We start from the raw sequence: 272,703 nt of genomic DNA on the forward strand, positions 1-272,703 counted from the left end.
CATGCATTTGAAAATATTGATTTAAAAAGAAAAAGACAAAGTAAAAGGGCAATGATGTTTATCCAAAAACATAAGAAAAGAGGCAAAAAACAAACTACAAAAAAATTAAATTAAATATAAGGATACTATTCCTACTATTCGGGCATTTTGACATACAAACATACATTAATTAATTCATGAATGGATCAGAAATGAGCAAAGTAAAACAAAAAATTGTTCAGCATCCACCCTTCTCCACCCCACACTCCCAAACCTCCTTGCCAAAAACACAGCCTAGATCTTTTTCCCATTTTCCTTTTGTGGATATTTTATCATATTTATATTTTATTGATGATGCCTGTATATGTGAGATGTTAGTCCTTTGGTTGTAGTACATGCCCGATATATAGATATGTATCAAAAGTGGATTCTTCTGGGATTTCTGGGAAAATGTCTTTAGATTTTTCTCTAACCATTTGCCTTATTTTTAAGAATTAAAAAAAAAATATGAGTAGGGAGGTTGAATTTTTCAGATAGCTGTTGGAAGCTAGCGAATACATCATTAACATAAAAAATCTGCAATTGTTTGAATATTCTTATTCTTCTTTCCATTTTTGTAACACCATGTCAGCAATGTGATTAAAGAGGTAGGGGCTACTTATCTGAAAAATTATTTAAACTGGGCAATAAAGCTGAAAACTGCCCGGAAACAGGCTATGCCAAAGAAAAGTGTCCATGCACAGAGAAAAGATGCAAAGCAACAGACTGAATGTTAATCTGTATCTATATTTATTCGGGTGTAACCCCATTGTTACCACCAACATTTTGATTTGTAACTAATTTAATTACATATTTTTTCCCACTAACTGTAACTTATTACAATTACATGTACTTTGTAATACATGGATTACATGTAACTAGTTACTCCCAAACACTGATTATGATTAGCCCTGACTTTACCATCTAATAGCCTATCTAATATCTAATAAGGTGGCAAGTGGGTATGTACTAAATTTATTCCACAAATCTACTTATTTTGCTAAAAACTCGTCCCCATGAACTTAAAAAAAAAGAAAAGAAAAGCTAACTTTGAAAGGTGAAGGGGATGGATTCACAACACACAAGACTAATTATAATAAAGTAAATTTACATTTTACAGCATTTGTTGTATTTAATCTCTTATTTCCCTCATCAGCTGCAGCCATGATTATAGAAAACACAATTATAGCTGCTGTGCAGCGATGGGTCGGGTCCGGGCATTTTTAGGCAATTCTGAGCAACAAGCAGAAGAATTGGAAGACATTTAGGAATTTAGCAACACAATCTGCCTTTTTCATCAGCTGAGGTTTGAACTCACAACCTCTGAGACTAAGAATCAGTTTCTATCTCACTGAGTTAGTTAGTCAGTGACAATTCATGTGTAGCTTCACAAATTGACTAAGCCAGCTGTGCAGGTTTAGCAGCCGTCCATGCATGGAAAAGCAGATTTGAAACCAATGTAAAAAAATTCAGTTATCGAAACAAAAATCTGAAAATACACATATTGCATCTAGACAGCATGGAGATGTTGGTAATTTGTTTGTAACAATGATTGATTTGCTCCATAAGTGAAAAACTGATGTTTAAATTGCCATTTTTACATTGACTCCAATTGTTCACATTAGAGCAAAATTCAAAATGCTGTCAAAAATTGAGATAAAATTCTGAAATTTGCCAAACATCATCTACCATGACTCTAGAATTTTGTCTTTTTTTCATGAACATTGAAGATTTATTTAGCAAGAATTTGCATGTATATGTTTACAGTACCGTTTACAGTCAAACATTTTGATGCACTGTAGGCTCAATTTTTGAGCAATCAAAAATCTGAGAAACATAGTTTTTGTAGGACAGTCTGAAGATGCTCTGTAGCAAGTTTGGTGTCAACTGAGCAAAAATTGTGGGAGGAGATAGGTTTAAGAAGTTTTACAGTTTTTGAAAAAACAGAGTGATGAACTTCATAATTTTTAATAGGTTTACAGTTTGATGAAAGTTGTGAAGTTGTAGCACGTATGGTTGATTTGTTATGAATTTTCAAAGTTTTGAACTTTAGACGCTTACTGTAACACCACCATCAGGACTATTGACTTGAGTTTACAGCTGAGGATATCTGGCATGAGACTGGACCTTTGTGCAAAGTTTGCTAAGTTTTCACCCATGGGAAGTATGATTTCCTCGGAAGAAGAAAGAAGAAGAAGAATACCTAGGATTACAATAGTGTTCTGGCAGCTTAGCTGCCTGGACCCTAATTAGGAACTAAAAATGGAGGAAAATCTTTCTTTTGTTAGAAAGAAATTAAAACATAAACTCAAAATTTTGTCAGATTTGTTATTATAATAGCACAGAAATCAGAGAGTTTAGTGTAAAAGTAGATATTCGCTTCGTAGAAAAACAAAATAGAGTGAATTCAACTGATTATTTTCACAACACAGTCTCAGGCAGTGCGATTGCAAAACAACACAATAAAGTCAAACACAGAAATAGTCTTAGACCTTGGATTTATTAAGTTAAATGTACAAAAGATCAACGACTTGATACATTTCATGTTTCAAGGCTTTGTCATTAAGACAAAACAAACTCTGTCCCAATCGAAAGCCTCCCAGCCTTTTCATACTGCCTACCAGCTCTCAGAGACAATCATACATACTCCTGTCTAAATCACAGTACAGTCTACTGTATAATGTTGCTATTTCATCAAATAGATTTGTATATAATGTAAAGAAATTTCATACAAAAGTGCAGAACAATATGTATTTACAGTATAATCTTTTTTTTTCCATATAAAAGAACTTCAGCAAATCCTGTGTGTGCTCTCTACTGAACAGCTGCTCACTTTATTAAGAAGCTTTCCGCTTTGGCAGTGAACGTTTGTGTTTACAAGCAGATTCAGATAAGGCACTGACAAGGGTCAAAAAAAGACTCGATCGTTCCTTAAGTGCCGCTACACCTCCGACATCTCCCCGGTTTAAGTTTCATCTCCACTTCAAAGAGTACAGCATTCAGCTCCGTGTTTTCCAACGTGACCCTTTTTTTTGGCGAGATTATCTCACGTGACATCACACAGAGCGAGGTGTGTTGCCAGGTGGTCAGTAAGTGACCCATTCATATAGTGTGGAAAGCAAAGTAAAGGCATGGGGTGACTGGATTCATACTGAAATTACAACAACAACAAAAAAATGAGACACTTACTTTAATTTCATACTAACACAATGTGACGTTAATGCGTCTGTTTTGGTCTGTGCAGTTTACTGTGCACGAAGCTGCCGTAACATAGAAAAGGCTATAGGGCTCTGAGGTGGCAAAACAATCCGACACGACTAACACTGCGCATTAACTCAGCCTCATGTTTCTGTCTCTGCAACTTCTCTTTGGCCGCTTGATGCGATGGACTCAAGGCTCACTGCGTGGGAAGCTGGAGTGGAATCCAACAGTAGTGTTGGTATTGCTTAATAGACATTGATGCAAAGGTTTGGTTCTTTTCTTTTTCTGCCTCACACCACACATTACTCTTTAAGAAATGATATAAAAAATGCTTCAAATAGAAAAATATCTCCTCAGTTGATTATCTTGCATGTCGGAAATGTTTCGATGCATGATATCAAAAGTGCAATGTTGACAGTCCTTCTAAAATGGGGCTCTGAGTGCCGTGAAAGCGGGGTGACGCAACCCCTCTACAATGTTTAAAAAAAAGACATTCTTGCTTACAAAGTCTTATTGTAAGGTGTTGACAAAAATACATTTACATTTTGCAGGTGGCAATAGAAAACTCATCGGCTAGGATGACTTTGTATGTGTTATTGTATGCTGTATAAAAATATTTGACCATCTTGAGTTCACACAGCTAACTTAGGCTGATGAGTAACTTACAGTACTATCAGATGTGATCAACGTCACCAGTCAGTCGTGGTGACGTAGCGCCTGGCCCGACCTAGACGCTGTTCTGCGGCAGTAAATGAGTGTAAAGACCCAGAGAGCTTGAGACCTCACCGCCTCTGGCCCCTTGTCCTGCTCTTGTTAAAGGACAGCAGTCTGTAGCGTGTGAGACTGCTAAGTGCTTTCTCGCCAGTCCCCTCCTGGGGCAACACACCGCGACGCCTCGGAGGACTCTGAAGGTCTGACAGCAGTCAACCTGGCCTCTCAGCGAGCGATCCGGGGTTGAGCTAGTTGGTGAGAGATGCAGGGTTCCTGACAAGGCAGACACTGGTGAGAGATGACAGGGCAGGAAGTTGGTGTGATGCTGAGCCCCGGAGCCTGGTGACTGAGAGGTGGGGGGGCGGCCCTGGGGACGGGGCGGGCCGGAGAGGAGGGAAGGTGCCGGGACCGCGGAGGCCTCGCAGGCAAAGGGGAGGGGAGGGGGGTCAGCAGGCCTCAGAAGCTGCCCTGGACGAACGGGTGGCTGAGCAGAACGTCTGCGGTGGGCCGCCACTTCTCCTCCACGAACACCTGCCGCAGGAAGTCCCTGCACGCGTCGGTCACGCACTCGGGGAGCATGGGCTTCGTAGGCTGGGTGGCGATCTTAAAAATGGCTGCCATGGCCTCGTACTCGGCCCACGGAGGTTTCTGGGTCAACATTTCCACAACAGTGCAGGCGACGCTCCTGAGGACAAACAGAACATCTAATTTAATCACACAAATATCACATCACATGTAGTTTGATGCATTTACGTTTATATAATACATATTGTACAAACTGGGGTTGTACACAACAGCATTTATTTAATTAAGGGCTGCAACTCATGTTATTTTCTCGATTAACCAGTTAGTTGTTTGGTCAATAAAATGTCATATACTGGTGGAAAATGTCGACCAGTGTTTCTTAAACCCTAAAATGACGTCGTCAAATGTCTTGTTTTGTCCACAGCTCTAAGACATTCAGTTTACTGTCATAAAGAAGCAAAGCAACCAGAAAATATTTACATTAAGAAGCTGGAATCAGAGAATTTTGACTTTATTTTAGCTTTAAAAAAATAATTCAAACCAATTTATCTATTATTAGATTAGTTGACACTGAATTAAGGAATCATTGCAGCTCTAATTTGACAACTGTAACTGGTTTATGTCCCAGTAATACAATCAGCTTTCAGCACTGGCTCATGTACAGATCATACTGCCGATGCAAATAAGGTTGTTTATGCAGCAGGGCATTTTTTTTGAAAGTTACCACAACATCTGAAAAGACGAGAGTCTAATGTATCGATACATATATCACATGGTCATATTCATTTAACTTTTTGTGTACTAACAGCAGTGGTGTAATGTCACACAGTAAAAATACTTTGTTACAGTACTTGAGTATTTTTTGGAGTAGTAGTATAATAGTATATTATAAATATGTATATATGCACATTATATATTGCACACATAGTGTATTGGATTGTTTGTGAATATTGCACATAGAGCGTAGTAATACACCAATGAAAGAAAGATTCATCCTGTGCATTTGAATTTTTTTTTATTTAATTTGAATTTGTTCAAAGACCTTATTGCTGTGGGGAAAAGATGATAATAAGTCTGACTCCATGATGGAAGCAGAAAGGGGAGTCGACACAAAAAAGCATAGTCGTCGTGCACATCCAAAAAATATTTAAGGCAGGTGGTGGACCAATAAAAGATAGCAATAAACAACACGAAGAAAGGTCCACACACTGTAACTCATGTGAGTGCAATTTATTAGCAGATTGATAAGTGATGTTTTGAGCTAATGCTCGTCTTCAGACTGTGGCTTTGTAAAAAGACACCATCAAATGTCACATATGGATGGGGCGCCCACCGGCTCACCCTATGTACAAAGGCTGTGTCCTTGCAGCGGCTGCAGGTTCGATTTCAACGCACTGCACCCTTGCTGCATGCCATCCCCCCACTCTCTCTTCCTTTCCCGCTATATCTGTCCTATCAAACAAAGGCAAAAAGCCCTAAAACATATCTTTAAAAAGTCACTTATGGATGTACTACAGTGTGCGGCCCTTTCTTCAAGTTGTTAATAGCAGAAAGTCGAGTCCCACAGCAGAGATGGTGAGTAATGATTCAAGGGGGCAAAGATTTGTGACAGGTCACTGCACAGTGACTGCTCCCCTGCAGTGTGTCAGTGCTGGAGGTCGAAGGTTTTCTTTAAATCCTTAAAGTTGTGAAGAACTTGTTTTTCTTTAAATGTGATGAGGACTCCCTTTTTAAGGTGGCGCACATGTTCAAAAGAAATAAACTTCAAAATTATGACCACTTACTTCTATTAACAGCCTTTATTTGTACTATACATCTGTAGACATTTTTAAATGTAACTGTAAAATATATTTTTTTTTACCATTGCTTTCTCCTAAAATGTATTTTTTCATCATCTTTTTTTCTCTATCACAAATGTTTTGTCTTTTATGTTCAGCATTTTGCGTTGCATTTTATGCATGAATTGAGCTCTATAAATAAAGTTATTATTATCATTTTACTTTTTAAAATTAAGTAAATTTAATATATTAAAATTACTTTTGATACTTAAGAGCAGTAAATGCCAGATACTTTAAGACTTTTACTCAAAAAATATCCCATAAGGTGACTTCTACCAAAATCATTTTCTGGCAAGATATCTGTACATTTACTCAAGTGTGGCTTTCAGGTGCTTCACCCAGGACTGACTGGTGGTCATAATCATAGTTTTAGTGCCCCAGGTGCACAACAGTAGGTGGTAAGAGGTTAAATATTTTCATACAATCGAATCTCACGATAATCTTTATAGGTGTTCTTTTTGATTTATCCACCCCTGCCTTGTACTCCTAACACAAGTTAATATTTCTGTTTTGTAACCCAGATTTAAGATAGCACTCATGTCATGGTGACTGCTATATGTATTCCTGTAACCAGTCTTATTTAACATGTTTTCAGTGTCACCAGACGTACAGCACACACCACCAACACAACTGTTTCCACTCACTTTATTGCCTCACCACCCATTTATTGAGGTAACTTTACAGCTTTTACTGCGACAGTGTATTTCTGTGCTTGTAATAAATATTTTTTTGCACTGCAGCGGTCTAATATCCCCTGTGGGCCTCATTACAGCTCCATCTGATCTTGTTCCTTACCATACATCAGCTTTGCGGCCATAGCCCTCCCCATTGATGACTTCGGGGCTCATCCAGTAGGGGGTGCCAGTGACGGACTTGATTCCTGTACCAGACATGCAGATGGTCTGGATACGTTTGCTGGCTCCAAAGTCTCCCAGCTTCACGTTCCCCGAGGAGTCCCTCAGGATGTTAGCACCTGGTTGAACGAAGCAAAATGAGCTCAGAGTTATTCAAGAGTCTCCCGAGGACTGTTGATATCCTTACAGGGATACTTTGACAGTTTGAAGGTTCAATTAATGGAGCTGCAGTGTGGGCACAAAGTGCATGTGCCAGCACTGAACAACTTGAGGGTAAACTTTTCCTACAGCTTGAAAGGAGCACTGGCAGACCTATTTGTAAAATGTCAAAGGATACCTGCTAGCAGCCTTTATATAAATACAATACAGACTCATATCTACACATTAGAGGAACGCCTTTTTGCTTTACACAAATCAACATGAAATACTGAATCAACTGTGCTCCACGTGGATCGAACCCCGACACCCTTCCTTCTCCTTCTTTAGTCATTTTCCGACATGTAGCTGTGTCTATCCCATTTCCTTCAGGCGCTCCGCTTGTTTGATCAGTGACTAATGTACACCACTCGCCACACACTCTCCACACCCACTTCAAGACAGAGGCCTGCAGAGAGGAGATTGAGAGACTAAATACGTGACCTTTCCTCTTAACTCCTTGCTCCTTTAACCTGTTTCCACTGCCTCTACGCTGTGAGACTGTGCGCCTCTCTAATAAATCATCTTAAGGCTTTATTTGGAATGTTAAATTCAGAGGAACTTTATAGCCTACTGTCATGGCTGCGATGCCAAGCTCTATACAAAACCGCATGTGCTGACAGCTCTTTTTACTGCGTACAGAAGAGCTCTTGTGTGGTGAGATGAGCACACACCGTATATTACACATGAAGAGCATTTTTAAGTGGAAAATCCCACCCACGTATGTACTCTCACAGGGCCTGCCTGTGTCCTGTGAGACCTACTATCTGTTTTCCCCCCACCAGACGGTGTATTTCCCTCTCCTTGGCCGCGGCTGAACGAGGCAGCGACTCCCCAAAAGCTGCGGGCAGTCAAACTAAAGCCTTTCCATCCGGTGTTGAACATTTTTAGACCGGCCGATTTCACCAGCATGAAGCCTAATATATCTCAAAGGGGGAATTGAAAATAGCACATTTTTTCCAGGCTCCTTCTGCAGACGGTGAATAACCAAATGAGGAAACATCAACCAGAATAGAACGAGTGGACCTGGAGTTTTCTCGGGAAACGGTTGCTGCAATATAAACCACGAAGAGAGGCTGTGTACCGTCAGCTAAGTCTGTGTCCCGTGTGGGTGTTCACTAGTTACAAATCCAATTAAAACTCTATCCTGACCTTTGCCTGTTTGCTGTTACCTTTGATGTCTCTGTGTACAATCATGTTGCTGTGCAGGTAGGAGACTCCTTGGAGGATCTGCCTGGTGTATCTCCGTGTCACCTTCTCTGTCAGCGCCCCATAGGCTTTCAGCTGGTCCTTTATTGAGCCCTGGAGAGACAGAGGGTTGAGATCTTTACATTGGCTGCAGTGTTAACTTATACTAGTCCATACCCATTGAGTGCACAGTTGCCCACGTACAGTTTCACATGGTGTGTGTTTGGGATACAGGTAATAGGAAATTGCAGATTAAACAGTCAACTGAACCCATTAAGAAGAGCAATGTATTCAGACAGAGTTTTTGTGAATTTGATGGTACGATTGCTTTATCTTACTATATAATGACTGTCTACCAAGTTTAGTAAAAATCGATATGCCGGTTAGGCCTAGATAAGAAATTAGCTCTCTAGCGCCCCCATTTTGTTTGATGGGGTCAATAATGGAGGGGTCCCCTCAGATTATGTGTGGTCATATGCCTACAAAGTTGCGTGGTGATCGGTGAAACCCTTGAGATGTTATACACCTTTATGTGATGAGCCACGCCCTCCGCAATATTCATTGCCTTATAGAAGCTCAGTTTTAGTAAGTTTTCCAACTTTTGCCAAGAGGGAACTTTAGATATTGGTCCCTAGATTATGTTCATTGAGTTTCATGCAGATCGGTTAGATATCGATTTTAAGTGTTTTTCAAAAATTCAAAATGGTGGAAAATCTATATAACAGGAAGTTATGGGTTCTTGAGGCAAATTTGTTCCTCATGAGGAGAGGCATCTCTGTGCAAAGTTTCATGTCTCTACGACATACGGGGCATGAGATATGCCCATTCAAAGTTTGCAATTTCAACCGGTTGCTATAGCGCCCCCTTTGGCCAATTGATGTAATATTGCTTCATTCGCATCCTCCCATGACCCTCTACCACTGTGCCAAATTTCACATGGATTGACCAAGTCAGTGAGGAGAAAAACGTGGAACAGACACACAGACACAGACAGAGTTTTCGTCATTATATAGTAAGATTACTGCCACAGCTGTAGGGTATAAAAATATATATCTGCTTTGGAGGGTTGGCATGATGGATATAAAATGCTTCAGCGTCTTTAATATGCATACTTGCAACAACATTTCCGGCTAAAGCGGATTTATTTTGTCTTATTGTGAAAGCGCCCCCCGAGCTAATTTTTAAGTACCAAAACAAAGTATTTAAAAAACACAATGTGCTGAAAGAAATCTGCTGGATTTCGACTCCAAACACCTTCAATGTTCTGCATTTCCGTTCATTTCCTGTTTTCAGTTCCTCGCGAGGAAATCGCAGCAGCAAAGACCTGATCCAACACCTGTGACGCAGTTCAGGACTCACGCAGTGAAAACAAAACTTCTCCCTCTCCACTTTCAGCTGTCAGCAAGACACCTCCACAGCTCTGTGGCTCTCAGAGGGACACTCGCCCCCTCTTTCCTCCCCTCCCCGTGGGCGACTGGAGCGTTATCGGTCAGCCACAGCGGTGCAGCCGCACGGAGCAGTCACACACACACATACTTGGCTCTGTCACCTCCCCTCTTGCCTCTGCCAGAAAACTCCAGCGAAACATAAACATTCCCAATTTCCAGACAATGTGTGACTAAGACACTCAACGCCACTCGGAGGAAAAAAATAGCCCAGGAAATATTAAAACCAGGCTCAGGGACAGGGTCCACAGGCGACTGCAGCTCATTAAGGCGCTCATTTAGTGAGAAAATGATCTCATAAACTGAGCCGTTCTGCTGACATCAACCACTGAGGACATGTTTGTTGACAGCTGGTGACATTTCGGAATTGGTTTTAAGCAGATGTGACCAGTATGGGTTTGATTTGATGTTTGTCTCTAGACGTCAGAGGACCTATCTCTGCAGCCAGGAACTGCTCAAGATATGACAGACATTACTGGTTATTGTATCTCAATCAAACATCAGGGATTGTTAGCACGCTGTCGAACTGCATGAGAGGTTTAAAAATATTCAAATAAAAAGCCCTGCAGAATACGCACCCCGGGCATAAACTCCACGAAAATGGTGAGCTTCTTCTGCTCAGGGTCCCGAAGACAACCATAGTACTGAACAATCCGGTCATGACGCAGATTCTTCAGCAGCTGGATCTCACACTCCAGAGCGTTCACCTCCTGTGGAAGCATAAAGCAATTGCATATTTAATCTTGAATCATCACTGTTTTATAACACATGCAGTTTGTGACTAATCCAAACGTGTGAGGTGTTCTCTCTCACCTTGCTGGTTTCTTGACAGTCGGTGTCAAAGGGCACCTGCTTGGCGGCCAGCTCGCGGCCTGTGTCGGCGTCATAGCAGAGGTAGACCTCCCCGAACGCCCCGCGCCCCAGGAGCTTTCCCTGTCGCCAGTTGACTGGCGCCCTCGGAGCTGCAGAAACAAGACACCACATGATGAAAACACACCCGTAATTCATTTGCTCGCTGAGCCCCCAGAGGCAGACGGATCCATCATGATAAACTGATTCGAGAACACACTGAAGCATGCATCAAAATCTAAAACTCGCACAGCAACCTCACCAAAACCAGACGTGAAAAAAATCCACCGCAGGGTCGTTAAACATTCCCCACCGCAGACCCTCTCAGATGGGGAAGCCCCCTGATATCTGAGTCAAACCACGCACGGTCGACCGGAGAGAGCATCTCAACAATTCTCATCTTTACAGGCCCAGACTCTGAGGCTTTGTTTTGGTATTAACAGGCGGCTTTGTGGCCGGGTTAGACAGTTTGGTCTCGTGTGGGTGCGAAGGACACCAGAGACTGACACGTCAGCCACAGACTGCTGAGCTGAGCTTTCGTTTCATGACAAAGACAATTTCTGGGCGACTCATACTGCAGAGTGAATGAGGACAGATGTGATTAGTAAGCCTGTGGATGATGAGAGGGGAGCTGTGCCTGCTGTGACATACAGTATTACTGTACATCATCTCTACTCCCTCACACAGACTACTTCTAAGAATTAAACATGTTCGACAGCCACAGACTATTTACTGGAGAAGAAATTTGTCTTGTATTCTTATGACTCCTCCATGTTTGACTTTCTTCTACTGGAACAATCAAGTCACACTGTTATTTATCAATTTAAGATCTAAATTCATTTGCCTTGTTCTTCATGTGAGATTTATTTTTGTAGTTTATATTCTGTGGTGCACACAGGATGCCTTTCAACAAGGGCTGGGTATCATTTAAAAATTTTTTTTGATAATATGCTGATAGGATACCTGAGTTTTGGCACTGATAGCATAGTCTTTTAGTGCCTGACTTCTGTAAATTTTCTATTTTCAGAGAAGCCAAAGTGCCCAAATAATCTCAAAACAACCTTCTGTACAAGACCTCTGCCCAAATTAAATAGTCTTACACTGGCAAAATGTCTGGAATTATCTCAAAATGGTCCCTTAAATCTCTCTCAGATTTAACAATAGAATTTGGAATTCCCAAACAGGAATTTTTATACTTACAAATTCATAATTTAAGTGCTACGCTCAAAAGAGCAGGGCGACTATCCCTGGGGTTGTCAAGGACGGAGGAGATTCTGGAGAGCTCCTAATCTACTGTGCTCTGTTAGAACATCATAGTAAGACTTGGGCTTTGAGTGTAGTGATGATCAGTAGGAAAGTATATGTCAGAATGTCTTGACTTCATTGTCTTGTAACAACATAACTGAACAGAATCATAAATGTATGCACAGGATATGCACCCCACTACGCATGAGTCAGATATATCCTAAAACGCATCATCTAAATGTCACAGATGTAAAACATGTACAGGGTCAGTTGTTCATGTTTTCTGGGAATGCAGAAAAAAGAGGTGCATGATCTGACTGTTAAGGTCTTGAGGATACCATCTGACACTTTGCCAGTACGAAACTAAACAGGACACTAGAAACCATGTCTGCAAAGATGATCGGCATAATATCATATATCCTCCTGAGACCATCACATTTTGGGTTTACTTGACTTTATACCTAAATCTAATTGACTCAGACCTGCTGTCCTCATTCATGGACATTTTTTGTGCCATGTAGTGGTAGTAAGAGCACAATACACTAATCCATGTAAAAACAAGATGGCGGCCATCCTATTGCGGCGATCCCGACACAATAGGACAAGGTCCAAAACTGATCACATTTTATGGTTGAAACTTGTTTATTTATGATTTATAATGTTTGAAGTTTAATATGGCAACAAATTTGACCAATCTTAGCAACAGTAACAAGACGCTGTTAATTAGGAAGTACTCGTTTGAAGACACTAGGACTTTATGGTCGTCTCGTTTTAGGCCATTGGGACTTAATTATTGTTGACATTTTGTAGTTTTTTATACTTATTGGGTCCTACTGATCCCAAAAGTTCAGGTCTCAGGAGGATATAGCAAAGAAGTGTATTTTGCTCAACTGGAACCAGCAAAGACAGCAAAGTTTAATTTGTTCAAACAAATATTGAACGATACACTACAGCTGGAGCCTCTATGGATCTCTGACCATCCACCTCGCCTGCTTACATGTGCTCTGACTCTATGAAGACATGAACCATTTCCACTGACCTTTATTTTTATATTGTCTTCACCGTCTGTGAACTTGTTCGGGGGTGTTTGTAAAATGTTAAAATCGAATAAAATTAAAAATAAATTTAAATAAATTTACAATTAAAAAAAAAAAAATCTGGATTTATCTGCTGAAAGAAGAAGTGAACAGGCAGTCTTCATTGTTGTAGGAGGTACATTGGTTTCATAAAGCCCACACCTTCATGTTTACGACTGCACAAATACAGTGGACATATGGTCTATGTATATCTTAAATGGTTTATAGCACTAAAAGCACCAAGGTTTGATACCCAGCCCTCCTCCTCCTCCTCCTACTCTAAAACAAGTCTGAATGTTCCTCTCACTGTCCTCTGGGTTATCAGTCCGAGTTTATTTGCCTCATTATCCACAGGAACCACACAAATACAACACTAATCAACAACAAAGGCCCAGAAATGCAGTTTATTTAAGACTGTTTATATGTTTTGGGAGAAATTTCCCCGTCGGTGCTTCCTGTCCCTGCACTGCAACAGTTCTTAAGGACACTACTTACACTTGGCTGTACCCCGCTGGCAGCTTTTGTCGGTGGTGCGGCCCAGTGAGCGCAGGTCACTGTACTGCAGCGTGCTGTCTCCATTGTAACTGCGCGTGCGACTGGAGGGAACCAGCTGAAACAGGTTCTCCTGCGGCATGAAGCTGCGCGGAAGTGTCCTGCGACCTGAAAACAAACATATATTAAAAAAATAGACATATTAGTGACTTGACACACGCACACAGGCCACTGCATCTTTTGTTTGCACTGTGATTTCTCACACAGGTGTTGTGCATAAAATGAGCTCTTGGCCAAGACTTAGGGCCAGCCAGAGCAGAGTGCCTCTCGCCACTCCGTCCCACTTCCCCTCAGACAGGAAGCAGGGCGCTGTGTTTTTATACAAGTTTGGGTTCACCGCAGGGAAACGTAAATCATTGCTAGCCAAGGTTAGCCTCTGAGTAAGCAATTACTAGCAGCTGCCTGGAACAGCAAGCCAGCACTTCATGTACCAAATGTACCCGGAGAGCAGAAGAATGCAGATATTCTCAAATATTTCATCTGGAAGTGACAAGGGTGACAAACATATGAGGAGGCACTGTAAAGAATGAGATCCTATATTATGCATCTGAAGTTAAGGGGAGCTACACCCATTTTCAGAATGCATACATGTCATTCCCATGGTGTGAGACAGCCCAGAAATTCATGCAAACAACCTTCTTTAAAATCCAAAAACTAGAGTGCTAGAACTCAAAATTGTGATGCACAGGGTGTGAAGTCTGGAGCTGCTCCATAAACAATGAATGGTGAAAGACACAGAGAGCACCCAGGGGAGTGCTCTGACTACATGGGTGCATTTTCTGTTTCAGAGCTGAGACTCTACAATAGAATAAAGCTCATTTGGTTATAAAAAAGAAAGCAAACATTCTGTGGCTCCAATTAATTGTCTATGGAGCAGCTCCAGACTTTAAACCCTATGACATCACAACTTGAGACTTCCCTCTCTGGTTTCTGGCTTCGAGAGAAAGTAGCTCATGTTCACAAATAGTGAACTTTCTTAATTTAGGTGGTGTTCCCCTTTAAAAAATCTGACCAGATGGGAGTGCCTGGTGGTGGCGTGAGACTGTTTGTGTTGTCCTGTGGACGTTGCAGCATATCTGTTTAATCTGTGCAATAATGGTGGTGTTGTTATTGCTCTAGTAAAGCCGGTTTCTTACGGTCTCCGTAATCCTTGCTGCGATTGGGCAACTGGAACTGGCGAGGGAAAGTCCCTCCTTTCCCGTGGCGACCTGAAGAGGGAGCAATGAGGCAGAGCTGTCAGTTGGGAAGTAATCGAAGCCTCGACAACAACTGAATTCTCCTCTTACAGTTACAGTACTCCTCAATTTGCAGCTTAGTGCTCATTCAGGTCTCAGGTTCAGTAATGCAGGTTTAATTACTTGGAGCTAATCACACACAAACACACTGATGCCTAATAAGATTACCAGAGTTTCACATTTCAGCTGATCACATCTGACAGTCACTACGCTGCGTTTGCTCATCTCGGTATGTCAAATCAAAGTTCAAAAGCAGCGGGATGGAAGACAGCTTTTCACACACCAAACAGAGCTGTTGTATTGCCTCGCTGCAGCCAAGAGAGAAACTGCAAACAGCTCATGTGTGCTAGCTTAGCCTTAGCTCTGAACCCAGTGGAGCAGTAACTAAAGGCAGGTGGGGAGCACTGCTGACGCAGGCGAGCGCTGACACTCACTCTCTCTCATACACACACACACACGCACGCACACACTGAATGGAGAGCAGCAGAGCCGCTTGCAATTGAAAGCAGCTGTTCTGTCAGATGACTGCCTCCCCTCGCGCTGTTTTTGTGGCTGTATCCCATGGAGACGGGAGTTATTTTTTGTGTTTGGCAGCGCGGGATGGAGAGGAAAAATCTACTCACAGGGAATGGTAAACAAATACTGTAGCCCTCAGCAGGAAGGGCCACACAGCTTTACATCTGGGGGGGGGGGGGGGTTGTGTGCATGCGTGTGTGTGCAGGCACGTGCATGCATGCGTGCCCTAGTGAGTCTTTAAGTACTGCTGCAGCTATGTGAAGCCCCCATACTCCCAGTCTGTGTACACAATGTGCAGCACTCCCCTTTTTTAATTTACAGCACAGGGGTGGTGCAGGAGAGAAAGAAATGACCAGATTGGGAGAGCTGCTGTGGTTGTGTCTGTTCATGAGGATTAGCGTGGCGTTATCTGTCATCCTGCTCTATTTGATCTGCGTTCTGAAGGAAAAGGGACAGACAGGGAGCCCAGGGACGAGGAATAGACGAGAAGGAGGGAGGGGGGGGCATCAAGAGGCGATGGGACAGGGAAGGGAAGTGATCATGAAAAGACAGGAAAGCAGCAATGTCTGAGTTTGAAAAAAAAAAACGTCAGACGACGATGGGAGATGGGCTGAGACAGACAAATGAGATGGACAAAGGGTACACAGAGGAGACTGTGTGGAAGATAAAGCAGGAAGAGTTATGATGCTATCACGCTCCCTTCATCACCTCCTGAGACACAAGAAATACAACCAAGATATTAAATATCTCCACAATAAGCCATTCCTCATTTTAAGTATTTACTCCCAGATAAAAGCATCAAATAATATCATCTCCCTCCTCATTAGTAATCTCAGGAGGCCATTTGCAACAGGGGGGATTTTCAGATAATCAGGAGCTTTAGGTCTTTTTTCTCTGAAACTGATTGCACGGTTATAATTACCACAGAAGTACAAAAAAAGTGAGAACAGACAAAACTTTCTAATAATGAAAAAGCTTTTTGCACCTCAGCAGAGAAGCAGTTTTTTTACACCTGGCGCAGATTTCACCCCTCTTACCTTTGTATTCGTAGTTGAGGTTCAGGTAATTATTGTCACGGTTGTTCTGTGAGAACGGAGGACTGAAATGACAAGAGAACAGGAGGGGAAAGAGTTGAAGAAAATGGTTTGCTATTTGAGTCTGTAATTTCCCCTTATCTTCAAACAGAGTCTGGCTACAGCTGCTGGTGTGAAACTTCAGACTGAAAAGCAGCACAAAATGCCTCAAAATGACTTTTAGCGTTCGAACTACCGAGACCTCGGCGGCGATTGATGTTAAACAACAACGTGCTGAAATAGAAGAGATAAGCTGGGTGTTGAGAAGCTCTCTGGAGAAAGAGAAAGTGCTGCTAATTTGCTGAAACGCTGAAACTTTCTATCATTAAATAATGTACATCCAACCCCCGCCCCCATGCCTGGCTGTCTGTGGCCAGCCCTGCCCCGATGACCCGACAGAGAGTGACGTCTCTGTTGACCGCAGGGCGGCGCGGGGCCACGAGACCCTGGATAAGGGGCACGCATGCCCGCTTGCAGGGAAAAGTTCCATGCACTCGTTTCCTGCCATTGTTCTGCAGCCTGGAGCCCAGATAAGCCTCGTGCAGGTAGAGCTGTTTCCGTCCTACGCTCGCTCTCAACCTCACTCTTGCTCACTTTTCTCGTCCCTTTGATTCACATTCAGTCTTTTCACTCTTCACCCCCCCCCGCCGCCCCCCCGTCTTCCACTTCACTCTCACTCTTTCGCCACTTTTCATTTTCTGGCTCAGTTTCCCCCCCTCTCATCCAGCATGTTCTTGCTCACTGTTTCACGTCTCTCTCTCTCTCTCTCACTTGTGATAACTGAGGAATCCAGGCGTCCAGATAAGAGTTTTGTCACCATGGCAACAGCAAAGTGACCTGATTCCTCCCAGCGCAGGCAGGGTCAGAGAGCTCTGCAAGCCTTTAACACTATTTACAAACTCCTCTGAGAGCCTGTTGTTGCTTCTGTGCGTGTTTGCAACATACAAGATCGCACCCGAGGGTGTTAACACCAAGCACGGAGGCTGTGATGCAAACCAAATCCCATATCTCTGCAAGCAAAGCTGCTCTGCAACGTGAACGTGTGCATCGCAAATCTAAATCCACACAGGCAAGGATCGTAACTCACATGTCGCAAGATGACTCACCTGTCCAGTGCTTGATCTATTGATTGACAGCTGCTCGACAGTGAGTTGTCTGCGCTCCCGAAGGGATCCAGCATCTGACGGACATAATGACACAGGGGAATCTGGGGTTAGACAGCATGCAATCATGTGGGAGAGAATATAAAGCAGTGCAGATAGAGCAGTGTGTATAACTGCGAGTGGGGCATGTGGTCATATGTTAAAGGATTTTACACAATAGCCAAGGAAATCTGTCCCTTCTGAGAATCACTATCCTGGGAGCTTCCTGTTTCCTAGAAAGATGATTTATCACGGGTTTTAAGCACGAAACGATTGCCCAATTTGTTGTGCTGCACACAATAATAAATAACAGGAAATAACATTTTAAAACAGTCTGGTTTGAAAAAACAGTCAACTTGATCTTTAAACTACGTAACACGTGAAATAAAGGACATTCATTCAGCCTAAAGGGTTTCAAAATGAACTGCTTTCTGTTTTTGTTTCCTTTAATAAATGGCCCTATCAGGAATGAGACTCTTGAGGAGTCCGGCTTAAAAATAACAGAGGCAAAGACGCATTACAAGTACAGCAGAGCAGTATTCCCATAACTGAGTTAAGAGAGGCAAAGAGCTCTATGTTGTGTTAAAATCTTTCAACACATCTCAGGGTAAATTATTCTGTGTGACTGACTGCTGGACAAAACCTTTACAAAGAGCCAAATTAGAGTGTTATAAAGCCAATGTTAGCTGCTGCGGTACATTTATTAGGATTGCTACAGTTTCAGTATGCTGTCAAGACTAAAAACATGATTAAATAAAGCTCACTTGGCTGAAGATGGTTAAAATGAATGACTGTTTTTCTGGTTTTGCTTTGACACATGACTCCCTTAAGATGTCCTGGTTCAAAATAATGGAAAAGGCAAAGGCAAACAAGTAAGTCCAGCAGAGGCGAAGGGAAGTCAGACCTCTGTCGGGTTAAAATCATTAAACAGAATTTTTCTGTGTGTACTCGGGTCACTCGCCAAATATCTTAAAGTTTAGATTACAGAAAAAATGCCTTTTAACCCTTTTGGCTCACATTTTCGGTCATATTGTGCCAAAAAATACAAAATATACATTTCCTCATAGGGTTCCCGGTTCGAATCCAGGGTGGGGGGGTCCTTCTGTGGTCTCCTTCTGGAGTTTGCATGTTCTCCCCATTTCAGCATGGGTTTTCTCTGGGTACTCCGGCTTCCTCCCACAGTCCAAAGACATGCAGGTTAACTGGTGACTCTAAATTGTCCATAGGTGTGAATGTGAGTGTGAATGGTTGTCTGTCTCTATGTGTCAGCCCTGTGATAGTCTGGTGACCTGTCCAGGGTGTACCCTGCCTCTCGCTCAATGTCGGCTGGAATAGGCTCCAGCCCCCCCATGACCCCCAACAGGAGGTTACATGGTGCTTATGATGGGCTTCGTCTTTCTTTCTTGGCGACAGATACTGCCATCCCATCGGTGTACACCGGCGGGTGCTCTCCGTTATGAAACACCAACCTTTTAACGACCAAATCAAATTCCTACCAATGATATATCCTGCCTGCCTATCACTCAGAAATTCGTCATGATACTGAAGCTAGATGCTCTGGAATTTCATCTGGTCTTTAGATAGGAGCCAAGTTAGAAGGTTAGGAGTGTTCGTCATTACTGTGCTTTACTGGGAACGCTCAAGTTAGAGCATGTTCACATAGCTTCCCATTTCGAGTAAACTAGCAAGTTTCCATTCAGTATATGAAGAACATCGACTACATGAGAATTTCACATTACACCAGCCAATCACAGAGGAGAGTTTATCCAGAACCTGAGGCTTTTTTTTTTTTTTTGGGGGGGGGGGGCATATTTAGCCTTTAATAGATAGGACAGACAACTGTGAAAGGGGGAGAGAGAGAGGGAGTGACATGCAGCAAAGGGCCACAGGCTGAATTCGAACCCGGGCCACTGCAGCAACAGCCTTGTACATGGGGCGCCTGCTCTACCACTACGCCACCGACGCCCCATACCTGAGGCTTTTTAATTGTCTTTGTCCTGTGGACATGCTCTTACATTCTGGTCCTGTGTCTCAGGGATGAACTCCCCTTCACTGTGGATGCTGGTGTAGGAGCCCTGGCGGGCAATCTGCTGCTGCTCCTCAGGGACGCTGCCAGGAGGCGGGGACGTCCGACCTGTGTGCAGGGAACCTGGGACAGTTTGAAAGGGTGGAGGAAGGGGAGTAGGGAGTTGCAGGGAGGGGAATGGAAGAATTAAGTGCAAAGAAGGAAGAGGAATGTAAAATCAGAGAACAAAAGGAGACATTTAGAAGGCGAGAAGGGACGGCGGGAGTACAAGGGGAAGATGATGAAGAGATGAAAGCGAGGGGCAGAGGGGAGAAAACGGCGTCACGGTGTTATTCATGGGTACAAGTTCAACAGTGCCAGGACTACGAGAAGTGATTTACTAAACCACACTGCCGCCACCTCTAACCTCAATTACTGTGACAAACGCTCCCCCGGCTGAGCTGCGGCGGAGACTGAGCACTCGTCCTTGACAGTATTAGAAGACCTACTGAAAGTCTGGCTGAGCTGACAGGAATACTGAAAAAGTACACGGAGGGCAAAAGGCGCCAGGATGCACAGGAATGGTTAAAATATCCGTAAACAGTCTGGTTTCTTTTTCTTCACAGTTAAGTTTCTTTCTTTCTCTGTCCCATCTCGCCGTCCTCTCCTCTCCCCCTGCTGCTATACGTCATTGAGGTACCCGGGCTCACATCACATCTTCACTCAACCATCCACTGTGACCGCTCTCCTGTCACCTCTCATCTGCCACCACTCCCTCCACTTCCATCTCTCAGCCTCTCTGACTTGTGACTGGCAGGGGAATTGATAGAGAGCCGGGTAATTCTATACAATTTATACGACCTGGGATGGTGACGGCGATGATGTTATTGGGGCTACGTGAGAGAGATTGGCGCCGACAGCGATCATAAAGAGCTTTCAGCTCCTTTGCGAAAATGCAAAGGAGTGTGGGTTGTTTCTGTATGTTTCTGAGAGATGTGACTGCAACATTGACCTTTCTGGGTAGACCTGATATAAGTGGAATGAAAAGATTCAGACACGGGAGACGGGAAGAGCTCAGTATTTCACAGAGCAAAATAAACCTTCACGCTGTGTTACCAAACAAGCCAGGAGGGACGGCAGACCTGGAGTGTACCGTGTTATCTAGCCAAAGAGTGTGACGTGACAAAAAAAGGACCTTTGTCTGTCTTAAAGGAAGAGTTTGACATTTTTGCTTTCTTGCCAAAAGGTAGATGAGAAGATATACACCACTCTCATGTCTGTTAAAGTAATCTGATAAATATAAAGCTATGCTGAATGGACCGCAAGTGACTCATGAATGTGTCAAGTTTACAAGAAACAAACTTTCTTTTCATGTACAGTGAATAAGTGCACAGGAAAGTGTCGTTTCCTGCTGTAGACTGACTGAATAACAGACAGCTACTCAACAGAAACAGCAAACTAGCTTGACGACATGGACAAAGGCAAGTATGATGCTGAGTATTTTAAACTGTGTGGACCTTGAACTAATGACTAAGGACAAATCTGGACCCCTTCTGGTCAGATTACACAAACAACATATACAGTAAGGAAGGAATACTCAATTTCGTTTTGCCTGGGGCCACTTTTGCAAAAGGACAAGAGGCCAGGGGCCAGTTAAAAAACAAATATTAATTATCAATACATAAATAATTAGACTGGATCTCTGTCGAGGGGTCCAAGGGATCCCGCCCCGGCACTGTTTTTGATAAACAAGTTCTATTTTGATGCATTTCAAATGTACTTTAACACTGATTGACATTCATAGTACCAAAAAAAATCCCAATGTGAATCAGTTTACTTTCATTGTGAATTAGAAAATGGTCAATGGGACACCCAGCACCCTATTGTCGGCCAGATTTGACCAACTGGCCGTAAATGGATTTATTTAGAGAGCTAGACATGCTGATAGACATTTTTTGTTAGGCATATGCTGTTACCGTAGGTTAGAGCCAGGCTATCTTTTTCCAGCCTTTATGCTAGCTACGCTAACCATCTGCTGGGCATTTTCAAAGTCTACTTCCAGTCTGTTTTTGCTACGGGACTATGGCATCGGGGGAAAGATCACCTCTGGTATGGTTTGTAGCAGTGCAGAGAACTGTTTGGAAAAGTGGCAAATAAGATTGTCTTCTTTGTGATGTTAACATGCCAACGTGCCGCAGAGCCTCCATGTGACTGGCTGTGTGACAAACAACAATGAAAAAAAATCCAAATTTTACCAGTTGAGGAATCGCAAAGGAAAAAGTGTCTGGTAGCCATCAAGAGGGCTCATGTAAGCACCGACGGGAGTATTAACCAAAACAGACTCTGGTCCACCAAGTCAAATTAATATATTTCTGTCTTTTCCCTGACGATCTGATTAAGTCGGCAAACTTTTCACTAGTAGCTAGTAGTTTGAAGAAACGTATTTGCATGTCCAACTGTCTCAGACGCAGGTGTGTTGGAAAATGTCACTCGAGTCTTTGAACAGAAAATCCCGCACACTGCTCTTGCTCATCTTTACGATTTATTAGTAACACTAACGTTTCAGTCTTACTGGACCTTCGTCAAGAAAGTTCAAAAACATGGTAACAGTCCAGGAGCACCGAAACCATAGCGCTCGTAGCTTTTTAGAAAGAGTCGCTAAGGGGGTCTGAAAAGTCGCTAAATAGTAACACTGCTGTACTAATGCTCGTACTTTACTCGTTATTTAAGCTAGTACGGAGGTAGTGGTGTCATGTAAAACTAGACAACCTAAGGTATCCAATGGCACCAACCATGTCATGATAGCAAGCATGAGGGCTACTCTCCTCTTATATCTTGCCTTTGAATCACCAGACAGGGCTACGAAATAGTCAAACATGATGGCCTCAATATTCTTCAATAATATAATAGCTTTGCATTTGACAAACAGATATGAGAGTGCTTAGGATGTTCTCATCTAACTCTTAGGGAGAGAGTAAATAAACATAGGCTGCATTACACCTTCAACATCCGAGGATCAACACTTCTTGCATAAGATCTTCAGAATCAAAGTGCAAACTAATCAAGGTGATGATGCAGACCGAGAGCTGCTTGGTATGAGAGCAGACACTTGTCCTTGCTTTGACCTGACATCTCTCCGGCTGTTAAAGTTGTCACTTTCACCTCCAATTTGCATTTGTCCACTCTGACAAAGCATGTCCCTCATCTCGCCGTTGACATTGCTATGACTTTGGCGTCGCTCTGTGTTGTAAATTGACACTGACAAGCCACCCATGAGGCCTTAGCAGGTGGGCAAGAAATCTCGGCATCAGCAGGATTTGGTTCTTTGCTTTTTTGCTTTTCTGGGAGAAACTGCATCTTTACAGCTCCTGATAGAGCCGTAATGGCATCCTGATTGGTCCATCAATTTTTCATTCTTGTGTGTGTTTCTACATGGCAGCTCACCTGTCGAGTGTTTGCGCACTCTCTCCGAGCCCTTGAGTAGGGAGCCCTTCAGATCTCCCAGTGACCGTGATGACTTCATCTCGCTCTGTTTGTCCCTGCTGTTCACCTGTAGGTACTATAAAGAGAAAACACATAGGAAGTGGAGCAAGCAGAGAAAGAGGAAAGAACCAGGAGGCGAAGTGAGGACGGCATGACATCATTGTTCAGTTACATCATGAAGTCTGAGGGGGAAGCTTGTTTCCTCTGAGTTACTGTGTTCAGCAAACAGTAGCTCTGATGCAGTTTACTCAATTCAGAGGTTACATAGTTTTAAATGACATCATGCAGCTGAGTTCACGCTAACTGTCAGCAGTTGACTAACCTGCAGCTATTCCCAGTACAGTTGTCATGGTTACTATTTAAACACAGTGACATCGCTTCTTTATTTTATGTGTCAAAGTGTCTCCAATGATCAGTTTATATCTGCGGTATGTTGTTAGGAACTCACATGGTTGTTCTTAGGGGTCTTTAGCAGTATCCTGAGCAGCCCGTTGGCCCCCGAGCTGCAGCTCAACGTCAGCACCGCCTGATCCAGGTCCTCCTGGGTCTTCAGGGGCAGCAGCAACTGAAAGGACAAGAAAATATACAGCACATGACCTTTAATTCCCCATTGTTCCAGAATGGTGGCATGTAAGACCATCAGGGCACGCATGACGCACTGTAGATGTTGTAGTTGTCATGTTAAAGGGGACCTATTATGCTCATTTTCAGGGTCATACTTGTATTTTGAGTTCCCACTAGAACATATATAAATTCTTTAATGGTCAAAAACCATTTTATTCTCCTCATACTGTCTGTGCTGTTACACCTGTATCCACCCTCTGCCTGAGACACTCTGCTTTAGGTCTTCCACGCCTTGGTATCTCTGTATCGTAAATGCAGCTAGGGAATGACTGTATCGAAATATAGCGGCACTTTGTACCAGCAAAATCCCAGATAAAAGCCTTTAAACCAATATATTCACAACCGTAAGTTCCAGTAGTAACATGAATAAATTAATGACTTTCTTTCAAAACAAAAAAACAAAACAAAACACTCATATTATTTCAACAAAATCCCACATTTATTAACAACTAATATACAACTATCCCCAGTCTATTTACCACCCAATTAAATATATAAGTAATAACCCAGTTTATCTACAGTTCAAGTACCACCCAGTGTTACAAAATAAATATGCACTCCCCCAACACAACCTTTCCTCATCTATATATCTGCCAATCTGCCAATGATCGCAAATTGCGGAGAAATTAACAACATCAGCAACCAAAATTACATCTTTCCCTGACGTTAGCATGTTGCAGTGTAATTGCAGCCGGGGAATGACTATCGAAGTATAGCAGCACTTTTACCATGAAAAATCACCAATAACAGTTTCTAACCCAAAATCTTCACAATCACACATGTTCCAGCAGGAATATGATCTGACATTGTGGAGAAGTTAACAATATCAGCAACCAAGATTACATGTTTCCCTGACGTTAGCATGTAGCTACATGTAGCAGTGTAACTGCAGCCGGGGAATGACTGGCATAGCAGGAATTTCTACGTCAAAAAATCACCAATAAAAGCTTCTTAACACAACCAGACACAATACAGCAGGATTATGATCCGAAGTCAGGGAGAAATTAACATCTAAAACCAAGATAACATGTTTTTCTGACATTAGCATGTAGCTACATGTAGCAGTGTAACTGCAGCCGGGGAATAACTGGCATAGCAGGAATTTCTATAGTGAAAAATCACCAATAAAAGCTTCTTAACACAACCAGACACAATACAGCAGGAATATGATCTGAAATCAGGGAGAAATTAACATCTAAAACCAAGATGACATGTTTTTCTGACGTTAGCATGTGGCTACATGTAGCAGTGTAGGCTATGTAATGTAAAAACTTGCTGTCAGCATGTAGCCAAAGAAGTAAAAAACTCAGGATGGTCTGAAGCCTAAGGATTTTGTTCACATGGATTACTTTTTTTAGTACTCATTTGTCCCAGCTCATCAAACGTCTCTGTTACGTCGGCTTTGGGTCGGCCCAGTGCCGTAGAATGTCTGCCCACATACGGAAGTCGCCACAGAGGCGGGATTTCATCTCCACGATGTTTGTTCGGAACTGAGCTCGCAGCACACAGCATCTCATCGCAGTTGGTTTCAGGTAAGCTAACTGGAATAAACTGGCAGAAAATAGCTATGTTGTTTCTTCTGTGACCATTAAAAGAGGTTCCTGGTGAGTGGCGAGGCACGACTGGGTGTATATAGCTTAGCACATGTCCCCACCAACTAACGTTATCTTTCGTTAGCTGTTAGCTAGTTTAGCGGTTTAGCTCATGTTATGCTAACAGGCTACAAGTGTGGTGTTTTCATTTTATTTTCCCTAGTTGACGTTATCTGCTCATCTGGTTATCGTGAGCACTCGTTTTGGGTTAAAGTGGAAGTGCCCGGAGCTGCCACCCGTGGTCCCGCGGCCCCCCGGCCTGACCTCCGGGGCCCTGGACGTGTGCTCAAGTGTCTGGGAGAGGAGCGGAGAGGAGCACGGAGGTCAGGCGGGGCGGGCCGACACTGTGTATCCCAGAACGGGTGCTGAAGTGTCGGTGAGACCAACAGAGAGGAGCGCGGAGGTGAAATAGTGAAGTTTAAGGATGCCTTCAGTATGTTGTTAATGTGATTTTATGGGCAATTTATCAGTCGAGGTCTCCTCCTCTGCAAAGCAAACTGACCCGTGGGGTACAGGTAATAGAGCATTTTTGAAACCACAGTTTTTCCGAGATGAAGGACTGATTGTTGAGCTGCTGTTCACAGTTAACGGAGTTAACGGATCCCGTTATTTAACCGTTTCAACACTAAATTAAGCAGAGTGACGGACCCAAAGCCTTCAATCTGGCTAAAAGACAGCTGAAATGCTAAAAAAAAAATACAGTGGTGAAGTTGGGATTTGTTTCTTGAAGTTATGTGCTCATCGTCTTTTCTGTGTCTTGCAGGCTGCCAGGAGAAGCGGACTGGCCGTCAGATATTGTTTGTGGAAATTTGAAAATAAAGTTTGTCAAATTGACTTTTGTCTCTTCATTGTGCACACTTACACACGAAATAGGGTAACAGTCAGCTACAGTCAGGTCCATAATTATTTGGACAATGATACACTTGTCATTATTTTGGCTCTGTACACAACCACAATGGGTTTTAAATGAAACAATGAATACCTGCTTAAAGTGCAGACTCTCAGCTTTCATTTAAGGCTTTTTTCAAAAATGTAGTATGAACCGTGTAGGAATTACAACCATTTCTTCACACAGTCCCCCAACTTTAAGGGCTCATAAGTATTTGGACAAACTAACATAATCATCAATTTAACAGTCAGTTTTAATACTTGGTTGCAAATCCTTTACAGTCAATGACTGCCTTAAGTGTTGGACACATAGTCATCACCAGATGCTGGGTTTCTTCCCTGGTGATTCTCTGCCAGCCCTTTACTGCAGCCGTCTGCACTTCCTGCTTGTGTTTTGGGTGTTTTGCCCTCAGTTTTAGCTTCAGCAAGAGAAACGCATGCTCAGTTGGATTCAGGTCAGATAATATGACTTGGCCATTGCAGAACATTCCACTTCTTTGCCTTAAAAATGTCTTTGGTTGCTTTTGCAGTATGCTTCAGGTCAATGTCCATCTGCACTGTGAAGCATCGTCCAATGAGTTTTGAAGCATTTAGTTGAATCTGAGCAGATAATGGTGCCCCAAACACTTCAGCTTTCATCCTGCTGCTCTTGTAAGCAAGACAAGACTTCACTAGAATAAATACAGAGGGTTTATCACAAGATGCAAACCATTGGTTAGCCTTAAAAATGGAAGGCCAGATTAGAGTTTGTCAAAAACCATCTAAAAAGCCTGTACAGTTGTGGAACAGCATACTATGGACAGATAAAACAAAGATCAACTACCAGAATGATGGGAAGACAAGAGAAGGAAGAAGGGAAGGAACTGCTCATGATCCAAAGCACACCACCTCATCAGTGAAGCATGGTGGACGTACTGTTATGTAATGGCCATGTATGGCTGCCAGTGGAACTGGTTCTCTTGTATTTATTGATGATGTGACTGCTGACAAGAGCAGCAGGATGAAAGCTGAAGTGTTTGGGGCACCATTATCTGCTCAGATTCAACTAAATGCTTCAAAACTCATTGGACGATGCTTCATAGTGCAGTTGGACATTCACCTGAAGCATACTGCAAAAGCCACCAAAGACATTTTTAAGGCAAAGAAGTGGAATGTTCTGCAATGGCCAAGTCATATCATCTGACCTGAATCCAACTGAGCATGCGTTTCTCTTGCTGAAGCTAAAACTGAGGGCAAAACACCCAAAACACAAGCAGGAAGTGCAGACGGCTGCAGTAAAGGGCTGGCAGAGCATCACCAGGGAAGAAACCCAGCATCTGATGATGCCTATGTGTCCAACACTTCAGGCAGTCATTGACTGTAAAGGATTTGCAACCAAGTATTAAAACTGACTATTTAATTGATGATTATGTTAGTTTGTCCAAATACTTATGAGCCCTTAAAGTTGGGGGACTGTGTGAAGAAATGGTTGTAATTCCTACACGGTTCATACTACATTTTTGAAAAAAGCCTTAAATGAAAGCTGAGAGTCTGCACTTTAAGCAGGTATTCATTGTTTCATTTAAAACCCATTGTGGTGGTGTACAGAGCCAAAATGATGACAAGTGTATCATTGTCCAAATAATTATGGACCTGACTGTATTTTTGAATGTTAGCACTGATTTCTCACATAGGATGGTGAAATATTTGTAGTTTGAAAGGTCCGACCTAAATGAATAAAGGTCGTAGTTAACGAAGCATATGAATATTAATGAAGGAACGCCTACTGAGCGCAGCTTATTTTATTGATCGTTTGAACGTCGCGTGGTGGTCATTTTCGATTAAAGGCCGACATCTCAGCGACGTCTTGGCAATGAGCAAACGCTCTCCCTGCTACGTCTTAATGATCTAAACTTGATACATCGGGCCGACATCGGCCAGATGTGTGTGTGCTATCTGGGTGACACTGTGTTAAATGTATGACAGAAAATAAGTAAAAGAATCTTATGTGCCCTTTTAAGCCTTGCTAATCTACAAAAAAAAGGCTTTTTCTAAGCTCTCGAGACACTGACAGTATCTTACTGCAATGGAACCTAGATAAAGTATTAGCTACTTTTTTGTTTTCTGAATGCTTGTGACATTCTTAATTAGACCCATATCAGCCGCCAAGGCTCTTAACTGAATGTTTGCTAGTTGTTTTTGTACCTCTTTTTCCATGAAGAACATGTCCATCTGCTGGCCAAAGGCCTCGGTCACTTTCTGCAGCAGCTCCTTGATCTTCAGCGGCCTCTGAAACGGGATGATTCTGGGAAGCAGAGAACATTGGCGGGGTCAGAGGTCGGAAAAAGAAGCCAGTGTTGTGTCTAGCTGTGAAATTCAGGAGCTCAGAAACTGAAAACCACTGTGAGCTGGGACTTTGACAAAATCGCATGTGACTGGCAGCTATACCTGCTCATAGTTAGCATGTGTGTTAGAATTTCTTTACATGGCAACATGACACAGAGGGGAAAAAGGTGGGACAGGAAGAAGGAGATATTCTATACTGGTGTTTAGATTGGATGACCATGTAAGAATGTCTTCCTAATCCATTTTATGACAGTGTTTCTATGGTTACAAGAAGAGAAATGGGCAGGTCATCTGGGTCAAGGAGAGGAGCAAGCTGATGCCAAAGGGGCATTAATCAACCCAATACAAACACAAAGTGCCAGAGTGACCCCCCGCTGATGTATATGAATGTCTTATCTACTGTCCGCCTACGTGTACGACTAAGTGTGCCCACTCGGTCTGTCCGAGCTTATCAGCGAGTGTTTGTAGTGAGTGTATATATGGATGCGTGCGTGTTTGTAAAGCTCTACATGCATGAGTGTGCTTCCCAATCAGTGTGTGCATCGGCCACTGTTTCAACACCACTGGGCCTCTCCACTAAGCCGGCACAAAGGCAGATGGGAAACTTCCTGAGAGGAAAGGGGAAAAAATCTGGAGCGGCAGCAAAAGCAGCAGGATGTATGTCTTTCCCTCCTCTTTTAAAGAGTGACAGATACAGAGACGTGGAGATATTTACAGACTGTGAGAGAGAAAATAAAGGAGACAGCCTGACAAAATAAAAGGAAAGAAAGAGAAAGAGATTCTCTCCAGCACTTCTTCTCCTCTCTTCTTTATCCGTCTCCCCTCACTCTCTGCTTTTGAAGAATCCGTAGCCCACTATCTCTTTATAGTATCCTGATAAAAGGACTTGTTTTTATCCCATCATTTCCTCATCAGAGGCCAAAGCTCTGCCTATCTTAATGACTGCTCATTGGTTCCCTCATTTGAGGAGAGCATTCTGGGAAGAGGGAGGCCTGCAGATCAGAGGCGAGCAGCAGCACAGCTAAACGCTCTCTGTCTCTGTTTATACTCGATGATGATGGTGTGTCTGATAAAGAGCTGGAGGGATGTGGAGGAGGGGGGAGGGGGGTTGTGAGGATGCTGCTCCAAAAGATATGGCTTTCCTTCCTCTGTGCGAGCATGTGGACGCACAGATCTGCCGAGTAGAAAGAGTGCTTTCACACGTCTCAGCACACTCTCTCTTTCTCTTAGCCTTTCTCTCATGGACACAATCACACCAGTAAAAAAAAAACCAGGTCTGGCTCAGTTCCTTCACTCTCTGGCAGAAGACCCTGAGGCAGAGCCAGGGGGAAGAGAGAGACACAACTCCTATTTCCTGCCCCAAACCTTCAGCGCTTGCCAATGAAAAGAGAGAGCGTCCAATTAGATTCCATTGTGGACAGACAACACGGTTATCCTGACTCAGGGACTCCTAATACCTTAAGTGCTGTGCTCAGATATAACTTGTAATTCACACTGGTGCTGTAACTTGGATTATGATCATACAGAGTTGTTGTTTTTTTTTTAATAAAAAAACATAAAGATTTCACCTTTGTGTACTCAGAGTGTTATTGAGAACTTGGCCATAAGTGCCATCATAATCAGATTCAGGTTTTCTTGCTTAGCAGCTCGAGTTGAAATGTTTTTTGACAAAGGCTCAGAAATGTAGTTCAGTTGCCTTTTAATTTAATAAGCTTTAATGGGATTTTTATTGTACTACTGCCTGTGTTTTGTGTCAAGACTGTAAATGTTATGTTTTGCTGCTTACGCCAATGCTAAGCATATACAATTTTCTCTAGACATATAAACATTAAACCTGCTGGAAGTGATTTTTTTGGCCACTTGTAGGCAGTGGGGACAAGTGAAAACGCAATACTGACATATTGCATTTTCAGATGATATGGCAAACATGCTAGCAAACAGATGCATTTGTACACATCCAGCGCTCATTTAGAGTCATGTTTTTGTCCACTTGATGAATGCAAGTTAACATTTACTCTCTCTTTTAGCTCTGTTTTTGTTCTCCACCAACTCTTGGAAAAAGTATCGGGCTCTTTAGCTGCTAAATAGAGCGCTGCCAGGATTTTTCCATTGGATTTTTGGATCATTGCCACAAATTAGCTCCACTGCAAACAAACGTTTATAATAACAATTTATACTAACAATGGCAAGTAAAATAGTTGGCAGGCCACAAAAGCCCTTGACCCAACTCTTTACAGAAAGGATGAGGAAGAAAGCAAGGAGTATCTTGGCAGATAGTTCCCATACTCTCTTCAGCCAGTTGAAGCTCTGGAGCTCCGGGAGGCACTACAGAGTCCCTCTGGTAACTAAGAATGTATTTAAGAAGTCCTTTATCCCAAGTGTCATCAGTATCCTTTACTGTGTAATGTGCTTGTCTTACTGACTATTAGTCTCTTTTTTACAATGTTGGCTTTTGTGTTTGGTGAGCCAAAGACAAATTTCCAGCAATGGTGGACATTAAAGATCTATTCTATTCTATCCTTATATCCACGGTCCCATGACTTCAACGTTGCCGCCAGGCTGCGGAGTCGTGTTTGGTGACAACCTCTGTAGTCTCATTTAGCCACTTGTTAGCAACTGCTTTTTTAAACACATGTTAAAGCTTAAAAGTTCACAAGTAGGGTATTTACTGACCATTTTATGTCAAAAATCTCTTCATTTTGTGTTACACAAAGACTATTTCAGGCATCTATCCAACCTGATAAAAAAAATGCTAACTTACTTCCAGGTTTTAGGACCCATTTCTGCACCACTCTATGCTTCCCTATGTTCACTGGCTAACTTAGTCTGTCTGCCGTTTGGTGCTGGGCAGGCAGTGTACAGTGGGTTTTTAGAGCATTTTACTAAAGCTGCTTGCGACTACGAGCACCAAGACAAATTTCCCTTGGGGGACAATAAAATTTACTTTACTTTAAGCTTGGGTAAAAACAGTTAAGCTGCAGATTAGAAAACAAAACATTGAGCTGAAAGAAGCTAAAACACTCTGTAGAGCTGTCAGGAACTGCAGAGTCTGATGACGGTTGAGCCTTCGCTAAGCCCACCCGCCTCGGTTACAGTTGTCAAGCCTGTAAAACTTTCGCACTCAGCAAGTCAATTTGGCGTTTTCAGCAATATCAGCGAGGGATATTCCAAATGCGTAATGAGAATGAAAAGGACATTAAAAATAAGAGAAAAGCTCATCGGATGCAATGCAAGCTTCAAGAACCCTGTGTCTTGATAATTTCATTAAGGACAAACATGCAGGAACAATAATGTTCTTGTGCAGGGTAAGTCAATATACAGGGTGTATCAGACAGTTAAATTTAATGCTTTTTAAGACCTGTTTAAGACACATTTTAACCAAATTTAGGACAGATTTTTGAACAAATCATTATAAAAGAATCGCAGGTAAGCATTGCAGGCAAGTAGTATGTGGTCTTGTTAAGTGTTACGTAGGAATTATGGTTTTTAGAGTGAGTTAAGTCAATCTACATTTTGCCAACAGGTAAGTGCAAGTGTGAAGTAAAATGATGGTTAACTTTTAACCACAAAGTCTTCGCTATTTTCACAAACACAAATTAAAAAATGGATAAATGAAATTAGATAAAATGTTTGTAGCAGTTAAGACCTCACAAATTCAAATTTAAGACTATCTAAGAACTTTCAAGGTCTTATTGCTGTAACACTGAATTTAGGATGTTTCAAGACTGGTTAAGGACCTGTAGACACCCTGATATTCTTCTATTTTAAGCTAATGTTTCCTTTAGCCTTCATTATCTAATATATGTTTAGCCCATTGCTAGCAAAAGGAAATGATCCTTCTTTTACATTTGTTTAAAGCTAAAAAAGCCTCAAGTGGTACACAACTACCTCACTTAATGTTAAAATTTAAGTAACGTATATTCATTATTCACCGTCTTTGTTTGCTAACGTGCTAACTAGCTAACGTGTTAGTCTAAACTTTGAGGATATCTGCTGTCAGGCTTGCAGGTTTCATATGTACGTAGTCACAGTATTTTCCTTTGTTCTGAAAGCTTGACAGGCCTCTTATGCTTTACGGTTGCTAACGTAGGATTGGAAAGTGGCGGTTTTAAAAAGGAGCTTACAACAGGGTCAGTTCTTTGCGGCTTTGTCAGTTCAAATGACCCCTTTTACATTTAAATAATAATGTAATCCACTGCTAATTTAAGACCAGTGATTAGGGCAGCTTTAAATAAATACATATGTAGGCCATGCTAAAGCTACAATATGATATTATTATTTTACCACAGGATGTAACAAACTCAGGATATCCTACTGATTTCCAAAACAGGCCCTACTGTAAATCAAAGTGAAAGCAGTCACAGCTAGGACAAGCGTAACACGAAAAAAGCTAACTAACAATATGACAGAAAGAAGAGAGGAGTGTGAATTCACAAGATGAATTAAAGAAAAAAAGTTGCTTTTGAAATCAGTGAATGGAGTTTTCCAGGGTGAGCTGTTGTCTGTCTGTTCCCAGAGAGCAGAACGATGTGAGGGGAGCTCTAGAGAAAGAGAAGAAGACCGCAAGACGGAGAAACAGAGGGAGGCAGAAACACAGAGAGACAGGAACATGAAAAACTTGTCTCTAGCTCAACAGTAGCCAATTAGGGCTGTGAAAAAGTGGAGAGGCCCAACGTGAAGCCATATTCTGCAAGAGGAGCGTGTCGTTTCCTTTCTCTTTCTCACTCCTGAGAGCCTGTGGTTTTCTAATCACAGCCTCACTGAACCAGCGCCTGTTTCCCCCGCTCTATATTCTGATGAATCAAGGCAATTACTCTTGTAAGTTCTGGTCAGTCTCCCTCTGATGTGTTTTCCACTGTAACAGTGTGTTCTGTGTTTGTCATTTCACCCCCTAAGGAGTTGTTTGGAGTTTAGACTCTCTGCGGGTTGTTTAACGAGGGGACAAAGTCTGTCTGAACTTGGGCCTCGACCAGGATGTGATGCTAAAGGCCAGACAAGGACCTGAGAGGCTCCCACAGCATCCATACATGGAAGCTGCAACCCCAGTGTAGACAAAATGAAGCCCAGCACCAAATAAAGCCTCTCCCGTTTCAAAAGATCTGTTATTTATACTGGGCGCCGCCACTTTCAAAGTGCTCCAGCGTGGTAAACAAACTGTAAGGCACCTCGGTGGGAGAAGGCCGTCTCCAGACAGAGTCTGTGTGACCATGCTCTGCCTCTTGAGTAACTTCGAGGCTGGTGGTGTGAGGGAGGACAGAAAACACAGACGATGAAGTATTAATTTGGGGTGTGCCTGGAAGACTGGACACTGTCTTTTCGCTCACTCCCTCTCACAGGCCCTCTCTCTGTTTCTTTTCCCTTCTCAAACGGCCTGTCCGAGCCTGAAAACACAAGGCCGCGGCTAAATGTCAAAGCAGGAATTTTCCCTCTCTCTTTATGCTACTCTGGCATGTAACTGTGATTTCCACTAGACACCAAAATCCCAGGCATGGCAAAGCATAACAAGAAAGATCCGAAGTGAGGAGTTAAGGCTTGGACAGAGGAGCAGAAAAAACAATACAGAGGTTCCAACATACCGTTTTTCTCTCTCATGCTCCAGCTTGACTCTTAAATCCTGTTGAGAGGAAAAATAACAACAGAGGGGAGTTATGGAAGTGGAAAGTTGAAATGTGGGATTTGGGCTGCTGAATAAATAAAAGCAATAAGCTGGACAAGGAATTTAAGTGACAAATAGCATTATAATGACACGTGTTTTGCACTGCTGCTGCTGAATTTTGTCCTGCAGTACAAAGACAACATAATCCCTCAATTTGACTCCAGAGGTGGCATGACACAATATAAGTTTTCTATTTTTGGAGTCATTGCCCAAGAGAGCAGGAATCTGGAGGAGCCTGCAAGTCTGCATGAGGTCATGGTGATAAACTGACATCATATCTCTGCGAGCAACCGGGTAAAAAAAAAAAGTAGGGGTTTACCCCAACGCTAAGCAGAAACTGTCTCTGCTCCTCGCTGTTTGTTTATGGCGCATCATAAACACTGGTGCTTCAAGAGGATTTACCAATTATCATTCCACAGAGGGAACAAACACACAAGGAAACGACTTCAGAAAGCGACACAAGGTGACTGAGAGAAATTGAACTCTGGAAGGTGGCAGGCCATAAAACATTAACTTTGTTTGGGATGACTTTGCGAATGTAGAAGTCTAAATGGTATATTTTAAGACACATCCTATAATGTAATGTAAATCCAGATTTGTCTTTGTTTTGTTTGTAATTAGTAATTAAAATGTTTACTTTTGTACAACTAAATACCAACAGAGAAAGAAAGAGTCATATGATTTGTTGACCAAAATGTGACTTGGTTTATATATATTCAAAATATAAAAAATAAAATAAAATTCAATAAAATATTTCTTTAATTTAAAAAAATCTAAAAAAAAAACCAAACAAAACAAACATAAATAAATAAAAATAAAAAAACACAAATTAAATGTAAATTCCAACATTAATAAACACCATAATCATATGTAATTTACAGGCAACAAATAAATTCTCAGACACATAACGAGTGTGTACGTAAGTTTTATGTGCATGATGTGTGCACATTAACAATGTATTCCCACCTTGCCGCATATTTCTCTGTCCTCAGATTTCTCATTGTCACAGTGGACCAGTTAAAGCACAAGCTGGACCAAACACTCCAACTTGCTTTGTTTGTTTGCACCTGCAACGTGCCGCTACATCCCGCACAGTGTCAAATCTCCTTTTTGATTCAAGCCTAGAATTCCCATGCCGATAAACATTAATGAATGCAGCACAGTGTCACATTAGCATCTGTAAAACGTGTCAGAATTAGACTTAGAATAAGCTCCTCTCAGTTGCACAATGTCCTCTCCTCAACTACAGCACAACCTTCACCTGCAGCCAGCAGTTGTCAGTCCAACAAAAAAAAAAAAAAAAAAAATCAAAAAGGAAGTGCGGCTGAGGTTTTTTTGTGAACACCCAGAGTGACAGTAAAGGTTGAAGGCACTGCTGTGCTCTTGGTGTGTGTGGTTAATAAACTGTAATTGAGCAGAATGTGCGACAGCTTTAATGCGATACTCAAAAAACCTTCACTCACCCCCTGTAGGTTTGAACGAAGGCTGTAAAAAGTTTATAGTTTGCATGAAGAGCAGCAGCTGTGATCGGACTGCGCTCACGTCCGTTACATTGGTTTCCAATGGCAGGGTGGTTTTACAGCAGAAAAAGCTTCATCTCAAACTATTCATGCAACGTAATCCAGTTCTCTGATCTCTGTATACTCAGCACATCCCAATCGCTCACTGTTTTATCAAAATATGGATAATTAAGCTTATGCAATTATGATGTAGCTGTGTATTTACGCAAAAATCTAATATGTTTGACCAAATACTTTGATATTGATATTGCAGTGATGCTGCAGGGTTGACTATTTGATCAATAATGGATATAATGACTAAGTGGGTAAAAGCAAATAATAGAACAGCTTCACTTTACTGTAATACAGCCTTTAAAGGGACAGTTCACGCATACTTCCTCTTACCTGTAGTGGTAATTAGCTACCGTAAAACTTCATTTAGTAGCCCAGGCTAGTATTAAATCACTGAACTCAACAGGCTTATATTTGGGACAGGCCTTTCAGTAAAATGAACTGAATGATTGAATTGTGGAGAATCTAACTTAGCTAACGACATGTAGCATCTCCATATTGGCAAAAGTTTAAACACTTATATTTGTATGTGCGATCTAAGCAGCTAACTAACGTTAAGCTCAGATAGGTAGCTTTTATACATCCAAAGAACTTGTATAAAGATGAACTGCTTGGGAACCAAATCAGGCCTCTAATTGAGACAGGCCTTTATTTGTCAAAATATGTTGCCACATCAGGCTAGTAAAAGGGACTGGGCCTTTAGTTGAAGTTTTAGGATTGGGTTGGGTTTGAGTTGTCGAGTGTTGGAGATAGCGGTTGTAGAGATGTCTGGTTCTCTCGGATATAATGGAACTAGATGGTACTCAGCTTGTGGTGCTCAAACAAATATATCTGAAACACTCAACAGCAATGTCAAAGCCGAATCACCTCGCAGAAGGAAGCGTACATCTACTCACGTATGAGAGGCTCGTGCTCATGCCATGGCGAGATCTTAACATAACTGGGGTCCCTTTGGCTAAACTGTAACGTTAGCTAGCTCAGTGATGCCAGGTGAGCTAGCAGTAGTTGCATGCCTCCTTTTGCAAGGTTGGCAAATAGTCCCTACGTGAAACTGCCCACAACAAGATCTGTGGATTATCTTGAGTAACCGGATCAAGATTTCCTGAGAGAGACATTGCTGTTGTGTTTTTCAAAGGTATTTTTTTGGCGTTTGAGCACCAGAAGCCGAATGCTATCTAGTGCCATTATATTGGAGAGAAGGCAGACATCTCTATAGCCAATATCTAAAACACTCGGCAACTTACATCAAAACACTCTAGACTGATAAACAGCACTACAGGTAAGACGAAAATAATGTATTTCTTTTTGGGGGGTAAACTGTCCCTTTAAAAACAGGAGAAGACAACATTAAAAATGCTACAATATCCAAATTCTAAGACAATATCTCATATCACAGTATTGGTATAATATTGATACATTGCCCAGCTATTGCCAAGGATGTTTTGACACCACTTCAGCATTAGAATTCCATTTTACGAACCACAAACCTTTTACAGCCACCATTTCAGCCTGCCAGAGGTGGTCAGAGGTTGACATCTAGACTCAAAATATAGACCACAAATGCATTGTCCCTTTAAATGAAGCACAAATGGATGCCATGCGTACCTGTCTGTAGAGTAAGGTTCTGTTCTTGGGCTTGTGGCTGTTGTGCTGGGTGTAGCAGCGGCCCAGGGCTGCCAGGTCCTTCATAATGGAGTTAAGCGCCTCCTCGTCATCTAAACAAGACAAACACATATTATGTCAGTGAAATCACTCTCACTCCAGTGAAGTTCAATAAAGAAACTACAACTGTACAATGACCCACAGCTGTTTAAACTCACTTTCCATGGTGACATCAGCTACACATGTGACCATTCCTCGACATTTACAGTGTCACGGATGAGTGATGATAGCCCAGGAAGGTAAGTGCAAGTCTGTCTGATTGTTCGTCATGTGCTTTGCGTTGGAGGTTGTGTTGGCTCAGACAACGCAATGAGGCAACACCTGGTTTGATACTTCCTGTTCAAATGCCATCTGTGGACTTTCCACTAATGGAAAAAACATCCAGTGGTGTCTCTCTAGCAAAATCGAAACAACACATCTATGAAAAGAGGAGATACCTTGAAAGTTTTTCTCCGTACACCTGAACGCTGCAAATCTTCTCTGATCTTTATCTCTGTTTAGGTACGAGTGAAGTGAAAGAATTCTGATGCTGTGGATAAACCTAACAATGCTGGTGGCTCTCAAACTCTGTACTCTGCATACAAAAGCAGTGAAAGAGAAAAGGTGTTTAATAATGCAGCATGTGTGTCTATGAGTGGCTGTTGCAGGGGGCGATGTGGTTGCGAGTGCATGGCCTGGAGCTCTGTTATTAAGCTTGTCAATGTTCTGTATCAACGGAGGGATTTCAGGAACGTAATTCCTCAGCTGAAATTCGGTCTCAGTAATCAGACAACGATTGATCTTTTCTTTTGTCAAACGCTGACTGATTCAGAATCAAAGTGGCTGCAGGCTCATACATGAACTGACTTTGATGGGAGAAATCGGGAGGCTAAACAAGAGCGAGTCGAGTGTGTTTCACATTCACACTTCACTCCTCACAGGGGACAGGTCTATAGCGTTCATTAAACCCTTAAAAATTCATTTAGCAAAACCTGCAAGTGCAAAAGAGACCGGCGCTCAGCATCTAGCCGCTTCTCCATTTCTCACTTCTCATCTCCCACTTCACACTTTCTGCCGCACACACTCACACGCTCTGGTGTCTAAAGGGGGCAATCATGCAGATGAGCATGTCAGACATTACCATATCAAGAGACTTTAATAGAACCAATTATCTGAGTGCGGTGATTACAATATAAAGAAGAGGTCGTTGACCTCAGCTCCTGCCTGCCTCTCAGATGAGCCCCGGGTGCATTCATTATGAAAACACACACACATACACTCTTCGTTCACTGGGAAACCAGGCCAGGTGTGTGCCCCGCAACACAAACAGCACCTGCAGGAAAGACCACATTCTTTAAAGTAAAAGGGATCTTTGTCTCTATGTGTGCATGTGTATGTGTGTAAAAGACCACTGGGAATGTCATTCACATACAAAGTGTGATAGTAGCACAGGGGAGCAGATGGGGTCCGAGGTGCCATTTGATCTAAGTCCCACTGTACGGCGCTTGTCGCCAGCTGTTGGCCGACAGTGGGCAAGTCCGTTAGGTTCGCCCGGGGGTCAAAGCACAAAAACACCAGGGCTGAACAATTAATCGAATTCAGATCGATATCGCAATGTTCTAGAAAGCAATTTTCGGCACAAAAGCCCAACGCTCCAACGCTCCCAGTGAAATATGCGAATGAGAGTAGATAAAGGAAACAACCTGACCAAGTCAGGCTGTAACGGCAAGAGTAAATTGAACTAAACAAGGGTGTGTTTTATCATCACGCCTTTGGTCATGAGTATGCATGCACGAGTGACTGTGTGTATCTGTCTGTCTGCAGCTAATCTTACAAACTACTGGTCCAATCAGCCTCATATTTTGTGTGCACAATATGACTTTGTGCTTGAGGATCTCTCGTGGTCGCGATGATTCGCACTTGTTTTATTGACTTTTTATATCGTCACTCACTGCTGACTCCTCGCTCCTCTTAACCAGCTGGTCGAGTCTGCAAGTTTTATGGCAATCGGCTCGTCTACAAACAACAAGCCTGACCTAGTCTGTTGAAAGCCCCATTTTGGCCTTTGTCATAGCTCAAAAACTGGCATCCATAAAAAAGTTTGGTCATCTGCAGATTAATACTATAGCTGATATGTTATGATCCCCTAAAGTTAGGTATGATACAAGATGAATAAGTCAACATTCTCATTTTCCTCTGGCTTCTACCTGGTGTTGTTCCATCCTCTGCACAGTGTCGTACCACAGCGGGAGTGTTTCGGAAGCGGAGTGTTTTGCCTAATCAATTTGGACACTTGCAGATTTTGTTGATTTGGTCATTTTTCCTTGATATTTGTGCTTCTACCGTACATTATTCAGCAGGCTATCTGGTTAAACTGTTACTTTATTGTCTGCTTTAATTGCGTTTACACCAGCGCTAGCATCCCTGCACTGGCTACCTATCAAATACAGGATTGATTTTAAGGTTCTTTTATGAACTTCTCTGCCCCTACTCCAACTCCCGACCTCTTAGATCCTCCGAGCAATGTCTTATAACTGTCCCACGGTCGAGGCTGGTGGGTAAGGGAGATTGTGCCTTTGCGGTCGCTGCTCCAAACCTTTGGAATAGCCTAGCGTTCTCAATCAAATGCTCCCCCTCCATTGACACTTGTAAGACAAATCTTAAAACGTACACGTTTTCAATGGCCATTGGTTGTTTGTAGTGGTTTTAATATTTTAGTATTTTATAACCTTTTTTACGTATGTAATTGTTCTTACCGTTTTATTCTGTTATATATTTGTGTACATTTTATATTGCTATGTGTGTCATTCTTTTATTTTGTACAGCACTTTGGTCAACTGTGGTTGTTTTTAAATGTGCTATATAGATAAACTTGATTTGATTAGGTTTATTGTTTTTTATTTCCTAAATTGTTGTGCTGTGGCATTTGGACAAGGTTAATACTGTCAAAAGGCTAGTTACAATTGACATAAATCAAGGAATTGTGGCTGTGTTTGACTTTTTAAAAATACATTCATGTTTTAAGTTTCTCCCAGCATAACCTTTATCAATATTCTCCTTTACACTCTAAGCTCCTTTTTACTTGGAAGCTACCTCTACAAGCTCTCTTGGCGACCACAAACACCTCTGGCCCAGTCAGCACACTAACATAAACTGAGGTCGAACCACATCAGCAGAGAGGTGGACGTCATGTTGGACTATCTTAATATAGCAGCAAGAGTAAAGTGAGAAATGACGGCATACTCCCTCCTGTTACACAGAGGCTAAATACAGCAGAGCGATAAGAGAAAGTTACACCCATAAAATGTGATTCCTTAGTGCAAACAGCTAAAAGAGACAGAGAGTGAGGTATTCTTGAAATTAATGATGATAACTTTAACGGTTTATTATGCCAAAGCACCAAACCAGAACTAAATGACTGAGAATTAAGTCTAATTAGAGACAATCACGTAAGCATGTCTCTTATCAAATGCAGTAGCATGTTGTGATTGTGCCTCATTAGCACATTCCTCTCTGTGGCAACAAGTTTATAACTCTGTGTGTGGGTTGTTTGATTGTGATAAGGCCAGGTAATTGTGAGACAGGTGAGCCACTTATGGTGTCTTCCTCCCTGCGTGCTTGTTTAGGGAGATAACACAGACAGAACAATTGAGGAATGAGTATAATCACAATTAGGTGTGTAAACAACCGGCACTCCTCCACACAAAAAAAATCACAGTGTTTCATTCATCTATAGAGCGCACCGACCTGAAGCTCCCTGTTGGGACACACAGGACGACGGCTACTTAAAATATAAGCTGTCAGGAGTGGCAGATGACTAACTGCTCGACCAGGCCTGTACTCTCCCAACAGGAAGGAACTGAGTCACCGTCTCTGTTCTGAATACGGAGCAGGGCTAACCGCGTTATTCCACATCAGGAAATTAATGGATTTTTGATTGAATCAGTCAAAGATGGACACGAGGGAATGGAGCGTTTGTCCACGCGGCCGCTCTGCGACCACAGTGAACATAATCATCATGGTGCCATTGTTCTGTGTGTGTCATTCCAGAAAAGTGTGAAGGATTTGTAGAGATGGAATTTAACTTGAGAATTGTGAAATAAATGAGTGAGATTAAATTATTTTTTGATGAATCTTCAGGAATTAAATCAACAAAATGCCTATTTACTTGATTTTTTTTGTCCAAAACTAAAATATATTAAATTTAAAAAGATATAAAAACAAGGACAGGGGAAAAAGTATTTTATTAAGCAAAAATGAGCATTTTTAGGTGACTTGATTTTCTGTCAACTTCCCAACGGATACCTAGACTAATAGAGAAATGCAAACTTAACAATAATCATATTTACAGCTATGTGTTTGGTCATTTTGCATTTTCCTCCGTCTTTATTTCTCATTATCGTGCCTCTCTTTCTCTCTGGTGGCAAGTCTTGTTTCAGTCCTGCCTCTGCAGGCTCGCAGCTCCAAACTACCCTGAGCACTGGCAGTCAAGGATACAAAACAAACAACAGAGGCCTGCATGTGTGTATCCGTGTGTGTGTATGTGTGAAGCCTGTGCTGCCTATGGATAATAGTAGAGAGGGGAGAGTGGGAGGGCTGGTTGGCGCAGGGGGCAGTGAGAGTGTGAGAATTGCGTGGTGGCGTACAGAGCCGGCAGTGATGGCCGCCTATAAATGAATTTATTACATCACCGAGGCCTGGTCGGCAGCCGGTGCCAGGCCGAGGCCAGCCAAGGCTAACCACCAGCACAGTGGAAAGCAACCAGCTCACACATCACTGCCAGAAGCAGCCCCACAAACCAACTGCAGGAACTTGAGGAACCTTACGTGACTGAGAGCGGTTGAGAATTTGTTTTTTCTCTGGTATGTGGATAAGTTGGGGTACCTTCAGTTCATTTCCTGTTCGTCTTCGTCTTGTGTCTTGGGTGAAATGTGACTAGCATAAGAAAAGGGGGAATTCCAGGAAGCTAAGCAGAGTGAGCAACATTACACAATGGAGGCTGATTACTGGGCATTGCATCATCACTCCACATCTTTCTTTTTTTCCCAGGCTAAAGCCGAGAACGGTGAAAGTGGCAGTGGGTGAAATGAAGTTGGAACTCCAGTCCGAGATAGTTTACATAAAGGGAGTTATTCTCCCGTAGCTGTCTCCGAAACCAGAACAGCTAAAAGAGCTTGGAGTTGAAGACGCAAGGCACAAGCTCCAGCCCCGGGAGTGTTTTAAGAATAACACTGGCTTTGAGAGGCGAGTGCTGCAACTTGCAAGCTAACAAAGTGTGTGTAAGGGCAAGCAAGGCAGCAACTCTGTGTGTGTGAGGCAGGCTGCCTGAATGAAGACATTGAGGGGATTTCCTGGTGCCGAGAGACACATCATGGCAAAGGCATCCGGCTGGATTAGCAGCTGGAGCCAAACGTGTTCTCACTCTGCAGCAGCAGCAGCAGCACGGGCTGAGCTCTGACGCACGACACACACAACACACACACCTTCATACACACACCAGCTGTAACAAGCGAGGCACGCTCGTTTCTATGCACCTTGCTGTTCGTCGAAACTGCGATACACCTAATTTACCACCTAATGGGTGTAACGTTTAAACCTCTGAAGTTAATCTTTCACTAAGAATAATGACTCTGATGTAATGCAGGGTATTGTGGGTGTGTGAGAATAGTTGTGCAATTAATGTTTGTACAAGGTCCCTACCGAAAGTCTCTTTCATTGGAGAATGCCTGCAAACATTTCCATTCAATATCTAAAGGCTGCAACATTCCTCCTCTTTGCTTTTGTGTCTCTGTAATGTAAATGTAAAGAGCTCTTCAAGAGGGTTTATGTTCACTGAATTCAAGTTAAAGAAGTCTAACATTTTGGGAAATATACTCATTCCCATTTTTTCCTGAGAGGTATTTACACTACACTAATGTTTATTCAGGAGGCACTTATCTTAGCTTAGCCTAGCTTAGCAAAAAGACTGGAGGCAAAGGGAAACTGTTAGCTTAGCTTTCTCCACGTGCCAAAATTATACCTACTGACACACTAGGTCAAACCACCAATGTTTATCTACACGTCCTGCATCATTTAATTCAATAGAAAGTGATTAAATAAAGAAGGGAAAGGTCTAGTTAGCTAGCTTGCTAACTGTTATTTAGGGACTGTTCTTTGTTTGTGAGGGGGGAGGCTGTGGTGCAAAACGGGTCAAATATTTTTTATTTTGGCTTAGGGAGGGGACATACACCCTTAAATGGTTGCAGTTTATATTTATTTTAAATTCTCTCTGAACCCCAAATCTAGCTGGCAGGTTTGAAAGGCATGTTCTCAAAAGATATCAAAAAATTATAGTATTATTCATGGTCAGAAACTGTAAAAACAGAAATTATCATTGGTTTATTAAATTTCAGACCATCCCTGAATACATCATGCACAGCTTCTGTTATCAAAATCACTTATTTCTATGTCGCATTTAAAATTTTGCCAAAAATAAGCACCATCCATGCTGTAAAAAAACACTACATTCAGCACTCCTACAGTACAGGCCAAAAGTTTGGACACACCTTCTCATTCAATGCGTTTTCTTTATTTTCATGACTATTTACATTGTAGATTCTCACTGAAGGCATCAAAACTATGAATGAACACATGTGGAGTTATGTACTTAACAAAAAAAGGTGAAATAACTGAAAACATGTTTTATATTCTTGTTTCTTCAAAATAGCCACCCTTTGCTCTGATTACTGCTTTGCACACTCTTGGCATTCTCTCGTTGAGTTTCAAGAGGTAGTCACCTGAAATGGTTTCCACTTCACAGGTGTGCCTTATCAGGGTTAATTAGTGGAATTTCTTGCTTTATCAACGGGGTTGGGACCATCAGTTGTGTTGTGCAGAAGTCAGGTTAATACACAGCCGACAGCCCTATTGGACAACTGTTAAAATTCATATTATGGCAAGAACCAATCAGCTAACTAAAGAAAAACGAGTGGCCATCATTACTTTAAGAAATGAAGGTCAGTCAGTCCGGAAAATTGCAAAAACTTTAAATGTGTCCCCAAGTGGAGTCGCAAAAACCATCAAGCACTACAACGAAACTGGCACACATGAGGACCGACCCAGGAAAGGAAGACCAAGAGTCACCTCTGCTTCTGAGGATAAGTTCATCCGAGTCACCAGCCTCAGAAATCGCAAGTTAACAGCAGCTCAGATCAGAGACCAGATGAATGCCACACAGAGCTCTAGCAGCAGACCCATCTCTAGAACAACTGTTAAGAGGAGACTGCGCCAATCAGGCCTTCATGGTCAAATAGCTGCTAGGAAACCACTGCTAAGGAGAGGCAACAAGCAGAAGAGATTTGTTTGGGCCAAGAAACACAAGGAATGGACATTAGACCAGTGGAAATCTGTGCTTTGGTCTGATGAGTCCAAATTTGAGATCTTTGGTTCCAACCGCCGTGTCTTTGTGAGACGCAGAAAAGGTGAACGGATGGATTCCACATGCCTGGTTCCCACTGTGAAGCATGGAGGAGGAGGTGTGATGGTGTGGGGGTGTTTTGCTGGTGACACTGTTGGGGATTTATTCAAAATTGAAGGCACACTGAACCAGCATGGCTACCACAGCATCCTGCAGCGACATGCCATCCCATCCGGTTTGCGTTTAGTTGGACGATCATTTATTTTTCAACTGGACAATGACCCCAAACACACCTCCAGGCTGTGTAAGGGCTATTTGACCAAGAAGGAGAGTGATGGAGTGCTGCGGCAGATGACCTGGCCTCCACAGTCACCGGACCTGAACCCAATCGAGATGGTTTGGGGTGAGCTGGACCGCAGAGTGAAGGCAAAGGGGCCAACAAGTGCTAAACACCTCTGGGAACTCCTTCAAGACTGTTGGAAAACCATTTCAGGTGACTACCTCTTGAAGCTCATCGAGAGAATGCCAAGAGTGTGCAAAGCAGTAATCAGAGCAAAGGGTGGCTATTTTGAAGAAACTAGAATATAAAACATGTTTTCAGTTATTTCACCTTTTTTTGTTAAGTACATAACTCCACATGTGTTCATTCATAGTTTTGATGCCTTCAGTGAGAATCTACAATGTAAATAGTCATGAAAATAAAGAAAACGCATTGAATGAGAAGGTGTGTCCAAACTTTTGGCCTGTACTGTATATGTGACGATAGTGAAAAACCAATTAATTACGGTTACGTTTTTAAAAACGTAACCTTTGATTTCATTTCATTTTTTCAATTTTGCCCTTTTTCCAACTGTAAATTATGTCCCCAAAGGAAAACTCAAGTTTAGTTTGTATTTGTAATTTATATAATCATAAAAGTCGATACTCGGCCTTATGTGAAGATACAATATTGCCACACAAAAAAAAACGCGATACTATGCTGTATCACTACTACTATTTGCTTTAGAGTTTAGTTTGTTTTAGGTGGTAACTCTTGTGCTGTTTGCTTGCTGCATTGGCTCCAATACCAACACTAGGTGTGTGTATAAAGTAATGGTAATTGGGTCATGCATTTCCCCAGGTCACTCAGGAAGGCTCAAGCAATAATATTTATAGCTTTAGTGAGGGTCAAGATAATAATAAATAATAATAATATAATTTAAAAAATGAAGTCACACCCCAGCCACGCCCTCCTCTGATAAGTAAAGTACAGTCCCTTAGTATATTCTCTAACTTGCTTTTTGCCCCTGCTGCCAATTTTAATTGCTAAGCTTAGCTGGCTCCTTAATGCACAGACAAGAGAGTACTAACAATCGTCTCATTTAATGTTAAGCAAGAAAAAGAATAACCGTCATTGTCGTAAAGGTAAAATGTAAAGTGTAAAATGTGGAGCAATTTCTGCAATGCTGATTTTTCATCTGTGACAATTGGGGTTTACCTTGTGAGTTTCTGTGCTGTCCGGGTCCATTTTGGAGACCGTCATCTATAAAAAACAAAGGCAACACGGATTTGGATCGCAGTGGACAGAAGAGAAAAGTAAAGACTCAGGAATGAAAGCTGCACTAAAGTAATCATGCACACATGGTGCATTGTTTTTGGGTTTGAATAGCAGAACAAACAATTTAATATTGAGTTTTCTTCACAGAGGTTAGTTAGCATCAGGTAGAGACTGCAGCTCCTGCAGGCCGACAGATCCTATGCACATGCAAATACACCACCGGAGAGAGTCTATTGTTTAAGTTGTGTTGCACGAAGGAACTCAGTATGCCTGTGTGTGTGTGTATGTGTGTGGGTGAATTGTTTTGCATAGCCTAGGTGTAGGAGTGCATATGTGTGTTCACAGGCCTGGCAAGTGTGAATATAAATAAATGTGCAACACCAGTATACTTTGAATTTTCGAGGGACGTGTGTGTGCACCCAGAATGTGCAAAATGAAGTGTAAATGTCGGAATAATGTACAAAAATCAGGAAAACAACATTGTTACTAGCAACAATGCAGAAAGCCCTAAACAAGTGTGTACAAAGCGGGCCATCTGGAGCTGTTAACAGCCGCCTCACACTCTCGCACATGTGTTAGGTTTTTCCGCGGTGTTCCTGCCAGAGGATGTGAGAGTGGTGTGTACAGTATGTTTATGTGTTTCACACATGCGCGTCTCTGTATGCATGGACCGTATCGCAACCCGCTTTCGAATACTACTCACCCATGTTTACTGTCATCATCAGGAAGTGGCCCTGTTGAACTCGAGCACAGAGCTCAACTTCTCCCTGCGAGCGAAGATTTCATCCTGTGAGCAAAAAAAACAAAAACAACACGGTTTCAACATCCAAGAACTGTGCCACTTTCCTTCGGCCTGGCGCACACAATATTTCTGTGATTGCACAAAAACAATGACAAAACAGGACGCAGGTGGTAGTTTCAACACAAAGCTTTTTTTCCAAAGTCAGTGTCACCGCTTGTGTTATTTTTTTAATCTTTACTTAACCAGAACAGTCTCTTGAGATTGACATATCCTTTTTTTAAAACTCCTGGCAAACAAATAACAACACGACAGCCAAGAGCTGCATTTAATGCTGGTGACTCGTTTCATCTAAAACCCAGAGAATGCCCTGATGTCTCTTTATTGCCACTCTGAGAACCACGCGGCAGCAGCAGAGGAGGAATTCCTCAGTGTTTGATGATGGAGGAGTCTCGTGCCCTTGAGATCCCATGGTGCAGCAGCGAAGGCAGGCGTGGGTGTTTGCCTAACTGCCTGCCTCAGGTAAAGACCATGAGCACTTAAAAGACAAAGCCAGCGCCTTCTTTATGCACCGAGTAGGTGAGCACGGAGCAGAAAAACGGTTGTCACATCCCATAATGGAGTGATACAGAAAAGAGTCTTTTAGCTCTGACAGTTTCTGAACCACTCCTCACTTCACGTTGTTTATATACCAAACCATTATTTCAAACTGCAGGCAAGTGAAATGTTGTCTTTTCTTAAAACATGATGGTCACATCATGTTAAAGGCTACTTGCGGACATTTCACACACATGCACACAAACGCACTGTGGGAAGCATTTGTTTCTTCTTTGAATGCACGCTTAGAAAAAAAAGAGGAACAGGAACTAGAGAAACAGCTGCAGTACAGTATGGTGTGATATTAAAATGTGTGTGGTGGTTAGGAACTGGTGTGTTTCACCACATGGCATCAATCACAGAGACATGTAAGGCTGACCATGGGAAAGCTGCAGGGTTTAGAAAGCCAAAAAGGTTTTTCAGTGAGCTAAATTTAAGACCTATTTAAAGGTTGAGTGTGATGGATTTAAGGGGATATAATGGCAGAAATGGAATATAATAAGTATGTTTTTCCTAGTGTGTAATCACCTGAAAATAAGAATCGTGCTTTTGTTACCTTAGAATGAGCCGTTTATATCTACATAGGGAGCGGACCTCATCCACAGAGTCCAACGTGTTGCACCGCCATGTTTCTACAGTAGCCCAGAATGGACAAAACAAACACTGACTCTAGATAGAGCCATTCACGTTTTTGCATCGGCCACAATGAGTAGCAGCCCCTCTGTGATCTAAAAAAAAGCAGACTTGATGGCAGAAACATTGACCCATGACTGGAAATTGGCGATGCAGATGGTGAGGTGGAAACCTGATTGTAGAAATTGTTGAATATTTTTTGACGCACACTTGATTTAGAGAAGAAGAGACGTCTGTGGATAATTCAGCTCCTGGTTAAAACCTCCTGAACCTCTGGATCTTAAGTTATCAGAGGAAAGCAGTGAAGACACATTAGTAGGCACTAGGCTGGTGAGCGTAGAAGAAACACTGATTTGTAATGTGAAACTGCTGTACTTGGCGTTTTTACCAGTTTTAATCACCAAGTCTGTTTGTTTTAGAGAGTAAGAGACGTCTGCGGATAATTTGGCTCCCGGTAAAAATTTCCGGAACCTCTGGATCTTAAGTTATAAGAGAAAAACAGTACACCTTAGCAGGCAGCAAACATTCAAAGAAACACTGATTTGTAACATTAAAACTGCTTTATATTAGATGTTTTTACCGGTTTAAATCACCTGGTCTGTTTGTTTTAGAGAGTAAGAGAACTTTGCGGATAATTCGGCTCCTGGTAAAAACCTCGGAAACAATGAAGAGTGAAGGAATTCTAACCGGGAGAAGTTTCAGCTGGCTGTAATCTGCAAATCCTCATTGATACAGGCCACAGAATCTCCCTAACTCTTACACACTGCTTCTTTAAAATGCAAAATAAACAAAGAAAAGCTACAAAAAACTATTTGCATGTAACCACAGCTCATGAAAGAGGAAGTGCAAGAGAACCAACGACAGGACCTCACTGAAATTATTGCAGCACTTTTAAAGTGCGCGTTGCTCGTCTGTATGAATGAAGATGCTGCGGTCAAAGAAACCTGCTACTGTGTGATTAAAACAAGTAGTATAACACTTTGTAAGTCCTTTAGTTTACATTAAGAACAAATTCTCAGGTATTTTAAGGGTGACGTTTAAGGTCATGGCTGAGTGATCTGAGAACTAGCTGCAACGGCCGCTTGTTGCTACACACAGACAACACAGGATCACTGTTGTCAGTGGTTACAGTCTCAGAGTCTCACAGTATTTCAGCCACAATGACAGAGCCAACATTTATCAGCGCTGCAGCCTCGCGAAAACGCTTCGAAAATGCTTCAGTTCTGCTGTTGTGACATTTTGTTTATGATTAATACTTGAAGCAAACTAAACACTCCATCACTTGATTAACTGCAGAGTCCCGTTCAGAGCAGCTCAGTGAAAAGAGGAGATAACATGCTGAGTTGTTCTTTTATACAAGGGAGGGAATAAAGACAAATATAATAGAGGAAAAACAGTAAAAATGAATAGAAATGCTGCAATAATAAAGCAGTGTGGGTATATAATCTTGTATAGAGGATTCAGCAGCAGTCTGACCATCAATTCAACGCAAAATCTTTGGGAAAACACTAAAGAGCCTCCAGAGAGATTAAAAGCAACATTCCCCAGATATTTTCTGTCTTTTTCTCCAAGCATCATTTATTTTTTTGTTGCTCTATCTCCAGTGTCCATGTTGCACGCGTCCTTGTGCTCTCCAACGCCCGTACCACTTGTGTACAGTATGTGTCTTTAACCCAGAACACTCTGCTCAGACGAACGCTCCAGCCTGTCTGCGGAGACACAAACACTTTCTCTTTGTGTCGGCCAGCAAACTTTTCATAAAAGCAATAAAGACAGCCACTGGAGCAATTTACAGCCTGAGGGGCCGAGTCACAGAGTGCTGGTGGAGTTTGAACATGGGAACATGCTCAGCGTGCAGTGTACTGCTGTCAGTGGCACAAATCACCAGAGCTGATGGATAGGAGAGCTACAACTTTTAAGCCTGGGAAAGAATGTTTCAAGGGTGACCACTTTTCTGAGAACAGGGTGTTCGAAACATATCACAATATGAGTGCTCGACTTATATTAATCCCCAAAACACACTTTGAGATCAGGCAGCAAATTGAAGGGGGGTATATGTCCCTGCAAAGCTCTGTGTCAGGCTGTGCTAGTGTGGCGCTGCTGACCACACATGAAAGAGATGAAGAACAGCCACAGGACAGGTGGTCTCCTAACACCACGTGGCCCGGTCTGTCCACGCTGCACACACACAAACACACACATGCACACACGGGAACAGAAAAGCCCTGTCCTGTGCCAGCGAGTCACCAGATGGCCCATCTGTTTCGCCCCTCTGCCCAGCATGACGCCGGGCTAGTGGTGCCCACAGATCGCCAGCCCAATTCTCCCCACACTTCTTGGCAGGCGGGCGGCGTGACAGCCCGCTTGTTGAAGATCAAATGCTAATCGCCACCCGCTCTTGTTGCTCTTCAGCCACACATCCTCCAAGAAAAGACTGTCTGTCTCTCTACGAGATCATGAGACAAACCTAGAAATGCTGCGCACATCCAGAAGTGCTTCCAACGTCGTGACGCACTACACTGTCAAATATGGATAACATCACGCGCCGGGCCAATGTTTCACTGGCAGAGGCCTCTCCTTTGTCACAGTATGAGGACTGTGCTGAAATGACAGAGGAAGTTAATTAAAAAGAGGACAGCAGAGGATGGGATTTCAGAAGAGGGTTGTGGAGAATTGTCTGAGCCAGACAAAGCAGAGTCATGCTCCTCAAACCACAAACTGCATTTTTATTTTTATTGGAATGATTGCACAGGAATCACAGCCAAGACCGTGCAGGCTAACACGTATATGCATGCGTACATATTCAGTAACCTCTTTCAGCTCTCTTACATCACTCTCTAACCAAGAAAACAGCGCACTGTTGGCTGTAGGTCTCAGAGGGGAACCCCCCCTCCCCCTTTAGACCAGAGAAGAGGAAGGTCTCTCCAGCTGCCTGGTGGCTTGAGCCGTATGACCTAATGTCTGACATCTCTCTTGTGGAGTCCCAAAGAAATTGACATTTCAGACAGAGGTCAACTTCTAAACTTTGCAACACGCCTGTTGGGTTCACACTCCAGCGTAGCATGTCTGTAACAACCATTACATGCCAAAATAGACAGTCCAAAGAATCATAGAGATCAGGAGGTGGAGAGGACAAGACATCTGTGAGAGTTTGCTCAGTGAGGACTTGAACGGGGGTCAAGGCCCTACACCATTGCAGGACACAGAAATAATCTACTAGTGGGTGGACTGCGTTAACTTCGGACAGAGTCAGGCTAGACGTGTCCTCATTTCCAGTCTTAATGCTAAGCTAAGCAGCTGCTGGGTCTAAATAAATGTCAGACTTTTTCTTCAACTACATATCTTCTATGCAGCATTTTTTTTAAAGCATGCTAAACTTAAATAGCTGATTTAATTGGATGCTCAGTACAAAAATTAGCACTCTTTGAAGTGACACTTCCTACTGTAGAGTGAATAACTAATGGAAAGGTACTTGACAGAGACAGCAAACTAGCTCGACAACATGGCCAAACTCAATTATGACGCTGAATGTATTAAACTGTGGGGACCTTGAACTAATGACTAAGGAGAAATCTGGACCCCGTGGCTGGACCAGTTGGGAACCACTGTTATATACAGTATATTTGTTACCAATATGTTTAATATGTCTCATAAACCTTAAATGTGAATATTAAATCTAAAAGTTTTCCATTGTTTCCCAACTTACTTTAGACAGTGTTGGAGTCAAGACTACCTAAACCGAGACCAAGTCATGACCAAGATCAGACCAGTTCCACAATGTATGACATACTTATGATAAAATGTGGAACTTGCAAACCATAGGCACTCCTCAAACTGATCTTAAAGACTCACCTATAAAAACACCCACAGAAAACAAAGGAAGATTCCTCTTCATGCATCTCTCTTATTGCTGTACTGTATGTGCGTATGAGTAAGTACCATGTGAAATGTCTTGATAAAATAATCAAAAGATTTTGCAGAGGTGAATTTTCTGTGTGGGAAATTCCCTTTGTTTTCTATATGTAAACAATCACAAACAAACACTAAGAGGCTGAAATCAACATAACTTTCTTTATCAATACATGTAGTGATATCCCTGCAGTTGTGGTCTCTGACAACCTTTAAATAAAATCAAGAGTTCTCTTTGTCCGAGACCGAGACAAGTCTGAGTATAAATGCAGTCGAGTCTAATACAAGACCGAGACCTTCAGAAAGTGTCTTTAATACCAAGTTATATACAGCATTTTTTTGTGAATTTCTTTATTAAATGTGAGGAAAGTGAACTAAATATTCAAAATAAATCAACTATAAAACTGGAACCAAATTTTTACATGTAAAACCATAGCCTATATTTATTTCTGTCAAATTATTGTTGTGCGATACTTCAATTTAAATGCAAGTTAATTTAAGGTATAAAGTCTGTACTGCATCAACTCACAAAAATTATATAATTCTGACATATATAAATGCAGCCTAATTGTTTAGTTGGATGGGTTGTACCACTCAAGCAAGTTTCAAGAGTCTGCTCATTGATTTTCATATTGTATGGAAGTTAATGGAACAGAAAAAACGCCTTGAAAAGTAGGGTAAATACATCTAAACTAAAAAAACAGAACAATATAATGGTTTGCAACATGGTTCGCTGCGATGTTAAATGCAGTTGATGTGCATTTAATAGCTAAAAACCTAATACGGTCCGGACAAAACAGAACACAAATCATCACAGGCCTGAAATCATAAGGAGACAGTGAACTGGTCACAATACCCGGTGGACTGTCTGTGTTGCAACACGGCCAGGAAATGAAGGGTGATTAGTGAGCCACGGATATTTAGGTGACTTACTCTTTTTAAAAGGTCAGTGGCGGGGGTGTCCCGTCGGCTGAACGCTTGCCAAAACTGTACTGTGGCCACATGAGTCACAAGCGTAATGCCTGCTGATTCTGGGAAGTAAGACAATACAGTGTGTCCTCCTGCACATTGAGCAAGCTGAGGGTTTTCTAAGCAGGGACGCGCTTGAGGACTGCCGGGTGGTGGCAGGAGTGCGTGGGCTGGAGAACATCACTCCATGTGGGGCCTCGGCGCTCATTTATCACAACCTTGGCTCTGCTTTCTTTGTCTCACAGGAGTTATTGCTGAGAACAGATCCAAGCTTTCCAGCAAGACACAAGGCTTAACGACTCCTTCCTACAACATAATAAGAGGATTGTTCCCGTCACCTGGCACTAAATCTTTGTTTTATTTCAAATAAAGGAATTTCCCTTTTGATTTGATGCCATTATTTACACATTTGTATCTCTTGTTTCCAAGGTAAATGCCTGCTCAACTGGGGGATTATTCAATGGAGCTCAATCTCTTTGCATTGTGCAACACTAGTGAGTCTCATTTAGGGTTGCAGGAGGATTATTCATTTTACTATCAATTAAGTCTCTAAAATCTTTAAAAAAAAATCCAAAATTCAAAAATCTGGAACCAGAAAATGTCCACGAGCAGACTGAAATATCTCAACATATACTGTGTGTATTGCCATGAAATTCTGAACAAACATTCATGGTCCCCAGAAGATGAATGCCACTAAATTTGGTGATTCACTTACTTTTCATGTCACACCTTCATAATTCGTCACACTTGGTTTATAACCAAATATCTGCTAAACTAATGGCATTCCCTCAGAGTTCAGGTGTGTGATCTTGGATATAAAACTGAGTCCCACCTATGGGTGTGGCTGCAACCACAGGATTAGCGTACCTCTGTAAGCGAGACTCAATCAACTATGTGTAAATATGTGTAGTGCTATGCAAATCAACAGTGTACTACCTGCCATCCTCGTACTTCTGAAACTAAAACCTTTATTTGCTAACGATCAGAATGTTTGTATTGTCATTAAGAGCATGTTAGCATACTGACGTTGGCGTTTTGCTAAAGTCAGTACACTCTCAAAGAGCTGCTAGCCTGGTTATACACTATTAGTCTTGTTTTGTCTTTGAAAAGGTTTTGTAGAAAAATGTGCAATGGCCCAAAGCAAGGTATCAAAAGTCACCTATTGAGAGAAACTTATTGTGCTCATTTCCAGGTTGATACTTGTATTTTGGGTTTATACTAGAACATGTTTACATGCTTTAATGTTCAAAAAACACTTAATTTTCCTCACATTGAAGCCTTTTATTCACCCCCTATCTGAAACACTCTGTTTTTAGCACCTGCTTCTTTAAGCTCCTCTCCTTCTGTATCTGTGCTCTCGACATCTCTGTACCATCACTGCAGCCAGGAGAATGACTGCAATGGAGTATATATAGGCGCACTTTCTACCATGAACCACTTCTGACCACAACCGGGCATGCTACAGCAGGAGTATGACCCAGAATCAGGAAGAAAATAACAACATCAGCAGCCAAGATTACACATTACCCTGACTTAGCATGTAGCTACATGTAGCTGTGTGCTTGCAGCCAGGGAATGACTGTAACAGAGGGTATAGATGCACTTTCTACTGTAAAATACCCAATAAGCTTTTCAAGCAAAGTCTTCACACCTGGACATGTTCCAGCAGGAATATGATCAAAAACTGAGGAGAAATTAACAACAGCATCCAAGATTAGATGTTTCACTCATGCTAGCATGTAGCTACATGTAGCAGTGTGCTTGCAGCTGGGGAATAACTGTAACAGAGTGTATAACTGTACTTTCTACTGCGAAAAATACCCAATAAGTGCTTCTAAACCAAAGTTTTCACAACTGGACATGTTCCAGTAGGAATATGATCTGAAACTGGGGAGAAATTAAGAACATCTACAACCAAATAACATGTTTCCTCGACAGTGGCTACATGTAGCAGGGTACTTGCAGCTGGGGAATGACTGTAACAAAGTATATAACTGCACTTCCTACTGTAAAATAATTCCTAATAAAAGCTATTAAACCTAAGTCTTCACAACTGGACATGATCCAACAGGAACATGATCCAAACTTGGGGAGAAATTAACAACACTGGAAACCAAATAACATGTTTCCCTGACATTAGCATGTCGCTACATGTAGCAGTGTAGGCTACACAATGTGAACTCTTGCTGAAGCATGTCTGGAGCAGATGAGCATTTAAAGAAATGTGTCATGCGATGACGTCAGCTTGTCTGTCAAGTATTTTAAACGGTTTTTGCTCACAGAAATTGCTTTTACATACATTTACCTTATTATTTGTAACTTCGGCCGTGTTGAATATGCACATCTGACACTGTAACATCATAAATAAGAATGAAAATAAAGAGACGCAGTATGTCCCTTTTAATCATTTTGTCCAAGATACCAACACAGTTTCCCAGAGCCGAAGAAGAGTTAGTAATGATATAAGCAGAAGATAAACAGCAAAGCCTCACATCTGAGGATCTGGAACCAGTGAATGTTACTTACATGATTCATCAATCCTAAGTTTGAGCATTGGTTTCATCACTCATCAATTTTTAACTGATGAAATTTCAAGAAGACAATAGTAGTCACAGGAGGAAGTAGCTGGTATAATGAGGGCCCAAAGGGACATATGAATAGTGGAGCTGATGCACTATGTTAACTCAATCCACTGGTACCAATCAGACTCCACTGTAAGAGGATCCTCCTCAGTGAAAGTGATGGCTCTATTAGCTCAGAGATAAGAAGATCTGTCTGCCATTATCATCAACCACACAACACCGGCTAAAAATAGCCGATTGAAGGAGTGATTCTCCTGCCGTCCACAACATATCCACTCCCCGGATCACCAGAACCATATTCTCCCCCCCATGAGAGGAATCCAAGCACAATCTGTAAAGTAAGCTGTCTTTTCCATTATGCAGTGACATGCTATTACAAGCACATTCATTCATTGTGTTTCTCCACCCAAATGCAGCCATGCAGAGACAGCTCATAGACTTAAACCCATTTCACGAGACAGAATGTCAAACAGCTGTGGTTCAGGAAGAGGCAGGAAAGTATTTCTGCTCTGCCACCAAAGCTTTATCCATGAAGAGTGTCTCTGGTTTCTGGGCTTTTGATACTCAAAGGCTGAGTGAGTATAACAATGAAAAATCCAAAAGCAATTTCATGATTTAATTTCATGAGTCGTCCCCCCCCCCCCCCCCGTGGATTCCATTTAACATTTCTGCAACCAACTACAAACAGGCCCCGCTTCTTTGTATATGTGCTCATATTTGAATACATCAAATCCAATCAAAAACAAGGACTAGTTAATGTGACTTTTTTTTTTTTTTTTTTACCACAAAGTTGTCCTCAGCGGTATTGTGTGAGTCCAGTCTGGCTTTGTTGTGTCTATCTGGCTGTCCTTGCCTTCTCTGCTGTTGATGGCTTTGTCCTTACGGTCAGACAAGCTGTTCAGACAAAGCTCAATCAGGACAACTTCCTCTTGGTTTCTGGAGAGAAGGGGGCTGGACCTTGCCGATAACACAAGGCAACCCAGACTGACTTCAGGAAGCGGTCAGACCCCTTCATTCTCTACTTTTGTAGGTCTAATTTGAAAGCGATAAGAGTTGCATTTTCTTCCATTAGCCTCTACAAAAGACCTCTTAATTTCAAAGCAATGACCTGGTGTAATATTTGTAGAGTTAAAAATAAAACTGAAGCATCATATATACATAACAAGACTCTTAATTCAGTATTCACATCCAGAAGCAGCACAGTCAGCAGTTACTGCTTTATGTCATCTTTGGGTGTGCCGCAACCCACTTTGCACACCTGTATTTGTGTAGTGTCAATCTTCCTACATTGCACTCAAGCACAAGCTCTGTTACACTGTTTAGCAAGTGTTGGAAAACTGAGATCTTTAGGTCAATTCACAGATTTTTCACAGAGTTCATATTTGGGTCCTGTCCTGAAGCCACTCCAGCGTTTTTTCTCTCGTCTTTGCCGAGCAGAGAAGTGAATCATTGCTCAACTGAGAGATGAGATTATTTTCCTCAAGGATGTGTCTGTGTTTGTCCCTGCTCATTTTTCTCTCCGTCTTGTGTCTCGTGAAGCATGATGCTGCAACTACCCTGCTTTACCACAGGGATGGTATAATCCAGGTGGCTGATATTTGGGTTGAGCCAGATACAGCGCTTGGCAGTCAGAGCTCCGTTTCTTGTCTTGTCGGACTAGACAATCTTTTTCCTCTCATGCTTTGAGTCCTCTGTGCCATCTGGCAAAGTCTGAGCTTTCTTTAGTGGCTTTCTATGTGTTACACTGCTCTGATCGATGGGGTGCTGAAGAGACGGTTGCCCTTCTGTTTGGCTCTCCCATCTCTGCAGAGAACTGTAGCTCTCTTACAGTGGTTACTTGGTTTTTGCTTACATCTGGACCTTTCTTGCCCAGTTGGGTCAGACTGGCAGCTTAAGGCAGAGTCTTGGTAGTAGTACCAAATTTTTTCCATTACATCTCTGGCTCCATGCCTCAGCAGAGTGCCACCTAAGACAGTGGTTCCCAACTGGTCCAGCTACGGGGTCCAGAGTTCTCCTCAGTCATGAGTTCAAGGTCCACACATTTTAATACATTCAGCATCATACTTGCGTTTGGCCATGTCGTCGAGCAAGTTTGCTGTCTCTGTCAAGTAGCTGTCCATTCGTCACTCTACAGCAGGAATTGCCACTTCAAAATAAAAACTCGGTGCTGAAAATTCACTATACTTCAAAATCGAGATTTTTTTTTGTACATGTTCCTGATCCACTTTTGGAACGCTACCCACCAGTTAGAAACCACTCATCTAAGAGGTGTAGAGAGAATTCCTTGGACCTTGGTTTATGATGTTTATGAATTGATTTAGGTCCACATTAACTCAACTTTTAAAGGGACAGTTCACCCTAAAGTGAAAAACACATATTTCTCCTCTTGACTGTGTAGAGCTATTTCGGACTCTAGATTGTTTTGGTGTGAGTTGCCGAGTGTCGGAGATATTGGCCGTAGAGATGTTTGGCATCTCTGGAAAATGATGGAACTAGATGGCACTCAGCTTGTGGTGCTCAAATCGGCAGATACTCAAGATAATCCACAGACCTTATTGTGAGGAGTTTCATGTAGGAACTACTTTCTTTCTACCAAACTACAGCTGCCAACCGAATCACCATGAAGAAGGAAGTGTGCATCTACTCATGGACGAGAGGCTCGTGCTCGTGACAGCACAAGATGCAAATAATAATGTCCTCCTCGGCTGAGCTGTAACTGTAACTAGCTCTGCGGTGCTAGGTGAGCTAGCAATAGATGCATGCTTCCTTCTGCGTGGTAATACATTGGTCTGTGGATTATCTTGAGTAATCGGGTCAAGTTTCAAAAGATATCAAGTCTTTAAAAGCCTGTTTGCCTTGTCATTATGGATAAAGGTCTACAAAGTTATGGGACTCACATTTGACAGATTGGGGAGGAAAATGCCAAAATGGAAAGCAGCAGAGGCCAAGATATTCTGACTTTAAGTTGAATCAAGCTTCAATAATGCTGGGTCCTACATTTCCCATCATGCAATCAACTGCATTTTTCCCTAAGGGCCGGTTCCCATGTCTTTCAAGCCTCTCACCTGCACTTTGTAAAGCAGGCTTTCCATTAGACTGCAAGACAAAAGTTTCCCAAACTACTGTTCACTGTACTCAACATCTCAGCCACCTGGCACGCTATGAACAGTAATATACTAACTAATAATCCTGCGTCAAGCTTATTAAGAGAGTATGACACTTAATGACAAACTTGTTTTGCCTCCTATTGTAACCTGGCAACGTCCAAAACAGGCCTTCGAGTGAAGATAATAAGCCTGCTTATATGACTCACAGTAACCTTTCACCTCCAACCCTCTGGTCAGTGGGCGTCTGGCGAGTAATCAGGCTTCTGTGAATTCGGCATATGAGAGCATTACTTCACACTCCCCGCTGGGGGGAGGCGGCGTGAGGGAGAAGAGGTCGTTCTGATTAAGACTCTCAGCTTGAAATTGTACAGAGAGTTGACAGCAGGATGTTAAGGAGAGATGGAGACAATTTTCTCTGAGAAATATAAGCTGCATGAGTGAACTCCAAAACTCTCCTTAAGCACCTGACAAACACAGCTGACCTTGCGCCAGGTTAACCTGCACAACAGACAGTCGAGCCATAAACTCTTCCTCATTAGTCCCATCAAAACACAATTAACAACCCGTCGCTTCTGTCTCTGGCTGGCATATTTGCTGTGGGATCCAGTCCTGTTATCAGCCAAATGGATTGTTTTGCTTGAGGCACACCAACCATATCTGTGGGCGGCTTCCACTTGACAGTTTGACTCTCACTTTAAGGCTATTTCGGAGCCCCCTGGGGCACGCCAATGTGCTGATAAACTCATCCGTCAGTCGGCTGCTCAGACTCCTGCGAGTGCACTTCATGTTGGTTTGATTTGATGAACACGATGGCCTCATTAAAATCTAATTTGGAGGATTGTCTCAGAGGTCTGCCATGGCAGGAATGTGTGGTGAGTCTGTGGACGAAGCTCAACAGCATCCTCATCACTTTTACAAGCCTGGACTGCTGTGGAAATGTGCAGGGATCAGGACGACGGTTGAGGGAGGAAAAAATGAAGCATGTGAAGGACTTTTCAGGACAAGAGGATCCCTCCTTTCAAGGGAAACACCAGATTAACTGACCACTGTGAATCACAGAGGTCTGGAAGACTGAGAGCAGAGACGAAAAAGGATACAGGACATGAATGAGTCTACAAGCACAGGATGACAGTGACTTTCCAGAGATCACTCACACCTCCAGACATGGACACACACCAAACACCAGACATGCAAACATTTATCCAAGCAACAAAGTATGATATATCAACCAAGATATTCTAACAACAAATACTGCAGATGATTATGGGCCTCCACGTTCAAATCTAAGATTGTTCAAATAACAATCCACACTTGCAAGAAGTCCTATTTAGTAAGGTTGTAATCAGTAAACAAGCTGCACATGTTTGTGTTTTATTAAAACAGTAATTAAAACTACAAATGGCCATTTTAATACCGGCCCCAAGTCAGTTTGAATGTGCTGGCATCTCATTTGGTGTAAACAGGAAATAACAGTCTAAAAGCAGTGATCTCACCAAACAAATCGTGACTGTACTCTTACCTTGTTATCACTGTGTCTCCATGTTGTAGTTGCGTCTGCGGGATGTGTGAAGATGGATTAATTGTCCGAGTATAAGTTATCACAGATAAACGTCAGGAAGAGCGGAAAATCCCAACAGATGCAGAGCAAACCTTCCTCCAAATAACAGTGGGCTGATATCCGGAAACTGCGCTCAGTGCTGAAGAATTACAAATACAAGCTGTGTTGAGGCAGAGAGATCTCCTGTGCTCCCAGGTGCATGATCCAGAGCTGTGTTTACACACAGAGACAAACTGCAATGGCTGATGTGTTCCAGAGGAAAGTTTTTTTTTCTCTCACCCTGCTCTTCGCTTGTCTCCACACACACTACAGAGAGGAGCTGAGTTTTTCCCTGGAGCTGCGCCTCTGATGTCAGCAACAACGTGAGCTTCAGGAAGTGGTGACGCTCTCCGGTGGTGCGTTTCCAAGGCAGTGGCGGCAAAGTGCAGCAGGCACCGCCCCCCTGTGGACACCTGGAGCAAGTACAACATCTGCTGCACATGCCTGGTTGAACCCTTTAACACCTGAGCACATTGGCTTGGTTTCTTTCCTGGGAAGAAGGCAAATGAGCAACAAAAGAAGACATGACCCCAAACATTTGCAAGAAATTAGTAAGAAGTGAAAATTCAAAATATGAAAACTATTATAAAAAAAATAAAAACATGAAAATTAGTGGGGTAAAAAATAAAGAAAATTCAATACATGAAAATAAGTTAAAAAAAAAAAAAAAAAAAGAGAAGAAAATCCAAAACATGAAAAAAAGAAAGAAAATTCAATACATGAAAATTAGTAAAAAAAAAAAGAGAGAGAGAGAGAGAGAGAGAGAGAGAAGAGATTCAAAACATGAAATTTTCTAACAAAAAAATATCAAAACATGAAAAGTCATTAAAAAAAGAAAAAAATCCAAAACATGAAAAAAAAATTAAAAAAGAAAGAAAATTCAATACATGAAAATTAGTTAAAAAAAAAAGAAAATTCAAAACATGAAAATTAGTTTAAAAAAAAGAAAATCAAAACATGAAAATTAGTTAAAAAAGAAAAAAAGGAAGAAAATCCAAAACATGAAAATTATTTTTTTTAAAAGAAAGAAAGAAAATTCAATACATGAAAATTAGTAAAAAAGAAAAGAAAATCCAAAACATGAAAATAAGTTTTAGAAAAAGAAAGAAAGAAAATTCAATACATGAAAATTAGTAAAAAAAAAAAAAAAGAGAGATTCAAAACATGAAATTTTCTAACAAAAAAATCAAAACATGAAAACTAGTAAAAAAAAATTCAAAACATGAAAATTAGTAAAAACAGAGAAGAAAATCCAAAACATGAAAATTCGTTAAAGAGAAGATTCAAAACATAAAATCTTATAACAAAAAAATACAAACATGAAAAAAGAAAGAAAATTCAAAACATGAAAACTAGTAAAAAAAAAAAAAAAGAAAATTCAAAAAATGAAAATTAGTTAAAAAAAAAGAAAGAAGGAAGAACATTTAAAACATGAAAACTGGTAAAATAAAATGAAAACATGAGGATAAGGGAAAAAAAGAAGAAAGAAAATTCAAAACATGAAAACTAGTGAAACAAAAAGGAAAGGAAAAAAGTTAAAAACAAACACACAGGGACACGGCCTGGAAAAAAGTGCTGAAAACTTATAATAATTCTGTAACATTATTATAAATACAGTTTTTCCCTGTTTTTTTTCTTTTTCTCCTTTTTTTTAACAATAATTTTATAAATCTATAAGAGTTCAAAGAGTTAAGATTCTCATCTGCAAACGAAAACTAGGATATTAACATATTTAAGATTCTCACATACCACTGGAAAACCTTTCACATGCTCTTATGAAACAACATTAAGACAAGTAACATCCACAACATAAAGCAAGCGGCACACATATACATATCTGGGGGTCACATAGTCATGGCTAGGCACAGTGCTGCAGTCCGTTTCTTCACATAAAACAAAAACAACATAAAAACATTAAAATATACAGGACATATATTTGATAGTGCTAAAGTGTTATGTGTTTATCGCACACAGCTCTGTTGCAGTGGTTCTCAACCTTTATCGTGTCAGTGACCCCTGAACTGACACACATTGAGATTTTGCTTCGGGGAACTCCATCTGAACAGATTTTAGTTGTTAGATATCATCAAGACTCAAATTCAATGTTGTCATCTACAGTTGAGGAGATAACCTTGGAGGAAGTGTAACACATGATCAGAATAGTCTGAGTAGTCTCACACTGAGCTCACCTCTATGGAAAATAAACTGAAAATAACTGTCACCCATTTTTCTGGGGACCCCCTGGAACTCCCTCAAGGCCCCATGGTTGAGAACCATAGCTCTGTTTTATTCAGATTTTAGATTCTTGTAAAGCAAACAGCACAAAGCGGTCATCATGACAGAGCTGTTAATGGCTTGAGGACGGCCACACTGAAAGCTTAAAGGTGGTTTTATAAAGGTTGCGGATTTGCCAATTGTGAAAACTTTTAGGGACTTTTAGCAATGCCACAAGAATGTTTGTATATTCTGCTTTCAGAATGAGTGCATGCAAACAACCTTTCAAGCTGCAGGGTAACATATTGTAGATGACAGATTTTCATTTCCCCCCCGCCTTGTCAGGACACCACACCTGATGAGCTGCTGAGCAGACATGACAGCAGCTCCGGCAGATGTTGGTGAGCATCTCTTCACCTCCCGTCAGCTGTTGGAAGTTACTTAAAAACAGCTCATCTGCATTTTGAGTTCACTGAAAGTATGTGTGGTTATTTTGCCTGATGGTACAGCCATACCTGTGGGTAAGACGCCTGTAACGTGTAGCATTTGGACACACTGAGACCCCACTCATTTATTTTCTGGCAGCATGGACAGCATGTAGCGTTCAATCAGCAAGCGCATCAATGTGAGCTCCAGACTAATGGACAGCGATAGTGAGACAGACCATACAAGCACAGCGGTGCATTGTAACTCATCTTGTTCTCTTGTCAGACTGCTGAACCGCTGCACTGCGAGCCAGACGAGAGGCTACCTGTGCACCAAAATCATTTATAATGGACACAAAACTGTTACCCCAGGCGGTCCTGTCTCCTCTTTGTGGCATATTAGAGCAGACAATCAGAATAACAAATGCACCGCTGACCTTGTCCCCAGCATCGCTCCTTTCAGATTAGTTCCACGCAGCACTGTTTTATTGTGATCAGACATGCCCTTGCTCTGTGTAAGACTGCTTGAGTGCAATGAATATCAATTGGAGATTTGCATCTCTCTCTGGATTTGCAGCGCTTGTAGACGGCTGAACTGTGCTGTAGATGAATACCACAGGCAGCTGTTAGGAGCATTAACTGTGTGTGTGTGTGTGTGTGTGTGGTTTGCAGCATCACTTTAGAGAATGTTTCAGGGTCTCTGGAGAAAAGCAGGATGCCTCGCAGTCAGTATTTTGAAACGAAATCAAATTCTACTGAACTGCAGCCAGGTGAAGGTGCAGACAGTTTACATGTCTGCGGTCAAAGCTGATTTTTTCTGAGGTTCCTGAGGGCCACTGCAGTGCTGGGAGTTCCCCCTCATGTGAATTCAACCGGCCTTTACCGTCCCTGCAGCACTGGAGCACGATGTGTGTGTGTGTGTGTGGAAGCACATGCTCACACACTTGTGGTTATCCTTGTGGCTGCCTCTTTTTGATCTTTGCTAAAAGGGTCTTCCAGAAAAATCAATTTCCCCCTCAGGGCTGGTATCGACTTGCTGGAAATCAATGAAGCCTTTGGCAGTCAGGTGAGCTCCACAGGAAACCCTAAAAATACCAGGGAATTTTTTTATAGATCAAACTTTACAGTAAATCACAGATTTCCTGTGAACAAAGCTGAGATGCCCCAGTGGAGAATCCCGAGCTGATGATGGCTTTTAGCTGAGACAAATTTGTTTATGCCCACAATAAATAAACAACACGTTTTATTTGAGTGTTGCTGCTCTCTATGTTTTGATCCTTGCCAGATCCGTGCACCTGAGCTGCTATTTTTCACCACGATCCCAAGAGAGGGGCCATTGCTACGGGTCATCCTCTCCAAAGCTCGACAGGTGAACGCACAGGCAGACAGCGTTTGTTAACAGCTACAGAGCTGCTGTTTATTTGTCAGAGAAACACCAGACTCCCCACTGGAAAAATGCATTCAGTTTAAACGATCAAACAGGCTTCCCTCTGATCTTTCTCCAGTGGTTTCCTGTTCTGAAAAGAGTCTCCAGGGCTCATCACATGGCGTCCATGTGCAGCGGGAATGCACTGGAAGCTGCTGCTGACTTCAGTTCAGAAGACTAGAAATCAAGACTTGTTACTGTGATTACAAAGAGCGATTTTAAAGATCACTATAAAAGATTTGGTGCTGTTTTGATAACCTTTATACTCACATGCTGCTCAGCTAATGCTATCGTACCTTAGGTCAGTGGCTCCCACCTTTTTCTTTAAGATGTATTAATATTTGTTGCTGTATATTTATAGCATAGGTATAGCAGTGGACTATACTTAGGTCATGTTTATATTTTCTTTATTTATGTGTTAGAATGCAGGTACAAGTTATTTACGACAGGTGTGGTGCCGTAAAGCAGTATAGTGCGCATGACAAAAGGAGATTGTGGACAACGTCATGTGTAAAAGTGTGAGTGAGTGTGTGTGTGTGTGTGTGTGTGTGTGTGTGTGTGTGTGTGTGTGTGTGTGTTTACTTTAAAAAGCTGACTAACATTTACTTTGAGGCAAGCTGAATTTAGATCGTGACAGATTTCTGTAGATGGCCATCTGCTTCAGGCATGCTACTGCTTGGTTTTACATTATGTAGCCTACACTGCTACATGTAGCTACATGCTAACGTCAGGGAAACGTGCGATCTCAGTTGCAGATGTTGTTCGTTTCTCCCCAATTTCAGGTGGTATTTCTGCAGGAACATGTCTTGTTGTGAAGATTTTGTTTCATAAAGTTTTGTTGGTGACATTTTACTGTTTTTCTTCTTATATACACATATACACACATACATGTCAAGTACTATATGTAATTGTAATACAACAAATCCCTTCTACAACATAAATATAGTATTTAAAATTATAATATAATTATAATAAAGTATATAAAATTAAAAAAATTAAATTAAAAAAAAAACAGATCAAGACAAATCATTCATCCTATAAAGAAAAGCAGGATAAGTTATGATATCATAAAATAATCATAATGTGGTATCCCAGGTTTTTGATATTGTCAAGATCTCCCGTTTATTTATACCTGATCACTTTTCTACCTTTCATAATCATCTTTTCCCGAGCTTGATACAAGCTTTTTGAAAGTATCGAATATAAAAACTTTGCCAAGCAACAAACAGTATCCAGTAATATATTTTGATCATCTTGAAATCCCCAAATAATACTGAGGAGAGATAAAAGTTAAATGAGTGCTTGTTCCAACAACCAATCTGCATAATATCTTCCTCCTCATGGGCACACAGTCTACACATATTATTCTCAGTTATTCTCCAGAACTTAAATATTTTTCTTGTCAGTAATATTTTATAGAATGTTTTTAACTGGAGAGCTGATGAAAAAATGAAAGAAAATGACCAGTAATCACTGTTAGAGTATTTTTTCATACAATTACACTGTGTTTAGATCAGTTTGGTCAAGTTTGCATTTGTACCATTTGTAGCATAAGCTTGACGTTTAGCTATTCCTATCATTTAGCCATTACTTTTAGCTAAATGTCTATTTCAACTGCAAATTCATTACATTTAATTAACCTTTCAGCCGTTTATCCATTACTTAGTTAGCTGTTTAAGCAGTAAATTCATTACTTTAAGCTACTTTTTAACCATTTACCCATTAACTTCAGCAACTGTTTAGACCTCTCTGCTCACTTGCCATCTCCATCATCTAGATGGATATATATCATTTTTATTTTCTAGTAAAATTATCCTTTAATTTTGTTCAAAATTGTTGAGCTACACTTCAGTATTTCGGTAGTGAAACACAGTAAAATACCCTGGGTATTACCGTTGGTTCAGTTTCCTGTTTTGCTGTTTCGGCTGGACCACATTTATCATTATGACACACTCTGGCAAGTTAAAAAGTAGCCTGCATCACCAACCTGTGGTAACACCTCTATGTAACATAAATGTACAATAACAGGTGATAAAGTGCCTTGAACTACATGTATTACATCATCTCACAATAATATTACCTTATGAATATCTACTGGTAATTAAGTCTCAACATATTACATTATTAACTATCTTCATAGAAAAACAGTCTCATATTTTTTTGGTTATTAAAAGCAAGTTGTTATATGTAATAAAATTACAGAGACCTGACAAGTTGTTCATATTTATTTACATTCTCATAAATGACTTGAACACAATTGATTTAAAGAGAGCAGGTGAAACAGCAGGTGTTCACTGTGTGACTGTGATGTTATAAGGATAGTTAGTTGGACCTGTACCCTTCATCAAAGGATCCTGTTCCCTGGAGCTGCAGAGTGACGGAGGTCTTCACCAGAGGAGACTGGATCACCACAGTGGCCCTGAACTCTCTGTCCTCACTATAACACACAATATACAAACATCTCAAACTCTAATCTTAGCTAGATATTACGTTCATAGTATAAGCTCATCATGATCCCTGTGTAGCTGTTGTGATGGTGGTCTGTGGTTTGTTACCTGGGAGTGAAGCTGATCTGGAGACACTGACTGTAGCTGCTGACATGGAGCTCCCTCAATTTGAGGAGCCCGAAATCTGGTGTCACTCTGAACACATGGGAGTCTCCTTTATCTGACTCTACACACACACATACAGTGGACACAGGTCAGTAATAGGTTTACAAGCTATGCGGACAGGGATATGAGTCATACCTGACACTACTGATTGACATCATTCTATGGCGTGACTTCAGAGGCATAATTTTCTTGGCAGAATAATTATAACTTCAAACAAAAGGCAATAATTTGAAGTGAAACTCTTTCATTATATTTAACTGACTACGGAAAAGCTCCAAACTGGTTATAATAAGGAAGAAGAGTCAGACACCTTCCTACTGCTGCAGAAAATAATGAGATAGGCCAAATATATTTAATAATTTCCTTTCCAAAGTATCCATTATATCCATTCGTATGGCCAAGTTGTGCCTAAATTAAAGGGGACCTATTGCTTTCCTTCATATTCTGTCTTATATTAAATGTGAGCAAAGTTTCAAATAATGAGGTAATCGTATGTAAAAGTAATCCCTGTGAGCAAAAATGTCAGCTCATGACAGATTTCTTTATATGGTCATTTGTTCCAGGCACACTACTGCATGTGTTTACATTATGTAACCTACACTGCTACATGTAGCTACATGCTAACGTCAGGGAAACATGTAATCTTGGTTGCCGATGTTGTTAAATTCTCCCCAGTTACGGATCAAATTCCTGCTGGAACATGTTTAGTTGTGAAGACTTTTGCTTAGAGGCTTTTATTGGGTATTTTTCACGGTAGAAAGTACTGCCACATATATACTCTGTTACAGTCATTCCCTGACTGCAAGTACACTGCTACATGTAGCTACATGCTAATGTCAGGGAAACATGTAATCTTGGTTGCCAATGTGGTTAATTTCTCCCCAATTTTGGATCATATTCCTGCTGGAACATATCCAGTTGTGAAGATTTTGGTTAAGAAAATTAGAAAGTGTTAGAAAGTGCCGCTATACAATAGTACCAGTCATTCCTTGACTGCAAGTACACTGCTACATGCAGCTACAAGCTAACGTCAGGATAATGTGTAATCTTGGCTCTTCCTGCTGGAACATGTACAGTTGTAAAGAAATTGTTATAGAAACTTTTATTGATGATTTTTGACAATAGTAAGTGCTGCTATACTCCATTACAGTCACTCCCAGAGCTGCAATGACAGTGCGGAGTTGCAGAGATACAGAAATCCTGGTAACACTGACCAATCAGAGCAGACTGAGCTTTTTCAGGAGGGCGACTTAAAGAGACAGGCGCTAAAACAAAGCTTCTCAAGCAGAGGGTAAATACAGGTGTTCCAGCATAGACAGTGTGAGGAGACTAAAGGGTTTTTGGACATTAAAGCATGTCAGCATGTTCTGGAAGAAACCCAAAATACAAGTATGAACCTGAAAATGAGCAGAATAGGTCCCCCTTTAAGACCTAAACAGACCCCATGCCAATGTAAGAGCAGTGAAGTGATGTCGTTACCTGTAACTGATTTCCAGTGTGTGTGGGCTCCGTGGCTGTAGAGGTTCACTTCTCTTATCTGTGTCTGTCCCACATAACAGAACCCAAAGCTGATGCTGTCTTTGGATAGATTCATTGTAGGAAGAGCCAAATGAGCGCAGAGTGGCACCGTCTGCACAGAGCAGAGAAGAGATGAACTTTGTGAGGTCAGTTACCTTCCAATGATTATATAATATTATATAATTTTCTTTTCTCCACTACAGTGTCAGACCTGCAGGGTGTTTTTGCTGTAGTGAATTAGCAGGTTTTGCTGGAACCTCAGCTTCCTTTCCCCTTTTGTACCATGAATCAGCGTCACCCCAGAAGGGATGTCTTCGTCTGCCTGGTCTGCATGGTCCAGAAGAGACAGGGAGCAGCGGAAGGCCACCTTCACCTGGTGTACACAAAAGAGAGTACAACTTACTGACAAGAATAACAAGATAACAGATCGTCCTTTCCTTAAAATCTAAAAACATCTAATAGCTCTCTTCATCTCACCTGCATGCTGTGTTGTGGTTGCAGCACCAGAGGCTGGCCGTCACCAGAAGGCGGGTTGCTGGAGATGCTGGTTCGGGCTCGAGGCTGCGGCTTGAGCACTAAAAATGGAGTCTGAGTCCCCAGTCTGAAGTATAGGGGCATTTCTAAGTTGTTCCTCAGCTGAAGGGACCGTGTGATGTCAAATTCATGAACTCTGAGCTACGGAGCAAAACAACCAGAAAAGAGACCACTAAGCGTGACTTGTCGGACACACTGTACACCCTTGGGATCAATGCCTCGTGTGCATTTCATTGTGTCTGAGCAGTGTTGATTGGTGTTGTAGATTTCTCTGACGGACCTTCTGTGATTCTGCCCTCAGTAAATCACCGGCAGAGGCATGAAACTCCAGCACCCCCTCGTCCTCCTCCATCTGCACTAACAGCCTGCAGTGAGAGGGAGCCAAGGGGAAGATATGCAACTTAATCAGACCACCTCTGAGTTCCTTTTGCCTAACCTCAGCTCATTTTAATTCAGGAAACATAAATTCACTTGGATGCACTGGGGGTTTTGGGGAGTATGATTGTAATTGCTTACACTGCAGGCTTAACAACTGCGAGTAGATCCATCCTGACAGGCTCCAAATCCAAACCCTGAGCTCTTCCAACTTTACCCGGGACACAGGCAGCCATCTGTAAACAAACACAACACAATAATAAGGGAATTAAGGTTGCATCAGAGTCGTCTACTGTTGGGTTTTGCCAGGATTTAACACTGAAAGACAGTTCAGTCTATTGAGCATGTCACCTCGGAGTCTAGACTCATGAAGCCCCGAGCCAGGCCCACACATCTGGACTCACAAGCTGACTCAGAAAGGGTCAAAGGGGTGAAAGAAACATGGATGGTGCTGCTGCTCTTTGCTGGAATTACCTTGCGATAAACACCAGAAAGAAAATAAATCATTAGTCATATGTCTACAAGCAACACGCATGTGGCTAAAATCTGATCAACGTACTATTTGCTGGGGTGTGATGCAGTATGGGTAATCCGAGAGGTTGCCCGCATGAGGTGTAATGTGGACAGAAATGAGTTTTTTCTTTGAAGGAAAGGGATAAAGACAGCTTTCCTCTTCCTCACAGTCATCCTCACACACATATTCCTCCTTGTCCCCATTCTGAAATTGATAAGATTATGAGCCAATGAAATGTGGGCCTACTTACTGGCATCGTAGCCGGAGGAATTTCCCAGAGGCAACATCATAAAAGTCATGAAAGTTTATGTTTGTGTATCTGTGTTGTGATGTAAAATGTACACACAGTCACACTTCGGAGGGAGTCGCTCGTTCCCTTGGAGCTCGGGGTCTCATTTCTTTCCCAGGCTGTTTGAAGGTTCCCACCAGAAATCCTTAACGCTCCGCTCAATATTTCATCACCATCAGCATCTTTAACTGGAAAGGTGTCTCCATACGCCACCACAACATCCACCAGTTTACCGTCATTGGGATCTATGTTATACGTTTCCCAGTCCAGGCGAATATCTGGAAACAAATAAAGATTTCAATTAAACAAGTTAACAGAGGGGAAAGTTGTTGGTTGCTCTGAGAGGTCACAGCAGACTACAAATACATACTGCAACAACAGTGTCCAAGATTACATGTTTTCCTCATGTTAGCACGTAGCTACATGTAGCAGTGTGCTTGCAGCTGGGGAATGACTGTAATGGAGTATATAGCTGCACTTTATACCATGAAAAATACCCAATAATAGCTTCTAAACCAAAGTCTTTACAACTGGACAAGTTGCAGCAGGAATATGATCCAAAAGTGGAGAGAAATTAATATCAGCAACCACGATAACATGTTTCCCTGGTGTTTGCATGTAGCTACATGTAGCAGTGTAGGCTATGTAATGTATATGTTTGCAGTAGCATGCCTGGAGTAGATGACCGTCCACATAAATCTGTCATGAGCTGACATCAGTTTGTCTCAAAAGTAAAAAAGAACCTTGGAAAGGTTTTTGCCCACAAGGATTACTTTCACATACGTTGACCTCATTATCTGAAATGTTGGTCACATTTAATATGAACATCTGACATTGTAACATTAAATATATGTGACAGAAAATAAGGAAAAGCATCATAAGTCCCCTTTAAAGACTTGCTAATCTAAAAAGATAGGCTTTCTCTAATTACAGTATCTCACTGCAATAGATAATGGGTCCCCTTTAAAATACAATTAATAAATAAAACTAAGCCAAAAATTAAAAGACATTAATCATTCAGTGCAGCATCTCAGTATTCATAACTGGCCACTTTTTAGACTACTAAAGCAATTACCATGGGGTGACCTTCAAACTAACGTAGGGTTATTTCCTCCAATACCATCGCTAATGAATCAAGAGTTAAAATAACTATTAGCAGCTTTTGTAATAAATTTGTTGACGAAAATGTAGCCCTCAGACCAGGATGTTTTTTAATGATTTCACTCACCAAACATGGTGGGGTTGTTGATGCGAACAGAATGAGACACTGTATCACCTCCAGACACATGAGCGCCAAACCTAATGATGCAAACACAGTGTCAAATGAGATAAAGATAAAGATATAATGGCAACATTAATGAATCTTAATTGGAGAAATGGACAGAAGAACAGACCGTATGACTGGTCCCTGGTTCTGGTCATCTGGACGTGGGCCTATCATTTGGAAGTAGAGTGGGCAGCCTGTCACTGTCATCTGCATGGGAATGAGCGTGGGCTCAAGGTCTCCAACCTGCAGGAGGAAAATTATATTTCAATATTATTCATCAGTCTACAACAAACTAAAGAAGATGAATGTGTAAAAAGTGATGCTCCTTATCTTAATCTTGTAGCAGAAAGTAATTTCTAATCTTGAAATTTATGTTGCAGCCCACTGTATAGTGTCATACTTTGCATATGAGATGATCTCTGTATTCCCCCCACATGTCAGTGTAGGCAGTAACATCCACAGTCTGGGTCTCAAAAGGTCCCAGCGTCCCAGAATCTGGCAGGACAAAGAAAGCTGCACCTTTTCCATGAGCCAGCAGGCTGCTCACAAACTCTGCCAATAGACACAGAAAGCATGAGTATGTACTCAGTCTGCTTTATTCCAAAAGCATGCACACTGATTAAAAGTTAAAGCATACCTTCATGTGCTTTTTCTTCTACTTTCTTTGCTTGAACCAAGAGAAGTGGCTTCCTGACGTATGTGAATCTGTAATTAAAATGCAGCCAACGTCACATCTGCAGCACAGTAAAGTCACACTTTGATCCATTATTCAAGTCAGTCAGCAAGCTCCCCGTACCTTTTCTCTGACTGGTTATTTGGCTTTGAGGCACAGCAGGTGAAATACTCCACCTCTATTGTGAAAGGAGCAGGGATAGCTGTTTGATTGGTTATCAGTAACTGCTTAGTGACAGCTCTCTTCAAAATGACGTCATCTCCAAAGTCAAGTAACGGTGTTGAGGTGGTCTCACCGTCCGTGGTAGAGCTTAAAGCAAAGAACAGCAACCGTGACTTACCACACATGTATGCTTAGGAGTTACCGCAGCTATTAGGTGGTGGGATAATAGAATTTAAAAGGGCAGTTCACCCAAAAATCAAAAATACATAGTTCCCCTCTTACCCATGTGCCATCTAGTTCCATAATATTGGAGATAAGGCAGACATCTCTATGGCCGATGTCTCCAACACTCTGCAACTTACATCAAAGCAATCTAGACTGATAAACAGCACTACAGGTAAGAGGGAAAATATGTGTTTTTGATTTTGGGGTGAACTGTCCCTTTAAGCCAAGGTTACTACCAGACACTGGGCAGTGAGTAGACCACACTGAGCGTCTTGGTTCTAGAAGTCACGATGCTAACAACAAGAGGAGAGTTCATCCCCTGGACCTCACAGAGAGCAGCCACCTCAGTCAGCTCCAGCTGGATAAACAGACAAATATCAAAAGACATTGGTGCATCTTTTAGCTGCAAATTTGCCGCCTCAGCCCTCACATACTTAGGGTTGTGACAGTTTTTGTGACCTTCTGGTGTGTTTGGTACTTACGTCTGTGTGAGCAATAAAGCTAACTGTGATCTCCAACCTGGCATGAGGTCCCAGAGTGCCAGATGAGGGGTCAAAACTGGCTGTACACAGTTCAGCCTGTTTACCCTGGAGCTGAGCCTGGTGGGGAAATGTAAAACTCACATCACCAAATGTTACTTGTCATAAAAGACATCATAATTTCAGCCAATTTCATCTGCAGAAACAAAAACAAGAACCATTCTATATAATTGATGATACTATGTACTCAAACAGCCATACATATTTTACAGACTATGCACTGCAAACGTGCCTACAGAGGGTTTTCTTCCATGACTTTAATATTCATTCCTCATACTGTAAATTAAGTGGAGATAAAATGTAGCGATGCCAGCGTACCATCCAGCTGAAGTGTGAAGGCAGGGGGGTCTTGTTGAAGAGAGTGATGGCTGCCTTGGCAGGAACTCCAACAAAGAGATCAGAGAGGAGCAGCTCACAGTTCAGCAGGCACACCTGAGGAGACTGTACATCTGCTCGCACTGACAAGTGACTGCAATGAACACACAGGTAGTGTTACTTGATATCAACAGGACACTGAGTAACATCATGGTTGTTGTCTGGGCTGGTCCCTCTGCACCACATAGCAGCCCCTAAGCTCCAGCTGCCTTTAAATACAATGCTTATTTAAGGAAAGGTGGACATCAGGTGGGCAATTTCAGTGTTTTTCAACCTGGATCCTATTTTCTGGTGGGTTTGGTGGGTTTGGTGATAGCAGTTTCTGGGCTGTTTTTGGTTAAACAAAAAGGATCTTACTCTTTGACAAAAAGGTCTATCTGTAGGTATCCTTTCCATAATATTTTCAGACACTTAAAATAATAATCTGAGCCTGTCAGTGGCAAAAACAAGCACTTCTAGTGGGTGTAAGTTGTCTGTTTGCACATGCCCCCAGCGGTTACATTGCAACCTGTTTACCTTGTCTACATTTTACTGTAAATCTTAAAGAGAGGAACAGAGAAGTTGTATGTGGCTCAGCATCCTTACCATCCTGTTCCATTCTCCACTGTCAACTCCAGCTCTGTTTCATATCGCTGGCAGAAACGGGGAGTAAATATCACATCCACAGTGCACGAGGCCAAAGGAGGCAGCACACCTCTGCATGGCTCCACTGAGATCTGAGACACAAAGATTCATATAAATGTAGAAAATAAATTCCACCATGAGCTTAACACAAGCCATATTTTGTTATTTTATCACAGATGTTTTGCTATATCAATCCACTACAATACCTGTGAGTCCTGCTGACTATTATGCCTCTCCATCAGTGTCCAGCAGGCCTCCAGCTGGGTGATGTTAGTGAGGTGCAGCGTGGTCTGTGTCTGCTCCCTGAGTCTAACGAGCCCAAACTCCAAAATGGGCACACTGAGGGTCACTGTGGGACCCTAAACAAAATTACACGATAAACATTAAGAAGTCACAGCTCACAGACAAACTAGAGTCATGACTTGTTAGTAATTTAGAGATGGTGTTAAGATTCATTCTCACCTTAAAAGAGACTTCCAGGGGCAAAGTGACGGGCTCATGGTGGTGCTCTATGTGGCAGACCAGGCTGGTCACAACTCTCTCTGGTTTCCCTCCATTCAAAATCAGGTCGAAGTCAAAGCACTCGTTCTCCTCTGGACCCATGGAGGACAAATCAATCAGTAATGAACCAATGTATCAACTAAATGAAATGAAGGAGGATGTTTCTGTGTGATTTTACATTGCACTGTGTGACACACCTATTGTACCAGCAGAGGGCTCTACTTCTATGATGTGGCTGCTGCTGCTCATTCTCTCCCAGTGAAAGAAGATGTGGGTTCTGCTGTGGTTCCACATCTGACACACACAGGACATAAAAACACCATGAATGTGTCACACAATGATTCAAAAGCAATCTAATATGTCAACTGTGGTTAACATAAAGAGTCAAGTGACTGAAATAACCTTGAATCGCCTGCGTGTGGTTGTGCAAATAAAAATCTCTCCAGGGATCAAAACAGTGTAGGGCTCCAGTAGGACCTGGTACGGCTCTGTTGACCCCTTGACTTCTATCCCCATTACAGTGACATCGCTTACTTTGGAGCCAGTGCGCACAGGCTGAAGGACACTAGATATCCAAGCACACACAGACACAATCCAACTATTTGTCAGATGAAAAGCACAGCAGAGGAGCTCCTGATTAGTCCACTTAATATGTGATGTCAAAGCTCTTTGTATGTGATGACCTTGTACAACAAACACTTCTACCACTGTATGTTAAAGCTCACAGCAACTTTACCTGCTGTCACTAGGCTCGGGTGGCAGCTCGGGGACGTCCCTCAGGACTAAGTGACAGACACTGTGGTAATCCTTCAACTTAAGAAAACAGACATTTTGAATAGGACCTGAAATAAATACAGTATTCCCAAACATAACTAGTGATTTAATAAACCCCTGATTCTTGTTTTCTGTCACTCTGAGTCTTGTGTACCTCTTTGGGACAGAATGTGAACAGAAACTCCTGTTCCTCACAGGGTGGGAGAACACCTGTTAAAGGGCTGACTTGGAAAACATCGTCTGTGGCCAGGTGGGACTGGATATAGGAGGGCTCGGGGGTTTCCCCTGGAAGCAGAGGGTGCAAGTTTGGCTCCATGATCTGCCAGTGGAAAGGCAGCTCCAAGTGGCTTCAGCCCCAGAAAGAGAATGTCAGAGAGAGAGAGATGTAATGTGATATTTAACGATTCCTGAAGGGAAACTCTTTTTCTACTTGTGTCGCTGCACAAGGTCAGCGATGGAGCAGCAGCCCTGGGTCTCGCAGTTAACCAGTGTTTAGTTTCTCACTTGAGGACACTTCAACTACGTAAATGCTGCCAAAACTGAGACTTGAATCTCAGTGCTCCAGTTTAAGAGTGGTCTCATTTCTGTCACCAGTTTCTCACAGAAACTTTGACTGCTTGTCCATAAACCACTGAACATTTTAGGTCCAAGATACTTGTCAGATTTCCTGACCCAGTACGAACCTTGCAGACTTCTCAGGTCAGGTGGCCAAAGACCTACATGCTTACCTCTTAATCTTCATGCTTCGTGGTGATGATATATGAGGGTGTGAGGCTTACACATTGTTCCTAATGATGACTTTTTTCCGCTGCACAGAGTGAGGGTTACACGGGCTGAAACGCACAAAGTGCTCTGCAGTGAGGTCGTGAACCTCTCCCACCACTGGAGGCTCTTTCTTCCCTGATACAGACACAAGCTCAAGTGCTATCAGCTGGCCCTCACCTGGGAAACACACACAGTTTAGAGACATTACTGCACACTGGACAAACTTCAAATCGTTGTTCTTTTTATAGTTTTCTGATTCACCTTCTATGGAAATGTCTTTCACCTGGCAGTTGTCACACACCACAGTGAACACCTGACAGCTCTTCTCCGCAGTGGTGGGGAAGAAAACCACCTGAAAACACACACACACACACACACACACACACACACACATATGAAACACAAAGAATTTATAGTACTGAATTTGAGCACACACAGTCGGCTATATAGAAGTGAAACCTCTGTCCAACGGGGAAGTACACTGAGAGATTTCTACATCATTTGAGCTGGTTCCACTATATTTTGAGTATACAAAATCTTAGTTAGTAGAACTAATGTACCAACTGTAGAGTTGATCCAGTCAAATAACCTTTGTATATTACTACATATTTTTCTCCCTCTTCTTAATATAAATTTACCTCCAGACCAGACTCACCTCCATCACAATGGCCTCTCCTGGCTGCAGCACAAAAAGAGACGGGCTGACTGCAAAGGGCGGCTGCTCAGAAAAGAAAGTTCTTGCCACAGACTATATAAAGAAAGAGAGAAACATGTTATCTATTAGTTACAGGGTTCCTACAGATTAAGACAAGTTAGATTTAAGACTTTTTAATGCCAGAAAAAAACACAAGCTGGCATCAGTTATGTAGGGTTAGGAAGAATTTTGCCCAAATGTTTATTGTGACATAAAACATGACTTTTTCAACGCGTGGCAGGGACAACAAATACACAAAGCCTCGTATAAATTGTATTGTACCAGTTGCAGACATGCTGCGAAATCTTGGATAAATGGCCAGTTTTTTTGTTGAATTTGCTCTGCTCTGAGCATCCAAGATGGGAACAAAATATGTGTGCTATTGGTTTCACTGTCCTGATCTGACATCACTGCGAGAGGCATTTGGTAAATTATTTAAGAAAAAGTTACTACTTATTTTAAGATTTAGCAATGCAATTGGCTTGTCGTGCAATGATGATTAATAAAATCCTACTTCACATGTCTTAGCATTTTTAAGACAACTGAAAGATTGATTTAAGAGATTTTAATACCAATTTAGGCCTTATTGTTAGATTAATAAATTTAATGCCTTTAAAGACTTTTTAAGGATCTGCAGGAACCTTGAGTTAACAATTACCATGATTTACCCTTTGAAACCTGGAGTGACATCACTTTTCTTGTGCTGCTTTCAGATGCCTTTCGCAAGTAGTAACCTTTGAACCTTGAGCAAATTGGTGTGGTCTTTTTAAAAAACATGGGCAAAAGGCAATGAGCAACTTTGTAAGAAATGTCCCACAAATTGCAAAAAAATAAATAAATTGAAAAAAATATTTTAAAAAAAACTAGGGAAAAGAGAAAAAAGCTATTACATTTTAAAACTGTAACACAATTATATAATTTCAGGCATTCTCTTTTTTTACTAATTTCTTGCTAATTTTTGTGGGTAATTTCTTCTTTTGTTGCTCATTGCCTTTTCCCTATGTTTTTATAAGAAATCAAGCCAATTTGCTCAGGTTCCAAAGGGTTAAACAATATCTTAAATTACTGTCAGATTTTTACCCTGAGGTTCGAGACTGGCCACTGGTTCTTAGGGATGATGCAGAAGGTCCCGGTGCTGAGGCCGACATTTTGGCACAGGAGCTCCACAAACTTTACCCCTCCAATCAGACAGAAACCACAGTCCAGAACTCTTGGTACTGCACAATAGTTAGGAGGAAACATATCAACAATGCATGACCAAATAAAGTACACACATGAGCAAAACAACAAGGTAAAATTGGTAGAGTGTAATGAGACTTACATGTGAGTATTGGAGGGGGTCGTCTGGCTGCGATGCGTACCACAAGCAGGTGTTCAGCCTGGGCCTCTACCACTATGAAGTCCTCATAGTCCCCCAGGGAGTCTGGAGCAAAGCGCACTGAGTACTTACAGCTCATCCCTGGGGCGACAACGCCGCCCTCACTAGGAAACCTCCCTGCCAAAACATATCTGGATATCAATCCCTGCTTCCACTTCATCGTTGTATAGTTTATTTGTTTGATACAGTAGGTGGTGCTGATGTTCACTTATAGGACTGCAACAGCAACACAGGAATGCAAGAACAAACACTGATCGCATTCCAGAGACTTTATTTCTCAAAACTATCTGGCATTCCTCTTTGATACAGTCACTGACATTTAACATACTGGATGACTTCCTCATTACCAACAGGAGCAGGTATAAGGAAGCTGGATAATACAATCAGAGCAGAAGGAAGAGCTCACCCAGGCCAATAAAGAAGTAAGGAGTGGTAGGAGGGATGACCCGAACAGTGCGGCTTGCAGAAGTCAAATTTTTCAGCTCCAGTGTCGTCTAAAACAAGATAGGGCATGTTACTGTACATTATCAGAGTGACAGTTAGTCTTGGATGTTCTGAAATGTTCCCTGTTCTGTGTGACTGAAACATACCTCATAAACATGTCCCACACTGTAGTCAGTGAAAACCACCACTGGGGGTTTTGCAAGGAAGACTGGGACCACATCATCAGTGAAGCTTTCAGGGAGAAAGAGCACAAACACCTGAGCATTTTATCTGTTTTCACTAGAGACAGTCTCACAGGAAGTGGTGAGCTGGGTAACAAGCTGTCGCTGACAGCACTGAATTCTACGTCAAAACCACAAAACAAGCTTCTTTGATTTTTACTGTCTTAATCTGCCAGAGATTGTCTGTTGCTTTTGGGGTTGGATCAAAGCTGGAGCTGCACTAATGTGACTGAAGCAGGACGGGTTCTTGTTAAAGCTGACCCAATAATACTCACCCATCATCCACAATGTGTGCACATTAAGAATAATGTTCACAGATGAACGTGAACTTTACACATACATTTTCAAATTACTGTTGCAGAGTTGCCACACTTCACATAGACGTGGTAGGAAATAGGCGCAAAGTAGTGTACTCATTACATCCTCTCAGTGTTGTGGCCAGCAGTGTTTGTATCCACAGGCAGAATATGAGTCAGCACGTCTCTTTGAATGCACACTCTGCTCTCACTGAGGGATGTGTATTGTTTCACATTCAGATGGTCCTCTATCTATCTGTGTTTGTCTCTGGTTCACAGCCGTGTTCGGATGCATTCGAGAATCTTGATCGTCCGTTTGCTAGGAATCAATCTGACTGCAAATATTATGTGACCAAAGTCTGATTTAATTAAGAGTGTTATGTGGCAGTCAGATGGAAAAAATGTTTTGTCCTGAGATTTTCATTGTGCATAATTGGTGGGAAAATCAACGGTGGTTTCCTTGGTAAAGGGGACTATAATGACGGAAGTATTACATGGGAACGATTTTTGAGGATGCATGGATACAGCCAAGGCTTAATACGGTGGGATGTAATGAGTAACCGCAAACTTGGTACAAAAAAAATCTACCCACAATATGTTTAACAATTTTATAAGCTAACTAAAATACTAGTAACTAGTCCATACCCATTGAGTACAGCATACCATACCATGACTTACCAAAAATTTGAAAAAAAAAGAAAAAGAAAACATTCGGCCACAGGGGGAGCCACAGCGCTCGGTCACATTTTAGCCATTTTTAAGCATTTTTGTGTTGTTATAGCGCCACCCAGTTGCCAATTAGAGTTAAATTTCTCCAGTCACCTTGAGGCGTCCTGTTCTACATATCTACCAAGTTTAGTAAAAATCGATATGGCGGTTAGGCCTAGATAAGAAATTGGCTCTCTAGCGCCCCCATTTTGTTTGATCGGGTCTTTATGTGATGAGCCACACCCTCTGCAATATTCATTGCCTTATAGAAGCTCAGTTTTAGTAAGTTTTCCAACTTTTGCCAAGAGGGAACCTTAGATATTGGTCCCTAGATTATGTTCACCGAGTTTCATGCGGTCAAACTTCCTAGGAAGAGATCGGTTTTAAAATTCAAAATGGCAGAAATCTGTATCACCGGAAGTTATGGGTTCTTGAGGCAAATTTGTTCCTCATGAGGAGAGGCATCTCTGTGCATAGTTTCATGTCTCTACGACATACGGGCGGATATATGCCCATTCAAAGTTTGTAATTTAAATCGGTTGTTATAGCGCCCCCCTTTGGCCAACTGATGTAATATTGCTTCATTCGCATCCTCCCATGACCCTCTACCACTGTGCCAAATTTCACATGGATTGACCAAGTCAGTGAGGAGAAAAACGTGGAACAGACAGACACACACACCCACAGACAGACAGAGTTTTCATTATATAGTAAGATAAGAACAAGGAACACAGCCTGGCAGATGCACTGTAGGATACACTACATAATGCCAGGAATATCAAGTGTCAGGTCTGTGCTTTGGCACACAAGGTGCACTGCTTTCTGCACTAAGGTAAGAGGCACTTGTGTTTGCACTTAATATTGAAGCCAGATAGTCTGACCAAAGCCTGTTGTGTTTCATCAACCCATACAAGATTTTCATATGCAACCCACTATATCAATATCCTGCCTTTTTATATTTCCTACCCTTTGACAAGCTTTCATTATGATGTGATGATGGCAAGGGCTCAGGTACCTGTGCTCCTCCATCCCTCTCCTCACATGCCCTGTCTTCCCCGCTTTGGCTCTGGGCTGGATGAGGGATGTGCCACCCTGCTGCGCACTTGGAGGAAGGAAGCGAGGATTGCGTAGGAAGCTGTGTCGATCTTTAAGCCTCTGAAGTTGTTCCCATCCCTCTGCCCGATCCTTTGCGCTCAGCTCATCCTTCCACTTTGGTCTGGGTTTGGTCTGGTTCCGCGTCTGAAATGTATTTATAGTGCGCTGATGTAATCAAGTCTCCCTCCTTTCCAGAGGAGCTTTGGCTTGCCAGATCAGGATCATCATTTACATCAGTTTTCAAAACTCAAAGGAACGCCTTTTAATAACACTCTTTTTATATCCTGTTTTCTTCCTGTTGTCCTTTTTTTCCAATTAGTTTTCTGCATCAGTTGATTATCTCCTTTCAATTATATGTATTAAAATCTATTCTTATAAAATGTGTTACTCTTGATAGCTCTGTCTAATCGAGGGGGTGTAGACGACTGACTCCTCACCTCCTTGGGGGTTTTCTTCCTCTTTGGGGTATCTGAGCTGGATTTAAACGTCAGGCTGCGATCTGACTCATTCATTTCGGGGATTATCTTTTCAGGGCTGGGCATTAGACCATAACCATCATCCTGAGGCTCCCTGGACACGTGCAAAGCGTAGGCGATGGTGGGTCTGCCAGGATTCAATTTTACTGACAAGAAAAGGACATGTGAAAATGCTGAGGCAGAACACTTGGGTCATTAATAATTCACGATGAATCCAAAAGGGGGTTACGTACTCGGTGCTGGTGCTTTCACACGTGGTTTTTGTGAAGGTAGGTAGTCCTGAGGGGAAATCAGGTTGTTCATTTGGAGAAGGTCGCTGTCCTCACACCAGGAAAAGGCTAATTCGACTGCAAACAGGCAGAAGACGTAACATCAAATAACATCTCTGTATGTAGAGATAAATTACAGTATACATCTGTACAGCAGTATATCATATTATATCAAGTCATGATAATGCCTGGCCTTCTGTGTCTGCAGCCCGAGCTCTGGCCTCAATTAAATGAGCTTCCAGCATGTCAGCCTCTTTTATACACCGGCTGTATTCAGAATGAGCCTATGTGATTGAGAAAAAAACATAATAACATTAAAGATATGTATTACTGTAATATTTCTTCTAGCACAGTTTTCAGTGTTAGTAACAGTGCTGTTGGGTCACCTGTTGAAGCTCCTCAACATATCTGTCATGGTAGCTGCTTCGTCCATTCTTTGTCTTGAAGAAGTTGGACGAAGTGTCTTTCCCGATGACGTCTCTTGTGTAAAGGTGTTTGAAAATGCTCGCTAACACATGAGAAATGTCCTACAGTGTACAAAGAAGACATGGTTTTTAAAATGTGAAGTAATTTTGCTTGTAGTCCAGTCAGTCTGTGGTTTGACCCAGGGAAAACTGCAATAGGAATCATTCAAGATTTTTTGTGATCTCTTGGGACATCCAAATAACATATTAAAAGTATACCAATACTCACTCAGTGGATCAAGGTAAATTCAGGGCTCGAAATTTGAGGTTATTATATCAGAGCATCACACAAAGAAGTGCATTTCTCGACTTCAGAACATGATATATATCTAAACATCAGCTTTTTAGGATGTTCTTTCCCATATAACCATCAGATATGACCTGTTCTGAATGTACATGTGCACTCAGGGGGTACCTTTATACAACAATTATCTTTTTTTAATTAAAACAGTCAATAAAATTTGGTTAAAAAGCATATTATCATTCAGTTTTCTGCACATACAAATTTGTTTGTCAGTGAAAACCATGAAGCATATCAGCACTCAGACTGAGAACTTACATGAGACCAAACTTGAAACATGTCTTGGCTTTTTCATTCTTTGGTTTATTGGTTGGGGTCACTGAAGGTTAATGTCGGCGAACAAGCTGCCACTTTGGAAAGGTTAATGTTGAAATATCATCTTGAGATAGACCTTTTCATGACACACAACTAGAATTTCACACCTTGGGTGGTACCAGTGAAAATTCCTACCTGGGCCCATTAAACAATCAGTACCAATTCCCCATGATGTTTTCAAGTGTAACAAATAGAAGTTTCCACTATTGCACCATATGTGTGTCCTATCCCATCCCATCTCAGATGTACAGGATTTTTCTGGCACATCATCATGAGGCACTGCATTCCATCAGGGGCAGAAATCCCGGGGGGGACAGGGGGGACATGACTCCCCCTTCAATAAAGCTGTACCCCCCCTAGAATAATTTGAGACACAATTAATAATTTTTTAACAATGCAGTAGTATTTATTAAAAGCACAATGTAAGCGGTACTCATTATAATCGTGCAATAATGTGCTATTTAAATCTTAAAAGATTTAGTCCCCCCCTCCCATTCCTAGTATTGGTATATCCCACACTCTTTCCAACGGGCGGGGCTGCTTAGCAGCAGTAGCAGCGTGTGGCCAGACCTGGCTGCCCACATTGCGCATCGCCAGGTAAGATGTACACACACACAGATGCAGTTTAACTCACACAAGTTACAACACATCCCATTTACTGTTACAACAAGCCCCAGGCCCAGGCTCATAATATAAACTGTCTGCAACATTTCTCCTGCATTGTTCAAAAGCCAGAGTTTAGTGATAGTCAGAGAGGACAGGAGAGAAAGAAGAGGGAGAGGACAAGACAAGAGCAGTCAGTGGCGGAGCAGCTCGTAGTTAATATCTGTAGGCTCTCCACCTGTCAGTGAGACAAACATGAAAGACGTGCAGTTTAACTGACAAGGAGCGGTCGTTACAGCGACTATTACGCACGGTTGTGAAGGAGCGGCTTGTAGCTAATGGGTACCTGTCTGTAGGCTCTCCACCTGTCAGTGAGACAAACATGAAAGACGTGCAGTTTAACTGACGAGGAGCGGCCATTATGCGCGACTATTACGCACGGTTTTGAGGTGTACAGCGGCAGATCTGACAGCACACTGTTTATAAACCAGTTCACCAGTTTAATTGCAGGAAATGTTTATCTAACTGCCGGTAAAAAAAACAAAAAAACAAAAAAACAAAACGGTTTGCTCCTGCAGCCAGCCAGAGACGAAGGATCCATTCCACACACCTGAGTCTATTGATGCTTATTGAGTCAAGTGTCAGTGTTCTCAGCAGCTGGTGTTCATACCTGTGACTTTCCTGATGTCGGTCTGTGGGTGTTCACACACGGATCAAACCGGGATTTTTCTCCCGTCTCTGGCTCCTCCGACATGGTACAGAAGCACCGAGCCACTCGTGTAGCTAATGTTACACGTTGGTAAACAGCTAACGTTATGCTAATTGTAAGTAAGTTGGTTAATTAGCGTAAACTTACGTGGAAAAAGTTAATTAGCGCGTATATTCAACGTCAAAACAGACATGTGGCGTTTGCAGGAAGAGTTTCACGAATTATTAAACTTCCAAAGATAACCTATGGACACAGTATCGCTAAATAAGTCGCTAAAAGTTAGCTAATTTTATTGAACCCCTTCACTGCTTGCTGCTCCTCCGCCATTTTAGTGTACCGGTGGTTGCCATAGCGACAGCCAAAGGTACATCCGCTGTTGTGTTCCACTCAGGCAGGAAATCACTGAATAGACATTAAATATTTAACTTTAAATGTTATTTTGTGGCCCAAACAAACAAACAAATATTTTTTTAATCATTACACAGCCTTTATTTTTGTACATTTGATCTGAATAATGTAAACAAGCCAATACGTTTAGGAACCACTGGTTTAATCTTTTCACAAAATGTGTTGTATGGCATCATTTTATTTCATTTTATTTATTCATTTTTAAGTACAATTTTACACTAGAAACTAAGCTGTCAGGATAAATGTAGTGAAGTAAAACGTACATTTGGTGTTGTTATTCTCCAAGCAGTGTTCCTGTTTAAAACCGTAGGCTACTCTTTTTTAAAACTGCAATCCCATGTTTGTTTGTTTTGTTTGTTTCTACAAAACTATAAAAAATCTTAAAATATTTACTAAAATATTCTAAAAAGTTTCTTGTCTAATAGTAAAGTTGTCTCTTTTGTATTGTGTGTTCCCCAATAACAATTTGTTTATTTTGTATATCTGTATTCTTTGCATTTATCGATATGCAAATCCTTTGTGAATACTAAGTAGCCATCATATGCCTATATATGGCTTACTTGAACGACTGTCTGATTGTTTGATTGGCAGATGACGTGGGTGGGATGACACCTGGCTCTTAGCCTATATGTATACCCGCCACCTGCCATTTCATTCTTTTGAAGTTGCCTGAGGAAGACCATTTGGGTCGAAACGTTGCTTTTTTAGTCATTAAAACCTACTGGGAGCTCTAATTCAGTGTGCGGATTTTCTTCTTCTTTTCGTGAAGTAAAACGTAGCCTACAACATGTCCCTCTTCAATGTAGTATAGTGGAAGTATAAAGAAACATAAACTAATACTATGGTATGGTATTGTAGCCTATATTTCTAATTAATACTATATATACATTACATATACATGGGTTATTTGTGTGACACAATTAAATGGTATTTAGATCTGTATATTTAAAAAGGCCTAAGGTATAGTTTTATCTATATAAGGAAGCTGTCTGTTTCATTTCACTCAATGACTCATGGAGAAGTGGATTCAATAAGGTTATACTTCCTCCCACTCCTTTATGAATGTGTAAATCAAAGTCACTATACACTGACAATTTCTTTTCATTATGCTTTTCATTATTTGTAAAAACTTTCTTCCTGTCTGTCTGCTCGTTTGTATGTTTGTGTCTTTTTTACATGTTCTAAATATATATCAGAATATCAAATAAATTACAAATACTCAACTTAAGTACAAGCCTACCTGAAAATTGCACTTGAGTACTGTACTTGAGAAAATGTGTGTATTTAGTCTCCACCACTGATATAACAAACTCCTATAAAACTATATAAATGGGCTACATAAATATACCCCTGGGAATATAAGCTGCAAAAACATCAACTAAAGAACAAAACTGACCCTGCTGTCTTAAATTCCACTGAAACATCAACTAAAAAGGCTAAATTGTTCAAAGATAATTGTTGAGTAGGCCTATTATGATTGATTGATGGCCTATTGACATTCAACTCATTTAATTAACAAGGAATGTCTGATTTTCTGCAGCACTTACTGACTCTCACCTGACACACTGAACCATATGAGCCAGACCGTCCAGGGAGATCAGATGCAGCATGTTTATTCAACAATCACACCAGCATACTGCACCGTCACGAGGTGTGGCATCGCCTCTGTTTTCCACAAAGCTACCTAGAAAGCACAGCTTGCCGTCCGTGTACGACGGAAAAGTACAAAAACTCCTTCAGGATAGTTTCTGTCTGCAAATTGTGTCATGCAAAATCTTTTCAAAGCCCTGCAGAGCTCAAACAAAGCACCCGCCTGTGGCCTTATGCAAAAAGAGCAGTTCCTGTGTAAGAAGTAATGCTTATAAAATACACACTTAAGCTGATGTGTTTCATTTAGGAGGTAAAGATTCCAAAGACACACAAAACCAATCCTTTACTGTGCTGATCAGCTCATGCGATGTTTAAGTGGGATTCTCAAAGAGCCGATTGTTGTGAATTTGCCAGACAGAGCTCCTTGTTTTTTTTTCTTCCCAAGACTTGCCCCAGCACGAGAGCTCATAGGGCAGAACAGGCTGGCAGACACTCATAATAGAGACACACAAAGCATGATCTGTCTGAGCCCTAATACAGTATATTACACTGGAGCTTGTGGGTTCAATGCAGATTCCATTTACTTACAGCTACTTTAAAGTATCCTGCCATATTAATGACACCATCACCAACAACAACAACAAAATGGACCTATCTATGAGCTCGCCAGTGGCCAAAAAGAGCACTTCTGTGATCGCAAGAGATGGACTAGGCATGCATGATAACCAACACCTGCTCATTTAGCTTTGCCTTGTTGTTTTAGCACATTTTTCTGTTTGAATCAACTGTGCTGAAACATCTACCAAGGATCAACGCCTTCAGCTGCTGTCAATGGGCCTAGATGGCGTAAAGACCTTATGACTTCAGACGTGGTGTGATGACATTCCCAGTATTAACCATGCAGTGTAACGAGTTAGAGAGAACAGACACACCTCAGACTATAAATGGTAGGTCTGTACCAGACCAGGGCAACACCCTACATAAATCAGATCACTGTAGGCGCCAGGATGGTGTATAAAATCACAGCACTGACTTAATGCATTTACAATAAATCCTCAATTTAACACTATCTTATCAGAGTCTACAGCTGACCTTATGTGAGTGTTTATTTTCTCTATTGGGAGAATTCCATCCAAAGGTGTAGTTTCTACTGAGCTGCAGATGAATGAATGTAATAAGAGTAAACACAGTGGTGGACTTGTCAGACCGGTGTTGCAGTGGGTGTGGACTGATGGCGCATAAGAAGCCAATGGGCTGGCTTTGACTGCGCACTGTGTGGGTCGGCTCACAGGGGGACACAGGTTGGATCTTTCCCTCCACAGGACAAGCAGACAAGTTTTATGGTTGGGATAACTCCCTTTAATATAATATAGGTGACACAGCTGTGGAGGAGAAGAGGATTTAAGCCCGGAGAGTGGTGGTTTGTTTTGACTGAAGTGAGAATGGAGTCAAATGGCACAGCTGGGAAATATGGTGAGTTGGTGACGCACAGATTTACAACACTGCCTGTTAATTTCTACTTTGTAAAAGCTATTTAAACAAGAGCTCACCTGCTGAAGTGTTTGCCATGTGGGGTGGAAATGTTCAGTAGCCTATGCGTAAATTCACTTGTGTTTTAGTGACATTATTTTTGAGGTCTGTATCAACAAATAGAAGTTTGTAAAGGTAAAAATAGGTGCATACATTTTTTAAATTTATTTCTATTTATCTATTTTTTTGTTTTTATTTGTGGTTTGGGTACCCGGATGGGCGTCAAATACCTCCCAACATATACCCAAAGGCTGCTGTTGACGCAACACCAGGTTGCTTTACAACAAATTTGTCACCCCTATATCCAGGGTGAGGGCTGTGGGTTTTTTGTTTGTTTGTTTGTTGTTGCCATGACAATATCATGTTACACGCAGAGGGAATCACACGCAGGTTTCATCTCTGACCACAGCCAGAATGCTTGCAAATGATTTTCACAGATTTAGCGAATCAGGCACAAGCACAGTAGACGTGTATTCACCATGGGATGGCGCTATTTCACAGCTCATTATTCCAGCTATAAGATTTTAGTGTGCCAATTATGTTTGGAAGCAAAACTACATGTGCAGGCAAGACTATACCATAAAGATAAGACACATGAGTTATGGCAAGGCAATGCAACATTCATTTAAAGTCATAATGTAGCCTATATGTCACTTTTTTGAAGCATATGAAATCATCCTCAGAGTGACTCATAATTACTGCAAGGAAGTAAGATTCAATGTTTTTCTAAAGTTCCTGAATGCATCATCGGAGCACAACGCAAGTGTCCAATCCCATTACAATGGGATTTTTTTTTAATTGAATGTAAGGCTATATGATTATATAGACCTTTACCCCCAACCTTCCTCTCATGTGTGCACAGGGCAGGCACCGTTACAGGGCATATAACAGAGCAGTAGATGAGTTTAGACCCGCCCCATGAGGGGGGAACTATGTGGTGGTGTCTGCCTCTCCTCCACACAGAGCACACATTTAACCCCGACTGGATATTTTCATGTTTTTACTCTTTAAAAAAGTTATTCCACAATGTCTTGTTTACACAAACGCCCGAAAAGGACGAAATCCCAGGAGCAGGCTTTCCAGGAGCAGATGAAAAAAGTTGCGCAGGAGAACGGAAAGCGTCTAGGTGAGTCCCCCAAAGGTGCAGAAGTGCCTGGGCTTAACGACGCGCAATGACGCCCTGATTGTTTTGCCGGACACGGACAGGCGCGCGCACAGAAATAATGTTTAGACTACATAATCTGGATTTTGGGAGATGTTAATCTTGTCAACATAAATCACTGAGTCTTAGGTGTGTTGCTGTTGTGTTGCAGGGAGATAACATGCTATATGTGCAATGCAGGAGAGAGGCTTCAGGCTTCCTCATTGCCTGGAGCGGTGGATTCTTTGCTTTCTGCCATGATGACAGCTCAGAGGAGGGCAGCTGAAAATGGCATGGCATGCAACCTTTGTGTCTTTACAGGAAGGAACCTGTAAAAAAGCTACATGAACAAAAGGGGATCTCCCCTGGGGTGTTTATTGTCATATGTACCTCTCACTTTGAGTCATTTAAAACAATGTAGCTTCAAGTTTTATTGGTCATGTTCAAAGAGAGGCGAGCAGAGCACAATACAACTGTTACAAAGCTCCACTACAGTCATTAAATGTGGCTATAACTGATACATAAGAGGAAATTCAACCCTCCAGCCACACATGATTTAATATAGTGACAACTTGTTGCCCTATCTTGCTCAAGCTTCCTATGTAGCATCCATAAATAGGACTTTTGGAGCATCTGTTTCCAAAGATATGTTATTTTCCTACTGGAAAATACAAAACAACACCCCCCCCCCCCTCTCAGGTTGTGTGAGAAACCTTATCATTACCCAATTCCTCAAGGGCATTTCACTTTAATTCCTGCCATCTTCTTGCCCTAGCTTGCTCACAGGGTGTAGGCAGCTCTGCATCTGAAACTGATTACTCTGCAAAAAATGGAAAAAGAAAACCCATCTGATTCTCATGAAATCCCCCCAGATGCTCAGTGTGACTCATGTTTATGATATGGGAAATATTTGTTGTTGTTCTTCAGTAACATTGGTGACTTCAAACGTTGTCTCCACGGTGAAACAGATAACACGAAAAAAGGAGTTGACAAACAAGTAGAAGCTGCCACTACTCTCTGAGGGGAGGTAAGCCCCCGATGGAAAGCCTGACAGAGCAGAGGCGGTGCTGGAGCTCTCGAGCCGCTCTGCCCAGTCCTCCTCCCTGACTGCAGAGAGGTCAGAGGCTCATAAACAGGCTCTGTGAGGCTGTGGTGCGATCCGGGGAAAAAAATGTCTGTAATGTTGTGGTGCTGCCCACGACCCTGACACAATCTCTGCTGGGTTGTAGTGAATGTATTTATCCTCAAATGCCCTTTTGCTTACTGAGAGGACATTAATGCTTGTACACAGCTGCTCTGTGTTATATTTAATGATCATTTTAAGCTCGGATGATGCATGAAGCTGCGTGCAAAGTTCAGTCCCACCCACGAACACTGACTAACAACAGCATTACCTCAAATCTGCACACATGGAAAACAAATAAACATTGTCTTGCCAACATTGTCCTGTGACCTCCTACAGATGTTACACACCCTTCCAAGAAAGCAGTAATCAGCGGATTACTTCACCTGAATGATAAGCCGCTGTTACAGCTGTACACTCAGAGCTAAGTACAGACGTACTCACAGGTCATGTTGGGAACACTGTGACTGTGACAAGATTCACAGTGAGCTGACAGTGTTCAAATTTCCATCCTTAAAAACTACAGGGCCCTTTTCAGACAAAATTAAATGAATAGTAAAACATATAAATATGGAAAATGTCCCACGAGGAAGCAAGAAAAACTAGTCCTGAAACCCCATAAAAATACAATTCTTCTAACAATCCTTGGTGAAAACCAGGTGTCATAGCCAAGCTAAGTTATAAAGGGACAAGCAGTGTCTACTTTAAGGGCCACTTCACTGATTTTACTCATAGAAGTCCATTTACTCGACGAATGCTAAACAGTGAGAAAAGTATATCAGTGTAATCACCTCTATGTCTCTGGAGGGAGATAAAATCTGATAATGTAACCCAACTGATATTATCAGGGTTACTCCAGTTTGAGCTCGGAGACTAAAAATATACAACAGGAAGTCTGTGGCCAGATCACACATCTGTATTTGGCACATACTATATCTGTCTGTAAGTTCTCCAACATATCCTCGTACAATGGTTGGTATGATATCTAAAGAATTATGTTATGACAACGTATGACATTATGTACTAAGCGAAAAGTTGCGTAGTTTTAGGAAAAGAAACATGTTGATGATGTTCCTTAAAATAACTCAAAGTTCACTTGGTTTCACACAGTCCCAAACACTGGTCTTCCGGGGGAAAGTCCTATTTCAGTCAGGAACACTTTAGTTAAAGAAAACTTACTTTCCATTTGCAGTACTATATTTGGTAGTGTGGCTCTGTTCTAGGGCCCCTCTGCCATTCCTAGGCCTACGCAAAAAGCCTCTTCCACACAGCTATGTGAAAAGTCTTAAGGCAGAGATAGCAAACCTCCCTGCCCTTCCATGTGCTGATGTGGAAAGCCTCAGGGAGAGAGAGCACACCTCCTGCCTTTCCATGTGGAAAAATTATGAAAGCCTAAGGCAGAGAGAGCACACCTCTCTGCCCTTCCATGTGCAAAAATGAGGAAAGCCTGAGGCAAAAAGAGCAAACTTCCCTGCCCTTCCATGCGCCTGCATGTAAAACCTAAGGCAGGGAGAGCATCAGCAAAGACCCCTCAGCAACAGAACAGAGCAACATCAATGACAAACAGAAATATTAATAAGTCAGACAACAGTAGGCAGGCCAGAGCAGTTTAAATAGAGCGCCCTGAATGAGATTTGTCAATTGGTTGCATAGAAAGGAATCATGTGATCTACCAGCTGACTCCCTTCATCAATCAGCTGCTCTATCAGTTGATTGGGCTGTTTGAGATCAGCTTTGTAGCTGGGATGTGAGCTGAGCTCGACATCGTGGCCTGCCTAAACTAATGCTATGCACAATTTTTGTTTGAACCAACCACCACCCCAACTTTACCCCTTAAGCTGACTTTCACTCTTAATACTACTTACTTCTTTACTCCCTTCGGCGCATTAGTCACATGATCGCAGCCATCGCGATTACATAGATGATAGTTAGTTAGTTAGTTAGTTAGTTAGTTATTTTATCGACACAAACAAACAAACATTAATAAAAAAATTAAAAGGTAATACACCTAACAACAGAGTCTCATTATTCAGTAGAGCCCTGCTGTCGCTCAAGTAACGTCCGCAGGACATGCATGTAACATGACTAAGATTCTTTTATCAGTGTCCACAAAGAGTGAGCTCATTTCAATAGAGTCATGACCATATTTCTCACAGGTATCCTATGTAAGAGGGCACACAAGTATATGTTCTTTATTTATTTATTTTTTCTCCTACTTGTCTGCATTGGTCTTCATAGCTTAGCGCCACTAAAGGGTGTAAGCTTCTTGTGAAGATTGATGCACTATTAATCTTGCAGTCAAGTATTTTATACCCATAATGCGTGGTTGTGACCGTCACCCACCCTCCCTGGAGACTAGCCTAACAGCCTTTATTGGAAAAACTTCCTAATATGAGCAAGAGAGGGCCGTGATACACCAAAGTGTGTCAAGGGGAAAGTAAGGAAACAAGTAAGGGGGAGGGGGCAGGTGCTTAAGTCCTGAGTTATATAGTGACAGTGCATGCGGAGAAGAAGGAGGAAAAACAAACAAACAAATAAACAAACAAACAAAAAAAAACAGGGGAGAAACAGGCAGTGTAGCTGATGTATTGTGGCCTATGTTCTTTATTTTGTATGCCAATCTTCCAGCAACACACATGTTCTTGTGGTGTATGGCTCCGCCTCCCCATTTCTGCTTGCAGTCTGTGAGAGGACAGCCGTGTTAAAGTTATTCTCAGATGGTCTTCAATGTAGGGTGTACACGAAATACTGGCTCATGATGACGTGGGTTATGTATGAATTATGGTGCATCACTTGCACCAGCCTGATGTTCACCTGCCATGTTGTGATTTAAATTTTGGAATAAACGCTATCTCAACTTTTTCCCTTCCTCCTGCACTGTGAGCGCACTTGGATTTGATCGAATGTTACGCAAGATAATACTAAGATAATCCTTGCAGAGCCTTGGCCTTGGAGAATGGACAAAACATCCATTATATCAGTGTTGCAAAGTGAAGGGTCAAACTCTGCTATGTTTGATGCTATTGGTTGCATTATTGGAAATGCAGATCCAGCTTTTTTGGAGCTTAACCCAGTAAGGTCAAGATATCTCGACCTCCACAATGACTTTGACTGTTCTCTTTTTCAATCTGTCTCTTGTGAGTGCCCCAACTTTATGGAAATGTAACACCCTGGAGGATGAAAACCTCACAAACATTTCAGAAGTGTACTGGAAACTTATGAACATGTATCTTCCCTCAACAATGCCATAATCTCCCTCTTTAGAGACTCTCCTTGCTGGTGCATCTCACATAAGATTTGTGTATGACCTCTGCAGGTTTGGAGGGAGATCCAGATCTGCAGTTCCTGCTGGTCGGCGGGGAGCTGATCAAGATTCGCTCGAAATCCTGGAAGAAGGTCCGCTTCTTCAAACTGCAGGAAGACTGCAAGACGTTGTGGCATGAATCCCACAAAAGATTCAGGCGAAACCAGACTTGTGAGTGCCACCTTGACTTCTACTGTATATTTTTTTGTGTGTGGGCAAGAAGGGATTTAGTAAAGCCTAAAATTCTTCTGGGTTCTTGTTTCTGTAAGTTATTTTACTTGTTCTGGTTCATCCTGCTGCCTTTTTGAGCTGCACATCCATCTGCTATTATTCTGTCAACATAGAGTTCTCCTTTCAGATCTCAACAATAGCATCTTGCTAACACACCCCTCAGTTCCCACTGGTGCTCCAGAATATGTGAAGAGCGGTGGTGAAACAGAAACGACACGCAGATACTGCAGTGTGGCCAAAGACAGGGTGGAAAACGCTAGTGTTTGTCCATGTGTGTGTGAGAGAGATTATCTTCCTCTGATTTCTGGTTTAGCGATTCACTGTCAGGGTGTGAAAGTATATATACGTCCTCAGGGCCTCTGGTAGCTCTGATCTCCCTCCCATCCTGGTGGCGGCTGCTGCTACCAGCCTTGATAACCTCTGCCCCGAGCCGGAGCCTTAAACAAACTCTGAAAGACAGAGCAGTGCCAATGCGGACGCCGTAGACGTGATATTGAGTGATGCAGTCGTGTAAACGGTCATGTGTCAAAGCTGTTTTTTGACATTACCAAACTCGCTTAGAGATGGGCCTTGAGTCTGTAGGCATTTCCCTGTTTACGGAAATAAGTTTTAATGCTTCCTGTGGGCTTTAGCAAGTCGCAATTAACAATCAGCTCTAAACAGCTCTTACGTGAAGTTGGAGAGTGTGGGGGGACAGCACGTATTGTTTAACCACTTTTTGTTTGAGGTCCATCTGCAGCTTTACTTAAGCAGAAGTTGTGACAATCCTACAAACAAATCGCGATGTAGCGCCAGTAAATCATCCTGTAAATGAGTCAGAGAAAGTCCTCCGCTGTGGATCACTTCTCATCAACAGACTGTAAAGCCTCTGTTTTCCTTTTCCCCACACTGTGTGACTGTCATTTGCCGTGCACGTACACACTGTCAGGGTCACATGAGGTGAATGACAGAGGCTTTGCATTCCACTGTAAAGATGACACACATATCTCAGGAAACACTTCCCTCATATTCCTGCCAGTCTGCTATTTGTCACAGACATAAAAACTCCAACAGTAATAATATTTGCACTTACCAGATCAAACTGACTGAACAGTAATCACTATGAGTTTATTCAAACAAGTACACAAAATGTTGTAGGTAGGCAGTTACTCTATTGCATGCCATTCCACAAAATTTATTTTGTGAATAATAATTTTCAGCTGTTATTTTCCCTCCTTGAAACCAAGCTAAACATTAACCATAAACTTACATTCACACACTGACGCTGTAACCTGTGACAGGCTGTTATGTTACCAGAACTATCACACATTCACATATATGTAGTAAATTGTCGAGCCACAAGTGCTTACGTTTCCAAAGGTTTATGACAAAATCACTTGACAACACTGACTCCCGTGTGCACACAGTGAAAGAGGAGAGGTAGAGACGCTCTGCTGCTGCCAGAGGAGCTGCTGAATGAGTTCTCTGAGCTGTAACACGCTAAAAGAGTCTGAGAAGTCCGGGGCTATTCATAAAACATTCAGGATGCCCAGGCCTAAGGATGCCACAGTTTATTCCACACTACTGAGGCTGCTCCTCCTTTTGGAACCACCGCAGTCAGTAGTTATTTTGCTTTCAGCCATGGTTGTTGTTGCCACCAATATGTCAACAGGTCGAAATATCACTAGTATCACGATGAATTTTTCATATTATATTAAAAACTAGACCAGTATTATCATGAACAAGATGATATGGCACATTAACCAATGTAATCATTTTCATACATAAACGTAACAAATTGTTATTTATACGACTCTGTGGTGTTACCGTACCCCAGCAGAAGTCATTGCTTGACTGCTGTGGGTAGGCACAATCAATGTCAAATACTGAACTGTCTCTCTATTACATTACTTTTAAACGTATTAAGACGTTTGTCAAGTGTCAGTATGTCATAAAAAGTCATTTAAAATGTCATAGTATAACTGACAAAAAAGTTACAGTGTTCCTGTGCAGCCATCATTTATATGTCGGCTCCTTAAAAAGGCCCTCTGTCATCAAAACTTTGAGAACCCCTGATCTAAGATTTTTCTTTCAAAATGCTTTAAAATATTTTGTTTAGCTGTAAGTTTTTTTTAAATTCTCTTGGGGAAATTGTCCCCAGACTCTCCTTGAGGGTTGCGTTAGAAATGTCCCTAGGTGATCACGGCCCTGCTAGAGAGCACCCTCTTCACTGCTAAACGCTGTCTTCCCTTTGAAGAAAAGAGATTTAACAAACAGCGGCATGATCTCTGCACTTGCACAATAATCTCATTGTATGAAATTTCGTCTGGTATTTAAGCAATGTTGGCGTGACACGGATGACATGACTTGGACTTTGTGGAGCGATGGGATTCTCTGAAAATGATCCAAATTCACAACCCTAAACTCCTCTACAGTGGTCTGTTTTGCTGGGGATAATGTGCATTTGCTGATTGAACAAACACTCCCCTTCTGGTGAGTGCCTCCAAGGTATTTTGTTCATCCAGCAGTCAGCTGAATATACACCACCAAGCCTTGGGTGTGTTTCTCCACACCACCCCCACACTGATGTGTCTTTCTCTCCAAGTAGTCTGACCTTTAATCCGTCCTGCCTCTAGATAGTCTCCGACTCTCACAGCAACAATGGTGGCTCTTCATTAGAGCCTGCGGCCTCGGGATGTGAAGGGTGGAAACACTGTGATTGTAACCCAGCTTCAACATATGGCCTCTTAGCTAAGCCTCTGGTCTTTGGGGTTTTGTTACAAGGGCGGTTGTTGCCATTTAGTGTGATTAGATCATGCGTGGCAGTGCGCGCTCTTCCGTACATTAAGCTGCTCCACAACAGAGCCGGACCCCAACGTATGGGTGAAAAAGGCTGTGTGTGCAGGGACCTTCAGTGTGTGTTGTTTGTGTGTGGGTGTCTCATACAACATGTTTTCATCTTAGAATTGCCGATCCTAGTATTTCTCGTGCTGCCCATGTGTGCCAGCTTGTGAGGCGAGGAGATCAAGCGAGGTCAGATTGCATCAAACTGTTTTTAAGTGCACTTATCAAATCTCCATGGAACGTGTTTGGGTTGCCAAAGTATCTAAGTGTACAGCTGACAACAACAAAATGTCCAAAGGCCATCTCTTAAACCGTCTCAGAGGGTTCTTCAACTAAAACTGTTGCTTAGTTTAGTTTTTGGTAAACAAGATTCAGGCTTGATTTACTGTTGTTATGTAACATGTTTGTTTGCTGTGTGTTGGATATTAAGAAAGAATGCTGTTGTATAATTTCATATCTCTTCATTCCTGCATGGACCAAACAACACAATTTGCATTCCTCATCTTTGGGAAGAGAAATATTTTAATTTGTGTCAGACTATATAAAGTCTTTCAACTGCTAAAGCTGCTAAGTCAATACGTCTGTGTTAGCAATGGATCAAATGACTGTATGTAATGTAAAACAGGTTGCTAGTAGTGACAAAAAACAACAACTCTGCAGTTCCTCTTAGCTCTAAGGAGTGTTTTGGCATCTTTCACCTCTTTGTTTTGGTTTTTACAGCCCACATCTTCACTGTTTTGCTTCACTTTTTTACTTTGTTTTGATTGAAAAGCTTAAGTAAATCCACTGTACGCTGCCCAGCACCAAACAGCAGCGGACAAAGTCAGAGGCTGGCTAACATAGTAAACTCAGTGGTGCATTTAAAAGGTAAAACCCACATATTTCCCTCAGGACGTGTTGGAGACAAAACAGAGATAGAAGGAGAGTGAATATTCGTGCCGTGTTGCAGTCAAAGTCAAAGGTTGGAATTTCCAGTTGATATTTCCAACTTTTGACCTCCAGGCGTCCCAGGTGCACAACACAAAGCATAAACAAAAAATATAGCTGACAGTGACAAACTGATGTTTCTGTGGCAAGTGTACACACAATTGAACTCTCAGTAGTACAGCTCCTTGCATATATAAGTACATTTTGGCATTTTAATGTTTTATGGAGTAACCTTTGTGCATAGAAGATAACTGTAAGAGACCGTTTAAAGTAACCTAAAGTAACATATTTTGACATCAGTTTTCATGCAGACCAGGTTTTACTATATATTATTTTAATTAAATACAGGAAAACATACTTTAAGTTATACTTTAAGCCTTTTAGTTGATAGTTAACTATTTACAACGGTTGTTGTGTGATGTCAGACAACTGCTTCTCCACGATGTTGGCATGTATTGAATCCTAAACAGGTCCTACCGGGCAAAGGCCCAGGTTTCCAAAGTCTCAGCCCTGCCCTCCCCGGCCTTCAACTACAAAATGTCACCCGAAGAGACAGGTACCAGGAGGAGACTCAAAATGGCCACAAACACACAAAAACCCCACAAAGAGATATAAAACAACTACACAGAGATGCAAAACAGCTGCAAAGAGACACAGAGGGACTCACAAGGCCTACGGAAAGGAGCAAAATGATCACAGGGATACAAAATTATTACAAAGCAGCTACAAAGAGACACAAAATGACTACAAAGAGATTCAGAACCACAGAGAGATGCGCAACAACAACAACAAGTTGATGCAAAACAACAACAGAAAAAGGCTAAACACCTGTAAAGTCAGTGTGTCTTGCTCCTACATAGGAGAGGTGGTGGGGCTCTCTGCATGTCTGGGCCTTGAACCAATGTACTTTCCTTAGGAGGTTGGAAATTTTTAAGTTCCCAGTTTTCTGGAATGCAAGGTGGCTAAAAAAGACCAATCTAAATGAATGCTAATGTTGCTGTGTGTCTGCTGGATGTGTACAAGTACAACTGTTTGTTATGGCGATATCAGCCCCAAAACCAGTTTAACTTTTCTGACCATATGCAGAAGCTTATTCTTTTCCATCCTCCAAACATTCAGTGTGCTTGAAGGCTGTCACTGAAAAGTTTTTATGTCTCTGTCTGCTGTGTTGTGCCTTGTGGTGAAGGCCACAGACGCGAGCCACCACACATAGATAAGATGTTTAAGTAGTTTGTGGCGCTCTGTGTGGTTGTGCCCGTCAGGACCAAAAGTCTGCTGCCGCAAGATACTGACTTGCCCACGGAAGGATCTTAAAGTTTTACTTCAACTGTGACTGCAAGCTAGTTCACAGCTGTAAACAAATATCACTCTCAAAACTGTATATGGTTCTAGAAAGGTCTTAGCGAGTATTACCACTGTTGATGACAGCCTTGAAGTGTACGTGCAACTGTTTTCCTCTTCAGATTAAAGGCTGAATGACAGAAATTATATCATTTTCTGGATGTTTTGGCCTGTTCTAAATGGCAACACATGGCTAAAGATTGTTTCTCAGTAATGTAATTATAATAATTTACTATTATAAATATATTTATAATGTAATCTAATGTAATAAAATATATTAGATTTTGTTGACAGAAAAAGAAAAACATAATTTGATTTTGTTTGTAATCCAGACTGGAAGTTTCCACCATTTAATTAATTGTCTTATGAAACTCACAGATAGAGACTTGACTCCATATCCTAGCGGGATGTCAATCTCAATTTAACTTGAAATTTAAATATATGACATTTACAACATGATTAAGTATTGTTAAGACTAGTCTTGGCTTCTCTGGTTGTGAGGGATATTTCTAACCAACACCTTCCTCTCTCCAAACAGTCTCCATCGATGACATTGATTCAGTGCGCAAGGGCCGTCAGTCCGAGGGGCTAAACAAACACACCGAGCCCAGTGTCGAAAACCATTGCTTCTCCATCATCTTCAAGGGCCGCAAGAAGAATCTCGACCTGATGGCGACCAATGAGATGGAGGCGAAACAGTGGGTCAACGGCCTGGATAAGGTCATGAGCAACATGCGTAACCTCAGCCGCCAGCAGAAGAGTGAGCAGTATCCTTGACAAAGTCTTGCATACATGTTTCTTAAACGTTCTGTTGAACCCATGAGAGGCGACAAGTGCTTTTTACAGTCCCAGGTGTGTTGTTTTGTTTTTAATTAGTTCAAATATAATCCTTACATCTTAACGCCAGTTGGCTCATCAACTGCATGCGGAAAGCAGATAAGAATGAGGACAACAAGATGACCCTGAAGGAGCTGAAACACTTCCTGAGACAGATCAATGTCGAAGTGGACGACACTTACGCAGCAGAAATTTTCAAGGTAGGTCCCAAAGTACGATTGTATCCAGCAGATCAACATGTTCCCCATAATAATCTGTCATCTGTGAAACTTAAAATCTAGTATATCTGTTTAACTGATTGTCCCATCATGTCTCATGTTGCACAGAAATGTGACAAGTCAAATTCAGGCTCCCTGGAGGGCTCAGAGATCAAGCACTTCTACGACCTGCTGACGAAGCGGGAGGAGATAGACGTAATTTATGAGAGCTACGCTCAAACAGAGGGTCAGATGAGCGCCAGAGACCTACTGAACTTCCTGTTGAATGAGCAGAGGGAGCAGGCGTCCATGCAGGATGCACTAAAGCTGATTGAAAAATACGAGGTGGATGAGACAGGTAGGGTTAAGTCTTTGGGGGTTTTATACAACACTACACAGTACTGAAAGACAAACGGTCACACTCCACATATTGTATCGTACTCATCGTGTCCTCTGTCCACCAGCGAAGCAGAAGAAGCACATGACCAAAGATGGCTTCCTGATGTACTTGCACCAGGAGGAGGGCTCCATCCTCAACCCGGCCCACAAACAGGTGTATCAGGACATGCACCAGCCCCTCAACCATTACTACATCTCCTCGTCACACAACACATACCTGATGGAAGACCAGCTCAAAGGACCCAGCAGCACAGAAGCCTACATAAAGTAACTACCTTTACCAACATACTGTACATAATGTTAGCTGAAGGAAACTGGTGCTGACAGCATTGCCCCATCATGGTATTATTTTTACATAAAAAGCCACTTCACAGTTGAGTATTTTGCTCATGGATGTTGGACATAGAGATCATCCTTTTAACGAGATCCACACTAACCCATTTCAGTGGGGGAGAGGGATTTGATTTTTCCTCATCAGTCAATAGGGACCGAAGTATCTGCCCGAATCTAATGTAATTTTAAGTTCACACTGATTCGTGGCCATGCCATCAGTGTTTTGCATTTATGAGATTTGAGTGGACAGAGTACAACAAACTATGATGTTGGACGTCATTGAGAGAACATTGCGTTAGAATAGCCACAATAGTCTATAGTGCTCGCCATTGTTAGTATTCGTCCTCATTGGTATTAGTGCATCACTTGAGAATACTTGACAACAGCTTGAAAACAGCTTGACAACGACGATGGTTCCTTTGTTGATTGGTTCATTATTCATCCCCCTTGAAGCTCATTGGATTGTTTTCTATTATGCCTCCACGCTGTGTATAGCCATGGCATTCTCAAAAATGCCTCGAGGGAATTTCTTCAAGTTTGGCACAAACATCCACTTGGACCTAGCAATGGACTGATTCGATATTGATGGTCAAAGGTCAAGGTCACTGTGACCTCATCTGTCTCATTCTTTTATACGCGATATCTCAAGAACACTTTGAGGAAGATTTGGTACAAATGCTTTTTTGGAGTAAACAATGAACTGATTTGATTTTGGTTGTCAAAGGTCAAGGTCAATGTGACCTTGCATCCATCTCATTTTTGTGGAGGTAATATCTTCAAGAGTAAATTTCTTCAAATTTGGCACATTAATTTTGGCACTTTATAAGTCAAGGATGAAGTTATTACAATTTAGTGGTTAAGGGTAAAGGTCACTGTGACCCCATCTGTCACATTCTCAAGGACGCAATATCTCAAGAAGGCCTTGAGGGAGTATCCTCAAATTTGGCACAAACTTCCACTTGGACTTAAGAATTAACTGATTAGAATTTAGAAGTTGAAGGTCAAATAAAACAGACGAATCAGTCAGCTTGGTGGAGTGGGCAGTTTCTAAGGTCCGGACCCAGGCAACCAAGGAACTAAACTTAGGAACTCCATCTAGAACTAAAATTAATTTTTGTACATTCTTATTTGCAAATAAGACTAATGTCTAATTATAAAAGATGTAACTTTTGCATCTAACGCAATATCCTTGTGTTGACCTTTGTAATTGATAGGTGCGTGACGGTAAGACTTTTGAATACATGAGAGCGCGAACATACCTTGACCTTGGCCTTGGCATGCCTTAGTATCAGCATTAAAATTTGACAGCAAATAAAGTCAGTTTTCTCTTGCTCCTTTCAGCTTTTTTATACTAGTACTAAGGGAGTTAGCGACATAATTTTGTTTTGGGAAAGAAAAATTCTAATATTTACGGTCAAGGTCAAGGTAAACTTTATTACCCCTGAGAAGCAATTGTATCACAGACACTAATAATACAGATTCACACTGTAGGGAGCAGATTTTTTAGGTAGCAGAAACTATGGCCCAGCAGCCAAAACTGACACAAACATTTTTGTGATGTATAAAAGAGCATGAGTGATCACATTGGTGTGCAGGTTTTCATGAAGGTATTCCTCCCCTGCAGAGCACTGATGAAGAGCTGTCGCTGTGTGGAGCTGGACTGTTGGGACGGGGATAACGGCGAGCCTGTTATTTACCACGGCTACACACTCACATCCAAAGTGCTCTTCAGAGACGTCATCAAAGCCATCAAAGACTTCGCCTTCAAAGCATGTGGCATATTTATGATTGCATTTAATTTCCATCAATGCTTTTCACATTGGGACAGTCACCCATCACTTATTTATTGTTCCCTTTGTTTTTTCAGACATCAGACTACCCAGTGATCCTGTCCCTGGAGAATCACTGCACCGTGGACCAACAGAAGCTTATGGCCCATTACTTGATCTCCATCCTGGGCGAGGCTTTGGTCACAAAGCCTCTGGGCTACACCATGCCCAGCAACTTCCCCTCACCTGAGGTGTGTTAAACTCAGCTCACTGACTGTAACATTCAGAGTCTTTAGAGCCTTGTTCCTGAATAAAAACCAAAGGAAGGCCGCACCTAAAATTCCACCTCTCAAGTTAATGAACCACCAGATTTTTTTTTCATTTCCTGTTTACTTTAAATCGACTATTAGATTTGTCTAGGAAGGGAAGCTAAGGAGATTGCAGTAAAGTTCATCCTCATTATGTTAGCCCCAAATAAAACCACTAACACATAATCAAAACAGCATCAATCTAAAGCCTCTGCTCCTCTGTGTGTTGATAATGTGGATACACACAATCTGTAGCTTTGCATTTTATGATCTCGCCTCGGTAATCGCTTACAGATAAGCTGTTTATTAACTAATATGTTGTTGCAAGATCCAACTGTGAGTGAACACCTTGATAAGAGAGGTTGTTATCAAGTGGGATTTTGTTTGTATGTAAATGGGCAGGTTTGTCTAGTGTGAAAGGATCGAATACAGCTGGTGTCCCTTTTTTTGCATTGTCTTTCTTTTGCTATCCTTCTACACTTCTTAATCACTGTCTCCGTATATTTCTTCCTTTAGACCTTATCATAACTTTGATGACAAGCACATGTGACTCCCAGATGCAGTGAAAAAAAGGACTCAGCACTAAAAGAAATGCAAAGCGAGGAGGCATTAGCATATCAGATCATTTTTCAGTGACATTCCCAAGCCTTTGTGGGCAGGTCTGTTCAAATGTTGCACCCATGGGATGAATGCCTGTGGCATTGTCAGCCTCAAAGGAAATTATAATTATGCATTGCACAACATTTTCCTCTCTGTCATTGGCTACTGAGAGGGCGCAACTGGGAGTCTCCAAAAGCACATGCTTTGTTCCATTGAAAAATAAGAATATGCTTCTCTGATTTAGCAATAATGTGCAATAATACATTTATACACTCACCGGCCACTTTATTAGGTACACCTGCTTGTTAACGCAAATAGCTAATCAGCCAATCATGTGGCAGCGACTCAATGCATTTAGACGTGCCTTGTTGATGCCAGAGGCCAGAGGAGAATGGCCAGACTGGTTCAAGATGATAGAAAGGCAAAAGTAGCTGAGGGTGAGGCTACAGTTCACACAGGCTCACCAAAATTGGACAACAGAAGATTTGAAAAACATTGCCTGGTCTGATGAGTCTGGATTTCTGCTGCCACATTCAGATGGTAGGGTCAGAATTTGGTGCAAACGACATGAAAGCATGGATCCATCCTGCCTTGTATCAGCGGTTCAGACTGGTGGTGGTGGTGTAATGGTGTGTGGGATATTTTCTTGGCACACTTTGGGCCCCTTAGTACCAACTGAGCATGGTTTAAACACCACAGCCTACCTGAGTATTGTTGCTGAGCATGTCCATCCCTTTATGACCACAGTGTACCCATCTTCTGATGGCTACTTCCAGCAGGATAACGCACCATGTCACAAAGCTCAAATCATCTCAAACTGGTTTCTTGAACATGACAATGAGTTCACTGTACTCCAGTGGCCTCCACAGTCACCAGATCTCAGTCCAATAGAGCACCTTTGGTACAAGGTTGAACAGGACATTTGCATCATGGATGTGCAGCCGACAAATCAGCAGCAACTGTGTGATGCTGTCATGTCAATATGGACCAACATCTGAGGAATGTTTCCAGCACCTTGTTGAATCTATGCCACCAAAAATTGAGGCAGTTCTGAAGGCAGAAGGGGTCCAACCTGGTACTAGCAAAGTGTACTTAATCAAGTAGCCAGTGAGTGTAAATTGCATCACAACACATAAAAACACATTTTGTTGGTTTCTGTTTAGGAGCTGAAGGGAAAGTTCCTCATCAAGGGAAAGCGACTGAACAAGCTGGATGCTGCCTTCAACAATAACAGCACCATAGATGAAGACACAGTGTCTGAGGAGGACGAGGCTGCAGACTGCAAAGACAACGACCAAAAAGCCAAACCAAAGGTGGGTCAAATGCTCATTTGTAATACTTTTTAAAGATATATGTATTTTCTTCGACAAAACTGACCCACTTTCCCCTCTCCTTTTAGAAATCAAAAATCAAACTTGCCAAAGAGCTCTCAGACATCGTCATCTACTGCAAGAGTGTCCACTTTAATGGCTTTGAACACGCCAAAGAAAACCAGGCCTTCTATGAGATGTCGTCCTTCAAGGAGAGTAAAGCTTTCAACCTGGCTGACACTTCAGGTAAACATCACATCTATCTGACACGTTGCAGTTGATTTCTCATGAGCAGAGTATGAAAGTTAACTTCAAGTGTTGTGATGTGTTTTCAGGGACTGCCTACGTCCATCACAACATGGACAAACTCAGTAGGATCTACCCTGCTGGCTCCAGAACCGACTCCTCCAACTATAACCCAGTGCCCATGTGGAACGTTGGCTGCCAGATAGGTACACTCCGCTTAATACATGCAGAATTTTAGCCATTAGTAAGTGCCATTGCTATAGTAAAGGGTAACTAAGGTATTTTTCAAGCTGGAACCTATTTTCCCATGCTTTTGTGTCTAAGTTACTAATGGCAACAACAATTTTTGAAATTGGTTCAGCCGACAGCAGCAAAGCAAGCTGCAATTTACCCACTCAGGGCATTTGTGCACCCACTAAAAGTGCTTGTTTTGCCGCTGATCGGCTTTGATTATTCCTCTAAGTGTCTGACAACATTATGGAAAGAATCCCTACAGAAACAGACCTTTGATGGGAACTTGCCCGGAGTGGTTACAAACTGTTCCATAACAGCAGCCCTCTCATTCAGTACTGGACCAATTTCAAAAATTGCTGTTCCCATTAGTCCCTTTGACACAAGAACAAGGGAAAATGGGCTCTGGGTTGAAAAATACCAAAGTTAACCTTTAAGAGTAATGTTTACACTCTCTCTCCCTTCTCTCTCTGATTTGGTTTTCAGTGGCATTGAACTTCCAGACTCCCTCCAAGGAGATGCAGCTAAACCAGGGTCGGTTCCTGCCAAATGCTTTCTGTGGCTACATCCTGAAGCCTGAATTCCTGAGAGACCTGTCGTCTCAGTTTGATCCCAATACACTGTCCAGAGGACCCTGGCTAAAGAGGAAGACCTTTAATGTGATGGTGAGTTATTTGCTGTAAAACTTGAAAGATAGGTCTGAGTAAGAGTTAGAGGGTGCCCCATAGAGTGGAGTCAAGTTTTTGAACTTGTATTTTAAAGGAATACTTGACCCACAAAATGATCATTGTTTATCAGTTACTAGGGCTGGGCGATATAACAACTATGTATGATATATTGATATATTTTCAAGCAAGATATCAATTTAGACCACACCGTCCATATCGATACAGGGTCAAATTGTGTTACATAATAAATACCAGTGTGCATCTCTCCTCTTACACTTTAAGAGAGACACAGAGCTGCTACTGTGTTTAATCTGTCTGTTAATTAGTCTACAGTGTGACATCGGTCGATATGTTGCATGTGCTAAGCTAAATCAGTCTGTGAGATGAATGAAATGACCGCAGCACATGTGCAATCAAGTGCTGCGCTGCTAGTTTGTGTGTGAGGTGGAGCACAGCGCATCGCCACTCTTCTTAATAGTTGTATTCTATTTTGTGACATGGAGATAGTGCCTGGATGTTGTGTGCATAAATAAGATTAATAGCCTAAATAAATGAAAATATTAAAATAATTTTCCAGCACTAGATTAATTTTAAAAGCCATAAAAAAACAACTTTTTGACTCCCACCACAAAGATTTTTAATTGTTCTAAACTATAGTGGATTTAGGCCTACTTGATACTTTTATATTCATGTTACAGTTTTGTGTCCTGTGCTGCAAACCTTTAAACCTCTGTAGCTCCAGTGCTGTGTGCAAAAACATCCATGTACAGCCCTGCTATTTATTTTATATATTTTTTCATGTACATGTTGTGCAGCTGTATATTTTCAAACAGAAAAAAATCCCTGTCTTTGCATTTTATTGTGATCACTGTCCGTTTTTTTTAAAAGTGTTTGTGACATCTCTTCATCTGGCTTTGACGTGCGACTGAAAATATGTCGCCCATTTCTGGAAAATACATACAAGATGTATATCATGTATTGCCAGTCAGTCTGTGATTACACAGATATGAATTTCTGTATTACTTATCACCCGTGAACTCATACCAGATCGATGTACTCCCAGTTACGCTCTCTGACAACACACAGCCGTCTAAACCAATTACCTTACTCCTCTAAACAACAATGGCAGCCCCACGGTGCTGATGCAGGTGATACACAGTGAGAAATAGACAAAAAATAACCCTATTGTTAACGTATTATTGGCAGCCGCTCTAACAGCTAGTTTCCAGTGCAAGAATAAATCAATACAGAATATGTTTCCAAACACACAGATAACTTTAAAAAAAAAGTATAATAGCATCTGCGACCTTATGGGCCGTTTCTCCTCCTCCGTTTTGCTCAAATGAGCAAGGTGATAGAAGTGATCGTAAACAAACATAAACTCCACATGGTCCACCATGTTGGTTTGATAGTTTGGCAGGACTTGCCTTGAACGCTATGAAGTCGTGACTTGAAGCGGTGACTTACAGGATTAGAACCTTGCCTGGAATGCAACATCACACAACTGCAATGCATTACAACCCAAGTCCTTAGACTTTACTATTTAAAACACTTCGGCGTACAGGTAGTGTACCTGGGGAAGCACGCGTGTTTGAACTTGTACAATGGAATGCACAGAGTTCAAACACACACACTACTCATCCATGCATGAGACTGTTTGTACTGACATGTTTTAAATTATAAGGTTTTAGTGAAGATGCATGTGTTTGAGAAGTACTGAGCATTCGACTGGGTAAATGAGACTTAGATTGTGCTGCATAAGTTGTGTGAGAGTTTGTAAACAGATGTTTTGATATAGTTTTGCTGCTGTTGAGTGCGGCCCCCTATTACTCCAATTCATCAAGAATTTTGTCTGCTTTTGGATAATTTATTCGCCATGGAGGCATGCAAGAAAAACAACGTTTTCTTCATGAAGTTAATGTAACACTGTGAACAAATGATACACAGATGGTCATTTTGTGGGTGAAGTATTCCTTTAAAACTTTGTATTTACTACAGACTTCTTACGCCGTAGACATTTATTTTTGTATTGATACATTTTTGTCTTTCGTTTCCACATACAAAAGGTGATCTCAGCTCAGCAGCTGCCTAAAGTGAACAAGGACAAACACAGATCCATCGTTGACCCTCTGGTGAGAGTGGAGATCTACGGCGTCCCAGCAGACAACGCCACCAAGGAGACGCACTACATTGAAAACAACGGTGAGCACATAAACTTACTCAGACGTGGACACACCCTGATTTGTTCCATACATGAATTATCAGTTTTCCTCAGAGCAGATGTCGCACACCATGGCAGAAAATATGAATATATTAGCGAGCTGCGCCAGCTGAACACAAATCCATCCCTGCAGGGTTCAACCCAATGTGGAATGAGAGCTTCAAGTTTGACATCCACGTCCCAGAGCTGGCCATGCTGAGGTTTGTGGTGGAGGACTATGACTCAACATCCCAGAATGATCTCGTCGGGCAGTACTGTCTACCACTCACCAGTGTACAGAACGGTAAGAGAGTCCAGCTTAAACAGCAAAAGGCACTGAACTGGAGAAGCAAGTTCAAACAAGCCCAGATGTTAGCAAGAGTTTTCTGTGGAGAGACACTGAACTGAGAGCTGAGAGGATTCAGTTAACACCAATGACTGAAACATAAAGGTGTTCAAGTATTTGATAGATAAGAACGAGACAAGAATTGCTGACAGCGTTATGTTTATCATATGACTTCAGTTTTATACAATCGACTTTGCTGACGAAGCTAAAACTCACTTCCTTTTTTCCCAGGATATCGCCACGTACCTCTGCTCACCAAGAGAGGTGACGTCATCTGCTCAGCTGGACTGTTTGTGCACCTCATGCTCTTGGACGCCCAGTAGGCTTACATTTGGAAAACCTTCACGCCAGCAACAGCATTTTTTGTAGAAACTCTAAAGGAATTTGTCCAGTTTAAAAGCTAAATAATTTAACTCTGATTAAATATTTCAAAAATGTTTTTTAATGGGGATAAAAAAAAATATAAATATATGTCATCTGCCAAGCCGCAGGTGCTGACTCACCATTGTCTGCATAACACTTTCCTGTTGTTGTATAATGTTAGCTTTTTCTTAAAGGCACAGTGTGTAGGATTTAGGGGGATATATGAGCAGAAATGTAATATAATATAATGAGGGTGTTTTTTCTGGTGTTTGATCACCTGAAAGTAAGAATTGTCGTGTTTTCGTTACCTTAGAATGAGCCGATAATATCTACATAGGGAGTGGGTCTCATGCACGGAGATTGCTACGTTCAGGGGTCAGCGACCTTAGCTATCACTATCACTACAAGAGCCATTTTTGACCAAAAATAATTCAAAATAATCTGCGCATCTAAATTATCATCATCTAAACTCTAAATTAGCCTATCGAATTAGCCTATTGCTATCGCTAATGTAGCAATGGGCATTCAAAAATATATTTTACCACAAGTTGGCTCCTCTGCAGTGGGATGTTTATGATTATTTGGCACTTTAACTTTGCAGCGTTGGTAGAGAAAGCAAACAAATCTGTCCATGCATGTTAAATTCTGTATTTTCCTCTGAGACTTTTACGGAAGTAGAATCCATAGCTAGCCTAGCAATTGAGGCTCAAGACTAGCTATAGCTGTTGAGTTTTGACGAAATTTAGAGGAAAAGGCGCCAGGTCGTAGATGTATGAACTACAATGTAGTTGATGAAACGTTGAAACTTTTTTTTTTTTAATTATTCATTTTCATGTGATATTTTTTGTCAAAGCTTTAGAGAGCCTCTTGAGGGGGGCTAAAGGAGACGCAGGTTGCCTACCCCTGGCCGTGTTGCACTGCCATGTTTCTACAGTAGCCCAGAACAGACAAAACAGACACTGGCTCCAGAGAGAGCCATTCGCATTTTGCGTTTTTGCATTGGCTACCGTAGTTAGGAGCCCCTCGCAACAAGCCAAACAGTGTCGCAAAACTACTTATTTTTAGCATGAAGCTGCCTTATTCATTGTTTTTACTGGTATAAATCACCAGGTCCACTTGTTTTGGTGAGGAGGAAACCTCTGCCAGTAATTTGGCTCCCGCTAATAACCTCCTAAACGTCTGGATCAGAAAATGTTTAAAACTCATTAGCAAGTGCTATGCCAAATCATAGGAGAAACGCAGATTTTTAACATGAAACTGCTTTATTCACTGATTTTACCTGTTTTTATGACCTGGTCGGTTTGTTTTGGAGAGGAAGAGACCTCTTTGGATAATTCGGCTCCTGGTTAGGATTCTTTCAACACTGAAAGAATCCTAACCAGAAGTTTCAGCTGGTTGCAATCTGTCATCCTCACCACTAGATGTCACTAAACCCCCCCTAAATCGTACACAGTGGACCTTTAAATTAAGTTTGGGTGCGGTAACAAAAACGAGTGAATGAAAATGTAAATGAAAGAACGGTGTGGGAAATTATTTAAAGAGAGTCATTAAACTGTATTTGCCATATTGAGGAGAAGAACAACAATTGGAGGAGTAAGGTGTGATTTTTTCTGAATAGTATTTCCATTTTTATAGATTTGAGACTTTATATTTTCCTTTAAGATCATACAAATATTGCTCATGGAAACAATGTGTTTGTCAAGTCTGGCGCTTCACTGTTTTAGTGGCTTCTCCGACTAGAACAAGCCTTGATTTAGGTTTCCATTTCTCTGTCATGATGTTAGCAGCAGTGTGATATCAGAAGGCCATTCAGTTAGCCGTGTGTGTGTGTGTGTGTGTGTGTGTGTGTGTGTGTGTGTGTGTGTGTGTGTGCATGTGTTCAGGGGTTCATTCATTTTGAATGTTCTTCAGCGGTGACGACTCTGCAATGTTTGTCATTGTTTCCATTTGTTTAACAGACTTACAACCTCCTTTTGACCATTGATGCAAGGACATGCTCTAAACCTGTTGAACCTTGTTAAGTATTCATGTCAAACAAGTCTTGGTATTTTAAATAACACTCTTCACTCATCTGCATTTGCACTAGCTCTCAAATAAAACCGGCAGATTCCCTGATTGAGGGTTTTGTGTGTTTATTCATATTATAAGTGATTCAGCCGATGACAGTAACATCCTGAAGAAACTCGATCATGGAATGATCAGCATGAAACATTGAAAATACAGATATATATAAAGCATAACAATTAAAAACAATCTTAATTTAAAGTGTAAATCATGTCCCTGATTATTAAAACCACAATCATGTTAATAACCTAATTCCAGTCAACATTGTAATCACTTTAACTTTGTTGAGGGTTGAAAATATTGTCAGAAAGTATAAAAAAAGGTGCCAACCAATCCTGTCTTTCAACCAACAACAGCTAAAATGCTGCCTCAGTTTGCTTTACAAGTTTCTCTGCGTTACAGCGAGACGGGTTTAACAATGTTTCCATGAATCAGAAGATTCCTGCCTTTTTCTTCAAGTCACTCTGCCTCCACTTGGGTAGCCGCTTGAAGTCTGAGCGATTGGTTCCTAGCAGGTTCTCAAAGTCCACATCAGACAGGTAGTCCTGGGATCAGAGCACAGAGGGGGACAGAGAACAGTTAGTCTGACCTCTACTGTGCACACTGTGTTATTTCATCAGGACACACACACACACACACACTAATAACAGGCTTAGCACCTCCCACTGAATCACATCATCTTCACAGCCATGGGAGGATTGTGAGACATCGAGCCCTCAGCAAAGAGACTTGTGAAACCACCCTTACACAGGGGTGGAGGGGCAGACTTAAAGAGATGCAAAACAACTACAAAAGCCCTCCACAGTGTCTCTTTGTGGTTGTTTTGTGTCTCTGTATCTTTGTAGTTACGTTGTCTCCTTGAAGTCACTTCGTGCCTCATTTGAAGTTACTTTGTGCCTCTGTAGTTATTTTGTGTCTGTGTCTCTTTATGGTTGTTTTATGTCTCCTTTTAGTCATTTTGCATCTCTGGAGTTTTTCCTTTTGTCTCTTCATAGTTACACTGTGTCCCTTTGAGGTCATTTTGTGCCCTTGTAGTCATTTTGTGTGTCCTTGAAGATATTTTGTGACTCTTTGTAGTTTGTTGTGTCTGTGTCTCTTTGTGGTTGTTTTGTGTTTCTTTGTTGTTGTTTTATGTTTCCTTGTAGTCATTTTTGCATCTTTCTGTAGTTATTTTGTGACTCTTTGTAGCAGTTTTGTATCTCTCTGTAGTTGTTTTGTGCCTCTTTGTAGTAATTTTGTGACTCTTTATAGCCATTTTGTTTTTTGGGGAGTCACTTTGTCTCTGTGGATATAGCGTGACTCTTTGTGGTTGTTTTGTCTCCTTTTAGTCATTTTGCATCTTTTTGTAGTTATCTGTGTGTCTCGTTGTAGTTACATTGTGTCCCTTTGAGGTCATTTTGTGTGTCCTTGTTGATATTTTGTGACTCTTAGGAGTAATTTTGTGACTCTTTAGAGTTATTTTGCATCTCTTTGTGGTCATTTTGTGTCCCTTTGTAGTTTTTTGTGTCTGTGTCTCTTTGTGGTTGTTTTGTGTTTCTTTGTTGTTTTATGTCTCTCTAGTCATTTTGCATCTTTCTGTAGTTATTTTGTGTCTCTTGGAAGTAATTTCGTGACTCCTTGGAGTCATTTTGTGTCTCTGTAGCGGTTGTGTGTTTTCTTTGTAGTCATTTTGAGTCTCTGTTTCTCTTTATGGTTGTTGTATGTCTCCTTGTAGTTATTTTGCGTCTCTTTGTTGTAATTTTATGACTCTGTAGTCATTTTGTGCCTCTTCATCGTTGTTTTTTGGGGAGTCATTTTGTCTCTGTGGATATAGCATGACTCTTTGTGGTTGTTTTATGTCTCCTTTTAGTCATTTTGCATCTTTTTGTAGTTATTTGTGTGTCTCTTTGTAGTTATTTTGTGTTTCAATTTCTCCTTCTGGTTGTTTTATGTCTCTTTGTAGTTGTTTTATGTCACCTTTTAGTCATTTTGTGTCTCTCTGTAGTTATTTTGTGTCTCTTTGTAGTAATATTGTGTCCCTTAAAGGTCATTTTGGGTGTCCTTGGAGTAATTTTGTGTCTCTTTGTAGTTGTTTTGTGTCTTTTTGTAGTCATTTTATTTGTCTATAGTCATTTGTGTCTCTGTTTCTCATTGTGATTATTTTATGTCTCTTTCTTTGTAGTTGTTTTAATGTATCCTTGTAGTCATTTTTGCAACTCTTTGTAGTTATGTTGTGTCTCTTGTAGTTATATTGTGCCCCTTTTGGGTAATTTTGTGTGTCCTTGGAGATATTTTGTCTCTCTTTGTTGAATTTTTGTGACTCTTTGTAGCCATTTTGTGGCTCTTCATAATTATTTTGTGTCTTCTTGGTGTGAGTTTGTGTCTCTCTTTTGACATTGTGTGACTCTTTGTAGGTGTTTCCTGACTCCACACATTGAATAACAACAAGCACGTAATGACTTCCATATTTTTGCACCAGATCCATAATGCTGCACCCACCTCTCTCTGGCTGGGGTCCACTCCCTGCGGCAGCTCGCTGGGAGACTTGTTGATGAGGAGCTCTGGGTCCAGATACATCCCAGAGCCTCCAGCAGAGGGGGACATTGTGCCACCAGCTGGGGATGACGGAGTGTAGCTAGAGGAGGGGGACAGGGTCATGGAGCCAGAGGACAGGGCCCTCTGGGTAGACGGGCTGGTGGGAGTAGTGGGTCTGGGGGACAGATCACCTCCGTGGAGCCTGTAGACTGGAGGGGAGCTCATGGGGCCTCCTGGAGCCCTGTAACCACCCACACCACTCCCAGCAGGACTCTTATTGAGATTAGTGTTGTTCAGATCCTGCAGACAAAGGACACGAGTGAGTGAAATCATATTTTTGGCGGATTTTTGCATGACATTTGGGAGAAAACATAACATAGTGACAGTATTATTTAATGTTAGAAACATTTGTGATGTTAGTACATTTAGTCAATTAATCAAAGGATTAGTGTCAATCAATCACTTACAACAGTGATCTGTGAGAGAGATGCTGGATCACTCAGCTTTTTTTTCATCTCCTCATAGGAGTTTCCTCCCTGTGGAGAAGATCAAGTGAGCCAGGATTGAGAATTGATAAGCATGCAGGGTCGTCTTCAAACAATCCATGAAATTATCCACATGCAACCATATGTCCTTTACAATTTCTTAAACGATTTGTTCACGTGAGATATTCATGTCTCTCTTAAATCACCTGTGTCAATGTAATGGAAATGTATGGTCATAGAATACTATTAATATTGATTTGTAATTATTTACTTATGCTACATTATTGTGTACAGAGTACTCTAGTGCCTCTCACTGACATCAAAGGGCCTGTAACAAACTCACGCTCCACTTATGAGGATCCCATGCATTGAACCAGCCGGTGAAGGTGGGCGGTTCGTATCCCTGTTTGACAAAGATGATGGGTGTGTCAGGGTCACGGCCTGCAGGGTGGGTCCGCAGGTATTCCTGCGCACAGTTCCATGCCTCTTTGATCTCATACTGGTTGGCTGAGTTTCCAACCCAAAAGAAAACCTGAGGTGATTTGGAGAGAGATGGAAAAAGTCTGGTCATTTGAGACATTTTTTGGTAGACTACCACAAAAAACACCTAAAAGTCTGAAGAATATCTTCAGCGTTACGTTTAGAGCTTGTTTGTATCACTTCTGTGTAAAGTAAAAGTAAAATACTGGACCTTTAAACACATCAAGAACCCCTACCTCACCCTGATGACATGTTCACGTAAAATGGGACAGTCGTGTTTTTAAATTGGTTATCAGTTCAGTCATTAAACCACTAATGAAACCTAACTATTCATTAAAAAAGACAGTCCAACTTTTCTACCATGCGTTCCCTGTTCTGTTGCAGCCTGTATCCTCAGTGCCACATTGTCTACAATAGACAGGCACGTGTCCGTAACAACAGCAAATTCTGGACGATTGTGGCTGACATGGACTCACTGCATCATCTTTTCTGGGATTATTTAATTTCTTTGCAAAGTATTAATAATAAATCATACATACAAAGCCGCATCTCATGCATATGTGTCCGTATGTTTTACAAATTCTGCAGTTACTGAAAAATTGTTTGACATATTGACATATTGTCCAACCCTTCCCTCCCTATCCTGGCTCGCTTAGGATGACTTGTGATGATGAAGAAAAGGAAAGAAAATACATACGGGGATAAGTAAGACAAGGAAATGAATAACTACCAAAAAAAAGATAAATATAGTGATAGGATGATCACTGATAACAATACAGCTTGTACACAAATACTGTATATGTATCTGCGTGCATACACATATCCATATAAAGCACAGTTACATCAATATATGTATGCACATGTCACTCCTCCCCCCGCCAATGTGGAAAGAAAAAAAACAACTAATTCATCATCTTAATATTTTTTAAAATCTAATATGACAGGGTGGCACACAATAGCATAATAACTCAAGACTATATGGCATCATTTAGCCTAGAAATATGCAGGTTTCAATTCAGAAAAATGACCCATTTTCGTTGAATGAATGAGGTACTCAATTGAAACCCTTTCCCATAATAACTGAAGTTTGTTGTGAAAGTATTTCGATATTGGTCAAACAGTTTATACAATGTAAACTTCCTACAACCATTTTTGTTGTCATACTTAGGTCTGTCATGATAACAAATTGTTCTGGGCGATTAATTGCGTCAGAAATTATTGCGATAAGCGATAATATTGTGTAATATTGTGCTTTTAAGACCATTTGTATTATTGTATTTTTTAGACCATTTTTTAAACTTATATAATGATAATAAAGGCACAATGATGCAAGTAAACCCTTTTAAAGAGAAATAAACATTTATTTAACAAGAATATTTAGGAATGCAAAAAAGGAAAATTTAAATATCCGGAATAACACATAAAAATACCAAAATAAATAAATTATAAAGACCTTACAAATACAAAAAAAATAGACTCTCAGTCCCTGTTAACAAAAAGTGCACTGTAATAGAAAAAAAATCAAACAACCAAAAACAAATGGACTCTCAGTCTCTTATCAAAAATTGCACTTGAAAAGAAAAAAGGGTACTGGGTAGCTATTTTCTCACAGGCGACTTTGGTAAACTATTTTTTATGGTAGAAATATGAACATTTAACACCTCTGTATTTCACTGTAAAAACATTAAACTTACTCAAGTCACTGGCTCACCAAACTATGGTCTTATGGTCCTCTTCAGAGTCAGTCCAGACTGTCCATAGACTGTAACAATAAGGTCCAGGATGTAGAGAACAGCGTACGGCTAACAGCTTCCGGCCGGAACTCGCACTTGTGGAATTTAGTTCCGCATTGCGTGCATTTATTTTACGTGCACCTGCGTGCACCGGAACTGCATTTTTTTTTGTTCACGCAAAAGCGGTTTGTATTCTGAAAAGTTGTCCTTCAGCATTTTGCTTTTCTTGTAAAAACTGGATAAAATCTGCCAGCGTAGGAGAAATATTTTTCCCTATTAAAGAATTTTTTAAAAATTATGTTTTTAGAATCCTCGTGTTGCAACTTGCCTTATTTTATTTTATTTTATTTTATTTATTTAACTTAATTTAATATATATTTTTTTTATTTTAAATTTTTTTGTTTTGTTTTGTTTTGTTTTTATATTTTTGGTAGTTTGACTTATCTTGAATAGTTTGCTGGAAAAAGGCCAGGAACAAGAGGGCTTTGACAAGGTCCCAAGCTTAAACTGAACCACCAGTGTTGAGGTTAGATGGCATTTGCTTGTTGCTTGTTTCAACAGAAACTCATTTCTAGACCATTTTAAATAAATTGGCTTTAGTTAATAATCGTAAAATATTCTCACTGAACTATAAAACCAGGATACAGTTAGCTTAGCTTGGTCTACAGACTGAAAGCTATGGGAACACAGCTAGCCATTGTTAAGGATAATCCCTGGCTGAAACCAGTCTTGCAACATTACTACTAACATGTGCTGTCACCATTAAACTACAAAGGCGCTGTCTTTACGGTCTTTAAGGGTTATGATCTATTAACGGGACTCTTTCAAGTTTTGTTTATGGATAAATAAAATCTAATATTTAGCTTTTTGTTTAAAAAAACAACAACTTTGAATATGTTTAACGTCATTGAGCATTCCCAAACTATCAGTGTGAGGTCTGTCTGCATCTGCTGACAGGTTAAAACTCCTCTGCAGCGCTGATACACTTCAGCTGAGATGTGAGTCACTTCCCAAGTCAGGAAAGTTGATAGACTGCCTTAACTCTTCGTCCTAAAAGAAGAACCATAGTGAGTCACTCTGAGTGACCTTTCCCAAGTTCGGACCGATTTCCTCCTCTGAGACAGACTGAGCCTCGTTCAGTTTGTTAGAGAGACTTAAGACAATGAGAAACACCTTTATGAAACAGTCCACTGAGGGATGACTGAGGGAAAATACAAAAGATCAGATGAGATTTGAACCCACAACCCTCAGAGAATAAAAGTGCTTCTTCACCAGCTGAGCTGTCAATAAACCAGGAGGATGGTGGAGACTCACAGAGAAGAACTAGACTTCAGTGTCAGTTTGTCAGTGTGAACACTCTGTAAACTTTGTTTCTCCGCAGGTTGATGGAGGTGACGTTTCTGCAGCCTCAAACTGATCTCCTTTGTTTCTTTGGTTCTTTTCATTAATCATCACCAGAGATGGTGCAGTGGTTAAGGACACTGACTACCAATGTGGGGACCAGGATTCAAATCCCGCCTGGTGCCCTCTGGGATGCCTCTGTAGCAGATAAAATATGACAACGTGCCCTACAGGTCGCCCTTCCATTAGAATAAACATGATGCAGTGCCACATCGGCTGCTTTCTATGAGCTGCTGCCCTCAGGTGGACAGCCTGAGCCCCCCACTGCCTCTCACCTCCTCCCAAGTGTCCAGCAGCATGACATCCTCCTCGTCCAAGTCGCTCTGGGCGAAGTCGTCCACCTCGGTCATCCTAAACTTGCCTGTCTGATTGGAGCATTCAAACAGGCGGGGACTGTGAGGAGGCTCCTCCCTCAGCATTCTGAAACAACACAGAGCTCACACTGTCATTACAACTGTATAATCTGCTCTGTGTGTGCGTGTGTGTGTGTGTGAGACTATATTTCAGATGACATTGGGCATATTCCACTGACCTTGACGTAAAAATAATCCATACAGATTTAAATGTAAGCTTATTAATGTTTCAAAATATGATTAAAGAGCTTTTTTGGGCGAGTTTTGGAGAAAAGTCCTTGTTGTTCTAATTGTTATTTTTTACTTTACGTACTGTAATATAGAGTAAAAAGAAAATATGTAGCGAACATAGGCCTGGGTGAATGCTTATGGATGTTAATGTCTGGGTGCTAAAACCCAACCTTGGTCCAGTTTCTCTTGAGACTGCAATAATGTCACCAGAAAGTGTGCTTCCAAGGTGTGATGCTGCTGCTGCCTGTGCTTACCTCTTGTCACTAGCATAGGGGGCCTTTCCTCCCAGAGCTACCCAGAATTCAGCTGGCTCCTGGCCCTCCATCACCACCTGCTTGTCCTGCTTGGACAGCACATCAGACATCACTTTCCCCATCACCCTCTCATCCCCGCTGCAGCCCTGGAGACAGACAGAAGCCGACATCAAACAAACACAGATCTGTGTGAAAACGCACCAACACAAATTCACATTTTCACTCTTTTAACAGGAGTTCATGCAAGGCTTCTGCAGCTTGTCGTAGTGCTCTGTAACAAAGCGCTGACTGTACCTTTCCATACCACAGGTAGCACATGTGGTCAGTCTTCAGCAGGAAGACATCGTTGGTGTTGAGTGACGAGGCCCTCGCCAACACTTCGGTGGCCTTGGTGTTCAGCTCATTAGTCCCTCTGACCTGGAAGAGCCTGGCACCTCCATCAGGGTTGACTACACCAGGTCGGCCTGTACCACCCTGAACACACACACACAGACATATATGAAACAGAAATAAAACATTTTCTTTTTTATTGCAGTAAAACATTTTTTTTTGCATTTGAACATTTATAATCCATCCAAAAAAAACATCTTCAGTGTAAATATCGCACCTCGAAGATGATGAGTTTGCCTTTGAAAATAGCCAGGAAATGCCGAGGCTCCTTTCCCATGATCACCCTGACCTGGACCGGAGCTCCATTGTACTTGTTATCAATATTGACAGCCTGGTAGGCGGAAGCTGTGATCTCATCTTGAGTGGCATGACGGCCCTGGTGTAAGATAAAATGATGTTAATACAGACTATTTTATTTAATGTGGAAGCTGATTTCTGCCAGTGTGATGAAAGAAAAGTTCCTCTAAGTGTTATAATGAGAAACTTCTTTGAAATAATGACCTACTTAAGTTAAAAACATAGTATCTCAAAATAATGATGACATTTTTGAGAAATCTTTGCATTTTGAGATAAGTAAGTCATTCTTTTGAGAAAGTCTCTCATTATTTTGATATACCAAGTCAATATTTTGAAAAAGTTTGTTATTATTGTAAGATACTAAGTGATGCTTGGGAGCAGGAGCTTGGGGAAAATTTGATGGATCAACGGTAGGACAAAGCCATCCATAATATATGCTCAACCTTTCCTTGTGGCACGCTGCAGCTTCTACAATTCAAGATATTACACAAAGTCCATTTCAGCAAAGCTCGACTATCTGAAATATATCCTAATATGCAGACCAATGTGACAGATGCCTCTTTTTGTAATTTGAGTCATATGTTCTTCTTCTGACTACATAAATTCTTGACTGACTTTTTTTTAGGATTTTTACAAAGGTTTTGGGAGTCCAGATAAAAATGGATCTTTTTATTGCTATATGCAACCCCAGAGTAACTCCCCACAGTCAGAAATATTAGCTTCTACTTTCCTTGTGGTGAGATGTCGCATTTTACTCCATTGGAAATCTCCTTAACCCCTTAATCTATATCGCTGTGGCTTAAGGATGTTATGTCCTTTCTTAAATTTGAGAACATAAGTTTAACAGTTAAATGCTCCTCTGATAAATTTACTCAGAAATGAAATTATTTTATAAACTACTTTAATTCCTTAACAACCCTGTCCTCCATGTTTATTTGTATTCATTTTAATTTTGTTATTTAAACATTTTATTATACTGTGTTGTTTAGAAAAATACTTAATTTAAAAAAAATATTAATAATATTTACATAATTATTTTTCTAATGCGGTGACAATTTTAATTGTTCCTGTTCTATTTACAAAAAGAGGAATGGCACTTGTAATTCTCGATTGTTGTTATCATCTATCACTGATTAAAAAAAAAAAAATAAAGAAAAAAAGGATACTCAGTGATTACTTTGAGAAATCTCATTATTTTGAGATATTTGGGGCATTTTTATTGGTAAAGTTTCTTATTATATTGAGATATTCATTATTTTTTAGATCTCTTCTCATTATTTTGATATAAGTAGATACTAATTTTTTATGTTGAGAAAGCTTCTCGTTATTTTGAGATTCCAAGTTATTGAAAGTTTTTCAGTATTTTGAGATACGTCTAAATCGTTATGTTGGGAATTATTTGGAGATATATTTTTGTTTCTCTTCATAATGACTTCCAGGATTCATTTTTTTTATCACACTGGAGAGCTTAAAAAAGGAGGATATATCCCCTCTGCGATGATACTGACCTGCCACATGTAGAGTATGTACTGCTCCCGGCCGGATTTTTGATATGTGTACAGCACCAAGTAGCAGTCTCCTCCATAAAACTGTCCATACGTACTTGGATTTACTTCAGCCAGCTCCAAATTCTCAATGCGCCACACCTGTAAAAAGGTTTCATCATTTTCCTCTCATGACACAGAAAATAGCCATCTATGTTTTTGTGTTTGTGTGTATTTTGGCATTAGACAAAGTTTCCTCACTTTAACATCTCCAGAGGCGTCATCCACCATGCGCTGCTGTGCTGCAAGTTCAGGACGAGCGTGGAGCTCCATCACATCAAACTTCACTTGGTCTACCTTCGCTGTACGGAGACCCAAAGTGTAAATAATCATATAAAATCTATGCATTCAAAATATGTTTTATAATCATGAAACTATAAAAAAAAAACCCGTAGAAATAAAAACTGCTGACATCAAATAAAAATGACCTACAGTAAGCTCTTTTATTGTGAAAAGAAGCAGGATGAAAATGTACTTTTAAAGCTATCTGACCTAGATGTGAATTCATTCAAAGGTTATGTATCTATTACCTATCTTCCCCATGCTGTAGGTGGTTCCAAGACCCTGAGTTTGCCCTTTATCTCTCCAGGATTTGAACAAGTGTTTGAACATTGCTGACTCTCCTCCCTCGGTCATCACCTCCACACTGGTGTTGGATGGGTAGTTCTTGGCTTTGATGTAGCCCTGGTAGAAAATATGATGAATTATTGCCATTTAACTTGGTGATCCTTGAAGAATTATAGAGTTTGATGTATAGAAATCTTTTGCTCTGGCTTCACTTCTTATACAGTGTACACTTAATTGATAAACTCACCACTGCCCTGTTGAGAGCTTCTCGCCGCTCCTCCTTGGAGGCCTGTTTGCCTTTCCACACCATCACACTGGAGCCTCTCTGGTCCACGATGTAACAGTCCTGACAGTGAGAGAAAACCATGAACAATGAGACAGGGCCCATGCTCTATAATAACAGTCTCTGAGGATCATGTTCAAAGGATGAAAGAGAATTACGGTGGAGTGCAGCAGATCTTGCGTAAGAGGCTGCGTGGCCACTTCTTGAACCACTAGATTTCCGCTATTTTCAAAAACACTGAGGAGAAACACAAGGAAGAACAGTGTATGGTTGTATTAAATATTGATATCATGTTGCAGCAATGATCCAACAGATCAATAAAAGGTCCTTACTGGTAGAGCCTGACACTGGTGTTCTGCACCTGGTCAGGTTTGTCATCAGGAATGGCCTCCTTCAGCTGCCCAGTTCGTTGGCCGAGCACCGCCGTCATGACTTTCATGAGCTCTGGGGAGCTCTGTTCGTCAACGCCCTCCACCACACCAATCTGAGCTCGACCTCCTCTCTCCCTGTCACGGATGTCCTGAGCCAACAAGACTGCCTGCAAACAAGGAAGACCCACGAAAGAAATATAAACTGACCAAAGGAACATAGAACATTGTGTTTAAGCAATTAAAGCCATCCAAAAGATAGAAAAGACTGAGTAATAATCAATTTTTAGGATTTTAGGTTAAATGTATACTAGATAGTATACTAGGGGGTGAATTAGCATGTTTAATTGGCGGTGGCGCCAGCAGAGCCTGTCAGTGAATGCAATCACTCTGACTAGCAGTTCAGTTCAGCACCCAAGAAGAAAAACAGAAGTGAGGAAAGTAAACAAAAGGCTGAAGTCAAAAGAGAGTGAGACCAAAACAGATTTGTTACACAAGGTAAGAGTGGTCTTCTTTAGCCGTTGAGCTCTTTAGCAGAAACATTTTGTGATGGTTTTTGTTAATGTTTACTGGAGCATGGTAAATATGCTTTTTCCTTCAACATTAGATTGTATTGTTAATGTGCTAACTGGCACCAAGAAGGTCTAGTTTCCTCTTTTCAATGACAATTACAGACTGCCATCTGCTGTTGTGTAGAATTATTCCTCTCATGCAGGCGCAGAGCAGCGTACATGCTGAATGAGCATCGGCAGTAATCTTTGCGGTGTGTTCATGTGCAACTTTTTGGCCAAGACACGGTGCCATCAGGTGACACAGCAGGGGGCCTTCATCGTGGCTAGTTCTCTTAAGTCGGTTTGGTGTGTCTGGGCCTTTAGAGAGTCTGTTGTAACATCTGAAAACTCGCCCTTTGGCTAATTCTGTCATATTTACAAGAGTTCATTAATATGCACTGTCCCAATTTCTGGTGGGATGGTAGAGCAGCATGCACGCCTGAGTTGAGAGCTCCCTCACGCCAACATAATTTTGTCCACTAAAACTTGAAAGACAAACACAGAAGGGCCTAAACACCAGAGAATGAGCGAAGGTAAAACTAAAACAAAGACCAGGAACACAGCAGAAAACCAAGGTCAAGAAACAAATCGTCCAACCAACGTAAATAATATGCTAACATCTGAAGATAACAACACCACGGCGGCGCCTCAAACCAGCCTGGATGGCATTAAAAAATATGCACTGTCCCTGTCAAATAAATAAATAATAACAAAATAAAACAAATAAAGTGTCCCAACCCCCACATGGAGAGCAATTGTTGAAAGTTTTTGCATGTCCACATGTGACTCTTTTGCAGTGGTGTAAAGTACATGATGCTGTTTTATCAGAGCGAAGGATCACCTTGAGCTTCTCTCTCCTGTTGCTCTGGGGTCCGTTCCACTGCACTATGGCTTTCCCCATATCCAACAGGAATATATCTCCATTGTTAAAGCTGTTCCACGACACCTCCACCTGCACACACGCACACAAACTTAACCATGATGGAGAGTTATCAGCCTTTATTCAAATGGATGAAACATGCGGTAATAAAACCAATAAAAAAAAAACATTCCGAGAAACAAATGTTGTTAGCATAGGGAAATATCAATTAAATACCACACAGTCATAGCACTCTTCAGGCAATTAGCACCTACTTTGACAGCTATGGCAACAAGCAAGCCATAATTTGTTTAAGAGGGAGTGCCAGCACCCCTCGTAGCATGGCTGTGTGAAGCCTGTGATTGCTCCAGTGGGTGGTGCAGGGCAGGCAGCATTAATCCCCGTCAAAGCCCTTTATATTCTACTCTGCCTACCTCCGTCGCTGTGACATGCTTCCTCCCTTTGACGTGCAGCAGTCGCAGGACGTTGTAGACGTTTGTGTCAACATGGTGAAAACCTGAGGCCACTCCACCCTTCTTGTAGCTGTGGAGAGACCAGTGTGTGTTATCAAAGTTCAAGTGCAATAAAACAACTATGACGCACACACACATGACGCAGGATTATTCCAAAAGCATCAGAGTGTGTTTCTTGTTTTTGTCAATTTTGAAATATAACGTCGGCGTTACATAACCGTGAAGCAAACAGACAATAAAAAGTCAGGGGTTAACGACCTGGGCGAGAGGAAACTGTGTTTTTCTTTGCTAAGCCTCAACAAAACACGTGTAATTTGTGTCATAATGATTTCATGCAGAGGGATTACTGTTGTAAACCATGTCTCAGGGAGATTACAGCATAAGTGTGTGTGTGTGTGTGTGTGTGACTCCCTCTCTTCATTTGGTCACCACCCCCCTTTCAAGTTCACATACCAGCCCTTTTTCTCTGACTCACTCACATGAGGCCATTTTTGAAGTAGCTCCTGAAGCGCGGCGACTCGTTACCCTGCACCTCCCTGTGCTGGACCGGACTCCCGCCCAGGTACTCGTCCAGCTGGGTGACGTAGATGGCCGCTGCACCTTGCTCATCCTGAGAGGAGGAGTTTCCTATCCAGTAGTGGATGTCAGCTGACTGTCCTGAGCCCTTCTTCTCACTTATCTGGTGAAAAACACAAAAGATAGAAGTCTCACACTCGCAGACGTACTATGAAAGCATGCACAACTCACACGCACTTCATTAATGTTTAGCCTCGTGGGACATTGTTACTCACACACAGAACAATGTAACAGTCTCCCTCAAAGAAGTTACCAAAGCCTTGGGCTGGAACAGGCACCATCTTCATGTTCTGAATGAGAAAGCATCAAAAACATGACATAAAATCGTACACAAAAACAAGACCAGAGTGACCAGTAATGTCCAAATATGGGTTGCATGATACTCGTTGACTGGCTGACTTACATTGATGGTCCATATCTGCAGGCCTGGCTTTCTGTTGACATTTCTAAATGTGTCTTGATTGTCATCACTCATCATTCTGCTGAACTGATACACATAAGGAAAAAAAGACTGAGAATCACTAGTGACTTTAACTTGCATTTGACACTTTTATTTTATGTGATGTGTATAAGCAAAAGTTGTACAGCAACTTGAAAAATCTTAGCGCTGAAATGATGATGCACAACATCTAATGTGGGATAAAAATCTTTTCTCAGGCCAGTTGCATTAGATCTTTACCCACACTGGTTACTTCTCCAATAAAGAAAATGCAGTCCATTAGAGTTCACTTTGAAATAGGTTTACTGTGAGTCTTCTTCTGTGAGATCACACATATACACACCGAGCTGGTCCCAGGAGCATTATGGGCCTTGTTGGCAGAGCCCTCCTATCATTACGCCCTCTGATCACCACTCCTTACCTCTGCCAGCATTGTTTCTTAAACTCAGAACACACTCTCTGTGTCAACCTGCTCCTGACACCATTGTTTCTCATCCTCTGAACTTGGTGACGTCACCTGAGTGCAGATGCGGATACACGCAACAACTTGAGTACAGATTACAACGGTATGCACCATTATCTTTTAGCTTTCATACAGGGCAACAAAAGTACATGATTAATAATGACTTAATGCAGTTTTAAAGGGACAGTTCACCCCAGTCTCTGCTTATGGACAAGAGGCTTGTGCTCATGACAGAGTGATGTAAACATAAATGGTGTCCTCCTCAACTGAGCTGTAAATTAGCTAGCTCAGTGGTTCTAGGTGAGCTAACAGTAGATGCTCGCTTCCTTCTGCGCAGTGATACATTTTATGGGTGTAGTTTGGTCGAGAGAGAAAAAAGTTCCAACATGTGCTCACAACAAGGTCCATGGATTGTCTGTAGTAATTGGGTCATGATTTCTGGAAAGAGACATTACTGCTGAGTTTTCAAATCTATTTTCTTGCACTTTGAGCACCACAAAGTTAGTGCCATCTAGTTCTATGATATTTCGAGAGAAGGCAGACATCTCTATGGTCGATATCTCCAGCACTCTGCAACTCACACCAAAACAATCTAGACTGATACATAGCACTACAGGTAAGAGAAATATGACATAATTTTGATTTTAGGGTGAATTGTCCCTTTAAAGCACTTGCGCTTTACTTAAGTATTTTAATTTTGAGCTGCTTTATACTTTTACTTCCCTGCTTTTTATGGTAATATGACCTGACAGCTATTACTTTGCATATTAAGATTTTAAATCTGAAACATATGATGAGGTTGTGAAATGTGTTGTTAAAAATGACAAAACTAAACACCATTTAACATCATTTAAATCAGTTCCATCTCAACCAACAATAACAAAAAAAATGCTGCTTACACATTAATAAAAATGATCCAGTAATATAAAACTCAAGAATAACATTCACAAGGGCCTTATTTCTGCATTACTATTTACTTTGATACTAATAATTTTAATGCAGGACTTTTACTTTTTACTTACTTTTCACATCAATGACATATTTCATCCTTTTAAGTCGATATGGCTAACTTACTAACTAACACATTTTAACAAATAAAGGCCTGTCTCAGTTAGAGGCCTGGTCTATTTTTTAAGTTCTTTGGATGTATAAAACAGGTTGTTTGCTACCCACTTGAGCTACTCTTAGTTAGCTGCTTCACTCAAAAGGTTTTTTTTTATATATAAAAATGAATCATGTTGTGAAGTTGTTAGTATTGTTATAACAGGATAAAGTGGTGTTGTGTTGGCATGCCAGGTGCCGTAAAGTGAGTGCCATAATTCTCTCTGTCTCTACAATGCGCTGTCTGTCAGAACCAGATCAAATGAATGACTCATAACTGATTTGTTGTTAAAAGCCTAATTTTTATACAATATTCATACTAGCTTAAACAAACCAACGGTTTTATGTGAAAGGAATTAAAGTCCTGTCCCAAATAAAAGCCTGTTGAGTTCAGTGATTTAAGCAAATAATAGCCCGAGTTACTAATTGAAGTTTTACGGTACTTAAGACAACAGCTACCTGCTGTAAGAGTGAATCAAAAACAATAAAGATAGGATGGAAAAAACAATAAAAATACCTGTCAAATGCTCAGCAAAGCTGAGGGAAACTGTTTTGAGTTTTTTAATGCTTCCTCCACCACTGCTCATGGTCTAACAGTATTAAGTATGTGTTAGAACCATATTATAAAACACATATTCAATTGCAACTCCTCCAAAGTACTTCAACAGAAAAATATAGCATTTTTGAAGCCTCCTCCTCCACACCGCTCATCCTTCGAGTTCCCTATCTTTTCACTGGAAACAGATGTCTCCAAAGTGACAAGTGAACCATTTCAAAAGATTGGATCTCTGACAGCGAAACACCTCTAATCCTCCTAATGAGTGTCAGCTTGGCGCCATAGCAACATACAAGTTCTGCAATCAGTGGTGCTTAAACAGCCTCTTGACTCAGATATCAGAAACAACAGCACTGATAAGCAAACACACTGTAACACCAGCTGAGCCGAGAATATAGGCTTAGTGGTGACACGCTGTATGGAAACAGGCTCGGTGGGATGCTGCGCTGCCTGCAACATATCATGAATGCAAATACAGGATCCATGCATACATGATGTGATTGGCAAATAGCTGGAGGAACTGTGGTTGCACTTATTCTCCAGAGAAATAACCCGGCTGTAATTCACTGGCTCGTACACAGAGTCTAATCTTTGCTCCAGGTGCAGGAATAAAATGTCTGTCTGGGCAGTGATTGATGGAGTGGGTGGTGTGAGGTGAGGTGGGACAGATCAGGTCAGCTGTACAACACCAGGATGTTAACCACACCCTTTATTAATACAATCAAGGCTCCAGTTTTCAGGCAAGCAGATAAAAAGAGGTGACACACACAGAGTAAACAGAAAAAAGGGTTGAGATTTCAATAACATGACAGGGGTTGGGCTTAAGTTGCAAAACTTTATTTGGTGTGTGAGTCTGAGGAATGAGGGGCAAAGACTGAGTCAGACCATTTCATAATATCTTGTGTATATTACATAAAAAGCTGCACTTTTTTAATTGGCTTTAAAGTAAGATTATGTAGCCACAGTCTTGAAAGCTTTTAAAATAGACATAAATAGACATGGGTCATTGAAAGTGCTTTGCTGTGTTACACAAGGCAACAGACCACAGTGTGCCATCACTTCAGCACAGCTCAATTAACCTTTTGCTAAGTCCTGCACTCGGACGCAGACTGGCCAATCAAAACGTAGCATCAGGCTGGCCCAGACCAGGGTCCGACAACAGTTGTGCTCCATTGACTCTAATGCAATTGCTTCAGATTTCCTTCATTTTCAGGCTGGTTTTGTGGATTTGGAGCTAAATGTTGTGCCGGGGGCACGTCCTGTATTAATGATAGTCGTTACCTGGAGAGGTTGGAAAAAGATAAACGTTCCTCCCTGTTCCAAAACCAAAATCAAACCCTGAAAAGTGTAGGGTTAGCTAGCTAGCTACTGAAGATATAGCCTACTGAATGTATACACATGCTGCTTTTGCTTTTTAAGGATTATAACAGTGAAACAAAGACCGACCCTGCTGTACAGGAACCAGTGAAGGGAAGCAGGGAAACTTTGCTGATATTCAACCAGCTGTGTGTCATCACAGTGTGTTCAGATGAACGTTGTTTGAGTGGCGGCATGGGGGCGAAGCCAAACACGTTCATCTGCACACACTGCGATGACACACAGCTGGTTCAATATCAGCAAAGTTTCCCTTTATATTCATTGTCTTCTGTGGCGATCAGCAGTGATGTGGTGGTTCACTTTTACACTGTGATCTGTAGCCTATAGTTCAGCTTTAGCTTCTAACTATCTTTGTCTTTTTAACCTGTTGTTGCTGCTGAGTCAGTTTGACATCCTGGATATATTCTTCAAACACAGACTGTAGACCCCTCTGTCTGCTTCTCTCTGGAATCACTCTTTCATTTTTCCAAAAAGGGGCGGGTCTTAGAGAAAGGCTTAGCAAAGGTCAATTGAAAAGTGTCCTCAAACTTGAGTTTTACATTCCCCTTGGAAGTTTTAAAGCTTTATTATGTGATGTTTTTTGTTATGATTCTTGTAACTGTTTCTTTTGATTTATTATTGTGTAGTTGTGTTGTTTTTGTCTTGCTGATTGTGTTTGTATGGATTTTTCTTGTTTTTCAAATCTGTCTTTTAAAAGAGATCGTATCTCAATGAGACTGCCTGATCAAAAAGATTTTTTAATAGTTGTTTGGGAGCTTCTGTGAAGCCCGCTGGTTCTCATTATAAAACAGTAACAGTATTTAAATTTGAAAGGCTATGTCCCTGCTACAGTGGTTGTAGGTTCAATCCTAACTCCATCCCTTTGCTGCATGTCATTCCCTCACTCTCTCCCAAATTCATGCTAGACTTCTTTATCTAATAAAGGCAAAAATCTCAAAAATGAAATTAACTAAAAGTCATTGAATTTGATGTTTAAGAAGGTGTGGGAACCCTGCTAATAATGAATACTAAAACACAGTATATCTGTGGCCAAGTGTGCTAACACTAGCCACCTTAAGCTAATGGTCATGCTAATGAGGCTGCAGTAGCTGAACGTATGAGTGTAGCCAACTAAACTGAATCAGGGTGCATTTTGTTGCTTGTGAATTTTAATTTGTAAGATGAAGATTATGTTATTGCTTCATTCAAAAATTACATAATCTCACTTTAAAGCCACATTGAAAAATCTGCTTGAAGCTAAACAGCTACTTGCTTTGTAGGCTATACAAACATCATTGCTTTTATTGGTCTAACAAACACTTATTGGTGACATGTGTCATGCCATGTATTGTTGTAATCATCTGTTATATACTTATTAATTGTAAAGCTGAGCAAGAACAGTGTGCAGGATTTTCTGTTCAAAGACTCAGCTAACTTTGACATTTCAAATGACTGCTGGTTGTTCATGGTTCCATTCAAATGAAAAGAAGAGGACGCAAAAGGTCTGCGCATGGCTCCAAACAAATGATCCTTTTGTTATTTCAGGGCAACATTTCAATCTACAAGCGAATATAAAGTTAGCCTGAAAAGAGAACTAAACTATGCATTCAGTTTATTTCTCTTATCATTATATCTGCTGCATTGAAATGTTGCCCTGAACAGAGAAAAAGAGAATAAAACTATTTCTTTGGAGCTGAACAGTATGCAGACCTCCTTTGTGCTCACTCAGATAAATGAAATAAATATTGAAATGGTAACAATAACTTCACAGACTTGGAAAACTTTTTTTTTTTATTATTATTATGTTGAATGAACAAAGAGAGTTTTTTTTCCTGTTGCTAGAAACCATTTATCATCACATTCCCCATTCACAGTCCCAAACATCTATTGACCATTTCCTTTTGTACCTGGGCTAAAGAGATGCCACACCCATGACCACTCCACATATTAGTCTGTAACTAAAAGGTTTCTCTCTGTATGCATATGATATATAGTAAACCAAACTACTCTAAACTACTCTAAATTTACAGAGGAACTGGTTTATTTGTTATGAAATAACCACTTCTATAATTTAGTTTGTCATCTAAATCAATTTCCTGAATAAACGTTAACGAATATCTGGATGTAGAAGACTTAACCTTGATTAAATATTTTAAATAACTGACTTATTTACTGGACTAAATGGCATTGTTGTACAAAATTTTGGCTGCTGTGGCAACTCCCTGTTGTGAATGAAAAACAACCATTGCAACCTGATCCCACTGATAATACATGAAAAACAAATAATTCCTGAAAACATTAAGTGAAAGCAGTGTTGCTTCCACAACCGTGACAGGAAAGACTGGTTTATTTTCAATTAAACTGCACTGTCCATTGACTTAGCATAGACAATAAGTTTTGTTAATGCTCTACACACATGCTGTCTTCACCTCATTTTATGACATGTATGACATGATGTAGGTTAAAAACACAACATGAAGTCTGTTTTAGAGGTTTTCTTTTTCAACAAATATGATGATTAAGATGTTATTTTTTGCAAACTGCAGTGATTTAGATAAAGGAAATGGATGGACAGATGTCAAAAAAACTGACAATAATCTAATAAAACATGTCACCAAAATAAAGGTACAAATCTTACCTTGTGTTGTGTATGGTGGAGTGAAGGCCTAGCTGTCTCCTGCAAGGTGTGGAAATAGATTAGTGAAACATGCAATAAAGTATCGCTCCTTTCCCTCCCGCAAGCTGGAGTGAGTGTGGCAGAGAGGGCTGGGTGTATTTGTCTCCACTCCCAAGTTTGAACACACCTGCAATTTCCTGCCTCAATATTTGCAGTACAACAACCTTAAATACACCTCTTTTTTACATTGTTTCCTGGCCCTTCCTGAGAAAAGGTGTTTTGAAGTGGAGATTCTGGCATCTTTTAAAGGGACAGTTGAACCCAAAACTCAAACATACATATTTTTCTTCTGACCTGTAGTGCTATTTATAAGTCTAGATTGTTTTGGTGTGAGTTGCTGAGTGTTGGAGATATCAGCTGTAGAAATGTCTGCCTTCTGTCAAACAAAGTGGAACAAGATGGCACTCGGCTTGTGGTGCTCAAGGTGCCAAAAATAAATAAGTAAATGAAATAAAATAAAATTAAATAACATGAAATTAATTTTAATTAAATTAAATCAGATTAAGTAACTCAACAGTAATGTCTCTTTAAAGAAATCATGACCCAGTTACTCAAGATAATCCACAGACCTTGTTCTGAGCAGTTTCATGTAGGAACTATTTTCTTTCATCTGAACTACACCTGCCAACCGTATCACTGCACTGACATAAGTGTGCATCTGCTCATGGAAAACGCGAGATGTAAACAGTAATAGCGTCCTCCTCGGCTGAGCTGTAACATTAGCTAGCTCAGTGGTGCTCGACCAGCTAGCAGTTCAGTAGATGCACAATTCCTTCTGCGCAGTGATACTGTTGGTGGGTGTAGTTTGGTAGAGAGAAAGTAGTTCCTACATGAAACTGCCCACAACAAGGTCTGGGGATTATTGCACTACTATTGGACAATTTTCTTTCTACTGAACTACACCTGCCAACCATATCACCACGTGGAGGGAAACGTGCATCTACTGCTAGCTCATCAAGTACCGCAAAGCTAGCTAACATTACAACTCAACCATCAATATTTACATAACGTCCATGAGTAGATGCACGCTTACTTCTGCCTGGTGATATCATTGGCAGGTATCCTGAGCAGTCATGAGCATGAGCCTCTCATACATGAGTAGATGCACACTTCCCTCATCCCCCTTGGGTAAATATGATTGGCGGATGTAGTTCGGTAGAAAGAAAATAGTTCTAAACTGTTCACAACAAGGTCTGTGGATTATCTTGAATAACCGGGTGGTGATTTCTGGAAAGTGACACTTATGTTGAGTTTTCACATTTATTTTTTGGGGGCTTTGAGCACCTCTAGCCAAATGCCACCTGGCTTCATTATATTCTAGCAAAGGCAGACATCTCTACAGCCGATATCTCCAACACTTGGCAACTCACTGAGAGAGGAAAATATGTATTTTTGGTTTTAGGGTGAGCTGTCCCTTTAGGGATGAATGAAGAGAGCCAGAACTGCAAAATGCACCACAAAGTCGAGACGCTTGAGAAAACCACCTGAGCTGAGGTGGACTCAAGCCTCACTAGAGGTCCTGATTGTGCTTCAAGTAGCCAGCCGTAGTTGTGTTTATGTTCGGCTGAGCCCTCGGCAACACAGCGGGCATTACAGGGGCCACTTGACACCAATTATTCATTCCACAACTGTTACAACTAGCAGATGGGGGAATTGGACTCAAGGAGCTCGGAGTGGTATTGGAAAGGAATCAGAGGCTTTTTGTGGCAAAGTCTCTTATTCTGTGCCTACTCACACAGACACTCGAGGAGGAATGCTTGACATTATTGAAGGTTTACAGCTCTGGGCTTTGATCTCCCAACAGAGGAGGCATCGGCAGCTTGTGTTTACATTTGTTTGCTAAATGTGGAGATGTATTAACACACTGTATCCAAAGTGATTTGCACACTTTTTTTGAAGTATTAGACAAGAGGAGTCTTCGCAGAGTGTGGATGTTAATCCGTAGTCAAACACTGAATTTTATGTAAAGATACAAGAGAAATAAATTGTGGATGAGTAGCTTTTACAGTTGAGGATAACCTTGAAACCGACAGATCAAAAAATAAAGGCTCTGATATCTCTCTACCAAAAGCATCAAACCCTGCCTCAGCTGTCATTCCCAACATTTCCAAATTGTGTGAACAATCTGTAAACTTCTTCTGATGCACGTTGCAGCCAGTGCATGAATCATTGATGAGGCTCCCTGCTGATGTTTTCTGTACAGAGACACATCTATTACACTTGTCTTTGTCTTATATAGTTCACACGATCCCTGCAAGGGAATCTGAAAAAACAGATTGTTACGTAACTAACCTGGTTTTCTTGTTAACCAACAGCTTCAAGTCAACAGCCTGAAAGTTTTCTTACCTTTGACCACAGCTTTCCATTTTTAGATTCAATCCTGGACTCCATTATGAAAATATGATCATTTCAACAATGTGGTGAACTTCAGTCCCCACATATCTGAGGAACGAGTGGAAAATTAAGAGGAAAAAACAAACCCTCCACAAGAGTTCTTCAGGCTGTAACAATAGGCTCTGTAATGCCTAATCCACAGCTGCAGTTAAAGTGGCTGCTACGTAAGCGGAAGCTAAAAGTTCACATCAAGATATCACATGAAGTTTAGCACCTCTTGGTTGCACATTAACCAGTTCATATCCATAATATTAATGCACCTGCAGATCATTTAACCTTGGAGACAATGGGGCTCAAACCTTGGTCCTCTTGGGTTAAATTCATCATTAAAATGGCTTTAAATGTAATGTGTATAATAAAGCACATTATTTTTACAATGTTATTTAGCCATAATTCAGCATTTGATGAATACATTTTAGATTGCGTAAAATGTATTAATTTTCTTGAGCACTTTAAGGACTTTTTGCCGAGGTAAGCTTAAAAAATTCCTTGACAGTTAAGCAAACTCAATCTGCTGACAAAGATCATGTGATATGATCGAAAGCTCCCGGACAGCTACTAAATGGACCTCATTAGTGAATTTGCTTTGTAAATTATTGTTTCCAAAGTCAAGACTGAACTCTAAACCTCAAGATTGAGACAATTTAGTCCAAGTACACATGTACACAGGTGTTTTTGAAAACTGGCTTTTACCCTCCTGTTTTATAAAATCACTGTCCAAATGAAACAGCAAAAACATAATTTAAGTGCCGTCAAGTGCATGCCAAGCCAACAGGTAGTGTTATAACCCTAACCCTGAGAAGAAGAAGATGCTGGCCAATCAGAAGCCGTAAAAAGAGCTATTACTGGAAGGCTAACTGGTGCTGTGACCATTGATTTATAGAGAACTGGATACAGCGTTAGAGGTGGGGACACTTTCATGAAAGTTGCTCAGGGGCGGATGAAGCCAAAAAAGTTCAGCTTCTCCGGTGTAAAATTAGGGGCAGCTGTGGCTCAGCAGGCAGAGCGGGTCGTCCACCAATCACAAGATGGTGGCTCGATCCCTGGCTCCTTCAGTCTACATGTCAAAGTATCCTTGGGCAAGATACTGAACCCCAAATTGCTCCCAATGGTGGTTTCATTGGTGTTTGAGTGTGTGTGAATGGTTACTGTGTCACAGGTGGCACCATGTACGGTAGTTTTGGCTACCAGTGTGTGTATGTGTGTGTGAATGGGTGAATGTGATGTAGTGTAAAAGTGCTTTGAGTGGTCAGAAGACTAAAAAGGTGCTGTACAAGTGCAGTCCATTTAAAATTACCCAGATGTTCCACATCATTGGACTCATAGAGCAAGCTCATTGGAGACTTCGCCTGCTGAGTGGCTAACAGTTTAGCTCTTTGCTACATTTAAAGGGGATTATATGATTTTATTGTGCGACTCTTCTAGACAAATAAAATGTATTCAGACCTGTGAAAAGTGTATCCACTGATTTGCATATGTTTCTTTCACAATGTAAGTCTATGGGAAAAAGTATTTTTGGGCCCAATGGCAATATTGGCTTCAAAGTCCAGCGTACTTCCCGTTGGCTTGGCAGTGACCTCTGTAGCAAATCTTGATGCCTCTGTTCCTCAGTATAGTGTAACTGTACATTAATGTTTAAACATGCTAAAAGTCCTGTTAGCAAAGTTAGAGCCAGCACTTTTTTTGTCTGAGTTTCCATATGTCCATGTGCACGTGGACAAGGCCTTAAAGTGAGAAATAGCTGTTTAGATATTTCAATATGCAAACATTATCAAAAAATCAGCTCTTCATGTGTCACAAACATGCATTTGACTTTTTAGCCAATAGGGGGCAGCAGAAACAAGCCATGAACACAACATGTTGTTATGTTGAACTTGTTTGCGAACAGTTGCTTATTTACACATCCATCATTTATTTAACATTAGCATTCATTCAGGGTCGTGCCTCTGACCACCTGGTGAGTCCAATAATCTCTCTTTTAGCTTAGTTCCAAAGGGAAATATTTTGCTGTCTAGCTGCTAAATGCTCCATTACATTCACCAACTAGTGGCTAACTTTGTATTTTTTCTGTTTGGCGCTGAACTGGTGGCGTACAGTCACCTTATTAGAGCCTTTTCACTGGAAACTGTGAGGAGGAGGATGATTATCTGGTTTGTCACTGCGGCGTCAGCAGTGATGCAGGTGTTCCACAGGACTGTGGGTGAGGAGGGATCTGAGCCAGAAGGAAAAGCTCTCCATTTACCGGTCCGAGTTCTGACCATCACCTGTGGTCATGAGCTTTGGGAAGTGACTGAAAGAATGAGATTGCGGATACAAGCAGCCGAAATAACTTCCCTCCATGGGGCAGCTGGGCTCAGCCTGAGAGATAGGGTGAGGAGCTCAGACATCCGGAGAGAGCTCAGAGCAGAGCTGCTGCTCCTTTGGGTTAAAAGGGGCCAACTGAGGTGGTTCAGGCATTTAATCAGGATGCCCCCTGGGTGCCTCCCGTTTGAGGATTTCTGGGCGCGACCAACTGGCATGAGGCCCCGGAGTAGATCCAGAACATGCTGGAGGGATTAAATATCTCATCTGGCCTGGGAATGCCTCAGGGTCCCCCAGGAGGAGCTGGAAAATGTTGCTGAGGAGTGGGGCGTCCACAATACCTTGCTCAGCCTGCTGCCCCTGCACCATGGCCCTGGATGAATGGATGAAATGGATGGATGTGTTGTCCTTTTCACATACTGTCAACTGATTGTATGTTCATATAAAAATAATGAAATAAAGCAGCTTTATGGTGTGTTAAAGTCATTTCACCATGGTACAAACTGACAGTGTGCAAACTTGCAACTTTAATAATGTTGTACAGTACGATTTCAACAGCAGTCTTTACAATGCACCCGACCCCCTTTTCCCCAATAAATAGATTTTCATGTACTCTAAGCTAATTATTATATCTTCCTCAAAAGTTTAACATTTATTGGTGGACGGTGATGTCATCACAAAGGTTTCCTTTTTTTTCTTTTTTCAATAATAAATTGGGGTTTCAATGTCTTTAAGAATTATCAATTTACAGTCACTGTCAAGGATCAAATGACGTCATTCAGTCACAAATCACATTGAATTGTAGAAATCTTTGGTAAATTTAACAATTCAATGTTACTGAACTCAAAAGCAAAGAATCATCCAGGTCTGACAGGCTAGCTGGACACATCTTGAGGAAATGATTCTGTTCTGTGTTCTCCGATTAAACCACAATTACCAAAGACTCATTTTCGACTTCAGTTTAAGGATTTAGTAATATGCATTTGGAGACTTGAGTAAATATGCAGCATAAAAATGTGCACCCCATAACCCGACACAACAAAATCAGCACAGTAATGAAGGCACTTCATTCTGTAAGAGAAGATAAATCACAGTTGTTTGAATGAAAGGTCAGACGAGATACAACAGCCTGCATAGCACAGCTCAACACAAAAAAACAAAAAGGTCACCCGTTCTCAAAAAAAAAAAAAAAAGTTCGTTCTGTCTATTGGATTATTTTTGGTAACTAAAATATTACTTGATAGAATAGTAAAACCTCCGCTCTCTGATAGAAAAATTACTTTATGTATGTCTTGCTTAGAAACATATAGTATGTACATACAGTGATATAATCTTTTTGTCAGTAGGAGTCCTGTACAAAGAATCCAAGAACCCAGAGATGGTAAGAATCCCTACAGTTGTTGTCTCTAGATTTCATTATTGACGGAACAAATTGCCTGAAGTCCTCAGATTAGGAGCCACGCTGGGACTACCAGCGATGCTCGGAGGACGGGAGCCGGGCTGCGGGGCCGTGGCAGCGAGGTGAGGCCTCTGTGCAGCGGGGCCGAGGCAGGGAGGACCAGCTGGAGCCGCCGTTTGCTACCTGTTCCTCAGGCTCTGTAGTAGACTGTAAACGTCCTCCTCCTTACTGAGGCCCTCGAACAGAGGAATCAGGTCCAGCAGCTCCGTGTCCGTCAAGTCGTCAAACCAGGACTGCACTGGGACCTGCGGAGAGAGGAAACAGAGAGATTTTATTTATTTGAAGGGAGAAGACTGAGCTCACAGTCGATGCTAAAGTGCTGCATTATAGGTGAGGAGATGGTGCGAGTTTCGTGTGAATAATTAATGGGGGAAACGCATCAAAGGCACGAAGAGTGGCAGCAGCTCTACTGAGCAACTTCTCCACAGAGGAGAGAAATCTCATAAAGCTGGGAACACCGCCTCTGGCGCAACACTGTTTTTAAAACAACTGCGCAGATTAAAACTGACAACATCTCGCAGATATAATCATTTACCAACATCAGTAACTTTATTACAAACTTCCCTCTGTGGTACCAGTGTATTTTGACCCCAGTTTAGTCAGGATTTCGAGACACATAAAATCTCATTGTAGTTTATATTTATATATGCAGAGCTACGCTAAAAATAATCAGACATTTTCCAAGTTTAGGGGAGTTGATATTAACTCAAGTGTGACTAAACATAGTTAGATTTCTGGGTCAAACACAAAAAAAGACTCTCTTAGATACCCCTAACAAATGACATGTTTTCAGGAACCTAAACACAACATTAAAGGGGTATTTCACCACTGGAAAGATGGCCTTTTAATAAAACCATGATGTCTATGCAGTGGAAAGATGCAAATACTTAACCCTACAACGACAAGAATGCACTGCGCCGCACCAGACCAATGAACAGTCCTGCTGGTGGATGATGTAAGTGAACACATCCATTAGAAACAATGGCGGCTGGCAGGCAAGAAACTATCTCAATCTCTTACAGTTAAACAGTAAGCTGAAACATGTTTCAGAAAACATTCAAAGCTAGACATAGGCGACTCAGAAACAGTTTTTTTTGGCCTTCATTTTCACTGTGCAGGAAACAGTATGGCGCCCAATTCCTGTTCACAAACTGTCACTATTACAGCTAGACATGACACTAAATATGTTTCTAAAAACATTGTAGGCAAAAAATAGGCAAGTAGACATAATCTTGATACATATATGATCAGCACTGCCTAGTTTTACTGTTTGATTGAATCTAGTCCGAGTTTGAGAGACAGAGAGGGGCGGGTCTGTCTCTTGATCTGCTTTCATACTCTTCGTGTCTGCAGTGGCTGCATAGGTGGCGGGCAATACGAAAATGTGGAAGTACAGCCTGTAGTTGGAGCAACAGCATGAGAGCCAGAGGTGGGATATCTAGGGCACTGGTTAGATGGAGGGAATTGTACCACAGTTCAACTTACATAGACTACCCAATACTACCCACCACAGCATCTGTAGCATGAGCACAGGTCCAGGACAACGTAGGTTTTCAGTCTGACTTACTGCATTCTCAGGGTGGAAGATGTAGGAGGCAGGTGAGTTGTCTATGATGATGACTTTACTGAGCTCTCGGCCCAGCCGGCTGAGGTCTTTGACGTAGTTTCCTCTGTGGAAAACACAAGATTCCCTGAAGAGCCGGGCCCGAAACACCCCCCACTGGTCCAGCAGGTCTGCCACAGGGTCAGCGTACTGAACAGGCGGAAAAAAACAAACAAAAACATCAGGTCAATACAGTCTGCGTAAAGCTGTCACCTTGAGGGAAAACCAAAGCATGTGGACAAACCTTTGCTAAGCTTGCTGTGAAGAGGACGCATTCGAAGAGCTCCCCCATCTTCTGGAGGAACTCGTCCACATGGGGCCTCTTTAGCACGTACACCTGAAACGAAGACATAAATTTATTTAACACACCACCGACACACCTGTCGAGTACTAAGGCTGGGCATCAAATGGACGCCAGCATCTCACCCACTATTTAAATGAGTCTTGCTCATGAACTGATTGGCCTAAAGTTTTCCCAGTCAGTGGTGTAGTGGTAGTTGATGAGGCGGGTGTTCAAAAAGATAGACTGGCAGGTTACAGAAGAAGAAGTGGGTATACTATCCTATATATTCCAATGGCTTTCTGGCTGATAGGTGGGTATAATGTAAACGGCAAGAAAGAGATAGTTATACCCCGCACACCTGCATATACTCTCCACTACAACGTTGAGCCCAGTAATGGGCGAAAGAGGCTGTAAAGATTTTACTGAGTAGTTGGCTGTTAATGATTGGTTATAATACTTTTAAAAACTAATTCCACTGTATGTTTTGACCCTTGTGAAGTCAGAGAAGTTAATACAGGGTTTGACTTGATGAAAATGGGGTGGGGGAAAACTCGATACAGCACAGTATCGCGATATTTTTGTGTGCCGATAATGTATTGTCACACAGTGCCAAGTATCGATTTTTTCATGACATACATTATTAAAATTACAAATACAAATTAAACTTTAGGTAGTCTACTAGAATAATATTATCAATTGCTTTTTCAGTCCAATTGATATATTTTGCTGTGAAATAAAAGAAATGGACTGAAAACGTTATCTTATTAGCTAAAACAGAAGTTAACAAAGTTTTCTTCTGGTGACATAATTAAAAGTTGAAAAAAGGTAATAAATCACAATATATCACAATATATTTTATCGCAATAATATTGTATCGTGACTTAAGTATCGTGATAATATGAAATCATGGATCTTCAGGTGATTCCCACCCCTACGTTAGAGGGGTTTGAGGAGTTTGTTATTGCCCAATTTTACTCTTTACAGACTTGTTGTGGTGGCAATGTTGGTCATGTGACCATGGTGTAGTTTGTTTATAGCCTAACGTTAGCTTTTTACTTCTGGCGACTACATTTAAGCTTCAAAAATCATAAAAGTGGTTTTAATTTGTGAAGATTATATTGCTGAACAAATCCTTTAAGTGTTGTCTGTTTCCCACAGAGTTCATTTTCTGCAATAATCCAAAATCCAATGGAAAAATTCTGTTGACTTCCAGGGCGATGATGACTTCCTGGTTGGCCTACAATTAAATGTCATCCCTGCACCATTCTGTGGTACTTCTGATGTAGCTACTGACATCTTGTGGTGCTTACTATGCTACTACAAAATTCTGTTTAGCTGGGGTATTAACAAACGTACAGCCACAGTGACTGGAATATGACAATAATATTTTAGATGAGTGACCCAGAACAACAAAGTGTTAAAAGCAAAACGTTTAAGTGGTTAAATTTACTAAATTAAAGTAATAAAATGTATGATATTCTTAGTTAGCTTGCATGTTTTCTAACAGGCACCCAGAGTTATCCACCCTTGTTTTTTTTCCCTAAGCCTTTACATGAGAAAATACGGTACCTGACCTGGAGGACATTTTTGACAATTACCCATCTCTTCACAACAACAGACATTACTTTGTGATCATATTTCTGTTCCTCTTCATCCTCTTCTTCGGCAGGTCTCCAAAGGTTAGTTGCTGCCCCCAAGTGCAAGTAATCAAGCATAGGCCAAAACAGATACAGAAAGCCTATCCTGGATTACTTGAACCAGGTCACAGCTACAGTCTCGCTGCTCCTGCTTCAAATAGGACGCAGAAAATAAACCTTTATACAGAAGCACAACAAGTCTAGTCACGATGCAGGTGTAACCAGTGCCTTTGTTTCTTCCTGCATCACACACTTTTCTAATCAGTGAAGCATCTCTTCTGCTGCTCAGTCAACAGCACCTTCAACACGCTTTGTGACATTTGTTTACCAGGTGACAGTCACGTCATCTATCTTTACAGCGAGCAAAGACACAGAGAATGAAAACAGAATATATTCAGGGAGGAGAGTACAAGCTGTCCCACTTTTGATGTAGCTGTGAGATAATATGAGAATAATAAATACTAAAGGGAGGAGAATGGAGCCAAAGCTTTCAACGGGGATCTTATAAATTAATAGATATTATTTTATTCACCACTTTTGGAAGCCCACCATATTAGTGCTACAGTACCTGATGAACAGTCCCATCAATCTCCACTGGAACGATGAAGTCTGCATTGCTGATGGGCTGTAGGAGGACAAGAAACAGAGGAAGGATTCAAAACATATGGTGGTGTTTTGTTTTTTTTTTGCTCAAGCAGCACAATCTGACAAGGAAGCAGCAAAACCACACGCCACAGTTTTGGTTAAAGCAGGGTAAAATACTTGTATGGCGCCCGAGGCAAACTAGGAAGACTTTAAGCATACTGTGGTTCCCTCTGCTCCTGCACTCTGCGTCTCAGTGTTAAATAAAAACCAGAAGTGAGACTCCGGAGAGAAACCTGGGAGCTGAGCGAGATGACAGGCGTGAATGCGGACAGGAGTGCCGACTTGTGTCATCTTTAAAAGCAAGAAAAGGGGAGCGGAGAGGTGCAGTAGGTGGAGGAAGAGAGATGCCGGAGGGGTGTGGGTGGAAGACAAGTGGAGGGCGTAAAGATGAGGATGAAAGGATTAGGTGGGAGGCACAGCGGCGTCATTTTCGGAGAGGAAGAAAAAGAAAATAGGTGACACAGAGGCAGAGAAAAAAGAAATGTTTCTCTGAGTTTCAAGAGGCACAAAGAAAGCTTTTCCAGCTGTCACCTGTTTGGATAGTTTGTTGTAGGCGCAGAAAAGAAGAGAGGATTATTCAGAAGTATCATTTTATAAGCTGAATTGACTGTAACTCATCCACTCATGTTTGAAGAATGCGGTAAAAGTATTCACTGACTGAGTTATCATCTATTTTTAATTTACAAGTCAGCTTTACAAAGTCTGCTGTACAAGTAGTGAAAACATTTTAGCATTTTTCAACCTCATTTCACCAAAGAGATCAAACAGGTATTGTCAGAAAAAATCAAATGTGGTCTCAATGTGCTCAAGCTTAAAGTAGGACCTGTTTATATGGTGTTAAAGGGGGAAGGCTATGATATGATCCCTGATACAATTGCTGCCACACTTGGCAAAAATAATTGGATGCCAACATTACTGTGGCTGTGGTGTGCTCATTTTTTAAGCTTGCCAGGAATAGGGGCTAAATAATGCTTCGAAGTTAGGCAAAATTTTGACGAGGGAACAACTGGCAAGGGGTCCTTTGAACTCTCACCTCAAGATATCTGAACGAAAATAGGTTCTATAGGTACATATGAATCTTCCCTTAACTTGAGTGGTCTGTTCCCAGTTAATTTCTGTGTTAATTATAATTACACATTTCTATGACATATTTCTTAAATGGCAAATCATTAAAATAAATTCTTGTCTTAATGTTATGACACCACCAAATATGTAGCTTAGTTTCTGCATTCTGGCGACACTCTACTCCACCATGCATTCATGTGGTGTCGGAATAATCGGAAAAATGAGTTCCTGCCTGGGAAAATTCACATGAACACCCCCTGAAGTCAGAACAACAACTTGGAAAGTTGGCAAAAACTTGGGTACAGGAGTTACTGTTAAATATGCTTAAATATGGTGGATGAAAGTAAATGTTTGGTTGATGGTTATAAACTTTTTATGATGACATATACATTTGCTACATGGTATTAGGGTTGTAACCTTTAGTTGCCGTCTGTGTAGAGTGTCCTAGCAACCTTATTTATTAGCACAAGTCAGGTAAAGCAATATTTTTGTCAGTTTTCGGGAGTGTATTTACTGGTGCAGCAGCAAATCACTTCCCATCTTGAGAAATGGGAGCAGGAGCATGTGAATGCAGCCTGAGACCTCCCAATAAGCATTGATCAACAGCATAAAAATATTTAGATAGTTTAAAACACAGTATAATGTAGATAAAATCATAAACAAACAATGCGCTTTGCCTGTGGCTTCTTCAGGTTCGCACATCAGATGTATGTTTATGATTTTATCTACATTATAGTGTGTTATAAAGCATTTATGTTTATGATTTTATCTGAGATGTTCCTGATTCATCTGGCACCTGATCCTTGAGACAGAGGGAGTTCTGTTTACACTATAATGCAGATTTAAGTAGATATAACCCACTATTATGGGCATCCATAAGAGGAGGCTGTTGTATAAACAGATAATGAATCACAATCTAGTATAACACAGCTGCAATGTAAAATATGTCTACAATGGATAGTTAGCACTACAATATGTCCGTATGGCTGCATACAACTACGTTATTGTGTTATAAACCATGTGCATGCTGCTTATAAATGCTAACTAAGGGGTCTTAAAGTTAAGTGTAACAGGATTTTTTCAGGATGGACTTTATAATAAACTCTAAACCAGCCGCATTTGAATATAAACTTCCCTGATGGCTGTACTATATGTGTACATTCAATGCTTCAATGCTACAGTTAGCAAGTACAGTCCAATGCCACCCAGCAGAGGGGGTGTTTGTTGTAGGAATACCGAACACAGCACTCCGACCTTACTCTTGTCACCTGTTTAATCTGTCTTCTATGACCATAATGGTGGTGACAGTGGAACAATAGACCTACTGTACCAGAGATGTTTGCTTTCTCTTTGTGATGCAAGAGCGAGTCAATGCACAATCAAAGATCCCAGACAGACGACAGACAGATGTGAGCGCTTCTATGGATCAGCGCTGTAATATTCAACTCTAGTTAACGTTTACAACCGAGAATGTAAAGACTGCAGCCTCGATTGTCTAAAAACAGAACCAGTAATGAGCCAAACCAGCGACAGGCATCGGTCCAACTCTCACAAAGAGAAAAGAAGAGAGAGACACAGATGGAGGAAGAGATGCAGAGACAGACTTGGCCTCTGCCTATTGCACTTCTGCTGAATCACTCCATCATCTGAGGACTGAACACACAGCAGCTGCTCTGTAATGGGCCCCGATCGGAGACGGGCGAGAAATATGGGAAACGGAGGAGGATATATGTGTGAGAGGAACGGAGGGAGAGGGATGAAGGAAACGGGGAGAAGGAAGACTGTTTGTTTTATGGATCTCTGCTGAACTGGCGCTGACCTCGAACGATTTGACGAAGGGAACGACATCTGGGTTGTTTCAACCGATGAGCACAGTCTGGCTTTGGTCCAGTGTTTCCTTTACATATATACACATCACAACACTTAATCATGTGCTATTATTGTCAGAGCCTGTGTCGGAAAACCAAGTTACATCAGGCTCGTCCACACACAGTAGCTTATATCTGAAACCACCTGCATGAGGAGCTCAAGTTGACTAAATCATCTTCTTTAAAAATGCTTTTTTAAAACTGGAGCAAGGAGAAAACTCAGATATGTAGATTATTTTCTTGTTTGATTTTTTTCCTACTAAATGTCCGAAAATTTGCCTGATATCAGACAAAACTGAGAACAGAGCGAAGTAAAACAAACTACAGGTAACAGGTGTCAGGTGATATTGATTTAGAAACAGCCTTGATCTCGTCTATGGCGCTTGTCATTGGTGTTATTACTCCTCACTGGTTCCGGCGCACCGCTTGACAACAGCTTGACAACAGTATTAGACCTGCTCGCGGTGTTCATTGGTCGCTTCTTATTTTAACGGAGAAACTGCTGTCTCGTGTCAAAACGCCAGACGAATCAGTCAACTCAAACTCAGTGGAGTGGGCGGATTCAAAGGTCTGGATCCAAACAATAAGACAATAGCGAGAATGTTTTCATGTTTGAACGTCTACTTTTGTTTAACCATTACTAGAAAATGCAAAGACTACCAGCGTATATCACAACTCACAGGCTAGACGCTTTAAATCTTATTTCTATTAAAGAGTTTGTGATTAATTTTCTGTCTATCAACCAATCAGTTAATCTACTAATCAGCTCTAAAGTCCATGTACTTAATGTACTTTCTTTTTCATGATTTGGCCTCTTGATTTCAGTTTCTGTAAATCTTAATGCTGTTTTTTTTTCTATTTCTCTTTGGTGTGAAGGAACTTGACTGCCCTGCACAGCCTGACCTCAACCCCATCTAACACATTTCAGATGAAGTGGAACGCCGACTGTGAGCCAGACCTTATCGGCCACATCAGTGCCTGACTCACTTATGCTCTTGGAGCTGAATGGGATAAAATCTGTGCAGCCAGGTCCCAAAATCTTGAGGACAGGAAAGTGGAGGCTGTTATAGCAGCAGATTGATGCCCATTGTGTTGGACTGAGATGTTTGGTTGGAAGTTTGGGTTCCCACATACTGTATGTTTTGCCTTATTTTTAAATGTATTTCCTTTTTTTTTTTTTTTTACTGTAAAGTGCTCTGTAGAATTTGAGCACAGTTACATAAATAAGCTCAACTATTATTATCATATACAGTGTACACTGTCAGACATTTTTACGCAGCCAACACACTCTGGATCTAATCCTGGCGCAGACCCAGGAATTATCTTTTCATCCATAAGATGCAGGATAAAGCATACAGTATGTGATGTGTTATGTAACGCTCCTTTTTATAGTCTATGTCCATCTGCGCAGTCTGAGAGCTGTCCCTCGTCAGTTGTGTTCCAATTTTCTGATTCTAATGGTTTTCGAATTAAAGTGCTCAACATGTTTATCCAAAATTTCTTCACTTCTATAAAAAAAAATAATTGACAGGAAATCCTGCAGGCTTCTGAACGGAACTGAAAACGCTCTGCGTGTGTCACGTTCTGTTTCACTCTCTTCCTCTCCCAACTGATTTTCATTAAATGCATCGCCTGAATCCATTTCATACTACATACTGATCTCTGAGCTAAATGCGTTCTGACGGCCTGAGTATATGGTGTGTTCCATCAAAAGGAGAGAAAAGAGGAGTTCCTGTGTGAGTTTCTGACTTGTTTTGTCAGGGGAGGAAAATAAAACCCTCCAGACTATTAGAACAGATCCAGGGTTTCTGCGAAATTCATCCCGCAGTCATTCAAGGCAACCGTACACTGTAGTGGACACACCCTTGTGTGTGGGTGAGCATGTACGTGTGTGTGGCCCCGTACTGCTGGCTTGTGACTGTAATGGGTGGGTCCGGCACAGTGTGTGTGTGTACACTTCTCTCTCCCGTTTGACTTTCCACAGCAAACGAGGAATTAATTCCCAGTCATATGAAAATGTACTTAAAGTTGTTTTCTCTGCAGTTATTTTAATGGACAAATGGTTTCCTCTTGCAGCTGTGTAAAACCAGTGCGAAAACAAGAGATGGCTTCAGCTTCACCTTGAGCTATTTTGTTGCACGCCTCCCAGGCTTTCTCATGCTGAGGACAAAAGGCACACAGGCACAGATACAACACACACACACACACACACAGACGTAACAAGATCAGCTGGGGCCGAGGCAGAGCGGGGCTGAAGTGGGTCACTAGGTGTGCCAGGTGTGTCAGTAGAGGGAACCTTTGATGGCGAGGAGTCTATCGGCCTTTATCATAACACCAACGCTCCCAGAGTGGCTGAAAATAACTGTCAGTTCATTTAAGGTATTTAACCAACGTGATAATCACATTTTACAGTCTGATGAGGACTTATGGTGCATTATGGGAAGGCTAAAGCACACACTGTACAGTAAAATGTACAGTATGTGCCCTTCTTGAAATATCATGGGTTTGAAATAGAATCCTGACCTTCAGTTACCCTCCACGCTACATTACACTGTTAAATGAAGCAGCGCTGCCATAAAAACAAGCAGGCAAACATTACTTTGCATAGGTTTTTTTAAACTGTTATTGCTTTTACTGTTTCTGTTAGTCTTTATCAGCATGTAAAGTGCCTTTGAGTAGCTGTAAAAGTGCTACACAAATAAATAAATGTATTGTTAAACTGGCGTCAAATAGAAGTCATGTAGCCACAAATTTTAGCATGCTAGCAGCGTAGCTCTGGAGACGGCATTGTCGGTCCACATATTTGGAGAGTTGTATCAGCAACTATTGGATAAGTGGCACATGTCAGCGTGCCAACACCCTGAACTAAGATGGTTAACATGATAAAAATTGTCACTGTGTGTGTGTTAGTGTCCTGACGACTAGAAGAACTTCCAGTATGGCTGCAGACTCTAAGTCTACGTGTGTAGGAGAACTACGGTGGCTGATGTGATAATGTGAATGCCTAAATGTCTAGAACCAGTGTTTAGCTTGTCTGTCCTGGGCCTCTTTAGAAATCAACATGGACTTATTATCATTATTTAATTTTTCTTTAATTTTATTTATGTGTTTTTCTCTTTACTCTTTTCTGTATCCTTTATAATGTTTTATATTTTACTGCTCTGTAAGGACCTTTGAAACGCCCTTGTGTAAGAAATGTGCTTTACAAATAAAGCTGCCTTGCCATTCCATTCCTGCCAATATATCCCCGTCAATCCTACACACTAAACTATTAAATTTAAGGATTATATTCTTCTTCATGGGTTCAGAAAATTATCCTCTGTACAGTCTCATCTTTTAGGTCAAGTTCGAAAGGAACTTGCAGGTAAAATGCACAGCTGTGCAGAGTGCAGCTTCGGCCGCATATGTTCTGACCAACTTGAGTCTTATTCCCCTTTTTCCAACAAATTTAGTGTGTGTACGTGGGTTTTTTAAACACCATGGGTCTCATTCATGAAACGTGAGCAGAAGGAATTTGTGTGTAAACTGTTCGCAGATGGAAATTTACGTGCGTGTCCGCATTCATCAATATTTTAGTAGCTCCGATCCTTTCGTAGCTACTAACAAAATCTACTCCTGCTCCTGACCGCTCGTAGTGCTTGTGTAAATTTAGTAAAGCACATAAATATTGCTTGTCACTATTGGAAATTACAATTTTAATTTGTATTGCGCTCTGTTATGTACACAATACACAAATGCCTTTGAAACAAGTAATCTAAACATGACAAAATATTAAAAATATAACACATTTAGTTAAATTAGTTGGCAATTAGCAGGTTTAAGATCCAGATTACGTTCATGATTGTGAATTATCTATGTAAATCGACTCAATAGATTACACGTTCTTTCTACATGTTGAATGATGATAATAAAAATATCCGTAAGGACAGCCGGATCACAGCCTCTTCGGCCTTCGGCCGTTCCCACTTCATTCAAAACCCCACAAATGAATCTTATGTTTGTTTGGTGACCGCTGTATTTTTTGTGTGTGCTTATAGGCCATAAGGTGAACGCAGTTATCGTTTCATCTCGTTCCGACATCGGAGGACTATACGATCTTTACTTCATAAAAAAGATCGATACATGTTCAGGTAATCAGCGGGAGTTCGTAGCTCATAACCCCGCAAGAGTCCTGTGATCAGGGTCGTAATTCGGCACTTGTTCCGTCTGAGCGTAATGATCTGTTCCGTCTGAGCGTTATTCGCTGGGTTGGTGGTGAAGTGGCGCACATGACTTGTGCTACGGACGGACGGATGGACAGACAGCCACGTGTCCTCTCACCGCGGATGCTGTGATTTGATGGCCCGGTACTCACTGTAGCCCACTCTTAGATGTCGGAGCGAAATCAGTTTCTGTGAGACTTTTTCTGATTCACCTTGCGGCCTATTATGCGTTTCTTTGCCTCCAGTTTCGTATCAAACCATTTACGCTTCACCTCTGACATGGTTCTTTGTACCACGGAGACAACATTAACAGCCTCTGTTACCTCCCTCCAGGCCTTCGCTTTGTCTGTCACACCACTACTAACTGAAGAAAATAAAATGTTTTTTCTTAAGTCCACTTCACCCAAAATTATTTCGATCTCCGCTTCGGAAAAATTCTTTTTTCTTTCTTTCGCTTTCTTTGTTTGCGCCATGACTGACAAGTCGACAGGATGCATCTACACCTCCTTATATGGTGGTCATTGGCTATTCATGGGAGGGGATTTATGCTAATTGCTGATTACCGGGAGTGCGCTGTCACTTTACGATGGATTGACATTCATGATCATTTCCCAGTTTCCCGCGGCGTTCCTGAATCCGGAGTAGGTTTTTAGTAGCGTAGGCTTTTATGTGCAAATCTACACACAGATTTACTCACTTTTCATGAATGAGACACCATGTGTGTTATGTTCAACATCACAGACAGGCCGGAAAACAGGTTAGAAAACAGTACAAAGCAGAATGGAGGCCAGTGAAAATGTCATTGTGGTTACTCGCTACTACTTATCCAGTCTCTCTTTCAAACTTGGTGCAGACTAACAATGACTGAGCGCTGCTTGTACGGAGGCAGGCGCTGTTTTTTGGTGGTGCTTCATTGCATCTCACTGGTAAAGGGGCTAAAATTAGCGTGTGGATTAGCGGGTTGACCTGGGTATCATATCTCCATCAATGTCCATCGGAGCCGGAGCTGACAAATACTGGTGACAACTGCAGAGTCTTTTGACCCGCGTGTTGGTGGGTTTATTGCGCCATAGAGAGTTGGAACCAAGCCTGACCTGATCAAACAGGCATTGCGATTTTGATGCTGTAAGGATACTGTAAGGAAAGCACTTTGCTCTGGTGCTGCTGCTAAAACACACAAGTTACCCTCTTTACACTGCTGCGTCCATTTCCTTGTGTCACTTTGACACCAAACCTTAAGGGGACATGACGAGGAAGCGGATGTTAACTGCCAAGCAAGCATGCAGCACCATGTCTAGGAGGCCGAACCCCACCTTGACACTCGTCTGCCCACACTCTGGTGCAGTGGTTCCCAACAGGTTCAGCCATGGAGCTCAGGTTCCTCCTCAATCATTACTTCAAGGTCCACACAGTTTAGTAAACTTTGCATTATACTTGAGTTGACCATGTTGTTGAGCTAGCTTACTGTCTCTCTGAAGTAGCTGTCCGTTATTCACTCACTCTACAGAGGGAAACAGCACTTCAAAATAAAAGCTCTGTGCCAGATATTCACTGTACTTAAAAATAAAGTGTGTTTTTTATGACCTTGACATGATCAGGAGTCAGCTGTGATCCATTCAGAATGGACCACGACCCACCAATTGGGAACCACTGCTCCAGTGTATACTACTGAAACCTTATAAAGCTTTCTCGCGATCTTACAATGTCAGAAATTCTTGAAATCTTTAAGTCCTACTGAGTTGCAAAAGTCAAACAGACAAAAACAATCAATTTGTTTTATAGTGAGATGACTCCTTAAGGAAGGACTTGGTGGTGAATGATAGCGAAACATGGTTTTCACAAGACAGAGATGATACTGTAGGCACTGGTCATGCTGATGAACTGCATGATGCACAGTTACTGAGGATGCATTGGTTGCCATGCCAACACCTTGTTAAAGTCACAGCTAGGCCTCCTTTTTGCCTTCTCCTTTTCTAACCGGTGTATAAAAGCAATAATACCCCAGCGGACATATTTCCCTGTGATTATGTGTACGAGCTCAGTGGCACCTCATGCTAATTGTCATCCTGCCATCGCTCCCATATTCACAGCAAAGAATGGCATCTTCGGGATTTATTTCTGTATAATCCTATTATCACTCTCAGGCTGTTGAATAACAGCACGGCACAAATGAAACCATGAGTGACTGTATATTTAAACGTGTACTTGTGTGCTTGTGTGCGGTTAAATACCTTGAAGGAGCTGTGTACCAGGGTTTCGTCCAGGTCGATCACCACGCAGTTCTTGCCGTAGTCATCTATACTGACCTCTGGCAGGAGGAACTTGGCCGGAGGCTGCAGAGACAATACACACCCTTTACAATACATACACAGAGGTCCACTGGAGGGAACAGCCTGCAGAGCACACTCACACACTCACACACATACACACTCACACTGAGGGTGTGATGATGGCTTGTTAGAGTGTTGGAGATGATCACTTGTCCACTTCAGACACACTTGACAGCGTAAATGACCTGCAGGGAGGTTTCACGTAGCTTTCTGATACTTATCAAGAGTGTTTGTCATTGTAATAGGAATGAGACGATATGGAAACTTCATGTCACAATTATCCTGGTTTAAATAACAGCAATTTGGGATTACAGTCCTATTATTATCTCTCTATTATCGATCCTATAATTATTAATATATGCTTATAACTGACAATTTAATGGCACTTAAACATATTTAAATCACTTTACCTTACCTCTTATTTTAGTCAACATCTTTTTAGTGTAAAACAAACCATTGAATCAAAACGATTAAATATCAGACCATTTTGAAAAGCCAGCTTTTTAAAAAATCTTTCAATATGATATATGCCGATGCTTGATTTATATCTCGTGTTTTTTTAAGCTGGCGCACATGCAGCCTGTTTTTGCACAGCCTCTTTTATTGCTGGTTGCTCTGCAGTCTCTCTCATCATTCTGAAATCAGTGCCACAATATTAATAAGATATTGATGCATAGCTTAAGATCCTCAGGCAGAGGTCCTCTGCTTGTCCCAGAGTCCAGGCTGAAGACCAAAGGGGACAGAGCTTTTGCAATCAGGGACCCGAGGGTCTGGAACAACCTGCGTGAGGATATAAGGCTGTCTGAGTCACTGGCTTTGTTTAAGTCTCTGTTTAGTTTAATGTACTTCTATTGGAAAGCATATCCTGACTTTATCTGAGCTGTCTGTCTATTTTATTGCTATCTTATTGATGTTGTTTCCCATTTATTATCTTGATTTTTGTTTTGGCGTTCCTTATTTTATCTTTTACTTGGTTGACATTTTATGACACGTTATTTGTTTTATTCTCTTTGTGTTTAGTTTTATTGAACAGCACTTTGTAACTGTGTTTTGAAAGGTGCTACATAAATAAAGTTTACTATTATTATTATTATTATTATTATAATAACGTTGATGTTCACCCGATGAACCATTTGCCATTGTTGTACATTATATCAGACAAATAAATGAATCTTGAATTTTGTTATCAGCTGTTAGACGAATTAGTTAAGAGAAGTAATTTTATGAACATATGACCGCTCCACCTGAGCCAAATGGACAAAGTCTGTCTACAGTGACTCGACTGTGGGAACAGCATCATGGTATTTCATACAAAGTAGGGCTGCAACTAATAATTATTTTCATTATTTATTGGCTAATGCTTTACAGACAGTACTCCAACACAAATACTTTACACACAACACAGCACAAGGTCTACATCTTCCTCACTGTCACCGTAAATCATGGGAAAGTAAAAAAGGAGACACAATGAAGTGAGATCCACAGTTAGTTTGTTTAAAAAACCAACGGCAGATGGAACAAAGGACAATCTGTGTCTATTAGTGCTACCGTTAGGGAGACTAAACCTCCGCCCTGATGGAAGCATCAGGAACTCAGCATGTAAAGGATGTTCAGGGTCCAAAACAACAATCTGTGCCTTTGAGATGGCGTCACTCCATACAGGTGCTGAAGGTCATTAAGGAGAGCACCAGTAATCTTTCTCTTGATGAGATATTTAGTCTATAAAACGACAAAACGGTGAAAAGGGTTCATCACAAACTCTGAGACTCCGAGGTGATGCCTTCAAATAGCTTGCACCAACAGCCCAAAACCTGAACATATTTAATTGGATGAAAACAACCTATCCTCACATGTGAGAAGTTGAAAGGAGTGAATGTTTTTCCTTGGCAATGACATCATCTACTTGTTATTACCGCTGCTAATATTCAAACTAATCTGTGCCTCTCTATGTGTGGTTTGACTGTACGACTCCCTGCTGATATTTTCTGTATTACCTCATGTTGACTGAGCTCTGTGACTGTGCTGCCTTCAGCGTCAGGGGGAAAAAGGAGAAACACTTGTGTCCTCTGCCAAGCAGGCCTGGGGTTACAGACAGGCACGGGGCAGATGGTGCGGCCATAGGGGGCAAACACACACACACACACTCATACACTCACACACACACACGTGCATCCATGCATTCATGCACACACACATACACACATGAATCCATATAGAGGGGAGGAGCAAGGACTCTGTCAATCTTGTGCTGCTGCTCAGTATGCCAGCCATTTTCTGCATGTCTCAGTGTTTTCACGTGTGTTTCGGCCAGGCTGACTGTATTTATCATGTCTTATCGCCGGACCGCATGCTGATGTATCATGGGAAGAACTCCCCGAGAGCAAGGACACTGAATGACGTCCTGTCACGCCGTGATGAATGTGATTTACACATGCAAGTTGAGCAAAGAAAGGACGACTGAACGGGGACCTTGATATTTCCACCAGAGAGCTGCACCGCGATGAAGACGCCCTCCATCTGACGCCACAGCCAGGGGACGCTATCCTAAACTGATAATGCTCAACCACAGCGCACAAAGCTTACTGATAGGAAGTTAGTTTAGTTAATCACTGTGGAGCAGACTGATCTAACAAACAGATGCTAAAAAGCATGTTTGTTTGTAAGTGTAAGCATGTCAAATTGCGCAATATTGGCTGACACAATAATACCAAATAATCAAAATCATAAAATTCCTTACTATATGTGTGCTTCCTATAAGAATCCAGCTTGTGTTAATATCAGAAAGCAGCTTAAATGACTCCAATATTTCTGTTATTTCAAAACAAACATGACAAAAGCAGGCGATAAGTCAATTTTAATGTTGTTTCATATTTTTTGGTTCTAAAAATTAGAATTACAAATCAATATAAAATACATTTATATCCCATGTGAAGAAAACTAAATATATATACACAGTATTTTTTATATCCTTTGAATTTGGGGATTATATGAGCAGAATAAAAGGAATATGATGTAATCAAAGTGTGATTATATAAAAACTGGTGTTAATAACGGCCATTTATTTACAATTTATTTATCCTATTAATTAATTATCTACTATAGTTACATGTATTTATAATGTAAATGCTTTTTCAATCTCATTAAAACTAAGCAGACTCCACCCGCTGATGAATTCCATGAAATACAGCTAAAAGCTCCAGAACTGATCAGTTATTTGACCTTTACTTAATTTTTCCTATTTATTTTTTTGCCAAACTTGTATTTCCAAATTACAGTTGTAGATGCTTCACATAAGAAATTAGAACCGTTGACAAGTATATCAATACATCTAATTATACCTACATTATAATGTCTTATAAATCATTAAGTGTCTTGCTTATAAACGTAAAGTAGGGAGGTTTAAAGGGTAGGCCTGTGTATATTTATATATTTTGGTTCCTTTGGTGCTTTCTGGCGTGCTGTTGTGACCGTCATACTTTGTGTTTTGGTATTTTTGCAAGACAACCTAACAAACTGCAGCCATGTCTTGTGCGCCTACATCCCAATGTTGCTTTTACGTCACAGTTAAGACGTAAACTCAGACGTCAACCTGTCCAGGTCAGCTTGAGCTATTTAAGTCGCCTCAGACCCTGCCGGGAATACAAAGAGCAGACCTCCTCGCCACATGCACGTCCTGTCATTGAAGGGAGGAGTCTGCTGGGCGGTGTAGTTTAAAGCTTGGCTGCCATGTGGGATGCTGGGAGTGTGAATATCCTAAATTACAGTAAACCACAGGCACCGCGTAGATTCCAAAATAGCTAAATGAATCGCCGCTTCAGCACAAACAAACCAAGTGGACGTGTGATGAGGTACAAATCATTAAAACCAAGCCGCCCCCCCCCATCTCACGGATGGATAGGAGTTCATTGAGTGCATAATCACAATGTAATTTTGCTCAATACAGACTAATTGAATCAAGTGTTTTAAGTCATCCATTTGTTGATCCAAGCTGCAGCTGTAAAGGTCCAGCATAAGATTCAGTGAATTTGATCTAATAAGGGAATCAATCATGTGCTGCTCCAGTGATCGGAGGAACATGATGGGAGAAATGGACAAAAGGACAGAGCCAAGAATAAATCATATCATAATAAATGGATTCGGATTATTCCTTCTACCATTAGAGGGCAAGCAGCACAAGTCCTAAGATTATCAGAATGCAACAGAAAAAAAAAAATCGCCTCTGTGTCAATATCCACATGCAGCTAGAATGATGAAGCACGGCACAGCAGAGGGAAGAGGCTACAGTGATGGAGGGAGATGAAGAAAAATGAAAGATAATAATACATACACTGGGGATGGGGATGACCTGGACCTGGTCACACTGGAGAAAATAAAGAGAGAGAAGAAAGAGAAAAGGAGAAAGAGATTGAGAGAGACAGGGTTGTAAAAGAGAAAAAAGCAAAACAGTGGAAAAATCTTTGCCAGGAAGAAATCGACAACATCTATATTGTAATCAACAAAGCGCAAGGGGGGGGAAGAGAGAGAGAGGGACAGAGAGAAGGGACGTATAGTACACGCTGTGATAGAAAGTGAGAACAACTTGCTGAAAAACAAACAGAGCTGCCATAGTAACAAACACGGCTGGCCAGAAATCCAGCAACAGTACACTGCTGGGAGGGACTCCAAAATCAGCCCCGCTCTATAACAAGGCTTTTTATGGCGAGGTTCGCTAGGTTCACTCCAAATTAATGGGAACTCATTTGTTAAGGAGGGGGTCCGGAGCGGGTCAGCGTTGACCACATGTATAGTGTCTTTAAGGGGCCACACATTCCTCCCCTGAATGCGAGACATTTACAGGTAAACAGGAGTGGAAATGTGATATGACTTTGCTCCATTTATAGCCCGGTGTACCTGCCTTGGCAGCCGAACATCGTGTTTGCGGAGGAGCTCGGGGGGTTTGGCGCCTTTTCCCGTGGCCAGAACGTTCGCTTCACACATCCTCACTACACTGGTCAGAGTGTGTGTGAGGAGAGGGGGAGGCGTGGGTGCCAGGCAATCCATCACACCGGACACACACAAGGCCCACTTTATAGGGATTAAAGCAGTGTGTGTGTGTGCATGTGTGCGTACATGTGTTGTCATGAGCGAGCATGTGTGTGTGTGTGTGTGAGTTCCTTTTGAGCTCCTCAGCGTGCTCTGTGTGTTATTTTGTGTGCGCGGTTGTGTGCGTAGGCAGATATCGAAGAATGCGAGATGGGAAGTGAGCCCGTATTTTCAAGCAGTGGATGGTAAACAACCTCTGGGTTCAGCGGGTTTGAAGCAGCTGGAAAAATTTGTGGAGGGAGCTCAGCAAGGCTGCACAGCGCCTCAGCCTCAGCTCTCTGCAGGAAAAGGCAAACCCTAACAAGCTCCCTGTAACAAAACCAAACAAATGTTACTCGTTACTGGATCTCTCGAGTCAAACTAGGATTCCTGTCGTAAAACTTTAGCTAATTCCCGCAAGGTTTTCTTTCTCGTCATGTGGATGCAAATGGTATGTGATTTGGAGCCTGGCCAAGAATGATGTGAGAGAAAAATGAGCTTCACCTTGGGAGGACTGCCATTCTCCTCTGGCGGCGGGGGCAGAGAGAGTGTCTTGTTGTTGGCGGGTGGTGGCTCCACGTGGTAGTCATTGTAGTTGCGGAAGCAGCAGAAGAAGGGGCTGAAAATGCTCCGGCTGCGATGCTTCTTTAGGCTGCTGTTGGACTGGGAGACTGGAAGAGATAATGAAAGAAAAGAGGGAGGTTATTTGCATGTGCCAGCCAGCGGTGGAGGAAGTGCTCCAGCAATACCACGCTGTAAAAACACTCTGTTACATGTAAGAGTCCTGCACTGGAAGGGAACTTTCAAAAATTCATACATGTTGTTCCTATATTCTAAGACAGTTCAATAATATCAATAAACACAAACAACTCTCCCAAATCCAAAATCTACAACTCTAAAACTCATATTGTGATGCCATTAAGTATAAAGTCTGGAACTGCTCCAGACAACACTTGGGTTTCCATCCAAATGTAGTGCAAAGAATCAAATTTTCATAAACTTGGCAAAAGCAACTGCAAATTTATGCACCTTTTCTACTGTTGAGCGAATGTTGGAAACTGGTTCATTAAGATAAGCAGTCGGTGGCACTAATTTTCCAGTTAGGTGCCGTTATATTACTGCAGAGGAAGAGGACGCAATGAGAAGACAAAATTAAAAGAGCGGTCGTCATACCTCAAACAGAGGAAAACAATGGATGTGTAACAATAGAGAGCACCCTGGACTGTGTGCTCCTGGAAGAGATCTGGGGTCTCATTTTTAGAAAACAACGCGTAGGATCCACACTCAGACAAAAGCCGAAAATGGAGTGGGCCAAAAAAACACACGACAATTTCTACAATCAGGCTTCCACCACACCTTCTGTGTCTCCAATGTCCCATTTCCAAAATGTTCGCAAGCATAGGTCAAAGTTTCTCCCATCATGTCTGGTTTTATAGATCTCAACTGTTACATGGGAAGTAGCTACGCTTCTTTCAGGCCTTGTTTTGTGCGTACGCAATGTTTATAAATGTAACAGCCCTGGTAACAGCCTTGTGTGCATAAGCGTGTTAAAATCCAACCAGAGACGAAGAGAGCTTGCAGCAGTCAATGATATAAGACGTCATCGCAATATGTCAGCATTTGAACCTGTTTCCATTGCACTTCATTGTATTTACCTTTAATCAGTTACCCAACTGTCCCACCTCCCCCAAGCGTAAAAACTCTATTATGATATTTCAAGACTTTTTACGAATATTTGATGTTTCTTCTCAATGCAAAAATTGAAAATGTGCAAAAAAAGAAATGGACGGAAACCAACCCAATGAATTGTTATGATGTTCTAGGTGACAGTGAGAGCACCCAGAGGAATGTTCGGAGTATATGGGTACAACTGAGAACACTACAATAGAATAAAGCTCATTTGGGTATAAAAAAGAAAACAAACATTCTGTGGGTCCACAAATCAGACTCAGCCTTTATACTTGATGACATCACAAGTTTGAAGAGAGAAAGCAGCTCATGTTCACAAATACTGATTGAACTTTTCAAGGCCATGGAAATAACATATTGGACTTCTTAATTGAGGTGGTGCTCCCCTTTACTAAAGTTCTGAATAGTCTGACATTGTAGGACATTTTTTTGGCTTTCCTGTGAAATGTAAGATATGACCAACACCATTTTCATATCTGTCTGTACAATGAAGCACAGCTTGGTAAAAATGCCCTTTTCAGGTTTTTACATTGGCTGTATTGTTCAGAGCTAGAGTGGAGTAATCAACTGTCCTCTTTAACTCGCTGTCACGCCCACAATTTTCACTCGACATACGTCATCTTTGGTCAAAATGGAGTAAAACTTTTGCTCTTTCAAACAGTGTTACTGTGGAAGCAAACAGACTTACACATTTGGCACAGTGAGCCTGAAAGTGAAAGGAACACCACTAAAGGCCGCATTAAACTCAGTGTTAACTGAGACCAGAAATGCTGAAATATTCCACAGCATTTATACATTTATGGTGTTATTCAACATTTAACGTCAGCACTGTAGTGTAGCGTCAGCTTTTCGACATGCGGCATTCCCACCAGCAATTTCTTCAGAAACTGCATTTTCTAATTTAGGTGGCGTTCCCCTTTAAAAATGTTTGACATTTTAGGACATTTTTTCGGCTTTGAAGTGAAACGTAAGATGATAAGACCAATACCACTTTCATATATGTCTGTTCAATGAAGCGCTACAGCTGAACGTTAGCTCAGCTTAGATAGGAAGCAGACGGAAACAGTAGTAGTTCGGCACATATAGCAAACAGTAAAATGACAAATTGTTGTTTTTTATTGTATTCTTTTTTCATTTTTATTGGTAGGTGTATTTTGCTGCTGTCAGACAGAGCTAGAGTAGCTGTGTCACTGTTACCAGCAAACCCCCAACAACGCCGGGTTGTGAAGTCAATTTGACATAGTGGCCCATTCTGGTGCCATTACATGATGCAACTGGGCCCAACAACACTTTTTCCCATAGACTTACATTGTGAAGGAGAGGTCTGTAATTTACAGGATACATTAACATCAACCCCTGCAAAATGACTTGTTTCCATGTCTCTTTTCACATCCATGGTGAGGCGGCAGTAGCTCAGTCCATAGGGACTTGGGTTGAGAACCAGAGGTCGCCAGCTCAAGTCCATATGGACCAAGTATGGACTGCCAAGGTGCCCTTGAGCAAAGCACCATCCCCCAACTGCTAAGGGCGCCTGTCTACTCTGACATTTCTCTATCTGAAACATGTTTAGACCTTGATTGTGCATGTGTGTGTATTTCAGGTTTGAGTGTCTATGACAACAGAGTGAAAAATTGAATTTTCCCTCAGGATTAATAAGGTATATCTTCTTAAACTTAAAAATACTTAAAAAAAAATGTCCAGTAGCTATTAACTACAGCTGTGAAATAAATGTAGTGGAATAAAATATATATTATATGTAAAAAATATTTACCTCTGAAATTTAGTGGAGAAAAATTACACAAAGCTCAAACTTGTACTTAAGCACAGAAATGGCGTTGATGTGTTTACACCAACAAATACCACTGTGAGACATCACATCACCTCTTGACTTTGAATCAAGTGCTGTTTTAGTACCGTTTCACAGCAGTGTCACCTGTTCAGAGCAGGTTTACGGGATGGTTAAAAGCCTTTATGTTGACGAAAAAGCATCCTCTGCAAGAAAAAAAAAGGCAGAAGTGATGCTCGGAGTTGCGGACAGACTGTGTTTTACATGCATCATCTCATTATCGTGACAAAAGGGGGCTGAGATGTATGTTGTACAGCGCAGCGAGGGAGCACAGGGACAAAAATAGCCATCATCAAAGTGCCCTCTGGGAAGGTAGTCTAGTTAATTAACATCAAGAAAGAAGGAAAGAGTGAGACAGATGGATTAATATCATATATGTGGGAGAAAACGGCAGAAAATATGACAATAAATGTAAGAAAATGTATTTTTTTAAATTCAAGAGATGATGAATGTGCAGTAAAGACTGAAAACCACTGCACACATGCAGCAGATTCTATATCTTAAACACATTTTTATTGGCTATGTTTAACAGCAACCTAACTGCAACTAGAATCACATGCTTGTGAAGACGAGTTGATCAGTGGCAGAGTGCTGCAAAGCTCCGGGGAGAAAACAACATACACATATAGGTCCCTGGTTACATCACTCCTCCTTCACTGTCTCTGAAGCCCATGGCCTACTTTCGCACTGACAGAGGAGAAACAAGCAGGCTCCAGTGGTCTGTAGGCCTCTATAAATGTTCTATCACGGATTATGATTTTTATATTTTCTGTCGGTGAGGACAAGTGGATAAAAATAGAAATTTGGGCAGCTCCAGTACAAAGGCTAAAATCTGACAGCGCAATTATCCCGAGGTGCTCCTGAAGTAGAAATTCTGCCACTTTAATTGCTTCAAAGGTAATTTCTAGGCATGGAAATCCCAAATCTGTTCAGGACTTTGAAGTGTCCACGGGCTGACTTTAGCAGGAATCATCATTTTGGTGCCTCGGAGCGGCCATCACACAGCGTCCCTGTTTGCCGCCGTCTTGTTAACGTGTTCATACAGCCGTGTGACACAGGCAGCCCAGTTAGCCATGCATGCTGAGGCTGTTTGCAGCCTGCTCGTGTTCTGAGAGCCTTCAGATTGACGCCTGGAACTATCCTTGGGTTGCTCCGACTGGATCTGACAGGCTGCGGGCAGTTCGTCTGCTTTGTTCTCTCCCCGTCTTTGTAGTCCAAAGCTCGCCGTGGCTCTTCCTTTTCTCTGATAGATGTTCCCAAGAAGCAACACTTGGGTAAACAAACACAGCTATACAGTTGGAACAGGAAGGCAACATGCTGTGTTACTATAACCTGCGTGGTGATTGAAGGAGATGTTCTGCCCTTGTAGACTCACTGCTGGTACAGAGAACTGATAAAAGTACACGGACTAGAAGTGTACACTCTATATTTCTCTCCGTCTGGGGATTTAAAAGTAAACTTGAATGTTTACTGTTACACAAAGAGAAAGCCTTAATGGTTTCATCTGATTAAAGGCAAAACAACTCACACTGAAAGCATTAACCCCATAACAGCGAGGTCACCTATCACACACACACACACACACACACAGTTGAGGAAGTCTCATTAAGTTGTAGAGACTTAATGTGGTCGAATTAAATACATATGCAAACTTCAAATTGTGGCATGACCTTTAAAGAACATTAACTATAAAATATAAAGGGGTGGTTCTCCCAAATATAGTGTGAGCTCGCAAACAGATTTGGTGTAATTTAGGTGAGTGGAATATCCTTTGTGGTGTTCACAGCACTTACTAATGGGCACCATTTTCTATTGAATAAAGGCATATTTTAGTAGGTTATACAAGCTGCATCTAATGGCTTTGTTAATGGCTAATAACTAATGTGCTAATGCTTTATAGATCAATTATGATCCGTTAATAAGAGCACTTTTTGGGTCACTGATTGGTTTTTATCCTCCTCCAAGCACAGCTGATTTTAAAGGTGCAAAAATGAATCAATCAGCTACAATTCTGAAAATCTATTAATCTTCAATTATCAAGCAAAAGTGACAAATAATGGTTTCAGCTTCTCAAATGTGATGATTTTCTGCTTTTTTCTTTGTCATATAATCGTAAATATCTCTGGGCTTTAGACTATTCACTAGACAAAACACGCAATTTACAGATGTCACATTGGGGCTAAAAATGAAGCCAACGCAGAAGTGCCAAAAACTGCAGTTCCTCTAATGGCCACTTGAGGCTGGCTCCAAGAGTCAATCCCCATAGACACCCATGTTATAATCCCCAACTTTACAGCAGAAATAAACACGTTTACAGCCTGGTACAAAAAGGGTTTTGGTCTCTATAGCTAATGTCCTCCTTCATGACAACTGTCCGGGGGGCGGGGTTTATGTTTGTTTATGATCACTTCTATCGCCAAAGGTGCCGGTTCCTCGCTAATTTGAGCAAAACGGAGGAGGAGAAATGGCGCATAAGGTCACAGATGCTATTATACTTTTTATTTTACGTTATCTGTGTGTTTGGAAACGTATTTTGTACCGATTTATTCTTGCACTGGAAACCAGCTGTTAGAGCGGCTGCCAATAATACGTTAACATTAGGGTTATTTTTTGTCTATTTCTCACCGTGTATCACCTGCATCAGCACCGCATCCATGGGGCTGCCATTGTTGTTTAGAGGAGTAAGGTAATTGGTTTAGACGGCTGTGTGACGTCAGAGAGCGTAACTGGGAGTACATCGATCTGGTACGAGTTCATGGGTGGTAAGTTACGGGTTTGACTGCCGTCCCAGTGCACTTTCACAGGAAGAAGTTTGTAAAAACACAGGTTACGGGTTGCCTGGAATGCGCCATAAAGTTACACATATTGAAGGGCGGGCCACTTTGAGTGTCTGGCTGTCTGCGAGGAATTGCTAGTCTATGACTCAGATCAACCCCTCACTCCTCCACAGTTCAGATCTCGTCTACATAGGGTCACTTCTGGTTCTTAAAAACCAAGATGGTGATGGCTTAAATATCTAACATGAGGCTTCAAAATGGGAGTCCACAAACCAGTGGGTGACGTCATGGTAGCAACGTCCATTCTTTTATACAGTCTGTGATCGGAACTTTGGGAAATAGCTACAGATATTCTTCACAATATTTCTGATGTTTTATGGACTAAAGTGAAAAATTATTAAGCAATACTAATTGAGAATGAAAACCTTTTGTAGCAGCCCTTGTTGCATTGTCTTTTCAGTTTCCTAGTTCATCAGGTAAACCACTCCAATACATTTGATTTGATTTGATTTGATTTGTATTAGGAATTTTAAAGCATGACGACTCAAAAGAGTATCACGACACAAAAAAGCCAAGGAACAGCAATTAAAAGCAAAACTTAAAACACTTATTTCCAGAGTGCTCCTCAATGAAATCAAGACACAATACATAAAAACACACAATTTACTGCAAACAAACTACATTATAAACCCTGCTCGTCCCTCTTGCAACTCCAAATTTCCACCCTCAAAAGTGAACCATCTCTGCAAATCCTCCCTAACTCTGATTTTTATGTGGACTTCTTGGAAACTCATCACTGGGAATAATTTGAAGCTTTTAGCAAAATGCTGTGATTAGAATTCTGTTATTTTTTTATTCATTTATTTATGTAATTTCATTGTTTTTTATCATTTATATTACCTTTTTATATAAATTCATTTAATTTATTTATTTTATTTTTAATTTAATTTCATTTTATTTTCATTTTTTTCTTGCCAGGGTTGGGGATATTATAATTATTTTCATTGTTGAAATGTTACTGTTCACATTAAATGTTTCAATAAAAAAAATTATTATGACCTTACTCTTAATAACGCACCAGTCAATGTCCTGAAGCAATTTTTTTCCCCATAACTTTTTAATCAATTTTTTAATCGCCATTTTAAATGTTGTGAGCTCCAAAAACCAAATTGCATTCACTTCCATTGCAGTAGGGGTGGCGACAGACATCTCAGAGAATCGGAGTAAAAACCTGGGCAAATAAAACCCAAACTATCCGTCAGTAATTGTAATCTGAGTGACTGGACCATACGCTTCCAGTTTGGAGGGACTTCCCTCACTCTCCTTAAAGTTGGCCTCAAACACTTTGATGTCATTCTTCGCTCCTCCATTTTGAGACATTTTCCCGCCCTGGTCCGCTGCCCCCGAAACCGCCCTGAAAAAGCAGGTGGGAGTGCGAGAGCTTGGAGAGAGAAAGGAGAGGCAGCTCGGACGAGGAGAGAAGGGCGTAGAATGGGTGGGGAGAGTTACTGTGGCGAGACAGCCTATACTTGGGTCTGATTCTTACTCCACCCCCTCCTGCACCACCACCCTACACAAACAGAGCTTTCCTTTCTCCCTTTGACACAAACAACATAGCTGAGAGTTGACTGCTGCCGGAGACTGAGCAAACGCACACACACACACGCATGCAGCATATGTTCACATGTTTAGGCAAAGGGCCACGTGTACAGTGACCAACAAACAGCATACTTCACAGACTGACGCAAACTTTTTTTTCTTTCAGTGTCCTTGCTCAGGAATGTGACTGGAGCCGGCTCGCCTTGCATAGTAATGCTCTGAGAATAACAGCAAAAGGTTAAAGTGCAACATTTGCCGTTAAGGAAACAGGAGGCTTGACCTGCGCAAACACAAGCGGAATCAGTCAAACGAGACACTAAAGCACTGCAGGAATTAGCTGACAGTCTGCGGTTCTGCTAATAAGAGATCCACCTCACTAAAATCTCAGTAAAGGGCGGTGCATGCGAGTGGTTTTATCCAACAAAAGCTCCCTAGAGAGAGACAGAGATATGAGGCCAAAGCTGCAGCCTCCTCGGAGCAGGTGCAGAATTATTTACCCGCTGAATACACTTCATTCGATCAGCATATTCCCTTGAAGTGAGAGCTGTAAAAAAACGTCCCTTTATGGCAGTGCCTGTGTCAGTGCTCCTTCTGAACGTTAGGTAACAGGGATAGAAGCCCTCTCTAGTCAATCAGAGCCAGCCGGGGCCCAGGCTCTCTGTCACATGTTCAGGCACAACCACTAACAAGGCCGGAAGAGGGAGAAAACGCAGGAAATTCTCAGCATTCCTGACAGGAAGAGATAATCACCCCGTGACCCACAGCGTGGAATAATGCCAAGCTCCGAGAGGGGAATATGATCCCCGGCTTAGCTCAAGACTTTGGAGGTGGCCTCCTTTACTGTAGCTTTAAAAGCACATAAAAGTACGCACGCAGCCAAAACACAACATTTAAAATATGACAGAGGGTTTAAGTTTAGCAGCTGGATGAAGTCTCAAAGGGTCATTCAGCACTGTTGGGTCAAATGCTTCTAGGGGAAGGGGGGGGGGCAATAGGGCAAACAAGTAAAGGTTAAATCAGGTTTATCACAGCTTGAGTCTCATATTCATATGGACATAATTTCTAATAGTTATAAACATTGTGCTCACCAAATTAATCACTGAGATCTGGGAACATAACAACACTGATGTAACGCTCAGATGATCACACAGGTTTTAAACAACCCCCAGATCGTGGACCTCATAATATTTCTAGCAGGCTGCAAGTAAATCATAAGATTTGGCAAAAAAAAAGCTGATTTGTAATCATAATTTTATAGGCTATTAAATGGTAACTTTGGTATTTTTCCAACCCCTGGACCTTATTTTCCCATGTTTATGTGTCCAAGTGACTAATGGGAACAACAATTTATGAATTTGGTCCAGTTGTGAATGAGAGTGCTGCAGGGAGCGGCCAAAAACAGGCAATATGCGTCAGGGATCCTTCACATAATGCTGTCAGACACTTATAATAACAGTCTGAGCCTGTCAATGGCAAAAATAAACACAGTGGATGCACATTTAGGGTACAAATGCCCTGAGTGGTTACATGAAGCCTGCTTGCCGTCCTATGGTTCAAATACTGGACCAATTTCAAAAATTGTTATTCCCATTGGTCACTTGGACACAAAAACATAGTAAAATGGAGCCCAGGTTGAAAAATACCACGTTTTTTTGGCTATTTTGCAGAGACTACGTTGAACTTGGAGCATTCTGCACTGCATTTTCCCTCATCACCAAGTTGGCTGGTCTGAAACCAAATTATCAATATAAAATGTGCAGGACAAAACAGGCGGGGAACCTCTGATCTGAACCACTTTATTTGGTTCACATGTGAGTGCACCTGAATGTCAGTAACAATCCCTGTGTGCACAGTAATATATTCAATAACATAATGGCATTGGTAGCTCCTGTGTGACAGACCATAAATTGCACTCCAGCAGCAGTTAGTTGTCCAACCAGGCAGGTAAAGTGTGCGGTACCTGGGGGGCATGAAGGTGAATGTGAGAACGGTCCGTGTGAAGGTGCATCTTAAATTATTCAGATGGAAAACAGGCCGGGTTTAAATGGCACAGCCGGGTACTCAACATACACCAAAATAAACAGCCAGGAGCCACAGGAATTTTCACGCTGTCTCTGCTGTACAAAGCTACTGTATGACAGAAAAACAAGCCCTCCTGACACACTGATAACTTGACATCATGGGCACGGAGACATCAGCAGCCAAAAATGACTCCCACTATTGCCTCAAGCAGTGTGGGCATGACTTTTCAGATTATTTCCTACCTCCTCTCACTCAGATTTTGAGTGTGGGGTGTTTGCATTAAAAGTGGAACCAGCTGTCTGTGGCTGTGACATTCTTACTCCCAGCTCTTTAAATAAAGACGCCTGGTCGGTGGCCCTACACGTCAAACTATGGCTCCCTGCTGTAGGTAACTCTCTGGTGCAAGTTTTAATAGGACAGGGACGGTTATCTGTTTCTACGCATTATAAGCATTGTTTCTTTTCACACTAAACTTCTACTTACGCAGGACATGTACAGTTTCCTACAGTCTCTTGTCAAAATAAACTTTCATAATAGGTTTAGTTAAGCTGGACATACACTGCACGATTTGAGAACGTTTGTGACCCAATTTTTAAGCCACACAACTTTTTTTAGTGTCAATTTCAGCTTTGTCAGGCGTCGTTTGCTATGCAGAGTACAGGGTGCAGCAAGGACCGATCATGGCCTGATCAACTGCTCCAGACCAACCGTCGGACATTCAGACAAATTTAGGATACTTAAGAAATTTTTGGTCAGCTGTCGACAGGCTTTTGCACAGCTGCAGCAGAGCCACAAGTCAATTCCTAAGATAAGCACTTTTTTTGTCACTGCCTGTGCGAAACGTCAAACACAGAGTCTGAAAGTGACGTGGTGACACATGTCACATGGACAAAAAAATATAGAAGCCAAGTTTGTTCGAGTTGTACCAACAGCATACGTGTCTCTTCAACATATTTCCTCCTATCATGACGGATGTAAACAAGAGAAACACTGGCAAATGTTGTGAACCGAACTGGTGCAACGTTGCAGACCTCTGCTAACAAGCAAGCTTCTACCTACATCGGAGCTTTCAAACAAATCTTTATTGACAATTATCAATAGCTGGAACAATCTGCAGGGGCCGACGGGTCATTTTATTTTTCTATTGTACATTTATAGTTTGAGCAATCAGGTTGCGGCTTGTTCATCAGACTGTACAGTGTCCATCCATCCATTTTCATCCACTTATCCGGGGCCAGGTCGCCGGGGCAGCAGGCCAAGCAAAGCACCCCAGACGTCCCTCTCCCCAGCAACACTTTCCAGCTCCTCCTTTTGGACCCCAAGGTGTTCCCAGGCCAGATGAGATATGTAATCCCTCCAGTGTGTTCTGGGTCTGCCCCGGGGCCTCCTACCAGTGGGACGTGCCCGGAACACCCAGGAGGCATCCTGATCAGATGCCCGAACCACCTCACCTGACCCCTTTCAACGTGAAGGAGAAGCGGCTCTACTCCGAGCTCCCTCCAGATGTCTGAGCTCCTCACCCTATCTCGAAGGCTGAGCCTAGCCAAGCTACGGAGGAAACTCATTTTGGCTGCTTGTATCCATGATCTCATTCTTTCGGTCACTACCCAGAGCTCATGACCATAGGTGAGGGTTGGGATATGCCCAGCTTTAGTTTTTAGGTTTGCTTCATTTGGCTTTGGCAACAAAAGACTCCTGGTTTGGGGTTAAAATAAGTACGTTAATAATAAGCATGGCATTATGTCACATACATCGTGTTACATACCACATTTGGTAGTTAAGATAACTCAACATTGGGACATTAAGTGAAAGTACTCAGTTTTAACAACCCATCTACTTCCCTGAGTAGACGCTCTCGCACTGTCTACTACACAAGTTCTAATAATGAAAGTGTTGGTATCAGACGCTGAGGGCCACTAACCAACCGACTGTATTTGAAGAGCTGGGAATAAGAACAGGTTGCTACGGCTTATATAACACCATGTGAGATAAAATACTTCTTCGGCTGCAGCCAAAATGAAAAACAGTACTCCACACACACACACACACCGACAGGTAATCCACTATAAGCCCAGAGCCTGGGATCTAAAAGTCTTGAGTTGCACTTAGAGTCAGAGCGAGCACCTGAAGAAGAAGCTGTTTCTGTGCCCGGCTATCACTAACAGCAACAGACAAGCAGCGAGGGGGAACTCCTTGTTGTGCACTGTGTCAGCAAAATAACACTGTGGAAGGAATCCCTGCAGTAATACACTATATAGTTCCAACTGGGATGACGCTGACAAAGGAAACACTTTTATCTTATTGTTAGGTTTGGACAGGGACTGTGACTATGTTCACTTGGCTCTTGACTGTTTTTAATGAACAAAAATGCACAATGTCCCAGAGCACAAGGTCTCATCTTCAAAGTGCTTGTTCTGTTTGATCAGCAAACCAAAAGATATTCAAATTTCAATCACATTGAACTAACGAAAGCAGTAATCTTCACATTGGGGCAGCTGAAGCAAATATTTGGCTTTTTTATTAGTCATGCTGGTGGCATGAAAATGTCAGTAACATGGTTCAACACTTCAGTTCTTCACTGAAATACCTCAACAACTATTGGACGGATTGCCGTGAAATGTAGTGCAGACAATCATGTGTCTCCTGACTTTTCATCAGGCGCTTTCATCATTCTGCCCTCGTTCATCCAAAACAGATTATTATGTTTCCACACACGAGAAAATCCCACAAAGAGGGGCGATGATAATTACAACAGATCAGCTTCCAAAACAATATTTACACCAAAGAGCATCTGCTTCACAATACACTTGAACATGTGTCTGCTCACACACACACACACACACACACACACACACACACACAGAGCAGATCCAAACAGCTGAGAGGAGTTAGGTAGTATCAGATGAGCTGACACTTCAGCCAGTGTGTGCTCACTGTGCCGAGGTCCTTGGTGGGTTATGTGTGAGGCCATCAAGGCAATAATAGCACAGTATGATAAAATAAACTCCCATTAAGCCTCCTTACTTCACCGCACAGACAGCTGAGGCTGGGGTGAAAATTACAGGCTGTGGGGGGGACTGCACACTCAGTTACAGCAGATGCCTTTAGTCACACTGACTGACCCTCAGCTGCCCCTCTGGCTTTATTTCCCTACTTATCCGGGAGGATTTATATGTATATATAAGCATCCTACATGACCTTATGTAACTGACATTCACTCAATAGCCCTGTTACATCTGAAGTCAAGACACGGTTTGCTGATTTAAACCACTCAGCTGGCACCCATGTCGTACTGCAGGGTACTAATTGTCCCTGCTGCTGCCGTGAACCCTGACACAGAGATGTGGGTGGGTCTGCCCCTGCTTTCCTGCCTGAGTCGTACAGCGGCGTGGGCGCTTTGGTGGCAGTGCCAGCCTGCCTGCAACCCCCGAGGGGGGTGGGGGGGCGAGGGCTGCTGCATCTTGAGCGCTCCGCGTAATGAGGAGATGACAAGCGCGGGGGAATTAACCCACTGAGAGCTCAGGGACAAATAATGAGGGAGATCTGACTGTTCTGCCGGAGTTACGCAACCGGCAGCAACACGGCCCACGTTGTTTGAGGCTGCGGCAGTTTATTATTTATATATCTTTTTATATTATCATCTACAACTGTGCACTCAATGCCAGAGGCTTAGTGACTGATGGGAAATCCTCCTTGCCGGTATATTATATATATATTTAATGTCAGATGAAAATAAGGACCTGCCTTAAGGCTTCTCTTGAGAATAGACATGCACGTACACAGCATGACCTCAGAGATGCTGTCTGTGCAGCTGTTAAATTGATCCTGAAAGTTGATCCACTGAGCAGTTCGTGTGTAATTTAAAGGGGAACTCCAACAATTTAGTATTGATCTTCCATTAGATTCATAGCCTGGAACCTCTTAGTTTATTTACAGTTTCCGAGGGGTGTTATCAACAACTGTAGCTGAAAATGCCCCCCGGACACAACTGGATGGCACCACAACCAATCAGAGGAACGAAACGTGACATAGCAGTGAGTGACGGACAAATGCAGCGTGCAGAAATGAGCTGTGATAGCGTAGCATCAAGAATCCTGCTCATAAGTGTCATTTTGCCATTAGAAAAATGGAAAAAGTACTTCAACAGTAAGTTCCACATTAGCTGCTTCCATTTTGGTTTGCTTTGAAAATGCCTTTATGGTGGTCCTCTTGACTACGCTAGGTTTACGGTTGCTTTAGTGTCCCCAGTGCAAGGATGCACGAGCCAAAAATGACATAATCGCATATTCTGCATTAAGCGCTAAGACTTCACAAGATGTAAATCACCTTATCAAACCTGCCCCATGTTAGATAAATAGTTGTTATTGGCTTAAAACTGGCCAGATCGGCAGGAAATCGGTCTAAACGGGAGGGGGGACCAGATGCACCCGCAAGAGCAAATAAAAACATGAGCTCACAGATTTGTCTGATTTCTAGGCGATGGAATTCAGGTACTTAAGGTAAAATTTAATGGTAAAAATCAAAACAGCACAGGCCTAACACACTAAATACTAAATAAAATAAATAAAAATAATAATAATAATTAAATTAAATTAAATCAAAATAAGAAAAAATAAATTATAAATTAATTGACACTAAAGTAAAACACTAAATATTAAATAAAATATATTAATTTAAAATAAATAATCAAATTAAATTACATTTAAAAATATCTAAATTAAAAAAATAATGCGAAACTAAAACACTCAATACTAAATTTCCCACAATGCAATCATCAGCATCTTTTCACTGTACTCTCCTTGTCTGGTAAATTACCACCTCTTTCGATCTCCTTGCCTCCAGTCTGTAATACTTTGTGTAAAAACAAACTGAGAAAACCCTGGTGACATCAAAATGACATCATCGGGGTTGTTTTTGTTTTTAGACGTGACTCCTTCAGAGCATCAGTAGACATTATACAACTGTTATTACAGCCTGAGTATCACTCCCTATGGCGTGTTATTTAAAAAAAACCTTGATGTTTTAACGGGTAAGTTTGGATTCACCAAAGTTGCAAAATAACACCAACAAACTACTGATGGAGGCACTTCCTGTGTTCTGCAAAGTTAAATTACTGTTTTTGTCAATAGAGTCTGGTGGCTTTGAAGAAACCATAGCTAAGGTTCAGTTAGTTCTCTGTCAGAGAGGCTGTCTCATGAGAAGGTAAAGCTTTGAAAATATTCTCTATGTAGCGTACACTTAACCTGATACTGTTTTTTTTTGGTGGCTAAAATACATTGTGCTGCGTCCTCGTCCACAGCAGTACATCGTTTAGCTCTATTCCTGTCTGCTTCTCCAAACTGGGGTCGTGACGACCACCGTCTACTGTACGTAATACACTGACTATAGATACGTACCTCATACAACCCCGCTTCAATAAATCCAAAATATGCATTTAAGTTTTGTTCTCAGTTACGAAAGCGCCCATAAACGTATCAGACATCAAAACAACAAATTGCATGTTTCTCATTAAATCAGATTCATTAAATGCTGCCTGCTATGAATGGAAAGAAACTTAACAAGTAGGTCATGTATTTTTGTGTGTGTGTTGGTGTGTATCGCTGCTACAGTTTCCCATGCCTCTGCTCTCTGAGAGGCGTTCAACTCTGCATTTCCACACATAGCATGTCCTACTTAGTGCCCCTTGAGATTCACAGCTAAACAGTATTCACCTTTACCCCTGGAGAGGCAGAGAAAATGCCTCTTTGTCTCTTTTACAGCCTCCATGTTCCTGTATTTGCGTATTCCTTGCTCGTTTATTTAAAAATGCATAAAGCTTTTATGCTCTTCTGTCAAACATCTGACAAACAGGCACGCAGCATAATTCAGGAAGGGTGACAGAAAATCATTACAGACAAAACATGATCTCCCTTTTAGATAGCCAATTACTAGTGATGAATGCCAGCCAGAAGAGGGCAAAATATGCAGAAAGGCCACCCTTGTCAGAGCCAGGCTGGGTACCTGGAGACACACACATGCTATTTGAGCACTTTCCCCTGCCCTCTTGTCTTGACACACACACACATCCACTCTTTCCTCCTTGACCCCTACCTTTTCTCTGATTGTATTGATCTGTTTTGACAATGTCCATTCGGCTGGATGGATGCTCAATTAATCCTAGCTTGTGGCCTGTCCGAGTCCACGCTCAGCAGCCCTGTTAGAGACGGGCTTTAGAGCAGCAGCATCCAGGCTGCTGCGGCCGTGTGGCAGGCAGTCCTTTTGCTCCGAAGGGATTGTGGCTTTTGGAGCATTAATAATGGCCTTCACTCATTCACGGCCGCTGAATGCCGATGTGTCGAGATATACAGGAAGGACCTGAGTGATGTAATCCCGCAACAATGCTGCACGTTTAAATCGAAGCATGACAAGCATGCACCAGAGGAGCGTCAGTCGTTTGTCTTCTGCACTCAATTAGGCGAAGTTTGAGGAGTTGAAAGTCCCTGACAGCTGCAGTCAATTAGGCTAAAAGCTGGAAATGGATGCAAGAAGCTTATTATGAATGGAGTTCTTCTGTTGCACTAAAATGTATATTTTCTCGCTCAAATCAATATAAATAAAATTACAATGGAGGTCGACCGGGCAGAATGTCATTTCATAAAGAATCTACTTGCAATCACACTCTGATAGTCTCTTCAGGCCCACGCTGGACATTTTGAAGTAGAGTTTGCTCCAAAACAAGCAACCACAGCATATGAGCTACACTTGAGGCAACAGTCGAACATAAAACTTTCCCACAATGCCATCAAACGTACAGTCCAAAGCACACAGACATAAAAAGAGGCCCAGAAAAACCATGCTGCGCAGCAGAACCAACTAACGGAATAACAAAATACTTCACTGAGAGCAGAGAATTGTCGAGTTTCTGATGTGCAGCAGGCACAAGCACATACATTCCTCCAAACCAGCCAATCACAAGGCATTACATAAGAAGAGGTATATAAGCTTAAATTCAAACAGCACCTTTGCTAAATAAACTACAGCTTGACATGAATTAGCTTAAACAAACAGTTCACTAAACTAAAATGCATATTCATTTACAGTAACCCAGTGCAGAACCAAAGCATTACTCTTAAGAGAAACTTTGTCACCTCTAACACATCTCAATCAATCAACACAGGAATTAAACTCTTGGTATGAACAGGAACAGAAACAGGAACATGTGCTCATGTGACTTAGAGCTACATGTACTCGTACTGACAAAAACATGAGGAAACTGAATGATACAAACAAGATGATAAATCAGGAAACAACATTTTTCTTTTAGAATTTTTACATACAGTTTTAGGTACTTGTGCTTTACCTGAATACTTCCATTTTATGCTGCTTTCTTATTCAACTGCACAACATTTCAGGGGAACATACACCTAAACAACAGAATACGTCACATTCCACCTCCAATTTCCATATTACCACCCTAAATGTTGCCGTTTTAAACATGCCCTTAATGTTTTGAAATGGTCACAGTTACACTTTAAACCTTTGTAGTTAGATTTAGGCAACAAAACTAAGTGGTTAGGTTTAGAAAAAATAGTTGGCTTTAAATTAGTACGTCTGTAACAAACATAACACAGAGTCACATAACAGACGTCACATACGTCACTGACATAGTGTGTTTAAAATACTAGCATACTATGCTTCATTATTATTAAAAGAAGTCAATGTTGACCTCGTGGTGTGAAAAACAGTCTCCTGGGTGAAAGTCCTGTGCTTGTTTAACCCATCCACCACCCCTTCGGCCACTATTTTTTTCTTCCTTCCACAAATCCCTTGAAAAGGATCAGGACCAACCACATTCTACAGTATTTTCTAGCAAAACTGAAGTTTTTAGGAAATATTACTCAAACAGGATAGACGGTTCATAAGTTTAGGATTATTTTCAGTGGGTCAATTCGCAGCAGTGTATGTGGTGTTGACTTAAAACAAACCACAGTGGTCACGCTCATCATTATGAAGCAACATGTCACCCAGACAGTGAAACACTGCGGTTCACTGATGTGATTTCAATAGTTTTTGGACAACAATAGTGCTGGCCCAGAGTCCTGTGGGTCTGAGGTGCCCATACTGGACACATTCACGGTCAGTACATCAACAATACAGTTTGGGACAAGATTTCTAATCAAGTGAAAGGATGTTAAAGCTCTATTTTAAACTGGAAGCCAGCACTTCACAGCAGAGGTGATTTGAACTCTCTTCTCTTTTTTCCCAGTTAAAACTGCATTCTGAGTGATGGTTTAAGTATTCACAGTCAGCCAGTGGGAGTGAAGAAAGAGTCAACCCACACTATTTTCCCCCGTGGCCTCTCTGGGGACGGATTGCAGTGCGATTGCATCTCCTTCACTGTCTCACAATCCATAGATCTTTGCAGGTTGCCTGGTAATTAAGGGCCACTTTGCTGATTTTTTAACTTGAATCTTTATTGTCAGCAGAGGTGAAAATCTGACATAAATCTTACTAATGTATTCTGTGTCTCCAGAGATAACCCTCATTGACTCTGGGGGAAAAAAAACACTCTGCCAGCCATTGTAAGACTTTATCAAAAGAAAATTGACATTTTTATAATATGTTGTCAGGATCAAAGTCCACCACTGAGGAAATGCACGAGAGAGGCAGATGCCTGAAGGTCTTAAAGATCCCATCCCTGCTCATCAGATTTTGCCGCTTGGACAGAGGCAGCCTTTTACATTGTGTCTTGATGCAGAAGGGGGCAGGGTTAGGTTTTAGCAACAAAACTGCTTGGTTATGGTTAGGAAAAGATTGCAGATGTTGCGAAAAAACACGCAGCTGTGAGTGGCACAAACGCCTCAACCGATGATGTTATTTGTTGGTCTCCTGGGTCAAAGTCCTGTGTTTATTGGCACCCACCCTAGCGTGATGCAAATGGGTTTACTTTGGAGCACCTAACACAGGGATGGGTTCTTTTCATACAGCATACTAATACAGCATAATATATTGTACTGTGCTATTTAGTGCTACAACTGTTATCACAATATGTAATGATTGTTGTGTCTGTAGTCGAGGTAGGCGCACATGCTGCTTTCGCTGCACGTGTCGATAAAATATAGGCCTATATTAATGAAGGTTCATTAGTACGGTTTTGTATTTCTCTGTAATGTAGCACAGTGTTAACAATGTTACTGATACTATTCTTTCTCACACCTTGAACTCAAACCATTGTGTTGCCCTGCCCAAAATATATCATTTAATCATTAAGTTAGTATCGTAAACATGTGGGCGAGTAGTTGACTAATGGCCCTAAATGATGACTGTTGGTCGGCTAAGAAAATTCTTCATCAGGGGCAGCCCTAGAAAATATTTTGACTCTTTAAATTAGGTAACATTCAAGATTGACCCAACATCAGTCTTATTTTATCATTTTTGTAAAAAAAAAAAATTGACAGCAAATTGCCTTTAATTATAGAAATTCAGGTTGTAAAAACATAAGCATGATGGTTGTTTCTCTTGACAGTACTTAAAAATGCTAACAGCCAGCACCTTTTCTGTATAAATGGAACAACTGCCACAAAAATGACATCATCAGGAAGGTATGAACATAAACCATGATTTCTTACGGCATCATTTCCAAGTTAAAACAAGAGATTGATACATCAACAAACACCTGAGGGAGCCACTACTGATGATTGACTGTCTATGAGCTCATACATAATGTGAGATTCAGTGCTGGTGAGTCCGTTGTGGTTACTTTCAACGCCAGACAAGCTCAGTGCAGAGCAACGACAACACAAAGTTACTACAACAATACATTTATTTGCTGCTTAAAAACATTTCATTGCCTCTTGTTGTGGGACTAAATGACTGTAAAAGACATAAATTAATACAACTTCCACTCAAGGCATGTTCATCCACACACTGAGGCCAGTCCCGCACATACAGTTAACAAGCTTATCAGTCAAGGGGGTTAGGGCTTGGAAGAAAAAAACATTCAACTATTCCCAATCAGCTGCCCAGTATGGTATTGGACTAAAGTAATGAAGATGTGTCCAATACTCCAACACTTCCCTAGAGGTGCAGATAATCAGCTTTTCTGAGCAGCATTGGCTGAAATAGGCTCATAAATCTGTAATAAAGACCTGCGCTTCACAGCCCAGCTTTTCTCTTCTTCCTCCTCTCCATCAAAATGGTGCTCTGAATATTGACTTCACTGTACGCACATAGCAACCAAATGTGTTTCTCAAGAGAGGTGGAAGGGTTGTGAATGACATACCGTATGCTCAAGATAAATAATATGAAATCTACGCAACCTATGGCCGAATAAAAGATCGGAATCCTCCTCCACCCACCAGTGGAGTCCGGTCCTGACAGCAAAGTGCTGTACACAGCAGAGTGGCAGGTTATGCCAGGGACTCCGGGCCGGCCAAAACTCACAGTAGCTCCCCTCGCTAACTGTGCAGCACACACCCCTGCAGGTGTGGTCCACACACCATAAACACTTTATTAATGTACAGCGGCGTGTTCCAGGAATAACCTCAAAAGCCAAGTGTGCATGAAATCACAGGCCTTTCTTCAGATTAATATATAATTACAGCTTCTGTATTTTTTCCTCATTTTCTTTCTGGCAATGCAAAGATTTTCTAACCAACAAGCCTTTGAGGGAATCATTTCAACATGCCATTAATATACATAAATCCCAGTGCCTGCTGCTGCTCTTCATCGTCTGTGCTCCTACTGAAATTACAGGCTATATTTCATCACCATAAAAGACATTCACATGTTGTAGGACAGACAGAGTACCTTGACCACGGAGTTTTTAAAAGGCTGGAGGTTAATGGGCTCTGTGACACAGTCCTGTTGCAGCCTTGAGCTGCCATTGGTGTAATGACAGGAGGGGAATGACATTATGTCTCTTCAGGAGAATGCATATTACTCAGCCTCAGCCAGGAAAACCATGCACGCCATCAAAAAAAAAATACAGTTGGTGTTTGTTGTTTGTCTCCAGCTAAGTGATTTCAAAAGAAGCAAACAGCTTTTACATCGACTCCGGGGTGATTTCTACAGAACTATTAAGCTGTGTGAAAGAAGCAAAACTGGCAAACACACACAAACACAGACTGATATTCTATATTTTTCTTATTGTGAACAAATCCCATGAAAAGACCAGAACCAGCAATGAACTGATCTTAGTGCTGTCTGTATACCCAAAGTGTGATATATTTTTCCTCTGCCATAGAGCTCTATTGAACTAGGTATTTTAATTTATTATCATGAACATGGGGATTGTAGTTTATTTTGATTCTACATACACCATCCTAAGGGTACGGTCACACATGAGCAAATGCAGGTGGGTGACCATTGCGATATTCGTGCCCAATGCGGCAGCGCCGGCTGGGACGTACACCAAAAGCTAGCTTGCTGATAAATAGTGGAAAATATGATGTTATTGGTCCCAAATCACAACCAGCCAAGCAGCATCCATCATATAGGCCAGTTTGTATTTTTCATTCCCAATATCCCCCAATATCGGCTGGTTAAACACAGCAACAATCAAAGTCTCCTCCACAAATACTTCTTTGCTATCGGTTGAGGCTGCAACTTTGCCAGCCAAAGTTCACCAAGCTGAACTCCTCAACATGCGAATAAGCTAGTTCGCTTTCTCACCAGAAGCAAATTTTTTATTTGTCCCTCTGCTTGCATTGAATGGAAGTCAATAGGAGCTGAATATTTACGTGTTATATTCGCTTTTGTGTGACTGTGCTTAATGCTGTTTACACTAACTCACTAGATTAACAAATGTGTATTAATCCACGGCTGAAAGTGCCCAGCAAATTTGCAATGTACTCTTACGTGAGTAATCTTTGCTAAAAATTACAGTGCCCAGCTTTTTTTTTTAAAAAACTGCTTACCCTCCCTTTTTTTTAATAAAAAATTGAAACTAGATGTTTGTGACATGTATTTAAGATCTGTGTCTTCAGTAGGAACAGACGGGCTTGGGAGAGTATTGAGAGACCACTACACATTGTTGGTTTCTGTGTTTTCATTGAATTTGTTGACTGTTGGAAAAATGCAGAATAACACCGGACAAATGTTTTTAAGGTGCAGTATTCAATTCTAGACAAAGATTGTTCATTGTTGAGTCTCATTCTCAGGTCGTCAAATATCGACACTTTGGGTTGGTAGTGGTAGTCGCACCAAACCACCAACCCAAAGTGTCGATATTTGACAACCTGAGAATGGAACTCAACAATAAACTATCTTTCTATAGAATTTAACCCCTTGGTAACAGAGTCTAACAAAGTTTGAAGAAAAGAAACATTGCAATGTTGGTTCTGCTTAGGTAGGTGCCACACTGTTTATTAGATAGTTTCTCAGAGTGAGGGAATATAGCTTCAAGGAGCCCGCCCCATAGAAAGGACTACAGGATGTAATGGAAGGATATATTCATGATGTTTCTGTGAAGTGCTGTGAAGTTTAGTTGATTCAAAACACACATCAAACATGGCTTAATAGCGACAATTTCAAACACAGGTACACAAATCAGCTTCACTATAACTCGCAGCATTCACAGACAAAGCACTTGTCTTTATCTGGACACATTTTCCCCACAAATACAACATGCTAATGGTTTTAGTACAAGCCTTTGGCATTTTACATTGTATAAATTAGCCCAGCAGCTAGCAGACCTTTCCTCTACTCATATGAAACCAGGGATAACAGCAACATGTAACAAAGGTACCGTTACAAAATTATGCTCCATTACAACTCACAAGGTTCACTGACAAAACAACTGTCTTGTACTAAACACATTTTCCAAACAAATACAACATGCTAATGTTATTAGCACAAGCCTACGGCATTTTACATTGCATAAATTAGCCTAGCGACTAGCGGAGATTTCCTCTGCTCATATGAAGCCAGGATAAATCACACACAAGACTTAAAATGCTATTTTTGTGGAGGCATTATTGTCTTCACAATTTATTGTTCTTATCTGTGAAATTTAAGTAAATAAAATCTTTGTTTCAACTGAGGGAAATGGTTTCAGCTTACAAAAATAGACAGGAGGTCTGCATCGCCACGATGTGTAGTTACATTTTTGGGGAGCTGCATGTCAGGCCATGCCGTAGGTACAGCGCAGATTTGAGGCAGAAGTATAAATCCCGGTTAAATTGTGACTATATACAATGTAATGTGTCCATGAAGATTGTGACGGCCCCCCAGCCACATCTTCAACTGTCTTCAAAATCTGATTTTCTTTTCAACATAGACGAGCTTGGCACATAGCTTATCAAAGTATAACAGGAAAGGGGAAAGTTGATCAAGGTTCTGCCATGTTTGAAGCTTGCTCAACTGTTATCGGAGCACAGAGCAAAAAGGGGCGGGACTTAGGATGGGTCATTTGCACACTGCACCTTTAATGGTTGTTTTAATGAATATGAGTAATCTAGTGAAGATAATTTTTTGTGTATTTTCAGTAATATGTTGCAGTCCAAATTTTGCTTGACAACTCAAAAATGTAAAGTAAAATATACGTTGTTGCTACCAACAGCTGTCTATTGACAATTTGTGTGTGAGAGCATGAGCAGCCTAATTATGACAAAAATTAATGAGGCGTCGACCGGGAACTCAAGCAGTTAAACACATAATCAGTTTCAGTCAAGTGTCCAATATCAGTCACACTGCAGCAGTGAAGAGCTAAACTCAGATTTGACCTAATCTGATTAAGGTAAACAGCTCGTCCATTGATACCTGTCGGACTGAAGTTATCAGAGCAAAGCCTCAAGGATTTGCAGAGTGAGACAGAGGCTGGCCGCCCTGTGCTTTGTTAGTCCAGTCATTACATTTCATTGCATCAGATCCTGAAAAGTAAACGTCTGCCAAATGAAAAGCCTCATTTGGGTTTGGAGAAAAGAAACGCTGTTTTCTCAGCTCTGTGCTCATGTGCTGGTTCACGTGAAATATCTGGCCTTAAATTAGTACAACATGGCTGTTTTGTCTGAGAAAATCTACACTGTGATACAAAAAGATGTCTATGTGATGAAGCTCACATCCAACACAAGATTCTTAGTGCAAAAAATAGCCTTACATATCCTCCTGACACGGCTGACTTTGTACTGATACATGCGCTCCGTCTGAGGAAAGAAACCACCCACATTATGATTCCAACCCTCACCTCATTTAACATAATCCATAATGCATAAAGATATAATCTCCACCTGACCAAATGTCTAAAAAAACTCAGCTCTAATGAGTTACTACGTCTTTGCTTGGAATGAAACTGATAGGACTCTGAAAATAGCCTGTCCGTGCTCTGAAATATTCAGCATGTGAGTGTGTGTGAGCCTCTGTGTGCGTGTGTGTATGTAATCATTTGTGGCTTCAGCGCAGTCCGAGCAGGTCACAGAGTAACTGTCCTGGACAACAAGCGCTGTTTGTTGTCTGCTTTGACAGAGCCAGTAGTGAAGGGGCAGGGACTCCATTCAGGAAGCTCCCTGGTAATACTTTGTGTGTGTGTCACACAGCAGCCGTTTTGAGTGTGTGTGTTGTGTCCTCTCTGGTCAGCGACTGACCCTGGATTTTATCCCGCCAGATTAATTGTCGGATTCCACATGTCAGCTGGGATTTACTGTTCAAGACAGGCAGGATGTTGCAGACAAGAAAGTGTGGGAATTCTGTGTGAGATTAAAAATGTGCTGAAAGCAACAGTTTTATTTCTCTTTCAACTAAATTCCTGGATGATACGATTTCAGTCAGCGATGAAATGTTTGCTGCTAGTGATTGTTTTCACTGATTTGTTTACGATGGTTTTAATTATCACGGCAGCACCACGAGATCAGAGGGAGCTGATGAGGAAAAATAAACGACATGATCATGCAAGTCAGTCTTGGAGAAGTTTCACGCAAACAAGTCCATATCCTCATTTCATGATCACCAGCAGGGAGGTCAATAACTCAGAGCATGTCTTAGTGTTGCTCAGCGGAGGGTGATGCAGGAAGGTGACCTTTCCTCCACCAGAGCACTGGGTGTAGCAGGAAGTCGTGGTCCCTCCGGCCTCCAGGCACCCTGTGGCTCAGTGGTATGGGGATGAATGTCAGTACCCCCCGAGCTCCAATCAACCACGCCCTCCTGCTGCGATCTCCCTCGGACACCTGTGTATCCCACGTGTGTGTACACAGCACTCTACAGCTGTTTTTTTTTTAACTTGTGCTGGACTCAAAAAAGTGTGACAACCCCCCCCCCCCCCCCTATTTCAGAGTTAATGAAAACTGGAAAGCTCCTGACTCACAAGGGGGGGATTTGTCGTTGTTGATGTCATCACCACATGGTGAAGCGGTGACTCTTGTGCAAAACAACAGAGAGAAAATGTGTTTTCGTTCAGCCGCTGTAATCTGTAGAGCAGCTGTTGGGCTGTTGTTTTCAGGCACTTTTTTTTTTTTTTTTACACATCTGGAGGTGGACATTTCTGACCATGTAAACATACGTATATCATCGAGCACTGTGCAGCGGAAGAAACTGAAAAACAATAAAGGTAGAGGCAAAAGCTTTGACCATGTTTATTGCTGTTGCTGGATGGACAAATTGTGCAAAATGTTGAATGTTATTCTGGCTTTTGGTGTGATAAATATGCAAACACACCTCCTGCAACATTGCTAAAGGTATTTCCATGTGCACAGTTGCATAAAATATATATAAAAATAGGTGTTTTTCTTCATGCACTGCACCCATATTGTTGATCTGACCCCTGATCATTGGTGTTGGTAGTATAGCAGGCATTATACAGTGCCAGTGATGCATACAGGGATGTGGGGAGTACCCGCCCCCTGTAGTAAACCCAGCTCACTCTGAAAATATCCAGTAGCAAAATGGTTCACATTTAAAATGAGGTCTGGTTCAGCTGAAATAAAGCGCCCAGCAGTAAAGTTACAGTGCACTCCTAACATGATATATATTGACAGGCTGGCTGAGGGCTCTGCCTCTAAATGTTTCCCTGCTCCTGCTGAACAATGGAGGTTTTCCGTCGATACTCTCTGGCTTTGCTGTGGAGCCCAGTCTGCACCGAGGGCTGCAGATCAGATTTGGCAACCGAGCAACGTAAATAATCGGCAGGAAATCAAAATCCGGGCAAATTAAATCAAATTAAAAATCGTGTGTGACATTTATTTTTTGCGCCTTACCTTTATCCTGACTCGAAGAAATGCTCTCCTCCTCTTTCGGATTTGCAACCTGTGTTATTATGGACGTGTTGTCCATGGAAACGAGATGTTATGCACCTTCGGCTACACCGTTTTATTCCTTGGCAAACATTACCAAGCGCACTACAGTCCCCTGGCTGTGCACGGGCTAAAGCGTCCGCTCTTTGCAGCATTAAAATCCCATTTTACACGAAGCATGCAGTCCCATTCCCCCGGATCTTACAAACAAGACGGGAATTAGTGAGAGGAAGCGTCCGAACATGTGAGGTGACAGTCCGAGGATGTGCATGAGACAAACAAAGCGTCAGTCCTGCATTGAAGTCGTGTGTGTCCGCTGTTGCAGGCAGCATAGCACCCCGCCTGCTGCTGCTGCTGCTGCTGCTGCTACTGTACGCTCCGGCTTCAATCCACACACTACAATATCAACTGCGTGATACGGTTACAGTGTTTACCCAGAGATGGCGACCGTCCTCCTGCCACAGGGCCATGCAAGCTCACTACAACAACAACACGCCTTCAATATCTCTATGATCCTGCTCAGTCCAGGCTGAGGAGAAGCTTCTCAGTCCGCCCACCACTCACTGTTTGTTAGTGTTCTCATCATGAAAGCTTTATAGGCTCAGCTCAGATTTACAGGAAATGATTTCACATTTACATGAGGATATTTTTTACAGATGCTCCCACACGTACAAAATTATATAAAAGAAAAATACTGAGGTCAAGAGTCCACCAACCCCACCCACCATAAAAAACAGATTTTTTTTCTATTTTTTTCCCCTTAATTTTGTTAATTTCATCTCTCTGTATGATTGCTTTAATGCTGTTTCAAAGCCTCTCCCAAAAATAAAAAATGAATACAAAAACATTTCTGGTCTGAAACGCCTTGACTGTTCAATTAATTTTGACAACCAAAAATATCTGAATCTGACTTAAAAAAAAAAAAAAAAAAATAGAGAGGACATGACCTTGGTGTCCTTAATGGTGGCTATAGTATGGTGGCCCTGAAGGTCAAAACACAACAACATTTCAGAAAACATAACATTTCAGAAAACAACAATTCAGAAGACACAACAGCATTTCAGAAAAACAACAATTCAGAAAACAATATTTCAGAAAACACAATTCAGAAAAAAAAACAACATTTCAGAAAAACAACATTTAAAAAATGCAACATGTCAGAAAAACAGCATGTCAGAAAACAGCATTTCAGAAAAACATTTCAAAAAAATGGAACAATATTTCAGAAAAACAGCATGTCAAAATTTCAACAAACAAAATTTCAGAAAACACATTTCAGACACAACATTTCAGAAAACACATTTTTAAAAAAACACAACAAAATTTCAAAAAACACAACAACATTTCAGAAAACACAACATTTAAAAAAACACAACATTTCAGGAAACGCATTTTAGAAAATAATATTTCAGAAAACACGTTTCAGTAAAACAACATTTTAAAAAACATTTAAAAAATAACACATTTCAAAAAGCACAACACAATTTCAACAAACAACATTTCAGAAAACACATTTCAGACATAACATTTCAAAAACACATTTCAGAAAACACAACATTTTTTAAAAAAACACAACAAAATTTCAACAAACAAAATTTCAGAAAACACATTTCAGACACAACATTTCAGAAAGCACATTTTTAAAAAAAAAAAAACAAAATTTCAAAAAACACAACAACATTTCAGAAAACACAACATTTAAAAAAAAAAATTTCAGAAAACACATTTTACAAAACACAATTACACTGTAGTGTTTTGTGAAATGATTTTGTGTTTTCTGAAATGTTGTGTTTTCTGAAATGTTATGCTTTGTGATATGTTGTTTTCTGAAATGTGGATGTGTCATGACCCTCAGGACCACCATACTACGGCTTGTGCAACATATCTAAAAGCAAGGCTATGTAGTGCTGCACAACTAATTGAGGTATCATCAAAACTACATCTGTAAAAGCTAAAATGTGTCCAACATACCATTATATTAAAAAAAAGTATTGTGGTGCTTCAGAGATGCCCTGGCATCCAAATCATATTCCATATGTATGGCACTGGTTCTCAAACTTTTTCTGTAATGCTCCCCTTCCCCCACCCTACATTTTTTTTTATTAATCATAAACAATTATTGAGGAAGCAACTAATAAAAAATAATCCATGTTGAATTATGGCTGAATAAAGGTCAGCATGGCAGCATCAGCAGACTCTTGTTAGTTTATTTTCGCTACATAAATCATATTAATTAAATTTTGTTTCACTTCATATTTTCCCCCTGGTCATTCACTGCAGTGACCCTATGCACCCCCAGAAGGGCCTCACCACACACAGTCACCAGCTTTATCAGCTCGGCTGCCTGTTCCAAAAGTAGACACTGACCTCTCTGTATTAGTTTAATAGAAAGAGGAGTACTCTATCCTCCTGAGACCCTGCGTCCTTATGTGTGGACATCACATTTTGGGTTTACTTGACCTTATACTTGATTCCACTCAACTTAGACCTGTTGTCCTCATTCATGGACACTTTTTTTGTGCCATCTAGTGGTAGTGAGACCACAATATAGCAATCCATGTAAAACAAGATGGCAGCCATCTCTGCCAAGTCAGTCTGCAGTCAGTCCTGAGAGAATGAAGACAAGGTCCATAACCAGATCACATTTTATTGTTGAAACTTGTTTATTTATGATTGATTATGTTTATAGTTTGATACGGCAACAACATTTGACCAATTTTAGCAACAGTAACAAGACGCTGTTAATTAGGAAGTACACGTTTGAAGACACTGGGACTTTATTATCGTCTCCTTTGAGGATACTGGGACTTTCTTATCATTGACAGTGTTTAGTTTTTATACTTAACGGACCTACTTGTCCCAAATAGCTAGGAAAAAATAATGCATACCAAACAAAAGTTCAGGTCTCAGGAGACAATTTTTGACAGTATTAAAAATAATACCTTGGGGATTTCTCAATACTCCAGTATAACAAAGTCCAAGGTCTATGTTCAAACATATGACTGGACAATTTCTATGGATAAAAAATAATCTTTAACGATATTGTAAATACATTAAATAGCTCTGTTTTGTTTATCAGACATTAATTTTATTGGTAAATAAAGTAATTGTTGAGATACTGTACTAAAGAACAGTAACATTTTAAAAGGGCCCTCCAGCTAATTATTGCATTTCTGTAATGCTGGGGGACTCACAAGAAACTAATGGGTATCACTTTCTAATAAGATGCTTAAGCTGTAACTCATAACTTTATTAAGGATTAATAAATCATTCACCAAAACGTCATCAATTATTATAGGGCATTAATATGAATATTTAATACATTAATATTGATCACGTTTCCCATACTGCAATTCAAGGGCAGATTTTCATCAGAACTTTGCTGGTAAAATCTTCTTTCAAACTCCATTATGCAGGTTTTCGGTAAGAAATAAACACTCTCCTAGCCCAAGCTGAGACAACCCTGATGACATCACTGCAACACCACCTGGGTTATTTTCTGAGACTCGACAAAGCTCCTCCAGAGAGACATTAGACGTTATTACCATAAACAACCTGGCCTTTACAGTAAAATAATTGAATTGCTCCTTTATTCTATTGTTAACACCATGTAGTCTGCTCTCCATCTCCTGAACTGATATCCACCTGTGCACTGTAGACCGACCTCCTCCGCACGCACTGATAAATAAACATTATTCACGCTATTTCAGCATCAGTGGACCGTAGAATAACAACAAGGGAGATAAAGTGGTTTTCTGGTGCGTTGCCAGCAGTGACGCGACAGAGTGTTCGTCCCTCTTCACCTTTGCTGTCACTTTAATGTAGTTGAGGCCCAAATGGCCCTAAATGACCCAACCTGAGAGACAAGTGTATGTATGATGGCATATGGACAGGAGGAAAACAGCCATAAGTGCAGGCTGTCATCTGTTGATGCTGCTTATAATTAGTATGTAATCTCCCAGCTGACGAGATGCTCTCAGTGTGGGTCAGTGCCTCCGTCCTGATATTTACAATAATGCATGGGTACAATTGACACCACGACACAGGTCTCTGAGCCACTTTGCACAATCACTTTCAGCACTTCACAGTCAGTTTCAGGTTACTGTGTCTGTCACAACTGCACGGCCACTTGAAATTTGATGACAACGAGCCTGTATGTAAGCGTGGTTACTTAAGATAGATTTAATTAATAGTTCCTAAAAAAAGAAATGAGATTGAGAGAATTAAATTCAGAGTTTTATAGTAAACATTTCTGTGTCAGTGTTATGACGATTACTTGCACAAGGGAATGAACAATCAGTGCATGTGCACTGTAAATGTTGGAGGTTTAACGCCATTAATAATAACAATAATCAGATTGTATTCAGAGTGTAAAGACTTAAAAACCAAAAAAGTGTAAGTCGCCTTTTATAAAGTTGTAGCTAATGGCTTTATCATTGCTTAATAAATAATTAACTAGTGCTTTACAGATCAGTTTTAAGCCACTTATTAACTTTTGGGTTGCTGAATAATGGAAAATTCCTCTGTGTGATGTTTAGCCTTTATTTTTTGTAATAATCTAGTTATACATATTGATATTCTAATATATATCCACCAAGTGTGCACTTATGCCTGCTATAAATTTAAAGGTCCAGCGTGTAGGATTTAGTGCCATCTAGTGGTGAGACTGCAGAACTGAAACTTCTCCCCTGTGCCAAGCATGTAGGAGAACTGCAGTAGCCGATGTGCAAACATGAATGCCCCTTTCTAGAGCCAGTGTTTGGTTTGTCCATTCTGGACTATTGTAGAACAAAATGGCTGACTCCATTGAGAAAAACTTGCTCAATCTAGCGAAAACAAAAACATAACAATTCTCATTTTCAGGCAATTATAATTTAAAGAAAACATTATGAATTTTACATACTGTTTCTGCCCATAGATGCCCCTACAGCCTTCACACTGGACCTTTAAAGCATCGATAGCCTACAGCCAATATTTTTACATTAACAATTTGTATGTAAAGGGTGTTGTTCATAGTAACAACCCAACAGAGAATTATCACTCAGCTTTCTCAAAATATTGCTCAACATCTCAAACTAATGAGAACAATACCAAGTCATTATTTTGAGATAAGTAAGTCATTATTTTAAGAAACTAAGTCGTCATTTTGAGATGAGTCATTATTCTGAGAAAGTTTGTTACTATGACTTACAAGATCTTTTGTTTTCATGACACTCTTGGAATTATCGGAATGAACCAGACAAATCACTCCACCAACTAAGAACGGCCATGCACCACCACTCACAGAATCGAGAAAGAGCTATCAATCTGTCGATCTTTTCCGTGTCCAGACTGGGTGAGGTTTCCCGTGTTGGGTCAAATTATGCTGCAGGCTCCACTCCTGGTGGTGCCCTTCCGTCAGTTCCTTTAAGTTCAGCTTTGCAACCATACTCCCCCTGGGACCCAAAGACTTTGGTTTCCCGGATGCTGCCCAGTGGGTCATGGGAGTAACGCTGTCGAATCACTAGTTGGCATCATTTATGGTTGGAATTACAACAGTATCTGATCGTCTTCAAACCTCTGACTTTTCGTTCTTGATGAAACACTGTTGGAAATAGGCTTCCACAGTCTTCAGCTATAGCAGGCCCCCCAAAAAAGGCACACAAATTTTGCTACAATCTGGTGACCATGGTAAAGCATTCAGGTGCTAAAGAGCCGCATATTTCCCTCAGTAGATGGAGGAGACCAAAACAGAGCTAACAGGAAGGTGAGTGGACTTAACGTTCATCAGATGGCCAAAAACAGGACTCCAGATAAATGTTTGCTAACAAGTTAGCCATATCAGTATAAACGTCAATATGTCAGTTTAGTGTTAACAGCTTGTTTTCACTGCTCCCTTGTGGCTAAAATTAATTACTGTATGTTTAAAAGAGAAAAGTGTCCTGTCACATGAAGTTGTTCTTATTAATGGTTTATAACTGATCTATAAAGCACAGGGACATGCATCAATATATATATCTGTGTCCATGGTTACAACTCTTTATAAAGAATGACTTATTATTGCATTTTAGCACAATGAATTTATTCTGTTTTCTGGTTCATCATATAAATATTAGATGAAGCTGTTCATTGTCTCAGTTGGTTGATCTCTTGCATGCAGAATGTTGTATCAGGGTTTATTATATATTCTAAAAAATCAGTTTAATGAACCTCTAAAGTCGAAGGCAATAACAGTTCAGAATGAGCAGTTTGTGCGGTTGTCATCTGGATGTTAGACTGAGCGCAGCACTTAAGAGCTTATTGGGGACACAGATAATCGCTCTTTGAAAAATCACAGCTGCAGGGCACAAACACTTCCTCACCCTCTTGTTGGTAAAGGGAGTGGTGAGTGTCAAAGGGATGAAGGAAAACCCACACATAATGAAGGAATAACTACCATGAAGACATGAGGCTAAACAGTGGAGTTTTCACTTCTTGATCACTGACATCAAACATTGTTGGCCTCTGACATTTCTCTTTCCCTCCGACGAGGTATTTCTGTTGATGAATAATTAAAGCGAATGTGGTCTTGATATCAACTTTGATAGGACACAGATGATCTTTTTCACCGCCTTCAAGTACATCTGGTGTGCTGTCAGACTGCGGGGTCCTTGAATGTTTTATGAACGTGGGTGTAGTTCAGTAAGGAGTTGGAATCGCATAATCCCCTCTCTGCATGGGCCTCTTTTCACATCGTTTCCTCAAGATGTCGAGCCTTCGAGGTCCACCCCACATAAACAATGACAGGGTGAATCTTGTGCAGGGAAACAGGTCAATGCAGGAATGGAAGACAGTCTTCAGTCCAGATGGTCTTCAATATAGAGCAATTTATTGCAATAAAAGTGTGTGTGTGTTTTGAGCAGAAAAAATCCTATTTTGTGATTACATGATGTTTGTTGTGAATGTTATAGACTATATCCAACCTAGGAACTGTTACATGATTACGCCACTTTAGTTCCTGGAATTGTAGTTTAAAGAAGCTTGGACACAAATAAAAGGACGGAAACAATAAAATATTATTAAAAAAAAGACAAAAAATAGGCTTAAAAGCACTTATTTTTCCCCTCAGCAGGCTGATATCTTGATGGCACATATCTCCTAATAGACTTTAGATCTTTTACAGATTAAACACATACGCCCAACTATCAATTTATTGTCAAAATAGCCATTTAATGTTCAAAATAAGAGACAAAGATGTGCAAAATGATTAATAAAACACTGTAGCTGGATGTTTGTGGCTGTAGGATTTGCATCTCTATAAACATCGAATGATCAGTCATTAGTTTGCCTGTAGTGCCACCTTGTGGAACAGATGCTATGAGGCTATTTTGAACGTTCTTTGTATCGTGGATGCATTTAAAAAGATTATGTATGCTGTGTATTAAATCCCTTTCTCAATATATGCATTCATAATCACAATGAAATATGCCAAAATTCAACTCCTAATGTCATCACCATGACGCTGCTTCAAACAGAGGCTGACTGGTGATCTGTTTTTGGCTGGTTGTGACAAAGAGCATAGCATTTCTTTTTTTTTTTTTAACGATATTTTTTGGGCCATTTTGCCTTTAATGGACAGGACAGGTAAGCGTGAAGGGGGGAGAGAGGCTCTACCACTAAGCCACCGACGCCCCAAGTATAGCATTTCTAAATCCAAGCACCTTTACAGTAAAATAAACAATCAGGAAATCTGCATGTGTAGCCAGATTTTGGACATTTTGACATGTCACAGTAGGACAGACACTTGGACATATGGCCCTGATGACAGTCTTTAACATATGCAGTTTTGGGCAACGTAATGAGGGGATTGGCATGAGGCTGGACAGGATAATTACAGCGGGTCAGGCAAAATGGCACGTCAAAAGGGCATGCATGTGCAGATTATGGGCCCCTGGGCACAGATATGCAAAAGGCCCCACCATCTTTCCTACATAGAAGGAAGACACACAGACTTTGTGGTGGTTTTGCCTCTTTTTCTATTGTTCTGCATCTTTTTGTGGTTCCTTGTCTCTGTTGTAATTTTGTGTGTGGACAATTTGTGTCTCTTTGTGGTCATTTTGAGTCACTTCCTGGTTGGTATGTTAACTTGAGCAACAGTTTCCAGGCAAAGCACCCCCTGATATTTTGAGCCCATGGGCCTGTGCCTTGTAGGCCAATTTAGTAATCCATCCATGAGCCTAGGCTGCTATCAAGGGTGTAGTAGGTTTAGGGCGTGTTCCAGATTGCATACTTTTTCTTTTAACTTTTACTAGGTACTGCAGCTGCCCTTAAAATGATGTACTGTTGCACAATCGGGACATCCTACTTTCTCATACATACTGTAAATTCTAATATATTGTATTTGCAACAGTGAAATTACATCTGCCTTTCTCTGTCAGTTATTTTTATAGTTATGTCCTTGTTGTGTGTAATATGTATGATTATTAGTTCACTTAAACAATCAATATTCTGATTGTTAGTATTGGACTGGTGATCAGTTACTTGGATGCGCTGTCATCCGTCATTGCGACTTCTAACAGCTGTCGATGAGCTGTAAAGCTGTCATTTGTTTGCAGCTCAGTTGACGTGAGGTATAGTTCACCGTGCAGAAGATTGTGGGTCGGAATACCCAGAAAAACATGCATGCTTGCAAACTGCAAAATCAGACCGGATGTAGTAGAACATCCTGGGAATTTGTATTTTGGTATATAGTGGTATGGGTCAGTTTCTGGTGGAAATGTCTTGGAAAATACAAAATTCACGTGGCAGGTGACAACTAAATCATTATAGAATATAATGCAGTGAAGCTGTCAGCCATTTTGTGTTGCTTTCACATATTTATTCTCCTGTAGATCAACTTTTCTCATTTATAGTTATCTCTGCTGAGTCAGCACTCATGTAGGCCTGAGTTACTCTTCCGTCCTCTTTTTTGGGGGGGGAGAGTAACCTTTTTAAACATTCAGTTTATAAACCCTTCGAATTTTATAGCTCATATGTGTTGTCATGCTCACAGAAAGAGAATGGAAAACTTAGACAAAAAGAAACTGCGTCAAGGTAGTTAAAGGTACTGATCAGTGCGTGTTTTGAGTCATTTTAAAATCAGTAGCCTAAGGGAGCTTATGTTACTAATTTTGGACAGTGCACACTTGTTTCTCCTATATTTACCTTGCACTGTATGTTTTTTTATATTGTGCAACTTTCTCAAAATGTTCTCTTTTGTTACTCAACGTCTCTTGGTGTAAGCCATCTTTCTGAACATTTTTAACAAATTATACTTTTAAAAAGCGATGGGGACAAAGTCGGCCATTTCAGAAAGTGGTAGTGACACTTCCCCAGTGCAAATAATAAAACTAATGATGCCAGAAATACATTTAGCTGCCTCAGTTTCAGGGTCTTGATAATGTGCGTGGTCTCACAACTCGCTGGGACACCTGTGTTTTTCCTACCGTGACTAGTCAAAATGTCTGCTGTGAGAAAGGCCCGTTGGATCAAGAACTTGCCACGAGTGAAACCGATCGAGTCAACACTCCACCCTGACCCCATGAGCTTAAAGCCGTTGACTGTCAAGCAGCACACAAACACACTTGGACATGCTCATTTCTGCAGAGCAAGAGCTGCCTGAGAAGACCTTGAGAAACCAGCCATCATAAATCAAATGTCAGTAAATCTTTCTATCAATGAGCGGTATTAGGAGTGATCGAAACAGTAAAGGTCACATCTTGTCATTTGTCTGTATAATCAGGACAGCTTTTAATAAGGCTGAGATGATGAGATTTGAGCCCTGGGGACACGTGGAGTGTCTGGGATTTATCTCGTGGGAGGAATGATCGACTCCTTGTCTTCACAGAGAGGCAGTTCTGGTGAAGCAGTGAGGCGGCGCAGATATCAAAGGATAGATTATGTGGTGGGGATTCAGTGATATCTGAGGGTTTACGTGACGTTTGTGTTAAATCTGCTTTCCTGCTCTCGTGTTCTGCTTCAAATCCACCATCCCGAGACTCTGGAGGAACAAAGAGCTGAGCAAATGTGCGTCATCTCTTATTCCTCACTAGAGCTGGAGAAGCTACTTAAGACGAATGTTTGGAGGAAGCTGAACAGAAAGGCTACTACATAGTTCTCTGAGCCGGAGCTGCTTCGATTAAGAAATTAAAACTGTAGAAAAGCCAATCAGATCAATGCAGAGTGACAGCTGACAGAAGGTGTTTTGAGTCTGCACCATTTTAGAAGCTTTGAAAACATGACAGAAAACATCACAGCTGTACGCCCGTGTCCAGTAAGTGCTGGTTGTTTTTATTGAAATTGTTAAATATCTCAATCCAATCTGCCTGAAAACTGGAATGGTGGAAGCCTCCTTCCACTGACGACAACAACCTGATTACATTTTCTCCCTTTTAAAACATATTTACGTGGTCATACATGGATGAAATGTTGCTCGTTGGAGAAACAACAGTCCTGTGCAAGCTTTCCACAACTGTTAGATATGATGAATACAAGACAATTTAGTGATTGCAGTGGCGTGGAGCACCGGAGGGGGGGGGGGGGGGGGGGGCTCGGTGCACCACTGTAGCTTATCACAATACAGTTGCAATATTCTTCCTGGTGATGCATATGCAACAAGTCCGTGGGTTTTCATGGAGTGACTGGCAGACGAGTGAGTTTTATTCTTCGACTGTGTCCTTCTTGCTGGTCTCCTGTCCTTCAAAGATGGGGTACTTGGTCTCCACTTCTGCCCAGGTCAATGTGCCGTTAGCCATATCCCGAATAATCACAGGTAACTCGCTGACCTGAGGATTGACACAGAGGTTTCATTGATCTTCTTAAATGGTGTATGTAAGTACAGCTGAAATGCTGCTGTGCTTAATGAACACTTCTGGGGCGTGCGTTAAAGGGACAGTTCAACACAAATAATCCAAAAATACATATTTTCCCTCATAGCTGTAGTGCTGTTTTATTAGTATAGATACTTTTGGTGTGAGGTGCAGAGTGTTGGAGATATCAGCCGTAGAGATGTCTGCCTTCACTTGAATATAATGGAACTAGATGGCACTCGGCTTGTGGTGCTCAGAGCACCAAAAAATACATCTGAAAAACTCAACAGCAATGTCTCTTTCCAGAAATCATGACCAGGTTACTCAAGATGATCCACAGAGCTTGTTGTGAGCAGTTTCATGTAAGAACTATTTTTCATTTCACTTACAGCACCAACCAAAAGGAAGCGTGCATCTACTCATGGACAAGAGTAGATACCGGGGTATTAAGTAATCCTGACGGTATCATTGTCGATACCGTCAAAAATACAGGCGTTCCTCTTTTATTAAACTTATTGTATGCAGTGTGCAGTACGTGCCACCAGAGGTCACCAGAGTCTCCAGTCTCTACTCATGAACAGGCAGCTGAGCTAAAAGACATCATTACACAGAGTGGTGGATGGATGCCCGGGCCACACAGGCTGCTTGAATGTCACAGCACTTCTTGTTTGTTTGTTTGTTTGTTTGTTTTCTGGCACCCATCCGGCACACAGGACCGTAAACAGCCGGCCAGGAACGACTAAGAGAGACTGAGGGGGAAAATAACATGTTTTCTGCATCTAACTCAGTGAATTAGGGGTTTTATTCGCCCAAACCAGAGTGGACTAACTAACTGGATGAGTAACAGGAGTAACCAAGACCGTATGAATGAGTTTTATTTTGTTTCTGTTGAGTCTGAATGCAGTGTGAGTTAACGAGGCAGTTAAGTCTCCAAAAAAATGAGAATTAAAAAAGGTATACAGTTGTATTTCTCTGTTTAATGAGAACAGATGTGAGAATATTACTTTTGTGAACATCTTTGTGAGTTTGCGTTGTGTAATTTTTAGTTTGAAAAACCTAAGAGAGCTTATTGGTCAGTGGTGGGGTCTTGTCTTACTGTATACCCTGGTGAAATTTCAGGAAGGTAGATGCATGCTTCCTTCTGTGCAGTGATATGGTCAGCAAGTGCAGTTCGTAGAAAGAAAATATCCTACATGAAACTGCTCACAACAAGGTCTGTGGATTATCTTGAGTAACCAGGTCATGATTTCTGGAAAGAGACATTGCTGTTTGTTTTTTTCTGATTTGGGGTGAACGGTCCCTTTAAAAGGGCAACAAACAATGGCTACATTGTGCAATACTTCTTCATTCCACACCCGTGACACAAACTCAACGCACCATACAGACAGAGGAAAAAAGTTATGGGCACAGTGCACCTTGTCTACACTTGATGTGTAACATAAAGATGTACACAAGCAGCCACAAACACAAAACACAATAACTGCAGTTACACATGTAAAAAACTGAAGAAATTTGAAACCTAAAATGAGGCTTCAGGTTGTGGTTATGCGCATGAAGCCAGAGTGAAACATGAGCAGTTCTGGTTCCTGTGTAAACAGCTGTATTGATTTAAGTGCATCTGTGCCATCAAGCTGAGCTTTACATAGTGACGGTCTGTAGTGAAAAGCTACAAAGAACAATCAATTTTGGGAAGCGTGTCTCATGTACAAAGATCAGAAAGCATAAAAAAAACAAGGGAATCTGTGCTGTACCTCGGCCCTGATCTGCCTCATCGAGTCGCGGTCTCTCAGCGTGGCTGTGTGAGGCGTCTTGTTCACTGTGTCGAAGTCGATGGTGATGCCAAACGCCACTCCGATCTCGTCTGTCCTGGCGTAACGCCTCCCGATGGATCCTGCAGAGTCGTCCACCTTGTGAGACACACCGTTCTTGGTCAGCGCGTCAGCTGAGAGGGAGAAAGAGAGAAAAAGAAGCGTTAACCAGGACAGCAGACCTCACAGACTCAAAATAGAAGATCTACATTATCATTATGTGGGCACTCACATAGCTCCCTCACGAAGGGCATGAATTCCTGGTTTTGACTCAGAGGCAGGACGGAACATTTGTATGGAGCTACAGTAGCGGGGAAGCTAAAGTACTGCAGAGGAGGAAAGCAAACATTGCAATAATGAAATGATTAAAAGAAAATCAATCACAAAAGCAATCATTACATCATAAAACAGTAATTTTTGGCAGCTTGGTAGGGCTTTCACTGTGGGAAGCTGCTGCCATGTGATGTTTGAAGTGTTAAATTCGTCCCTAATGTCTAACTTGCAAACCTGCTTAAGAAAACTCTGTTTAAATCTAAAATCCATTACTGATAGGCTATTACATATTGCAAAATTAGAATGGTTTAATGAATTCTAAGGACAAATTAACAGTAAATAATCAGCAAGAATGCAGGAGCACAACAACACTCTCTGTGCAGGGTGTTTACAGGTATCAGACACGTGGATATATTGGATATACATTTTTAACCAAACTTAGAAGACAGATTTTTGGATAAATCATGTTTTTCTTATTCAAGCTTTGCAGGTAAGTAATATAATTTAATAATGTATATGTGGTCCAGTGCAGAGGTAGGTTTTAAGTAGGAATATGTTTATTGGAGTGAGTTAGATTAATGTACATTTTGCAAATATGAAGTATAAAGTAAAGTAGTGGGTTCAGTGATAGGTTCAGTGACAGGGCCTTATATATATAAAATGGAATTTAAGACATGTAAAGGCATTTAAAGGACCTGCAGACAGCCTGGACAGCATATTTAACAATGCTAGATGACATTTTAAACAGAAATTATTGTGCTGTTCAACAGATAAAATCATCATGTTGTTCATCCAGACTCACCGTTCTTTGTTCATCACCTTCTCTGACTTGGAATGTGTGCTCAAAGATGGTGTACATGATCCTACCGATGCCAAAGGAGGGCTCGATTACATTGGGGACAACTTCCTCCACTGTGGGCAACAGAGACAGACAGAAAATGTGTGTTAGTTATAGAATATGTCGTCCCAAGTATCCTGACATTATCTTTAGGAGGATGTATTTACAGTGAAATAAATCAATCTCACCATGCAGAGTCTTCTGGAATCGCTTCACCCCAACCATGTCCTTTGTGAGTTTAAAGGTCTTGCCTTCTGACTCGATGGTGAACTCTCTGTGGAGTTAAAATAAAGACACTGACTGAGCTGCAAGTGACAAAGCCACAACCTTTCATCAGGCGCCCACATGAACTGTGCGACTGCACTCACCCAGTCTCATTAAGCAGCTGCTCCTGGTCTGTGATGAAGCACTCGTCACACACAGCCAGATACTCCATGACTATCTTAGCATCCTTCTTATACGCCTTCCCAATGGCTCCTTTGTTGGGCTCGAACTGGACGACATTTACAACTTTGTGTGGAGAAGTTAAAGAGAATAACAGAGCGTCCATTTGCTTAAAATGCTCTTTGTTGTTTGATGGAACAAATATTTTCTTTTGCAGTGTTCGGTGCTGCTGCAGTTTAAGGATATGGGTTCTTTCAGAGGCTTTTCAGCGACCAAAGGGACCTTTGTAGCTCGCGCATGGCACTGCAGATCAAAACAAGACCGGTCTGCACATCCCACGATTTCAATCCAGCCCTGCAAGGGACAAACATTTACTTTGAGCAAAAGTACGTGCACTCTCTGATGAGCTGTAAGGAAACACTGCAATGGAACATACGTAGGAGGTTTTGGCTTCGGCGTCCCAGCAGTCACAGGCGTAGTGAGCCATCTCGTTGTCCATGTGCTGTCGGAAACGCAGCTTGTCTTTGGCGATACCAACTTTAGTAAGGTAGAGGTAGATCCTCCCGATGAAATATCCCAGGACGGAGTTATTGATCACTCCCTTAAATGAGACAGAAGAATCAGTGAGTGTGCTGTGTGCAAGAAAGCTGCTCTTGATTGGTCAGAATTTCAGTGCGGGAAAAATCCAGGAAGAAACCAAAATGTTGAAGAAGAGTACACTTGCAAGATAAATGCGACATATAGTGATTCCCACCTGCTCCACAGCGTCGCCCAGCCTCATAACTTGTGCAGACTGGCCACTGGTCTGAGCCTTGGAGGAGTATAACGTGATGCCCAGGTCGGCTACACTGGAGAATTTAGGGTGGACCTTTTCATTTGGGTCCACAAAGTGCTCAATCTCAGCCATGGTGAACTCTCTGTGTGTAAATGTGCAGCGATTATAATCCTGTTTAGTGTCATGAGTCACATCTCGACAAGTACAGACACAGAAACACAGGCAAGAACAAAAGGTGACACAGCGGGTGTCTCTTACCTAACACGAATGAGTCCAGAGCGAGGAGAGATTTCGTTCCTGAAGGAGTTTCCTATTTGAGCAGCAGCAAAGGGCAGTTTTCCCTGGTTGAACTCCAATAGACGCTTGAAGTTGAGGAAGATTCCCTGAGCGGTTTCAGGCCTCAGATAGCTGCAGGTTTAAATCAAATCAATCACTTGGCAATGACACAAATGTGACATCAAGGAAAAATTCTGTGCAGTATGATGTTTCATTTTACCCCGGCATGTTCCCCCCTGGTCCGATGGACGTCTGAAACATCAGGTTGAAGGAGACGGGAGGTGCGAGGTCATTTCCTGTGGTGGGCGACTTAACGTTGTACTTCACAAACAGATCGGTCAGCTCTTGCTGGGTGTAGTTGTCCAACTGAAAACAATAGTGAATCATTTAAAACTCTGTCAGAAAGAGCTTTTACACTTTAATCCCTCAAAAGAGCACCCCATCCCTGTCGCACTTACCCGAACGATGACGTCCTCCATCTCAGCCTTCTTCTCCGCTGTACACTTCTTATCAGACATCAGCTTCTGGAGATGAGCTGTAGGACACAGGAAGTTAAAAACAATGCTTTCACAAACAGGTGTGACAACACTTAAAAGGGAAACATCAGTATTTTTAAACCTGGGCCCTATTTCAGAAAGCAGGATTAGTGAAAACTCTGAGTATGTTCAGCCTGAGATGAGGGAAACTCTGAGTTCTCCGTTTCACAAAGCCAGTTTAGCGTAACCCCGAGCCAGTTACTATGGCAACAAACTCTGTGAAGCAAACCTGCTGGCTGGCAAGTCACATACGCGGTCATTAAAATCTCCAGTTCAGCTGGGGTGAAATAAGTGGCTCAGCTTTTAACTCATATGCACTCTGATTGAGGTAAATCTGATCAGCTGTTCTGGAAATCAGAGTTTCCTCAGCTCAGACTCAATCAACTCTGAGATCCGGATTAGGCTCAGAGTTCGTTGAGCCTGCTTTCTGAAACAGGGCCCTGGACCCTCTTTTCCCATGATTGTGTCTGAGTGACTAACAGGGACAAAAAATTCTGACATTGGTCCAGTACTGAGCGAGAGTGTTGCAGCGGGCAGCAGCATAACAGGCTGCAATGTAAACCTTTGGGGCAGCTGCGGACCGTCAATTTACATCCATTTAAAGTGCTTGTTTTTGCCACTGACAGGCTCAGATTGTTATTATAAGTGCCTGATAACATTAAAAATGAGATACTGCAAAGAATTAAAATGTTTTCCTTTATCTTTCGCTTGATCCGTTCTGTTTGTTATTGTATCAAACAAAGTTTTGCTCAAGGGGAAGTCTTGTTCTGAAGTCTTGTGGGCAGCCATTGAATCCAAAGGCCTCCACACTAAATATTCAACCATGATATTCGAAATATTCTACCTCTTACTTTAACACAACAAACTCTTCTTGCCACTCATCTCTCATTCACATCTCCACCATTGTCTTCCAGCAACAAGTTACCTCTTGGAGATTTCAGAGTGAGCATTCTCCTTTGAAACTTTGATACAATATCAAACAGACCAGCAAAAGGTCAGGAAAAAAAAGTTTAATTTCTTTGTCAGACCCTTATAACAACAATCTGAGCCTGTTATTGGCAAAAAGTGTTTCAAAAATATCGATTTATCAATGCATATTGATTCCAAATATGTGAAATGGTTTCAACACTCATTTTCCGGAGTGTCAATACTATTTTCTCAATCTTTCTTCTCTCCTTGCCAACAATGAGCTGACACACACCACAGCAGTGCCCTCACAACCCCACTTCCTGTCACTCACTCACAGTGCTGTCTTCTTGTCATTCCACTTGAATATGGGGCTTTTGTGGCACAGTTTTGTTTTTTACTTGCTCTTTTTTTTGCATTCAATGTATTATGATCCAGGAGGCTTTTAGACTTGTGCACCACCACAGTAAAAATATTGTTTTTATTTATGTAAAAGGTTTTTAGTTGTTCATGTTTTCTACAGTCATTCTGCTGTTCTCTACTAACCAAGAAAAGTCATTGTGTCATCTTATAGCCTTGCTATATTTATCTTTTAATAAAAACTACATTAATAGGTATGCCCTCAATGCCAATTGTTCTGTGGTATCAAAAATGGTACTGAATATAAATATTTTTCAAGGTATGGTACAGCAGTCAGAAACTCCAGTACCCTGACAACAGAAGGCAAAAACAAGCACTTCTAGTGGACATAAACTGAGGGTGGATAATTGCTTTGAAGGATTACACTGCAGTCTGTTTCATGGCTGGCGGCATCTCGCTTAATACTGGACCAGTTTCAAAAATTGTTGACACAAAAACACGAAAAAATATGGTCCAGACTGAAAAATACAAAAGTTTCCCTTCATAAGAATTTTTTTTTTTTTAAAAATGAACCTTTATTTTCATTCATTTATATTCTACCTATAGTGTGAAAATGAGTTCAAACTAATTAGTAAGATCACATGCACGTTGTTTTGAAGTAGGTTTGAGATATCTTAGATAAAACATAACATGACTTGACATATTTTCATTACATAACATTTTCAACTTTCAATATGTCATCTCTTTCTGGCAGCTGAGCCAATTAGCCTCCCAGTCTTCCAGGAACGAACATGTTCTTCCTATATCTCATTTTTCCTCCGCTGGCCTTTTGGCACAGCTCCAGTCTGTGTCATCCTCGCAGCTCGCACTGCTCAGAAAGCCCTGTGTGATTTCTGCTGGTCCAGCCACTTCCACTCTCCCTCAGGCACAACAGTGATACTCAGAGCTTGGCCAACCAGCAGCCGCCGCTGACTACACAAGTTTGGACGGCGTCCATTCCACCTTCCGCAGAATCCCTTGAATAATACACAGGGAAAACTTGCGAAGATCTGCCGGGGTTGTTTTAAGGATGACTAATCTTTAGTTTGCACTATGGTGGGAGCCAAGTCTCTAAATATACTCAGACACAGAGGCGGATGTGCAAAAGGCTTACCTTTGAGGAGGTGGTCTGCCCTGAAGCACTCGCCATTCTTGACATCTTTCACCATGTAGTCAGCAAATTTATCCACATGTCCAGACGTCCTGAATGAGGGAACAAACAAAACACCTGAATTATAAAGATTTGTTAAAAGAAAAGTTGTTAATATTCATTTTAATTCAATCCATGTATCTGCAACCGGGCTATGGAAGGCTGCAACAGCGGCGGCTTCCATGCATAAAATCGCAGAATCAATATGTGCCTGTTTACAAAAACCCACAGATCAGCACTTTGGAGCTGACTCTAGGAACCACGAGGCACTCTGTTCAGCAGTTTCAAACATTAACATTCAAAACAAAATACCGTTTAACACCCATACGAGACAAGATACATAAATATCAAAGAGCAATAATAAACATCAAACACATTTGAACCAGCTCACAGAAGCATTAATGGACACCCACTTGAGTACAGGCTCGGGGGTCAGCATGGTGCAGTCGATCTCCAGGATCTGCTCCTCCTGGATGAAGTGCTGCCTCCAGGCCTGCAGGATGTTGTTCTTCAGGGCACAGCCCACGGGGCCAAAGTCGTACAGGCCGCTCACACCTGAGGAGCATTACTGCATGGTAACAGAATCCTTAAAGACTACGTGTACGGTGATTTTTACGCACCGCCCGAAAGCTTTACTTTCCGAACATTAGCTTTCCAAGTCTCACCTCCATAGATGGCAAAGGCCTGGTCGTAGAAGAATCGCCTCTTGAGGGTATCCTCCATCTTGGTTCTGTCAACAATGTCATCTTTGGGTTGTAGTGACAGCTCCTGCAATGGAAATTATATTTACATCATTCTTGACATCTTGCTGCCCTGTACTAGGAAAAATAAGGCAACAAACAAAACATCCGACTTATCAAGACATGTTAAAATAAGTGTTTTAAATGTTTAACTTTTCCCTAAACAACCGGGCTATGAAAAGCTGCAACAGTGGCAGTTTCCATGCTCAACACTGAGGAATCCTTATGCAAAAACCCACAGAACAGCAGCACTTTGGAGCTGACTATAAGAAGGTCCAGGTAGCAGTTTCAAATTATCCTCAATTAAAAACACATAAAAGATTACCAAGAATTCTTTAAACGCCCATAGAAGACATGATATCAGGAGGACAGAAACACATTTGTATCAGCAAGCAAAAGCATTACAGGGAACCTAATTGAGTACAGGCTCACATAGGTCATAACACTGTCAAGATACAAAGTGTGGCAAAGACAGAGTTGAGTCTGAGGATAAATTTAGGAACATCTGAGCCCAGAAATGCATTCTTGATCCTCAGAAACAATATTCTGGCCTTTGGGGCTTTAAAATAACATATCCCAGTTTTCATTTAGCAAATAGAGCTGGCTCAAGTCTCATTATGTGACCTATGTTTGGTCACACGATACAAAGTGATTTTACATGGTATAACAGTACCCCCTGTCTCTGAAGAGTGTGAGATGTCGTTGCAAGCATGTACATGTGCATGTTACATATAGTTTTTGAATAAGTTCCATGTTTGTTCCATGATATCCTCAACCTTTCATGTGTTAAGGATTCCTACATTGATACACAATATGTCACAGACCCCCATTTGATAAGATTTCCCTTCAGGAACCTCCATCTAAAAGATTTTTGTTGTTAGATATGATTAAATCCAGAACTCTATCAACTACAGTTGAGGAGATAATCATGGTGGAAGTGAAACATGTGATCAGAACCGTCATGCTTATGACTCTGCTCTCCCTTCTATAGTGAATTACATAGTGAAAATAAACTGTTCCCCAATTCTGGGAACCCCCTGGAACTCCGAGTTGTGAACCACTGCTCTAATCAAATCCGCAATGGTGTCAAATCCTGCATCCCGGGCCAGCACCCTTTCCCCAGTGTGCTTGTCAACATGGTGGATTGATACAAATGAATAACAGTGTTGGCAAGCTCCCTGTGTTATAATGAAAGTACATTAATATTTGCTGTTCAGCCTGGGAGATGAAAAGTATGGTGATGAATATGCATCTGCAATCCTATTTCTCATGCATGTTGTCCATATCAGACTACGTAAGGCCTGGCAGAGTATTTATAAGGTGTGTGATTCACTGAACAGGCTCAGCCAGATTCAGTTATATGAGCTGCACTCACCTTGGCCTCCAGAGTTCTCTTTCTTGCTTTCAGCTCAGCCACAGCTTTAGTGACATCCACATCAGGAGCTCCATTCTGCTTCAACTGGCGCACAAGGTCCCCCTAAAACACAGAGAGTGCTTATCACTGGCATGAAGAAAACCCAGATCCAGCTACAGCTACACTTCAACTTTAATAAGGGCATTTTTACAAAGCTACCAGCGAATAGTTTTTTTTTTTGTTTTGTTTTTTTGGTAGCAGCATTATCATGTCTCTTCTGTTAACCCCACCCTGCTCACAAATGTCTGCAACAGCAGCAGCAGCACACTGAAACGTGGCAAAGGGCGCAGACATGACTGCCAGCTAGCGTTAGCTAGCAAGCAATGGCTGTCCTCTTTCATTGACAGCTTAGAGAGGAGCCGGTTAAGCTAGCCGGTTAGCCTGGCAGGCTAGCATGCTGACTGTGACCCAGTCAGAGGCAATAAAAAGATATCTCCGCCTAAACAAACCGACTCGGCCCATATCAGTGGAGATAATGAGATAACAATCGTTACCTGCTCTTTGACTGCTACCCTCAAAGGGGCGAGAATCTCCTCAATGTTGCCGTCCATGGTTTGTCCTTCCGCCAGCTGCAGCCACAGGCTTGTCTTCTTCTTCTTCTTACACAGGCAGACCGAGGTTGAAAACGGCCGGTTTTGGGGCGGGTAGCGGAGCGACTGCCGAACGAACCGGACCGAAGACACCGGGCAGAAGGCGGAAATCTCAGTGCTGGTCCTCAGCAGTGCTGATGCTGCGCTCCGAAGCATGGACCGCCGTAATGCGAGAAGAGAATGATGAAATCTCTCGAAACAAGTAAACGCAGCTTCCGCTTTAGACAAGCACTTTCACTACAACCGGCACTGGCACTGGTGTCGTATCGGCAGATTCGTCAAACACGGTAAAAAATAAAATAATAAAATAAAATAAAACAAACAAATTAAATTAAATTAAATTAAATTAAATTAAATTAAATTAAATTAAATTAATACATTTTTATTTTTATAGTCCATCACACTGACACATTTAAAACTGAATCTGATTTCTGACTGTAAAAATAATAATAATAGATGAAATGTTATAAATGACAAAAATAAACATGCCCATGGTCAGGGTTATAACATAGGCCTACTACGCAAGTCACATTTTTAACCAACCACCTCTTTAGTCAAAATTATGACTCATCATCATCTAATAATTTTGATTTATACACCAGAAATTCTGATTTGCTTTCTCATAATGCTGACTAAAAAATTCAAATCTAAATTTATATATTTTTCCATTATTCTACAGAGGCCCCTAAAGGTCATGGTCATGGCTTTGCAAGGGGAATTTAAATGTTATTGCAAGGGAACACAAAAATATTTTAGAAAAATAATTCCCATTATGACCTTTTGGGGCTCCTTTTAATTCTGATTTAGTATCTCATTACTTCATTAAGCCAGACTTTTTATTTTGTATCGTAGAAACATTTTACCTGTTCTACTTTATATAATTTTACTATTTTATTTTATGCAAGAATTTATTTTATTATTATTTTTCATTTATTTTTTTTAATTAATTTTATTATTTTACCTATTATTTTACTGGGACTCAGTTTCTAATTTTATAATTCATAACTTTCATTTATTTATTCATTTATTTATTTATTTTGCTGGCTGAAAAGGGCTTCCAAACAGCTATGAGAAAACACATTAGGCTATAAGTGACAGGAAACTTAAGTATTAATACAGCTAGTCTTTGGATGTCATTGTTTTGGTGTTACTTTATGTTAGAATGTGATTGTGCTGTATTAATTTCTGTGATTTGGACAAATCCATCAGCTCATGCTCAAAGACTGTACAAAACCTTTGCATAATAAAAAAGTACTCACACCTGTTGTTTATTTGTTTGATTGTTTTTTAAAGGATGTGAGAGCTTTTTAAAATCAGTGTAATTATATAGCCAATATTAATTTTATTTTAATGTAGTGATGTTCATTTTTCTGTGTTTTATTGTATTATGTTAAATTATATCATAATATACTCCAAATGTTTTTAAAACATGGTATATAGCATGTTTTGTATATAGGCTATGGTAGCTATTTAGTTGCAATTAAGTTTAATATTTAATGTAATTCAGGTGCCTGTGCCTTTAATATCAAGTACATTTGCTACAAACACATTTTATAGACATTTCATTGAATAAAAATGTTTAATAGAGCTTTTATTTCATTTTTGAGAAGCCTTGTGTGTTGACTTATATGCTAGCTTTCAATAGATAAGGAAATATATCCTCTATTTTTTTTTTTAATTAAGAATCCAACTTTGCTCAGTGTTGGTTGAGATTTAAAGGCAATCTTAAAATTACAATACAACAGCAGCCCTTTAATGTTAATTATTAGTTTTAACCACTAGGTGGCGCCAGATGGTTCATCATTACTGGGCAGCCTTAAAGGGGCCCTTTGGCACAGGGACAAGTCACAAAACCACCTCCTCATGCTGAAACAGTCTAGATCTGCAGAGCCCTGCTGTAGAGAGCAAGGTCACCGAATTAAATCAGTGCAGCCTTTTTCCCTTTACCTATCAGTGCAGGTGGACAGTCAGCCACTGACTAAATGTGGACATTTGGACTTGTAGTCTAAAGCCAAGGCTGAACTGTCACAGGGCAAAGTGGGGAACTGACTCAAGGCTGCAAAGGCGACTATGCAGATTTGTTTAGTGCGTGTATGGTAATATACTGAATGTTTATAGGCTGTTTTAGATGCTTTTTAAACCTTTATTACAAACAGTGGAGCGATAATAGAAAATGAGGAAGATGCAACAGGTCCCCTGGATGGCAGTAGCTTTTGCATAACTAGGCTACTAAATATTGTATGAGGGCCTGATGTTATATATAGTTTTAATATCTTCATTATTTCAGTTTATATTGTGCTCACATGTTGCATATCCCCATATGCATTCGTGTTCAGTCATGTAATCAGATTACTGGGTATTTAATCATAATATAAAACTGCCATATGTTATCTGTTGTGTGCACAACTGGGAGTGGGGGGAATATGGTGTCAAAGGGTACCAACAATGAAATCTAAACTGCTGATAAAGCTTCACTCTCCACTGAAAGGTTTTGTCTTCCTGGATGATGCAACAGAAAGCCCTGGTTTCAGACAACACAACTTACCAGTCGGACTGTAAAGAAACAAGCACCTCCCCCTGTCTTCATTCAGCCTGGAGGAACCCTGAAGGAAAGAGTGGAAACAGTTGAGTCCACAGCTGGCTGCAGGAGGAGCGCGCTGCGGGGAGATTTTACTATACGTGTCAAGATGGAAGAAGTACTGGCGCCTTTAAGGGAGGCTGTGAGGGAACAGGTGAGATATTCTGCCAGTTTACACACCTGCAAAAACCCCAACCAGGATAATGTCCAATTACCAACATGCTGCGACTGCTGACAACTAATCTGACAAGTGTTGATTGGAGAGTTGGTTATATGCTTCTGGATTTTTAAGTGTTTGGCTCATGAAATGATGATTTTATGGATTTTATATGTGCAGAAATAAGAGACGATGTTATTTTAAGCACCTAAGCAGCATGAACAGACTGCACATAGTTCCACTGTCTCTGTCAATATCAGATGGAAAACAGATTTAAAACAATTTCAATGCGAAATTTGCATGTTGTTTGGCTGCATTGCTGCAACAGGTTTCACACTGAATGTTCCTCAGTGAGTAGAAATCATACAGAGCCTCATGGCATGAAAACTAAAGTGAAACTTTAAATAGCCGACTGCTGCTGCTCCAGATGTGTGGGGGCTTTGTAACAGATATATAATAGATCATAAAGGGATTTTAACTAAGCAAATACAGGCCATGTGAATGAACTGAAAGATTAGATTTTTATAAACTATAAAATAGAAAACAGTTGCAAGGTAAATGTGATGTTTCGTGTGACAGTTTTGGTAAGAGCTTTGATATTTTCCGCAGGGTGACTTGGTGCATCAGTTGAAGGAAAAAGGCGCCTCAGAACAGGAGCTGAGCAAAGCTGTCGCAGAGCTGAAAGCCAGGAAGAAGATTCTTGAAGCAAAGGTCAGAGTCTCACAACTGCTGGTTAATCTGTCAACTTTCTATTTCAGTGATAGAATATTTACTGTATTTTAATGTATTCACTCCTAGGAGTTAGCTCTGCAGCCCAAAGATGACACAGTGGACAGAGTGAAGATGGAGGACACCTTAAAGAGGAGATTCTTCTACGATCAGGCCTTTGCCATATATGGAGGTAAAATATGAGACTGATTGTTAAAATTGAAAGGAAAACCAAAACTAGGTGTGTGTTTCATGTGTTTGTTTGTGTGTCTTAGGTGTGAGCGGCCTGTACGACTTCGGCCCCGTGGGCTGTGCCCTGAAGAACAACATCCTACAGGTGTGGAGGCAGCACTTCATTCAGGAGGAGCAGATCCTGGAGATCGACTGCACCATGCTGACCCCCGAGCCTGTCCTCAAGTGGGTGCCAACAAACTCCGAAACATGTACAAAGCAGAAGTTTAACAGCTTGTCTTGGCTGAGAAAGTGCAAAGTTTGCGTTTGATTTGTCCTTAAACCGTGGCTCTTTGCAGGACGTCCGGGCATGTGGATAAATTTGCTGACTACATGGTGAAAGATGCCAAGACAGGAGAATGCTACCGCGCGGATCACCTCCTTAAAGGTGACTTTATTCGACCACCACTGCATCATTCTTAGGATTCAAAAGAGCCCCACCTAGTCCAGTCCTCCCTGAGCTTTCCAGTTTTTCCTTGCATAACGAGGTGTCAGATTTCATCCCTAAAGAGAGGGATGACCTGCAGGCCAAACACTGTCTCTTTATACACCTGAAACTTCCATGTCACGAACTAGAATAACTATATGGTCAAAATATATAATAATAACCAACCTGCTGCAAGATCCTTCTTGATTCTTCTGAGTTCTTTGCAGATTAAGTTTTACCATACTGTTTTAGATCCTCCACAGGAACAGGCTGTGATCTGCCTTACTGGGTTGAATATCCTCAGGACAGTTGCAGGCAGAGGGGAGCAGGAGTTCAAATGTCCTCGAGACTGGTTTTTCAGGTGCTCCTCAATATGGGGTCTGTCTGTTCATCTGTGAGCACACTGAGCATGATCTACTTATAGTGACTGTATTCAGGCATCATGTAGAGACAGGCTGAGAGAACCAGCTGAAAGTGCTGATGTGGAGCCTTAACACAGTTTCTCATTTATGTCTGCGCCATAAAGACATGTTTAAAATGTTAAAGGCATACATACAGTAGACTCTCAATTAAAATGGCACAAAAACAAATCACTTTTTATGTAAACAGACTGTATTATAGTTTTATTTCTTACATTTTTTTGGCTGTAATTGCGCATATTAAAGGTCCAGTGTGTGGGATTTAGGGCCGTCTATTGGCAAAAATAGAATATAATATTAATTACTATTTTTCCATTAGTTAATTTTCATCTGAAACTAAGACTCGTGTTTTTGTTACCTTAGAATGAGTCATTTGTATCTACACACGGAGCAGGTCCTCTTCCACAGAGTCAGCCATGTTGTTTCTAAGGTAGCCCAGAACAGACAAATAAAACACCAACTCCAGATAGGGCCATTTGCTTTTTCATGTCGGCCACCGTAGTTAATAATATCAATAATAATACATTTTATTTGTATGCGCCTTTCAGGACACTCAAGGTCACCGTACAGGCAAAGATAAAGAAAATAACAGCAGATTGAAAAAGTCAACGAGATAAGGAATAAAGTAACATAAAATAAATAACTAAATAATGAAAAAATAATAACATAACAACAATAAATATTCAGCAAACAACAAATAAATATTCAGAGGTCCATCTGGAGAATACAAACTGATATAAACTGATTTTAGGAGCCAGCGTTCACTTCCTGGAAGCTGGTGTTCTGCAGCCATCATGTTCTCCTTCACAGGTTTTAGTTACGCAACCTCACCAGTAGATGTCACTAAATCTCATACACTGGACCTTTAAAGGCAAAACAGTATTTACAACCTTAAACTGCTCTTTGGCAGTAGAGTGATTCATTTTTTGAAAAATATTAAAAGTACCTTGTCATTTTGTCATATTTAAGGTTTTTGGCACCTTTATACTTTGTTAAATTGACAAAATGACAATCAAGACTTATAGCTGAGTAGCTGAGGACAGTTTAAAACATGATAAAGACAAAAAAAGTTTCTGCAAGCAGGGAGCTTCCTGTCCATTTCAGCCTTGTGTCAAAAAATAATATCAAAGAACAAAACCAAGCTACTGGCCAGCAAACTAATATAATAGACTTGAGTGATTAAAAATGTGTATTACCTTCTGTTATAGTCTGTGTTTGACTGAATAACTACCAGCTGCTAAACAAGGTGTTGTATTTCCTCACAGCTCACTTAAAAAAACTGATGTCTGATGAGAAATGTTCAGCAGAGAAGGTGACCGAGATGGAGGACGTAATCACTCAGGTGGGTGCTTGGCAAACACATACTGTACACACACACACACACACACACACACACACACAGAGTCTGAAGTTGTACTGACATCTGCTGGTTGAGAAAATAACCCTCTCTGTTCCAGATGGACAACTACACTCAGCAGGAGCTGGCCAACCTCTTTGTGAAATACAACGTCAAGTCTCCTTCCACAGGAAATGACCTCACACCTCCCGTCTCCTTCAATCTGATGTTTCAGACTTCCATCGGACCAGGGGGGAACATGCCCGGGTACTGATCAGTAAATCACATCATTTTGTTTTAAATGAAAAAACACTTGCTTCCTGTATTAAAATCATGTTGAATAACTTGCAGCTACCTGAGGCCTGAAACAGCTCAGGGAATGTTTCTCAACTTCAAACGCTTACTGGAGTTCAACCAGGGGAAACTGCCCTTTGGTGCCGCTCAGATCGGAAACTCCTTCAGGAACGAGATCTCACCTCGCTCTGGACTCATTCGTGTCAGGTAGTCAGAAACTCCTACATTACCCAACTGCATATTATAACAACTATACAGTGAGATGTTAACTTCTCTTGCTTGCAGAGAGTTCACCATGGCTGAGATTGAGCACTTTGTGGACCCAAATGAGAAGATTCACCCTAAATTCTCCAGTGTGGCCGACCTGGAGATCCTGTTGTTCTCCTCCAAGGCTCAGACGAGTGGCCAGTCTGCACAGATCATGAGGCTGGGCGACGCTGTGGAGCAGGTGGGAATCTTTAAACTATTATTATACAGTGTATGTTTATTCTTAGTGCTGAAATCATGCCTGCTCTCATGTGGCCATAGTTACTGATGGTCACTAACAAATGTTCTAACCCCAATTACACATCATAAACCGGTAAATATAAGCTCAAATAGCAACAAGTAGAGGATTTGATTTTAAATGTTACTTTATAAGTTTCCCATACATTTAATATTGTCACAGTATGTGCCACAGAAATGTTTTTTCTGCAAAATTGTGCAGGATCCATTGCTGTAATAAAATCATATCATTGACGGACTATGATAATTAAAATTTTTTTGTGTCTGCTGCAGGGAGTGATCAACAACTCGGTGTTGGGTTACTTCATCGGAAGAATCTATCTCTATCTAATCAAAGCAGGACTGTCCAAAGATAAAGTGCGCTTCCGTCAGCACATGGAGAACGAGATGGCTCACTACGCCTGCGACTGCTGGGACGCCGAGTCCAAAACCTCCTATGTAAATATTTTCTTCTTTATTCACATGTATAGACGTTAAGAGGTTTGTGAGCATAAGTCAAGACAAGTTTTTGTTTTCCTCTCTCAGGGCTGGATTGAGATCGTAGGATGTGCTGACCGCTCCTGCTATGACCTGTCGTGTCACTCCAGAGCCACCAAGGTCCCTCTAGTGGCTGAGAAGCCCCTGAAAGAACCCATATCCTTCTGTTCGTCCAGTCTAACAACCTCACTGTAATCTGTATTATGGATTTAACATTCAAACTGGAGCAGGTACCTCATCATAATAATATTGAGCAAATTAGATATATAGATATAGATAAATATAGATATATAATCCCAATCAATAGAAAGAAACTGCTACTTATTTTAAAGGTAATTCAAAAGACACACAGCAAACACCTACAAACCATCAAGCTGAAGGTGTTTGGAGACAAATAGGATAAAGTCCTTGTCCAGGCCCTTTATATTTAAAGATGAAGGTACTACCTCAAGTATACTGAACCATAGCTTGGTGTCTCCTTGTGGAGATAAGGGGCATTTTTGACTATGTAGTTTGCTTCAAAGTTTATATTTTAGCATGCACCAAGCACTCTTGTGGGCCATGTTACATATTTTACTCCAGTGTCTTTTCCGATATTACCAGCAGGGGTCGGCAAAGTAATGTAGTCAGCAATGTTGAGACCTGGATCTTTAAAGTGTCCCATCACTTAAAAATTTGCTTTGCTTATTGAAATAACATTTGGATGTTTGAGCTTCACTGTTCAGATATGTGCAGATATGACACTAAAAGGCTATTTTCCCAGTCTTCTGCTGAAAAGAAAAAGTTTAACTTTTGAAATTAAAATGATTTATTCTGTATTTTTATGTCTTATTAAATAATTCTAGAGGGGAATCTTTAAATAATACATGTTCTTAACAACATTTCTACTTGTGCTTTTCAAATAGGTGTCAAAAAATATGCAGTTAACACCACAGGAAGAAGTAAACTGCACCTTCTGCTACATGAGTACAAGCTTCTCATCCATGAGTAGATGCACGATTCCTTTTGTGTGGTCATAGGGTTTACAAGTGTAGTTCAGTAGAAAGAAAATAGTCTCTAAATGAAATTGGTCACAACAAGGTCTGTGGATTATCTTGAATTAGCAGGTCATGATTTCTGGAAAGAGACATTGCTGTTGAGTCTTTCAGAAGTATTTCTTTGGCCACTTTGAGCACCACAAGCCGAGTGCCATCTAGTTCTAGTACATTAGAGAGAAGGATTTTGGTTGAACTGTACCTTTAAGTTTACTTACAATCTTTACCTGGAGTTTCTATCTGCCTTATTAAGGTAATTGACCCCGATTTGTTTCTTTATTTGCAAACCGGATTCCTGTTTTGCTCCTTAACTTCATCACACAAAGTAGTAAATGTCGTCCAGTTCGAGCCCAATAAGGGCGCCATAGGAACAGCCTACAAGAAAGATGCCAAGTCTGTTCTGGAGTACCTGGCTGCCTGTGACGAATGCTACATCACTGATCAGGAGAAGATTCTCAATGAGAAAGGGTAATTTCTGACTGTTTGGTTTATTCACGAATGTGTGCATATTCATTCAAAGTTAATTTGGTGATGTTTATATTTGTAGGGAGTTCAATGTTGAGACAAACAACAAGACATTCAAACTGACCAAAGACATGGTCAGTGTGAAGAGGTTCCAGAAAACTCTGCACGGTAAGAAGTGACACAACCTGCCTTCAGAGCAGAACAGTGAGTTTGTTCATGTGGGAAAACAACCGTCTCTATTTTCCCACAGTGGAGGAGATTGTTCCCAATGTAATCGAGCCGTCCTTTGGCATCGGCAGAATCATGTACTCCATCTTCGAGCACTCGTTCCGAATCCGGCAGGGGGATGAACAGAGGACGGTAAGAATGCTTCAAAACAAGGAATGAGATCTGAGTCAGAAACATGTGATTGTTTCATTAAAGTGACTTTCTTTCTACAGTATTTCAGCTTCCCTGCCACTGTGGCTCCATACAAATGCTCCATCCTTCCTCTGAGCCAAAACCAGGAGTTTATGCCGTTTGTCCAGCAGCTATGTAAGTGTGATGCTAACTTTAGGATTTCAATACAGTATTATGAAGTTCAAAGAAACAGTTTGGCATTTTAGGACATACTCTCTTTTTTCTTTCATATCAAGGGTTAGATGAGAAAATCTACACCACTCTGATGAAAATATGAAGCTGGAGCCTATTAGCTTAGCTTAGCATAAAGACTGGAAACAGGGGGAAACAGCTAGCCTGGCTCTGTCTGTAACAAAATCTGCCTGCCAGCACCTCTAAAGAGCACTAATGAACTCGTCGTGCATGGTGAGGTTGTGTGCCTGACTATTCCTCCTGACTAGGTGCAATAACATTTTCAAGGATCCAGTTTTTATGCTAAGCTAAGCCAAGCTAACTGACTGCAGCCTATAGCTTTATATTATATAACAAATATTTAATAAGAGTGGTGTCAATCTTCTTATCTAACTCAAACAAGGGTATTTCCCAGAAGTGTTTCTATATATCCTTATGAAACTTGAGAATTCAAACTGCACCCCAGTCGCCAGAATACAGTGTTGGCGTGATGGGTTTCTTTATGCAAATCAGGAATATGTTACATATGTATCATATTAACATACCTACAGTGACATGGTGTATGAGCTGACTTGTCATTTGCAAGTGGACGGGATATTGGATGGCGTGGCATTTAGGCGAGATTGCTGCCAAGGTGCAGACCTCTGTTTGAGACTAAAAACAACAAAACATGTAGTTTTTTAGTGGGTCATTGCTGCATTTTCTGCAGCTTTTTAGTTACTAAATGTGGGTGTTTTTAGCAAAATGTCACTGTTTTTCCACCAGCGATGATGCCACGAAAAGCGGTTGTTTTTTACCGAGACATTGCTGCGTTTCCTGCCGATTAGTTCTACGAAAAGCAGTTGTGTTTTTACAGAGACATCACTGTATTCCCTGCCAGGACAGTGCCACAAAAAGGGATTGTTTTTAACCGAGACATTGCTGTAGTTCCAGCCAGGATAGTGCCACGGAAAGCGATTGTTTTTTACCAAGACATTGCTGTGTTTTCAGCCAGGATTGTGTTACAAAACGTGGCTGTTTTTTACTGAGACATCACTGTGTTTCCAGTCAGGATAGTGCCACAAAAAGCAGTTGTTTTTTACCCCAAATTTGCTGCGTTTCCTGCCAGGTCAGTGCTATGAAAAGCGTTTTTTTTCCCCCCAGAGATATCAGCTTTTCCAGCCGTGATTGTGCCACCATTGGGTATTTTAAGCCAAAACGGGATCTTTTCCTAACCTTAACCAAGTGGTTTTTATTCCTAAACATAACCACGTTAACCACAGTGTTGTTGAAACGCAAAGTTTTGACATATCCACTACATAATAACGTACAATGTAACATAACCATGGTTTGCGAAACATACAATGCCAACATTTTTTCTGGTGACTTGGTTGCAAACTGATGACTAATCTCTGTCTCCTTCTTTCTCCTTTAAGCTGAGGCGATGACTAAAAACGGTGTGTCCCACAAAGTGGACGACTCATCAGGATCCATCGGCAGGCGTTACGCCCGGTCCGATGAGATCGGAGTGGCGTTTGGCATCACCATCGACTTCGACACGGTGAACAAGACGCCTCACACAGCCACGCTGAGAGACCGCGACACAATGAGGCAGATCAGGGCCGAGGTAGAACAATCCCACAACTGCAGCTTTAATTAAAAAATAAAGGCCGTGTATGGTCACGTATTTGCTGATTTTTTCTTCTAATAAATAAAATCATATTGCAGGTCTCCGAGTTGCCAGGGATTGTTCGAGATCTGGCTAACGGCACCTTGACGTGGGCTGAGGTGGAGACAAAGTACCCCATCTTTGAAGGACAAGAGACCAGCAAGAAGGAGTAGCTGAACTAGGACTCATCTAGCTACTGTATACACAGGGACCACATTGTGAATAAAGATTCGACATTGCCCCAAGTCATTCTATGATACAGGAAGCTTATTAGCCTTATGAATTGTATATGTATACATACAGGAAAAAGCTATTTCTCTTGGATCCATAGCACTGATACTGTGAAAGCAATAAACAGAGATACAGCCAGCTAGACTTGAGTTTAATGCATTTATCTAACTTTTATAATAAACATTTACAGCATCGTTCTTTTCCTTTTTTGGTGTTTGCTTTGTGTTTTCAGCTGCTGCATGTCACTGCTTTGTATTGTGTGTTGCTGTCACTAGACGGCACTGCGTGTTGTTTCACAGGTCATTGTAGAATGTGAGAGGCATGGATGTTTGGCTATGGCTCAAAATTGCAGCAGGCTTAGATGCTCCAAAAACAGATCTGGCAACCAGGAATATAGCAGCAAGAAGAAAGTGACATTTGAAAATGTAAAATGATTTAACATTCCTGACTGAACCCAAAGCAAACATAGAAAAATGTAAGAAACACATACATATAGGAATTTATGCTCCTTTGGTTGTAATGATGCAGTTTGATGCTACATGTGATGTAACTTAATGATGACACACTATTCTGCACATGTACAAAGTAGCTGCATCAGTTAGGAAGTACTGAAGGTGTTTGGGGAAGTTAAAACATGCCATGATCAAATGCTGGGTGTCTTTTCAGCCCTCCTGTCCCGCCCCCTCTTTGCCAGTGGTCAAAGTATAAATACATCATGTCACCTTTAACCGGTGGCAGCTCCCTCTCAGGGAGTCAGAGGGACCCGCAGCCCACCCTGAGCAGATGTTAAAGTTTACATTGTATCACTTTTCTTTTTTTGGTAATATGACATTTTAATCTGCGTTTCACCCTCTTGTGAACGAATCAAAAAGGTGCGCTTTTACAGCAACTTTCTGCGGACACGCAACTGCTGCGTTCAAGGTCAGTATCACAACAGGTGCTGCGGAGGACGAACTGGGGTGCGTGACCGTGTGGCATTTCAACAGCAGGCATTGTGAGGAGGAGAATGCACAGACTTAAATAGAGATAACATCTTTTGCTTGTTAATCATCTGTAACCCAGAAAGATAAGTTTGTTGCCAGCATGTAAAGCAATACAACATTGTTTAATGCACAAGAACTAGTGAATAACTTCATTGAGGAGAAATAGTTTGGATAAAAATAGCAGGCAGCTGCACTTTGTTGGTGAAATCTAATCAGTGGAAACTTGCCCTCCACTGTTCCTTGTACCTGATAATCACAAGTGAGTCCAGTGGTTAAAATTCAAATGATTGTGGCTTTTAGGACTTTAAAAAGATCATTTCACAGAGACAAGACAACCACGTGATACTGCATTAACCTGCATGGATCTGATAGCTATTGAATGTAAAAGTGAAAACAGCTTCTTATGTCACAGCCTGCAGCTATGTTGTAAAGGCTAAATTACTCTGCACCTTGGACAAAGAACAATCTTCAGACAGATCTAAAATTAGAAACACTTATATCCATTGATGATTTTAAGGCCATCATCAAGAATGTGGTGACAGAGACGTGCTTGTTTTTCTTGCAAGGCCACTGTTTGAATAGTTGTTGTTTTATTGTGCATTTTTGTATTATATGTTGTATTTGTTGCATTATAATGTGTTTGATTGGCTGCTACCTTGGCCAGGTCTCTTTTGTAAAAAAAGGTTTTCAATCTCAATGGTTAAATAAAGGTTGAATAAAATTAAATAAATTTGCAAGTTAGATTTATAGTTGGTAGCCTACATAGCATGAAGACGGAGCAGAAGTGTATAAATCTTTTACTCAAGTGCAGTACTGTATTGAATCTGATTACCTACTTGACTATTTCCATTAAATGCAACCTTATTTTTCAACTCCACTACATATTATAGTAGAAATACCATAGTTTTTACTCTTCTACATTGATGTGACAGATTTAGTTACTTTGCATTTTACATAGAAACCCTAGAATGAGCTTGTAAAATGTGATGCATCGTTGAAGATGAAGCTAAAAGTAGTTAAGTATGAGCTTCAAAATGCAACTCTCTGTAAGGAGCCGAAAGAGTACTTTTACTTCTGATTACTTAAGTTACATTTGGCAGTGATAAGTTGTTTGGTAACAAAACTCCTAAAATGGTTCCCCCAACAGTGTTAAATTATTGATGTATTAATTCCTTGCTGTACAAGGCACTGGTAGAAAGTTAAGTTAATTTACTCAAGTATTGTAGCCTGCATTAGGCACCCCAAGACATTTGTGCCCCAGACATCTTTTACCAGGGTCTCAGACCATGATTAGCTGGTTATGACTCTGGCTTGTTCACAGTCATAGTTAGGAAAGGTCAGGTGATGCAAATTTTAAAGTTTTATAAATATTCTTACTCCTAAAATCTTGTCCCAACAATTAGCAATGGGCTCCTCTAAACAGCTGCCTAGCACTCTGAAAACTAAAATAACTGATGCCCACAAAAAAGGAGAAGACTATAAGAAGGTAGCAAAGTGTTTTCAGGTAGCTGTTTCCTCAGTTTGTAATATAATTACAAAATGGCAGTTAACAGAAACTGTGGAGGTCAAGTTGAGGTCTGGCAGACCAAGAAAACTTTCCAAGAGAACTGTTCATAGGATTGTTAGTAAGGCAAATCAAAACCCCTGTTTGACTGCAAAAGACCTGCAGGAAGATTTATCAGACTCTGAAGTGGTGGTGTACTGTTCTACTGTGCAGTGACACCTGTACAAATATGATCTTCATGGAAGAGTCATCACAAGAAAACCTCTTCTGTGCCCTCACCACATAATTCAGCCTCAAAAGTTTGCAAAGGAACATCAAAACAAGCCGGATGCTTTTTAGAAATGAGGGATGGATTCAGTTAAATTCCAGTAAATTCTGAAAGCAAACATCCCACAATCTTTAAACAAGCTGAAGACAAAGAGAGGATGGCTTCTACAGGAGGACAATGATTCTAAACACAAAAAAAATCCACAATGGACTACCTCAAGAGGAGCCAGCTGGAGGTTTTGCTGAGGCCCTCACAGTCTCCCGATCTAAACATCATTAAAAATTGATGGATAGACCTCTGAAGAGCAGTGTATGTAGAGACGGCCCAAGAATCTCACAGAGCTATAAGCCTTTTGCGGTAAGAAAATCACCCAAACAATAACTGAAAGACTCTAAGCTGGATACAAAAAGCATTTAGAAGCTGCGATTCATGCCAAAGGGGTTGCTACTAAATACTGCATGTAGAGTGCCCAAACTTTTGCTTCAGGCCCTTTTCATTTTTTGTTATTTTGAAACTGTAAAAGATTGAAATTAATAAGTAAACGTGCTTTAAATATTGAAGAAATGTATCATCTTTAACTTCAGGCCTTTTGGAGATCAGTTCATCTTCTACTTAACAATTCACAGTAAATGAAATTTTGAACAGGGGTGCCCAAACTTTTGCCACTGTACAAGTAGAATTTGGAGATACTTACACTACAGTAATAATTCTAAATCTCCCTCGTGAAGTATCATGAGGTAAAAGTATAAAACATTGCAGAAAGGAAATACTCAAGTAAAGTTCCTCTTTGATAGGACTTGCAGTACCACAAGAAGTACAAGTATACTTTCTACCTTAAAATACTGTTTCAGGGCAAATACTTCACATGTGACAGTGACCTAAATCAAAAATGACTGACAAGCTGAGAAGTTTATTTTTAGTCACAGTTGGCACTGATGCCTCTCATACAAACACTGAAGTAGCATTGTTGCACTTTACGTTGACCTCACAAAAGTATGATAAGCATGAGGAAGGTGATGACGATGATGATCAGTGTCTTAACTGCTGTAATGCCATGTGGTGTCATTTCAGAAGCAAAACCTGGTTTAATTGTACAGATAAGGAGTTGACTGGTCTGTTGTCGGTGTGTTCAGGAGCCTCCTTCCTGTCTGCATCACCATGGGGATCAAAGCTGCACTTCCCAAATATGAGATCTATTTCTACAACACGATGCTTTGTCTGGCCATGTTCTGGGCTGCCAGCTGGATCTTTGATGTGTCCAGTTGTGAGTATGAGAGATTATTGTTTTTAAAACTACTTTACTGTCAATAAAACAAACAACAATGAACTGATCCTACAGTCCTTACAAGTAGTTTTTGTATCCGAAACCTTAACTAGCCCAGTCCCCTGAGCTATAGAGTTCCAGTGTTGTCCAGAAACTATTAAATGCACATCAGAGAGCTGCACTGTTGCACTGGATGGCACTTTTTTCATAACAATGAACATGAAGCACTGTATTTAATGAGTAGATCCCACATACACTGTGCTGTAAATCCTCCTTAGAGTCCAGTCACTAGAGCACCAAACTTGTCTTAATCCGCAGCTTAAAATAGTCCCCAACAAGACCACCATTTATTCATGTTTGAGTTACGGTTTTTTAAAAAGCAGCAATGCCTAGTTGTTGAAGGACCAGGCCTCTATATGTTTATTTGTTTTAAAAATCTTCAGTAGGAACAAATTGACTTTCAGCCCATGCAGAGCCCAGCACACCCACACAGATGAGGGTGGATATTCTCAGTCATCCAGGTCATGGTAATCCCAAATGCCGTATTGTAGGAGACTGGATTTGCTTGGGTTTCTTGAAGACGTTTCGCCTCTTATCCAAGAGGCTTCAGTTCTAACTGTGTGGTGGGGAGTCACAGGCTTTTAACCCTGTGTGGGTGTGAATGCTGTGAACCTCAGCGACTCTGTAAGGGTTCACACCCATATAGGGTTAAAAGCTTGTGACTCCCCACCACACAGTTAGAACTGAGGAAGCCTCTTGGATGAGAGGTGAAACGTCTTCAAGAAACTCAATCAAGTCCAGCTGCGATAGAGCACTTAGTACCCACACAGTAGTCCTCAATGACTCTGGATGATTAGACCTGTGCTCAAGGTGAAGTTAGGCAGATCTATGTCACCAAACTGCATGAGCTAATAAATATGGAGTTTATGTATTAATAAAGATGAGAAACCTGTATGTTGTTCCTCCCAAACAGTTGCAACAAAAGAAGCGTGAGGGAGATGTCAATTAAGCAAAGTAGAGCGAAGATCAGATAAAAATAAGATAATCCATTTTAATTGTTCATTGTTACAGCAGCAAAGGGAAAGTGCAAAAAAAGAAGCATCAGTAAAAAAACACAGCAATATAATGAGCAGAAAACAGAAAGTAATATAATGAGTCAACAGTAGAAAAAGCAAAATATAATAAACAGACAGTCTGAATGGCTGAATTCACATTATTGCACGTATGAAATATAGATACTGCACAGTTTAGTGAATACTGATATTGAAGATGATTGATGACTGTCAGTTTTGGTCTGTGTGGTCTGCTGGGAGCAGTGTTGGTCAATATGCTGCTACCACAACGTACCACTCCACAGAAGATGGCTGATACCACCAAAGTCAGAAACTTTCTTCAGGTGTCCAAAAGACCCGAGTCTCCTCAGCATAGTCTGTCCTCTTTTATACAGCATTTTTTCAGCATCCCAGTGTCCATTCCCTGGATGTTCACCGGTACAGGAGGAGAGTGTTTTGTATATGTGGAAGTCCACCACCAGCTCTTTGCATTTCCATGCTTTGATGTGGAGATGGCTCCACTGCTTCCAACCCACAAAGCCCTGGGTAGGGTTCTCTATGTTCCCTGTCATCCCCATCTGTGATGAGGCCAATGATTGCAGTCATTAGAGAACCTTTGCAGGTGTCAGTTGTACATGAAGTCTGCAGAGCCAGAACAGTTCCCTACAAGGCCCCAACTCACAGTCCTATATTCTCACATACTCTGGTCGGTTGATGAAATAGTCTAGGATCCATGCTGTATGGTGGTGGTCCACCCCCCTGCACTCTAATTTGTCACTCGGAAGTGTGGGCTTTATGGCATTAAAGACACTGGAGAAATCAAAAAACATGATTCTCACAGTGCTCCTAGCCTTTTCCAGGTGAGAAAGATCTGTGTAGGAGGTAGATGACAACACTGTCCACTCCAATGCCAGGTTTGTAGGCAAACTGTAATGAATCCTTTGATGAGATCACAAAGTTGTGGAGATGAACAAAGACCAGCCTCTCCAGGGTCGTCATCAGGTGCGATGTCAGTGCCAACGGTGTGTAGCTGTTGAGGTGCTTGGGGTGCTGTCATGGGTATCAAGCAGGACTTTTTCCACAGCTGTAGCACTCTCCCCAGCACCAGGCTCAGGTTAAAAATGTGCTCAACTGTCCCATAAAGATGGTGAAACACATTTTTAGGACGAACCACTTTAATCAAAGAAAACTTTAGTTCCATTCGCAGTATTATATTTGGCAGTATTATTATTATATTTGCCTTTCCTTGGGCCTACGCAGAAAGCCTCTTCCACGCGCCTACATGGAAAGCATAAGGTGGAAAGAGCACACTTCTCCGCCCGTCTGTGTGCCTGTGTGAAAAGCACAAGGAGGAGAGAGCAAATGTGCAAATTAGGAAAGAGAGAGCAAACCTCCCTGCCCTTCCATGCGCCTACATGGAAAGCCTAAGGCAGGGAGAGCAGCAGCAAAGACCCCCCAGGAACAGAGCAGAGCAACAGCAAAGACAAACAGAAATGACATTGATAAGTCAGACACAGCATAAAAAGGAGGAGCTGGGGTGGAGGCAGGTTGCAAAGCAGCTTGCAGAGGAAGTCCCATTTATCCAGTTATCCAGTATTTCCCAAACACATTTTTTTGCTAACAAAAGTTGAGCGCTTAAAACACATCTAAAGGACGGACAAGTTGCGCCACTGTTTTATTTATTGAAAATGATCAACAGAAAATACATTTGCAGCCATTTTGAGAAGTGATTACATTTAATATATTTACGGTCGACCATTTTATTTTGAGTGCACAAATTCTAAGAGTGAAATTTACGCTCTATATAGTGCTCTCAATATACACACACCCTTTTCACAGCAGACATTTTGACTTACTATAGTAGGAGAGGCACAGGTGTTACTAATGACATTAACAACATCTCAGTTTTATTTAAGTGTCCCGGTGAGTCATGACAGTGAGCCTGCATACACAATACCAGGATCTGTGCTTTTCTTACTGTGACAAATGCCTTTTGTGTCAAAGGTCTATGGAACAAAAAGCATCCAATGTCTCACCATTTATAGATGTGAATATTACAGATAATGAAACACAAAGCTCAGAGCAAACTTAATGATTCACTTTTCCAAAAGTAGGAAGGTGCTTCAAAAGTGCTTTAAGAGTGAAATGTAATGATGTGCAAAATGCTGCTCAACTACAGTAACTTATGATTAGATACTTTTTCCACATTTACACACCCATACTCTTGTGCAAACACAAAAACATGAATGAACTTCTCAAAACGAGTCTGGACTGTGAAGCTGACGTTGAGGCGTGAGTTCGAACTTTAGCTTTGTGTGGTGCAGTCTCATACAGACGACACAATGTGCAGTATACGTACAGTACAGGCGCAGTGTCACAGTGTGAGGGCGAAGAGTTGAAGCTATGCAGACCACGCAGAGAGGAGATCAGGTGTCAGTATTAATACCACAGAGCACAAGAAGAAAATAGATCCTGTGTTGCTCCTGCTTTTATTTCAAGTTTCACTGTCACTTGGAACAAAAGTTTCACATCTGCATTCAAGGACAAGGAAAATATTAATGTATGTGTGTTGCTGCTATAATTTGTTTCTTTAAAATTCATGATTTTGTTGTATTTTTTAATTTCACAATATTTTCTTTCTATCTATCTTTTCCTATCTCCAGCCAGTGCGAACAGAAAGACGTTCAGATCCAGTGTGAAGCCAGGATGGTACTACTTTGGGAGGAAAATGGTGAGAAAGCTTTCATAGTTTATCAAGACATGTTGTCACTGATGTAAAAAATGTCTCTCAGTTTTATACTTTTTCTTTCTTGACCTGCAGGATGTGGCTGATTTTGAGTGGGTGATGTGGTTTTCCACCTTCAGAGAGCACATCCTGTTTGCTCTCTCTGGCCATGTGCTGTTCGCTAAGATCTGCTCCATGTTGGCTCCACAGGTGCTTCCACTGACCGACTAATTGATTAAGTGATTGAGCTGCTGCAGAAAGAAGAATGTAGTAAAGAATGAAAATGATTTGGGTTTAATGATCTGCGCAGAACATTTAGCCACTGTAAAATGAAGTGGAAGAAACACTTAATCTCTCACTGTGTTGTGTTATTATGAATACTTGGTGACATTTGAAATCCCCTTTGTCACACTTTATTTTTACTACATTGCACAGTTGCTTTTTATATCATTAGCCAAACAGCAGATGATGAATGGGACCAGCTGGAATGAAAAAGATGGAGTGAGATGGAGGGATGACAGTAGATGAAGCATGAAAAAGTCAACAACTAGAAGTGCAGCTCTATATTTAGCAGGATCACTAATGTCACGCTGATTTGGTGAACAACTCTGGACCTCTGTGCCGTGTGTCAGCAGAGTCAATCCTTTCCCTAAACAAATGTTCATCATTAGATTATTTTCTTAACCAGCTTTTAAAAGACGGCCTTACTGTGTCAACCCTACGAGATGCAACGTGGTGACCAGTGATGGAAGAAGCATTCAGATCCTTTACTTAAGTAAAAGTACTACTACCACAGTATGAAAATACTCCACTAGATTAAAAGTACTCCATTCAAAACCTTACTTAAAGGAGCAGTGTGTAAGATTTAGGGGGATTTAGTGGCATCTAGTGGTGAGGATTGCAGATTGCAACCAACTGAAACTTCTCCTGCCAGGGTCTCCTCCTCTCCGAAACAAACAGACCAGGTGATTAAAACCAGTAAAAACCTGAATAAAGCAGTGTCATATTACAAATCAGAGTTTCTCCTACCCTGTTTGGTACGTCACAGTCAGCTGGCTTGCTTGGCACCTGCTAATGTTTGCTGACCTTATTACTGATTCAGACATTCAGGAAGTTTTTAAGCGGAAGCCAAAATGCCTGCAGGCATTAGGTGATCATTAGGCAAGCAAAGCTCTCGCACGAAAAACACAAAGAACTGCCCTGATGCAGGTAACCTAGGGGAAAGGTGTTCTTAAATATTAATATTCTCTACACCTAGGTTTCAAAATGCACAAAATCACCCTCAAATAGGACTGGAAAATAAAACAAGTCTCAAAATGGCCTAAAGACCAGAGTTTCTGGCTGATAGTATTTGGTAACATGAGGTCTGCATTCAATTGAGGAAGGATCAGGGTGCTCTGGATGTGCATTTTTCCACATTTCTTAAGCCCTAAGAAAGGATGTCGTCACACCCTAATTGGCCCAGACAGGAAAAGCACCAGGCTCTTTTTTTATTTGGAGCATCCACTCCAGGGACTTTTGTTGTACGCTTCTTAGAATTTTCCATCATACTCCTAGCTGCTGCTCTGTTGCTACAATCTCTAATCCTTTCCATTTTTTGAGATCATTATTCCAAACTGTCAACATAGAATCAGAAGAAAACATCAGAATCACACACATACAGATGAGGCATTGAGAAAACAAAACGAAAAGCAGACCCACACTGAAAAAGACAAAAAAACAAATCTAAAACACATCACTTCAGTGCACCGGAAAGTCGCCACTGATGCCCAACATCAACCATCTCTACACTTACATGTAAAAGTCCCGCACTCTATCTTTAAGGAGTAGGAAATCTTTAGTGGAAGACTAAATCATTCAGTTTATCTAAAAAAATGCACATTTGAAACCACCAGATTTGGATATGTGTGGTTTTCACTGGACAGTAAGGCAATGAAAAATATCAAATAAAGTACCTAAAGTTGTCGATAAATGCAGCAGGGAGAAAAAGTCCAGTATTTGCCTCTAAGGTATAGTAGAAATATAAAACTTCAGTATTAATTCAAAGCACCTTAGTGTTTCCATTTTCTGAAGTACAGTACTTTAGTAAATGTACTTAGTTACATTCCACCACTGATAGTGACACTACATTTCTCCCACACAGTACAGGTCCCTGGTGTACATGGTGTACGGGCTGCTGGCCGTGTGGACCAGTATGGGCTGGACCTACGTCACCCTCATCCTGTCCCACTGTATTCTGCTCTACAGCATCTCTTTAGTGAAAATCCGCTGGCTTTGCTTCGTCACCGGTCTCTGTACCCTCGCTACATTCAAGTGTGAACCCTTCGTGTCCTGGCAGGTAAACTGCTACCACTTTACAGAAGTCACAAAAGCTATGAATATTAGTGTGATTGTTCCCTGCGTTATTTCTCCTCCATACAGGCGGGCTTTGTGGAGGGAGACTTTGAGCTGCGTCACGTTCTCTTCTATGGAGGCTGTGGGTTTACGATCATGCGTTGTATGAGCTTTGCTCTGGAGAACTGCGAGAGGAAAGATGGACACTACAACATCCTGGAGCTGCTCAAGTACAACTTCTACCTCCCCTTTTTCTATTTCGGGCCCATTATGACCTTTGACAAGTTTTATGTTCAAGTAAGTTAAATTTATTGTTATTCCAAACCTTCAAGCACCTCATGCATCATTAGACCAGGTTAATTTAGTGCCTAAAATAGTATTTTACTCATAGCGCAATGGTTCCCAATCTATATGATGTGTTGCCCCTTAAAAAAAAGAAATCTGTATTTGCATTTGTCCACCGGCCAACAAGAGAGTAACACATTTCCCGCATTTATTTAAATATTTAGGCTTAAAGAGGTACAATCATCCCAAATGCAAGAGACAGCTGGCAACAGGAACTTGAATAAATCACTTTTGAGACAAGGTTTAAGCAGGAAAACAGCAAAATCAAAGATCAAGTAACAAAGCCAAGGATCCAGCAAGGACTGAACCGAAAACCAGGACTTAAATACAAACTAATCTGACGAGGGGATTAAGTGCAGGTTGAGAAAAAGGCGGAGAAGCGCAGATAGGAAAATGACTGGCTAGGTAAAACTTTGGAGCAGGTAAGGACTAATGAGGGTGATGGAGGACAGGTGTGCAGAGGGGCAAATGAGGGACACGCAGCACAGGAACACAGGAGGAGAAAGAACGCAGTAAACAGAAGCCCCAAAAACCCAGTCCTCTTAAATAAAGTGAAGTGGAATGGATGGAAAACAAAGACAGCCTATCTAATATAGGCAACTTAAATGACTCTACAGTCTGTCACAGATACAACTTAGTCCAGTCTTCCCAAAAAGTCTGAAAGCATCAGGACACAGAGCGCACTGTAACAATAATTAACAGAAACAAGAAATGTTAAATGGACATCTGAAAACAAACAGCATTTTCTGTCACAGAGGACATCTTAGGCTTTTCTCATTTCTCAGTTTGTCCTTCCTCGATTCATTTCCTTCTATCTCGGCCCCTCCTGAGATTCGAGCAGAGGGAGAGGAGTCTGGCAACAGGCTTCTAACAACATCTGTGCTTCAGAGCTGGCATTTTAAAGCAATGTCATTCAAATATGACAAGTGACACAGCTGCATCATCAACTGTGTGTCTCGCCTCTTTTATATGTCATGGGTGCCAATAAGACTTCCACAAAGGACACACCTGTGCGTCATTGCTCATAGCTTTTCTGGCAAGCCTCCTCTCTCCTTAAGGTGCATTTTAAGAACTGAAACTTCAAGACAACAGCCCCTTCTGGAGCTGTAGCACAGAATGTGTAGGTCTCTGGTTTTGTGACGTGTGTCTACTGCCCCCTGCAGGCCAACAAGTCAGACCTGACCAGGAAAGAGTGGGAGATGTGGAACATCAGCGTGCAGGGCCTGATTCACCTGGGAGCCATCATCGTCGTGGACGTCCTCTTCCACTTCATGTACATCCTCACCATCCCCACCGACCTGAAGCTGCTGAGGCACGCCTCTGACTGGGCTCTGGGTCTGTGCCACCTCCCTGAAATACCCACAATTCATGTTTTGACTTAATGCTATGACATGTTAACCAGCGAGGACTTATGACAGGTTTGGCACTGTTAGTTGTTCTTTATGTGTGACATTACATTAAATGTGTGTGACTGCATTGTTTCCAGTGGGCCTAGCTTACTTTAACCTGGTGTATGACTGGGTGAAAGCAGCTGTCATGTTTGGAGTCATCAACACAGTGTCCAGACTGGATCACCTGGACCCACCTAAGCCACCAAAATGCATCACTATGCTCTACGTGTTTGCTGAAACGTGAGTTGAATTTACAGAGCTGGATCAGACATGGCTGATTGTGTATTATACCATATAAATCTGTTAAACTAAACTTGTTTTTTTCCTCCTTTCACAGACATTTTGACAGAGGGATCAACGATTGGCTGTGCAAGTAAGATCAATCAGTTACATTAAAGTCGTCTTCTTCTTCTTCTTCTTCTTCTTCTTCTTCTTCTTCTTCTTCTAACTATTATTATACCACTTTATTTATTTGGTTTTCAGTCCACAGTATGAGTAATATTGTAAAATATTCCAGTTTGCCAGAAGAGAGAAAAATAAAATAAAATAGGGATGCACAATAATATCGGCATGTCATTGGTATCGGCCAATATCAGCTTTAAAATTAACTATCAGAAACGGTCAACATGCTTTTTCTTGATTTGCACAATGAAAGAATGTCTCCGTCTGCTGGTGGGCCATGAAGATAAAAGTATGCATGTATAATATGATGTTAATTCCACTCCAGAAGAGACTTGTTGATCACTAAAATTAGGTAGGGAAAAAAGTGCATATATTGATATCAGTATCGGTTATCAGTCAAATAAGTTGTTACTTATCGGCATAAGGGTTATTGGCAAAAAAATATGCTATTAAGAAAAGGATGACTTGTAATTTTCTGCAGCTAAACTCAGACAAGACAGAAGTAATAATCTTTGGCCCTAATCACCTAGCAAGGAAATTACAACCCTTTATTGGTCCTCTGGCAAGTATAATAAAATCTACAGTGAGAAATTTAGGCATCACTTTTGATTCTCAGTTGAACTTTGAACCACATGTTGATAATCTCATTAAATCCTGCTACTTCCACCTAAGAAATATTATCAAAATCAAATCAGCTTTGTCTTTTCCTGACCTAGAAAAGCTTATTGGTGGTGCCATACTTACCCGCAAACAGCAAATCTCCTCCTGTAAAGTTCAAGAACCTTTAAATCCAATGTTCAATGTTGGGGTAGGCTTCTGTCCAGGTTAGTATTAATCGCCTTGATAATGTCGGCTGTTTCTCAGAGGGTTATCTTCAGGTTGAATACCATAAAGAGCTGTGAGGGGGTTGGATTCAATAGGTTGTTCAAATATTTCAGTAATAACACTGAATATAGAGCTCAAGAAACCCAAGAGCTTGACAAATTTGGAGGTTCTGTTGCTGTCTCATTACCCACAGGTACGTGTACGATTACCTGGGTGGAAAACATGACAACGTGGTGGAGGAGCTGATCGCTACACTGTGCACCTTCGGCGTCACCATCCTCTGGCTGGGACCCTGCGAGGTGGTGCTGATCTGGGCTTTCTTCAACTGTTTCGGCCTCAACTTTGAGCTGTGGACTGCCAAGTTCTTCTCCATGGAGCCTTTTGCTTCTTTCGAGGTTCGTTAGCTGAGGTTGCCTTTTGCATTTTAGTTTGGACACAAAATGCTTTTTGTGTATTAATAAAGTTTTATTTACAGACGGCGATGACGGAAGCAATGTCCCGCCGGATCAGAGCCATCTTCAATACCTTTAACTTCTGGAGCATTGTGTTGTACAACGTCCTGGCCTTGAACAGTTTGGACTTTGCCAAGTTGGTCGCAAAGCGTCTGCTTCTCAAAGGTGATTTGTGATTTCATTTTGAGCAAGGTTACATTTTTTGACCAACTCTATTAACAATGGAGTTTTTCTTACCTCACCAGGCTTCCCTATAACCACCATCATCGTCATGTTTGTGACCTACTGCCTGATTCAAGTGATTAAGGAGAGGGAGAGGAGACAGGCCCTTATCGATGACCCTGATCCTCTTCCTCCTGCTCCCCCTCCAAACGCCGCCGCCCCCAGTCCGACCAGCGCTGCAGCTGCACCCGCTGCTACACCCGCTGCTACACCCGCTGCAGATCCTAGCAAAGAAAAAGCAGAGTAGATATTTGATGTTCACTTCACTAACAGCGATGGATGTATAAAGCCAAGAGTATTAACATCAGTCTGGATTTTAAAACATAAATTGTGAATGGATGCTTGTTATCTGCCGATGTAGAAAACAAAATTAATTGTAAATAAGTTTACCATCATTTAACTGTCTGTATCTAAAAGGCAAAAATAGAGTACATCTGTAAACTGTCCTGTAGCCTGTAGTGTATTCCAACACTGTAGGGACATCAAAAGTAAATGAACATATTTCTGAAACCTTTGTCACAACTGCAAAAAAATAAACTTTAAAGATTTGTTCAAATGTTTTCTGTTTTCTTTCTGATGGAGCTGTTTAAATATGAATAAGAGAAAGGGGCTCATTACAGTACATGAGTCAGTGTTTAGTCTTGTCATTAGGGCTGTGAAGTATTTCTGTAGCGTTACATCAGCAGTTGACAGCTTTGTTCCTGTTTGACACTGGAAACCTTTAAACACTGTCCAGTGAGACGGCTCTGGTAACACCTGTGGTGAATCACTACCTTAATCGTGTCATACAAAACACTTTGTAACAAAACAGTGTGACTACTGTATGTCTAAAACATCCTGTTGATAAACATGTATTGTAAAAATGCAGCTGTAAAACATTGAAATTAATATATATTGTTATTTTTTAAAAAGGCTTCATAATTTCCCAGAACAACATGGCTCTGTAGTTTCTAGCAAACATTCTAAACATATGTTAATTGTGTCTTTGTTTGGGACTACTTTAAGTTGCAGATTAATACACATTAGGTGTGCAGTATATAGAACCCATGAACCTCTGTGTGTGGGGTTTCATACTTTATTCAATGGGATTTGTTCACAATACGAAAAAAGTGTAGCTTCTTCCTGCCGAGCAATGGGTCTGGAAAGCAAAGGTTTGCCCAGATGAAGTGGGCTGCAGAGGCTTGGTAGGCAAGTCAACTACCAGGCTGCTTGAAGAAATGGGAATTCAAGGCCAAGCCCAGCGTCATGCTATCACAGCTCTCTCTGGCGCAACCTAACAGGCAAGCTGGTGGCTATGGGTTAAGAGGAAAGATATCACTTTGGCCCCCAAAATGCCACTCACAACAGCAGGTTTCAAGGGAGTAAAAGCAGAAGAGGGCGCACCTGGGACACTTGGTGCTGCTAATGAGCCCTCTGGAGGTGTCGTGGGCCTACCATCGAAACACCAGTGAAGGAGGGTATCCACCTGATGACCCCAATGAAGTTTTTACTCCCATCGTCTCTCCTTGGCTCTGCCTTTCCTATAACTTTTCCTACTCTTCTATCCATCTAACCCTATGGCTCCCATTTGAAAACCCCCAGACAACACTATTACTCCCACTCATAGTCTCAAGTACGTGCATCAGGGATTGTGACATCTAGTCCTAAACTGAACTACACATTTTCAATAAAATTTCCATGACCATTCACGACGTGTAAGAACACAGACAAAACTGTATAGTGCACTGTACTCCAAATGTTAATTCCTGACAACTGTACAGGAGGTGAATTTTTATATAACTCAGCCGTTTACATTCTGTTAAGGCTTACAGTTACTTATAATTAAAGACGGGGCCACTTTGAGTGACAGGCTGTCTGTGGATAGTGTCCTTGGCTTTTCAGTCAGATTCAACCCTCACTCCTCCAGAGAATGAGCCTCTCTCACAAATATGGTCAGTTCTGGCTCCAAAAAAACAAGATGGCGACGGCCGAAACACAGAACTCAAGGCTTCAAAACAGGAGTTCACAAACCAATGGGTGACGTCACGGTAACTACGTCCATTATTTTTACAGTCTATGGCATAAGCATATATTAAAGCTAACATCAACAGCTACAGCAAAATAAATTTGCTGTTACATTTCTTTACATGGAAAGTTATCCACTAAAGATTAATGTCAAAATTAATTCCATTAAACTCGACAAAATTCAATGACTTCTCCGAACTTTAAAGGACTTTTACTCTTTCTATGTTGTTTCCAGGCCTGGGAAATGAGATGTAGAAATAACAACTAATTCCACTGAACACAATAAAATTCCACTTCCCCAAAATTTTCAAGGATTTAACTAATACCATGACTTTCAAGGCCTGGAAAATTACACTGAGAAATAACACATAATTCCATTGAACACTACAAAATTCCATGACTTTTCCATAACTGTTAAGGATTTTATTAGTTCCATAAAATTTCTTTAGACCTAGAGAATGAGATTTAGAAATTCCATGACTTTTCCAGGTTTTTTATGACCATGGGAACCCTCTCTAATTTAGAGCCCGAATGAAAAAAAGAATATCATGATTATCTTAGATTTTTTTAGTTGTGACATTCCACTTAATGTTGTTTTATAATCACTATTATTATTGTGCAATTTCATGACTTCAAAATTTTAGGAAATAGTGGAGAATATCTGCTTCATGCTTTACCAGCAATTAAATAACCTTTATTGTAGCAACACTAGAGTGTGGCTGTCATGTAAATGCAGTAATTTAACAAATTGACAGAGTGACACTGTTGCTTTAATGATTCAGTCACAGGGACCCTTGGGGACAGCCTCTTAACTCACCCACTCCAGATCCACTCATGACTCAGGGTGCACACATTTCCCATGAAGCAATGTGTCAGCTGTTTGAGTGGGTGGATGTTCCTGGGGAGTGGGCAGGGGTGGGGTTGGAAGTGGGAAAGGGGGATTGAAGCGTGGCTATTGCATTTCATGTTCTAGAATGAAGTCCATAGCTCCACACCGAGCGGCCGGACTATAAATAACCTACCAGTTCGAGCTCAGTTGAAGGGTCAGGACAGCTGAGGGAGTGGGCCGTCCCAGGGTTCAGCTGGTGTGGGTGAAGAGTAGAGTGACTGTGTCTCTGAATCCTCTCTCCAAGCAAGAAACTTAAACTCTGCTGCAAAGAAGATCCACTTTTGTTTAATTCAAAGCCCCTGAAAGGCTCCTAGACGCCCCCTGCCAGGACGATGGCTCTGCCAATAAACCCTATGGATGAACCAAGGATGTACCAGCAGACGTTGCTCCAGGACGGCCTGTTCGACCTGCTGGAGAATGAAAAGTTGGTTGACTGTGTGCTGAAGATCAAAGACAAGGAGTTCCCCTGCCACCGGCTGGTCCTGTGCGCCTGCAGCTCATACTTCCGTTCCATCTTCCTGTCTGACATGGAGGAGAGCAAAAAGAGAGAGATTGTCCTTGAGGATGTGGAGCCAGGCGTCATGGGGCTGGTCCTCAAGTACCTGTACACGTCCAAAATCAATGTGACGGAGCAGAACGTCCAGGACATCTTCGCAGTGGCTAATTTGTACCAGATCCCTTCGATTTTTACTGTATGTGTGTCTTTCCTACAAAAGCGCCTGAGCCTGAGCAACTGCCTGGCTATCTTCAGGCTCGGCCTGATGCTGGACTGTCCCAGGTTGGCCATCTCTGCTCGAAACTTCGCCTGCGAGCGCTTCCAGCTCATCTCCAGAGACGAGGAGTTCCTGCAGCTGCTCCCCAGTGAGCTGGCAGCCATTTTAGCAAACGACAATCTGAATGTAGAAACAGAGGAGATGGTGTTCGAGGCTTTGATGAAATGGGTGTCTCAGGACACTCAGAGCAGAGAGAAAGATCTGCCAGGTTTGCTGGATTGCGTTCGTTTGCGTCTGGTCAGCGAGGACTACCTGAAGGAAAAGGTGGAGAAACACAAACTGATTGCCTTTAATCCTGAGCTACAGGAGAAACTACAGCTGGTTAGGGATGCTCTCAGTGGGAAAATGCCCGAGGTTAAAAAAAGCAAAAGCAAGAAGGAGGACGGGGGAGCAGAGGAAGATGGAGAGAATGAGGATAATGCAGAAGAAGGTCTGCTCCCGGGCATCCTGAACGATAACCTGCGATACGGCATGTTTGTCAGGAACTTGATACTGATGGTGAATGACGCAGGTGCCGTGGCCTACGATCCGACGGGGAATGACTGCTTCGTAGCATCACTTTCCACACAGGTTCCCAAGAACCACGTCAGCCTGGTCACCAAGGAGAACCAGATCTTTGTGGCAGGAGGGTTATTCTATGATGAACAGAACAAAGACGATCCACTGTGCTCTTATTTCCTGCAGGTAGGAACGGCTCTCAACAAAGCTTTGAGGGAGGATCTTAGATTCTTTAAGGTCCTGCAGCACTTCTGCCAAATAATAAAGTAATAAACATCTATATTAAACCTTTACAGCTAACAATTACAAACATGATGCTGAATGATGCTTAATATATGTACTTGGGATGAGCATTTTTTCTTTTTTCCTCCATATAAATGTAAAGTGACCCTGTTCTATACTAAAAGTTAACATTTTTTGTACGGGTCGCAGTGATGTAACTGCTATGAAATATATAGGATAACCTTGAATTTTTCAAGTTAGACATCATCTGCTAATGGTACAGGCAGAAAGTTTTACGCCAAAATAAACAACGTTAAACTTGTGGATCAGAGATAATCTCTACAATTTTGCTTGGGTGGTAATATCGAACCCTATTCTTACATTGGATTTTCTATTTTGTGAGTAATTATTTAATGCAAGTACTCAAATATGGAAATTACTTAAAATGCAGATCCCTAATTTGTACTAAACCCTTTGGGGGTGTGCTCAAATCCACATAACTTTATGATATATTTTAATGTGATACCAAATTTTGCAAAGACACCAAATATGTCAGAGAGAATTTTTGTGGAAAACCTGGATAAAACAATGCACAATACATCTAAAATATGTCTTTCTGGATTTGGAAATTGGATGTTAAGGGGTTTACCCTGGGTGCATCTACCTGCAGTGTTTGCGTCTGTCTGCAAGTGCTGGAGCATGTGTATTTCAGGTGGTGTAAACGTAACCCATTCACAATTGTTTGACCTCCTATGACCTCAGTATGACCCGGCCACTGCTGATTGGCTGGGGATGCCTCCCCTCCCGTCTCCCCGCTTCCTGTTTGGGTTGGCTGAGGCTGAGAACTCCATCTTTGTTTTGGGAGGGAAGGAACTGAAGGATCAGGAGCAAACGCTGGACTCAGTTTTGGTCTATGACAGACAGTGAGTACAAGTTGGTGTGAATGATTTAATTGGACTGCCGTTGTCAGGACTGAATCCTAACTAATATACACCGTTGCAGCTCTTTCAAATGGGGCGAATCAGAGCCACTTCCTTACCCGGTGTATGGACACGCAACGATATCCCACAATGATGTTGTTTACGTGATTGGAGGAAAGGGAGAAAACAAGTGAGTATTGAGTGGGATCATAACATTAATATCCATCTGTAGCAAGTGTGAAGGCTTTATTCTTTAATCCAGCTACACATGATCAAAATAAAAGTCATACCAAGAGAAGACTTGAATGATCTTTGTCTCTCATATAAAGGAGCTGCCTGAAGAAGATGTGTGCGTATGATGCCAAGAGATTCGAATGGAAGGAGCTTGCACCCATGAAGGTTGCACGTTCTTTATCCGGAGCCACCATTCATAAGGACAAGATATATGTGGCGGCAGGAGTCACTGACAATGGGCTGACAGACTCTGTGGAGGTGTACGACATCGCTACAAACAAGTGAGTTCCTTGAAATTGGTGTAAAAGCTGAAAAAAGTTAGTGTGGGTGCCACATACAGTTTCTGGCTGCAAGGCATGTGCAAACTGCTCAGGGCATGAAGTCACCAGGGACCCTCAAATTACAATTACAAATGTGATTTCTTGTGCTGTTTTGTATGTGTACTTTGCAGAAAGAGGAAATCGCACTGAAGAGATGTTGTTTGTTTACTGGGTTGTTGCATTTTCAAATTTCTTGAAGCAAATTAAGCTCCTTTATTTCTTGTTTGTTACATTTCACATTACTGCTTTAGTTTTAAAGTCTTTTTGTCTTTGGGGGAAAACATATATTAAAATATTAAATTTAGCTTTAAAAAGCTGTAAACGCATTGCACCTTACTGAAACAAACCTCTATGTGTGTGTTTTGCTTTTAACATTTTTTCAGGTGGTCAGACTTCGTAGCTTTTCCCCATGAGCGTAGCTCTCTGAACCTGGTGTCTTTGGCTGGCTTGCTGTACGCTGTGGGAGGTTTTGCCATGATGCCTTTGGAGGACAGTGATGAAACTGTTCCCAAAGAGATGAATGACATCTGGAGGTGGGTCATAATAACACACACAGGTTCTTTAATTCACATATTCATTCATTTATCCATAGTGCTCCAAGTCTTGGACGACATCAGCTATCAGTCTAATGATGATAGCCTCTGGGGGCGTCGACTAGTAGAGTGGTGCTGGCATGATGTTTTTTTGTAGTCCAACCGTGAAGTAAGTGTAAGGCAGGTTTCTCTCTCATGTCTTACCTATAAACTTACTAGTTACTGAATTAACTATCAGTGGGTGAAGTAAGAGCACAGGGACAGCTTCTCTGGGTAACTTGATCCACTTTACTGTCCGAAAAGGAACGTGGGACAACTGAACATTGACAACAATAGTGGCATCTCACATCTTCTATATGTCACTTCCCCAAATTAAATCATAACTCTTATTACCTGCATGTAAGGTTCACAATATTAAATAGTTCCAAATTTAATGTAAAGAGCAAAATAAAATATGAAAAAAATATATGAATGCAACTGGACTTGCTTGAGTTTCTTGAAGACATTTCACCTCTCATCCAAGAGGCTTCTTCAGTTCTAAACACATGACATGCATAATGGTCGGGTGGGCCAACAACTCACATGTGACCTCAACGATTCTGTAAGGGTCACACCCACACAGAGGTTAAATCCTGTGACTGCGCACCTGTCAATTACAACTGAAGCCTCTTGGATGAGAGGTGGAACATCTTCAAGAAACTCAAGCAAGTCCAGTTGCCTATGACATAGCACTTAAGACTTGCTATTTTTTTAAGTGTGTGTCCGAGTATTACCTTTTATGACCAGTCTGTTAACCTCCTCAGGTTTGATGACACAGAGAATAAGTGGACGGGGATCCTCAGAGAGATCCAGTACGCTTCAGGGGCCACTATTCTGGGGGTCCGCCTCAACACGCTGCGTCTCACCAAGATGTAAAACCCCCCTCCAGTCCCTGCTTGTAAACAGAAATCTGCGCACAGTGACATCTCACATTAGTAGAGATGTTAAGATTCTGCTAAATGTGATGTTCAGTTTGTTTTATTTTAGACTATAGCAGTCCTAATTATGTGGCTAATTGTACTTCTGGCTTATTATCATGCACACTTTTTGTTTTTTGATTGGAGACATTTTTATATATGTGTGTTTCAGTGATTTTAAACTGACTGAGATTGTACACTGTAAGCAATCTGTAGCTTATTGACATTTTTTGCACTGTAATGGAATAAAATTTAAGTATTTAACAGCAAAATCTGTCATGGCAATCATGGAAAATGTATTGGCAAAGACCTCGTGCATTTCCCAACAGATGGCAGCAAAGTCATAATGTAGGTGTCATTAGAGAGCACGGCTGGGACATGATACAGTTAGAAAAGCAATTCCAGTTGCTCTGCACAGAAATAAAAACACAGCACACATCTCCATCTGCAATAATATATCTATACTGTTTAATATTGAAATGATTTCATTACGCTCTGCTTTGTTACAGACAGTAAACACTAGTCAATAATACAATAAAAGACAGAAAATACAGTCTAATGTTATTAGCACCTCTAGACACTATAGTCCTTGTACGGTTTTTAGTATTTTAATATATCTGAACTTGACAACTACTGCCTACACATGGTCTTTGTACACCAGAGTTAACTAAGACATAGTGTTTACATTATAAAGTAGAGAATCAGCAAATAACAGTACACATTATGATTTAACACAGCTGCAGTATGAGTAAGTATGGGAGATGTAGAGGGTATGTGGATAATACATCTTTGAATTGACTATGGCATTGGTGCCTATGGTTATATTATCACATATATATCTTTGCCCAAAAAGGGGAAAAGTCACCATCAAACAAACTTATTAGAACAGCCAACCAAACTTTCACGTGCAAAATAACCAACATTTGTTTTCCAATTTTATGATCAGTTTATATGACGCCCCAAAACTGACAAAATGTTATAAAAGATTATCAGACGAGTCACAAATACAACTGAAAACATTAATAAATAACACTGTGAGTTAAATAAAGTGTAAAAAGTAACTCTAAATTGAAATCAGTTGGTAATAAAAGCAAAATACTATTATTTGTGTGTGTATGACCAATATAGAGGACTGCATGGGCTAGCCAGCTAGCTTTACTGTGGCTAAACACACTGAGCACCAGCCTTGTCAGCTAGCTACCTAGCTAAAGCTAATCTTTTTCATAAAACTACCCCTGTCAGTACATAAAATACTGATCATAACTATATTTTATACCACTGTCTTGTAGTTTATCACTGTAGAAATTCTTGTAACAGCAGCTAAAGCATTTAGCTAGCAAGCTAACAAAAACAAAGTTTGCTAGCTTAGGCTAACTGGCGTTAGCTAGCTAATCTTGCTAATTATTTTCAAGTGCATGTCTTTTATATTCATCACAGACAATTAAACTAACTCTCAGACGTTTGTATTGTACACTATCCTTTACATTTTGTAAATCAGTGTGTGATTTAATGACTCTTTTAAAACATACTAAGCACAAATACAAAAAGCAGCTTATTTTTAACTGACTGGAGGTCAAAGGAAAGATATGTTAGCCATAAACTTTTACATTTGTTCTTTCTAGGGCTGAAAATAATGATTTAGAAAAACAGAACAAAAACAATAACACAAATTTTCAATAGATGAATTTGTTGTTTACCTATAAAATGTCAGACATCGTTTTTTCCCATCAGTCCAAAACCCAAAGATATTCATTTTAATATTATAGCAGACTAAGGAAAATAGAAAATATTCACATGCAAGAAGCTGAAACCAGAATATTTTAGCTTTTTCTAAATGACTGAAAAAGATTAATTAATTGATTTTCAAAGTAGTTGTTGATTCATTTTATTATCTATCAAATAAAATATTTCTTTTTTTTTATACTGTTACATTTTTTGACTCCTGCTGCAACCTTTTGTCAGTTTTGGGGCTCCATACAATTGCACCCAAAATATGGGTAGATAAAAATACAAACAAAAAAACTTCTCCATTCTTTAAAAAAAGAGCCTTTCTTCATCTTCAAAAGAATAACAAATATCTTTAAATTCTTACATACATACAATACTTTCTCTCCAATATCGACATGAAACTTTAATAACTGCTACTAAAATAAAATAGCAATATTCACAAAACTTTTCTCCAAGCTGAAGGCCACAGAATCAAATCCTTTTGGAAACACACTATGGCTCTAGCAGCTAAACCCCAAAACTACAAGTCCCAGTAGAGACCCAATTTGGCAATCCCATGAGCAATCTGCTTTGTACCAACTGCCATGCTCAATGCTTCATGATGTGACAAACATTTGCCTTGAGTGCAATGCAGAGTGCACAGTCACGGTGGGGTCTAGGCACCCACTTAATCACTGACAAACCCTCATTTAAGGACAAGGGCATGTCCACCTTTGCCTGATCTAACACGAGCCTTTGGCTGCTAGCCTTAGTAATGGAGAATTTGGCTAATTAAAGACATAAAGCCTACTTGCCTAGAATATAGGACTCCTAAAGACTGTGCAAAAATTTCCCTTCTCAGTTTCTAGAATCTCAGCTTGACTGCCATTCAACTTTTAAATAAAAAAAACTTATACTTAAAAAGATTGTTAGATTAATTTTTAGGATTTGGGAGACATCAGGGCTCATAAATGTCTGTCTGTTGATATATTTTTAATGCACAGCTCGTTTAAGTGTTGCTTTGATGATGCGTCAGATGGGTTTTGTCTTGTTCGCATCTCAGGGAAGACTTGTTCACTAAATAATCCAAGACACAGGATTAACATTTAAATTCTGCTTTCTAGGATGGATTTAGATTTCATGCTCATTCAGAATGCTGTGTCATTAACTTTGTATGTAATACAGTGTGTCAAGTAAGGCTAAACAATTTAGTTTTATTACATTACATTTTTTTTAACCATTTGCTAATTACTTTGATAAATGCCAGTATTTAAAAACAAATCAGATCATCTGCTCAGTGTCATTCTCCTCCAAAATGATGAATATGATAGAGTTTGTCTGATTTATCACAACACCAATTGATTTATACCACACTGGGTTGGAAGGCTGTAACTTAAGTGGATTTGAATATATCATTACAGTCTTATTCCAAGCAGGTACATACAGTAGGACTTAATTTTGCAGGGTCTGAACAAACACTTTTGGCGTCCCTTTGGTCTAAATAAAATGTTATTTCAGAGGACTGAACACCTGCCGAGGACACATTTCTGGCAGCGACTGCAATTTTTGTAATTTCCTATAATCTTATGCCATGGAAATATTAAAAAAAACAAAACACACACACCTGCCATCAGCAGATTTCGATTCATATAACTGCTACCGTATCAGCCTTCAAACCATACTAGCTTAACTGGAGTATAAAGTGCTCACAATAATTGATATCTTTCTCGTTACTCAATTTGGCAACTGACAACTTCCTTAACATTTTCTCAAAGCATGAAATATAACAGTTACATATTAAAGCTCCTTTAATAATAGGAGCAAACTGGCAAGAGCTAAAACTAACCTCTCTTAGTTATGGTAGTGATTGGAGAACAAGCCAGTCGGAAACAGCCGTAGCTGTGCTGTATGCACCCTCATGGACGAGTCACAAATACTTGTTGGGGCCCAGACACACCAAGGCGACAGTCAGTTGGTCAATGTCGGTCAATGTTGGGCCGTTGCTGAAAGTCTGTTGCCCTAGTTTTGGCAGTGTGTTTCGCACCGTTGGCACTATTTGTCTCGTGCGGCTTTTTACGGCCGATTTAGCATGCTGAATTAGCATTGGAGACGGCAAATTAAATCACTCTGATTGGGTCAACTCAGTCCAGGAGAAGAGAAATGGAGGTGTGAAGGTGTGAGACTGTGAGATCAAAACAAACTTATATAGGTAAGATTATGTTTTTAGCCATTGAGCTCTTTAGCAGAAATGGTTCGTAGTTTGTGTTAGTGTTCGCTAGCGCCAGTAAATATCTTTTGTTCCTTCAACATTGGGTTGTGTTGTTAATATGCTAACTGGCGAACTAGTGTATTGAATCCGCCCTGCCTGTCTTCTGGTTTCCCTTTTTGAATGACAAAAACAGACTACTGCCACCTGCTGGTATGAAGAGTCATTTCCTCTCAGGCAGGCGCAGAGTGTTCGTGCTAGTTGGTTGACGTCTTTACAGGGTGTTCAAGCACAACTTTCTGAGCGACACACAGGCAACTTGAGGCAATGCAATGTTAGCCTTTGTCACCATTAGTTCTTTGATGTCAGTTTGGTGTGTCTGGGCCTCTAAAGAGCGGTACAGTGTCAAACAGGCAGGCTGAAACATGGAAACACCAGTTAAGGGTGCAGGGCGACACATAACTGACTCCACAAACCGATCAAATTCAAACAAATAATACAAATAAATTAACTGTAATTTGTAGATGTTAATCATTATGATCACTGATATCCACGCGGTACATTTAAACATAAAATGTATGCCTTTGGATTCAGCCTGCTGCGTGGAAATCATATTTCTCAGTAAGCATCTGCTATCTATTGTTCACCTTGTGTCTGCATACATGTTCCCCATTATGGGCTAATGTGGCAATCAAATTCAAAGTGCATAAATCAGTAGTATTAACTACTATCCCTCCTCCTTTACCATCAGCTACTATCATCATCATCATCCATTACACAAAAACATTCAAATCCCTCCGAGTATAAGGCGAATACACAAACTATAACCACAGTATCTCAGTATTGTCTCTTGGGCTAGTGCTTCTCAAAACAGTGAAGTGGGAATAGCCTTCTCTTATGATCCCAAAGTACTATGAGCTTCTCCAGTGATAACTAGAGACACACTATGAATGATAATGTACTCTTAAGGGAGGCTTTTCTCTTTCTTTAGTGTGGCTGACAGAGTGCAGTTTACTAAGATACCACAAGAGAGCAACAGTCTTTATGTTTATGTGACATTGCCTTTAGTCCTCTCTCTGTCAACAATCAGAAGCCCCATCTACCAAAGACGAGATCAATGCCTAGATGGGTGTAAAACGTTGGCAGTTACCTCATCAAACTGCTCATAATGTCTAAATTGTAGCTCAATTCTGACCCTGGAGCTCTCTGTCCAGTAAGGCTAACTTGGATTGATCACAGCCAGAATATACTCAACAATTCAACAGCAGACTTTTCATTTAAAGGGCAGTCTCAAACTGGACCCTGTACAAAAGCAGCAAATCAAAGTACAAAATGTGTTGGACACACAAACAAATAAAAGAAGAAGTACCATTTTCAAATAGCATCTGATGTGGCCCTAACCATTTAACCATGGCAGTTTAAGAAACACGTGTAACTGGGGGTGGGCTAAGACGTAAGACTACACTAAGGTGCTTCAATTTGTCTTTTAAATAAAACAATGAACAGCTTATTACATTTACAAAAGCTTATCCACAAACTCCAACTTTCCGGTAGTACCAGCCAAGACGCACGTGGGGGCACATTCAAATGACTCTCGAAATGTAAACACGAGGAATTAATCACGAGGAAGAAACACATCTTAACAATATTTACAGGTTAACGCTACACTACAAGTCTATAGATAAAGTGAGTGGGAGTGCATCGATAGTGCACTGAGACTCTTTTTGGGTAATTAATTGATTGAAGTGTCACATTTTAAGGAATATTTTGACATTTTGGGAAGTATGCTTGTTTGCTTTCTTGCAGAGAATTAGCTGAGATGAATACCACTCTCATATCTGTATGGTAACTACGAAGCTACAGCCAGCAGCCAGTTAGCCTAGCTTAGCATGAAGTATGTTAACAGAAGAAACCAGCCAGCAAGGCTCTGTCCAAAAGTACAAAATCAGCTATCCAGCCCCTCTTGAGAATCAAGGTGAGTCAGATTAAATATGCACGGTTTGTCGTAATGTTAGTGTAGTATAAATCAAAAAGTGACAGAGGCATGCTTGCCTCTTTGCGTGACAAACTATGTGTGTGATAGAGAAAATAGTTTAGGAATCAAATGTCTCAAATAAAATGTTTAAACATGGTGTGAAACCAAGCGGTGACCTCCAGGGCTGAAAAATCAAGCCAGTGAGGAAGTGCCAAAAAACTGCAGTTCTTTGAATGACCACTTGAGGCTGGCTCCAGATGGCAGTCAATCCCCACAGATACTCCTGCCGAAATTTAGCAGAAATAATCATGTTAACAGCCTGGTACAAAAATGGTTCTGGTCTCTATAGCTAATTTACCCCGTCATGACAACTATACAGGAGGGGGATTTTTATATAACTCACCCATTTAAATTTTATTAAGACTTAAATTTTCACATAATTACGGGTGAGCCATTTTGACTGACCGCCTGTTGGCAAGGTGTCACCATAGTCTGTGAGTCAGGCCCACCCCTTGTTCACTTCTGGCTCCCAAGAACCAAGATGGCGACAGTTGATATACCAAACTTAAGGCTTCAAAATGGATGCCCACAAATCCATGGGCGACGTCATGGCACCTATGTCCTTTTTTTTTTTTTTTTTTTTTTTTTTTTTTTTTAAAACAGTCTGTGCGTGGAACAAGTTGCCTTGGTTTTAAATTAATTATACAAAAAAGCAACTATTTTTGCAATTTTCACCTGCACTTGCAATTACATTGCAACCCCCCCCCCCCCACCTAAAAACTGCAACATGCATCACAATTTTTTTTTTTTATAGAAAAGCTGCCATGAAATCAGGCACTTCAGGCCACAACAACAGTTGGTGACGGTCCAGGGTGCACCCCGCCTCTCACTCAATGTCAGCTGGGATAGGCTCCAGCCCCCCATGACCCTGAATAGGAAAAGTGGTTACGGATAATGAATGAAAACAAACAGGACTTGTTTATCAGTAAGCTTTTGGTACTGGTGGATGATTTTTTTAACCTTCAGACAGAGCCAAGCTAGCTGTTTCACTGTTTCCAGTCTTTGTGCTGAGCTAAGCTAACAGCTGCTGGCTGTAGCTTCATATTTAACATACCGACAGGAGAGTGGTATCGTTCTTGTCAGCTAACTCTCTGCAAGAAGTATTTCCCAAAATGTCAAAGAGGAGAACTTTTTACTGACGAGGATTCAATTCTATTATTTCAGTTCTACTCGAGTAGGTTCATGACAAACTTGTCAAAAGTGCACGTAGAGCCACAGATGTCTGAGGGGTATTACATACTGCATGTCTCTTAATTTGATCAGCTTCTACAGATCACCACTGACCAGTTTATAACAGTGATGTCATCATAAGGAGCCCTTTTAGTGATGCACTCTGTTGTGCCAAAAGTACTCACTGTCAGTGCTTTTTGAGAGATTTAGGCATTGTAATATAATGTTTATTGTTTCACGATATCTATCATGATGAAATGTGCACACTTAATGAGCTACGTGACGTAAGCAGGTTTTTGTGAATATTATTATCATCCCTACACTCTGCAAACTATGATACAGATCGGGTTTAGTTGGGAAAGTTAACATTAACATTAGATTTTTAAACCTACAAATATACTGTAGGTCTGAGTACATTAGGTTTTTTACTAACAAGTCACAGAAAAGTGCGATACCATCTCAAAGCCAGATCTACAGGAGAGGAGTGCGCTTGCTTAATGTAAGCAAAAGATGAGAGTCAACAAATTACTCCATCTCCTGACTCGGGGGAAGCTCAAGCGTTGATTAGCTGAACGTAGATCTTCATCTCACATCTCTGCCTCACGTCTCACACAAGCGCACACACACACGCGCACACACACACACACACTGCATTGCATGGCCGACTCTCCACGCATCACAACTTCTCTCGCGTCCTTACAAATTGACATAACGTGCCACAAGTTACACACTATCACAATTATAAAAATCGAGACAATTAGGAGTACATTTTAAATATCACTAGAGTTAAATGTAAGGTGCAGGATCGATTATAAATGCTGTATAACATTATCTAACTATAGCAGGTGAGCTAACAGGATTTGGTTATTGGCAATGCCATATACATGTATATGCTCAGAGACAAATCCACATTTGGTTATTGCTGGGTCAGACCAGAACCACTCGCTACATCTTGGCAGAGAACGATCAAAAATAAAACTTTTTTTTTTTTCTCATCAAAGTGTGGTTCTCACGTGACTGATGACCCCCGTATGAGTGAGGATTCAGGAAACTCTTCCTCCCACTTTGTAAAAGATGCTACAATCAATGCATTGTGCAAGGCTCTGGAGAGATGTGCGTGTGGTGGTGGAAAAATCCCAAATGAAACCAGAACAGAGTTGCGCAACTCATGAGGAGAAGCACGGTGACGACGCGTCCTACTGGACTCTGAGGTTATCTATTGTATTTAACAGAGTAAAAAATAACTATTTCTTATTGTGGTAGGTGTATGTGTGTTTTCTTACGAGGCCTCCGTGTAGCCTTCAGTCAAGTTTCTCTCCTCAGTGTAAACGTCACTGAGGTGCATCACTCTGCCGCCGCAGGAGTCCTCTTAAAAGCTCTAAGAAAAACAAAAGTAACAAAAGTGCTTTCGATGCTACAGAGATTTGTTAGTTGTTGGAGTTCATCCTACCAGCAGAGAACAGGGGAGGCGGTGGGGGTAAATGAGGGGTGGGAGGCAGCCCCCCCATGGAGTGCAGCAGGGGAAGAGACAGCTGGGTGCCATGGAGAGGGTGTGGGCTCGAGGCAGCGGCGGGTGTGGTCGCAGACGTGGCAGGAAGCGCCGTCCCCAGATGCACCTGACCAGAAGAGTCCACGACGGGCGAGGCCAGAGGCTGATGGAGGCCGAGGGGGTCGTTGCCGTCGGCAACCATGGGGTTGCTGACGCGGAAGCATTTCTCCCTGTGGGCCTTGAGCATGTTGGAGAAGCGGAAGCGCTGGCCACACACCTCGCAGGGGTAGGGCTTCTCACCGGTGTGGGTGCGGCGGTGGCGCTTCATGTTGGGCCGGCTAGTGAAGCTCTTCCCACAGATCTCACAGATGTACGGCTTCTCTCCTGCACAAAGACACACAGGTTTGTGGAGCTTTTCAGCGTCTCTTAGGGTGCTTTCACACCTGCCCTGTTTGGTTCGGTTCAATCAACTCAAGTTTGTTTCCCCCCTAAGTGTGGTTCATTTGGGCAGGTGTGAACATAGCAATCACACCAAAACAACTGGACCGAGACCACCTCCTCAAGAAGGTCTCGGTCTGGTTACAAACAAACTCTGGTGCGGTTCGTTTGTTGTGGGGAGTATTTAGCAGCTCAAGAGCCAAACTAGCATAGCAATGCACCAACAACAGCAGTGAAGAAGACGACTGCATCAGTAGTGCAAGAGGTGACTCACCAGTGTGTGTCTTCATGTGTTCATCAAAGTACTGTTTCATGTTGAAGTCCTTTCCGCACCACTGGCACATGAACTGCTTGTGTCCGATGTGGATGCTCATGTGGGAGCGCAGCTGGTATTTGTACTGGAAGCGCTCACTACAGTTCTGAAAAGGCACACAATGAATGTTTTCACACGAAGTCTGAACAATCATAAACAGCCCCATAAATGGTGGTCACAAAATGAATAGTCATAGGGTTCCTTCTGTGGAAAATACAGTGCTAAATGAAACTGATCCATGAAAGTAAAAACTCAGACATCCATTGGTCCATCTCTCTTCTGACAAATTTAAAATCAAATTTCAGCTGTGATATTTGTTTCTGTAAAACACACTGTAACTGATTTCAGTAATAAAATCAAAAGTATTTATTGTGAAACATGAACTGTATAATGGGTATTACACATGTTGAGTTATACAACATAAAATATGCCAATAGGTTGTTCGTTAAACTTTGATTAAAGTGTTTCAGAACTCCAGTTTGTTTAAAAGCACACAAGCCAGCAGCAGCTATCTTAACTTTTTATTTACTGTGCAGACAAGAGTGTGGTTTCAATCTTCTTATCTAACCCATGGCAAATATGCAAATAAGCATATTTCCCAAAACTTCAATTTTTCTTTTAAGCAGTTAGGTCATTCTATCAAATATTCCCACACCTGATGAATGCAGCAAAAACTACAGCCACATTCATAAAGAGAAAGGGACTATTCATTTAAGAGTGTGGTGTTGATTAAGAATGATGCCAGAAAGCAACACACAAAACAGTTTAACTACGTTATAGGGCATTAAGTGTGTAAAGATAGTTAAATGATTCGGTAATGACAGGGATTTTCCTTTGATCAGCACATCTGGATCCCCACATCATTCAGACTCCCTGACCTTAAAGGGTAAGTGCTGTATTTTTCAACCTGGACCCGTATTTGCCGTGTTTTTGTGTCCAAGTGACTAATGGGAATAACAATTAAAAAAAACTGGTTAGTGCTGCAAAAACAGGCTGCAATGTGACCACTCGGTGCAGGTTCACACTTCAGTTTACGTCCGCCAAAAGTGTTTGTTTTTGACACTGACAGGATCAGATTATTATTATTATTATTGTTATTATTATTATTATTATGACAATTTATGGAAAAGATCCCAACAGAGATAGACCTTTTTGTTCAAGAGTAAGGTCCTTTTTGTTTAACTAGTAACAGCCCTGGAATCGCGATTGCCAGACCCACCAGACTCCATTTAAATAAATAGCAATTTTATCATTGTAAAGCACACTTCATTCAAACTCAACAGAAGCAAAATAAAAACCACAAATACCGCCTTTGTTAGTCTTTCCACTGTTTCAAAAATAACAACACTGGTTTGGTTGAAATAAATCCTTAATTCGCCCAGTTAGATGTGAAAATACATTGGCTCTATACACGCTTAAATTACTGTTTATTTCAATGGAGTCTTGTTGGTTTGGCGATTATGATTTCCGGGCTGTTTCTAAGTTAAACAAAAGGATCCTACTCCTCCTCACAAATGTTTATCCGGATGTGGACATAAACTGACGGTGCAAACTTGCCCTGAATGTTTACATTGCACCCTGTTCAGCAGCTGCTGGCTGCAGCCTTCTGGCCCAATACTGGGCCACTTTTAAAAACTGTTACCATCAGTCACTTAGGCAAAGAAAAATGGGAAAATAGGGTCCAGGCTGAAAAGTACCCAACTTAGCATTTAACATGAGTATTTTACAAGCAGCAGCCATAAAGCAGACTCATTACTCATAAAATTATATTCTAGACACCGATCATTTCAGAAATTACAGGTTTTAAACTGGTGGAAATCTCAGCTGGAGTGAAACTCCTCATGTGAGTTAAGTGGAGAGCAGCAGCAGCAGTGTATTAAAGGAGCTCAAACCTCACACTTGAAGGGTTTCTCTCCTGAGTGCTGCAGAGAGTGAACCTTCAGGGACATGCTGCGCTTGAACGACTTCCCGCACGTCTCACAGGTGAACGGCATGTCCTTCGTATGGGCTAAACACACACAGACACACACATAGACACACACACACAAAGACACACACAGTGCAAGATAAGTTAATGGTATTCAATACTGAGGCACTCAATAGCAGAAGGAGGACAAATAAGCAAACTGCTACCTTAAAATAGCACTTTAAGAACAGCACTGAGGCTTTTTCACCTGCTAATTACGATGCTAAGGACAATGGATGTGTCTCATCGAGTAAATAATCTATTTCCTCTGAAGTTTCCACATCGAACTCTCAAGTCACGCCTTCAGCAGGAAGGAAAAATAGGAGTCAGTGATGTATGGTAGTTTGTACAAACCCTTCTTTCATGTGCAAGTAAATAACGGTAGTTTGTTACAGTTACTTCCTCACTGTTGAAAATACTGCTGCACAATTCTTAATTACAGATATGCAAAATATTTCTAAAGCTACAGAACTCTTCTACACAAGAGTGTATAACAGGCACATTCAGATACACACATGCACACAGAATACAATATGCAACTGCAGGCTGTGAAATGATTTTAAACTTCATTTCATAAGCTCAAAATATAAATGACTCCCATTTGCTTCTATACTTTCACCACTGAAACACACACAGTGAATGAGGTAAGCCCGTCTGGGAATTAAGATACTTATCTCCCAAAAAGTGGAAGAGGAAAGCTACACCCAAAACAAAATCCCGCACAACAATCAGTGGAAAAGGAAGTAGAGTAACAAACTGGAACAAAGCGACCAACCAGGATCGTTGATGTCACTGCCACTCACCGACCATGTGCTTCCTGACATGAGCCATGGTGTAAAACTTCTTCTCACAGATCTCGCAGGAGAACTTCTTCTCAGCGTAGCCATGGACGATCTTGTTGTGCTCGTGCAACGACCACAGCTTTTTGAAGGCCTTGCCACATGTTACACACTTCCAAAAAAAAGAGGAGAGAAGAGAACATATAGTTATTACAGGAGCTATTTGGGTATCATCTGGAACAGACTTTACAAACACAATCCAGGTGTGTGGGCTTACACAGATACTTGGGCGTGCACTGTACCAAAAAAGCAATTAGAGTCAGTAGATTAAAGCGGCAAATGATCTTCAAAACCACAGCAGGAGTCCAGCTGCTCACTGCAGAGTGGAGGTACTGAGACATATCAGAATTTATTATTACTGACTGCTGAGTTACTGACTGTGATCGGTGTTAATATATTTACATAACTGCAACTGTGCATGTACTAATTATTAACTAAATACTACTTTAAAAGCTGAGACTACTACTTTAACAAAGAGTGTAGGTTTGTGCCTTCCAAAACAATCAGACAAGCTGTGTTCACTCCTATATTATTAATTCAATAACCCCCCTCAAAATCCTATTTAGTTTCCCTGATACAGACTTTAATCTTGACAGTAAATTATGTTGGATTTGCATCTTTAACCGGATATCAATTTTTGTCACAAAAGCATCATCCTATATTTGCCTCCACTTGGACTGTTACATCTTTTGTCAGAAAATAATAAAACTACACATTATCACATCTGAATCAGAATATAAACTCTACATTTTCTACCTCCCAAAACATGCAGATGATTTTTTTTTGCCAAGCTGCACATATCACCATCTCCTTCCACCAATCAGGGGGTAAAAGGTGACCCAGATGAGTGTGTCAGCATTTTTATGATCTCTGACCTTCTTTCATCCTGCTAATGACAACAGCTGGCCACAGGGTTACATAGATTTCACAGAGTCACTCAAGTTGTGACTGTAAAGGCCTGGTAACAGCAGAGAGCGGCACAGTGAAATGTATCCCATGTCTTCAAGAAGTATGTTATTGATGTAGCTTGGTAACTTAGTGACTGCTCAGAGTGGTAGTTGCTGAACTACTGTAGCTGGTGCTGGCTAGCCAGGAACATGCTAGCACTAGTCAAGCACAAAATGCCCCAGGCTTCTCTGTATTTGTTCTGTACTAAGCTGTTTACCTCAGGATTGTACATGTTTTAATTCAAGAGAGTTTTACTGAGAAGGGAAAAAAAATCTCCACACAAATAAGCTTGCTAACTAGCTAATATCCTTTTCTAAAATGTGTGCATGTGCAGGTTTTTTAAATGTGGGAAAAATAGGCAATAGACTCCTTTCCAATTGCCAGTAAACTAGATCTGTGTACACGACTAGTGTGTCACATTTAATGTCAGGGATGTCAGGAAACAGGGTTAGTAAACAGTAAAAAGCAGCATGGAGGCCAGTAAAATGTGACGGTGGTTACTTCTTTTTTTTAAATTTCTGTTACTTATTCAGTCCCTCTTTCACAATCGCGGATGACTAATGTTGGACGATGCTTGAGCACTGCGTTGACGCAAGGTATTTGTGGCGGTGCGTCATTGCGTTGTGTCACAAAAGGGGGGAAAGTAGCACGTCCACACAGGTGTCATGTTTTTATTACTGCTGGTCGGAGCCAATTGGAGCTGGAGCCAATAAATACCTGTGACTGCTGAAGAGTCATTTGTCCTGGGAATGGATGCTGATTGTAACCTTCCCCAACATAGACAAGAGTCTTTGCAATTGGGTGTTAGTGGGTTTTTTGTCCAGTTGGAAAGGGGCTTAGCTAGCTCATTTAGCAAGCTTGGTGGCCACCGAGATAAGAAATATTAAGTGAAAATCCTTCCTCTGTTGTAGAGTAGTTTACACTGATAGAGGAGGGTAAAACAAAAATGGATGGTGCAACAAAGCTAATAAGCTACTATAGCTCTCTCTCCATTTTGGACTCTCCAGCTCCCCGTTCCCTCAAAGGTCAGCGCTGTTAAGACGACTTTGTGTGTCAAATTTCACTTTAGTTGAGCTCGACATGAAAAATGTGAGTGGATTTACTTGGCCCCCGACACAAATCTACTAATCACAGCTAATTCATTGAACAGAACTAGGAGCTTAAAAAATGGGGGATGGAGGTTGTATCATACCTGGATGCTCTTCTCACAGTCGGTCTGTTGGTGCAGCAGCAGCTCGCTCTCCAGCAGGAAGCGTTTCCCACAGTTATTGCAGATCTGCATGCGGTTGTGAGTGACGTTCATGTGTTTCTCCAGGTACCAGCGGTTGTTGAAGACACGAGGGCATTTCTTACACGGGAAATGTTGCTTCTCCTCCAGCCTCACTTTCTGGCCCAGGCTCTCCGTATCCAGCGGCCTCTTCCCGCCTTGCCGCTGGTTGGCAAGCGTGGCCTCTGCGAGTGTCTGCCGCATGGAGGCAGTTGTACCCGCCATGGCGAAGGCTCTGGTGCCCCGGCGAGGTCGATCCATCATGGCCGGCTGCTCCAAGCCTGGAATGTTTAGAGTGTTCTCCTCCTCTTCCTCATCTTCCTCCTCATCGTCCTCTTCACTGCTCTGACCCAGTATGTCCCCTCTCTTCAGGTTCAGGTCATCGTCATCCTCTTCTCCAACTGTGTCGTCATTCTCCGCCTCATTTTCCTCGTCTTCTGAATCTCTCTGGTTGTCATGGCAACGACCAAACATGGTGGACGCCTCTGTGGCAGTTGCTGATTTGCTCTCTGATCCCTTTGACACATTGAGGGTCTGGTTGTTGAGGTTGACTTCAACAATGATCTGGTCTCTGTTGAAGGAAGTGTGGCCATCTGCGTTCTTCGACTCCTCTCCATTGCTCTCGACTTTGCACAAAGCGGCCACACCTGTTCCAGCCCCGCCCCCTGACCCGTCCTCCTTCTGGTAATACTGCTTCTGCTGGGAGGCCGTCTTGCCTGCCTCCTCCACTCTAACAGAGAACGGGCTGCTGCCTTCCCTTTTGTACACCCTCCCCAGCTCTGACTCCTGTTTAATCTCTGGGTACAGCTGGCTGGAGGGCATCGCTACAGCAGCTGGGTCGCCGCCACCGAGCCCTTCCTGATTGGCCATATCTGCGCAGGTGGTTCTCAGCGAGTGGCTGCTGATGAGGTCACGACAGGAAGCTGCAATGTCGCTCATCTGAAGCAGGGTAGCGGCGTTGAGCACGTCCCGCACAGTGCGGCTGCTCACCAGCAGTTTGGAGGTGTAAATGAAGTTGAGGATTTGCTGCAGGCCCTGAGAGGTCAGGGCGTCCAGCGACAGGTCCACCCGCCGCAGCTGTTTGCTTTGGGCGAAAAGGGAGTGGAAGAAAGGGCTGTAGGCCGCCAGCACGCCCTTATGGGCTGGGAAGGTGCTGTGCTGACGCACCAGAACGATGTCAACGTCACACAGGTCAGGCTGGAAGAGGCGCTGCTCGTTCAGCCTGTCCATCAAACAGGTGAAGTGCAGAGCCACATCCTCCACCAGGGAGAACTCAGCAGAGGGGAAGTCCGTGGTCTTCTCCACTATGAGCTGCAGAGACAGGACATGATGGAGGGAGAAAGAAAGAGAAAAAGGTCAACATCAAAGGAACTTATTATCATGTAGTAATATAATGGATTAAACTTCTGAATAGGAAGACAATTAGATCTCAGCTGCAGTGTGACCAAAAAGTTCTCATTTTAACAAGAAACATTTCCTGTCATCACATCAATTTATCTTCTTGTATGACAAAGCTTTATCTAAAAAAATTTTTAAAACAAACTTTACTTGTTATAGCATCAGTGCCAGATGAGCATGTTGAACAAGAACCAGCGGTAAATAGAAACACAAAAACACAATTTAGCTAAGTATATGTGCAAATTTTAACTTCTTTTTTCTGTTGATTGGCACTGCACCCTTAATAGCTTTTGCCTTTTTATTTTCTCCTCCTCCATCATAACCATCAATTTTTGCATTAAAAATTACTGTATAATTTTCCATTATGTGCAGTTTTTATTCCCCCTACAACAAGTTCTACTTAGACCCAGTTTCCACCAAAATATTTGTGTGTGTGTGCATGGGTTTATCTAACACAGGAAAAGCTGCTAAAGATAGGCGTAAGTCTTTTCCCATTGCCAGTGAACCAAAGCTGTGAACACGGCTCTGCAGCAGACGAGCATGCCTTTCTCTGTGTGTTGCTTTTTTTCCAGCTGTGTCACGTTCAATGTCACAGGCAGGCCGGAAAACAAGTTAGTAAACATTAGAAAGCAGCATGGAGGCCAGTGAAAATGTTACTGTGGTTACTTTTTTTTATATCTCTCACTTATTCAGTCTAACTCTCAGACTCAGTGCAAACTAAATGTGGAACAATGTTTGAGCGCTGCTGAGGTGGAGACAGATGGTATTTTGGGATGTGTGCACGTCATTGCAACTCGCCGGCAAAAGGGCTAAAATCAGCACATTGACCCAGGTGTTGTATTTTCATCGAAGCCGATCAGAACTGCAGCCGATAAATACCAGTGACTACTGCAGAGTCATTTGACCAAGGTATGAATGCTGATTGTAACCTTTCCCATTACATATCATTTTTTTGGAAGCTCTTACTTACATCTTCATGCAGATGGAACTCTGGAAGTCTCCTGGGTGTCTAACTTTTTTCTGTGTTTCTTTTGAATAAAAAGCAACACATATCAATCACATGACTAAGTGCATTACTACGGAAGCGAGATGCATTAACTTAAAAAATTAACTAAAAAATATTTGCCTTTTTTTCCCCCCCTAAATTGTGTTGGAAAACATGGAAAAAACTCTGCTTTTGTTTTTCTGAATTAACGGGATGATTATTTTGTTAATTCAGAAAAACAAGAGCAGATTTTTTTTCTTAGGTGAATGCATTACACTCCTGTACATGGCAAAAATTGGCAGTATTTTATAGTACTAAAATTTGACCTCCAAGTAGAGGCATAAATATTGCTGAAACAATTTCTAATGAAATAAATCCTAAAGCAGTCATTATAGTGTTCTTTATGATTTCCAGTCTGTTAAGTGCACTGCACCAAGTCACAGACTGCATGCATGCTGCACGAGAAAAATCTAAAAGGTGTAACACTCAGCGCTCTGTGCAAGGTCCTCAACTTCCCAAGGTGGGTTTATTTTAGCACAGGAAGGGCAGGGTTTCGATCCAGACGGGATGTGAGTGGGGACAGAGCAGCAAACAGAGCAAACACACACACTCACACGCATATGTGATGTGCAACCATGCGCAAAAAAACACAAATGCACAGACACACACACACACATACACACAACAAACACAAACACAGTGCCTGGTCTCTGCAAGGACTGACTGGTCTGAGCATTGGTATTCTGTGCCATCCCACCCCCATTAGCCGGCTCTCTCAGCACACCCACTCACTACACTGTCCCTGAGGAACGGAGAATTATGCACAAGACAAAACACGTCCGGAGAAATAATTAGGGAAACCATGCCGAATAAATACTAACTAACCCTGCAAACAATTAATGGAATTTATCATTCTGGGCATCTCTTGAAGGCAGAATAGGACCGAGTATTAATAAAAACCTTGTTTGGGCTGGAGATGATGTAGCTGTGAGCCATAATTACATCTCTATGTGTCTTATTTTTCAATATTTACTGTTGCATGTGCAGGACAAGACGTGCAATAAAGAAAAAAGGGTAAGGGCAATATATTAAATTAACAATTCATTCTGGGACAATAACTATTATGGAATTTATGTAAAACTGCGGTAAATGGGTATGAATCCCACTACAAAGACTGTTAAGTGTTCTTGATTCTTTCCCTGCTGCCCAACATATAGTTTGTCTTTAAGATCAATGAAAATGACTGTTCATTGTTAAAGCTGGAAAATGGATTTGCATATGGGACTAACCTTGAAAATCTGGCCTGTTTGAAGAATTCAATTATGGAAGTGTTAGATTTATTCATAGTTTTGAGCTGCTAAATTGGACTGCGAGCCAGAGAGGAGTGGAGATCGGGTTATCTCTCCCTGTGCAAGGCTACAGACGTCGCCCAAGGGCAAAACGCTGCAGCCTTAATCAGATCAAGTGTAAGTTGCAGACTGGAAGTTATGCTGCTTTGGTGATAACAATCGGCATCTTCTTCTGAGATTCAAACAGGACAACACTGACAAAGATTAAATTCTATAGGATGAGCATAACAGATTGAAAACATTGATAGCTGAGGGTCAAAATAAAGGAGCCAACGACATCTTTTTAAGGTTTAATGAAGGATGTATTTCCATGTAGATTTTGTTCCTATTACCAAAACAACTGTGTGATCTTCCTAATCCCTTGATGCTTATTCTGCTACCTTTCAGGACTGCAATGTTTGGGCCATCATTAATGGGTCTGAAAATCTGATCCTAGGGATTTGAAATGCAAAATAATGATGCTCGCCATATGTACCTATAAAACAGGACTCCAAATGAGTTCCCAAATGATTTCCCCACTGTCTGTACAAGCCTTTATGCCCCACTCTTGAGCATGCAAAGGGGCAATTTGAGCACAACTAAAAATTTTTGCATGTAACAAAGCTTTATTTTGGGGAGGAAATTATTATCACGCAAAGAATAATTTAATTTGAGCAAACAGAAATCCTTTTTTTGCTCAATGTATTTGCATGTTTTCTATCATCCACATAAGCGGACCACAATAATCTGTCTCACTCAGTTTCACCCATAATTGCCCTCTTAATTTAGAACAAAACATTTTAACTACATTATTTACAACTCATTTTCAACTAAGTCCACGCTGCAATACAAGAACAATGCCACATCTTTATTTCCATGTCTTCTACACTGATTATGAACTGGTAGGGGCGCTAACTTTTGGTGTGAGTCATGTAGCTTTAGCCTCAGTGTTTGTGATATCATATATGTGGCCATAAAGTGCATATTTAAGGGCCTTTTACATAGTTGTTGTTTTAAAACTTATCAGATGAAAATATTAAAAAGTCAGCCAGAGAAAGAATTTTCAGCCAACCCAGGGAGTTAATGTTTATAAGCTAACGTAAGCTAGCTACATGCCACGACAAAATGGATGGTCGCCACTTAGAAATAATTTCTGTGGGAAATCCAACACCCATTACTTGAAAGAAAATTACCATAAATTTTAGGTAGCTAAACCTGCCAGGTTTTTTTTTGGAAACTGCACTGTGCAAGAACAAAAAGTGCAGAAACTAAGGGTCAGAGCTAACTGTCAGTTATGAAGTTAGTCAAGTAATGTTAGCTTAGTGAGCCCTTTCTGGAAGAAATCTTTCCATTTTAACCCAAACTCTTTTTCATAAACCTTCAGGACTATCTGGTTTAAAGTCCTGAAGGCAAACTTCACCAAACAGCCATAAAACACGGACTAACATTAACAAAATTTGACAAATTATCAAATTCAGCACGTTAGCTTAAGCATGATTACATTGCATTAATTAGCCTAGCGGCTAGCGGACATTTTTCCTCTACTCGCATCCTAACAAATTACATGTAACGTCATTATATTTCTTATTCACCACTGGTTTAAGTCACTGTGTCTCTCTATTGAATGGCACAGTTGAATTTCAGCCTACGTGCACGTTTTTCAGTCAAATATTAATGAAACAGAGGAGCTAACGTTGCTGTCGTGAGAAGCTAGCGGAGTGAGATTGCCCCGAATCTGGGGCTTAACTTTTACTGTCACTTTTGCTGGGAAGCATGTTTACAAACTAACTGACAATTTTGCATGGTATACCTTTAAATTATTACCAACTTTTAGTTTGGCTGCACTTTGTCGCAGAATCAAACAGCCTCAGCTCGGTAAGCTTAGAGTTGCCACCCCAGCTTTCCATAGACATGGCATGTGAGCTCATTGCAGGCTGCACTTTGCTGCTGCTTGATGTGTTTTCAGTGTACACTCTGAAAGTGCTTCCTTACTATCCAAGTAATTGATTATCCTGCTAACAATCAGATTGGAGACAAAAAAACAATCAAATGGGAACCACTTTATTCTCTGATTGGCTGAAACTGTGACACTACATATCACTCACATGCATGCAGAAATGTGTTAAAATGGTCAATCACATGGTCACAATTAAGGCATGAACACAGCAATCATTCATTTACTGCTGAATGACAGTGAATGACTGCATTATTGTCATCCAGACAGATGCTTTAAAACTATGCAATCCAAAAGCAGACTTGTTACCATGCAGCTGCCGCATCTGTTACAACACACAATAAAGACGAAGCCATCTTGTCACTTTTCATCACATACAGTACTCCAGCCAAACAAATTGAGTGAGTACTTTACAATTAAAGACCGCATCCAGCTCCCTCGATCTTTGTCTGTCATTATCTCTCACCCCCTTTTCTCCCCGCCTCCCCACCTTTCCATGGAAATGTCAGGGAGAGCGCTTGTTTGCTGTCATTAGAGGGAGCGCCACCTTTAACCAGCCTCTCAGTCAGATGCCTCCCAATACATTATTCATATCTGGCCTGACCGTGACAAACACGCAGCGGGGGATTACTGACGCACCCAACAAGAGGTGTCATTTCAACGGGCTTCAATCAAAGCTCCCTTTCCACACTCATTTAATCTGCCAAACACAACAAGGGGATCTTCTTGCATTGTGGAGGCCACAAAGGGCCTGTTGCACGCGGCGACTCTCAAGGTTGATGTCTTTTAATCCAGTAACAATGCTATTTATTTAACTGTCAAAATTTTACTGTGACCTTTACGTGTTATAGAACGTGACAGTTCTGCTTGTAGATAAGTGCAACATGAAAAACAGCATGCCAAATAATTGTCTTCACACTCGTAGATTTCTGGGGAGACAAAGGGGACACATCCCCCTGAATATTTAGAACATGCGTCCCCCCAAATGAAAATAAGAAATTTGCAGAGGGCTTCTATTTTGATGAAATTAAATAAATTTTCACCATAGATTATAACAGAAAAGGAAAAAAGAGATGCATACAAATTCAGAAGAATGCAGGAAATTAAGTGTTTGATGCTCAACTTTTCGGGGAGGACCCTAAATCCCCAGAATTTTTAAGGAAACCTATGCCCTTGATCATGCTGTATTGCAGTTTTTAACACACCACTAACCGAATTGAAAAATCTCACAACAAGGCAACTGTTTTGAACTGCAGAATAAATCAAAACCTATATGACTGGACCATGTGGGGAATTTAATTTGAAAGGACAGACAAAGGAACAGACGGCTCGCTCAGTGTGTGACGTGCACTTGTAGATAAAATATAGGCCTATATTAATGAAGGTTCATTAGTACGGTTTTGTATTTCTCTGTAATGTAGCACAGTGTTAACAATGTTACCGATACTATTCTTTCTCACACCTTGCATGCAAACCATTGTGGCCCCGCCAGAAATATATAATTTAAGAATGAAATTAATATCGTAAACATGCAGGCGACTAGTCGACTAATGGCCCTAAATGACAACTGTTGGTCGACTAGGAAAATTCTTAGTCGGGGGCAGCCCTGGACTGTCTGATGGCAAGGTAAAGAGGTGAAAATATTCTAAATAAAAACGTACACTTAAATTGATATTGATTATTTTTAGGTGGATCCTTTATAGGTGGCTAAAAACCAACCAACTGAGGCAGCATTTGCTCAACACCGTTTCATTTTATGTACGTGAGGAGGGGATTTTCTACTCAAAAGTTACTGTAAACAAACATTGTGTTTCATTCTATTAAGTAGCTGTTGTAGAACTTTCTATTATGTGACATGGTCTTCAACAACAGATTTAATCACTGATCCAACCTGATCAAATTTGTGCATTTTCGTTGCTTTTCTTTCCTATTCAGAATTATACTAATTGGCCTGATGAATGCGCTCTAATTGAACATCACAATTACCAACTCCGAAAGGTCACAACTGACGAAACCAAATCTATCCATTGTTTAACTGTTCTAATGGGGTTTCACTCAAGTATGCGTCAGGCATCATCGTTGCCCAATTTGGAGGGCTGATGCATTTTGGGAAGATAATCAGGCATTTAAAAAACACTTCCCTGATCAGCCTGATGGCAATGCTTTAATTAAAATGCAGAGTTTCAAACTTTGAGACTACTTTACCACTAATCCAGTTTTGATGGAGCTGTGATGGATGATGCACAGGATTACTGCTTGGCCCAAGAGGAGGCTGCATCATCCATGAGAAGAGGAAAAAGGTTTATAATTATTGCCGTTGAATAGCTGTTGCTTTTCAGCGATGGTCAGACTAAGTGGTGCAAGTCAAGCTCACAGTCAATGTGTCAGTCAAAGCTTGTGATACAGAACTAACTGGTGGATCCTCACCCAGCTCGGCCATGTCAGGGTCCGTGGTATGCACTTGGCAGAGGCCTGACTTGTGGATCTGAGCCAGACGGAGCCGAGTCAGAGAATGAAATCCCTCTTTCTAATTTGACTTTCACTGGTGAGAATGCCCTTTTCTCCCCCACACCTTTTCACTGGATGGCTCGTGTGGATTTACTACTCTGTAAAGTCTGCATCTCCGTCACTGTGCGGCTACAGACTGGTGAGGTGTACTGTGACCTCTGCAGAGCTACTATTTTAAAAGTTCCCTTATCTGATCACTATAATGCAGTTGACACTGACTGTGAGGCCACCTGTAAGAGCAGCGCATGTAAATCTTAGACAGCTGTAAAACAAAACAAAGTCTTAAATTTTCATCCTTTTCCAGTGTTTTCTCTTGCTAACGTTTCCCTTAAATGTTATTCTGCTTCTATTTTGCACCCACCAGGCAAGACAGCAGATGTATGAGCAGGGAACCAAACAACATCTACCTTGACTGTCTTGTTTGCGGTGAACAGACTGAGCCATTAGCAGGGGCCAATGTCAGAGCACAGCACAGAGTCATGGACACATCAATAGTGCGAGGGAGGGCAGGTTGTATTCAGGCAGGAGGGAGTCCCGGGGGGAAAACACTGCGGGGGTTAAAGCTTTCTCTCTGCCTGCCAACAGACTGCTCAGACTGAACTCAGTGTCCTCTCACGTCACCTTCTTCATCTTTTTAAGCAAACATATGTGGGTGATACAGACAAAAAAAAAAAAAAAATAATATCACTGTATTTTTCTGCGTCGTTGTAAGTTATGTATACCTTCCAAATTACTTTAACAGTCTGAATTGTGGATTACTCACCACAAAATTTGAGTGCAGTGGCTCATATTAATATACATATCTAAATATCTAAATAGAAAAGTATCCGGGAAGACAGAACATATTCAAGTAGGACTGAAAATAAACACCTGTATCAGAGATCACTGAATACCGTACAACTATAATCAGTAGCCCGGGCTATTGCTTTAATCACTGAAATCAACAGGCCTATATTTGGGATAGCAAAAGACGGGAAACACAATCAAATTGTTTATTTAAACTAGTATGAATATTACTCGTATAAAAAGTAGGCTTCAGATAATATATCAGTTATGAATCATTCATGTGATCTTGCTCCAACAGACGTCACCTGGCATACCAACACAACACCATTTTATTCTGTCAAAACAATACTTACAACTTGGATTAATATTTATGAAAAATCCTTTTGATTCTTTTGATCTGTCAAGACTGGACTCGTTTGCATTTCTGAGTATATTTCAGACCTCATTTTGTTTAATAAATTACAGATGATTATTTTAATTACTGTATTATTATCTGTTGATGTTTTATCTGATTTAGCACAACCAACAGCCCCAAACTGAATAATATTCAATTAACTCTGATTTTAAGCAAGAAGAAAAAGCAGCAAATCTTCTATTTGTAGAAACTGCAACCAGAAAATTATGACTTATTATCAAAATTGTTGTTGATTTATTTCTTGTCCATGAACGGTTTTAACACTAAATTCAATAGTGAAAAGTAGCCTTATCTTTCTTTTACAGCATTGAAACAGTGTGTTTATCTAATTCATTTGTTGATGCAAAGCAGTTCTCTCAGTTCAGTCCGTCTACTACAAATCTAATTCAGACCACAAAATGCTCATTAAATCACTGCACAAACGAGTGCAACTTGCTACCAGCGAAATGTCAAACTGTCCATATGCACAGTGAAGTCACTCTACTTGGAAATGACCATCGGGACCAAAAACAGATCACCCAACCATCCACAGTCGTGAAGACAGCAATCCCATGATCTCATGCCTCAGTCCCTCTTGTCACCCAGCGCGGAGGTCGGTGGAGGGGGGGGGGGGGGGGGGGGTCGGGGGCACTTCCACCCACGGAGCACTTCAACCTACAGTAAAGAGCACACTCAGCAGCCCTGTACACAGCGAGGCCTCCTGCTGAGGGGCCCGGCGCAGGGCTCGACGTGACTGACACCCGGAGGAAGGAGAGTGGGCACCGTGTCAGGCCTCATCTCACTCACTGGCATGGAGATGGTAGGAGAGCAGCACACACACAGATACACACACACACACAGATCCCTGAGTCATCATCAGTGCAGACGAGAGCAAAGCATGACAGGCCCGAATACAAACTCTCCACAAAGAGATCACCCAGTTACATCAGCTAGTTTGGCCTCACAGTAACATCAGAGCACTTTTATGTGGCGGGATATGGATCAGGTCACGCGTAAACACAACCAAACAGAACGGGACAAGGGCATGTCATTTCTGGCGGAGTCCAATCAGACAGCCATTAAAAAGTCATCAGGGTAATGACTGACACTGTGTCCTCTGTGTGCTCACCAGACCTTCCCTGCTGCTGACGCCAAACGACAGACAGGTTTAGTCCCAGAGAAGCTGAGCCAGAGGAGTGAATTCTGATTCTCTGGGTGAGAATCGTGGCTTAATCCTCGAGGTGTTATCTGGTCTAGGATACAGGCTGAGAAAGACTGGCAGTGTCAGAAAGCAGTCTGCCAAGTTGTCTCCCTGCTTTCAGTGTTTATGTCTAGTCATGGATTACTGAACAGGCCTATTGGGTACAAGCCCAGGGGCCCAAAGTCTCACAGGTCCCCTGGGCCAGGGCCTCCATATACTGTAGAACCACTGTCAACATTTTTTGTTGAGGCAAATCAAATGACAAAGAGATGCAAAATTGCCACAAAGAAACAAAGAATGGCCACAAATACAAGCAAAACGGCTCCAAACTGACACAAAACGACCATGAAAAGATGCAAAAAGACTCAAAAGGGCCACAACGGAGTGCAAAAGGTGGAAAAAGGGGGAAAACAACTACAAAAAGAGGCAAAACACCCATAAAAAGATGCAAAATGGCCACAAAAAATATACATGACTACAAATAGTTGCAAAACGACCACAAAAGGATGCTAAAAGAGTCACAAAAGCGCCATAAAGGGGAACATAATCACAAACAGATATACAAAACAACCATAAAGAAGTGTGAAATGACTGCAAAAAGATGCAAAATGGCCACAAAAAGACACAAAACCACCACAAAGGGATGCAAAATGACTTCAAAAGGACAAAAACGGCTCCAAATAGATGCAAAACAACCTCAAAGGGAGACAAAATGACGACAAAAAAAAACACAAAGGGAGAAAAAGGATGACAAGGAGACGCCATACAACCACAAAGAGATGCAAAATGACTGCAAGAAGACGCAAAATTGCCACATAGGTGCAAAAAATTTACAAAGAGAGACAAAATAATCACAAAGAGCAGTAAAACACCCACAAAAAGATGCAAAATGGCTCCAAAAAGACGAAAACGGCCACAGAGAGATGCACAACCTCAAAGGGAGACAAAATGACCACAAAGAAACCACAAAGGGATAAAAAGGACGACAAAGAGACACCATACAACTACAAACAGATGCAAAATGACTGCAAGAAGATGCAAAATTGCCACATAGATGCAAAACATTCACAAAGGGAGACAAAATCACCACAAAGAGATGCAAAATCACTTAAAAAAACGCAAAATAACCACAGAGAGACAAAATGACTTAACAAAGATGCAAATCAACCACAGAGCAGGGCAAAATGTCTACAAACACACACAAAATGACCACAAGATGCAAAAGAACTACAAAGACACGCAAAACTACCACAAGATACAAAGCAACCTTGTAGTCTGGGTGTCTCGCTCCAATGTAAGAGGGGTGGGGGGGGGGCCTTTTATATGTCTGTGCTGTTGTCTCATAATCCGTCCATGTGTCTAGTGGAAGATTTCTCCTCTGTCTGCAGCACTCCCTCCTCTCCTCTCTAAATCCAATCAGCACAGAGACCCAGTGCTGACCTTGAGGTAGAAGAAGCATATACAGTAGATGCACGAGCACATCCACCCACACGTCTGCAACCCTGACCGCCCATGCATGTGCACCTGCATCATAATCATGCATTTGTGCCCACGTCAGTAAACAGAAAATAAAGAATTCTGGCATGTGTGTGATGATGATGACACTGCTGATGCAAGCAAAGAGAGGATCTGAATGTGCCTGGATTCACATTATGCCGTTATCAAACGTGTTGCTCTCGCATAGACGAGCCAGATTGGTAATAGCACAAGTGACAAGGTCTCACTTTTAACAAGCCCTGCGGCGATCATTACAGCACTATGATAAAAAATGCTAATAAAAATCAATGTTCATGACTAAAGTGGGGAGCCACAGCGGCGGGTGGCAGCATGCTCACTGCCGAGGTCACACATGGCACAGTCACATGCACAGGCACATTAAAGTAGAGTTTAATACTCACTGGGATGGCAATGTTTATCGGATAATAACGGTATTAGGGAGGATAGTTACACCTTGTGATATGAGGCTATGGGATTATATAATCCAGGAAATTAGTGGTGCATGTGATGCAGATTGGTGGAAACTCAACCATCATAAATCATCAAAATTATGAGACTCTGGGATATCTAAATCTAAAACTAAGTTTGGTGGTCTGCTGGTAGTGTAAAGTGGGATTTTAGAGCTTTGTGGCTGAGACCAGCGTCCTGCTGAAAACTACGCTATGATAAAACAGATGAGGGTGAACCAAAACAGTAAAATTTTGGCCTGAAAAATCAAAAAAAGTAGCCAAAACAATGCTTCAGATAATGCTGTGTTCATCAGTAGGCGCGGCCCCATTCACATTACACAATTATTCAATCCATTGTTGTTACAAAATTATTGACTATAGCTGATTTAAGGTTACGGAGAGGTCATCGCCAAACGTTATAGAAGAGCAGCACTAAATCACAGGAGTACCCCTTTAAAGGGACAGTTCAACCAGAAATCATATCTCTTCACTGTAGTGCAATGTATCAGTCTAGATCCTGGGTCTTCAACAGGGGGTCTTTGACCCTTAGGGGGACGTCAGAGTTACTGTAGTAGGGCCACCAAATCACCTCTTGATGATTTAACTTAAGTTTAATCAGGAACACTTTAGTCAAAGAAAACTTTATTTCCATTTGCAGTATGATATTTGGCGGTATGGCTCTGTTCTGGGGCCTCTCTACCTTTCCTTGGGCCTATGCAGAAAGCCTCTTCCACCCGCCTACGTGGGAAGCCTAAGACAGAGAGAACACACCTCTTGTGCAAATGAGGAAAGCCTGAGGCAGACAGAGCACACCTCCCTGCCCTTCCATGTGCCTACATGGAAAGCCTAATGCAGGGAAGACCCCCCAGGAACAGAAAAGAGCAGCATCAATGAGGTTTCTCTGCGTAGCTATTTTTTTTTCGGATGACGGATTAAAACAACACACCTGAGAAAATTAAATAAGGCACCTACACATGCTGACTTAACAGCAACAGGCAGTCAGAAACAAGAGAAGACCAAAAAATATTCAGAAAATTATCTCTAGTCCAATTTTATACAGTATATGTAGTAGGGGGTCCCTGCTGTGTCTCTTTCAGGGGTCCTTGGCCTGAAAAACATTGAAGACCCCTGATCTAGACTGTTTCGATGTCACTTACAGAGTGTTGGAGATATCTGCCTTCCTTCCAGAAATCATGACCCAGTTACTCAAGATAATCCAGAGATCTTGTCGCTAGCAGCTTTACGTGGGAACTATTTTCTTTCAACTGAACTACATTCATATCATCGCACAGAAGGAAGTGTGCATCTACTCATGGATGAAAAGTTTGTGCTTGTGACAGCACAAGATGTAAACATCAAGCATTCTCCTTGGCTGAGCTGTAACGTTAGCTAGCTCAGTGGTGCTAGGTGAGCTAGCAGCGGATGCAGCTGCTTTCTGCTCGATGATGTGGCAGGTGTAGGTCGGTAGACAGAAAATAGTTCCTACATGAAACTGCTTACAACAAGGTCTGTGGATTATCTTGAGTAACCGGGTCATGACTTCTGGAGAGAGACACTGCTGTTGAGTTTTTTCAAATGTATTTTCTGTGAGCACCACAAGCAGAGTGCCATCTAGTTCCATTGTATTTGAGAGAAGACAGACATCTCTACAGCTGATATCTCCAACACTGCATCTTACACCAAAACATTCTAGAGGAAAAATATGTGTTTTTGATTTGGGGATGAACTCTAACTTTAATTAAGAATATAGCCGGCTGATTATTCAGTAATTATTGTTATTGATGAAGACATTTTCCAGGGTGAAAAAGAGTCAAATGAACTCTATATGACAAACTGAACTTCCTTATAAAAACTGAATGAGATTCCAGGTGAAATGTACAGCAGGACAATTTCAGATACAGCAAAAGGCAAATCCTAAATTACTTTAAAATGAGCTGCTGGTTATTCAGTTTCCTCTTTCCACTACTTTAGCTAATTATTTTATTCCCCTCAGCCCATTAAAACATTTCACTTTCTTAACCACAGCATTCACTGCTGGCTGCAATTAATAAAGACAATATTATCTGCATTAGTGCTGCTCTAATCCTAGACATCCAATCTCCCCCTCCACACTGTAGGCTTTTCCCTGTCCTAATCTGGCAGTTTGGACTTGCCCCAGCCGTGCCCTGGTGCAGCTCTCCACCAGCTTTCACCATTAGTTTTAAATACATTTCCATCTATATGTTAATGCAACCACAGGTGACAAGTCAATCTACAACTGATACGCGTTTACCCGAGCATGAAATTGGGATGCACAAACAAAAATAAGGATGAGAACAGCATGAGCAGCATCTTGGCGATGCACAGTACATTAAAATTTGACAGCGTGAGCAGGATTGCCTCGGCTGCATGATTTGCAAAGTCCTTTTCCCCGGCTCGTCCTTTGAATGTGCTGGACAACAGTGTGTTTTATCAGTTGGGTAAAGCTGGGGACCAGTGTGTGTGAGAGTGTGTGACGCCCAATCAGAAGTGATGTTGAAAGAAGACATCAACCAGTGGTCGTCTGGAGATGAGACGACTCTGACGAGCAGTTGGATAATCAAAGGAGCTGCCTGGAGGCGGGTGTGGGGCAGCGATGAGGTTAGAGCGTCCGCACTGAAGCTCTGCCAGGAAGTTTGTGTCTGGGCCAATGAGCTGGGAGAGGAAGCGCTGAGTCAGGAAGCCTGGCCAAGAGAGAGGCCCGTGGTGCTGGCATCTCCTCCTCACACACACACACATGTTACAACGCTTCACACACCACCGCTCTGCTGGAGTCATAACACACTGTTCCCAAGCCAGCACCGCACACGCATGTGCACAACGGCGGCCGCACACACTCGCCTGCTGTGCATGCATTCATCAGTAAAGCACAGAGATGTGACGCCTAATACCTGTGGCACAATAAAGTGTGGAGGGTTGTACAAGCAGAGACATAACAACAGTTGTATGTCAGACAAAATCAAGTCAGTGGAGGGACCAAATCTGATTTGTCCAAATATACGACACAAAGAGTGAAAGATGCACCTTTGAAGTGATGTATTAGAGACAAAAGATCATTGTGATGTGGAGCAGCGAGCAGGTGCAGACATACCCGAAGGCAATTACACGGGATGAAACTGTGATATCTTCATTATCCCTTTCATAGCATGACACACAGAGAGAAGAGGCTAACACAAGACTCTAAAGAGCTCCTTATCACAGGAATCTCTCCGGTGTGGCAATACTCTTTCTGTGTGTGTGTGTGTGTGTGTGTGTGTGTGTGTGTGGAGGCAGTTGATATGTTTGATGAGAAGGTCAGAGAGGACGAAGAGGAAAAAGAGGTAGAGGAGGAGCATCGGCTTTCTATAGCTGCAACCAATCAATGGACGATAGAGAAAGAATGAGCATGAGCTTAAAGGAATAGTTCGACAATTGGGGAATGACTTTATCTTGCTTTCTGGTGGAGAGCTGGACAAAAAGATTGGTATCACTCTCATAACTGTGCACTGAGTATGGAGCCAACAAGCGGTTAGCTTAGCTTAGCTTAGCTTAGCACAAAGACTAGAAACAGGGGGAAACAGCTAGCTTGTTTAGTGGTAACAAACTCTCCCTACTAGCACTTCACACTGTTTTACAATAGGTTATGTGACAAATCCTCAGCTCCAATAGATGGGCCTGTTTTCCTGGCTGATCTCTCTGTTACAGGATGCAGGTCAAACAGTCGTCATTAACCTCAGGGGCCACACCTGGGCCCGGTGTGCTTCAGGATATAAAAGCTCACCACCTTCCAACAGAAGCTCCCTCTTCCCCCACGGCGTAGCTGCTGTTCTTTTTGTTTTCTATTGACATGTCCACACATGCAGACATGTTTGATTACTGCCTTTCACATTTATTTGGCTTTTTATTGTTATTTTGTAAACGGATAAGCTTTTAACGGCTTGTACACTCTTCTCGTCTGCCATCGTTGCAGCCTAAGATCCGGTTGTAGCACTCTTGGCGAGGAGCAGCAACTTCCTGAAGAAACTGTCTGACACATAACCCCCGTAAAACAGCAAATAGTTTGGTTTTTGGATGCCTTAAATAAAGTGATATAAAGTGCTTTATTATTGAGCTTTACACTTGTTGGTAGGCATATTTTTTTTTTACCTTTGAACTGAGCCAGGCTAGCTGTTTCCCCATTTCCAGTCTTTATGCTAAGCTAACTAGCTGCTAGCTGTAGCTTAATGTACAGTTATGAGAGTGGTGCCCATCTTCTCATATAAAATTCTGTAAGATATGGAATAAGTGTAGTTCCCAACGGTGTTAATTTCGTTCTCGAAAACTATAACGAAAAATGTTCATGAGCGACCATTTTTCCTTGACTAGGACGAGCTAAAAATAGTTCTTTGATAATAAAAACTATGAGGAAATGTAGGCCTCTCTGTAGTTTTTGTTGACGAGACTAAAATGTTACTGGCTGGCTATCGAACATTCAGATTGCATGATATTTTCCCCCAGTTGTGCGTCTAGTCTGTATGTCAAAACAGCTATTGGTGAAATCGGTTAGGGGGATGTGATCAGATTTCTAGAATCCGAGCCATGCTGGTGATGATGTCCCAAGCTGACAGTGAGTTAAAGGCAACAACATGATGGCCTCAATCTAAAAAGAGTTTGGTATAACAGCATAAGCAGCTACGGGAAATGAATGAATGAGACTATCTCAACACGTTTAAAAATCGCAATAATATTGTATCATGACTAAAATATTGTGACATTATATCGTGGAGCTTCTGGTGATTCCCACCCCTAGTAACAGTATATGGAGAGAGCTATAAATTAGGTGGGAAGAAAACGACCAACCTGGAGAAACACTTGAAGGTGCGAAGCCCTGCTATTTATGCCACGGTAAGTTAGCTAAATGTAACATTAAATGATAAGTCCTGATGTTAGCTATGCATATCAATTTGCTAATGTTAAGTCAATATTACAAAGGTAGTCAGCTATGGTGCGGCCGTGGCTCAGAGATAAAGCAGGTCGTCCACCGATTGGAAGATCAGCAACTCGATCCTCAAGCCCCCCTCAAGCCCACATGTTGAAGCATCCTTGGGCAAGATACTCAACCCCATGAAGGCGATGGCTGTTCCATTGGTGTGTGAGAGTGTGTGAATGCATACTGAGTAGCAGTAGACATCATGTATTGTAGCCTCAGCTATACAACCACAGTCCATTTATCTTTTTTTTTTAGTTTAGGATATCGGTATTAACCTAACTGAATTAGTTTACAGAGAGAAAACGTTTTGACTAAAAGTGATGACTTAAAGTTAATGACTTTTCATCGACTAAAACTATGGAGAACAAAAATGAATACAAATGTGATTAATCTAATGTGACTACAACTAACAAACATTTTCAAAACCTCAAATTAATATTTTAATATATTTTGTGATGATAACGAGAATATTTTTCGTCCTGATCTGCATCTTTATTTCGTAACATCCGTAGCTGATGACAAAGATAAGCAGCTACAAAATGGATAATGATGTAATTCCTGAAAGAAAAAAAAAAAAAAAATTAATCTGTGTGTACAACTCAACGTGAAACAAATATTTGCCATGACTATCAGATCAAGGATCCCTTCTTTCCTGCTTGGCAGTTCTCTGAAAACAGCATGAAAACTCATTCCCATCTGCTTTAAAGCTCCTCCTAAGTCTCTCCCTCTCTGGCCTGAATTCAGCTAAAAGCTATAAGAACACTTTAGATGGCAAACTCTCTTAATATCTTTAAATGCCTGACAATGAAAGGCTAATAGAAATCCTCATATCAAATTGTATGAAAAGAAAAAGCTGTTTGGTCTCTTTGATAACGGAGTTCAAAGTCTTTTTTTTTTTTTTTAAGTGCCACGGGGGTTAAATTAGAGTAACTGTTTTCCCCAGATGAAAAGACATTGATGTTGGCGGCAGAAACAATAAAAATGTGAATTTATTCAGAGTGTAACATCAACCCCAGTTACTTTGAACAAACTTGTGCCATTTAAACCCACAAGAACAAAAGAAACCTTACATAAGCTCAGAGAGTTTGACCTTGCTCTCTGCAGCCTTGTCCACTGCTCTTAATCTCAGGGGCATAAATTAGCAGCACCTACAGTATGGTCCGAGTTTCCAAGGAGAGCGGCCTCCTACCAGGGGCCGAGGATGTCTGCTGGAGTTTGTTGCTGGGGCTGGGGAATGGCTGCACTTGTCACAAGGACTAAAGACAGTTTCCTCGCTCAGCACCAAGAGACAGTGACGCCTCAAAGTCAAGGGTGGGCAGGAATGCCCTGAATAGGCAGTTACGTAAAACTCACAGCACCCTGTGAGGATAGAGAAGGAGCTACTCAGGACCTGACAATGCTTGCTGGAAAACACAGTGTCAGATGGCCCAAAGTGTGCAGTAAAATCAGACAGATTTACATTTCTACAAATTAAGAGAAAAACAGAAACAATCATTCGAATACGGGATTATATACAGAGGGCACCCCAACCCTCCTGTACAGGAGCAACACCCACAGATTCAAAGACACACAAAATGACTGCAAAACCACTGCAAGCAACATAAAGGCATTGGTCATGTCGTTGGTGTGTCCCTATATGGTCATTTTGAGTCTAGTCGTACTCGTTATGTGTTTCAAGTTCGTCGTTTTACTTATTTTGTCACTTATTTTGCATCTATTTTACATGTTACATGTCTCTTTTTTAGTTGTTTTGCATCTCTTGTTATTCACATTGCATCTTTTTGCATTTTTTACACTTGTTTTGTGTCTTTTTTTAAGTCGCTTTGCATCTTTTTCCTCTCATTTCATGTCTCTTTTCAGTCATTATACATTCATTTTTACTCATTTTGTGTTTCTTTGTGGTTGTTTTGTGTCTATTTTTAGTAATTTGCATGTTTTTGCATCTATTTTTACTTGTTTTGCATCTCTTTTCAGTCATTATACATAAATTTTAACTCATTTTTTGTGTCTCTGTGGTTGTTTTGTGTCTATTTTTAGTCTTTCTCTATCTTTTTGCGTCTATTTTTATTCATTTTGTGTCTATGTGTGGATGATTTGTGTCTGTCATTAGTCATTTTGCATCTTTTTTTACTTGTTTTGTGTCTCTTTTTAGTCATTATGCATCAATTTTGACTAGTTTTGTCTTTCTTTATGGTTGTTTTGCATTCATTTTTAATCATTTTGCATCATTTTGCATCTATTTTTACTTGTTTAGTGTCTTTTTATGGTTGTTTTGTGTCTCTTTTTTAGTCATTTTGATCTTTTTGCATCTATTTCTACTCATTTTTTTCTCTGTTTAGTAGCTATGCATCTATTTTTACTCATTTCATGTCTCTTTATGGTTGTTTTATGTCTTTTTTTTAGTCGTTTTACATCTTTTTGCATCTATTTTTACTCATTTTAAATCTCTTTTTAGTCATCATGCATCCATTTTTATGTGTTTTGTGTCTCTTTGTGGTTGTTTTGTATCTCTCTTTAGTCAATTTGCATCTACTTTTACTTGTTTTCTGTCTCTCTGTGGGTGATTTATGTATCTTTATAGTTGTTTTATTGACTTTCCAACAAGAAATATGAACAGTCACGTCACACAGAGGCTCTGGTCCAAGAACCCTCAGACCATTTGGGCCCCTGGGCCTGTGCCCAGTAGGCCTGTTCAGTAATCCATCCATCCAATATAAAGGAGTTTATGGAGGTGAGGCTATTGATAAAAACCAAATTAGCAGGGACTAATCCGCTTTTGTTGTCAACAAAGTAATTGCAGAAATTATCTGGGGCATGCTTACCAAAACAGTCAAAAGATACAGTATCTCTGATCACCGGCGCACTGCATCCGCTGAGCACATTTTGTCTATTGCAGCTTACTCTCATGCCCGCACAGAAGAAGTAAAAAAGCAAATAGAAAAAAGGGAAGGAAAGCATACCCAAACCTCTCTCTCCCTCTTTGCTCCCACCAGAAGCCACCCAGCGAGCACCAGGGCTAACCCCGCTGACCTGACCCAGATATTAACCCAAGCCTCCAGATGTGAACGCGCGCTGGGATTACTCCACCACTGCATCAAGCTCCACATGCTTTCCTAATGAGGCATCCTAATATGACCCTGGAGACAGAGCGGACTGTCTGCCTCACTATCTGCCTCTATTCCCATAACTCTATCAGTCTGTCTGTGCAGGATCATCTTCATATAATGAAGGGGGAATAAAAACATCATGGAGTCTGCTTGGAAATGCTCATGAATAATGGTCACTGAGGGATATTAGTGTGTCAAAGTGAGACAAAAGAAGCAGACAACAATAAATAGTCCTGCTTTGACTGTCAGACACGAGTATTATTTGCTAGGACACTTCACGCAGTCCTGCCTGAGTGTCACCTGCAACAAAGTGAAGTTATGAAGACATGAGGAGTGACATCTGAGGAGAATCTAATGTATGCATGAATGTCACAGCCTTGCAAACTTGTCCTGGAGAAAAGGACTTCCTCTCATCCTGTCCACATTCGCACCAGTCACGACCTGAGCCCTTTTTTTTTTTGCAGGAGCGCCCTGATATGAAAGAATTTAACTCCTTCTCTGCATCAATGTAGCTATTGTAGCCATTGCATTCTTTCAGCAGCTTCAATTTCCAACTTGTGCCGTGTCGGCAAGTTACAAACTTCAGGATCCAAAGCACAAAATACACGGTGTGACAGCCGGTGGTACACACACACACAAGGAGGCACAAGTGTGGTAAGTTTGATCGGCCTGCTAAGTAGCTCAAATTTGCAAGAGATCAAAGAGGGACAAAAAATAAACAAAAATGCAGCGCTGTGCTGTGGAGCTCACCATTTTGATCCCGCGTTTCGAGGCTCAAAGGAGTCCCAGAATAACTCCTTTCGCACCAGTTTTCCCTCCGCCATGAAAATGACCGTTGAATTGTCACATTTCTTCAGTTTGTGCCTTATCCTCAATCTTTTTTCCCCCCGTGCTGCTGTAGCATTCAGACAGACAAAAATGCAGAGGCTGCTTTTGCAGAAGGAATTGGTGATTGGAGCTCGGGGATCATATGGGCTTTTTGTCAGACGGTTTTAAAGGGACACGGTACTGTTTAATGTGGAGTTGCGAGACAGGCGCATTTCTTTGTACTGTACTTGGATTTTTTTTTATTTTATTGTTGGCATGTGCAGGAGGACTGGGAAGGGCACGCAGCCATATGGCGCAAAACCCCAGTGCGCTTCCTCTGGCTGTGCGCTCGTGCAACAGTGTGACGTCATACGGGCACTCCGCAGACAGATGCAGAGGTCGGAGAGTTCAATTATTTCCCATGTTGAATAAGTCATAGTAACTTCATTTACACACAATACTTCCTGGTTTCGCAAGGGATGTTTTATCTGCACACAGTTTGATGTAAACACAAAGGAAATCAAATTTAAATGATTATCTCACACTCCAATTAAAATAGCCTAATGTAATGTGTAAACCCTCACACCATATCCTCCTCATGGTCCCTTGGACTATGATGAGGTATTTGGTAATTTGATCAACCACAAATGTAATGAATATACACCATATAAGCTTCAAAATAAAAGTAAAGGTGTTGAAACCAAGGGTGGATTATTGAACGGGCCTAATGTGCACAGGCCCACAGTGTCAGGGTCCCCCTGGCTTTCATCTGTAAAATGTCACTTTAATTAACACCAAACGGAGAGAGACACAAAATAACCACAATGAGACACATGATAACTACAAAAAAGGGCAAAACAACCAAAAAGAGACACAAAATGACCACAGAAGGGGGCAAAGCAACTAAATGACTAGAAAGACACACAAAATAACCATAGAAATGGACAAAACAACCTCAGGAAGAGACACAAAATGATTACAAAGACAGACAAAATAACCTCAGACAAGGGGATTCAAAATGACCACAAAGAGACACAAAATGTCCACAAAGAGACACAAAATGACTACAAAGAGACACAAAATGACCACAAAGAGACACAAAATGACTTCAAAGAGACACAAAATGTCCACAAAGAGGCACAAAATGACTTCAAAGAGACACACAATCACCAGAAAAACACACAAAATGACTTCAAAGAGACACAAAATGACCACAAAGAGACACAAAATGACTTCAAAGAGACACAAAATGTCCACAAAGAGACACAAAATGACTTCAAAGAGACACACAATCACCAGAAAAACACACAAAATGACTTCAAAGAGACACAAAATGTCCACAAAGAGACACAAAATGACCACAAAGAGACACAAAATGACCACAAAAACACAAAATGGCTTCAAAGACACACAAAATGACCACAAAGAGACACAAAATGTCCACAAAGAGGCACAAAATGACCACAAAGAGACACAAAATGACTTCAAAGAGACACAAAATGTCCACAAAGAGGCACAAAATGACTTCAAAGACACACAAAATGTCTACAAAGAGACACAAAATGACCACAAAAACACAAAATGGCTTCAAAGACACACAAAATGACCACAAAGAGACACAAAATGTCCACAAAGAGGCACAAAATGACCACAAAGAGACACAAAATGACTTCAAAGAGACACAAAATGTCCACAAAGAGGCACAAAATGACTTCAAAGACACACAAAATGTCTACAAAGAGACACAAAATGACTTCAAAGAGATACACAATCACCAGAAAAACACACAAAATGACTTCAAAGAGACACAAAATGTCCACAAAGAGACACAAAATGACTTCAAAGAGACACACAATCACCACAAAGACACACAAAATGTCCACAAAGAGACACAAAATGACCACAAAAACACACAAAATGGCTTCAAAGACACACAAAATGACCACAAAAACACCCAAAATGACTACAAAGAGACACAAAATGACCACAAAAACACCCAAAATGACTTCAAAGAGACACAAAATGACCACAAAGAGGTACAAAATGACCACAAAAACACCCAAAATGACTACAAAGAGACACAAAATGACCACAAAAACACCCAAAATGACTACAAAGAGACACAAAATGACCACAAAAACACCCAAAATGACTTCAAAGAGACACAAAATGACCACAAAGAGGTACAAAATGACCACAAAAACACCCAAAATGACTACAAAGAGACACAAAATGACCACAAAAACACCCAAAATGACTTCAAAGAGACACAAAATGACCACAAAGAGGTACAAAATGACCACAAAGAGACACAAAATGTCCACAAAAACACAC

At 41.2% G+C, this 272,703-nt stretch overlaps 10 protein-coding genes and 1 non-coding gene across 15 annotated transcripts; 4 read left to right on the plus strand and 7 right to left on the minus strand.

The window, feature by feature from the left end:
• Positions 1-2,499: 2,499 nt before the first annotated feature.
• On the minus strand, positions 2,500-60,824 carry map3k22 (mitogen-activated protein kinase kinase kinase 22). Its single transcript, XM_033639024.2, has 18 exons — positions 60,437-60,824; positions 47,085-47,168; positions 46,322-46,366; positions 37,413-37,522; positions 34,157-34,194; positions 28,440-28,539; positions 23,600-23,716; positions 23,113-23,227; positions 19,679-19,812; positions 17,628-17,701; positions 16,486-16,547; positions 14,834-14,905; positions 13,641-13,805; positions 10,789-10,937; positions 10,554-10,685; positions 8,515-8,644; positions 7,089-7,266; positions 2,500-4,615 (listed from the first exon to the last, which is right to left on the minus strand). Exons 2-18 carry the CDS (start codon positions 47,101-47,103, stop codon positions 4,387-4,389), a joined length of 1,869 nt encoding a protein of 622 aa, XP_033494915.1. The 5' UTR covers positions 47,104-47,168; positions 60,437-60,824; the 3' UTR covers positions 2,500-4,386.
• A 5,962-nt stretch (positions 60,825-66,786) lies between these two features.
• dlec1 (DLEC1 cilia and flagella associated protein) lies at positions 66,787-82,068 on the minus strand. The gene is made up of 35 exons (XM_033638402.2): positions 81,872-82,068; positions 81,600-81,784; positions 81,083-81,306; positions 78,989-79,073; positions 78,805-78,892; positions 78,342-78,515; positions 78,101-78,237; positions 76,982-77,074; positions 76,588-76,678; positions 76,341-76,503; positions 75,716-75,908; positions 75,524-75,600; positions 75,190-75,352; positions 74,985-75,081; positions 74,749-74,879; positions 74,493-74,645; positions 74,248-74,378; positions 73,606-73,756; positions 73,231-73,347; positions 72,985-73,106; positions 72,485-72,670; positions 72,326-72,393; positions 72,089-72,240; positions 71,816-71,931; positions 71,650-71,720; positions 70,479-70,699; positions 70,178-70,336; positions 69,970-70,092; positions 69,760-69,854; positions 69,524-69,608; positions 69,187-69,384; positions 68,921-69,082; positions 68,671-68,821; positions 67,135-67,252; positions 66,787-67,016 (listed from the first exon to the last, which is right to left on the minus strand). The coding sequence occupies exons 1-35, from the start codon at positions 81,939-81,941 to the stop codon at positions 66,902-66,904; spliced, it is 4,665 nt and encodes a 1,554-aa protein (XP_033494293.2). The 5' UTR covers positions 81,942-82,068; the 3' UTR covers positions 66,787-66,901.
• Positions 82,069-87,563: 5,495 nt separating this feature from the next.
• Positions 87,564-110,639, plus strand: plcd1a (phospholipase C, delta 1a). Of its 2 annotated transcripts, none has more exons than XM_078162720.1 (15): positions 87,564-87,770; positions 93,408-93,566; positions 99,256-99,484; positions 99,625-99,754; positions 99,881-100,109; positions 100,216-100,417; positions 102,108-102,252; positions 102,351-102,503; positions 104,324-104,473; positions 104,560-104,716; positions 104,806-104,922; positions 105,434-105,612; positions 107,682-107,817; positions 107,970-108,119; positions 108,393-110,639. In XM_078162720.1, exons 1-15 carry the CDS (start codon positions 87,740-87,742, stop codon positions 108,482-108,484), a joined length of 2,259 nt encoding a protein of 752 aa, XP_078018846.1. In that variant the 5' UTR covers positions 87,564-87,739; the 3' UTR covers positions 108,485-110,639. The 2 variants fall into 2 exon arrangements, with proteins under 2 accessions (XP_078018846.1, XP_033494511.2); XM_033638620.2 differs by lacking the exon at positions 87,564-87,770 and adding an exon at positions 88,758-88,953.
• Positions 110,640-133,085, minus strand: vill (villin-like). Of its 2 annotated transcripts, XM_033638618.2 has the most exons (21): positions 132,886-133,085; positions 130,501-130,539; positions 124,351-124,434; positions 124,163-124,237; positions 123,851-124,050; positions 123,333-123,441; positions 122,881-122,991; positions 121,453-121,658; positions 121,279-121,357; positions 121,085-121,183; positions 120,801-120,954; positions 120,472-120,572; positions 120,235-120,372; positions 118,647-118,805; positions 118,334-118,513; positions 118,040-118,185; positions 117,477-117,621; positions 113,931-114,119; positions 113,570-113,638; positions 113,067-113,402; positions 110,640-111,133 (listed from the first exon to the last, which is right to left on the minus strand). In XM_033638618.2, exons 1-21 carry the CDS (start codon positions 132,928-132,930, stop codon positions 111,020-111,022), a joined length of 2,778 nt encoding a protein of 925 aa, XP_033494509.1. In that variant the 5' UTR covers positions 132,931-133,085; the 3' UTR covers positions 110,640-111,019. The 2 variants fall into 2 exon arrangements, with proteins under 2 accessions (XP_033494509.1, XP_033494510.1); XM_033638619.2 differs by lacking the exon at positions 113,570-113,638.
• A 2,653-nt stretch (positions 133,086-135,738) lies between these two features.
• On the minus strand, positions 135,739-181,694 carry ctdspla (CTD (carboxy-terminal domain, RNA polymerase II, polypeptide A) small phosphatase-like a). 2 transcript variants are annotated; one of them, XM_033638864.2, is made up of 8 exons: positions 181,487-181,694; positions 155,892-156,058; positions 154,654-154,686; positions 150,228-150,329; positions 140,785-140,841; positions 138,541-138,633; positions 138,261-138,446; positions 135,739-136,938 (listed from the first exon to the last, which is right to left on the minus strand). In XM_033638864.2, exons 1-8 carry the CDS (start codon positions 181,560-181,562, stop codon positions 136,813-136,815), a joined length of 840 nt encoding a protein of 279 aa, XP_033494755.1. In that variant the 5' UTR covers positions 181,563-181,694; the 3' UTR covers positions 135,739-136,812. The 2 variants fall into 2 exon arrangements, with proteins under 2 accessions (XP_033494755.1, XP_033494756.1); XM_033638865.2 differs by lacking the exon at positions 154,654-154,686.
• Positions 181,695-191,788: 10,094 nt separating this feature from the next.
• LOC117264974 (glycine--tRNA ligase-like) lies at positions 191,789-202,604 on the minus strand. Its single transcript, XM_078162582.1, has 17 exons — positions 202,321-202,604; positions 201,788-201,889; positions 200,338-200,440; positions 200,086-200,227; positions 199,637-199,725; positions 197,140-197,216; positions 196,902-197,047; positions 196,664-196,813; positions 196,385-196,547; positions 196,067-196,231; positions 195,876-195,984; positions 195,615-195,759; positions 195,435-195,520; positions 195,211-195,320; positions 194,368-194,461; positions 194,079-194,269; positions 191,789-192,303 (listed from the first exon to the last, which is right to left on the minus strand). Exons 1-17 carry the CDS (start codon positions 202,570-202,572, stop codon positions 192,178-192,180), a joined length of 2,250 nt encoding a protein of 749 aa, XP_078018708.1. The 5' UTR covers positions 202,573-202,604; the 3' UTR covers positions 191,789-192,177.
• On the minus strand, positions 199,806-199,940 carry LOC117265131 (small nucleolar RNA SNORA84). The gene has a single exon (XR_004502391.1). It is a non-coding gene; the product is annotated as a small nucleolar RNA SNORA84 (small nucleolar RNA).
• A 2,379-nt stretch (positions 202,605-204,983) lies between the features above and the next one.
• Positions 204,984-213,689, plus strand: LOC117264412 (glycine--tRNA ligase). Its single transcript, XM_078162688.1, has 17 exons — positions 204,984-205,148; positions 205,761-205,862; positions 205,950-206,052; positions 206,135-206,276; positions 206,390-206,478; positions 208,202-208,278; positions 208,394-208,539; positions 208,624-208,773; positions 208,852-209,014; positions 209,344-209,508; positions 209,596-209,702; positions 210,903-211,049; positions 211,129-211,214; positions 211,297-211,406; positions 211,487-211,580; positions 213,032-213,222; positions 213,324-213,689. Exons 1-17 carry the CDS (start codon positions 205,104-205,106, stop codon positions 213,435-213,437), a joined length of 2,031 nt encoding a protein of 676 aa, XP_078018814.1. The 5' UTR covers positions 204,984-205,103; the 3' UTR covers positions 213,438-213,689.
• A 587-nt stretch (positions 213,690-214,276) lies between these two features.
• hhatlb (hedgehog acyltransferase like, b) lies at positions 214,277-227,818 on the plus strand. Of its 2 annotated transcripts, none has more exons than XM_033638300.2 (12): positions 214,277-214,416; positions 217,322-217,514; positions 221,230-221,297; positions 221,388-221,501; positions 223,435-223,629; positions 223,713-223,922; positions 225,134-225,305; positions 225,457-225,601; positions 225,699-225,734; positions 226,782-226,983; positions 227,064-227,205; positions 227,286-227,818. In XM_033638300.2, the coding sequence occupies exons 2-12, from the start codon at positions 217,409-217,411 to the stop codon at positions 227,507-227,509; spliced, it is 1,614 nt and encodes a 537-aa protein (XP_033494191.1). In that variant the 5' UTR covers positions 214,277-214,416; positions 217,322-217,408; the 3' UTR covers positions 227,510-227,818. The 2 variants fall into 2 exon arrangements, with proteins under 2 accessions (XP_033494191.1, XP_033494190.1); XM_033638299.2 differs by having other exon boundaries at positions 217,384-217,514.
• A 2,500-nt stretch (positions 227,819-230,318) lies between these two features.
• Positions 230,319-234,883, plus strand: klhl40b (kelch-like family member 40b). Its single transcript, XM_033638663.2, has 6 exons — positions 230,319-231,612; positions 232,411-232,571; positions 232,651-232,758; positions 232,898-233,083; positions 233,506-233,655; positions 234,459-234,883. Exons 1-6 carry the CDS (start codon positions 230,488-230,490, stop codon positions 234,568-234,570), a joined length of 1,842 nt encoding a protein of 613 aa, XP_033494554.2. The 5' UTR covers positions 230,319-230,487; the 3' UTR covers positions 234,571-234,883.
• A 5,362-nt stretch (positions 234,884-240,245) lies between these two features.
• On the minus strand, positions 240,246-270,587 carry zbtb47b (zinc finger and BTB domain containing 47b). Its single transcript, XM_033638662.2, has 6 exons — positions 270,313-270,587; positions 248,915-250,300; positions 246,739-246,886; positions 245,862-245,977; positions 243,931-244,075; positions 240,246-243,602 (listed from the first exon to the last, which is right to left on the minus strand). Exons 1-6 carry the CDS (start codon positions 270,313-270,315, stop codon positions 243,157-243,159), a joined length of 2,244 nt encoding a protein of 747 aa, XP_033494553.2. The 5' UTR covers positions 270,316-270,587; the 3' UTR covers positions 240,246-243,156.
• Between the last annotated feature and the right edge of the window lie 2,116 nt (positions 270,588-272,703).

The sequence above is a fragment of the Epinephelus lanceolatus genome, chromosome 20 (assembly GCF_041903045.1).
Source record: "Epinephelus lanceolatus isolate andai-2023 chromosome 20, ASM4190304v1, whole genome shotgun sequence".
Taxonomy (NCBI): domain Eukaryota; kingdom Metazoa; phylum Chordata; class Actinopteri; order Perciformes; family Serranidae; genus Epinephelus; species Epinephelus lanceolatus.

Coding starts and splice junctions, on each gene's coding strand:
- vill (XM_033638618.2), bottom strand. CDS start 132,930: ATGGAGTCCAGGATTGAATCTAAAAATGGAAAGCTGTGGTCAAAG. Junction 118,806..120,234: donor ACATACTCTACATGTGGCAG/GTCAGTATCATC, acceptor ATCTTACACCAG/GGCCGTCATGCCACTCAAGA. Junction 113,639..113,930: donor GGGATCCTCATAAGTGGAGC/GTGAGTTTGTTA, acceptor TCTTCTCCACAG/GGAGGAAACTCCTATGAGGA.
- map3k22 (XM_033639024.2), bottom strand. Junction 19,813..23,112: donor AGTGCGCAAACACTCGACAG/GTGAGCTGCCAT, acceptor AAACTGTCCCAG/GTTCCCTGCACACAGGTCGG. Junction 14,906..16,485: donor CCTCAACTACGAATACAAAG/GTAAGAGGGGTG, acceptor CTCCCTCTTCAG/GTCGCCACGGGAAAGGAGGG.
- ctdspla (XM_033638864.2), bottom strand. CDS start 181,562: ATGGACAACACGTCCATAATAACACAGGTTGCAAATCCGAAAGAGGAG. Junction 156,059..181,486: donor TTCTTCGAGTCAGGATAAAG/GTAAGGCGCAAA, acceptor TATCTCTTCCAG/TCTCCCAGTCCAACAGCAGC. Junction 150,330..154,653: donor AGGTCATCCCCATCCCCAGT/GTATGTATTATT, acceptor TTGTCTCTGCAG/CCTCCGGCCAAGTTCCTCCT.
- hhatlb (XM_033638300.2), top strand. CDS start 217,409: ATGGGGATCAAAGCTGCACTTCCCAAATATGAGATCTATTTCTACAAC. Junction 223,923..225,133: donor TTGACAAGTTTTATGTTCAA/GTAAGTTAAATT, acceptor TGCCCCCTGCAG/GCCAACAAGTCAGACCTGAC. Junction 227,206..227,285: donor AAAGCGTCTGCTTCTCAAAG/GTGATTTGTGAT, acceptor TTACCTCACCAG/GCTTCCCTATAACCACCATC.
- plcd1a (XM_033638620.2), top strand. CDS start 88,854: ATGTCTTGTTTACACAAACGCCCGAAAAGGACGAAATCCCAGGAGCAG. Junction 99,755..99,880: donor ACGCAGCAGAAATTTTCAAG/GTAGGTCCCAAA, acceptor CATGTTGCACAG/AAATGTGACAAGTCAAATTC. Junction 107,818..107,969: donor GCACTACATTGAAAACAACG/GTGAGCACATAA, acceptor CCATCCCTGCAG/GGTTCAACCCAATGTGGAAT.
- LOC117264974 (XM_078162582.1), bottom strand. CDS start 202,572: ATGCTTCGGAGCGCAGCATCAGCACTGCTGAGGACCAGCACTGAGATT. Junction 199,726..200,085: donor ACCCCCGAGCCTGTACTCAA/GTGGGTGTCCAT, acceptor TCCCTCATTCAG/GACGTCTGGACATGTGGATA. Junction 194,270..194,367: donor GCCCTTCGTGAGGGAGCTAT/GTGAGTGCCCAC, acceptor TCTCCCTCTCAG/CTGACGCGCTGACCAAGAAC.
- zbtb47b (XM_033638662.2), bottom strand. Junction 245,978..246,738: donor TGTCAGGAAGCACATGGTCG/GTGAGTGGCAGT, acceptor GTGTGTGTTTAG/CCCATACGAAGGACATGCCG. Junction 243,603..243,930: donor ACACATGAAGACACACACTG/GTGAGTCACCTC, acceptor GTCTTTGTGCAG/GAGAGAAGCCGTACATCTGT.
- dlec1 (XM_033638402.2), bottom strand. CDS start 81,941: ATGAACAACCTGATTTCCCCTCAGGACTACCTACCTTCACAAAAACCA. Junction 74,646..74,748: donor CCCTGGAAGTCTCTTTTAAG/GTGAGAATGAAT, acceptor AATTTTGTTTAG/GGTCCCACAGTGACCCTCAG. Junction 70,700..71,649: donor CAACAACCCCACCATGTTTG/GTGAGTGAAATC, acceptor ATTTGTTTCCAG/ATATTCGCCTGGACTGGGAA.
- klhl40b (XM_033638663.2), top strand. CDS start 230,488: ATGGCTCTGCCAATAAACCCTATGGATGAACCAAGGATGTACCAGCAG. Junction 231,613..232,410: donor TGTGCTCTTATTTCCTGCAG/GTAGGAACGGCT, acceptor CTATGACCTCAG/TATGACCCGGCCACTGCTGA. Junction 233,656..234,458: donor GAGATGAATGACATCTGGAG/GTGGGTCATAAT, acceptor TAACCTCCTCAG/GTTTGATGACACAGAGAATA.
- LOC117264412 (XM_078162688.1), top strand. CDS start 205,104: ATGGAAGAAGTACTGGCGCCTTTAAGGGAGGCTGTGAGGGAACAG. Junction 206,053..206,134: donor GGCCTTTGCCATATATGGAG/GTAAAATATGAG, acceptor TGTGTGTCTTAG/GTGTGAGCGGCCTGTACGAC. Junction 209,015..209,343: donor TGGGCGACGCTGTGGAGCAG/GTGGGAATCTTT, acceptor TGTCTGCTGCAG/GGAGTGATCAACAACTCGGT.